Source organism: Antechinus flavipes, chromosome 2 (genome assembly GCF_016432865.1).
Source record: "Antechinus flavipes isolate AdamAnt ecotype Samford, QLD, Australia chromosome 2, AdamAnt_v2, whole genome shotgun sequence".
Classification (NCBI taxonomy): Eukaryota; Metazoa; Chordata; class Mammalia; order Dasyuromorphia; family Dasyuridae; genus Antechinus; species Antechinus flavipes.
In genome coordinates, this window is record NC_067399.1 from 272081877 (window position 1) to 272370234 (window position 288358).

Consider the following 288358-nt stretch of genomic DNA (forward strand, 5'->3'; position numbering starts at 1 on the left):
ATATGAATGGCTTTTCTTAGCAATAAGAATATAAAAAGACATTTGAGAGAGGCCACTTCATTTTTAAGTAGAGAGGGTTTAAGTTACAAAATTATTAATATACTTAAAGAAACACTTCTGCTCCAAAGATCCAAAATACATGCCTGGAATCCATTCACCATCTCTGTGACTTCTCAGATCATGGCTCCCTTTTTTTTCTAAATCTCTGTTCTCTATGCAGTCTTCTCCCATTAGAAAGTAATCCCCTAGAGGACAGGAACTGTCTTGCTTTCCTCAGTGTTTAGTATATGACAAGTGCTTAATAAATACTTTCATTTTAAATTAAATTTTATTTTTTTAAACAAAAACCTGCTTTTCTCTTTCCACTGATCTATCTCTCTCTCTCTCTCTCTCTCTCTCTCTCTCTCTCTCTCTCTCTCTCTCTGACCTCTCACCCCAGTGGGAAAGAAAAGAAAAACAAAATATCTGTTGCAAACATGTATATTCAAGCAAAACAAATTCTTGGTCATATTAAAAATAGACTTTTTTCCATCTACATTTTAAGTCCATGTCCTTTCCGTCAGGAGGTGGGTAGAAGAATGTCCATGAGTCCTCTGGAATCATGGAGTCATCATTGATCATTCATTATCAGCCCTGAGCCTGCCTTCTCTTGCTAGTTTAACATTTACAATGCTTTTCAGGTCAATGGTGACCTGAAGAGCAAGCCAGCTCAGGAGTGTTTGAAGAGGGGGAAGGAAATCAAAGAATTTATATTTAGATGTCTTCCACTCTTTTATGAGTCATTCTCTGGAAATCAATAGCAGCCATCCATAAACTCCACTAAGCCTGGCTCTTTCATCAGTCCCTAGTAAACACTGCTACACTTATCCTCCCAGTTACTTATTAAATTTCTTTTTGTTTGTTCACAGTGTGGAATTAGATTAATTTTGAGTCTTCAGGATATAAATAGTAGGAGAGGCTCACAATAAGATTAAATTAAAGCTAGCATTCTAGGTACTTTGTAGTGCCTCATTTAATTGACCAATCCCCAGAATATCAACAGGAAAGTAGTCTACAGAACCTGCAGTAAGCAGAGGAAGACCATTGACCCTGCTTTTTACAGCTATGCGGTGTGAAGTATAGAACACCGGATATAGAGTTCAACTTCAGATACTAGTTGTATGACCCTGGAAGTGTCACTTAATTATAGTCAGCCTCAGTTTCCTCCACTGCAAAATGGGAGTAATAATAGCCCTTCCTTCACAAATTTGTTGTGAGAATCAAATGAGCTAATATTTGTAAAGTACCTAATACATTTGTTGTTCTTTAGTTGATTAGTCGATTTTTTTGTGACTTGGGTGTTTTCTTGGAAGAGATACTTAAAAGTGATTTGCCATTTCCTTCTCCTGCTCACTTTATAGATGAGGAAACTGAGATAAACAGGATTAAATGACTCACCCAGGGTCACATAGCTAGTAAGTGTCTGAAGCATATTTGAATTCAGGTCTTCCTGACTCTAGGCCCAGCACTCTATCCACTGTGCCACCTAGCTGCAAAATAAGTACTTGGTAAATGCTTGTTTCCTTCGTTCTTTTCTTTCTTTCTGCCTTGAATCTTAATTCCAATTTTAGTCTCATATATTCTGATCAGCTGCCATTAGTGTATATGTATTCTGGCTATAGAATTCTACTGAGAACAGGGCAGATTAAGTGTTGCAAAAGATCAATCGAGTTTAATACACGTGAGGGATGAATCACCTTAGTAGAGAATCATTTACAATGCGGGTTAATGCTCTGGTGAAAAACAATGCAGGTTGATTCCTATTTTGTTTTTCTTTTCTTTCCTACTGGGGTGAGAGGTGAGAGAGAGAGAGAGAGAGAGAAAGAGAGAGAGAGAGAGAGAGAGAGAGAGAGAGAGAGAGAGAGAGAGAGAGAGAGAGAAATGGAAAGAGAAAAGGATGAAACTCAGAGAGGTCTTAGTTCTGATGCTGAGTGGTGTGAGTCACTTGCAGGGCACATTTACATAATCCAGATCAGTAAGGACTGAAAGCAGAGGACAAATATTGGCTCTCCTTGCCAATACCAGATTTTGTCACTTTAACACACACAATTAGCTTTTCCCAGGAATCTATTTTAAATCTTTATTTTTGAACTCAGAAATCGATGTATTCTAGTGAGCTGTATTTTGAAAAAGAGTCCATCTGTAAATTCCACTAGAATGAAAAAGAGGCCTATGGAAAAAAAAAGTTAAAAATCTTTAATAGAAAAGAAAATTGAAGCTCCCTCTCACCTCTGTCCTATTTTCCTTTCTTTTGCTCAGTGCTCTATCTAATAAAGTCAAATCTGGAATAATCCTTGCCCATATTTTACACTACTTATTAGAAAGATCTATAAGTATCTACTGCTGGATATTTATAATTCTCTACGTTAAGAAATATCACAGAAAAATTCAATTGTAATATTGCAAAAGTTATTTTTAAAAATTATAACTCCACAGTGACACCAGTCAATAAATGAGAAAAAAGAAAATAAAAGAAACCAATGCAACTCTTGAGTTTATAAATTGCTTTTTACATTTTTATTAAAATGTGTGTCTTTAAGTCATAGAAATACACTCTGCACTGATTTGTCAGAAGTCATCAATCTGCTTCAGACTTATCTAAGAAATATGCCCATCATAACCTGCCTCAGCAGAATTTGTAATATACCCATATTTTCTCAAAACAACACAGAAATGTCCACAGTTGGCAAATTTGTGTAAACTAAGCAAAACTTCCCATCTGATTTTTGTTTTAAATCAAAGTTGTAATGATTTTGCATGTTTTTGAAAACCACACTGCAAGGAACACATTAAATACACTAGCAAAAACTATAAATGTTGGGTCTGTCATGCACAGAGAGAATATAAGTACAAACCTTGAGAGTGTATATAACAGTCACTATTTGTGCTTTAGAGGTCAACCACATCAGGGGAAATACAACAAAGAGAGGTAACAAAGGGCTATTACTTGCAACTAAAATAAGGGTTTTAACTGCCCACAGTAAAGGATGGCAGTCTTACAAAATATTATGCCTTAAAACTCACACTCAAGATACATATGACAACATACTGAATGAAAGGAAAGATGGGAGGGAAGCCCTAAGGAGGGCCTGAGTCTTCTCATAAGGACAGACATTTCTCTGACTAGAAAAGGGAAGGGGTTTATTTGAGAAGGGCCACTTCCTTTACTCTCACCAGAGTCTAGTGGCCTTGGGTGGTAGGGGTTCAGTTACCTAAAATGTCTCTTTTTTTCATGTGGATTTGAACTTTTTATACATCCCTAGAAGAGGTGCTCTTCCTCTTCCAGGATGCATCTTGAGTCTCACACTAGAAATCCATCTGAGAGAAGCAAATCTTGGAAATAAATGTTTGTTGAATGTTTCAGCTTCTCATTCATTTTAGATTGATTTCCCAAAGAATTTAATTTATATAAAGGTGAGTAGAAATTGTCATATAATTTCAAAAGGGAATATGTTCTATACAAAAATAACTTTAAAGATAACCCATTTACATCTTTTCAATGTATTTTTACTTCAGCTGGTCTTCATTTGGCCCCTTTCTCTTAATGGAATAAGAAGAAAAATTACAGTGTGCAAGACACATCTCCTTTCTTCTCAGTCTCTCTTGGTCCTTATTCTGAGGATGTCCTTTTCATTTACTGACAGGGCAGTTAGGTGGCCTAGTGGATAGAATATCAAGTCTATAGTTAACAAGACCTGAGTTCAAATCTGGTCTTAGGCATTTGCTTGTTGTATGATCCTGCACAAGTCACTTAACCCTGTTTGCCTCAGTTTCCTTATCTGTAAAATGAGCTGGAGAAGGAAATGGCAAAGTACTTTATGCCAAGAAAACCCTACATGGGATCACAAAGTGTTGGACACAACTGAACAACAGATAGTTACTGATAAAGATTGGACCTGTTCTTAGTATAGGAGAAGGAATTCCCAGATGAAAAAACTCTCTCTACCAAAGCAGGTTGGCACCTTACAGTTTCAGTAAGTGGCCAAGAAAATAGAAAGATTAAGTAACTTGCCTGGAATTACTCAACCAGTGTGTGTCAATAGAAGGCCTTGAATTCAGGTCTTCCTAGTTCTGAGACCAGCTCTTTCTTCCCAGCTGCCTCTTTCAGTTACTGATGCTGTAACAAGCTATGGAAGAGGAAGAGGATATGAGGGTAATTTTCAGTACTTTGCAGCTACACATATTCTCGAATACTTACTGTAACTTAGAGAATAGGTCTATGAAGCTTACCTTCTAGGTGTTAAAAGTTTTTTACACTACTAGTGGTAGTTGGTATTTCATTTTCCATATATATAAGATAGAAAGGGGATTTATATCCCCTTCCTATGTGACAGTATAAATAACAAGAAATCATTGTGAGATGTCAATTAAAATGGTTTAACCTCCTAGGAAGTAAAAGACCTAGATAAACATTTTTTTTAAAGCCTTAATAATTTAAGTGATATTCAGAGACATGAGACATTTTATTTTGTCTTTATGATCTATTATTTGCAGTCATCTTGAGTTTCCTTCAGACAGCTGTCAGCTGAGTGATTTTCTTAGGTTCCTAACCTACCAGGTAAATATGGGAGCCTGGAGGAGAAGCCCTGGGGAAGTATATAAGGGTCAGAGGGAACCTCTGTAGTTTCCACAAAGTAGAATGTGAACTTTATCATTAACATCTGTGACATAAGAAACATATACAAAAAAATAATAATAATACTTGGATCTATGTTTCCCTTTCCCGTTTCTGTCTCTGGCACATACAAACACCAAAAGAGATTTCAATGCCGATCCATGGGATCGCACAATATGGTCAACCTCAAAAAGGCAGAGCACCAGGGCTCCAGCCCTTGCTAAGAATCCACTTTCGGAAAGATGCTGACTTTATTGTTTCTGCTGATCTTCCGCTCCACCTTTCCAGGCTTAGTCAACTTGGTCTGGATCAGTTCCTCTGGAGTGTTCCCCAAGGGAGGAAGCAACCGTTTCTTGCTGTTTCGGTTTTCTGAGAGCCACTGGGGAGGCAGCTCAAAGGGTCCAAAGCCAAACTGCAGAGAATATTTTTCAGGGGCCACCTCGACCTCTGCGGGCATTGCCAGCACCCCGTGACCCACAGAATCCACCGTGCCAGGTGGCGCTGGGGGACTAGCGAACTGGAGTTCTTGCTCTCCCTCCAGGCTATGAGCAGGGATTTCCTTTACCTGGTAGTCAGTGGAGCTGATGGATTTGATCTCGTTCTCTTCCTCATCCTCTGTGGATCGGAAGATCTGCTGCTGCCCAATGTGGAACATCTCCAGGAGCTGGCTTCCCGAACGCATGCTGGGCTCCAGGGCCCCATCAGGGACCCCGCTCCCTGAGCTGACCACATTGCGGCGGCTGTACCGGCGGTGAAGCTGAACCAAGGTTCCCAACAAGCATTTGCGGACGGACTTATTTACAGTCAGAAAGAGCACAGGATTGGCCAGGAGAGACACTTTGGGCAGCCAGATGGCAGTGAGCAGCAGGAAGACCGATGTATCGGAGACATTGAGCACGGCCCTGTAGACAACTAGCGTCGCGTAGGGGACGCTACAGAAGATGAATATGGTCACCATGGAGAGCAGCATGGCGTGCAACTCAGCCTCCCTCTGAGAGGCGTAAGGGATGGAGATGGTGTTCTGGGGGGTCCGCAGGGCTGCGATGATGACTTTCTTCTTCTGACTGGCACTCAAGGCTCGGCGAATGAGAATCATGAAGAGAAAGACCATGGCCACGGGTACGATGACGGTCGTGATGTTGTAGATCAGGACATACAACAGATGGCCCAGGTTATAGTTCCAGACATCTGTACAGGTGGACATGGCATAAATGTCAGCCACGTTGGTCACAGCAAAGACAGGAATGCTGGCGATCACCGCATGGGCCCAGATGTACATTACCAGCTCACGAGATTTGGCGTCTGAGATTTTTCTCTCTAATGGGTATAGGACCGAGTAGTATCTGCAAGATAGACAAGAAAAAAAAAGTCTCACAACAGAAAAACTATTTTAATTGGTTGATTTCTAAATTGATAAAAAAGTGGGGCAGAGCTAAAACAAGTAGTAAAAAATATATATATTGGATTATTTCCTTTCATTCCTGACAATTAAAAAAGGCAAAAGCATTATTTAAGGAAGGAAGGCCTTTGCTGCTCAATTCTAGAAGCCGAGTACTGAAGCCTAGATGAGTAAAGAGACAGAATTCTAGAATTCTAATGAGAGAATTTCAGAGATGGATACAGATGAGGAAAGTGAGGTTGAGTGATTTGCCTAAGGTCAATTCCACAGCCTGTTTTAATGACACTTTTATACTCTTCTTTGTGCTTTATTAGGATCAAAGAGAAGGCTGAAAGAATGATAAGTGTCTTCAAATCTATGAAGGGCTGTCCTGTGGAAGAGGTCCCAGAGGGAGGGAGCAGTAAATGGAAGGGACAAGAAGGAAAATGTATTAACACCAAAAAAATCTCTCTAATGATTAGAACAATCCCAAAGTGAAATGAGAGATGGTAGATCCTTCCCCAGCCCCAGCCCCAATGGAGGCTTTCAAGTAAAAACAAGATGATCAATCAGTGGTTACATTATGATGGAATTTCTTTTTCAGGCATGGAGTGGGGTGGGTGAACTACATGGCCATAGAGGGCCTTTTTAATTCTAAAATGCAATGATTTCTATGTAAGTAAATGATAGGAAAATAATTTCAATTTATTCAAAGTTATGTAAAGCTCCATCATCATAGGCAAGAACACTTATCCAAAGCATCCCTCTGGTGTAAGAAGAGGCCTTTTCCCTTGAAATTTTATTTATTTTTCAATTCAAGAATAAAAGATAATTTCCAGAATTGTATTTAGAGGTCTTGAATGTAAACTTATGAGATTGTCTATTCCTGCAGATGTCACACTCACTAAAATAAACATGTCTATGCTCAGATTCAATCTACGCCCTCACACAGATACTTCTGTACTATGATTAGCTTCAAAATTGATCTGGAATGGGGCCAGAATGAAGGATGGACTATGGTCAGGCACTTTCACAAAATCAATTTAGCAAGTTAAATCAAGGCCAATTCAATAGTCACTTTTATAATGTTGGTCAATCAATATCCATAACAGTAATTAAGTGATTTTGACCACCTATAAAATTAGATTTGGAAAAAAGTTGGGGTAGCTTATCACTTCAAAAGAGGAAAAAATACTAATAATAATTAAATACAGAAATCCAAAACTCCTTATACTCTTAAGGTGGCCATCTTTTGGAGTTTCATGCAAATGCTTCCGCAATTTTTTGGAATTCTTCAGTCAGATCACTGAAAAATTTCTGTTTAAAATCTGTAGTCCCAAATAATCAGAGATCACATAAAATAATTGATTTAAAGCTAGACAGGAATTCTAAGATTAACCCTACTCCTTAGTTTACAAGCTTTAAATCTGTAATCTTATCCTAATCTGTTTTATGGATTCAGAATGATATAATTGGTAAATCATTGGACTTGAAATCAGGAAAACTTGGGTTCAGATTTCACTTCAGACACTATATCTGAATTGTGTGATCCTGGACAAGTCACTTAATCTTAACTTCAGTTTGACCAACTGTAAAATAAGAATAAAAATAATAATACCTACTTCCGAGTTTGTTTTGAGGATCTATAAAGCACTTAGCACACTACCTGGCATATAGTAGATATTTATTAAATGGTTGTTTATTTCCTTTTTTCCATGTGAAATGATAACAATAATAACAAAATAAATTTTCTATTTTAAAAAGAGGATATATAGATATGCACTGTGTATATATACTATATATCTCTATATATAAATATAGATATGTGTGTTTGTATGTGTATATATGTGTGTATGTTTATAATTTAGATTCAAAGGAAAGTCCTGGACCCAATAAAAGTCATCTACTCCTGCTCTGTTTGAAATCATCCTTCAATATTTCAGTGGATCTGTGATTTCACTGATTTGGACGCCATCTCCAATGGAGGAATCCATTGGAGCAATCCATTCATGTCTTCTTATATTATGTAATTCCTGTTCATATCTTCCCATAAAATCCTTCTTAGAGTATTAACCCAAACATGCTAGGGAAACATCTTTTAGGTCTCTTGATAACATATGAATACTAAAACAGTAGGCTATCTATTATTCCTAGCTCTTACTTTATGACTGACCTTCTCATTCCAAACATATATTTCAAATTATGTATGTATGTATAGGAATATATATGCTTGATAACATCTTTCACATTATTTTCTGAATGAAATTCTTCTCTGACCATTTTGCTTCTTTGTGTCCACTATAAATCCCTTGCATTGCCTTTTATTTGATTCTTTAAATAACATGATATTCTAAGTTTCTTAGTCACATAGCATTATCAAAATAACACTGGTGTTAAACAGATAGGTTTTTAATTTCAAGAAGAAAGTTGAGGTCACTGAAAATACTGTATAATTTCTCAGATACAAGCCAACTTGTTTTCTTATTCCTTTCTTAATGCTATTCATTATCTGAAATATCTGCTCAATATGTATGTTCTGATGACTACTTTTATAGACTGTCCATCTAATTTCATATCATGGTAGATAGATAGAATAGGACTTGTCATCCACTTGATTTTTCCTATGTAAGTATTTAGGCTAAATTCTTTTAAGTTTGTATCATTAAAAGATGTCATCTCATTTAAGGGACTCAATGATGTTCCAGAGTTTGCTATACAATTCCATTCACATATAGCATTTGGAATACCCTGAAATATGTAGAGAATTAATCTTTCATTTAGATAACTCATCTATTCCATATGTTTTTCCTAACTTTTTTTTCTTCCCATTACCACTTCTAATTCTTCATGCTGCACTATTAGGAATATTATGTTAGAATTCAAACATGGCTAGGCATCTCAAGGTCAGTGATAAAGAAAATTGTTTTTAGAAATGACAGATCTTTTCTCATTTTCCTTCTGTTCCTTCATTTCCCAATATTGGCCTTAAATACTCTTAGGATGATATAACTTAGATCTCACGCTAAATTATTTATAAACTAATTTTCCCCTAACTCTCTATTTTCAGATCATAGAATTTATAATCTCTCTCTATCCTCTTCTGTAATAGTGTAAAAATTGGTTTCTATCCTAAACTTGTATTGCTTTACTGTCATATAATTCCTCTTGGAATTTATGATTGAATTGGCATCTAATTTTTTAGCCTTCTCCTTGCTATCAGTTAAATTTATGTAGTCTGTTCCTTTATCCAACTTCCATTGGGAAGGAGCATTAATACCTAGTTTAGATAGATCAGGTTGGAGCTATTTTAATTGCATATTATGTCATCTTTTTTTTTGTTTCAATTTTCTTTACTTTCTTAAAGTCCTTTATTAGTAGAAACTGTATTTCAGCAAATAATTTGAAAAGCCAATTACCTGAACCCAGTTTAGCTGTCACATGAGCTAGATTCTTCACACATTGCCATGATATTCATAAAAATGTCAACATCTAGAATCTTGAGTTTCCAACAATATGGGACAAGTCAGCCTATCTCTTCAGTAAAATGAACTCTGAGTGGGTCAGCACAGCTGTGGGTCGCTTCTGTGTGCTTTTGGTTAACATGAAGCCATACATATAATCTGGCTGAGATAGCCCTTATTTATGAGCCACCAAAGGCTTGTGAATCTTACATATTATTTCATTTGATTCCCACAACCTTATGAGATAGGTGCTATCATTATCTCTATTTTATACATAAGGAAATCATTAATAACATGTCTTACATTATTTTCTGAATGAAATTCTTCCCTGACCATTATGCCCACTCACAATCATACATACAACTTACAACTCAAAAAATTTCTATCAGATTTAAGCAAGTTAATTCCTGATTTAAAGCAAAAATATTTAAGAAACAGTGCTTAGCATAATACATGACTCATAGTGACATTTAAATTCTTGTTGAATGACTAAAAGTTTAGCAAGATAAATGAAAAAGAGAATTCTCCCAACTCCACAGGGGTATATTCTCCCACCTATATCTCTAGAAACATCACTTCCCAAAGATGCTTGTGAGTCTTAGAGATGGAACTTCAACCCATGACTCCTAATTCCCTCTCCAGTCCTTTTTCTCACTTTGAAGGAACAAAGAAAATGGGAGAAGGAACAATATCCACATTATATAACTGAAAAAAAATTAATTCAGAATCATTTAACCAGGCCTAACTAAATGTGGGGTCATTTCTTGACATCATGAGAAATGCTTTCATATCTTCAGTAAATCAACTCATTTGCACAGTTATAAAGTCAGATAAGCAACTAACCATATACAATAGTGCAAATATCATTGTTTCCTGCTAAGTTGCTATCCCAACATAGTATGCATTATTTCATGTTAATGATGTAATGCACCAAAGTCTCTTCTCTATGTGTATTTTTCTGTTGTTTAGCAGTAAAAAAAAAAAAAATGGATCATGCTGCAGCAACTGTTTCAGATGCTCAGTATTCCTGCCAGGTGGTAGAGTGAAATACTTTGGGGAACCCTGATAATCAGGACTGCTGATTTTTTTTTCCTCTTTAATAATTAAAAAAAAAATAAATGAGGGAAGGTCATGATCGTTATGATCTTACCTGTCCAAAGCAATGACAGGAAAGCTGAGGATCGTCACGGAACAGAACACTTTGTGCAAGAACTTCACTACCTTGCAGAAGAGCATGGTGTAACTCCACCAGCAGCAGTGGGTGCTGGCACTGAGGACAATGTCAAAAGGTACACACGCCAGGCTGGCACAGATCCCCGAGCAGGCCAGGTTTTTAATGAACCTGTTGGTGACAGATTTGAATACAGTTGTGCGGCAGGTCGACCACAACACCATGAAGTTTCCTGGCCAGATATCAAAAACATAAAATAATTAAGCAAAGAAAACATAGGTTAAAAAATCTCCAAAGACTCAAATTTGTATTTGTAATTTAAGAGATGATCTTAATTATTTATGCTAATTATATTTACAAGTGAATAGAGAATCAGCTCTGGAGTCAGGAGTTCCTGAGTTCAAATCTAGACTCAGACACCCACTAGTTATATGACCCTGGGCAAGTCACTTAACCCAGTTTGCCTCAGTTTCTCCATTTGTAAAATGAGCTGGAGAAGAAAATGGCAAACTGCTCCAGTATCTCTAAGAAAACCCCAAATGAGGTCACAAAGAGTCAGACACGACAGAACAATAACAATAATCTGACATATCCTGCTATAAATCAGATATTTCTAGGACTCTTAAGTAACTAAGATTATAAATTATGTTGTAGATGACAAGTTTCCCTGGCAATGGACTTTTTCATCTAGAAATACCCTACCATTGAAATCAGAGAGACAGTCCTATCTCCATATAGAACACTAAGGTTCTTTTACATGCAGCATCTGATTTAACCTTCATAGCAAATCTTGGATAATGATTCTTATTATATTAAATTTTCTATTGAGTTCAGGTTTTATTAAAAAAAAAATCCTGAAAATCTGCAAGGTCATCGAATGTCCTTTTTTTCCCCATTCAATAATATGGATAATTTTGCTCAATATGATATTTTTGGCCACAGACCTACTCTTTTGATTTTTGGTTTTCATGATTCAAGGACCTGCCACTTTGTATTGTGGCTGCTGATAAGTCCTGAACAATTCTAATTGTAGCTCCAGTATATTTTATTTTTTTTCCTTATTTCTTGTGACATTTTCTCTGATCTGGGGTTTTTGAAATTTGGTGATTTTCTTAGATTTCTTGCATTATTGTGTCAAGGTTCTTTTTTTTCTGTCACAGCTTTCAGGTAGTCCAATTAATCTTATATTTTCTCTTCTTGATTTGCTCTCCACATCTATTGTTTTTCTTATAAGATATTTCACATTCTGTTCTAATTTTTTTTAATTTTCTATAATCTGTTTTGTTATTTCTTTGTCTCTCATAGCTTCACAGACTTCCCCTTGACTAATTCTAATTTTCAAAGGATAGTTTTTGTCTTTAAGATTCTGTATCTCCTTTTCTAGTTGTTAACTTTTTTTCATAATCATCTTGTTTTTCTTAGATGGTTTTATTTTTAGTTTTTTAAAATTTTCCTCAATGTCTCTCATTTGATTTTTAAATATTTTTTCGAGTTCTTCTATAAATTCTTTCTGGGCAGGGAGCCATTTCACACTACTCTTTGCAATAGAGGAAGCTGTTTTTACTTCAGTGCCCTCCTCTGAAGATGAACCCTGGTCTTTCTTGTTCCCATAGTAAGTCTCTATGATTGGGATCTTCTTTGCCCATTTTTTAAAATAAAGATATTAATATAAACTTTTGTAATCCTAGGGGCATGAGCCTCTGTCTTCACTTCAGCTCTCTCCTTTGATAATGAAGCCCAAACCAAGAGCCCCACCCTCCAGCAAGTGCATGCAGCCAGCAGCATCCCTGCCCCCTGCCTCAGCACTCACTGGGTACTGGTTCCTTCTGGCCCAGGGCCAGTTTCAGCAGCACTGCTGGTGTTCCTGAACAGCTGAGGTTTACTCAGTCTTATCAGACTCAGGACTCTACAAACAGTCAGGGAGCTGAAATTTTCTGGGTTTCCTGCTGAGGCTCCAGACAAACCAGCTCACCCTAGAGGGCCCCCCTTCATGTTTCTACAGAGTTGGCCTAGAGATGTTTGTACTTCATATGGGTTAATCCCTAGCCTGGGACTTTCTTCAGATCTTCTTGGGTTGGAGGACCCCTGTTTTGCCCTAAGTCTTCTTGATTTCTCACCAGTCAATATTTGCCCTGAGAACAAATTTGTTCTATTTGGGGGGGAATCTGGAGAGCCTGAAATTTACCAATCTACTCTGCCATCTTCCCAAAATCTTGCCAAAGAGAGTAAGGATTAAGGGGAAGATTCAGACAATCCAAGTCTTGAAAGATATTGGACTTTTCCTTTCTCAGTTCATTTTATAAATTAGAAAACTGAGGAACACAGGGTCAAATGACGTCCAGGGACACACAGATTGTTTAAGTCTGGAGCAGGCTGGACCCTAAAAAAATCACTTAACCAACTGTTCTCTTTTATAGGGGAGAAAACTGAAGTGGTTCAGTGGATATAGAGCCAGCCTGAAGTCAGGAAGACTTGAGTTCAAATCCTGCCTCAGATGCTTACTAGCTATGTGACCCTGGGCAAGTCACTTAATCCTGTCTGCCTCGGTTTCCTCATCTGTAAAAAAAAAAAAAAAACTCACCAACCTGGAGAAGGAATTGGCAAACTATTCTAGTACCTTTGCCCCCCCCCAAAAAAAAAGTATAGGTTCACAAAGGCTCAGACATCACCGAAATGACAAAACAACAAAAACTGAAGTTCAGGGGGACTACTAGACTTGCTCAGGGACACACAGGATAAAAATTTGAACCCAAGTTTAATATGAATTTCAACCTAGGCTCTGACCTAAAAGCTGTATTCTCTATTGCCTGAACTAAGATGATAAGATCACAGATACAAAGCTGGAAGGGACCTCAGTTTTTTTTGGTCCAACCCCTCCATTTTACAAATAAGACCACTGATATCCAAATAACTGCAGTCACAGTTTTTTTTTTTAAGAGAGCATTTTAGCCCCAGGTAAGAAGAAAGGGCATCAGGTTGCAAGGTTTTGACATTTTATTACTCATGATGAAGTACCAAAATCAACAGACAGCTAAATTATCCCACTGTGACCCATTTTCTGCTACAAAGAATGAAACAGGCATCAACAAGCCTCTGCATATATAGGCCAGTCTCTTGAAGGAAATATATTTTTCTAACTGTGTAAGTTTGATGTGCTGACTCAGAGAGATCCACTCAGCAGTTTGCAAAGCAATTCAGTCTATGAATTGTTTGCATAGCTTTCCATTTTGGTCCTTCAGGCCTTTTGGAACATCCCTTCCTGGCAGGGGGTTTTAAGCTGGTCACTGATTCTATTTGGTTTTAAAAGAATAAAATGTTCTTCAAAATTCAGCTTATTCCCCAATAAAATGGAATATTAATATTTTCACAACTTACCTTCTGAAGTTATTGGTGCTACATATGTGTAAGAGCTAGTAATATTACTGAAACAGTAATATTAGTAGATACTAACTTTGCTTACTTTATTTGCAAATGACTCCTATTTTTTCAGTTTATTCAGGAACTTTAATTGTCTGAAATGCTACTGAAGTATCAATAATTCGCCAGGTTTTCCCCCCTCCTTTCTTCTGTTGAGACCTTTGACTAAATTCATGCATTTACATATGGTTCACATTAAAGGACATGACAGCTTTAAAAAGTCATCTAGTTGTGGGAATGATGCAGTGTAAAGAGTATTTGTAATTTGATATCCTAAATTATAAAAATTCAGAGAATCTCTAACTCATTGGATAATTTACCATATTCCCTTTTTGCTACCAAATAAGAAACTTAATACAATTTCTTTCTCCCTCTTATTTACTACCTTTGCTATCCTTTCTGGCTTTGGTGATCAGACACCTGATTAACCTCCTAGATAATTAAAAAATAGGAAGTGTCACTTGCAAATGGAGTAAATGAAGTTAATGTCAATTAATAATATTCTTTCAACTTTACTAGTTTTTATGTATATTTAGGGCCAACAACTCTAGAAGGTAAATAGTAAAAATATTAATACTATCATTTTACTGATAAATAAGCTGAAATTTGAAAGATATTTTATTAAAAAAAAAACAAATAATGACAAATTTCAGAGTATCTCTCAGATTCTACTCCATGTACTTCCTAAATTCATGAAAAGCATGACTAAATGAATAATACCTGCTATCAAAGTATATTATAATCATCTCTTTGGGGAGGTCAAAGCCTTTTGACTGTTGAGCAGCTTTTTAGAAATGCCACTTTACAAACTGATCCAACCAATGAATTCCCATTTTTCAATGGTATCTTAAGATAAATATAGGAAGAAATGCTACTGATAAATCTTGTGTGACATACTTTTAGTCTGATGGCTAGAACTTTCAAATCTGAGACACTTGAACTTGATCAGGCTATTCCAAACTGTCTTCTGTAAGTTCCTTTTATGCTAAGTCCCAGCTGGCTCCTTCTAAATCCTTTGCCCTTGTACTTTATTCTACACTGTACTATGCTTTCTACATAGGGATTAGTATAGCAACTGGACTTGTGATTTTATAAAACACTCCCAGGTGATAAAAGTCCCTTAACCAAAGCAAGTCAGCCTCTTCTCTGTAATGTACATTCATAGCATAGAGAGGTCAAGTGATTTGCCAAGAACTCCAGAGTCAGTATGTTGGAGGCCAGACTTAGACCTAAGGTTTCCTGGTTTTGAGACCAGCCTCTCCATTACTACACCACACTGCCTTGTGGTTGTGGTGGTTGCTGAGTATTTGTGACTCCATTTGGGGCTTTCTTGGCAAAGATATTGGACTTTTCCTTTCTCAGTTCATTTTATAAATGAGAAAACTGAGGAACACAGGGTCAAATGACGTCCAAGGACACATAGTATCTGAGGCTATATTTGAACTAAGGAAGATGAGTCCTCCTAACTCTGTCCACTGGACCACCTAGCTACTCTTGTATATAACCATATATTTTTTAATGCCCTGCAAGCCTATTTTCACTCTTGTCATTGTAAAACCTCACTTAATTCCACAATTTGCATTTATCAGAATCATAGTATTTATTTGAAATTTGGAAGGTAGTTCCAGAATCATTCAATTCCAATCATATCAAAAAAAAAAAAAAAAAAAAAAAAAGGAATCCTCGCTATAATGTATATACAAGGCCATACAACTTGTACTTGTAGACCTCCAAAAAAAAAAAGAACGCACAACCTTTGAGGCTGTCCTTTAATATACCATATTGTCATTTTAAAAATATATTTATTTATCTCATTTGAACCTAGGAAATTGATTTTTATCACTATGTCAGGGTGGTAGTATTGGGGCAGTAGTGTCCACTATCAAAGACTAAACACAAAATACCAAAGGACATTTATATTTACTACCCGTTGCAAAAAAGGCAAATGCAGGCCATTTAGTCTCCTTAGCATCTATTTCTACTAGGCAAAAACTATACTTAGTGTACTTCTTAGCTTCTATTATGAGGCTCATGACAAATATCCAACCAAACTGACCATGACAGCAACTTCAAGCTTGGTGTATTCTATTTAATTAACTACACTTAAATGACTTTAGAGACCACTTCTTACCTATCTCTTCCCACTAAAAACATTTAAGGTAAATGGATCAACCACACAAAACCTATGCTGTGACCTATTAATTCCTCAAAGTTACTTCCTTTTTACATGCTTTAGTGAGATGGATAGATGTTAAGGACATGTCAATTCTCTGAGAGCCTCCACAGCTGTGGATCATAGCATCTGAAGGAGTTGCAAGGCAGCCTTTGCTGACACAGGTGTTGCAGACTGGGAATCAGATAAATTGGAGGCAGAGGGAAGAGGAGAGAGGTCAGACAATGCAATGGCCGCTCAGTCAGAGAGCTCAGAGAACAGCTGCCTCTCAATCTCCTTGTATCATCCTCTCACACGAGGAGATCCATTCTGGATTGGATCTCCAGCAGCCACTGTTAGGTGGCTCCACATTACAATAGATAGGGAAAGAGAGACACAGAGCCCAAGACAGAAAGACAAACACAAAGAGAAACAGAAATAGAGATATGGAGAGAAAAGGATAGGGGAGAACTAAATGAGCTCAGTCCCAAATTGTCAAGATGCAATTGTATAGAAGAGTATAAACATATATTGTTATTGTTCTTCAGTAGCTTCTAGTCATGTCCTATTTTTCAGAAGTCCATTGGGGCTTTCTTGGCAAAGATATTTGAGTAGTTTACCATTTCTTTCTCCAGCACATTGTTACAGATGAGGAAACCAAGGCAAATAGAGTTAAATGACTTATCCAGTGTTACACAGCTAATTAATGTCTAAAGCCAGATTTAAACTCAGGAAGATGTCTTCCCAATTTCAGATCAGTAGTCTATTCACTGTATCACCTGCCTGCTCATATAAATGAAATATAAATAAATCTACTTGTCTTCTACAATTTCTGTGACTTTCCACCACTACTACCAAATCTGAACGTTAAAGAGCTCTCTTTATACATGATAGAAAGTGTTCTGATTTGGTGTAAGTAAGGTGACTTCTAGAATTACTGTAGCATAGCTTAATGATAGAGGAAAAGGAAGAGAGGGTTGTGACCGATATTTATTGAGCTTAATAAGCTCTCTAGAGTTTCAGCTAGAAGATGACCTTTTTTATGGGTTCTTGAAACCACTGATATTGATGAGCTTAGAGGACTAATAATTAAAATTAAATGTATATTGTAACAGAATGGTAAAAAAAATTGGGCTTACGAAAAACTCACTTCAAAAATTTAGACACATTCTACTTTGATAGAACTGGTACCATTCTAAAACTGTTAATACTTCTTTCATGAAAAAAAATCATCTCCCAATTTCTAAAATTTTAAGCTTGAAAACAAATTAATGCAAAGTGGAAGCAATGATAAATTACAAATCATGAGTATAAGAAAACAGCCTGTGTCCACAGAAATAAAAGTCAAAGTGAATTGTAGGCTAAAACGAAAAAGTTTACATTCATTATATAATATTAAAAATATCTTCAAGTTTGAATTTATTTATTTTTCAGCTAAAAGGATCATTAGAGTCATAGATTTGGAGTGTATGACATCTTAGAATTCATCTAGTCCAAAACAATTAATTTATAGATGAAGAACTCGAGGTCCAGCAAGTTTAGGTGACTTGTCAAAATCACATAGACAGTAATTAACTATAAACAAGAAACATAGAATTCTTGGAGTAGTTCAGACAACAAAGAAAAAATTAGTTGAGTGTGTAAGAAGCTTAGTATTTTGAGAAGGTCAATAAGGTATTAAGAATTATTTGTGAGGACTTGTCTCAACCAAATGAAAAAGTCATATGCCATATCTTTTTAAAATTAAGAAATCATTGGGTAGAAATTATAAATCTATTAATTTAAATCTCTGTGACTGGAAAGGCTCTAGAGCATTTTTTAAAAATCTTTTTATAAGCCCAAAGAGCATTTTCCAATGTCTTGAGTCCAGGACTTCTGATTATAATATATGTATTATGTCACATAATAAGAAAGAAGATAAAATGAATCAATAATTAAAGTACAACATTTGCCCTCCACTTCCATATTGCTTCTGAAAGAGAAGTTACAACCATCTGCCACTATACTGAATATTAAACTTCATGAATAACAATATATCATTTAATTATCCCCAACAATTTCCTATATGTATCAATCTAGGCAACCAAACTATAAGGTTCAGATCCTGTACCAACAGTGAGAAAACTGTTAATCTGTGCTTATCACAAATAAAACCAAGTATAGACAAGAAAGAAGAAAAAAGGTGAGAAAGTGAAAATGGAGAGGCATTTGTACTGAAGTGACTTTTAAAACAGCCTCCTAATTGGTCTCCTGCCACCCATAGAATATATACTTTTTGGGAACAAGAACTGTTTTTCTTCCTATCTCTACCACATAGCATAATGCTCAATCCACAGATGACATTTAGTAACTATTTGTTAAAATGAAATGCCACATAGCTGTGTTCTTGCGTCTATTCTAATTAACATTTTTATCAATAGCTTTAAGGAAGGCATAGATGGCAGGATCCAAAAAAATAGCTCCATGTGCTGGAACAATGGGACAGCACTAAACCAAAGACAATATTGCAAAACAACCTTACAAGTATAAGGAGAGACAAATGTGGCTAGAGCAGTTCATGTGTAACCAACCAGTAACATGAGATAACAGCCCTCAAAAGCTAGTGTAATTTTGGGCTACAGTAGCAAAACTATAGTATTCCAAATGACAGAAGTGATTGTCCTGAAGACAATTTTAAGTAAGAAAGGATGATAAGAGCACTTGCAAACAGACCTTGTGGATTATCTATTGAAGGTAATGGGGAGATATTTTACTTTAGATTAAAGGCACGGTTTCTATCTTTACATTTTGAAGCACTAGGATGTGAAAGAAGAAATAACAGAAATAAGCAGAACTAGGACCAAAAGATAGAAGGAATTGCAGGAAAATAGATTCCCTTTCAACAACAAAAAAAAAAATCCAATGATTAATCATTTAGAAGTGGAATTGAGCTACATTGGGAATGAATGATTTCAATTAATAACATGACTTTGAGATCTTATAGAAAGGACTCATACTAGGTATAGGTTGGACAAGACAACCTTGGAGATCCTCTCCAACTCTGGGATTCTATGAAACACAAAACAGAGAGAGAGACAGAGACAGAGAGACAGAGACAGATAGAGATGTGGAGAGAGAGAGAGAGAGAGAGAGAGAGAGAGAGAGAGAGAGAGAGAGAGACAGAGACAGAGACAGACAGAGAGACAGAGACAGACAAATGGAGAGACAGAGACAGAGAGAGAGACAGAGACAGAGAGAGACAGAGACAGAAATAGAGACAGAAAGACAGAGACAGAGAGGCAGAGATAGAGAGACAGAGAGACAGAGACAGAGAGAGAGAGAGAAGCAGAGAGACAGAGAGAGAGAGAGAGAGACAGAGACAGAGACAGAGAGACAGAGACAGAGAGACAGAAACAGAGAGGCAGAGAAAAAGACAGACAGAGAGACAGAAAGAGACAGAGACAGAAAGAATGTACAGGAAAGGAAAAACAAAATGAAATACACTTGATAGAGAATGGTAAAATTTCATTGATGAACAATTTTAGTGTCATTTATTAGTCTCCCACCACAGCTTGCCTACACCTGTTAGGCTGAGTACTCACAGAGTATCATGTTCAACACTTGCCATAAAACAGAGAAAGAATTTGTAAAACTAAAGGGAAGATAGCCCAGTAATTAACCAGAATAAATTGATAAGGAGTTCTTAATGATGGCCACTGTTGGAGGCAGAAGGAACATCAATCTGAGACTTGAGATTAGGGTATAGTCTGTTTGGTGCTTATTATGGCTAGAAATCAGTTCTCTGAGCTGGTTAGGCAATTTTATCAGTTTATCAGAGGGAAGGGGAGGGCTACCTATGTGAAATGTTGATTGTGCTATCAGACAAGGTCATTGATTTATTCATTTTACTTCACTGTTTCCCTTTGTTATGAGAAAGTACACACCAAGTAGGAGTTAATTGAAACTATAATGTAGAAACAAGATATGGGGCAACTAGATGACAGAATGAATAGAGTACCAGTCCTGGAGTCAAGAGGATCTGAGTTCAAATACAGCCTTAGATATTTATTAGCTGTGTGACTCTAGGCAAGTCACTTAACCCCAACTGCCTCTAAAAAAAAAAAAAAAACATACATCAAAAGGAAAACCTTAAAAAGAAACAAATAAAAAATGATAGGTTACTGGTTACCTTAATAAGCTCTATAAACACAGATAGTATTGTTCATTTACTGTTCAATTAGTCTAAGCTCATTCAGAGAAGGATTTCTGGTGGCTATGGCTTTGTCACTTATTTCTCATAAACGATTTAATGAACATATTCCATATCGGTGCCCTACATAACTGTGTCACCTAGCAGCTCTTTGCAACCCTTAAAGATAGCTATTGTTATTCTTAATAATACTTGACATTTTTCTATTGCTTCAAGGTTTGAAAAACATTTTACATATGTGATTTCATTTAGTTTTCACAACAAGGTAAGCGCCAATCAATCAAGCTAAGTATTTATCAATATTATCTCCATTTTATAGATGGAGAAACTGAGCCTGAGGGAGGTTAAGTGGCTTGCCTATGGTGATAGAGCTAATAAGTGTCTGGAGTGTCATTCAGACCCAGGTCTTTCTGATTCCAACTCCAGCACTCTATTAGATATACCAAGCTGTCTCTCAAACATAATAAAAACTTCCAGTCACTGAAGAATCGGAAATTCAATGACCCAAATGGCAGCAGAAAGTCATGGAGTAAGCATAAGTAGACTATAAAATGAACAATGAGAGGATAAACAAATAGAATCCAGAAATTGTATGCTCAGCAAGGGAGGTAAGTTGGTCATGAAGCAAGAACAAGGTTTAAAGATGGACAGAGAAGGGGACCAGCACTTCAGGTAGATCCTTGTTCACGGGTCAATGGGAGACCATGGACAGAGATTACAGAGAATAAGATGATATCAAAGGGACTTGGATGAAGTGCCTATATCACTCATACAACTGAAGTAATAACACATGGTGCTACACAAACACATATGGTATTAATCACTCTTTTTTATAAGGTTTGAAACCTTATAGCCATTAAGACTGTAAATTCAGAAAAATGGAAATCAGAGAGGTGACTGTCAGTCACCTCATAAAAAAATATATTGACACCTCTAACCAAATCCATTTGTCCAGTAGACGCTAAGTGGTGTCTATATTATGAGATACCCAACAACCAGCAAAGTCAGAGGTAAAATTTTTTTAAGTTACCATTCTTTTCTTTAAATATATATATATATATATGGGGGCACTTAGGTAATGCAGTGTATAGAGCACCATCCGTGAAGTCAGAAGGACCTGAATTCAAATCTGGTCTCAGACACTTAACATTTCCCAGTTGTGTGACCCTGGGCAAGTCACTTAAACCCCTATTGCCTCAGCAAAAAAAAAATTAGATCAAAGCATAAGCTAAATGGAATTGTTATTAATTCCCCCTTTTTCTATATATAAACATATATATTCTGTTTCTGAAAACATTATTTATCAGCAGATCCAATCAACTTTTAGTCATTCAAAATATCTTGCATCAAGTTTTCATCAGCTTATAGACATTATAGATTGTAATAAGGTGGCAGAGTAAATTAAAAACCACCAGGGGGAAAAAAATTGGAAAAAGTTCCTTTGTTAGTTTCATCAAAGAAAAAACAAGTATGCTCTAACATAATGATGATGACTACCCAACATTATTTAAATTCAATTAACCTAATAGGCTAACCTAACATTAGCAGATGACCTGCATGCTTCTGTTGAGAATTCATTGATTCCTACTTAAAATTCAGTACACTGGACTTTTAGTGAAACAAATAGCTAATTTAGTTGAATTTCCATTAAAAAAAAAACATTAAACAACATTACATGGCCAAAGATGCATTTATAATACTATAATCATAATTATAATTATAATTACATTTTATATAAACACTTAATCTCCAACATCTTCCCAAGTAGTGAACTAGTAATAAAGCATGCAAATTTAGGCTCATGGAATGAAATAAATTAAACAAATCTATGAGAAAGCAATGTTTAAGCTCACTCTCAGGGATATTAAAGCCAAAATCCAGTGCTCCCAGATCAAAAAGAAAACACTTCAAGCACACAGAAATAGAAATTCAAATACCAAGGAGCCACAGTCAGGACTACATAAGATTTAATGACTTCAAGGCACTAGGAATACAACCAAGAATAACCTATGAAGCAAGATTAAGTAAAATCCTTCAGGGGGAAAATGGATATTTAATGAAATAGAGAACTTTCAAGCATTCATGATGAAAAGATCAGAGCTGAAAAGTAAATATGACATTCAAACAGAAGACTGAAGAAAAGCATGAAAAAGTAAACATGAAAGAGAAATCATAAGAAACTCAATAAAGTTAAATTGTTTATATAACTATATGGAAAGGTAATACATGTAATTCCTAAGAATTTTCTCATTATTAGGGTAGTTAGAAGGCTTCTATCTAGACAGATGGCATAGGTATGAATTGTGCTGAGATGATTTCTTTTAAAAAAGGAAGAAAGAGGGGGAAGGGACAAATAGAATGGGGAAAACAATTTCACATAAAAGTCATTCAAGGAAATTTTTTTCTCTTTTATTTTATTAAAGCTTTTTATTTACAAAACATACGCATGGGTAATTTTTCAACATTGATCCTTGCAAAGCCTTCTGTTCCATATTTTCCCCTCCTTCCCTCTACCCCCTCCCCTAGATGTCAGGTAGTCCCATACATGGTAAATATGTTAAAAAATATGTTAAATCCAATATATGTATACATATTTATACAGTTATCTTGTTGCACAAGAAAAACCAGATCAAGAGGGAAAAAAACCGCAAAAGAAAACAAAATGCAAGCAAACATCAACAGAAAGTGAAAATGCTATGTTGTGGTCCACACTCAGATCCCACAGTTCTCTCTCTGGGTATATGGCTGTCTTCATCACTGAACAATTGGAACTGGTTTGAATCATTTCATTGTTGAAGAGAGTCATGTCCATCAGAATTAATCATCATATAATCTTGTTGTATAATGTGTATAATGATCTCCTAGTTCTGCCATTTCACTTAGCATCAGCTCATGTAAGTCTGTCCAGGCCTTTCTGAAATCCTCCTGCTGGTCATTTCTTATAGAACAATAATATTCCATAACATTCATATACCACAATTTATTCAGCCATTCTCCAATTGATGGGCATCCACTCAGTTTCCAGTTTCTGGCCAGTACAAAGAGGGCTGCCACAAACATTCTTGCACATACAGATCCCTTTCCCTTCTTTAAGATCTCTGGGATATAAGCCCAGTAATAACACTGCTGAGTCAAAGGGTATGCACAGTTTGAAAACTTTTTGAGCATAGTTCAAGGGCCAATTTTATAGTGAAGGGGAAATGAAAGGGGGCAGGCAATGCTTAAATCCCAGTCATAGGAACTGGTTCAAAGAAATATATAAAAAGATATATACATACTCTGTTAGGTTTAGAAATCTGTCTTACCCAATAGGGAAATAGGAGGGAAAGGGATAAGAGAAAGGTGGGTGAATGGTGGAGAATGATAAAAGGATAGGCAAATTAAGGGAGGCCACAGTCAGAAGGAAAACAGATTTTTGGGGAGAAAAAGAGGGGGGAGGTAGAGAAATAAAGGGAGGGAAAAAGAGAAAGAGGGAAAGGAAAAGGGAGAGAGAGAGGGAAAGGGAGAACGAGAGAAAGAGGGACAGGAGAGGAAAGGAGAGGAGAAAAGAGGAGAAATAAGAGAAAATAGAATGTAGGGAACTACACAATTATTAATCATAACTGTGAATGTGAATGGGATGAGTCCATCCATAGAACAAGGCAGATTTAGGAATTGATTAAAAACCAAAATTCAACAATATATTGATTATAAAAGATACACTTGAAATACAACGAAAAAAAGGCGTTAAAATAGAGAGAGGAACAGAATCCATTGTGCTTTAGCAGAAGTAAAAAAAGGTACAAATAGCAATCATGATATCAAAGCAAAAGCAAAAATAGGCCAAATTAAAAGAGATAATCAGGGAAACTACATTTTAACAGAATGTTCTATGGACATTGAAATAATATCAAAAAATTTACATCAAATTTCTCTGATAAAGGCATCTTTTCTCAAATATGTAGGTAAATGAGTCAAATTTATAAAAATAAGAGCCATTTCCCCAACTGACAGATTGTCAAGGGAAATAAACAGGAAGTTTTCAAAAGAAGACATTAAAATCATATTTTAAAATGCTCTAAATCACTATTGATGACAAAAATGTAAATTAAAACAACTCTGAGGTATCATTTTACACCTATCAGAAATGACAAGTGCTAGAAGGGATGAAGGAAAACAAGTATACTAATGAATTATTGGTGGAGTGGTGAACTGATTCAACCATTCTAGAGAACAATTTGGAAATGTAGCCTAAAAGGCTATAAAACTGTGTATACTCTTTAACTCAGAAATGCCACAACTACGAGGGCTCTACCCCAAAAAATATTTTTAAAAGGGAAGCACTTATATGCACAAAAATATTTATAACAATTCTTCTTTGTGGTGGCAAAGAATTGGAAATTGAAGGGATGTTCATAAATTAGGGAATGGCTCAGTGAATCTTGGTATAAGATGGAGTACTATTGTTATAAGAAATTGGAGATATTATAATAAATATATAAGAAATTGTAAGAAAAAGGAAGATAGTTTCATAAAAATATGAGACCTATATGAACTGATGCAAAGTGAAATGAGCAGAACCTGGGGATCATTGTAGATAATGATAGCAATATTGTAATAACAATCATCTGTAAAAGATTTAGCTACTCTGATCAATATAATAATCCAAGTCGAGAATCTCAAGGGAATTAATGAAAAAAAAATCAAATGAAGGTGGTCTAGCTGTACCTGATCTAAAATTATATTATAAAGCAGCAGTCACCAAAACCATCTGGTATTGGCTTAGAAATAGATTAGTTGATCAGTGGAAAAGGTTAGGTTCACAAGACAGAATAGTCAACTATAGCAATCTAGTGTTTGACAAACCCAAAGATTCTAAATTTTGGGATAAGATTTCATTATTTGATAAAAACTGCTGGGATAACTGGAAATTAGTATGGCAGAAATTAGGCAAGGACCCACACTTAACACCACATACCAAGATAAGATCAAAATGGGTCCATGACCTAGGCATAAAGAACGAGATTATAAATAAATTAGAAGAACATAGGATAGTTTATCTCTCAGACTTGTGGAGGAGAAAGAAATTTGTGACCAAAGATGAACTAGAGACCATTACCAATCACAAAATAGAAAATTTTGATTATATCAAATTAAAAAGCCTTTGTACAAACAGAACGAATGCAAACAAGATTAGTAGGGAAGTAACTAACTGGAAAACATCTTTACAATTAAAGGTTCTGATAAAGGCCTCATTTCCAAAATATATAGAGAACTGACTCAAATTTATAAAAAATCAAGCCATTCTCCAATTGATAAATGGTCAAAGGATATGAACAGACAATTTTCAGATGAAGAAATTGAAACTATTACCACTCACATGAAAGAGTGTTCCAAATCACTATTGATCAGAGAAATGCAAATTAAGACAACTCTGAGATATCACTACACTCCTGTCAGATTGGCTAAGATGACAGGAAAAAACAATGATGAATGTTGGAGGGGATGCGGGAAAACGGGGACATTGATGCATTGTTGGTGGAGTTGTGAACGAATCCAGCCATTCTGGAGAGCGATCTGGAATTATGCCCAAAAAGTTATCAAACTGTGCATACCCTTTGATCCAACAGTGTTTCTATTGGCTTATACCCCCAAGAGATACTAAAAAAGGGAAGGGGACCTGTATGTGCCAAAATGTTTGTAGCAGCCCTGTTTGTAGTGGCTAGAAACTGGAAAATGAATGGATGCCCATCAATTGGAGAATGGCTGGGTAAATTGTGGTATATGAACGTTATGGAATATTATTGCTCTGTAAGGAATGACCAGCAGGATGAATACAGAGAGGCTTGGAGAGACCTACATGGACTGATGCTAAGTGAGATGAGCAGAACCAGGAGATCATTATACACTTCGACAACGATATTGTATGAGGATGTATTCTGATGGAAGTGGATTTCTCTGACAAAGAGACTTAACTGAGTTTCATTGGAGAAATGATGGACAGAAACAGCTACACCCAAAGAAGGAATACTGGGAAATGAATGTGAACTATTTGCAATTTTGATTTTCTTCCCGAGTTATTTTTACCTTCTGAATCCAATTCTCCCTGTGCAACAAGAGAACTGTTTGGTTCTGCAAATATGTATTGTATCTAGGATATACTGCAACATGTTTAGCATATATAGGACTGCTTGCCATCCTGGGGGGGGGGGGGGGGGGGGAGGAGGGAGGGAGGGGAAAAAACGAAACATAAGTGATTGCAAGGGATAATGTCGTGTAGAAATTATCCTGGCATGGATTCTGTCAATGCGAAGTTATTATTAAATAAAATAAAATTTATTATTAAAAAAAAAAAAAAAAAATATAATAATCCAAGAAAATTCCAAAGACTCATGATGAAAACTGTTCTTCAAAGAAAGAAGTGAAGAACCCAGGGCAAATTAAAATATAATTTTCTCACTTTTCCCCTTGCTTTTTGGGGTATAATATGGCTAATATAGAAATGTATTTTCTATGATTTCTCATATATAACTGATATTGATAATTCTCAGTGGGTAGGAGAGGGGTAGAAGAGAGGGAAGGAGGGAATTTAGAGCTCAATTTTTAAAAAACAATTTAAAATAAATAATAAAATGTTTAAAAATAAATAAAAAAGAATGAAGACTCAGAAGATGCTATCAAATTCAACAATTAAGACCTCATTCTTGAACTTAAAAAGAACAATATCATTTAAATAATGAGATCTGGATCTGGATTAAAATGTTTCAAAAGTAAAAAGAAATGAAATTTAAGGAGTTTGTGAAAGGGCAGATATTTAGCATGATAGTTTGAAGTGATGGTATGTACCGTGTTTGGCACATAATAAGTAACTGATAAATGCTTGTTGACTGACTGATCTAAATATTAGTCACTCTACCCCTCAAGGAATGAGGGTGGAAGGACAAGAAGGGAAGAGGACAAGAACTTTCTAAGTACTTACTGTGTAATGTGCTAAGCATTTTACAAATATTCTTTATTTGGTATTTATAACAACCTTGGGGTGTTGGCATTATTCCCATTTTATAGTTGAGTAAACTGAGGCAAGCAGCAGTTAAGTGACTTGTTTAGGATCACAAAGTGTCAGAGGCTTCCAGATTATAGGCCCAGCATTTTCTTTACTATGCCCTCTAGCTGCCTCTAAATGTCTCCTATTATTATTAAAATATATTTCATATTAATGAATCTTAAATTCATCCTCATTGGTTTTATTCAATCGACTACCTATTTTTACAGGTGGATTTTTTTTTGATATCTCTAATCAAACTTCCTTCTTTTTTAAATGAGGAAACTGGGGCAAAATCATATCAAACCCTTTCTTTCCATCACAGTAGACCAAATGGAGAATCCTGATGGAAAGAAGGACGACTAGGAAACTGATTTTAAAAACATGTTTTCTTCTGTAGCCCTAAATCTATTTTTTATGTAGTAACTCTCAAAGGCTTGCCACTTCACAGGAAGAAGGAGAAGAAAAACATCTTGGGGGAGAAAGTACAAAAATGACTCGTAGAAGCTGCAAAAGGACAAAATTGATTTCACAGCAGCTCTACATGGGCACTTTCATTGAATAACTGCTTTAAGGTTCACATATCAAAAAAGAAAACATACCCAATGGATTTCTTTCTATTTCTAAAAGATTCTCAGTCTTATTCTACTTTTTTTAAATTTCCATGAACTCTTTGATTGTTTCTGCTGTGTTATCTAGCTACTTAGATGGTGGCAAGACAACTTCATAGTTGCATGATATCTGACCTCACTGGCATGGTATTGGGAGGTAGGAAAGAAGAGGGGGGAGAAAGAGTTTGGTAGTGGGAGGGTAGTAAATGAATGGAATTTTTCCATAGAATCCTTTTATTTTGTTTTAGTTTTCTCTAAGTCTAACAATATAGGGCCCCCTTTTTGAATTAATGAAATGACAATTTGCTGTGTTCAGTGACTGAATTATTTAACACTTGTCTAAATCAATCAAAACTGATCACCATTAGGCCTGAAAATTGTGGGGGTTTTGGCATTACTGATTTGAATCTCAGGATTTGATGAAATTAAACAAGTTTAAAATTAGGCAGAAACTGGATTAAGAGGAAGAAATTTTATATTTATTTCTTTAAATTTCCTGTGAATTTATGAATAATTATGAAAGAAGGAAAGCATCTTATGAAATCTATATCTCCATATCTGCCTTGCATATAGTATTTCGAGAATAATTATTCTCTTTCGAATATGAAAATTTAACAAGATACATGCCTGCAGGACACCATTACCAAAACAAAGAGAATTAACAGTTTAAGATCATCCCAGTGAGGCCCCATGAAGAGTTTTTAAGGAGATTGAATTGAGAAGCTCTACTAGAGGCAGTCATTCATGAAACATTTATTAAGTGCCATGTGCCAGTCACTGTGGTAGGTATTAGAGAAGTAAGTTTACAACTTTACTATATCTATCTCTGCTGATAAGGCCCAGGAAATAATCCAAACTTCAGATACAGGTTAATTTGGTTGACAGCTCTGAGAGAATTAAGTTTATGACCTCCAAAGGTACAGCAAACTAATTAATAAAACCAAAAATGAACCAAGCCTATTTCTTCCTCTGGTGGCTACAAAGAACCTAAAGTTAGGCCTGACCCACTAAATGCTAATGCACAAAAGGGAAATCTTAGAAATGGACTCAGGAGTAATAAATGCCATACTTTAAGAGAATCAGAAAACAGAATTTCTAGTTTCTCTTCTATTACTATGGATTAGGATTTTTTTAATAGTATTTTATTTTTCCAAATACATGCAAAGATAGTTTTAAGATGCACTTCTACAAAATCTTGTCTTCCAAATTTTTTCTCTCTCTTCTTCCTTTTCCTCCCTCACAGCAAGTAATCCAATAGAGGTTAAACATGTTCAATTCTTTTATAAGAATTTAATCCATTTTCTAATTGATAAATGGTCAGAAAGTTTTCAGACAAATTAAAACCATTTCTAGTCATATGAAAAAATTCTTTAAATCATTACTGAAATGCAAATAAAGACAACTCTGAGGTACCACTTTACATTTCTCAGATTGGCTAAGATGGCAGAAAATAATAAATATTGGAGGGGATGTGGGAAAACTAGTACACTAATGCATTGTTGGTGGAGTTGTGAACTAATCCAATCATTCTGGAAGCCAATTTGAAATTATGCCCAAAGGCCTATCAAACTGTGCATACTCTTTGATCCAATAGTGTCTCTACTAGGTATGTATCCCAAAGAGACCATAAAAATTGGAAAAGGACCCACATGTGCAAAAAATATTTTAGCAGCCCCTTTTGCAGTGACTGGAACTGGAAACTGAGAGGATGCCCAAAAGTTATTATCATGACTGAAAAAGCTATGATATATGAATGTAGTATGACTATTATTGTTTAATAAGAATTGATCAGAAGGTTGATTTCAGAAAGTCCTGAAGAGACTTACATGAATTGATACTTAGTGCAGTGTATAGAATCAAAAGAACATTGTATACAGCAACAAGATTTTGTGATAATTAACTGCGATAGACTTGGTTCTTTTCAACAATGAGATGATTCAGGCCAGTTACAATGGACTTGTGATGGAGAGAGCTATCTGCATCCAGAGAGAGGACCATGGGGACTGAATGTGGATCACGATGTAGTATTTTCACCTTTGTTGTTGTTTGCTTGCTTTTTTTTTGCTTTTTTTTTCCTTTTTGATCTAATTTTTCTTGTGCAGCATGATTAACGTAGAAACATGGTTAACTTATATTGGTATCTAAAGATCCTTGCTATCTAAAGGAGGGGGGAGATGGGAAGGAAGGGAGAAAAATTTGGAATACAATTTTTTTCAAGAGTGAATTTTGAAAACTATCTTTGCATGTATTTTGAAAAATAAAAGGATATTATTTTAAAAGTATGCAATTCTTCTAAACAAACTTCCATATTGTCATGCTTGTAAAAAAATATCAGATCAAAAGAAAAAAAAACACAAGAAAGGAAAAAAAAACAAGCAAACAAACAACAACAACAAAAAGGTGAAAGCATTATGCTTTAATCTACATTCAGTCTCCAAAGTTCTCTCTCGGATGCAGATGGTTCTTTCCATCCCAAGTCTAGCAGAATTGCCTTGAATCATCTACATTGATGAGAAGAACCAAGTCCATCCCAGTTGTAGATTAGGGTTCTTAACCTAGGATATATGAACTTACTTTTAAAATATTTTTATAACTATTTAAGTAGTTTCCTTTGTAATCCTATGTTTGTTTTCTTATTTTATGTATTTAAAAGCATTATTTTGAGAGGAAGTCTATAGGCTTCACCAAAGTGACAAAAGAATCCATGACACATAAACATTAAGAACCCATGTCTTAGGTTTGTTTTTCCTCTTAAAGATGAGAAAGCCTACTCAGAAGTCAAAGGATTCTCAAAAAGTAATCTATTCCATTATTCAAGCAATCAATCAATAAACATGTATTAAGCTTCCACTGTACCAAACACTGTGCTAAGGACTAAAGATACAAAGAGACAAAACACAGTCCCTGCTTTCAATTAGTTTTCAGCTTCATGGAGGAAGACAACATGCTAACTAAGCAAGCTATAAATTGGATAAATCAGAGATAATTAACAGAAGGAAGGCATGGGAATTAAGAGGAGTTAAGAAAGGTTTCTGTAGAAGATAGGATTTTAATTGGGGTTTAAAGCAAGCCAGGGAAATCAGTAGCCAGAGTGGAGAGAGCACAAATCAGGCATGGGGGACAGCCAAAAAAAAATGTTTAGAGTCAAGAAATGGGAGTGTCTTGTTTGAAACAACCTAGAGTTCAATGTACTAAATCAAAAAGCAGATGTTGGGGAATAAAGAAGACTAGAAAGCTAAGAGGGGGGCTAGTTATGAAGGGCTCTTCATGCCAAACAGAGCATTTTGCATTTGCTCCTGGAGACAATAGAAGTCACCGGAATTTGCTGTATAAGGAAGTGACATGATCAGACCTGCACTTTAGGAAGATAATTTTAGTGGCTGAATAGAGGATGCATTGAAGTGGAAAGAGACAGTGAGCAATCCAAGATGACTCCTAGATGGTGAGTCTGAGAGGCTGGGAGGATACCGTTGCCCTGCACAGTACTAGGAAAAGTAAAAAGTGGGAAGGGCTCAGAAGGAAAGATAATGAGATCTGTTTGGGACATGTTGAGTTTAAGATGTCAATTGGACATCCAGTTTGTTTGAAAGGTATTAGCAATTTGAGGATGGAGATCAGCAGAGTTTGTGGCAGGATAGGTAAATTTGAGAATCATCAACATAAAGATGTTAATTAAATCCATAGAAGTTGATGAGATCACCAAGTGAAGTTATCCCTTCCACATTTCAGGGATTAGGGCACAGCAACACTGCAATCTGGAAAAAGTGTATAAAATTTTTTGGCCCTCTCTTCATACCAGAGAAGAAGTCTGAATTTTTTTCTTTTTCTTTTATGGGATTAATATTATTCAATTATGTGTGTATGTGCATTTCTGAGTTTCTGAACTTTTTCCTGCCATTTGCACAAAATTCATTTAATTTCTTATGCTGACCTGTGATGTATTGAAACTGCAATGAGAAAAGTCACAATGTAGAAGAGATAAATGTAGTTTAAAGGGAAAAGAGAAGAGCACCACTACAAAAACTTGAAGAACATCTGCAGTGAGAGGGTGTAATTTGAAGGCTGAGAAGTAGTCAGATAGGTAGGAGGAGAATCAGGAGAGATTAGGGTCCCAAAAAGAAAAAGAAAGTGAGCAACAACTTCAGTCAAGGAGAAGAAGCATTAAGAAAAGGTCAACTAAGATTGCTAGTAACTCTGAAGAGAACAGTTTTAGTGGAATGATAAGATTAAAAATCAGTTTGTATAGGTTTAAAAACAAAGTGAGAAAAGGGGAAGTAAAGGCATCTATTTATAGACAACATTTTTGATGAGTTTAGCTACAAAGGGCAGAAAAGATATAGGAACTTGGTGGGGATGAAAGAATTAATTAAGGGTTTGAGTTTGTTGCGGAGGTGGGGTGGGGGGGTGGGGGGGTGGTTTGGAATGGGGCAGACATGGATATATCTATAAGCAGTTAAAAATGAACTGAAGTACCCAGGTGAGAGAAAAACAGGGCAGCCAAAATAAGGACGTTTTAAAAGTGTTTATTACTGGCCAGGACTGATCCCCCAACACCAAGACTGGAGGGGTCAGTAATGAGTGGCCTCAGGGCCATATATTTATAGAAAGAAGAGAGAGAGACATCAAAATGTTTCTTGATACATTGTTCATAATAAAGGAATTTCTATTCTAAACAGGAGGCAAAAAGTTATCACTCTATGGGGGTCATTCCCAGACAACAATAAGCAGTATTTCTTTAAGCTTACCAGGTTGTCAGGGTCTTAGGTTTTCCAGGACAGCACATCTGGGGTTGTTAAAAATACCATCTGCATTAGGGAGTGAAGAACTAGTAACAAACTTCTAACTACAAAGATTCAAGATTATGTTTCTCATGGTCCCATTTGGGGTGCTTCAGAACCAGTAGAGAGGGAGAGATTAAAAATAAGTGAAAGAGTGGGAATGACAGAGAGGGTAACCTGTGGGAGGAGCTGGTATGGGATAAGTTTGCTTGAACAAGTAGTGGGGTTAATTTTGGTAAGGAATAAGGCCAATGATAAACAGTTCAAATAAGACTGGGTGCTTCTCTTTAAACATCTCTCCTTACTGCACAAATTGTCAGAATAATCTGAGAGATGCTGTATTCAGCAATTGTACATTATGCTAACCTATCATTGTCTATTGAATTGGTCCACTATGTTCTAGTATTCTCATTATTCACCTATCATCCCTGAAAAAGAATATTAAGCTGAAAATATTTCTAAAGGCTCTTCTTCAAACAAGGGCAAGAAAAAAAGTTGAAAATGCTTAGCTCCATAGAACACCTATTAGCTCAAAAAAAAAAAAAAATAAGCTGATGAAGTTGGGAAACTGACATTTTATGATGATGATAATTTTAGTACAATTTACTATAAATTGTAAGATTCTCTGCTTGCTAATTTGGCTTATTCTGACTTAAGCAATTCACAAAAAGTCCAATTTCTTAGTCTTCATGCTTAAGGTTAAGCTGGAAAAGGATGACATTTGAAAGAACAGTCGATCAATTCTTTTAATTGAATTGGTTCTACTCCCCCCAGTCTGGTCAAATGCAAATCACTCCAGAATGTTCTATCCACATCCCGTCCTCTTCTTCTTCTCCTATTCTTCTTCTCCCAGTCAATGTGAGCAGTTGTGAATAATGGGGAAGAAACTAGAACCAGGAGATATGGGACCGCACTGCGAGTGCAAGATAGATGCGAAGACAATTGCTTAGTTAGTCTCCTGTCATGGTCAAAATGTATCTGGAATGTTGCCTCTGTTGCAGCACCATATTTAAGCAAGTATATGGACAAACTAGAGGGCAATTAAGATAGTAAGGGTTTTGAGATCATCTTGTAACCTACTTGAATGAACTAGGAATGTTTAGCTTGGAGAAAAGAAGTATTAAAGTAGACAGGACGGCTACCTGAAAGGATCTGAAAGGATATGTTCTGCTTACTCAGAAGATTAGAACCAGGAACAATGGAGGGAAATTGGCAAAAACAACAACAATAATGTTAGCAACAACAACAATAATTTAAGTGGCCAGGACTGTGTGATCCAGGCAAGCCACTTTTTTCTTATCTGCAGAATGGGAATGATAATAGCATCTGTGTCTTGGGGTTATGTGAGGATAAAATGGCATAATATTTGTAAAATGCTTTACAAATTATAAAGTGTTATATAATGCTGTTGATGGTAGTTGTGATTATCAGTAATTTCACTCCATTGTTACTAGGTTTCCCCTATGAACAAGCAGAATGAATCAGCAAAAAAACAAGAAGAGGTAGAGCAAATTCATCAGAAACTAGAACTAATGAGATGAAAATGATGAAGAAATAAACAAAGCAAAACATCCAGTTTTTACAAATAGAAACCAAGTGATACACTGCAACAAAAAGAGACAACCAAAAAAAGGCCAGTGGAACAAATACTAGAAATATGGAAACGCCTTAAAAATAACATTTTTCTTCAGACCTGGTGCTCTTCCATCAAGTTGTTGAAGCAAGAACTAAAGAGCAAGCTCAGGAGCTGCAGGTGGAGACAGATAATAGGAGTCACCCGATGAAGCGATGGATGTACAAGTCAGGAGAAAAACATGCTTCTGGCCAACAGACCCTAAATTTTTTTCTCTCACTTCCACTCCCCTACATGACAGCAATGGGGCATTAAGCATGACCTAGAAGGGTTGGTAGAACAATTCTAGTTCCTTTCCAGACAATCAAGAAGCATTTGTGTGCCATTATCAATGATAACGCCTAGGGATACTAATATTAGTAGTACTATTACTATTACTGTTTTTGCTGCTGCTATTGCTACTACCTCCTCCTCCTCCTCCTCCTCCTCACTATTACTACTAGTACTTACTATTACTGCAATTATTACTATAATAATAATGCCATTTATATAATATCTATGATGTGCCAGGAACTATGCTAAGCATTTTACAAATATTATCTCATTTGATCTTCACAACTCTAAGAAATACAAAACCAATTCTTATTCTCTAAAAGTTTACATTAGAATAGGGAACAAAGCACAGAAATATCTAGATACATACAAAAAGTAGGTAGTCTCTGAGAAGAAGGCACTAGCAGGTGGAATGAATGGGAAAGGCCTTTTGCAAAAGGTGGTATTTGCAAGGAAACCGAGGTAGAAGTAAGAAGGAAAAGCATTTGAGGCCAGTCAGTAAAAAAGAAATAATGAGAGTGGTTAAACCCTACCTTGAACCTGAATTCCCAGTGACTCTGTATTTGTAAAAGCAGGAAGTCCCATGACTACTTTGGCAATGCTGCTGTCAAGTACTGGACTCATGGCACTTTGCTTTAAGATCCTATGATGCATCATTAAAATCAGGATCATAGTGCTGATGAACAAAAAAATTGCCTTTACTCACCATTTCAGATGTTTCAGGATTTTTTTTCTGCTTCCAATGAGGAACTGTTCTAGCTATGTGAACTCTGGACAAGTCATTTCATTCTGCCTCAGTTTCCTTCTCTATAAAATGAGCTGGAGAAAAAATGGCAAACTATTCTAATACCTCTGCCAAGAAAACTTTAAATGTAGCCATAAAGAATCCAACATGATTGAAAAAAATTGACTAAAGCAAATTAAATTCAATTTTCCCTGTTAAAAATAAGTTGTCATGAAACATTCTTAGCCTATGAGAACAACAGGATCAATGAATGGAAATGACCTATTATTCCGGTGGTGTATACCAGAGGCAAGGGAATAATTTTCTATTCCATGAGATATTGATTTTTTACTTTGTAGGTTTGTAAATTACTGGGCTTCACTAATGCAATTGATTGTGCTGATTCTAATTGTGGGAGGTAAATTAGATTTTTTTAAAAATTTTTTTCAATTCTCACCATACCAGAGTTTCCATTAACCTCCACTTTTGTTTTTGGTTTTTTTTAAATTGTTAACAAAAGATAGTTTACTTGGTCACATCATAGAAAGTATACAGCACTTAACTGGGAAAATCTGGGCCAGATCTGAAGGGTTTGAACTCCGTGGGTGTGTGGGGAGGGGAGGGAAAGAAGGGAGAGAAGTTAAATCCTTGAATGACCAGGAAACCACATCAAAGGCAGCCTGAGGCCATTAGAAAGCTGCAGCAGGAGAGATTGAGCTGGAACCTAATTTTAGCCTCTTCTTTGACATTTAAAAACAGCCTAATGGACATTACCTAATCCTAGTTAAAACTCAGTGTTTTGAATCAAGTCATCACAAAGAACAATTCAATAATCAAAATACTTTAATTGGTAAACTCACAATTTATGCATTTTTCCCTACTTTTAAATTATTTGAAGAGAAGTTGGATTAATTATTTATAAAATCGAAAAGTAAAAAGAACTCAGAGTGGATATATAAATGACCTAAAAAGGTTACTGTGAATAAAGCAATTTGTAAATAATAAAGTGTGATTTTATTATTACCATCTTTAATTATTATTGACTTAACTCCCTCAGAACTTCTCAGCCACAGTTTCCTCATCTATAAAATGGGGGAAATAATAATATTAAGAAAATCAACCATGCATTTTGTACATGGTCTCCATTTTATCACATCACTTTCTAAACATGGGATACAGTTTCAGTTTTTGGTTCTCAGTGAATATGATCCAAGAAACGACACCTTATAGAAGGGTAGGGAACTTTTTCTGCCAGGGAACCACTAGTATGGTCTGCCAGTTGAAATTTCTTCAGTAAATTAAGGCAGTCAGAGTTTAAGTAATTTGCCCAGGGTCACACAAGTAAGGGGAATTTCTGCCTCCAGGTCCGGTACTCTATCCACTGAGCCATCAAGCAGCTTCAAAATCCTGTTTTAATCCTAGTCATTGCTCTCCCTACCCTCACCCCCACTTTCATGTTCTCTGTGATATAATGACCAACAAAAAATAAATAATAGCCCATAAAATTTTACTAGCTTGACTTCTTCCCTTGGTAAATAATAAATGACAAAAAAATTCATTACTCAATTGGCAAAATTAGTATTCATTCTAATTGATTTGATGTTTGTGAAAGAAATAAAAGCTAATATATCCATTTAGTCCAGGTTTATTTTTCTTCTTTATCTATTTACCTTGAAAAACTACAGTCTGAGTCTATTCCTAAGATTTGATTCATATATTTGGCGAGCTTCCACATGAGAGAAAGGTTAATAGGTCCAATTACAGCTTTTTAAAGTATTTTAAGATTTGTGAAGCACTTTACATAGACTAAATCACAGACTGACAGCCCTGTAAGATAGGTTCTATTATTTTTCCCCTTTGCAGAGTAGGAAACTGAGTCTGAGAGGCTGGCTTATTTAAGGACCATAGTATAATAGAGTGAGCTGGAAATAGCCTTAAAAATCATTATATCCAATTTCCTCATTTTACAGTTTACAGAATCTGAAGAAAAAAAAAGGCACAGAGAAAATGTGATTTGTCTAGGATCACACAACCAATAAGCATCTGAAGCAGGATTTGAACTCAGATGTTTCTCACATTAAGTCCAAGATTCTTTTAACCTAGCTGTCTCAAAGGAATCCCAAGCAATTAACAAGTCCTCTTTGTAAACTTAGTTTAGACTCTGCAAACCCCTTTAGAGAGCATCTTCAGGGGAAAAGGAAATAATAACTTATATTATAACTATATGAAAGTCTAGCCCTAATAGCCCACGGACCCCATAAATAATAACATTCCCTCAGCCCTCACATGACACTTTTTAATTGTCTAAAGCACTTACACTGAAATATTATGTAATAATGCTATCCCATTATTATCTTTCTAGATGGTTGTCTTATCTTTCTAGATTATTAATCTCAATGAGCTTTAGGTTTTTTTTTAATCTGCAAAAATAATGCAAGGTACTATAAATGCTGGTATACGTTTAACAACCAGCACTTGGGGGGGGGGGGGAAGCATGAGCACTTTTAAATTTAATCTGTTGACATTTTCTCCATGACTTTGTTAAGTCTAACCAAACTACAAAATAATAAATCAAAGCCCTGGTTTGTAATATGTGCCTATTTTCAAGAACCAAATGCTCATACTAAAAATGAATTTAACGAATGGCTCTCACCAGTTTATACAAGCTGATTACAGCACACCTCTGCTGTGGCACCTCCCTCACAGGGCTGTGGTATAGCTCAAATGAGATAATTTTAGAAATCACTTTACAAATCTTGTCTATAAAAGTCAGATATTATTGTTGCTAAGTTCCTCCAGGGCAGAGACCAGATCTTATATAAACTTTGCAATTCAAAGCACTGACACCAAACTACTGACTTATATTAAATTTGAAATCTAGTAAAAAATTTCAGGTTCTTTTGACACGAACTATCATTTAGCCACATCTTATTCATGTTGTACTCTAGAAGATGGATTTTTGAACCACGGTGCATCACAAGGCAAGGCTGCTAAGCCAGTGAGTAGCCTAGCCCTGAGTGGAGATAGAGTATAAGGGTACTCCTAGATAGGGTCTCTAGAGTTGGGAGTGAGGAGTTGGAAAAGACTTGGGGTCTGAACAGGGATGTTCTGGGTGTAAGTTCAATAATCAGTTCTTAAAAAAAAAAGCATACAGGACACATAAGTTTAACATGCATTATTAACATTTTTCCAAAACTTTCTTAAGTCTAGGCAATCAACAAAATCATAAATCAAGCCCCAGCATGTAGTATTTCCATATTTTCAAGGTATGAATGCTCATCCTGAAAATTTTAAATTAAATCAACTCCTTTTACAGTTAACTCCAGGTCACCCATATCTTAGAATTAAAAGAACAAAAATAAAAAGAAAGGCCAGTTTGAGCTGGTACCACTGTGTCTATGGAACATCAAAATTCTGGAGACTAGATCAAAAGCAGCAGTTGTGATATGTACAAAGTAGTTATAGTAGCAGATGTGAGAAGAGCAAAGTATAGATATAATGAAATATTACGCAATAAGAAATTATGAATAGGAGGAATTCAGATAAACTAAGGAACTGAGGATCTGTAGGAACTGTTGTATAAAATAAGAATCCTAAAACTTAACAGGCAAATAACTACAATAATGCAAGTGGAAGAACTCTAAAAATGAGCTAAACCCTAAGCAAAAATAATAACCAATCTTGCCCTAGATGATAGATATAGAGGTATACCTCCCTCATCTTGGGAGAGAGACAGAAAGCCTTGGAGTACGGAATATATTATATGCATTGTTAGATATTATCACTGAAGAAGGATTTTTGGGATATTGTTGTTAATGTAAGGTTTGAGGATTTTGGCTTTTTTCTAGCTTAATGGTTTTTCTTTGTTCCATTTCAAAGAGGATAAAGGAGAGATTATGTACATGAATAATTTAAATATAAAATCAAAAGGCATAAATAAAACATTTGTTTTCAAGGGGCTGAGATGGGTGAGCAAGTGGGAAGCACAGAACAAGCATTTATTAAGCATCTACTACATTCCATATCCTTGCCTGAGAATAACTATTCAATCTTATTGCTATTATTCAATATATTAGCGATCTTTTCTAACTTCTTATCATCTTTACATTTTTTAAGCATGTCATTGAGTCATCACCAAAGTCATTGAAAATGACTGTTCAGTAGAACAGAGCCAAGAATATATTCTGTGATGTTCTCTTCAGGTTGATCTTAATCAGTACTTCTCTGAGTGGAATGACTCAACCATTCAAACCCATCCACCTGTGCCATTATCCATATCAAATCTTTCCATCTTATAAACAAAAACTCTTTGAAAGACATCAAGAGACACAAGGACACAATCCCTATGTAGACCCTAGCTGGAGAACTCGATCACCAGTTTATCCCCAAAACATAAGTGATCACAAATATATATATATCAACTCTAAAGAAATAATAGCACGATATAGATAGATAATAATACCAAATAATATCATAATAATATCTACCTCATTAGGCTGACACATAGTAGGTGCTTTATAAATGTTTATTCCCTTTTCTTTCTCTTAATTATACTATTTTTTTTGCTCAGACAATTGGGGTTAAATGACTTGCCCAGGGTCACACAGCTAGGAAGTGTTAAGTGTCTGAGGCCAGAAACTCAAGTTCTCCTGACTTCAGGGCTGGAGCTCTGTCCACTACATCAGGTAGCTGCTCTGATACTAATATTTTAAAAAATTATTTATGGAGAATTCCCACAAGGCAAGTACTCACAAGGCAGTCAGAAAAGGTGATACAAGGACACTCTCAAGGTCTTTCTTAAGAACTTTAGAACTAATTGAATGACATAGGAGACACTGGCACAGGAATGCCCAGCATGGCATGCCCTTATCAGAGAAGGTGCTGTGCCCTATGACAAAGTGGAATTGAATTAGCTCAAAAGAAACACACAAGATGGGCAAAGTTAGAGAAATCACACTGAATGTTCATAGAGACTATTTGTGTCTGACCTGTGGCAGAGCATTCAGAGCTCGTATTGGTCTGATCAGCCACAGTCAGATACACTAACTTGACTTTAATATAGTAATGTCTTTTTGATCCTTTTCAAAAACAAGAACAAAAACCAACCAATAATATGTATGTGAATGGATTCAGCCTAAACCTCCTAACTATGGACTGAAGGCCAAGGATGGATATACTTTGTCATAGGTAAATCCTTTCCAAATTTACCCCAGAGGATAAAATATAGATTCTCCTAAGACTAAGGGGGGAATGAAATATGCTTTGGGTGTCCTTTTCACTCTTGTTTAAACTGTAGCCACCCATAATCTCGTATGTCACAAGACTTGTATTTCATAGACAGCCCACTCACCCCCAACTCAACTCGATATTCCATAGCTATTATACGTTCTTGCAACCAGCCATACCCATCTAACATTGTGTAATAAAAATTGATCACAGAGAGAGTTGAGGGAAATGGTTGTCTTGTGAACAAAAAAAGTAAAACTGTGAAGTAAAACCAGAAATGTCATTGGGTATTCTTAAGGCACAAGAATGCTAACAACACCTAAAGAATCATTAGACAACTGATGTGAAAAGAAAAGATTTTAGGAGAATCCATTCTAAGGGTATCAGGTTGTCACTTCTCAGATCTGACACTAGAGACTTCCATCTATAAGGAAACTGGCATGAGATGACCTCAAAGGTGGTGCTTGAGTTTCTAAAATCTAGGAGACTATAGAGGAAATGAGATGTTCCTTCAAGAGAAGAACTGAGTCTCAGGACATGATTATCCTTCTCTCTGACTCTACATGAAGGCAATTACTTTAAGGGGAGCTAGATGGTGCTGGGTATCGCAATGGATAGAATATTATTCCTGAGCTCAAATCCAGCCTCAGACATTTACCAGGTGTGCAAACTTGGGCAAGTGACTTAATCCTGTTTGCCTCTGTTCCTCATCTGTAAAATGAACAAAGAAAGTAAGTGGCCAACCACTCCAGTATCTTTGCCAAGAAAACCCCCAAATGCGGCCACTAAGAATTGTAAACAATTAAACAATGATATAGCAGTCACTCAGCTCTCTTTTCTCACCAAAGAATGAGAAGTTGCAGGGGGAAAAAAACGATTATTACAATCCTTGATTTAATCCCATGTTGACATTAAAAATTTAAGTAGAAGCAAGAAGGTCTTTGGACTGATAACTGGGGGTGTCTAAGGAAATCAAAGACTGGGGGCTTTAATCTACCATTTACTTGATGGGTGCCTTTAACAGCTGAATTCTCCAGCAGAATTGCCAATAACATTAATTTATAATATATAAAATGCTCCAAAAAGACAATTTAGTCTCCAGTTTTAGTTAATAGAATGGAAAAGAAGATTGAGGATCCACAAAATCAATTATGCTTACTCTTGGGCCTCATAGTTTTAGGTAAGGGGAGTCCTCCAACTTTTAACCCCTGTGAGTTCCACATGATTGACTTGGTTTTGGTTTTTGATTTTTAGAGGGGAATTACATTTTGGGAGGAGTGGATACTTGGAACTTTATATTATAAGCTATCTGTCACTCCAGAATTCCCACTTAAAGCAAAGCTTGTTTGCTAGAACATTTTAAATGTTGCTTAGAAAAACACAGTGAAAAATTTTATTTTTGCAAAAATGAATAGAGAGCCATCATCTTTGTATTCTTCTCCTTCCCTAGTGAGGTAAATTCAAGACCCTTGACCTTCAAGTTTCAAGAAGAGGTTCAATCAGGCTTTTGCCTGCATTGATGCATTTAATGAAACTCCTTCAGAAACAAATAGGCTTTGTTGATAGTTGGCAGTTCCTTTTAGGGACAGAAGTGACAATTATGGAAAGAGTTTTAATTTTATATGTCTTACTGAATTCCATACTTGTTTTCTCCCTCCTCCTCCTCCTTCTCTTCCCTTTCCCCTATCCTATTAACATTGAAGTCAGAATATTTCAGTTCATCTTTAGTTCCTTGATGAGAATTTGAGGGTCAGAAAAAAGACTCCTGATTTTGGTTCCTTTCCCTGCCTTAGACTTATCTTGTTAGCTTTCAAGGTGCATAGCTCTTGGCCAGGCCTTTCTTACATTGGCAGAGAGAGTTCAATTGAATCAGAGAAACAAAACACTCTTTAAGGTGTCAGCTCTGACTTAAACTGTGTACTTTATGAAACTGGCACCATCTTCTAAAAGAGTTTCTTAACTTTTTTAGTACCATGGACCCAATGGGCAGTCTGGTAAAACCTTCTCACAATAATGGTTTTATATGCATGAAATAAGAATACATAGGATTACAAAAGAAATTAACTATGTTGAAATACAGTTATCACAGACTTCAAGTTAAGAACCTCTCTTTTGAAAGACTAGGGTTTTTTTAAAGGAGGCTGTTACTTTAATGTCCATTAGTTTACCTTTCAAAAGTCTAGATAGAAAGGTTTTCAAACTAGATAAAATAAATCTCACATGTGATGTGATTGGAGAAGTGCTAGAAAGGCCCTCTTGCCCCAAAAGAGCTGCCCCTCTTACTGACCTGCCAGAATACCTGAAGTTGCATTCCCTAGACATGCATTCCTTTGGTATAAAGCTTTATATTTCCTCACTAAAATAAAGTGACACATTAAAATAAAAATACTCCCTAGAAGATGCAACACATGAAATAATTATCCATCTTTAACACCTTGGTCCCTTCCAACTTTGACACTATAAGTGCTAAGGACCCTCTCTCCCCTTCTGCCAATTGCTTTCTAATAGCTAGCTCAAAGACATTATCTTTAGGAAACACTGCTGAGTTTTTTTAATATATCCCTGAGGGTCAAAGACTTCTCCAGTTTATCTTAATGGCTTGATGATTTCATTCATGCTTTTTCCTTTTGTAATATTCTTGTCCATGTCTTTCTAATGTTCTGTAGACTATCTACTCCAAACATTACATATTTTCCTCAGCTTCTTTTAACATTTTGTATATACCAAGTCAGCACTGTCTCTCCATAAATAGCCTTTATCCTTTTCTGGTGACTCATGTCCTTCCTTATCTTTTACACCATCACTCTCTAGCTGTCCACTGTCAGTCATCAAGCATTTACCATGTGCGTCATATATGACACAGTTGCAATATATTACAACTCGCTTTGGTGTAGTGGGTAGAGAGCACTGAGCATGTAATCAGGAAGACCATGGTTCTGATTCTAGCCCCACCACTTTTTAGACTGCCTTTAATTCTCTTTCCTCATCTCTGCCTCCTGATTTTGATAGCTTCCCTGACTTCCTTCAAATCTCAGCTAAAATCCCATCCACTTTAAGAATCCTATCCACATATTATTGTTCTATAAGAAATGACCAGCAGATGATTCTTCAGAAAGGCCTGGAGAGACTTACATGAACTGATGCTGAGTGAAATGAGCAGGACCAGGAGATCATTATATACTTCAACAACAATATTATATGATGATCAATTCTGATGGACGTGGCTCTCTTCAACAATGAGATGAATCAAATTAATTCCAATAGAGCAGTAATGAATTGGACCAGCTACATCCAGCAAAAGAACTCTGAGAGATGACTATGAACCACTACACAGAATTCCCAATCCCTCTATTTTTGTCCGCCTGCATTTTTTATTTCCTTCACAGGCTAATTGTACACTATTTCAAAGTCTGATTTTTTTTATACAGCAAAATAACTGTTTGGACATGTTTACATATATTGTATTCAATTTATACCTTAACATATTTAACATGTATTAGTCAACCTGCCATCTGGAGGAAGGGGTGGGAGAAAGGAGGGGAAAAGTTAGAACAAAAAGTTTTGCAATTGTCAATATTGAAAAATTACCCATGCATATATCTTGTAAATAAAAAGATATAATAAAAAAAAAGAATCCTATCCACATTGCTTTTAATGCTAGTGCCTTCCTTCTCTTAAATATCTCCAATTTATCCTTCATATCTTCTGTTTATATAAAGTTGTTTGTATGTTATCTCTCCCATTAGACTGTCAGCTTCTGAAGAGCAAAGATTTTATTTTTCCTTCCTTTGAATCCTCAGCACTCAGCTTAGTACCTGGCACAGAGCAGGCACTTAATAAATGCTTATTGACTGATTGATGATGGCCAAGGTCTTTTACCTCTTTATACCTCGTTTTCCTCATCTATAAAACAAGAGAGTTAGACTTGATGGCCTCTAAGCTCCCTGCCAGCTCTAAATCTATAATCCCATAACCATGTATTTTTCCATTGCTCTTAGGCCTATCTGTAATTGTGGTTCTTGTGAGGTTGGCTTTAAAATGATTTGCAGCCACTTTGCCACGGCAGAAGATTGGTGTTTTTAAAAAAATGGGTTTTTGCAGAAAACAAGCAGCTTGGGATTATTAAAAGTACTGCACAATTCTCCAAAACACAGGTAATGTTTTGAAAGTTGGAAGAGTTGAAGACAACATTCTATTTAAAAGGGTCCTCCCCAAAAAGGGGTAGAATGGGGAGAGAAGCTATAGTAATAAATGCCAAAGAAAGAGGATCTGAGTGGGAGAACATGGTGAAGGGTGGGAGAGGAAGGGGGAGAGAGACACAAACTTTGGCTCTCTTGCAATATTGCTTTGGGCTGGCATTCCCAAAGGATGATGACAGCTCTTTCTGTGGGTCTGAACAAGCACTAGGGAGACCATCTGCCTTTCCTGGGAGAACAGCTGACAAAGATTATAAAGATTTCACAGATTTAGCTATTGCTGAAAGAGTAACAGCACCAGCAAGGATCACAGGTGCCAGACACTATTTCTTGCAATTAAGTCTGAGTGGGGAAATGAATTCAGAAATGTGGGATTTTTGAATTGCAGCAGGAGGAGGATACACTTGTCCTCATTACAGAGGTCTTGACATGTTAATAAAGAGCCTGAGGAAACCATTGCCATGCCCTGTAACACAGCACATAAGTTAAAAAATAATTGTGCGACACTCTGCTCTCCCCCATGTTGAGATCTTTTGGGTGACAGGTCTGTGTAAAAAGCCTCCCTCAACAACAGCTAAAACCACTGTGGATTAAGACTGATTCAGTTTGAATAGAGCATAAAAATCAGAAAATAGGTTTTAGAAAATAGGCTTTGGAAGTTGTGATGCTACTAGTCGGAAGAGACCATAGGGCACAAGTACAAAAGCTGATTGGAAGAATGGAGAACCCAAAACATGAAACAGAAAACCCCAAATATTAACACCGAGAGACATTGAGTTGTGAAGAAACTTGTACAAAACAGTGGATTCTAAGAGGAAAAAAATATATATACAGGATCTGGGACCTGGGGCTATAGGTTTAGGAAAGGATCTTTAATTCAGGAATTTCTATAAGCAGAATCGGGGAAATCTATTTATTTCAAGTTCTAGTGTTTATAAGGAAAATAAATTCAACCCAGAACTAATGGGCAGACCCAAAAGAATTGTATTTTTAGGGAACAAGGAGAGCCATGAAACAGAATGTTTTAGCAAGGAATTACCACAGAGTTCATTTATGGTCAGAGGCAGAATAGTACAGAGGGCTGGAAATCAAGTTATAGTTTTGCTATTTACTATTTGTATGACTTTAGGAAGGTCACAACTTTTCTTGTCTGTAAAATGAGGGAGTTGAACTAGATTAGGAATTCTTCATTTATAAACTTTTTTTTTAAAAAAATCTTTGTAATGATAATTAAATGTAGTTGGTTTCCTTTTTCATCCTATGCAGTTTATTTTATGTATTTAAAAACATTTTAAGAAAAGTTTCAATAGACTGACAAAGGTATTTGTTACATATATCAAAAAAAAGATTAAGAACTCCCATATCAGATAGTCTCTAAGGACCCCTTCAGGCTTCAGTCTCATGGTCCATGAACTCTCTCTAAGGCCAGAAAGATAAGGGGGTTTGACCAACATTATTATCTCTGGTAAGTGGTTGTTAAAATTAAAACCAATGCCTTCTGACTCTCAGTCCTGTAATCTTTCCAGTCAATTACAGTGCCTTAAATCAGAGAGAACTTCAGTTTGAATTGGAAAGTAGATTCAGAACTAACTGAAAGAGGCAAATTCTATGTAAGAACTTGTTTAAATCTAAATTGAGTAATATATAACCTCTGTAAAATAAGGACAACTTTTCTCTCCTATTGCAATTGGAGATTTCTGAATATATTTCCCCATTCAGATTGACTTACAAAAATTAATTGGAAAATAGAATGTGTCTAGCGCCTTGTGATTTGCCTAATTTGTATATATATAATATATATATTTATATTACACCCATATATATATATTACACCCATAGATTCCTGAATGCTATATTAAAATATACCCTTTAAATGTACCCTTTAAATGGTTAGCTGATCCTCTTGGACAGGAAAAGATGTAGAAAGATGAGGAGTATCTCAGATTTTGAAGCAAGTCAGGGTGGAAGGGAAGAAGACTAAGGGATCTGAATTTCAATCAGTAGAAGAGAGAAATCCCTAATGTCTTGAGTAGGGAACAGTGAAAACTATCCCCAAACCACTTGAAATGACCAGGGAGCCTATTCTTTCTCATGTAACAAAATGCGGCATCTAACTATCAAACAAGTATTTTCTGAGTGTCTGCTGTGTGTCCAGAAATGTGGAAGGCATTATATGAGACACACACATGCACACACATACACACACACACACACACAGGACAAAAGATTTAGGGCTGTAAGATAACTTAAAAGTTCCAAACCCTTCATGTAAATGGCTTTGGAGCAGGGGATAGCCTCAATTTTATGTTTGCCTGGTCAGCACTTAGCTCAGTTCTTAGATATATAGAAAACATTTGATGAGTGTTTTTCATTCATTCATTCATTTTACAAAGCAGCAGGCCCAGAAAAATTAAATGACTTGTTCACAGTCACCCAAGTAGTTAGTAGCAGAGCTGAGATTCCATGCTAAGACTGTCTTTCAAATCAGCATTTTCCCATTGTTTTATGCTGTCTTCTTTGAGCATGTGAACTTACAATATTAATAGCAAAAACAACAATGGATTATCTGCAGTTAGTCCCAAACAGATGGCATAATCATGGCCAGATTGTTGTAAGTCTAGCCAGAACAATTCACAGAAATCGAATTATCACAGGGGGCAAAATGGACAGCTAAATGAGGCTCTCTGCAGGTTTTTTATTATGTTTATTAGCCTATTTGTTAGATCTATAAAATAGTCCTGTGAGATAAAAACAGTCAGTAGACCAAGTACAAAATATAGCAAGAAAGAAAATGACTGCTTTATAGTAAATTCATAATCCAACAATTTTAAACAATTTTAAAACATATTTCTTGCATCTTGGTCTAAAGGTCAACAGTTGAGACTCTGCAGAAATCCACAAAGAACATGACAGCAGGGAGATTGTGGCAAAACTGCCAGAAGAAATTACTCCTACTGCTTAAATTCTCCAAAATAGGAGTTGGAAAAAAAAGACCATTTTCTATGGGTCTTGACTTGCCCTGAATGTCAAGGTCAATACAAGTAAACTTCACTAAATTATTCCATTTTCCATGCTATTAGGTGAGTTATGTAGAATTATGAAATAAAGCAGAACCAACCTTAAATGCATGAAACTGATTCAGCAAATCTAACCTTTTTCAATTTACAAAAATGGCTTTAGCTCCAGCATAAAGCAGGAATTGAAATCTATGATTAGGCATTCCTAAGGTGCCCATTATCATCCCTCTTGGGTACTGCTACATGACAGGAAACTGGCAATAGAGGAAATTCATGTTCTCCCTCTTTCCACTCCAGCTGAACCATAGGAGGTGAAGTTGAGGGGAAATGTCAGCATAGGACAGAGATTTCAGAGGAACAAGAATCTAGCAAGTCAAATATCTTTTATCTGTATGCTAAGGAAAATTTTTCTTCTGTTTCTGTGACTTAGTTATGAAACTGACTATTGGGCAACTACTATCTATCTCTCATGTTCAGCCTATAAATTCTGGCCTGCTTTGGCGAGAGAAAGATACTATCCTTTTTCCTGAGCACTCCAGTCTTTGAAGGATCTGTGGGGCCATGAAATTGGGAAGTTCTTTTGGTAACTAATTATTTGTACCTAAATATTGGAATAGAAGCTGGTCACAGAGACAGGAAGTAAGTCAGACTTCCAATCATGTTTCTTATACATACTGGCTATTTTGGCCCTAAACAAGTCACTTAACATATTGATGACTTTGGCAACTTTCAAAGAATTTAAGTTAAAGAGCAAGTACTAAACTGCATTGGTAATGAGATTCCTTAAATGGATACTCTTTATATTGATGAAATCACAATTTAAAACTAAAACACACACACACACACACACACACAAATTGTCTTGAGCAAATTTGTTTTGATTACTGTTTTCTAAAAAGATATAATTTCTGATATAAAAGAATCTATGACCTAATTTGGGAAGAGAAAACTTCTACACAAAGAATAGAACTATATATAGTTTATAATCAAATGGGTATCGATATGATGCACACACTTCTTCCACAACCAGAAAAATAAAGCAATCCCTAAATTGTCTTGGTCAGGAAAATTTGATCTTCTGCCAATTGGAAAGGCAGGCAGCCAAGAGCAACATCAGACTAATGTATAAACTCATCTGAAAACCATTCCAGAAGAAGATGGCAGAGCATTGTAAGCCATATTATTCTGCAAAATATCAGGTCACTAGAGAAGAAAATTAGCCTACTAAAAGCATGACATGAGACCCAACCAAACTAGGTCATCCCAAAACATTAATAAATGAGATTGGAAGGATAACAAATAGACACTAAATGGAACAGATATGTCAGGATTTCAAAAGTAACCTCTATTCTTATAATTGATGGTAGTAAACCCGTTATATTTGTACTCAACTATCTAAAGTGCTATATAAGAAAGTGAAAATGGCACTTATGAAGATTGATTTGAGAAGAACAGCTGGACCAAATCAAATATACCCAGAAGAAATCTCTTATGGAGGCAAAAACAATTTGAGATATTGTGAATAATATCAAAAAGCATGGAGAAAAAGGAAAAAAGCATTCAACACATTATTCTCAAAAAAAGGTTTCCCACGAAACAATCAGCAATTATATAACTCTCTTACTTTAATAAGTTAATAATTAATGATGGTATCCTTAACCAAAACATGAGAAGGGGGCAAGAAAACTTTGATAAGACTGTTTTCAACAACAGACTACATCTGAACAAATACATGTTTGAAAGATATAGAAAATAAATAATATGATGTCTCTGTGTTTGGTATTGATTTTTAAAATGCATTTGATTCAGTAGAACAAAATAAAGCTGTAAAAGCTATGATGGAAACCTTTTCTACTTTCTCAGTATTTGTAAGCTGACTCATCCCACAAACCAAGAGAAACCCAAGAGAAACAATATGGGTTTACACTAAAACACTAAACAATCCCAGAATGAATTCTTCTATGTGGTTTCAATTTTACAACTTTAAAGGGAAAACTTTAGGAATAAACAAGGACACAAGGCCATGCTTGGGTATTTTCTGAAGAAAATTTCTTCTTCATTTCTTCATTTACTGGAACATCTTTTCATCTTTTCCTACAAAAACTATGTCTTTCTCATTCCAAATCCAACAAATCCTAAAGTGCGCATTTTGCTGTTTGGGATGAGATTTCAATATTAAACAAGAATCCTAAGAGTATCAGAAACAGTGATTAAACAAGAATCCCAGATTTTCCCCTTGGAAACTAAGGGAAAAGTCTTTATTAGACATATTTTGACATATGCATCCACACTTTGTGCTCTGCAATTAACCTATTAAAACATTTTGATACATAAGCAGATACTCCAAACCTTCTGTTATTTGTTTTTTAAATTCTCGACTATCTTCTCTCTTTTTTTCTTATGAGGCAATCCCTTAGAAAAACCTCAGTTCGTTATTCTGATCTGCTATCAATTGACAGCTACTCCTTCAAACAATTGAAATAAACAGCCACATTCATTGCAATGTGATCCAAATGCATTAAGAACTTGACTGGCACCAGGAGGCACTAACAGTCTTGTTGACTGATTAGCCTACTATTTGCCAGACACTGTGCTAAGTACTGTATACAAATATAAATAATACAAATGAGAGACAACTGCCCTCAAGGTGATGCCATTTGAATAAGTTAAATCCGTGTACATATTATAATTATAAATTATAAAATTATTTTTATATATAATTATTAGATTATATATAGAATTATAAAAGAATTATATATTATTATAATTATAAATATTTATAGAATTATAAAACATCTGGATGCAGTGTTGCCTCTCATTCTCTCCCTGCTCCCTAGTCTTGGTGATGTTTGGGGGAAGAACATCTATCCCAAACAGGTCCCCTGTGAGTCCACAACTCTAAAATTATAGCTCAGAGGACCCCTTGAATAAATCTACTTTCAATAATCAGCCAGGTGACACAATTAGTTTGGGGCAAAAGCCTTTACTAAACTGGTATATTGTGATCAATAAAAAGGAAGCAGTCCTTCACAACCCTGGGGCAAGCTCTGCTACATGACTCAGTAACAAAAGGGGTATGAAGGAGGTGGAAGGACATGAAGTATATTTGTAAAAAGGCACACAAATATGGAACACGGGTAGCCAAACACAACAAAGAACACCAAAGGATGCTGATGCTTTCTTTTTCTTATGGTCTTGTTAGGAAGCTTCATCCTGGATGTAGTGGCCCTGTTGAGCAGGTTGCTTTGCTGGGCTCCCTGGCCCTACCCCACTGTCAGTTCAACGCTCTGGGCACACAGTGGGCAGGAAACAAAAGAGGCCGCGCGCGGAGCTAGCGCCCTCGGGCCCTCCCCGTCCCCCATCCCTTCACCCTCAACTCTCCTCCTCCCCTTAGGATGCCGCGACCCCAGGAGCCCCCGGTCCCTCTGCCCGCCATGGCCCACAAGAAGCAGCCTTTGACGATGTGTAGAAGAACGAGTGATCAATGAAGCGTATGAAATTTTGAGGAAAAAATACCCCCTTTCTCTATGATCTAAGGATGACCCCCGCCCTAGGGCGGCCCAGCCTGAGGCACAGTGGCTTCCGGCCCGGAAGGGAAGGATTTCGGCGTTCACCGACTCGTCCTGGGCACACACATCAGATGACAGAGCCATCTCGCGAGAGCCGGCGTGCAGCTTCCCAGGAGGATTCTCAGTTTGACGCCTCTCACGTGACGGCGAGAAAGGAGAAGTCGGAGCCTTTGGCTCAGTAAGTGGGAAACTGAAAGTGAAATCAAGCTCAACCGCGAAGGCGAGGGAATGGGGCTCGTTAGTGCCCGAGAATCCTTGCGTCAGTGCAACCAAGCCTCCATCCAGGGACGTCCTCGGGTTTGAGGGCACCGAGCATCCTTCAAACCGGACGCTCCTGGGGAAGAAACGGGCTGTCACGGAACCCGAATCTCAGGGGACACTTGCTTAGTGCATCAGATGGTCATACCATCTGCTTGTGGGACATCAGGGCAATTCCAAAGCAGTGGCTGCAAAGACCATAGTCACAGGACACAGCAGCAGTGGAAGGTGTTCCTTGGTACTTGTTCCATGAATCTCTCTATGGATCAGTTGCTGATAATCAGAAGCTTATGACCTGGGACACGCGCTCAAATAGTACTTCTAAACCGAGCCACTCAGTGGACGCCCACACTGCCGGAGCCAATTGTCTCTCTTTTAATGCTTACAGTGAATTCATTCTTGCCACAGAATCGGCTGATAAGACAGTTGCATTGTGGGACCTTAGAAATCTGAAACTGAAGTTGCATTCCTTTGAATCACCTAAGGATGAAAAGTTCCAGGTTCAGTGGTCTCCCCACAATGAAACTATCGTGGCTTCCAGGGGCACTGACCGCAGGCTAAACGTCTGGGATTTGAGTAAAATTGGAGAAGAGCGGTCCCCTGAAGATGCAAAAGATGGGCCACGAGAATTATTGTTTATTCATGGCGGTCACACTGCCAAGATAACTGATTTCTCCTGGAACCCAGTGAACCTTGAATTATTTGGTCTGTATCAGAAGACAACATCATGCAAGTCTGGCAGATGGCTGAGAACATATACAATGATGAAGACCCTGAAGGAAGTGTGGATCCAGTGGGACAGGGGTCCTAGACATGTCTGTACTGGTGCTGATTTTTAGACTCCCCTTTCTTCCCAACCTGAGGTTAATTTAACACTGGTTTTGAGACAAGACTTTTTTTTTATTTTGTCCAGACATTGTTCTATAGGAAGAGTGAATGATTTCTGACTCTTTACTGGGATGGGAGAGGGGCCTTGCCCAGCAGAGCCACAGACCTATATTTAATTTTTTCCAAGAACTTTTCATGAGCAAACCCAGCTGTAAAATCTGATTTAACCACAGAAAATGGACCATGAGTGTTTTATTTTTCTTCCTCTGCTATAATTGCCAGTTTTTCAGGCTAATATAAGTAAAATTAGAAGGGGGATATGTAATATTCTTCTCTAAAATGTAATATTCTCTTGTTGGGGTTTTCTTGGAGTCTCTGGAGGCAGCCTTCGTTTCAATTCAGTAATCACCCCAAATGCAGCCAGAAGTTAAAGTCCAGATCCTTTATTGTCTTCTTCAAAGTCTTGTCTCCTTCACTTGGGGCTGGTTTTCTTAAAGGCCTTCCAGAGTCTTGGTTTCAGTGGAGAAGCGAAGGAGGAGAGCCTGCCACCACTTCTCTGGTCTTCGCTTGTTCTCCTTCTGACTGAGTTTGTCCAAGCTTATATGGTCTCTTATCAAAGATGTGATAAACTAGAGTAAGTACTAAGTACATGTACTGAACTAGAGAGCTGTTAAGCACCATGCTAAATAACCATAGTCTCTATCAATTCCACTGCACCTTGTTTCAAGTTCTGGCCCATAACATCTCCTTGCAGGATTAAATCAATAACACTGAACCATGCTAAATTAGGTAACTATTGTCTCTATCAATTCCATTGACTTAATACCTTGTAAGAATCCTTTGTTTCAAATTCAGAGTTCTGACACATAACAAGGATAGGATTTATATCCAGATGAGGAGTCTGATCCACTGAAGTATCAGCATTGTAGGTTATCTAAACTGTTTGCCTCATTTATAGAGATTCAGAAACTAAAATTGGCATGGCTAACCTTCTAGGGTCCAGATAATCCCTATTGTAGACTGGCCTACCCTTGCAGGTTTCCTCTTTAACCAGTCAAAATTTCTTATTAAAATGTTTTGTTTTATTTAATTTTTTTCTTCCCTAGTGACTGTCAACTCTCTCCTCCTACTTCTCATCTGGTGAGGAGCAAATAGCCATGTGAAATGTAGCTATACCTACAAAAATATCTTTGTTCACTTCATATAGTTTTGCTCTCTAGTATAATTCTTGAGATATGTTTTCATATTTTTTCTTTCCTGTGAATTTTTTTTAACTTGGGACCACCAGATTATAAAGATTTATGTTTTTACCTGACAGATGTACTTACTGCTGGTAAACTGCCCACTAATCTGAAAACAGCAATTGGTAGCTGAAATATACTTTTTTTATTACAGTTTTTTGTTGACAGAACATATGCATGGGTAATTTTTTCAACTTTGTCCCTTGCACTCACTTCTGTTCCAACTTTTCCCTTCCCTCCCTCTACCCCCTCCCCTAGACAGCAAGCAGTCTTATACATGTTAAACATATTAAAGTATATCTTAGATATAATACTGTACAGTTCTCTTGTTGCACAGGGAGAATTGGATTCAGAAGGTAAAAATAACCTGGGAAGAAAAACAAAAATGCAAATAGTTTACATTCATTTCTCAGTGTTCTTTCTTTGGGTGTAGCTGCTTCTGTCTATCATTGATCAATTGAAACTGAGTTAGGTCTCTTTGTCAAAGAAATCTACTTCCATCAGAATACATCTTCATACAGTATCGTTGTTGAGGTATAATGATCTCCTGGTTCTGCTCATTTCACTTAGCATCAGTTCATGTAAGTCTCTCCAAGCCTCTCTGTATTCATCCTGCTGGTCATTTCTTACAAAATAATAATATTCCATAACATTCATATACCACAATTTACCCAACCATTCTCCAATTGATGGGCATCCATTCAATTTCCAGTTTCTAGCCACTACAAACAGGGCTGCCACAAACATTTTGGCACATACAGGTCCCTTTCCCTTCTTTAGTATTTCTTTGGGATATAAGCCCAGAAGTAACACTGCTGGATCAAAGGGTATGCACAGTTTGATAACTTTTTGGGCATAATTCCACATTGCTCTCCAGAATGGTTAGATTCGTTCACAACTTCACCAACAAAGCGTTAGGGTCCCAATTTTCCTGCATCCCTTCCAACATTCATCATTATTTTTTCCTGTCATTTCAGCCAATCTGACAGGTGTGTAGTGGTATCTCAGAGTTGTCTAAATTTGCATTTCTCTGATCAATAATGATTTTGAACACCCTTTCATATAAGTAGAAATCATTTCAATTTCTTCATCTGAAAATTGTCTGTTCATATCATTTGACCACTTATCACTTAGAGAATGGCTTGATATATGTCAATTCTCTATGTATTTTGGAGATGAGGCCTTTATCAGAACCTTTAGCTCTAAAAATGTTTTTCCAGTTTATTGCTTCCCTTCTACTCTTGTTTGCATTAGTTTTGTTTGTACAAAAGCTTTTTAATTTGATATAATCTAAATTTTCTATTTTGTGATTAGTAATGATCTCTAATTCTTCTTTGGCCATAAATTCCTTCCTCCTCCACAAGTCTGAGAGGTAAACTATCCTGTGTTCCTCTAATTTATTTATAATCTCATTCTTTATGCCTAGATCATGAACTGATTTTGATCTTATCTTGTTGTATGGTGTTAAGTGTTGGTCCATGCCTACTTTCTGCCATATTAATTTCCAGTTTTCCTAGCAGTTTTTGTCAAATAGTGAATTCTTATCCCCAGAGTTGGGGTCTTTGGGTTTGTTAAACACTAGATTGCTATAGTTCTTGATTATTTTATCCTGTGAACCTAACCTATTCCACTGATCAACGAGTCTATTTCTTAGCCAATACCAAATGGTTTTGGTGACTGTTGCTTTATAAAATAGTTTTAAATCTGGTACAACTAGGTCACCTTCATTTGATTTTTTAAATTAGTTCCCTTGAAATTCTTGTCCTTTTGTTCTTCCATAAGAATTCTGTTGTTATTTTTCTAGGTCATTACCATAGTTTCTTGAGAGTCTGATTGGTACAGCACTAAATAAATAGATTAGTTTAGGTAGTATTGTCATCTTTATTATATTCGCTCAGCCTATCCAAGAGAATTTAATATTTTTACAATTGTTTAAATCTGACTTTATTTGTGTGGAAAGTGTTTCGTAGTTTTGCTCATATAATTCCTGACTTTCCTTTGGCAGATAGATTCCCAAACATTTTATGCTATCAACAGTTATTTTGAATGGAATTTCTCTTTGTATCTCTTGCTGTTGGATTTTGTTGGTGATGTTGAAATATACTTTAAAATTAATTCTGCATGGCTTTTCTTCCTTTTTTCCTTTCTTTAAAACATTTTTCCCCAATATGCCCCACATAAACAGAATTAGTCCTTGACCACTCATTTTATACAATGTCCTTCAGGGTAACTTGTCCAACTAGCAATCTGTTACTGTCTATGACTAACTGTAAGTGCTTATGATAGAATGAATTATTTTTCTAAATAACAAAAAAAATCCCTTAACAATATCACTTTATGTAAATGTGTGTATAGTAATTTGAGAGAGTAGTAATAACTGGGGCACCAGGAGAGTCCTCATAAAGGAGTCAACAATTGAGTTGAGCCTTGAAGGAACCATAGATTTCAAAAGGCAAAAGTAAAAATAAAAAACATCCCAGACATGGGGACCCATTTGTGTAAAAGTATAAAATCAGAAGATGGAAAGTGTATAAAGTGAATAAGAAGTAAGCCAGTTTGTCTAGAAGGTAGAACATACAGGAGAGAGTAATGTGGAATTATTCTAGCAGAATGAATTGAAGCCAGGTTGTGAAGGACTTTAATTGAAGAGTGTACAAGTTACTAAGGAAATGTTTGATCCAAAAAGGTAGTTGTGTAAAAATAGTGAAAGCTAACATGGCCAATTCAGTCAATGAACCTGATTCCTAAGGAAAATCAGAAGACCTAGCTAAAGATGTCCACAGATTGCTGGATAATTCCTCTTTTAAGAGTTGATGGAAGGATGTAGATAAAAGTCATTTAAGAGAAGAGATGAATTAGCTGTTACACATCACTGAAGAGTGACAATATTGAGGAGACCATAGTTCTATCCAACTATGGCATTGTAGAATTAACAATGTAGAGTAACTGTAATAAAATTTCAGAAAAGGGAACAACTTCTAAAATAGGGAATTCAGGAAACTTCATGGAAATAAGACATTGGACTAGAAAATTATCTCTTACTATTATCTACAACAATCTTTGGCTAAAAATAATTCTGATGTCAAGGATTTCTTGTTAAGGGTGCCCTAAAAAGTATAGTATAACTGATTGAAGAGCAATGCCATCTATTTTTACCAGACAATCAAAATGAAAGTTCCTAGTTTGTGTACACTCTAAAAAGAGACAAATTCTGATTAAAAAGTAAAATATGCTCAAGGATTTTTCATAGAATTTATATGGCTAAGAAGATAAATCTCCTAAAAATCAAAGTCTGAAAGAAGAGTACACAGTTTCTATTCCGTCTTACTCTTACTACACAAACTAATCACAGCTCTATTTCAGTTACTCATAATACAAATTCCTATTTTTGAAAGAAAATTATTGGATATAATGATGTTACATTGTTAGAATTTGTTTTATAGTGATAAAATGAAAGATATTTTAGGTATTTAAGTGATACAGAGACAAGAAGACATAAGTTCAAAATCCTCCTCAGACATTATATCACCCTAAGCAAGAGACTTACTTGCTCCTAGTCTGAGTTTCCTCATCTATAAAATGAGGGTAATAATACCTACATCACAAGATTGGGATATCTTATAGATGGGATAACATATATAAATTTCTTTGCAAAACATAAAGCACTTTATAAAAGCTAGTTCTTATATTTAATAGTTAATTAAATTGATAGGTTCAGTAGCAATACTCTTATTAAACTTATTAAATCACAAAGTACATTCAATTTAACAGTCCTTTTAGCATACATATAAACTCTATTCACCTACAGAAGCACAATATTCTCCCTTGTCTCAATATTTCTTTCAACATCATTTGATCAGGCTTTTTCCATCCAGCAATACTGCTTAATTGTTTTTCCCTGAATGTTACTGAGTATATCCATAGAAACTGGAGCACCCTCACTGCAGAAAGCATCATTAACATGTTATAGTAGAAACATACTTGTCTTTATATCTGAAGATCACCTTTCATAGTTAAATCTTCTCTTCCATAAGGATATTTGGCTACTTAATATATACTTTAACACTATGAGTTTTCTTTCTGTCCCCAAACCCCAATTAACTCTGTCCATCCAGCTTGACATGTCCAATATGTTGTTTGCAAACATTTTGAGGGTGGGATAGCTAATTCTTCATCAGATTCTCTTACAAATGATCAAGGAACCAAGCAGATGACTTGAAAAGACAGGGAGATTATAGATTCTCTCTGAAGGTTCCCTTCCTGCCAACTGCAGTCAGTTGACTTGACTTCTCCTTTTGCCTTCCTAGAACAGTTCCATGTATATGAAAGTAGTCAGTAAATATTGGTGGGAAAAGGACTTGTCTATTATTTATCCATTCTGAATAGTCCATAATCCTTTATAAATATTTGATAAGTATTGATATTTGCATGATTAATAATGATAACAATAGCTTCTCTCAGTTCCCAAGAGATGAATTAATCATGTCCAGATGTCTATAAGTATTGCTGCGGTCAGAATTATCCATAGAAATCAAATTATCACAGGGGAGCAGTCAGGGATGGCTGACAGAGGCACTAGGTCTTTACTACTGACATTTATTAATTTATTTCTTAGATCTATAATGTAGCTATATGAGATAAAACAACCAATGTACCAAGTACTGAAAAAGTAGTGATTAATTCAATTACATACAGAAGAAGAAAAAGTATTCAAATATGGTTAATGAATTACATAATGATTTTTTAAAATATGCTTTGCATCTTGGTCTAAAGATTACCAGTTGAGGCTCTGCAGAAATCCACAAATGACATAATAGCATGAAAATTATGACAAAAATGACCAGAAGAAATCACTGATACAGGTTAAATTATCCAGTATAGGAGTGGGGAAAAAAATAACATTTTCTGGAGATCTTGACTTGCCCGAGATATAAAGGTCAATATGAGTAAACTTCACTAAATTATTCCACTTTTCATGCCATTATGTGAATTACCCAGAATTATGAACTAAATTACACAGAATCAGCTTTAAAATCTTGAAACTGATTTAACAAGTCTAACTTTTTTCAGTTTACAAAATGATTTGAGTCCCGCATAAAAGAGGAATTGAAAACTATCATTAGGCATTTCCTATTTTCATCACTTTTTGGTGCTGCCACATAACAGGAAAATGGAGTCAATAGAGGAATGAATGAATAGTCTCCCAGTTTCTGCACTAGCTGAAACATGAGAGGTAAAATTAAGGAAAACAACAGTATAAGGACAGATAGTTCTCTTGGCATATTGCTTAGCACACAGTAGGCACTTAAGAAATGTTTATTAATTGACTGATTGATTACAGGGGAAGGAGAATCTAGCAGGTAAAACATCTTTTATCTGGATGCTAAGAAAGACCATGGTATAGTTTGAAATTGACAAATCAGCAACTATTATTTCTTTACATTTAGCTTCTAAATTTTGGCTTCCTTTGTTAGCAGGAGAAAGCTCCTTTTTCCTGATCATTCAAATCTTAGAAGGATTTGTGGTGCCAAGAAACTGGGAAGTCCTTTGCAACTGATTAATTATACCCAAACATTATAATTCATGGATTGGTTACAATAAAAGTATTTCCCCTGGAGAGAGTCAGAGTTCAGAAAGAGCTGTAACAGAGACATACACCTGATCTCTCACATTCTGTTCCAGATTTCATGCACCAAGGGATTTGGACTCCATTGAAATTGTTCCTATCATCAGAGCAAGATTCTGTTTAAAGCTAAACCAGGCTGTAATTAAAGTGGATGAAGTGCTTTCTCTGAAGAATAATTTCCTCGCTCTATGTTTGTTCTTCACTCTCCCCAACTTCCCCCTTTCCATATGTCTTTCTCTCCTCTTCCCATCTTTTTATCCCATTTTATCTCTCATACTTTCTTTTCCTCCCCCTCCTCTTTCACTCATTCTCCTCTCTACTCCTGCTGTTCATTTAAACTAATTTCCCTCAGACCATCAGACTGTAAATTTAAATGTAAAAGTAATATGATGAGGCAGATAGATGAAATATTAACTAAAGTGCCAAATTTAGAGTCAGGAAATCCTGAGTTAAAATCTTTACAAGCTGGGGAATCACTTAAATTCTCAGACTCAATTTCTTCATTTATAAAATAAGAATAAGAATAAGAATAATAAATGAGAAAAATAAGAATAAAAAGAGAATAATAAGAAAAATAAAAATAATAATATCTTACAGGCTTATTGTAAGGATCATCCGAAATAATCTAAATAAAGCACTTCATTAACGTTAAAGTCTAAATATACGTTAGTTATTAGAAATTAATTATTTAAGGGGCAGCTAAATGGTGCAGTGTATAGAACACCAGCCCTCAAGTCAGGAGGATCTGAGTTCAAATCCAACCTCTAACACTGACTGCATGATTCTGGGCAAGTCACTTAACTCTAATTGTCACTTAACTCTCAAGGTGACCTGATCCTCTCTTTTGAAACTGAGAAACAGACGCCTGAAATACATACATAGGAAGTGACAGAAATGGAATTGTAAAATATAATCTGTTTTTTCCTTCCATTGTACAGCAATCTGTATATTTACTCGATTTTGAGTGAGCTTGAAATCCACTGAGAACAGAAATCACAATAGAAATCGCCTACAGACCCTGCCAGACTCCATTAAAGCCATTTGTCTTTACACTTCAGAAACTCCACTGTGAAGTATTTTTTGGTTTTTGGTTTTTCCTCTATTAGTTATTAGGTCAGGAGCAATTTTTTTTGAAAGGATTCAAATCTGATTCACTGGCCCAAAACTATAAATAATCAACTTGCCCTTGGTTCTATTGAGAGTTATAATAACACGAAAACTAATTGAAAGTTATAGCAACAGGAAAACCAACATTGTTCTCCATCTTCAGAGGACAGAATCAGAGGAAATGGGCTTAAGTTGTGCCAGGAGAGACATAAAAGAACTTCTTGCTCATAAGAGTAATTAAATAATGAAACAAGTTACCCAGGAAGGTTATAGGATTTCCAATCCCTGAAGATCCTTTTTAAAAATACCATCAATAATTATCTGTTTTACTTTACACATACATCTGTCGGGGGTACTTCTCTTAATAAGGACACCAAACGAGAGAGAAGCTTACACCTTGCACAAAGAATGTCTTAAACATGTCTTTACTAGCTGGAGATTGAACAAAATCTCAACTTAGCTGTGTAAGAGGATGCAACTACTTTATTTCATAATTCCACAGAAGCTAAACCTCCAGTGAATGTCATATAAACATACCAAAACAATAAAAAGCAAAACTAAAAATAATTATTGGTGCAACTTAATTTTCTACTACACTCTCCAAATGATGGTAACACTTCACTAGGTACTAACATGATTATCAGGAAGTCATGCAATTTCCCAAATGACTGAGTCTAATATTCCAACTAAGCCTCTTGAATTCAAATCAAGATCCCCCTAACTTGCAGCTCTTCCAAGAGAAATGCCTGCTCTCAACATCAATGATCCTGGGGAAGTCATAATAGCACGAAAAAATCCAAAGTCCTCAGGACTTCAGAAACCAATCAATCTTAGACTTTCTAAAAGGTCTGGATATGACAAATCTTTTTTAATTCAACCTGCTTTCAATCATTATTTAATAAATTTATTTTTACAAAAAGCACATTCTCAATTTTTGTTATAACTTTAAAATGTAGTTATATTTGGGGTGGAAAATATCATCAACATCCAGAAAAAGATCTATGGAGACTGAATAAGAATTGAAGTATACTATTTTTTTCCTTTTTGTTGTTATTTATTGTTTTTTCTTATAATTTTTCCATTTTGTTCTGATCTTTCTTTTACAACATAACTAATATGGAAATATGTTTAAAATGACTATACATATGTAACCTATATTGGATTGCTTGCTGTCTTGGCAGGGGTAAAGAAGGGAGAAAAAATTTGGAACTCAAAATCTTACAAAATGAATTTTGTAAGTATCTTTACATGTAATTGGAAAAAATAAAATACCATAAAGTGGAAAATATATATAAATAGTCATAATTCTGTAAAATATTGGTTCCCTTTCAGAAAATACATATGATATTTACTTAAAGCAGACTTATGTTTACATTTTTTCCACATAATCTTATAATTAAAAACAAATTTTGTATCAGAAACATCTTATCATTTATCAGAAAACCAAAGAAGTTGATTATTTTATTTATCAAATTTTTCCTACAAATTTACAAATTTAAAATAAAAAATTATTTTACAACTTTCTTTCTTTAATATTTAGAGTTTTAAAGTGTGCTAAAAATTTTGGGACATCTGTATTGTGAAGGTATTTGCATATGAACTACTTCTAATTAAATAGGCCAAATGTAAACATTTATGGGAATTTTATAATAACGTATATTAGACAAAACCCATCATCAAAAAATGCCAAATGTGAAAACAGATTTGATGAAACTAAAACAAATATCCTTGTTTTTTCTTCAACCATGAACATATGAAATTGTGGTATACCATATAGAGTTCTGGGCCTGGAGTTCAAATCCAGCCTCAGATATTTACTAGCTATGTGACCCTAGACCCCTTAACATTTGTATGTCTTATTTTCTTATTTAATTAAATGGAAATAATAATAGCACCTACCTTGAACAATAGTTGCAAGGAACAAATGACATAATAATTATGAAGCATTGAGCACAATGCCTGGCACATAGTAAATGTTATATAAATGTTAAGTTGTTGTTGTTGTTGTTATATCAAGTACCAAAATATTTTAAAATAGACAATTAGGAGACTTTCATCACATCAGCATATCAAGAAATACTATGTTCTACTTTCAGTTAGTCTTAACCATCCTTTTTCCTGTTTATTTATAAATTGGAGGGGAAAAAATTATATATTTTTTTACTTTTTAAAATTCCTAAAGGTATTGGCTAAGATGACAGAAAAAATAATAACGAATGTTGGAGAGGATGCGGGAAAACTGGGACACTGATGCATTGTTGGTGGAGTTGTGAACGAATCCAACCATTCTGGAGAGCAATCTGGAATTATGCCCAAAAAGTTATCAAATTGTGCATACCCTTTGATCCAGCAGTGCTATTACTGGTTTTATACCCCAAAGAGATACTAAAGAAGGGAAAGGGACCTATATGTACCAAAATGTTTGTGGCAGCTCTGTTTGTAGTGGCTAGAAACTGGAAAATGAATGGATGCCCATCAATTGGAGAATGGTTGGGTAAATTGTGGTATATGAATGTTATGAAATATTATTGTTCTGTAAGAAATGACCAGCAGGATGAATACAGAGAGGCTTGGAGAGACTTACATGAACTGATGCTAAGTGAAATGAGCAGAACCAGGAAATCATTATATACTTCAACAACGATACTGTATGAGGATGTATTCTGATGGAAGTGGATTTCTTTGATAAAGAGAAGATCTAACTCAGTTTCAATTGATCAACGATGGACAGAAGCAGCTATACCCAAAGAAAGAACACTGGGAAATGAATGTAAACTGTTTGTATTTTGCTTTTTCTTCCCAGGTTATTTTTACCTTCTGAATCCAATTCTTCCTGTGCAACAAGAGAACTGTTCGGTTCTGCAAACATATATTGTATCCAGGATATACTGCAACATATCTAACATATATAGGACTGCTTGCCATCTAGGGGAGGGGTGGTGAAGGGAGGGAGGTGAAAATTCGGAACAGAAGTGAGTGCAAGGGATAATGTTATAAAAAATTACCCAGGCATGGGCTCTGTCAATAAAAAGTTATAATTATTAAAAAAAAAATTCCTAAAGGTTTTTTTTGTTTTTAATGAATTAGTCCAAAATAAGAAAATCATCTTTCTTTAAATGCAGAAGCATTTTCTCCTATCAAAAAAATAGCTTATTATTTGAACAGCCTAAGGTAGATGCAGATATTTAGATCAATCAATCCATCAACCAATATTTATTAAATTCTACTTAATAAATAATACTACATGCTCTAGTTTAAAAAAAAAAGTTTACCAGGTTAGGCTTAGATACTGGAGGAAAAAACAACAACAATGAAACAGTCTCTGTTTTAAAGAGCTTACCTTATCAAGGTAAACAACTATACATATTTAAGTGTAGACTAGAAAGACAGAAAACAGACAAATGATTGGTAGATAATGTAGTGAGATGATATAGATAGATGATAGATAGTTGATAGATAAAAGATAGAAAAATAGATATATGTAGCAGAAAATATGTAGATAGATGATAGATAACAAATGATTGGTAATTTCCACTAATTACCTTTTGGACCAAGACTATCATCAAAAAAAAAAAAAAAAAAAAAAAAAAAAAGCTAAAGATACCATAGCACACTAAGTAGGTAAAGCCACAAAAAATGTCTTAAAAGGATAATGAATGATTATGCTTGTTTATTATAAAGGTTTTGCTTTTCTTTTTTTTTTCCTCCCTAGGGAGAGATTGAAGGAAGAAAAAAAAATAAATTCTTGACAAAAAAAAGTACATAAATATGTTATCTCATATATGAATCAGTAAATGAATGGATGAGGAATTTATTAAGTGCTTACTATGTTCAAAGTACTGTGATAAGAACTGAGGATACAAATAGCAAAGTCAGACAGTTCCAATTCTCAAGGACCTCACATTCTAATGGAGATTTCAATACTGAAGGTTTTAGCTACAAGTCTGATGGAAAGATCGTATGATCCTTAGGGCATAGCAGCAAAGCATTTGGTAATTCTTTTTTTTTAATGTCACTTACACTAATAAAATCATATCAGTTTCTGATACTGAACCATTTGATGGTTCCAAGGACTTTAGTGACAAGAGCTTTCTTTTATAGGTTTTCAGTAGATGTTGTTATAATACATACTGGGTTTTATCTTTCCAGGTGGTTGCCTCTAGACACTGTTCTGGAAATATTTCTCTTACAAAAATTCTGGGGTGCAAGGTCTTGAACTGTCTCCACCAGGTTTGTTTAAGGTAAGATGGTGGTAAAGGAAGTGGCGATGGTTTGCCTTGCCTGGCACATGCTGCGTCCTGTTTCTCCTTCAAGGTGCCTTAAGCTCCCTTCGCTAGGCTGTGAGGAGCAGTTAGTTGGTAGTTTGTGGGGCTCACTTTTCCACATATGCTGCCTCCCCACATGATGGCTGTGAGGCAAAGTAGGAGAGGAGGACCATAGTTTGGGAGTTGCTACTACTCCCAGGGCTCTTTCTGCCTCTTGGTGGCAGTTGGTCAGCAGTTGTTACTGGTAGTAATAAGAAAGTAATAACCCCATAAGAGTTTCTACCATTAAAGATGGCTATGAGCACTGGATTAAAAGCAAGTCTCAGTTACAGAAGGACTGCTATCCCAGGGCTCTTGAGAGGATCTTAGGCTACTTCTATCAGTCAGAGAGGAAATGGTGATCATAGTAGTAGGAGGAAGAGGAGTGATGGCAACCAATCTGCTCTTATTTTCTTGCAACTTGTTGTTTCCTATCGATAGGATGACCTACGCTAATTCATTTACCCTGAGAGTGGCAGTTAGTTGGCAAATTTATCTTTGTGTTTATATTTACAATCTTTATATATGCACATATAGGTATTATATACATATATATGTGTATGTATGTATATGTACATATATAATACATATCTATATACATAAATATATATAGCTATAAAGATATAAGTAAATGCTATGATCCCAAATATATGGTAATAACTTTAATATATCTTAAAAGTCTAGAAAAATTTCATTGAGTCAGTTTTACTAAAAGCATTTAACCAAAAATCAAATTTCTATTTTAAAATTGATTTTTATCTAGCCTAGATAAAATATGTAGGTTAGATAGTCACAGGGAATCAATTCAATTAAAAAAAAATACCAGCTTACTGACATCCCTATTTACTCAAGGTCCTTGGAACTTCATGGATAATATAGAGTCAGTCTGGACCATATGACGCCAGTGTCAATACCTTTCCATGTCCCCTACTAAATGGGGATCTTCCAGAGAACCCCAGATTACATCAGCTTCACTTATTTTGTGGATCCACTAGCTGCATTCAAGAGACAGTTTTTAAGAGTTGAGCTGCACCATAAATTATTCTAGATACCTAATAAAAACTAGTTGATTGATCATTAGCATATATTAATACAATGAAATACAAAGATCTTCCTGTAGCAAATATACCAAACTCTTCATATGTGTTTCAGAGCTCTATCTCTATTTTTAGAGTAGATATTAATTCAGAGATATTATATGTGTTAGTAATAGTCTGCTGGGGGAAAAAAACAAACTGAGGGAAATGAGGAGAAAGGTAGCAGCACAGGGGATAGTATTGTTCTCAGCAGAAAACTTGGAATTTTCAAAGAAGTTTTGGTCTCAGGGGAGCAATTGTTTTATTTCTTCCATGGTTTCATCTCCATTCCCCTTATTTAATTTCTCCTTCAGTCACTCAAGTGTTCTACTGGACTGAGAGCAATAGCTATTGAATTGTTTTTAAAATATGACTCTGTTATTTGTGTGGTGTATTGGAAAGAATTAGTCAATGCATTTATTAAGTGCATATTATATCCACATACTTTGCTCAATGCTGGGGATACATTGGCTTTGGGATCAGAAGATAAGTATCTAAATCACAGCTTTGCCACTTACTATATAGCCATAAACAAATTACTTAACCTATCTAAACCTCAATTTCCTCTTAAGCAAAATGAAGATAATGATTTGAGGGAGAATCAAATGAGAGAATGTGTGTGAAAGCTTTGTAAGCACAAAATGCTATATACTCTAATGAATGATATGGCTGTGCTATTTGTTTTTCTCCCCCTGGTAGAAAGGAGGATAAGCTGTGTGCTTACAGGGTTTCTACTTGTATTTTTATTTCCTTCTTTCACATCCACCCACATCTTATAGTTAATATGAATAATAATAAAATGCTGAAATGATTGAGATGCAAAGAATTTCATCTGATAGTCTTTCTGTCCAATTAATAAAATTATACCCTACAAAAAGTATCTTACCTAATACACTCAGGCGTTTCCTAAAAACAGCAATGTTGTTCCCTTGCCCAAACTCCATATTCTTTATTTCACAATAAAATTTCCCAATAAAACGTACATCCAATTCGTACTCTGAAGAAACATTTAGACACTCTAGAGCTATAACTAGGACATGATAACTGGGGCTTTGCCCCAGTGTGTTAGGAGTGGCATTTTCTTGGAGGAATTAAAGAAGATTAAGGAATCTTTCTTCAGTGGTACAAATACCGTTATTTGTCTCATTATCTCCTGGTGCAATCCCACTTCCCTCACCTGTAAGCCCTCAGCTTGGCAATTTATGCTTCCCAGATACTACCATAATTCTAGTCTTCAGTGCTCTGAAATGAAACCTGAAACCGGGAAACTGGTCAATCCACAGATTAACTCCTCTCCTCCCCCCACCCCACCCCGCCCCAGACGTATGACCTGAGTATGACAGACTCAGTAACAACAATAGATATGTCCTACTGAGGAGTAATAGTGCTAAATAAGCTCACTACTCTCTTATAGGACCCCATTTCTTGGACATGGTCATTCACTTGTTCAGAAGCAGCCAATTCCTAATAGAGTCAATCTTGCATCTCTGAAGTCTAACTCTGGAACTCTCTAATGTTAGTTTAAATATCAGGGTTTGCTTTTTCCTCCCCAGACTCCTATCTCCTGAAATTGAGGCAATAAACTTGCCTGAAGAATGAATTTTAAAAATCCTGGGCTTTCTTAACTTTAAGTAAAAGACTGAGAATTGTTTCTTTTTTTAAATAATAATAGCTTTAAATTTTTCCAAATACATACAAAAATAGTTTTCAATATTCAACCTTGCAAAACTTTGTGTTCCAAATTTTTCTCCTTCCCTTCCTACTTCCTCCCTCTCCTAGACAGCAAGTAATCCAATATAGGTTAAACATGTGCAATCCTTTTAAACATATTTCCACATTTAGCATGTTACACAAGAAAAATCAGATCAAAAGGGGGAAAAGCGAAAAAGATAAAAAATAAAACAAGCAAACAACAACAAAAAAGGTGAAAATACTAAGCTATGATCCACTTTCCGTCTCCATAGTCTTCTCTCTGGATGCAAATGGCTTTTTACCTCAGGTCCTTGAATCATCTCATTGTTGAAAAAAGCCAGGTCCATCACAGTTGAAGATCACATAATTTTGTTGTTACTGTGTACTGTAGAAGACTAGAAGGTAAGAATTCATTCCAGGTCTTGAATCTTACAATAACTTGGCTCACCAAAACTCCCTTATTGAAATAGCAGAGACTGCTTGCCAATATAATAAATTAATAATCTAGACTGAAGTAAAATGCAAACACTACTCTTTGTATTAAAGGCAAATCTTTGAATTTAGGACTGGAAAAAGAGCCCACGATAGAGACTAAAGGCATTTGAGAGAAAGATACTTGAGACAATGGTATGCTAAACTTTACCCTGATGTGTATCTCAACTATTTGCATCTTTTAATTAACCAAGATCCAGGGCTTAATCACTTATATCTCAGTAGTTAGAGAAAACTATAGGAACTTCAAAGAATGTATTTTGTATCAAGTCTATGAGCATTTGACATATATATATTTGTCTCTCTGATCAATAACCTTCGAAAAGTTTATAATCTAGACTTCTCCACATGGCCCTGTTATGTTTCCACACCCTTAATTCACTCCAGGAGCTGGATTCCAACAATGTACAATGTTCTCTTGGTTCTATTCACTTCACTTAGCATCAGTTCATGTCAGTCTCTCCAGGCTTTTCTGAAATCATCCTGCTGATTGTTTCTTATAGAACAATAATATTCCATAACATTCATACAACCATAATTTATTCAGCCATTCTCTAACTGATGGGCATCTACACAATTTCTATTTCCTTGCCACTACACAAAGGGATGCCACAAACATTTTTGCACATGTGGTACCTTTTCCCTCTTTATGATTTCTTTGGGATACAGTCCTAGTAGAAACACTGTTGGATCAAATTGCTTCCAGAATGGTTGGATCAGTTCATAACTTCACCAACAATGGATCAGTATCCCATTTTCCTACATCTCCTCTAAAGACCAAGAATTTTAATTGGCCAAACGAGCAGTGGTGATGAATGTTAATTCATTCTAGCCTTACAAATGAAAGGGCTGTCCATCAATCTAGACTACTTTGATATTTTAAAAATGATTGGTACAAAGTTCACTGACTAAAGCCCAGTACGCTTTAAATAACTAAACACTTAACGGCACAGCAAGGATAGAGGTCCTAGCCCCAATATTTAATTCAAAAAACTGTATGCCAAGCTGCTTTCACTCTGTATCTATAACCCCCCAAAAATGCTAGAGGTCAAATCAGCTAAACTGCTACTGTCTTTAAGGCAAGTGTTCTTAACCTGGGATCTGTGAGTATTTTTTCTTAATTATTTTGATAACTATTTCAAATCATCATTTTCCTTTGTAATCCTCCATATTTATTTCATTTTATGGTTTTAAAAACATTATTATGAGAAGTTGTTCTTAGGTTCCCCAAAATTACCAAAGGGGTCCCAGGACCCCCCAAATTAAGAACCCCTCATTTAAAGATTACTGTTTATTTCTTAATTTTATCAATGTAGCAAGTTCTAAGGTCTTCTGTCTTTCCCTCTCTCTAACATTTTGAGAGACTGTAGAAATTAATGGACTAGATAGATTACCCATACTAAAAAATCTGAGAACAGCAGAAAGTTGGAAGAGGAAAATGGAGAGATAAGATGTTTGACTTGTTAAAGATAATTGAAATGTCCAGAATTGGAAGGGAGGTGATGATAAGGTATTACCAGAGCTTGTTTCCTCAGCTAATAAGATGAGGGCTTGGCACTTAATTAAGGACCTCTTAGAAATGACACTCACTCTCCCTCCCTCTTCCTCTCTCTTTCTCCACTCTCTCTATCTCTTCTATTCTTCTCTCACTTCTCTCTCCTATTCTTTCTCCCTCTCCCTTTTTCTCTCTCTCTCAGATTCTCTCTCTTACCCCTTCTCTTCTTCCCTCCCTCTCTCTCTCTTTCACTCTCTTTTTTGATTCTCTCTCTGATTCTTTCTCTCACATAAATTTTCTCTCTCAGATCCTTACCCCCTCTCTCTTCTTTCTTCCCTTTCTCTTTTTCACTCTCTCTTTCTAATTCTCTTTCTTTTTCCCTCTCCCTTTCTCTCTCTAAGATTCGCTCTTACCCCCTTCTCTTTCTCTCCTTTTCATCTTCCCTTCCTATCTCTCTCTTTCTCTCTCTCTCACCCCTTCTCTTTTTCTCCCTCCCTTCTTTCCTCCTTCCCTCTCTCTCTTTCACTCAAACTCTCTCTCTCTCTGATTCTCTCTCTCATCCCCCCTCTCTTTGTGTCCCTGTCCTTCTCTGCGTGTCTCTCTGTGTTTCTCTGTTTCTGTCTCTCTCTTTCTCTCCCCACTTTCCCCCTCTGCGGCAACATTTGATGATTGTCGATTAATATCAACTCCTGTTTTTCTTAGGAAAACAGTCAGTAAACCTGCAGCCTTAGGTTACCATAGCAACAGCAATGTCATGTACTAAAATGTTTTTTCTCAGAGCACAGACTTGCTCTTTTTTTTCTGAATTTGTATTTCAGCACATGAAGAATCGGTCCCATTTGCAGCCATGTTTTTCATTTCCAAATGTGTTTTCTTTCTGAAATATCATGCTTCGTAAAGACAAGACAAAAAAGGAATTCCAACTTTGCTCCTTAATTAGTCATGATAGTAATTATTCCTCAAGCTGCCACTTGCACCCTGTGTCCCAAGGGAGGTCCTATGAATATGTAATCAGTTTTAGCCTATAGTATCCTGGTATATCCCATAGGAGGGGATCTTTAAATCCCTGAATGTCATGTGTCTCTGATTTCTTTCAATGCTCCTTGCTTACTGGATCAGAAATATATATTATGATACTGGTCAGTTGTAGACAATACAGCATGATCTAGTAAAAGATATCATGAAAGAACAAAATGCTAGTAATATCCTCCAATATAAGGCAAATTCCTTAAGAGTAGAGACTAATGTTCATTTTGTCTTATCCTCAGTACCTAGTACAATACCTTGCATAAAATAGGTGCTGCTTAATAATGTTGTGTTGGATTGGATTGGACAGAGACCTTTCCAAAGTCATCCTAGAGCTTTGGTCGGTACCTTGAAAATGCAGGATTAGCATTGTATATCTGTAAGAATGAACCATTTTAATTTATCCTTCAGTGTACTAAAGCCATATAGGATAAAAGAATTTACAAGCTTCATGATTAGGCCAATAGATTAGAGAGACATCAAGATGAGATGTGTTATGGTTCAGTCATGCCTGACTCTTCCCGACCCCATTTTCTTGGCAGAGACTGAAATGGTTTGTTACTTTCCCTTCCAGCTCATTGTACACATGAGGAAATGGAAAGAAACAGGATTAAGTGACTTGCTCAGGGTCACACAGCTGGTAAGACCAGATTTGAACTCAGGAAGATGAGTCTTCCTAATTTCAAGCATGGTACTCTATGCATTGAGCCACATATCAAGATATGATGCATCCTTAATTAAAAGGGATAGTCACAAATTATTCTTGAAGACCAATTTGTGATATTGCCTAGGCAAATTCCTCGCAAATAAACTGGTTCAGAGAAAGAACATGAATGGCCAATTAAAATAACTGGCTACAGAAACTGCAAACTGAGTAGATGCCCTTCAATTGGAGAATGGCTGAATAAATTGTGGTATATGAATGTTATGGAATATTATTGTTCTGTAAGAAATGACCAACAGCATGATTTCAGAAAGGCCTGGAGTGACTTACATAAACTGATGCTGAGTGAAACGAGCAGGACCAGGAGATCATTATATAACAATACTATATGATGATCAATTCTGATGGACATGGCCCTCTTCAACAATGAGATGAACCAAATCAATTCCAATGGAGCAGTAATGAACTGAACCAGCTACATCCAGTGAAATAACTCTGGGAGATGACTAAGAACCATTACATTGAATTCCCAATCCCTATATTTTTGCCTGCCTGCATTTTGGATTTCCTTCACAGGCTAATTGTACAATATTTCAGAGTCCAATTCTTTTAGTACAGCAAAATAATGCTTTGGACATGTATACTAATTTTGTATCTAATTTATACTTTAATATATTTACCATGTATTGGTCATCCTGCCATCTGGGGAGGGGGTGGGGGAAAGAAGGAGAAAAGTTGGAACAAAAGGTTTGGCAATTGTCAATGCTGTAAAATTACCCATGCATATAACTTGTACATAAAAAGCTATTAAAAAAAAAAAAAAATAACTGGCTAAATCATGGTGCTTAATGAATTCAGTCTCCAAGTAGCCCTGTTAGTTTTGGTCTGTTTCCCAGATCTAGCCAACCATGCTACCATAAACCTCCACTGATCACTAGAGACACTTAAAAGCAAGCTCTGGTCATAGACTGGATATCATTTGATTCTTCCAAGTTTCATTTCATATAGTAATCTGAGATCAGACTATCCACGAGCTATCCAACCATCTGTTGGACATCACAGATAATTATACAGATCCCTGGTTTTGGAATCAGAGAACTTCTGAACAATACTGCTCTTGTACTAGACAGTAGTACCTGATGCCAATTTGTACTGAATCAAACCCAGGGATTATCTTGCCTAAGTACCTGAGTCCCAACTGGTAATATTTACCTAAGAGCAAACTAGAACCCCTGGTGCATACAGGAAGCAGATTCATCCCTCCAGTATTGGGATCTTCCCAGGACTGAGGATCTTCCAAAGGTCACTACCCTGGGGACCCACAGATGCACAGAATATTAAAAGCTGGATGGCATCCTACAGGTCATAATGCACAAGCCCTGTACTTCACTAATGAGGACACTCGGATATATTCAGTACATTGCCCAAAGTCTCAGTTAGCTAGAACTAGAATCTGGTGCCCTGACTCCCAAATCAAGGAGCTTTCTCTTTCCATATAGAACATTGGGAAATGAGCTACAACTTCAGTAGAGATAGTCGATTAAAATTTATGAAATAATTTCTTGAAAATAAAGATAGTTCATCATTGATTAGAAAAATGCAAATTAAGACAATTTTATAGCACCACTTCACACCTCTTAGATTGATTAAGATGATAGGAAAAGATAATGATAAATTTTCAAGAGGATAAGGAAAAACTGGGACACTAATACATTATTAGAAGAATTGTGAAATGATCCAACCATTCTGGAGAGTAAAGAAATCATAAAAGAGAGGAAAGCATACACATGTGCAAAAATATTTGTAGCAGCCCTTTTTGTAGAGTCAGGGAATGCTGAATAAGTTATGGTATATGGATGTAATGGAGTATTATTGTCCAATAAGAAATGATGAGCAGGCTGATTTCAGAAAAGCCTGAAAAGACATACATGAACTGATACTAAGTGAAGTGAGCAGAACCCAGAGAACATTGTACACAGTAACGAAATTATATGATAATCAACTATGATGGAATTGTCTCTTTTCTTTTTTATTATTATTATAACTTTTTATTGACAGTACATATGAACGTGTAATTTTTAACAACATTATCCCTTGCACTCACTTCTGTTCTGATTTTTCCCTTTCCCTCCCTCCACCCCCTCCCCTAGATGGTAGGCAGTCTTATACATGTTAAATAGGTCACAGTATATCCTAGATACAATATATGTGTGCAGAACCGAACAGTTCTCTTGTTGCATAAGAAGAATTGGATTCAGAAGGTAAAAATAACATGGGAAGAAAAACAAAAAATGCAAGTCGTCCACATTCATTTCCCAGTGTTCTTTCTTTGGGTGTAGCTGCTTCTGTCCATCCTTGATCAATTGAAACTGAGTTAGATCTTTTTGTTGAAGAAATCCACTTCCATCAGAATACATCCTCATACAGTATCATTGTTGAGGTATATAATGATCTCCTGGTTCTGCTCATTTCACTCAGCATCAGTTCATGTAAGTCTCGCCAGTCCTCTCTGTATTCATCCTGCTGGTCATTCCTTACAGAAAAATAATATTCCATAACATTCATATACCACAATTTACCCAACCATTCTCCAATTGATGGGCATCGAATATTTTCCAGTTTCTAGCCATTACAAACAGGGCTGCCACAAACATTTTGGCACATACAGGTCCCTTTCCCTTCTTTAGTATCTCTTTGGGGTATAAGCCCAGTAGTAGCACTGCTGGATCAAAGGGTATGCACAGTTGGATAACTTTTGGGGCATAGTTCCAGATTGCTCTCCAGAATGGTTGGATTCGTTCACAACTCCACCAACAATGCATCAGTGTCCCAGTTTTCCCGCATCCCCTCCAACATTCATCATTATTTTTTCCTATCATCTTAGCCAATCTGACAGGTGTGTAGTGGTATCTCAGAGTTGTCTTAATTTGCATTTCTCTGATCAATAGTGATTTGGAACACCCTTTCATATGGGTAGAAATAGTTTCAATTTCATCATCTGAAAATTGTCTGTTTATATCCTTTGACCATTTATCAATTGGAGAATGGCTTGATTTCTGATAAATTAAAGTCAATTCTCTATATATTTTGGAAATGAGGCCTTTATCAGAACCTTTAACTGTGAAAATGTTTTTCCAGTTTGTTGCTTCCCTTCTAATCTTGTTTGCATTAGTTTTGTTTGTACAAAGGCTTTTTAATTTGATATAATCAAAATTTTCTATTTTGTGATCAATAATGATCTCTAGTTCTTCTTTGGTCACAAATTCCTTCTTCCTCCACAAGTCTGAGAGGTAAACTATTCTACGTTCCTCCAATTTATTTATAATCTCATTCTTTATGCCTAAATCATGGAGCCATTTTGATCTTATCTTGGTGTACGGTGTTAAGTGTGGGTCCAAATTGGCTCTTTTCAATAATGAGGTGATTCAAGGCAATTCCAATAGACTTAAGATGGAAAGTGCCATCTATGTCCAGAGAGAGAACTATGAAGACTAAACGTGGATCAAACCATGGTATTTTCATTTTTGTTGTTGTTTTGCTTTTTTTCTTTTTCATGGTTTTTTTTTTCTTTTCATTGATTTTTTTTTTTGCACAGCATGACAAATATGGAAATATATTTTTAAAAATTGCACATGTTTAACCTATAGCAGATTGCTTGCTGTCTTGGAGAGGGGAAGGGGAAAGAAAAGTTTGGAACACAAGGTTTTGCAAAGATGTATGTTGAGAACTATCTTAGCAAGTATTTGGAAAAATAAAATAATATTGTAAAAATAAAAGATTACTATATACTAGATTTAAAAAGAAATTTAAGGTTCTCTTTTTGTGGTAAAGATCTTAAAAAATAAAATATGTCTCCTTAACCAAAGGCAATCAAACAACATAGATATACATACATATGTATGTATATGGTATACACCTCTCTACATATTTATCATATATATGTATTTTTATATATACATACATATATATAAGTGTCTGTGCCTATTATGTGGCAGGTTCTGTGTTAGGAGTTGGAATTTTGGTTCTTGTTCAGCCATTTTGAGTCTTGTAAATTTTCATAACCTTATTTGGGGTTTTCTTGGCAAAGATACTGGAATGGTTTGCCATTTCTTTCTCTAACCCATTTTTACAGATGAGGAACTGAGGCAAAAAGTGATTGCCTCAGTGATTTTCTGAGGGCTGTACAGATTAATATATATTTGAGGCCAGATTCAAACTTATGAAGATGAGCCTTCCTGATTCTAAGTCCAGCGCTATCCACTGTGGCATCTAGTTGGCCATAGGAGCTGGAATACAAACACAAAAATGAAAATTCTTCATTAAAGAAGCTTAAATTCTTTTGGGGGATACAATATGCACTCATAGTAAACATTTAATAAATGCTTACTGGTTAACATATAATGATATGCAAAAATTATAAATACAAAGTGATGTCAAAGTACTCTGAGCATCCTTCTGTATTATTTCATTCAGTGATTCTAATAGATATAGATACACTCTCCCACTGGTAGCATATAAGTTAATTGAAAGCCAAGACTGCTTCCTTTTTTGTCTTCATATCTCCAGAAGCTAGTATAGGACCTGGCACATAATGGGTGCTTAATAAATGTATATTCATTCATTGCTATTGACCTCCCTTCACTAACACCAGCTTTATTACAGAGATGATTAAAACTGGTCACTTGCCCAGTTACATCACTTAGTTCTTAACGTTCAGGCCTACTTTAGGAGGAAGGCTACACAATAATTTATATGAACAAATCTAGCTCTTTACAGGTGAGGAAGAGTACAGAAGGAAGAAATTTAGCCAGATCAAATTTCAATAAACTTAGGTCACTGTGACCTGATAGAGCTTTAACTTCTGGCAACTGAAAAGCTTAAGCTGGCAAAGCAACAGGGTTTTCTTGCCAATGTAATAGTTGCTCCAACTGGTATCCTGTGGGCAAGCCAAGGTAGAAAAAACACTGTTATTTTCATCTTCCATCACAGCAATAACAACCTAGATTTCTATGGATCAAAGCACATCATATATTATTTCCTTCATTCTTTTTGATCCTTGCAAACCAAAAAGAATCAAGGATTAACAACTCAAGCCTATCCTGAGGGAAGTTAAATATTTGCTTCACACTCCAAGTTATGGAAGACTACATTATTTCTTCCACACTCAACTATTCCTTTATCAATATTTTTTAACCTCATTTGAAAAGAGAGAAGAAGTAAATAGTATCCTAGAAATCATAAAGAATATCAATGTTCCAATCCCTGCCCCTGTCACTTACCACCTGTGTCACCTTGAATCAATTACAAATCACCTCTCTGGGACTCAGTTTCTCTACCATAAAATGAGTTCACTGGATTGGATGATCTCTTCAATTCTCTTTAGATTCTAAAATCCTACCATGTGTTTCCTATAAAATTAAATCAAGTAACACTATTTACCCCAGTGGCATGACAACACAGATAACAATTATGATGATAATCCAATTTTAAAGTTTCCAAAGCACTTTTCTCACAAGAACCCAATAAATCCCATTTAACAGATGAGAATGCTGAGATTCAGAGATTCAGAACAACCAATTTGCTCAGAGTTACACATTGAGGTAAATGATAGAATCAGGATTTGAACTCCAAGTCTCTTCAGATTTGAAGTCCAGAGCTCTTTCTGCTATACCATAGGAATTAGAGCTTGAAGGGATATTAGAAATTATCTCATCAAACCCCCTGTTTTTAAACTGAAAAAAAAGCTCAGAGAGGTGAAGTGGTTTACCTGGGATCACACAGTTACACTAAGAGAAAGACACAGAGGTTCTCTGACTTCCATTCAGTGTCCTTTTCACTGGATGTCTCAGCAAAATAATCAATCCAGGGTTTTCTGAATGCCTTTGTGCACAGTAACTGGTGCCATCATGATAAGAAAAAATACAAAATGTAGTCCTTGCCATCAGAGAGCTTATATTTTATGGACAATGATTAAATAAGTGGAGAAAAAGGAATTGTTAAATCATGTGATAGTAATGACACAAATGCAAGAGAACTTTAGAAAAGGAAGATGGTAGGCTTGTTGATGTTGCAACAAACCCAGGGTAAGAGGGTAAAAGGCCCTGGGCCAAGGGAAGATGGGCAGCTGGTGGATAGAGCAGTGCCCCTAAAAGCAGAAGGACCTGAATTCAGCCTCAGATACTTAATAGATGTATGATACTGAACAAGTCACTTAACCCCAATTACCTCAAAAAAATTTTTTGAAAATGTTAATGGGAATTTAAGAGTTCAGAATCCACCAATGTGTTAGTTTTAACAACAGGCTCTCCAAGGGGGAAAAAAGTACACCAGACACACTTTTAAGTTTAATCTTTATTACTAATATGTCCTCTTTTACTTTCTTAAGTCTAGACAATCAACAAAACAATAAATCAAACTCAAATATGTAACACTTGCTGATTTTTGAGGTGCAATTGTTTACATTGGAAATTTAACTATAGATTCTCATTAGCCCATACAACAAGATGGCTCTAGCACATATTGCCAGACTCTAACCTTAAATTAAACTAAACTATCTGAAGCTCAGGGTGAGCTCCTCTATTTTTTTGGGGGGTGGGAGTAGGGAGAGATATCAAGAAGTTCCAGACCTGAGATTTCACCAGTATGGAGAGTTCCACAAAAGATCCCTTCGTTGTTATACCAAAATTAATTTTTGTTGATTATAAATGAAATATTTGATTTAATTGAACGATGCATTACCTTAAAATCTTCCCAAAATTCACCTCCCATACATATATGAAAATTATTCAAGATTCCTTAAAATATTTAATAACATAGATAATCTTATTTTATAACCTTCTGATCATTAAAATCAGATGATACAAAACAAGGAGATGGATTCTTATCAAAGATGTTCACCATTGTCATGGAGAAGATCCAGGACACTATGTAAAGTCATGGAAATGGGAAAGAAAAGGATGAAATTAAGGAATGTCAAATAATCCAGTTTGACTGAAATATATCCTGCCTGAGTATAAGGTAAGTGATGGTATGGGGAAAAGCTGGAAATTTAGTCTGCATAAAGTCAGCAAAAAAGTGAATCTAAGTGGGATAAAATGGGGTAAAGCTATATAAGGAGATATGGTATGTGTTCTACTCTACCAGTGTAGGTTTGGTGGACCCACATGGATCCACCTAGATATGGCTTGAAAGGGAGCAAAGAGAGTTATCTATAATCTCTTCCACTCACCTCTCTTCAAGAGAGACTTTGGTTTCTGACAAGAGAAGAGCCAAGAGATTAAGACCAGAGATTGGCCACTCTGCTCTCCTCAGAGAGAGGGGACAAACTATTTAGAACTGTATTTATCTGTCCACCTAAATATTATTAGCCTAGAAGTTATACATTTTAGATTTCAGTTGAACTCCTGGCTACTATCCTTCAATAGGGTTGAGTACTTCAAGCTAAGTTTCTAGGGCTTGACTCCCTTCCCATCAAAATGGCAGTTCCACAAAGAACATTTATAGTAAGTAAGCCCATTTATCCAAGATGATGCAAACAGAAATCAGAGAAAGTATCCAGAGGAAACTATATCAGTCAATACACAAAATGAATGAGTTTTCCCACTGAGAGCAGGATATCTCAGCTCAATTAAAAGAGAAAGTCCCACATCTCACTCAAGAGAAAATTCTCTGAACTGCCTAGTGTAATAAATTGGGGAATAGAGTTATTATAGAGATCTTTTCCCCAATGTTTTTCTCTCCCTTAAGAGATCTGAAGAGAATCTGGAACTGTGTCTTCTCTCTTAAAACTGAAAGCCAGAAGACCAGGATCTCTAACAATCTCTTGGAAACTCTCTCCTTCATACAGGCATGAAACTTTAAGTAATCAGTTTCCACAAGTGAGAAAAACCTTATTCAAATGAATTTCTTCTCATAGGTCATAGCTAGAAAAACAGTTTGGAGCCAAATTATGAAGGACCTTGAATACCAGGTTAGAAGGTTTATATTTTATTCAGTAAACAACTGGACATCATAGGCAGTTTTTTTTTTAAACATAAGAGTAATGACGGTCAAATCTGTGCATTACAAAGTGTGAAGCGTGAAGGAAGAATAAGAGGAGTGAAAAACTAGACACAGGGAAACTAATTAGGAAGGCATTGGAATAAAGAAATGTAGGAAATAGATTTGGGAGTCATATACATAGAAGTGATGATTAAAACCACAAGCATGTTTGAAGTTCAAATAAGGATGAGGGAAAAAATATAGATTTCAAGAAGAGAAAAACACTTAGTTTACAGCCACAGTTAATGCAGTAGAAGAGGAACAGGAGCCAGAGAAGTAGATGGAGGAAGAATCAGAAAAGAATCAAGGGGATACAATGTCAAAGAATCTAAAGGAGGAAAATGTATTTTAAAAAATGAGACAAGGTCAATAATGTTCAGTACCACAGAAAGCTCAGAGAATGAAGGCTGAAAAAGTTTCTTTGGCGTTGTGATAAGGAAATCAGTGCTTCCAAAAAGAAGGAAAAAAAGGTGACAATTCATAGATTAAAAACATACATTATCTCAATTGATCCTCATAATACTGGGAGATAATATTTAAAGTATAACTTGAAGGACATATTCTTTCATAATAATGGAGAAATCCATTCTTTCCTTGATGCAGATCACAAGTCATCTAATAACTTTGTACATAAATTCTAGGGGTTTCTTGAGGCAAAGAGAGATTAAGTGACTTACTCATGATCACACAAGTATTAGGTATCTGCTTGTTTTAGCTTTTTTTGGTGAGGTAATTTGGCTTAAGTGACTGGCCCAGGGCCACAGAAGTAGTATGTCTTAAATGTCTGGGGCTGGATTTGAACTCAGGTCCTCTTGACTCCAGAGACAGTGCTCTATCCATTGGGCAATCCAGCTGCCCTAACTGTCAAAGACAGAATTTGAACACAGACTGTTATGTGGCATGGTGGGTAGAGCATTGGGTCTGAAGTCAGAAAAATCTGAGTTCCAACATGACCTCAGATACTTTACTAGCTGTGTGACCAGCTATCTGCCTCAGTTTCTTCATCTACAAGATGGGGACAATAACAACACCAGGGTTATTGTGAGGATAATATGATATAATTGTAAAATGCTTTGCAAACCTTAAATATACATATATATGTGTGTATATATATATATGTATATGTTAGCTATTATTGTCAAATGAATAGCAGGTAGGAAAGAAGTGTGCAGGGAAAAATTTGAGCATGTTTGCATATCAAAGGTAAGAAGAGCTAATAAAGAAGGAGAAATTTTAAAATAAAAAGAAAGAGAGAATGAATGAAAGAAGATCCTGAAGGAGGGGAATGGAGTGAAGAACTGAATCAAGAACACTGGTAAGGGAATTAATCTTGACAAAACAGAGAAGCCAAGGTGGGGCAAAGATGGAGGTAATTAGGAAGAGAGTTCTAAAGCCAAAGACTAATAGATGACAACCAACTGCCCAAAATTCCAATACTGTATCTTTTTAGAAAACAATGGCCCTGTCTATGGACCTGTCTACAGAAGTAATAGTATTGTCCATAACTCAAGAATGTCTGTGATCTTAGAAGAAGTATGTTCTCACAGAAAGAACATAGGATCAAGAATCAAAAGAAATGAGTTCTAATCCCAGCTATGCCAGTGACTAATTATATAATCTCAGACAAGTCATTGCATATCTCTAAAGCTCAACTCCTTCTTTCATAAAATGAGGGATTAAACCAAATCATCTTGAAAGTCTTTATTGGCTTCAAAATTCCACTGGGCTAATAATGTATTGAAACTGTGGCTCTCAGGAGTGACCTCAGCTTCATTAGCAACATAATCTAAGTGAGTTAATAAGTAGTCACAGATTAATGGTCTGCTTAGTGTTTCAGTGAAGTATGAAATATCCAGCTGGCCTGTCATCCAACTGGAAGAAAAATCTACTACTAGCACTGAAATCCAATTTTATTATTCAAGAACAGATTATCCAAGACAATTATTTTCTTCTCTCTACCTTCTGCTGTTTTTTTTTTTAATTTTTTTATTTTGGAGGAGGGGAAATGGTGATAGTATAAAGAGAGAGCCATTTCAATAATTATCTATAATTCAAAACCAAGCAGAAAAAGACAAAAAGAGGAAGTGAAATCCTAACTTGGGAGAAAGTCGGGCTCTCTTTTGGTAGCTCAGATAAAAGGCTTGATGAAGTAGATCCTAAAATAAATTATTGGCTAAAATGATTTTAATTTTGTAGCTTTTGCTTGATTCCAATCAGTATGGATAATTTAGAGCTGGCTACTGTGTGCTTTGGTATCTGAACAAAAATAAACATTTCCTTTTTGCTTGTAGTCATGATTATCATAGCAAGAAACATTTCAGTTAATACCTTGGCTAACCAAAAAATGTTTCTAGAATTCCATTTTTCAAAAACTGTTAAAGGAGCCATATTTTGATTTTCTGAGATTTTTTCCAAAGAAACATTTGGTTTTACAGCCCCCATGCTAGAAGAAGAAATGTTTTGGAACACATTCATGAATTGGTATTTTGAAAGTAGAGAGAAACACACACATACATACACAAATGTGCAACATTCACATGTGCTAATAAGAGTACACACAGCACTGTGCAGTAAAGAGGCTGCTAAATGGCTCAGTGAATAGAGCACTGGGCATGGAGTCACAAAAATCTGAGTTCAAATCTAGGCTCAAATATTTATTAGTTGTGTGACCCTAGGCAAATCATTTAGCCCTGTTTACCTCAGTTTCTTCAACTATAAAATAAGATAATAATAATACCTACTCACAGGGTTGTTATGAGATCAAATGAGATAATACTTATAAAGCATTTTGGAACTACGACGCAGTAGGTGCTTAATAAAGGCTTCCCTCTTCCCCTTCAAAGAGCACTGAACTAAGAGTCAGAACATTTCTGACAAATAACTACTCTGAGTCTCCGTTTTCCTATCTATAAAATTAAAAGAATAACATGAACATTAGCAATCTCCCAAGGTGGTTGTGGGATCAAATGAGTTTGTCACTGTCAATTTTAAGCTGTTATTGTTATTATAGAAGGGCTGAATAAAATCATATAATGGCTGCTGACTGCTTGCCGCATGCCAGGTGACTGCCTGCTGCTGTGACTTCTCAGCCACGTGATGTTGTTGGAAGCTTTGCTTGAGAGGATCTTTGTAAACACACATAAAATGCATTCATTAACAACCATGGTATACAGAGCCATCTTTTGACATCTGAAAAAAAATCCTGCTTTGAGGGCTACAGGATTAAGACAAATGTTTGTATTTTTACAGTCCTATTTCATGGATCAGAACTTCATTTAAATGTGACATTAAGCTTTAAAAATAATTCATGAATACTCTATTCCTTCCCTAAGGAAGCTATAAGGAGCTTTTCTTCTCACTGTATCCAGCAGAATTAATTGCTAGTACTCAAAGGATGATAGATTTGGAGAAGAGAATTTAGAATTCAGGTCCATGTTATAGATGAAAAGGCTGATTTCCAAAAGTTAAGTAACTTATCCAGGATGATTCAGTCAGTCAATAAATCTACTCTATGTCATGTACTGTGCTAAGCACTGGGGAGACAAAGAAAGGCCAAAAAAAAGTCACTGCTTATGCTACAATGAGAGTTAGTAAGTATATAGAGTGGGGTTTAAAGTCGGGTCTTTCTGGTTCCAAATCTAGCACCCTGACCATTACACCTCTTTTACCCCTTGTTGCTTCTTTTACCCAGACACAGAGAGGGAATTCAAGCCTATCAGTCCTTACTTCACAGCATCTCCCTCAGGCTTCTTGGACCCTAGATCAGTGGCCAATGGTGGTCTTAAAGCAAGTGTTTCAGCATTGTCCTTGACGAGTGGTCATTCCAACAGTGGATCCTCACAACAACCCTGTGAGGTTGGTGCTATTGACAGCTACACAGAAACTACAAAGCAGAGAATAACTTGCCCAGAATTGCACAGCTATTCATTGTCAAAGTCAGGATGTATAAGCAGAGGAGTGGGTTCTGAATAAACAAGGTGGTCCATATCCTGGTGATCCAGAGGGTTTTATCTGAAGGAAGTGTTTTTCAAGACAGAGTTATTGCCCCAGCCCATAGATGGAGACTTTCTCGTCCTTTTACGGCCCACCAGCCAGATGCAGCAGCTGAGGACTTTTATTCCCCTCACCCAGGGCTATGAAGTTTCTTTATTTAAAGGCCCACAAAACAAAGTTTTTGTTTTTACTATAGTCTGGCCCTCCAACAGTCTGAGGGACAGTGAACTGGCCCCCTATTTAAAAAGTTTGAGGACCCCTGCTACTATCCTGTTCATTTTTTTTTCATTCCAAACAATTAAAAAACTTATGAGATAATCCTACTACCAAACCTACCAGCTCTGAGAACACCTAATAGAAATCCATCTTAGTCCTCGGTGCTATTTCCCTTCCCCTCTCTTTCAGTCTTTATTTTGTTATCTCATTAGGAATAGAAAGATATTTTTCATCCAAACCATTGTTGCCAGGAAACATAAAAACGAGTTGGAGAAAAAATGCCAGGAACAGATTAGATGTGTCTCCTCTGCTCTCCCACACCAAGACACTTTTCCAAATATGTGCCTCTCAGAACATGTAATGAGACGCTCAAGCACATACATACACATTCAGTCGTGCTCACACTAATACAAGGTATGATGTTCTCACACGTCCTTACACACATTCATCCTAATTCTTCGAATATCTACAGGGGCTCCATGTCTAGAGCCCAAGTCCTGTCCTTCCCTGTTCTAGGACTCTGACTATGGTAACTACTTGAATTTCTTGTGATCAGCAACTGATAACAAAACATCCCTTTTCTTCATGTAAAATGAGATAATCAAACCTTTCTTCTCTTGGAAGAGAAAGTACTTTTCAATTATAATTCCATAAGTTCTTTAGAGCTCTTTATGCTGTAACAATGCAGATAAATTCTCAAATCTATATATCAAGCCCTACTCTCTCCCTTCAACTCGACTTATGTATCACCAAAGGCCAGTTGCACAGCTCCATCTAGATATTTGATACCAGACCAAAATCAGTGTGATCTAAAATAGAACTTAATACATTCTCCCTGCCCTGGTATGCTTCTGATTCTCTGGACTTCACCACCATGAATTAGCTGCCCTCACCTCCCTCTGCTATGTTAGTTCCTTTTCTTATTGTTGAGTTTCTTCTAGAGCCTCCATTTTGGAGATGGGCCCAAGCCAGCTATGGTGCATCACTGTTAGTACTGGGCCAATATGGGTATCTTGTAGTTCCTCACTCCTATACTTTTCAGCTCCCTTTTGTGTATCATTCCCCCCTAATTTTGAAGTCAGGAACTGTCTTTTTGCATGTTTTTGTATCTCCTATGCTTAGCATAGGGCCTGACACTAGCAAGTGCTAAATAAATTCTTGTTGTCTCCTCTCTTGCCCTCTCCTCCAAATTTCCCTATTCCAATTGCTAGTAGTAGCACTTAACATTCTAGTTACACAGGTTCACAATTTTGGAATCACTCTTGATTCTTTCTTCTCCATTAATCACTGTATCTCTTCAGTTCCAAGATCTTGCACATCCTACCCACACAGTATCTCTCACACTTGTACCTTTCTCTCTAGTTATATAGTAATACCACTAGTAAGCAAATACTGTGTTGTTTTAATTTCCTGATAGTGAGTAATCATATTTCTATCTCCTTCTTCTAGTAATACTGTGAGGAATCAACAAAGTTCCAACCTCAGATCTATATCTAAGAATCCAAATAGATCTTAGAACCCAACTTAGAGACAGGAAGATTCGTTATCCTGAATTCAAATCTGGCTTCAAAATTACTAGCTGTTTGATCCTGCACAAGTCACTTAACCCTTTTTGACTCAGTTCCTCACCTATAAGATGAGTTGGAAAAGGAAATGGTCATTGCCAAGAAAACCTCAAGTAGGGTTACAATAGAGTCAAACAACTGAACAAAAATGCTTCTCATAGGATGAACCCTAGTATAATTCTTTAAGGTGACAGAAGATGGAGAATGTTCTTACATGGGAAAATATACTTAAGATGGGTAAATATTTCCTACAGGGATAGAGAATCTTCCATTATAAATAAGAAAAATGCTTAGTTAGGGTTCTGTTTACTACCTTTAATCCATTCATTTAATAAAAAGGCTTTTTTTTTTCATTGTTATATGCTTCCATCTATAAAGGAAGAAAAGTTTTTATTAAACTAGAAAAAACATTACTTTCTAATGTTTTCAGTTTTAAAAATAAGGATTTTTAAAAATGTTTCCATATAACAAATGCAAGGAATTGAGAAAAATATAAGAAGACAACTGTGAACTAATCTAGAAAAGTAAGCAGAACTGCTCCACAATAAACTCCAATAGCATAAAGAATAATAAGAATCAGAACTTCAGATAACTGTAACAAGACTAGTTTTAGTAGTGGAAAATGGATAATGAAACCTAGTTCCCCCCTCTCAGTAGAGTGGGGGTTCCAATAGAAACAGTGCTGTATACAGTATCAAAACCTGACACTATATTGATTTTTTTTTACTTAATGTTTTTTTTAGCTGTTTTTAATGTTTTTAAAGCTGAGACAGAAGTCAGATGGCTGAAGTAGGGGGAAACAGACTATTTCTTGAAATGATAATAATATAAAATATAAGGTATCAATAAAATTTAGGTTTAAAAAAATTGAACACTGGCACTCCTATATCAATTTTCTAGATGTTTAAACCAAGGCCTTTTTTAGCTGAATGATTTTTAAACTCTGAAGTCTATATATCCTAGCTAAAATTCTACTTCCTATAAAATGCTCCCTAGCCTCCTTAATTCCAGTGCCTTCCTTCTATTAATTTTTTCTTATTTGTCCTGTACATGGTTTGCCTTGTGTTTACATGTTGTATTGATATATTGTTTCCCTCAACAGACTGTAAGTTCACTGAGGGCAGCAACTTCCTTTTGCCGCTTTTTTTTTGATCCATAGTGTCTGTAATATTTATTAAACAATAAATCAATGTTTATTGATTGAGAAACCACAGCTTCTGGAACTTCAAAATAGCCTTAGGCTTTTGCTGTTTTTCTCCTTTACCTCAGATTTTACTCTAAATCTCTGATTCTCACTATTGATCAGAGAAATGCAAATTAAGATAACTCTGAGATACCACTACACACCTGTCAGATTGGCTAAGATGACAGGAAAAAATAATGATGAATGTTGGAGGGGATGTGGGAAAACTGGGACACTGATGCATTGTTGGTGGAGTTGTGAATGAATCCAACCATTCTGGAGGGCAATTTAGAACTATGCTCAAAAAGTTATCAAACTGTGCTCAAAAAGTTATCAAATTGTGCATACCCTTTGATCCAGCAGTGTTACTACTGGGCTTATATCCCAAAGAGATCTTAAAGAAGGAAAAGGGACCCACATGTGCAAAAATGTTTGTGGCAGCCCTTTTGGTGGTGGGTAGAAATGGGAAACTGAGTGGATGCCCATCAATTGGAGAACGGCTAAATAAATTGTGGTATATGCATGTTATGGAATGTTATTGTTCTGTAAGAAATGACCAGCAGGATGAATACGGAAAGGACTGGCGAGACTTACATGAACTGATGCTAAGTGAAATGAGCAGAACCAGGAGATCATTATATATCTGAACAACGATACTGTATGAGGATGTATTCTGATGGAAGTGGATTTCTTTGACAAAGAGAAGATCTAACTCAGTTTCAATTGATCAAGGATGGACAGAAGCAGCTATACCCAAAGAAAGAACACTGGGGAATGAGTGTGAACTGTTTGCATTTTTGTTTTTCTTCCCAGGTCATTTTTACCTTCTGAGTCCAATTCTTCCTGTGCAACAAGAGAACTGTTCGGTTCTGCACACATATATTGTATCTAGGATATACTATAACATACTTAACATATATAGGACTGTTTGCCATCTAGGGGAGGAGATAGAGGAAGGGAAGGGAAAAGTCAGAACAGAAGTGAGTGCAAGGGATCATGTTGTAAAAAATTACCCAGGCATATGTTCTATCAATAAAAAGTTATAATTATTTAAAATTTTAAAAAAATCCCTGATTCTTTGCCATTCAAATGGGCTCTCATGCCTCAGTTTATCCACCACCTCAACACCCAAAGGAATGAAGGGAAAGCAAGAAAGTAAGCATTTATATAGTACTAAATGCCAGATACTTTGTCAAATGCTTTATAAAAATGATCTCATTTGACCCTTAAACAACCCTAGGAGGTAGGGGTTCTTTTATCTCATGTTTATCTCATTTTAAAGTTGAGGACTTGACCAAGGTCACAAGTAAGTACCTGAGATCAAATTTAAACTCAGGTTTTACTGACTCCAGGTCCAATGCTCTCTGCACTGCATCGCCCAGCTGCCTCTAGCCACTGTGTAGATTAGAAAATGGAGCTTCTGAAAAGGAAAACTGAAGACGAGTCATCGGTTTATCTCTATCCTATAAATGGGTTCAAATTCTAGTGGGCTCTGCCTAACAGCCTATAATTCCTGCTGATACCAAGATCTGAATGTGTTTGATGCAGCGCTGTGACCACTGCTCCCACCACAAGCCTAGAGGATGACCTCTAAAACAAACCAGAAGAGGAGAGATGGGAGGAAAATGCAAACTAACATTCCCCCCTTGTTTTCTCAGACAGATGCTCCATTCAATAAACCAATAGGGTTCTAAAAGAAATTAACAGATGAGTCTTCTAGTTAATTAAGTGTAGCACAATCATCACAGGACTTTATCATTTTAACACACTTGCCCTCAGATGCTCTCAGGAGCAATCCACTATGGTTACTTCAGTAATGTGCTCTTCCCCCGAGAGGTTAACGTATTATTAATGCAGAAAATAGGCATAGGGATGATATAATAAGCTGAATCTTGTTCTGAACATTATTGGAACCCAGCTTCCATGATTCTACAAGGGAATAGTGGATCACAGGTATTTTCAGAGTAAGGGTATGTTGGTTGTCATCAGCTATCTCTCATAAAAACAATTAATTAGCTAGTGAATCTTACAGGTTTCCATTGAACAATGGCCCCTGAAAAGCTCCCCTGGAATTAGCCAAGAAAAGCCCTAGAGAGGGCTTAGGCTTCCTTTATGAATCTGTCATTCATCATCCTGTCTTAAACTTTGCAAAAAGACACAAGAGGAGAAAAACATGGTATAAAATGTTTGTTTTTCAGCTGACACTGAATATAAAATTTTTGGCCACCTCACAATGAATGCAATAGTGATAACCAGGTCAAAAATAACCAACCCACTATTCATCAGGATAGAGCTGCTCAAGGCATGATACAGCCATTGGTGAATATGAGACAAAACACATTTATATCAAAATGCCTGAACTCCAGGCAAGGAAATTAGCAAGCCTCTGGATTCTTCACTATAAATTGTTGACTTTCCCTGGGATTGTTAGCACAATAGGATTGTTTGTTGCATAGCCAAAGTGCCTCCAAATATGTCTCTCCAAGTGGAAGCCGCTAGTGAGCTATTTCCTACACAATTGTAATGGTGTATAAAGGAGGTGGTAAGAATAGACAGATTGTAAATAGTGTACAGATATTCTGCACCTGTTTCTGGCTGGTTAACTGCATCTTGAAGAGGAGGGTAGGTGATTGCTTATGGAGGCCTTCAGAAAGTTCTGTCAGGTTCTGGACCCAATTTCTTGCCTTTGGTACACATTGACATTGGATGAGGGGGATATGACCTTTTAATCTGAAAAGCCAAAAAACTCTTTTTGGCATCCGGTCATTCCAGAATTCAGGTTTGCAGGCAACACTATCAACACTCTAAAGACCAAGGGAAAACTAGTAATTGAAAGTCAGGTTTATCTGGCAATCATACTATATCTAGACATGGACTTCAAGGGAATTTTGGAACTTGGAAAGAATTGAGTTAAGTTTTGAGCTTAACACTCATTGTCCCTCATAATCTGAGATAGCATAGGGTATTTTATACCTGTCAATGCAAAGAGAAGGGCATGTTAGAAAATGTTTGCATGTTTGTTTTTGCTATATTTGTGATGTAAATCTTCCTTTGAAAAGCTATACAGTGTTAAGTGAGGAAATGGAATTTTGGAGTTAATTTCATTATAACAGGAAATCTTAACCTTTTTTCACGGAGGCCTTTGGAGGTGATGGATAAAGCTTAGGAAGCCCTTCTGAGAATAAGATTTGAAAATGCACAAAATAAAATACATAAGATTATAAGGTAAACAATGATACTGAAAAAGTCATCTAATTCCAAAGGATTCATGATGAAAAATACTATCCACCTCCAGAAAGAGTTAATGAACTTTAACTGCTGACTGAAGCATATTGTTTTTCACTTTTTTTGCTTTTTTGCAGCATATCTGATATGGAAAATTGTTTAGCTTGACTTCATATGTATAATAAGTATCATATGGCTTGCCTTCCCAGTGGGCAAAAGAGGAGCTGGAAAGAGGGATAAAAAACTCAAAAATTTTAAAAGAATGCTAACATTAAATAGATAAAATTTTAAAAGAAAAGAAAAACACTTATCAAAGTATTTTAAAACAAATTCATGAACCCCTATACTATAATTTCTATAAGTGGATTAGAACAGTTCTGAATCTCCTATATCATTTTAGTTCAATTAGTGCTATTTGAGGTAGAGAAAAGGGAGGGAGAGGAGAAATCCAGAAATAGTAATTCACTATTTATATAGGTATAGGCAAGCTTACCAAAGCTTCTCTTCTAAGCATGAAGAGAAGAGATTTAAGAGATGATCTCTTCTGGACAATAACAAACTCCAGAGAAGATAAAAGACTCTATAACCCCAAGAAAATATTCCACTGTTTCTGTAGTTCCTATGTCTTTACTCTTGTAGGATGAGTGTAAGAGTACATAATACCTGAACATTCACCAGGTTTGCTATTGTTACCTATGGGAATTAGAATGCTTAGAAGAGAAGCTTTGGTAAGCTTGCCTATACCTATATAAATAGTGAATTACTATTTCTGGATGTCTCCTCTCTCTCCCTTTTCTCTACCTCAAATAGCACTAATTGAACTAAAATGATATAGGAGATTCAGAACTGTTCTAATCCACTTTCATTTCTTGATAATTTAATAATGTCAACTCTTGGTTGGCTATTATAAATACTGATGGCATGGAAATTTGAGTTAAATTGGACTGAATATGAAAATATTAGCTTAAATGCCTAATAGTTTAAAATAAATCAACAGGTATATACCATATGCCTAGAATTAATCTTCATTCTAGGGATTCAAGAACAGACTGTAACTCACAAATTACTATGGCTAGTCTACATTTCCATAAGATACTCTTCATAGCAAAAGTTAACTCAGGGTCCATGAACTTTTAAAAACAATCTATTTTGATAACTATGCTTCAATATTACTTGTTTCCTTTGTGAAAACCATGATTCTGAGAAGAGGTTAAGGGGTCCATGACACACCAAAAGATGAGAATGCTGGCTCTATGGGCAAAGATACAGAGATATTTCAACTCTCTAGCCTTATCAGAGAATTATATACTATTGTTCTTCTATGAGAAAAATTAGTTGTTTTCTGTTTTTCTCCTAGGAAGATGATTTAGATTTAAAGTTTTGGTTCAGTTCAAGTAAAAATACCACATCAAACTAATATTCTAGCACAGGTTTATCTAAAACCACTGCTGGACAGCACTGCACTTAGGGGAGAGAAAGGTAATAGAACATTCCTCTATGAAATAACAATATTATTTTCAATGAGTTGATGAGAATAACAAAAGAAGACAAACTCTAACAACTGGGGGGTGATAATTAAGATTTTTCTGGTGTATTTAATTTGAGAATCCATCTCAAAGGTAATTTGGTTGCTAAGGGATTTAGATGATTGAGATCATTGGCCTGTGTGGAGTTGAAGGAAAAAAAAAAACAAAAAACAGTGGCAGCAACAACTATCAGCTCAACAGATCTAAGTAGACTTATATTATAAAGCAAGCAATTAAGTTAGAGGACCAAATTTCATCTAAGAATCCTGGTGCTCTCATTCACGAACTATTCAAGCAAAATTATGGCCCAAATGGGGATTTGAGCAAGGCAGTGAAGTGTCTAAAAGAAGCAAGAAATGTAGAGGGTAGATCTAGAGAATAGATGAAGCAACTGGGGAATTTGGGGGAACTAATAAACCTCATTATTAGCATAGGTTTCAAAATAGAGTTCAGAACACAAATCATTCATTTCATCAATCTAAGAAGAATCATCAATCTACACAAAAAATACAACTCTTTGGCTAAGGCATCTCCCCAAATAAAGGAAAAACAAATCTCTTTCAGTCCCTTCAGTATTAACAAGTAATGTGAGAGAACATAGGGTACAGTAGAAGAAGCAATTCTCTGGAGTCAGAGGATCTAGGTTCAAACAATGCCTTTGATACTTATCACTTGTCTGACCTTGAGCAAGATCAGGAGGCCTCAGGATACTCATCTTTAAAATAAGTTAATTGAATTAGATGATCTCTAAGTTCCCTTCTAACTCTGTGATGCTATGAACTTTATAACCCAAATAAAAGCATTGAAAAACATATTCAAGAATGAGATATGAAAGAGGGCAAATGCTGCACATTACTTAGAAACCTCACTACTGTATGCTGATGACAATTTTCACAGAATCCCAGAGTTTGAAAACTAAAAAGGACCTCAGTAGCCACATATAGCGTTGGTTGGCACTTATTCAAGAAAAACTGTACTAAATCATACCTTGATTTTAATTCTCTTTTTAAAAAATCTAAATAGTTGAGTGTTCTCTAAAGCTGGTTGTCTCTTAAGATAGTTATGGTCTTTTTACTAATAGGAAGCCTGGTTAGCCTTGAGCCTGATCTCATTTCCCATTAGCCTTGCAGGTCAGAGATGAGCAAAAAAAAAAAAAAAAAAAAAAATGCTTGGGATCCTAAAGATTCAATCACTTTAGCCATTTCATGTCTATATCCACCGAACTTCATGGTGAGAAGCATGATATTTTTGCTTTTGGTTTTCTTCTGTCCGTATAAATAAGATACTGAAATAGCCTCTTAATGTCCTTTTCAGTTAGAAGATTCTATGATGATAATGATTAATCAAATTACTATTGATTTTTTCCATGTGTCATATTATATGGTTAATGGAGAAATAAATTGTGTCTACAGTTTTAGACATTTTGCAATATATTTGCGATGTATAACAGCTTAAAAATCATTGTGCTATTATTATTCACTTACAAATCAGTCAGTCCTTAAGTATTTACTAGATGCCATCGACTGTGATGGGAACATTTACCTGTGTTCTTCTAAAGCTGCAGGTTAGAGAAGCAAACTGAAACTAAAGCACAACTCTGAAACTTTACCATAAAAAGAGGTAAAATTTAATGTTTGCCCTAAGGATTTTAACACTGTATAAACAGTAGTTTATGTAGACCAGTCTGCTGACTCCTCAAAGCACCTTACTTACACAAGTAGATGCTTGTCACAGAAATTGACAAGGCATATGTAAACCATGAAAGGCAGAAATGTTTCTAATTCCCAGGACATAATATTTCTGCCTTTTTTATAATCAATAAAATAATCAAATAATAAGTCTTTGTCCCCAAACTCTACTGGATACTGTGGGAACAGCAACCTCATTCAAGTATTTAAAATGATGTTATGTGTAAAAGGAATTAGATTTGTTCTGCTTAGAGCCAAAAGGAAAAATAAGGAACAGGAGACAGATTTATGTAAGGAAAAATATCCCAACATTGTATCCTTCAAAAAGTAGAATATGTTATTCCCAAAGGTAGATTATTCTCCCTCACTGGAAGGCATCCAAGGAGAGAACAGATGGTCACTTGATGAGAATTCTATGAGAGATTATTGGTCAGGTGTGAACAGAACAAGATGGTCTCCAAGGTTCCTCCTAAATTCCTAGATTCTATAGAATAGAACAGGAACATAAGATGTGTTCTCTGCCTTCAAAAAGCTTACAATGCAGCTAAGGAAAAAGGACACAAGAAACTATTATAAAATAAAATAGAACATAATCAGATGTTAAGGAATGGGGTGCAGATTATACAATACCTGCCAAGAGAAGGGAAAAATTGGAGAGGTCAGAAAATATGAGGAGGGTTCCAAGAAGAAGGGAATGAGGGTTAGACTGAACTTGAAAGAATAGGGAGGACATAAAGAGGTGAAGTTGAGAGGGCAAGGGACTTAAAGTAGGAGGAAACTATTCAGAGAGACAGAAGCACAAGGGTTATATGATTTAAAATGTATCTACTAGTGTCTCTATGCCTTTATTTGTGGTGGTCTGTGTTTATTGTAATAAAGCTTGGAAGTCATGTTGGAAGAGAAAGGTTGTATTCTCAGGCTAGTAACACATTTATGGGTAGTTAAGTGGTACAGTATAGAGTACTGGGCCTGCTCTGTGTGATACTGAGTCACTTAATCATTATCTACCTCAATGTCCTTAAATGGGGGTAATAACAGCACCTATTTCCCAGAGTTTTAGTGAGGATTAAATGAGATAATATTTGTAAAGTGCCTGCACTTAGTAGGTACTGGATAAATTCTTGTTCTCTTGTTCCTTTCCCTGCACCTCTGACCAATAAGTGACCAGTAAATTCCTAGACCTGTTTTGTATACATTTGGTCAGATATAATTACTCTTCTCAACTTCATCTCTTCAAATAATATCTCTCTTTCTTCATATAGCACATTAGACATTGAAGCTTTAGATTTCAATTTTGGCACTTGCATTTTCCTCAATAATCAGAATTTACTGCTATAGAAATGCTGTGTGAGAGCTGTTCCAATACATAGCTATCCATTGTCCTCTTACTGGCCTCATCTATAAATGGCTTAGGATGATTAGACTTAATTAGATCTCTGGCCAAGCTATCTATTGGATCATTTTTGCCTCTGCTGCTTTCCTTCATTTTTTAAGGCAACATTTCCTAAAATTTTTCATTCTCTCCTCTATCATGTTTTCCAAATGGGACTGCATTCTAAATCAGTACTCTCCAATCAACAGCAATATTAAATATAGTTTCTAGTTTCTTTTGGCCTCTTTATTGCAGCAGTTGTTTTGTGTTATTTAAATTTCTCCAAGAAATGGGTAAAATCAAAATCAATACAAGAGGCAACTTTTGTATTTCTCAGAAACATCAGTTTATTTAAGTAAGTGTTGAGTTGAGGCTATTATAATTGCACATAGAATCTTTATCTCATTATCTATTTCCCTAATGTGGCACTGATTTTTACTTTTGTGCTAATTAGTTATTTGCACCTATTATACAAAGATAATTGATTCAGAAATATCCCCTTTTCATAATTAGTCATTTTCTCACTATTAACCATGTAAGTGCCTGAGATGGAGTGAGGCTATAGATCATGGAAGCTGAGGAGGTTTATAACCTGGGAAACCAGGGTATTAGAAGATATATATCAACATGTTATTAAACTTCTAATATATGAGGACAGCGATTAGATTGGAAAGGAAGATTTTGAAATCCTTTCTTAAGAGAGGGAAATTGATAGATTACTGTAATAAGATTCTAGAAAGGGTAAATAGATGGTACAGTGAACTCAAAGGAGAAGTTAGATGGTGGCAATGATATCTGACTCTTAGTACATTCTATCCAATTCTATGCTACTTTATCACTATTGCTATGGAAGCAGAAAAGAGGCACACAGGATTAAAGGCCATTTTCTATTTGCATCTTTTTTTTGACTTTGATAAAGTCAAAGATTCATTACATAAGAGCCAATCTGCTTATGACAAACTTTTAGACTGGTACCAGATATAGATTGTCACTGGTATGATAATAGAAACCTTTTTTCAATCTGGTAAAATCTGATAGAGTTTGAGCTTGCTTATATAGCCTTTGAAAATACAAGGTCATCTCCAAAACAAGATGAAGCATGGGAATAGGAATTTTATGGAGGATATTAAGCTTTTCAGACATAATATTAATCTATACTAATCATGCCATTTGTGACAAAGACTTCTCTATATTCCTTCCTATCCATCCCAATATGTATGTAATTAAACTATGCAGTCATGGAGGAAAAGTTTTATTTGTTTTTTAAAACAATGTCAAGTCTAATTTATCTTGGAATTTAGCCTGCCAATCAAAGGCATAATCTTTCTCCTTGTTTCTTTCTCCAGTTGTAGCTAACTTTTTCAGGATGCTAAATCCCTTTTAGGGTTAACTCATCAGTCAATGGCATTATCCCCCTTACCCCACTAACTCCTTTTTAGGGTTAGCCTAAATATCTTTCCCTTGCTAAAAATCCATATGGATTTAGCCTGCTGTTAGTAGCATAAGAAAACTTACCTCTTGGAAAAAAACTATATCAGGACCATCAAAGATACATCGGGCCAGTTAAGCAAGCTTTTAGTAGGTTGAAGTAAATACTTGAAAATCATTGCCTAATAGGGGAAAAAATTGAATTAAAGTGTTCTTATCTGGCTAAAAATCAAATGACCATATTTTTCACTTTCTGACAATTTCCACCTCATTGAAAACTAGCACTAGCTAGTTCCACTCTAGCTCCCTTTTACAGGTGATTTTCTTCCCTTCTCCCCCTCCTCCCCGCTTTTATCTACCAAGGAAGTAGCCCACCCCACCTCTTCTTGCATTTCTTTACCATGTTCCCATCCAGGTAACCTATCTTCCCTCCCATCCTAATTTCCAAATACATCTTTTTATATTGTCTCATCCCTTTATCCACTCCTTAGAATAGTTCTTTGAAGACAAAAACAGTGTTACTTTGTATTTCTGTCTCCAGTTTTTAGCCCATTGCCTGTCATATATAATAAATGCTTAATAAATGTTTCTTTCATTTATCTACCTATGTTTCATATCCCTTTATTCTAATGTCATTTTACTAAAATAGGCATCTCCCACCAAATATTACTTTCTCAAAAGGTTTTTGGGTTGTTTTGTAGTAGAGATTTTAAATAGCTTATGGTATAATATGAACCACAAAGATACATTGAAGCGAAACTTAAAAATTATGGAGTGACATAGTAGCCAACATGGAAGAATAAATAATGTTATAATAAATATGCATTGATCCAAACACTTAAGAAGTACCTACTATGGGCCAAGAACATAGGTATCAGGCATGAAACTAAGAGCAAAACCTTGAATTTTACTGATAATAAAGAACTGGCTAATGAGGAAACTTCCCTCTACTAATGGAGGTTGGCACCTTCCCTGCAATATATATTCTTGCCGAAGTGGAAACTGAGTGGATGTCCATCAGTTGGAGAATGGCTGGATAACTTGTGGTATATGAAAGCTATGGAATATTATTATTCTATAAGAAACCATCAGCAGGATGATTTCAGAACGGCCTGGAGAGACTTACATGAACTGATGCTAAGTGAAGTGAGTAGAACTAAGAAAACATTGCACACAGAAACAATGAGATTATACGATATTCAATTCTGATGGACATGGCTCTTTTCCACAGGGAGGTTGAATTACAATGGTTTTGTGATGGAAAAAGCTATCTGCACCCAGGGGGTATTAAGTGTGTATCACAACATAGTATTTTCATTTTTTTGTTGCTGTTTTTTGGTTGCATTTTGTTTTCTTTCTTATTTTTTTCTTTTTTGAGCTGATTTTTCTTGTGCAGCATGATAATTGTGGAAATAGGTTTAGAAGAATTGCACATGTTTAACATATATTGGATTACTTGCCATCTTGGGGAGGGATAAAAAAAGGGAGGGAGAAATAAATTTGGAACACAAGGTTTTGCAAGGGTGAATGTTGAAAACTATGCATATGTTTTGAAAATAAACAATCAAGCCATTCTCAAACTGATAAATGGTCAAAGGATATGAACAATTTTCAGACGATGAAATTAAAACTATTTCTACTCATATGAAAAGGTGCTCCAAATCATTATTGATAAGAGAAATGCAAATTAAGACAGACCTCCAGAAGTAATGTGTTATCTCCATCAGGAAGGCAAATTGATAGAGATACGGTAGCGATTGCCAACAATCCTCATATGGGTAGCAATCTATCTCCCCATCTTAAGCTACCAAATCCCATTTGAAGAGGGCAGAAGTAAACTAGGCTTTCAAGTTAATCTTTCTAAACCAAAGTCTTCTAAACTAGTGTGTGTATTATATAACTGATTGTATTATAAAGAAAAAGACCCAGGTAAGATTTGCATACAAAACAGGAGTTCTGAGTTTTGGGGACTGTATTTTGGGCATTTCACATGGTGAAGTTGAAGACAAGGTGTAGATACCACTACACACCTGTCAGATTGTCTAAGATGACAGGAAAAGATAATGATGAATGTTGGAGGGGATATGGGAAAACTGGGACACTGATAAATTGTTGGTGGAATTGTGAATGGATCCAACCATTCATGAGAGCAATTTGGAACTATACTCAAAAAGTTATCAAACTGTGCATACCTTTTGATCCTTTTGATGGCTTATATACCAAAGAAATATTAAGGAAGGAAAAGGGACCTCTATGTGCAAGAATGTTTGTGGCAGCCCTTTTCGTAGTGGTTAGAAACTGGAAATTGAATGGATGTCCATCTATTGGAGAATGGCTAAGTAAATTATAGTATATGGATGTTATGGAATATAATTGTTCTATAAGAAATGACCAGCAGGATGAATATAAAGAAGCTTGGAGAGACTTACATGAACTGATGCTAAGTGAAATGAGAAGAACCAGGAAATCATTATACACTTCAACAACAATACTATATGAATTGGACACGGCTAGCATATTTGGAACCTCTGCAAAGAGGGGGTCCCAGCGTGTCCCTTTTATAATGGGAGATTTAGCTTGAAGGGCTTTTGGGTGTAGCCCCAAAGTTGGCTCAGATCTGGATGGGGGCTGGGATAGGTCCGGATCTTCTATTGGAATACAAAGGGACCTGGATTTGTGAGTCATAGGGTAATTACATTAACTAGGAGGGGGTGGGAATCTTAAAGAAAGGAATCTTTCCCACATCATTATGTTGACTATTGAGAAAAATAATCCCTCCTTTCAAGAAGCTTACATTCTACTGGGAGATAGAACATGTAAACAGATAAGTTAGTATAATATAATTTGAGGAAACAGAAAAATACCAAAAACTAGAAGGAAAAGAAAAGATATCCTATAAGCTGTGGCATTTATGCTGAACCTCGAAAAGATATATACAAATGGAATCAGTGAAAAGCCAATAGGTGTGCCTCTGACTGACCAACTAGGAAATAAAGTATCAACACTTTTTCCTTCAAAAAAGAAGAGAAATGAAATCAATACATGCAATGTGTCTGGTGAAAATATTGTTTTTTAATGTCTCTGTATGCTCTCAACAATCTAGGATACAGTGTGACCCAGCAAGCACAAAAACAGACCTCCAGAAGTAATGTGTTATCTCCATCAGGAAGGCAAATTGATAGAGATACGGTAGCGATTGCCAACAATCCTCATATGGGTAGCAATCTATCTCCCCATCTTAAGCTACCAAATCCCATTTGAAGAGGGCAGAAGTAAACTAGGCTTTCAAGTTAATCTTTCTAAACCAAAGTCTTCTAAACTAGTGTGTGTATTATATAACTGATTGTATTATAAAGAAAAAGACCCAGGTAAGATTTGCATACAAAACAGGAGTTCTGAGTTTTGGGGACTGTATTTTGGGCATTTCACATGCATTCACCAAATATTTACTGAGTACCCATTATGTACAAAGTATTGGCATTTACTCCTTAAAAAGAAAAAAACAAAGAAAGCATTGTATGATGAAAACAGCACTTAAGAAAATATCTAGAGGCCTGAATTTTAAACTAATTCATTTGATAATAAGCCTGGCAATTCGAAGTGATTCACTTATTTGTCTACATCTCATTTACTGTATTTATAAATATAAGAATGTTGCATTAGACAACTTTTAAGGTACCTTCTAGAATTCTATGACAGTATAACATATATTAAGAATATTTTGTAACTAGATTAAGAAGAAATTGATCAACACAATCAGTCTATAAAACTTTACAAACTCATGCCTTGACTTTTCTTCGGAGCTTAGGACCCATATCTGCAAATGCCTCCAACAATTGGGTATAGATGTCATTTCCCACTTTAGGATGTAAGCTTCTTTGAAAACAGAGATTATTTTATTTTTGCCTCTCTTCTCAGATTCCAACACCGTGCCTAAAATATAGTCAGTGCTTAAGAAATGTTTGTTAATTTTTTAATAGAGCTTCTATACCCACTGCCAGAATTTCATGTCATATCTTCAGTGATTCCCTATTGCCTTCTAAATAGAGTGGAAACTCCTTTGACTTTCAAAGTGATATGGTGCCAACCTTCTTTTCCATGTATAGTATCAGCACTCCAGCTAAATTAACTAATTATCTGGTCCCTAGATAGGCTGCATTCTCCTAAATCCCCAATGGTCTTTTTTCAGATTATTCTCCAAGCCTGGAATGTTCTCCCTTCTCATGAGATGTAAACTTCTAAATGTGAGATTTTGTGATTCTGGGGCTTTTAAAAAATAACTTGCTAATATACTTGTCATATAATTGTATCATATTATGCATTATGGTTATATTTCATTCTACAAGACTTTAAGCTACATGAGAACAGGGATTTATCACAGCATTCTTGTTGGTTAGTGTTTTTGTTGCTGGAGAAAGTGTTTAAGTACATGCTGAATTGCCTTTAGTAAGGAATATTAAAGAAGAGATTCTTGGATTGGATTTCTCAATTCTTTTCCAACTCAGATTCTGGTATTTATTTTTTCATCTTAATAGTATTTTTTTCAATTACATGTAAAGATAATTTTCAACATTCATTTCTGTAAGTTCCAAAAAGTCCTTAAAGTTCAAAAAGTTCTATTTTTAGTTCCAAATTTTTTCTTCTTCTTTCCTTTCTCTCTCCTCCCCCCATTCCCCAGAGAATAAGAAAGCTGATAAAGGTTATAATATTCATTTTTAACATATTTCCATATCAATCATGTCGGGGGGAAAAATCAGAACAAAAGGGAAAAATCATGAGAAAGAAAAAAAAAAACAAAGAAAAAACAATAAAGATAAAAATAGGATACTTTAATTCACATTCAGTCTCCATAGTTCTTTCTATAGATGTAGATAGCATTTTCCATCCCAAGTCTAATGGAATTATCTTAGATCATGGTATGGTTGAGAAGAACTAAATCTAACATAGTTGATCATCATGATGAGAGAGAGGGAGGTGAAACTGTGTCCCCTTTAATCTGTAAAATAATCACTTTGCCTCTTGATTCCTGGCCTCCCAGACTCCAGAGTCTATGAGAAGACATTGTTCCCAGACTGGGCTTTTCTAAGGCAAATCACCCCCTCTCTATTGATCTTTTGGATAGCCAGATCCCCATTCAGGAAACCTTCAAAGTGATTTTCATTCAATTGGGAGATCCGAGTCTGATGTTAAGTGGCTTGAAACTCCAAGTATCTAGACGTGAGGTCATTGGCTTTCTTTTCAACTGCAAGTTTTAGCCTCAGACTTCTATAAAGGATATTTCTAAACTCCAGATCCAGAGTAGAGCTTAGCTGCCTACCAGGACTCTTGCCCGCTGTGAAGACATTCTCTTCTCAGTGTCAATAAACTTCCTTTTTTGCCACTAATATTTCAGGTTTGTGAATCCTCTCACGTTGAATCTGCATCTACCAGAAGAGAATTCCCACCACTCTCTGCACTGTCATTAAAACCGCATCATTTTGGTTCCCTGACCAGGAAATCCCCAAAAATCTGGATGAGGTAAAAGCTTTTCTTGTTGTTTTACTCTATAGCTGGACACCCCAAAATTTTCTGGAAAGGTTTGGGTCATTGGCGCCCCAGGCTTGAGTAAAATTCTTTCAGGGATGCCTGGATTAGAATACCTACATTCTCTGACAAAAAGGCCCTCTTACTCAGGGAGCATTTTGTTACTTCTCCATCTCTAGAGACATTTAGAGTCTGATGAGATGCTATAAAATCAGGGAAACTAAAGCTTTTTTTTTGGCAAAATGGGGCAAAACAACTCTGTTTCTAAAAATCCTCCTAAAGCAGAGGAAATGCAGCCTGAAAGATCTCAAAACTGGAAAGCTTAAATTAAAACAGCATTATAGTATGCTGTTTAAATTTGTTGGAAGGAAATCAAACTCCTTCCTTCCAACCCCTCTAGGGACAGGGGAGCCTCCCACAACATCTCTATGCACTCCATATCAGAAGACTTCTAAATCCCTTTCAGAACAGGACCGTATGTCTGACAATATCTCTTTAACTCTCTCTCATCTGAACTAGATTCTGAGACTTCCCAGCCCCCACTCCTCAACACATGGAGTAGGACCCTTTTTTCCCCCCTCAGGATATTGATTTTAACCTCTGTCCCCTTGATAGAAGCAGCAAATTCTCCAGGAGAGGCACTCAAAGCAGAGGTCAATGTCAAATCTCTCCCAGACTGAGGAAAAATCTGGTCATTGCTCTGGGGACCCCACCCAGATTTTTAAGGGGCCAAGAACAACACCCTTTTTGATCTGTCCTGGGGAGATATTAATATTAAATGATCTGCCCCAGATAAATGGAGGAAGCTTCAGAAGCCAATTTTGAGCCCTTGAGTTTCTGCCATTTCACTGTTACACAGCTGTCAGAGTTTTTAATGATAGGAATTAGGCATTAGCAGAGGAGAGAGGCCATGGAATTAAATCGAGATTTGGAGAAAAGTCCCTCTTGGCTGCTATTTCCGGGAACCATGAGGTCTGTACTTTAAACTCCCCAGTCCTTGTCCTGAGTGTGAGCAGGAGGAGCACTGAAGGAGGGATTGCCCACAGGGACTGAGCTGCTTCGCCACTGCCCTGCCCCTCACAGGAGTTTGGGGCTTGGTTAAGCTCCCCCTCACAGCAGCGGAACCCTCTTTATCCCAGATGTGGCCGATAAGATCATTGAATTTCTTTCTCCATTACTCTGGCTCTGGCACCCCTCCCCCCATACAATGTGCTATCTCGAGACCTCTCCTCTGACTGGCCAGCTTGGTAACCTGTCATTTAAATGCTCATTTCCTGTTGCTTTATTGGGGCACAATTTAATGGTGAGATTGGGGACCCAATTTTCTCTTCTCAGACCTCCAGAGAAACTTTTTAGGCAGGAACTTTTAATTAGAAAGTTAGGAAATTGTGAGAAGCTTACCAGCAGTCTTATGGTGGCAGGGCTATGCCCATACCAGACCAGTTGTCTATCTCTTAGGGGAAATGGAGCTGCTCGGAAACATGCTTGTCCCCTGTATTTTAAAACTGGACCCGGTTTCCCTAGAATGGCCATTCTGCCTTAGAGCAGTGACTGCCAGGGCCCTTTTAATTGAAGAAGCCTCAAAACTAACTTTGGGAAAGCCATTAGAGGTTTTAACCCCCGGGGTTCAGAGCATTTTAAAAGCCAAAGGACATCAGTGGCTTGCTGGTAGGAGACCTAATAGATATCAGGGTCTCCTACCTGATTCTTTGGTGCGTCACACTCTTGAGCCTGCCACCCTGCTCCCTGACATCATCCAGTGAGAAACATTCATAGCTTTCTTGAAAATGGGGAAAGAAAGGCAGTTTATTCTGTGGTGACTCTTACTGGTACTCTAGAAGCTAAGCTACTGCCTCCTGGGACTTCTGCACAGAAGGCTGAACTCATTGCCCTAACCAGAGTTTTAGAACTGGGGAAGGGAATGAGAATGCACATCTATACTGACCCCAAATATGCTTTTCATATTTGGCATGCTCATGGGCTATATGGAAAGAAAGGGGTCTGTTGACATCCCATAAAACACACAGGAGAAATCCTGCAGCTGTTGCAAGCTGTCCACGAACCCAGGGAGATTTCAATCATATTTTGTAAAGGACATCAGAAGGGAGATTTGCTTCAGACCAAGGGAAACAAGCTTGCAGATTCAACTGCTAGAACTACTGCTCGTTTATCCCTAAGAAAGGGAGTAGGTCCTTTCTCCCTCTGTTTGGGGTTCAAATGCCCTCAGACTAAGCACTATCGGTCTTGCACTTTAGGCTATGTAACTGCTCCTTTGACTGTATAGAATATCAGCACCTCAAACACAGTCCTCATCCCTTCAAGGAGACAAAAGCAGAGATTTGGGGGAAATGTTCTTTGGTTCTTAAAGGCACAGCAATGCTAGCCCCCTGGGTGGGATACTTAGAACATTTTTTTCCAACCAGCTGGCCAATGAAACTGCCAGTCTATTTTATTAACACTTTTACTAAAGATGAGAAGTTTTTTGCTTCTAGCATTTTCTCTCCTATTTTTCTTGATTAGCATTCTATGCCTCTGCCAGAAATTAACTCCTTAGCACAATTAATTCCTTAACTACTTTCAACTAGGGAGCTCTAAGGACAGTGGGGGTTGCTCCACATTGTTGGGTGGACTATCATCATCCTTAAGGCAGCCCACAAATGGGATCTGATGCATTTTTTGCAAAAGGCTCCATTCCCAAACATCACCCAAACTCAACCCTGGGTGACCCCATTTAGATTCTGCTCCTGAAATCTATTTCCTCTAGGCTTCAAGCTACGAATTTTCAAATGCTCCTCCAGCCTGGAGATCATGGAACACTGATTGGGACACAGAATTAGATGCTACTGTTGCTATCTTCAGATCTTATACCTCCTCTCCTGGCTTGAATGCGCCCTCTCCCCTTCCCCTCCCCCCCCCCCCCCCCAGTATTTCTATGACCCTGTCATCTCGAAGCAGTTACAGAAAAATGAGACCTTCGCCCCTTTACCCCAAATGAATTTGGGTGGTGTTTGCTTGAGGTGGGGATGATGGAGTGAAACTGTGTCCCCTTTAATCTGTAAAATAATCATTCTGCCTTTTGATTCCTGGCCTCTCAGATTCCAGAGAGTTTATGAGAAGATATTGTTCCCAGACTGGGCTTTTCTAAGGCAAATCACCCCCTCTTTATTGATCTTTTGGATAGCCAGATCCCCATTTAGGAAACCTTCAAAGTGATTTTCATTCAATTGGGAGATCCGAGTCTGATATTAAGTGGCTTGAAACTCCAAGTATCTAGACTTGAGGGCATTGGCTTTCTTTTCAACTGCAAGTTTTCGCCTCAGACTTCTATAAAGGATATTTCTAAACTCCAGATCCTCACAGAAGTCCGAAGTGGGGCTTAGCTGCCTACCAGGACTCCTGCCCTCTGTGAAGACATTCCCTTCTCAGTGCCAATGAACTTCCTTTTTTGTCACTACTATTTCAGGTTCATAAATTCTTTTATGTTGAACTTACACCCACCAGAAGGGGATTTCCACCACTCTCTGCACTGCTACTAGAACGTCATCAATCATAGAATCTTGCTGTTTTTTGCGTGCAGTGTTCTCCTGGTTCTGCTCACTTCACTCAGCATCAATTCATACGAGTCTTTCCAGTCTTTTCTGAAATCAACCTGTTCATCATTTCTTATCAAACAATAGTATTTCATTCCATTACATTCATATGCATTCACATAACTTATTCAGCCATTCCCTTATTAAGGGGCATCTATCCAATTTCCAATTCCTTGTCACCACAAAGAGAGCTGCTACAAACACTTTTGAACATGTGGCTCCTTTTCCCTCTTTTATGATTTCTTTGGGATAAAAACCCAATAGTGGCACTGTTGGATCAAAGGGTATGCACATTTTTATAGCCCTTTGGGCACAGTCTCAAATTTCTTTCCAGAATGTTTGGATCAGTTCACAACTTCATCAACAATGCATTGCTGTCCCAATTTTCCCACATCCTCTGCAACATTTATCATCATATTTTCCTGCCATCTTTAACCTGAGAGGTGTGAAATGGTACCTCAGAATTGTTTTTATTTGCTTTTCTCTAATCAATAATGCTTTATAATATGTTTTTTTCTTATATAGATGACTTTGATTTCTTCATAACCTTTGACCATTCATCAATTGGGGAAAAACTTGCATAATAAAGTTGACTCAGTTCTCTCTGTATTTTAGAAATAAAGTTTTTATCAGAAATGCTGGCTGTAAAAATTGTTTCCAGTTTTCTGCTTCCCTTCTAATCTTGGCTGCTTTGGTTTTGTTTTTGCAAAAACTTTTTTTGTTAATATAGTCAAAATTATCCATTTTGCATTTCATAATGTTCTCTATTTCTTGTTTGCCATAATTTCCTCCTTTCTCCAAAGATCAGACAGGTAAACTATCCCTTATTCTTCTAATTTGCTTATAGATATATATCTAAACCATGAACCCATTTCAAACTTATCTTGGTATGCATATGAGATATTGATTTGTTCCTAGTCTCTGACATACTATTTTTTAGTTTCCCATATAGTTTTTAGTTTCAGCAATTTTTGTCACATAATGAGTACTTATCCCAGACAGATTCTGGTATATTTTATATTTCCTTTACTTTTAAAAGTCACTATGCTGTCAATAAAAAGTTATAATTATTAATAAATAAATAAAAGTCACTATGAAATTCTGAGTAAACATCACACATTCCTTTGTCTCAGTTTCACCATGTGCAAAATGAGAATTTAAAAAAGCTAATATGATTAATGTTGGGGAGAGGGTGGGAGGGAAAGAGGAGGAGCGGGAAGGGAAGGGAAAGGAAGAGAGGAGAAGGGGAAGGGGAAGGGAGCCTAGTCTTTATTCTACTTTATCTATAATCCTATAAATATGTATGCATGTATATTTTGGATAAAGTACACAGAACAGTATGAATAACACTGCCTAACAAATCTCAGGAAAATAGAGAACCAGGACATATCCCAAGGAGGTCAAAACCAGAGAGAAAAGTTCCATATTGAACAACATATTAATAGCAATACCTTTTGTGGTAGCAAAGAATTGAATACAAGATGGGGAACCTATGACAGTAATGAATGTTTGTCTTAACTCCCAACGGTTCTCTTCTGCAAAACAAATTTCTTCTCTGCTGAGAGATGTTGTCAGATTGTCTAATAGCCTACATATGTGGTAGGGAAAGAAAACTATGGGGGGGAAAGATCTATAAGTGCTTAATAAATGTTTGTTGAATTGAACTGAACTGACTTGAATCTTAAGCTTATCAAATGGTATTAACTACTTCAAAAGAAAGATTCATAAAAACAAAGTCTGTTTTGTTAATATGCTAAGAGGTTTGATCAAGAATATAACTATCCTTGTCCTTTTAGTACTATCAGTTTCACCACTGCTCAAGCAAAGACATTTTCATTATAAATAAATAAACTACCCATCATAAAATAATATCTATTCCCCTCTTTAGGACTTGAACCTATATTCTCTATCAGAATTTGTCTTTTAGTCCAGGAACTCAACCATCCTTGACTACTTCCCCAAGAGAAACCATCTTCTCTTATTTTAGAACAACTAGGATTTCCTCATCTCTCCCATAAACAGTCCTATAATGACTAGACCTTCCTGGGGCAACTAACTATACCACATTCAGTCTCCCCAACAATTTCCAAGGATCTCTGTATCAAGTTTGAGAAGTGAAAAACCTGTCAAAGAAAATGTAATAAATACATGAGTGTGAACATGTTGCCTTACTATTCATGTCCTATATGAATGTGAAATTGAATGTGTCATTTTAAATTCCAGATTAAGTATGAATATGTATGTAAGTAAAAGGATAGAAAAGTACAAAAAGGGCTAGCCTTGGAATCAGGAAGACCTGGAATCAAGCTCTGTTTCCAATACCTATTATTATATGACCATGGACAAGTCAAAACCTCTCAGTGCCAAGAGCAACTCTCTTAGATTATGAATTATAAAGTACTTTTAAAGTACTTTTCAATCTGCCATGGTAGAGATCCTCAATGAAAGTATAAGTGTTATTATAACTAGATAGATAGAAAGAGAGAAAGAATGAAGGAGAAAAAACCCACCATAATTTTAATCTATAATCATAATTATATGATCTAATATATTATATATAGTAGCAGAGTATAGAGTGCATATATTTATGTATATATAATGACATAAATGTATATATGTATATGCATGTATATGTATATATGTATATGCATGTATATGTATATAATACACATGTATGCATATGTATAAAATATGGGAGAGAGAACTATGACTTCAGTAGGGTTCTTTATCTCTATGGATTATATCATGTTTATAATGTTCTATAGAGGTACAAATTTTACATATATATTTATAAATATATAGAAAAGTAATATTGTTATAGAAAATATCTATATGAACATATATATGTACATCTGGGTAAATGTGTATATATACATATTTATATGCATGTTTGTATATGTTTGAATGTGAGGTTACAGCATGAGACTTATTTCATGTAAGATTATGAAAATAACCAATAGATTTGGGATGAAAAATGTTAATCACAGAGAGAGAACTATGGAGACTGATTGTGGACTGAAACATAATATTTTCATCTTTTGGGGTTTTTTCTTTCTTTCTCATGGTTTTTTCCTCCTCTTGACCTGGTTTTTCTTGCACAACAGGATAAATATGGAAATATGTTTAAAAGGATTACACATATTTGACCTATAGCAGTTTGCTGTCTTGAGGAGGGAGAAAATAAAAAAGGGAAGGAGAAAAATTTAGAACACAAAGTATTACAAAAACGAATATTGAAAAATAATCTTTACATGTAGTTGGAAAACAAAATACTATTTAAATTTTAATTTAAAAAGATTATGAGAATAAGAGATGTATGACTGAAATATTTGAACAAAGACAATACAAGAGAGGAAGTAAATACCTCAGACAATAATGTATGGATGGATGGAAATATTTTTAAAAGTAAGAGAAGAAAAGAAAACAATAAAAGAGAATAGATAATTTTATGAGAAAAGGGAGAAAAAATAAATCACCATTATAGACACAGAAATATAGTAACTCTTTTTGACGAAGCTATAGACTCTATAATACAAAGAATGAAATTCTAAAGGGAATTAGAACCTGGGGTTTAGTTTACAACTTTCCTATTTTAAAAGAAAATGATAGGCCTCATATTCCTTAAAGAGGTAAAGATAATAAAAGACAAAAACATCCAACGAGGAGCTATAAAAAGATAAGAACAATTATACATGGTTGTTTGAATTTCTAAATGGTCCAGCCATTCTAGAAAACAGGCTGGAACTACATGAGGAAAAAGTCACTCAACTGTTCATAGCCTTCACTTAATGATACTAATCCTGGAGGTCAGGATATCTAGGAGGTAGGAGGAAAAAGTTTCATATATTCCGAAATATTCATAGCAGAACTTTTCTTGGTAAAAACAAACAAACATACAAAGAATTGGAAACAAAATGAGTGGTCAAGAGAGCCAAAATGACATCACTTTGTTGGGGTCAAAATATAGTGTCTGACTGTGGCTGATCAAACCACTGTGAGCCCAGGTCTATCACAGGTCAGGCACAAAATAGCCTATATGAATGTTTGGAGTGGAAATCAATGTTGGTGATGAGAAGTCTTTAATAGAAAGTGACCACAGCTGTTGCTGTTCCTGACGGCATTTCTCTCAAGGATTCCCTGCCACATCTAAAAGTCCATGTCTGCCCTGGTATTAAATTCACCCAGAATTAGAAGCTTGTTTTCTTTTGGCACATTGATGATGAAGATATCCAAGTCTTCATAATATTTTTCTTTTACCTCTTCGGGGATTTTCATGGTGGGACCATAAGCATTGATGATGATGACATAGAACTTTCCTACAGGTGGCAACCACATTATCATGAGCCTGTCATTTATTCCTTTTGAATTGTATACAAATTTGTTAACTCAATTAATTTTGATTGCAAATCCTGTGCCAGCTAACCACACTCATCACTTTAGTCACTCAGAAAAACACGTAGCTGACTTGGCTAAGCTGGTCTTCATTTGCCTTGTTCATTGAGGGCTGCTCTTTAGGGGAGACACCTGCCGAGTTCTCTTCTAACAAAAACCATTCACTATTCAGTTTTACTCAATTTCTTGTTATCCATAAGCAATCATACAGTCTTCCCATTCCCTAATTCTCTGATATAGGTTATCTTCAACTTGGTTTTGCCTGTACCAAAACAGTTCACTGAATCATTGATGGCCCTGTGCATGCTACAGTTTCTTGGAGCCACAGTTGAGACTTGGATGGCAGGTGGACATTAAAGTTGGGAAGCAGCCTGATGAGGGCTCAGCAGCTCACACCAGAAGTACTAGTCTTCCCTGACACTCATACAAAATGGATTTGTTGTCTGTTCTCGAAAATGCCCGTGACATCGGGGAGGGGATACTATGACATACAAATAAACTAGGTTTGAGTCTGGCCTCTGGACCCAAATGGTTCCAGAGGAGAAAGTGAGACAGAGGACTTTGTATATCACAGCATCATCTCCCTGGTGTCATGGTCATCAAACAACAACAGCAACAAAATGAGCAGGCATTAGTTGGAGGATGGATGAACAAACTCTGGGATGTGTATGTAACAGAACATTACTGTGTTGCATGAAACAAAGATGAGTATAGCAAAGTTAAATTGACCTAGGGGGCCACTCCATAGTACATACTCAGAGTTGCTCTTTATTCTTGATTTCATTGAACTAAATGAGAATTCTGAGACCTACTTTGGCTCATATGGCAACTCAGACTGAAAGAACTTGGTATGACATAACAAACTTTGGTGTTCCCTTGGTCTTCTACCCCATTTCAGTGGCAAAAAAAAAAATAAGTTGCTACATTTATTAAAGAGACAGATTCCAGCTCAGCCTCTCCTCCTTTCAACTCTTCAGTTGAACTCAAACCTTCCAGTAAACTGGGGAAAAGTTGATCTCCCTGCCCCCCAATCCTTGTCCCATCATCTCTCTCTCCACTTCCAAGACTGTATTCACTTAATGTTCATTTGTTTTGGTTATCAGACAGGGATGATGGGAAGAAGGAAGACAATATCCAGACTGGAGCATAAAAACAGAAGTCATCAATGCAATTATAAGATAAATAAAGGAGATGATAAGTATAGACCTGTTGTAGCATAAAGTAGGAGGAATAACTGCTCCAGTGGAAAGAAATTGGACTAGAAGAATACCAAGCATCTAGTCCTAACATTATCACTAATTAGCTATGTGGCTTTGGGCAAGACATTTCTTCTCTCGGGGCCTCAGTTTCTTCATCTGTAAGATGAGAGGGTTGGAATGAATGACCTTGAACATCCCTCCTAGCTCTAAAACTCCATCACTAAAAACAGCAGAAGGGTGCTGTGAATCAACCAAGATTATGGAAAAGGGAAAAGTACTTGTCTTTTCCTTATATAAATTGAAATACTTACAAAATTAATGCTAAGGTTCAAATCACATTTTTCTTTTTTGCATCTCCCTAAAAGCTCCATTAATAAGAAGGGAAAAGTTATGGTGATACTCCTTTAAAAAGTATTTCTAGCTATGACTATCTTTGGTTTTCAAATGGACATTATTTTTTCTTTCATTGACATCATTTCTACCTCATTAATTACTTCTCAAAGTTGATGTGAGGATGGGTGCATGATTTTCATTGATAATCAATCAATCAAGCAGCATTTATTAAGCACTGCTGAGTGCTGGAAAAATAGCTGGTGAGTAGTGAGCCTTTGGGCCAGGAAAACCTGGATTCAAGTGCTATCTGTGACACAAACTAGTTACAGGAGTTTGGACAAATCATTTATCCTCTTAATGTCCGCAACTTTCCAAACCCTGATTGCAAAGGTGGTAGTGAGAGGGAGAGATTAGGAAAAAGTTCATTCAAAAGGTGATAAGCTAAATATTAAATAAAACTAGGGATGCTAAGAGGCAAATTGAGGAGAGGGTGCTCATATTACACTGAAAAATATGCTAAGCCTTTTTAGTTTTTTTTTTTCTCTTTCACATCTAAAAGTAGGACTTTAGCAAAACAAAGTGATGTGTCTATCTATAATCAAGGCATACAGCCAGGTTAGAACACCTCAACCTTAATTCTCCAGTCTGACTTTGCCAGCAAAACTTCATTGATTCACTACTAACAAGCATAATGATTTCAATCTCTCCACAGAAAAGTGTCACCTAACCTGAGTTATAATAATGATAACATATTACAGAGAAAAAAACATAGTTAAAGCTTTTTTCTTTAACACTGTCTTTTATGTGGCAAAAAAAAAAAAATGGATCTTCATTTTAGAGTTTCCTATAGATTCAGAGAAGCCTTGGAGAGCAGAACACAAAATCAAATATAAAAAAGACGACTTTTGACATGAATCAATGAAGCGATCTGGAAAGTGAAATTTAATTATTTTCTCTCTGTTTGAGTCTTGCTTGCACTCTGAGTTCCTGGAAATGAAATTCACACTTACAGTGACTTCTATCAGCTTGAGAAATTGTGCTTTGCCCTAAGAAACTGAAAGGAGGGATTAGATACAGAAGGGCTATAATGGAAAGATGTAAATGAGCACCCAGATAGATATACAGAGCTCCTAAAATCTGAGAGTGATTAAATAATTTCCCTTAGTTTATGACAAAAGTAGATAGAATCCCAAAGATGGAAGAAATCTAAGAGTCCCTTTCCAAACAGATGATGCTTTTCCTTTATTCTCCTACTGTCTTAGGTTTTCCTCAGCTGAATCACTACCTCCAAGACAGCCTTTTTCTCAAAAATTGTACGAAGAGAGGACCTTTTTATCACTTTAGTTCCCTTTTCCCTTTCTTCATTCTTTCAGGGAATTAAGAAATTATCACTCTATCTACCTGACTTCAAAATCACAGAATATTACATCTATAAGGATCCTTTAAGCCAATGCCTTTATTTAACAGATATCATCATCATCATCATGAAACTAGATTGTGCAATGAACAGAATGTCTGATCTGGAATCAGGAAGACTTATCTTCCTGAACTCAAATCTGGCCTCAGATATTGACAAGCTGAATGACCCTGGACAAGTCACTTTGTCTTGTTTGGCTCAGTTTTCTCATCTATAAAATGAGCTGAGGATGGAAATGACAAATCACTCCAGTATCTTTGCCAGGAAAATCCCAAATCAAGTCATAAAGATACAGCTGAAACAAATGAGCAGCAACAAAATAATAATTACCATGACATTAATATATCACTTTAATATTTCCAAAGCACATTATTTCTTTTGAGACCCACACAACACTTTGAGGTAGTTACAACAAATATATGTGTGTGTGTGTGTGTGTGTGTGTGTGTGTGATTTTTTACTTTACTGTAAAGATACTGAGACTCGGAGATAATAGGTGATTTTTCCCAAGATTGTTCAAATATATGTATCCTTATGTATCCTTAAAGCAGTACAGTGGCACAATAGACAAAGGAATAGGTCCAAAGTCAGAAAACTGAATTCAATTCTACCCTCAGAAAGTTACTTCATGACCCTAAGTTATTTAACTTCTATCTGCTTCGAAACTAGGCATTGACCCACACTTAACACCGTACACCAAGATAAGGTCAAAATGGGTTCATGATCTAGGCATAAAGAATGAGATTATAAATAAATTGGAAGCGCATAGGATAGTTTACCTCTCAGACCTGTGGAAGAGGGAGGAATTTATGACCAAAGAAGAACTAGAGATCACTATTGACCACAAAATAGAAAATTTTGATCATATCAAATTGAAAAGTTTTTGTACAAATGAAACAAATGCAGACAAGATTAGAAGGGAAACAATAAACTGGGAAAACATTTTTACAATCAAAAGTTCTGATAAAGGCCTCACTTCCAAAATATATAGAGAATTGACTCTAATTTATAAGAAATCAAACCATTCTCCAAATGATAAATGGTCAAAGGATATGAACAGACAATTCTCAGACGAAGAAATTGAAACTATTTATAGACATATGAAAATATGCTCCAAATCATTATTAATCAGAGAAATGCAAATTAAGACAACTCTGAGATACCACTACACACCTGTCAGATTGGCTAGAGTGACAGGGAAAGATAATGTGGAATATTGGAGGGGATGTGGGAAAACTGGGACACTAATACATTGTTGGTGGAATTGTGAACACATCCAGCCATTCTGGAGAGCAATTTGGAACTATGCTCAAAGTTATCAAACTGTGCATACCCTTTGATCCAGCAGTATTTCTACTGGGCTTATACCCCAAAGAGATCTTAAAGGAGGAAAAGGGACCTGTATGTGCAAAAATGTTTGTGGCAGCCCTGTTTGTAGTGGCTAGAAGCTGGAAAATAAATGGATGCCCATCAATTGGAGAATGGTTGAGTAAATTGTGGTATATGAACGTTATGGAATATTATTGTTCTGTAAGGAATGACCAGCAGGATGAATACAGAGAGGACTGGTGAGACTTACATGAACTGATGCTGAGTGAAATGAGCAGAACCAGGAGATCATTATATACCTCAACAACAATACTGTTTGAGGATGTATTCTGATGGAAGTGGATCTCTTCGATAAAGAGAGCTAATTCAGTTTCAATTGATCAAAGATGGGCAGAAGCAGCTACACCCAAAGAAAGAACACTGGGAGATAAATATAAACTGCTTGCATTTTTGTTTTTCTTCCCGGGTTATTTATACCTTCTGAATTCAATTCTCCCTGTGCAACAAGAAAACTGTTCGGTTCTGCACACATACATTGTATCCAGGATATACTGTAACCTATTCAACATGTAAAGGACTGCTTGCCATCTGGGGGAGGGGGTGGAGGAAGGGAGGGAGAAAATCGGAACAGAAGTGAATGCAAGGGATAATGTAAAAAATTACCCTGGCATGAGTTCTATCAATAAAAAGTTATTTTAAAAAAATAACTTCTATCTGCCTCAAAGCAGTTTCCTCAACTGTTAAATTGGGTAGATAGCTTTTTCATCAGGAAAGTAGCACAGCAGCAGCACCAGTCACAGGCCTTAAAGATGGCTATGACAGGGGAAAGAATCAGCAGCAGTTTCAGGAACTCAACCTAAAGAACCTCCTTTAAGGAGGTCAGACAAATGATCAGAAAGAGATTACAGAGGATCCTTTGCTGGCATTGAGTGCTAATAGGTATTTCTATTACCTATAAATAGTTCTGGGTCATAGTTCCAGGGTGGTTGGTCAAAAGGGAACAGGGGCCTTGGTTACAATTCCAAAGTAGGTAGAAGTACTAGTGCTTGAAGCTAAAGGAGAACACTGGGCCTAGTCACAGTTCCAGGGCTAAAAGGAGTGCTAGGAATTACAGCCATAGAGCAGCATAAGCCCTTCCTGAGTAAAGGCCAGAGTACAGACCAGGAAATTAGTAATTACTAATCACACCTCTCTAAAGATCACACTATCTAAGAAGCACCAAAAATTTGCAGACCCTCAGAACTAACTCAGAAAATAGCAACACAAAAAAGCCTAAAGCTTGGCATACCACCTCCCTACTCATAGGTGAGCAGAGCTCACTCAACTTTAGCATAAAGTTCTAAGTCAAGAAATAGGCTGGAAAAGGAGCAAACAACAAAGATTTTAACCATATAAAGCTACTACAGTAGCAGTCAAGACCAATGCATAAACTCAGAAGAAGGCAACAATGTGAAAAACCCCTATAGCCAAAGCCTCAAAGAAAATGTTAATTGGACCAAACACAAGAAGAATTCTTAAAAGAGTTTAAAAAAAGAAATGAAAGGTAGTGGGGGAAATTGGGAAAAGAGATGAGAGTGCTGTAAGAAGGGAAACAAAAAAATAATACTGAAAAAACAACACCCTAAAAAATAGAATTGGCCCACTGGAAAAAGAAACACAAAAATTCACTGAAGAAAGGAATGCCTTAACAGGTAAAATTGACCAAATGGAAATGATACAAATGCTTACGGAAGAAAATAATTCCTTAAAAATTAGAATTGGGTAAGTAGAGGCTAATGACTCCACAAAATATCAAGAAACAATAAAACAAAGTCAAAAAAATGACAAAATGGAAGAAACTTGGAAATATTGCATTGAAAAAATAATTGACCTGGAAAACAAATTGAGACAAGATAATTTAAGAATTTTAGACTAAGTGAAAGTCATGATCAAAAAAGAGCCAAAACATAATTGTTCAAAAAATTCCAAAGGAAATCCATTCTAAGATCTAAGATATCCAGAGGGGTAAAATAGACATCAAAAGAATCTACTGATCACCTCCTAAAAGATACTTAAAAATGAAAACTTCCAGGAATATTAAAGTCAAATTCCACAACAAATATTACTAATACCACAACTACCACAACTACCACAACATAAATTCAACAAAAAACCACAACTACAACAAAGATAAAATGCTTCAAGCAGTCAAAAAAAAATTTTTTTTAACATTGTGGAACTCCCCAATCAGGATCACACAAAATTTAGCAGCTTCCACATTAAAAGAGTAGAGGACTTAGAATATGCTCTGGAAGACAAGGGAGCTAAGAATAACCAAAAATAATCCACCCAGCAAAACTGAGGATGATAATGGATATTTAGTGAAACAGGGATCTTTCAAGCATTCCTAATTAAAAAAAAAAAAAAAAAGACAACAGCTGAATAGAAAATTTGACCAGAGATGAACAGAAGACTTAAGAGAAACATAAAAATGTAAATATAAAAGAGTGAACATAAATAACTTAATAAAGTTTAACTGTTTGCATTCCTATATGAGAAGATGATTTACGTAACTCTGTAACTCCTAAGAACTTTATTGTTAGTAGGGAATTAGGAAGAACTTATATAGACAGAGGATACAAGTATGAATCAATTATCCTTGAGTGATCTATAAAAAACAAAAATGAAAAAAAAAAGGGTATGAAAGGGAGAAGGAGGAAGAAGTGAAATGTGAGAAACTATCTCACATAGAAGAATGAAAGAACTTTTGTAGTGAAAGGGAAATGGGGAAAGGAAGGAGTGACAGGAAATGCTAAAATCTCACTTTCATTAGAAATATTTCAAATAGGAAGAATTAATATACACACTCAGCTAAGTATAAAAATCTATCTTACCCAATAAGGAAATAGGAGGGGAAGAGAATAAGAGATATGGGAAAGGGAATGAGAAAAAGGAGGGGAGATTAAGGAAAGCAGTGATCAGAAGCAAAACAAATTTAGGGGAGGAAGATAAAAAGAGAAAGAGAAGGATAAACAGAATAGGACAGAAGATAATAATCATAACTGCAAATGTGAAGCTCACCCATAAAACAGAAATAGATAACAGAATGGATTAGAAACCAGAAGCCAACAATATGCTATTTACATAATATACACTTGAGATATAAAGACACACAGAGTATTGAAATAAATAGCTGAAGCAGAATTTATTATGCTTCAGAAAAATTTTTTAAAAGCAGGGGTAGTAATCTTAATTTCAAACAAAGCAGAAGTAAAAGTAGATCTAATTAAAAGAGATAGGAAAACTACATTTTGCTAAAAGGTACCATAAACAATGAAATAATATCAAAAAAATTTTAAGTGCAAATTTTCTCAAATACATAGAAAATTGAATGAAACTTTTAAAGATAAAAGCCATTCCACAATTGATAAATGGTCAAAGGATAGGGACAGTCAGTTTTCAAAAGAAGAAATCAAAACTATCCATGGTAATATGAAAAAAAATGCTCTAAGCCACTATTAGAGAAATGCAAATTAAAATAACTCCAAAGCACCACCTCATACCTATCAGAAATGACAAATGCTGGAGGGGATCAGGAAAAATAATACTAATAAACTGTTGTGAACTGATCTAATTATTCTTTTTTTTTTTTTTTTTTTTTTTTTTTTTGCTGTGGCAATTGCACTGTACCACCTAGCTGTCTCTGATTTGATTATTTAAAAAAAAAAAACAATCTGGAACTATGCCAAAGAGCTATAAAACTTTCTATCCTTTTATCCATCAATATCACTATTAGGTTGGTACACCAAAAAGAACGGAAAAGGAAAAAGACCTATATGTACAAAAATGTGTATAATCATTCTTTTTGTATTGGCAAAGAATTGGAAATTGAGAGGATGTTCATCAGTAGGATAAACAAATTGTGACATATGTTTGTGATGGAGTGTGCTATAAAAAATGACGAGGGTTTTGTTCCAGAAAACAACATCATGATGCCCATCAATTGGAGAATGGCTGGATAAATTGTGGTATATGAATGTTATGGAATATTATTGCTCTGTAAGTAATGACCAGCAGGATGAATACAGAGAGGCTTGGAGAGACCTACATAGACTGATGCTAAGTGAGATGAGCAGAACCAGGAGATCATTATACACTTCAACAACGATATTGTATGAGGATGTATTCTGATGGAAGTGGATTTCTATGACAAAGAGACCTAACTGAGTTTCAATGGATAAATGATGGACAGAAACAGCTACACCCAAAGAAGGAATACTGGGAAACGAATGTGAACTATTTGCATATTTGATTTTCTTCCCGAGTTATTTTGACCTTCTGAATCCAATTCTCCCTGTGCAACAGGAGAACTGTTCGGTTCTGCAAATATGTATTGTATCTAGGATATACTGCAACATATTTAACATATATAGGACTGCTTGCCATTTTGGGGGGAGGGGGGTGGAGGGAGGAAGGGGAAAAAACAAAATATAAGCAAGTGCAAGGGATAATGTTGTAAAAAATTACCCTGGCATGGATTCTGTCAATACAAAGTTATTATTAAATAAAATAAAATTTAAATTTAAGAAAAAAAAAGAAAGAAAACAACATCATAAGACCTATATGAACTGATGCAAAGTAAAGTGAAAAGAATTAAGAAATCCTTGTGCACAGTAACAGCATATAATGATGATCAACTGTGAAAGATTTGGCTATTCTGATCAATATAATGATCTAAGCCAGTTCCAAAGAAATCGTGATAAAAAAAAAAAGTAATCCACCTCCAGAGAGAGAACTGATGAACCTGATGCAAATTAGAATAGATTTTTCTTGCTTTTTGTAATATGGATAACATGAATAATGTTTTGCATGATTTCATATGTATAATTGATGTCACATTGCTTGCCTTCTCAATGGGTATGAAGGGAATGGAAGGGGGAGAATTTGGGACAAATTTTAAAATAAAAAAATGTAAAAAATAGATAATCTTGTTTAAGAAAGACATCTAATTAGATATGAGATATGGCTCTGGGTTGGAAAAGAAGGAAGAGGCAAGGATGACTCCTATGTTCTTAGGATAGAGATGCTCTCAACTCTCAATAAATGTAAAGAAGATAAGAGGAAATGTGGGCTTAGAGAAAAGACAAGCTAATTTTTCAATATATTAAGCCTGATATGCCTATGGGATCTATCTAAGAGTTAGTTGGTGATACAACACTAAAACTCAAGAAATAGATGAAAGCTCAGTATTTATGGAGATTCAGGAGTCATATGTATAGATGTTACAAATGAACTCCTGATAGTGGATGAGGTTACCAAGAGGGAGGAAAGAGAGAAAATCAGAAGACTCTGGAGAGTCTGGAATTCAGTGTGCTCTCTGCAGAGAGGGTGAGTCATGGTAGATGATCCAGCCAAAGAGCCTGGGAACAGATAGACAGATGAACTAGTCATTGAAGTTGATGTCATGAAAACTCAAGGAGACAGCATCCAGGAAGATGAATAACAGTACTGACCTCTTCAGAGATCAAGGAAATTGAAGATTGAGAAAAAGCCATTTGGTATAGAAATTAAGAAATCATAGAATACCTTCAAGAAAACAGTTTCAATCAAATAATGGAGTCAAAAGCTGGGCTGAAAGAGATTGAAAAATGATTGGGAGGTGAGAAAGTAGAAGTAGGGAGCAGAGAAAACTTCTCCTAGGTATCTGGCTCTGATCTACAGGATGGCAGCATCTTATAGTATAGCTTCAAGGTCAGTCAAAATACTATTTCAAGTTTCATTTCTGACACATACTGAATATTTATTACATCTCTATAACATACATAGCAATTGTCTGTAGATAAATCTATATTAATCTAAGTGTTAATCCAAATCATTTGGAAGTGAACTCATCCTGTTTATCCCATGACTCCCAACCTGTCTCAATTTTCTTCTCTGTAAAATGAGGATAATGATAAAACCTACTTTCTAGAATTGTTGTATAAAAAAAAAAAGTGCAAAGCACTTCAAAAAAAGCCTTAAAGATAAATGCTAACTACTATTAAAGTAAGTAACCTTAGGAAGGAACAAACTGATCATGAAAGTATAGCTATGAAGACAAATGTTGTACACACCCATGCACAATTATTCTGGTATTCAAATAACCTCAGACTTTTAAAAAATATATTTTAAAGCCTCACTAATTCTAACACACTCCATTTTTTTTTATTGTCTTAACTAGGAGTTACGTATTTTGAAAGCCCACAAGACTTCATGCTCCTAAACAAACCCCAAACCAGATGGCACGTACTACTGACTGTCTAAAAAGTAATTTGACTTAGAGCTTCATCAGTTAAGAAAAGGTCACCTACATGTAGCAAAATGAATATTCAAAACATAGGAGGCTACAGAAGAAAAATGCAAATACTAGTAACTACTGCCTCACTATGTTATTACAATTCTCTCTAATTATTTACAATGACCTTGAATGAGCTTGTTTTTGCTTTCAGTGATCTAATATTTGGTTTAATGTCAATATTTGATCTAAAAGAATAATCAGAAAATAATGTAAAAGCAATGTTTGTTCTTCTGATCATATTTTTCTGACTGAAGATTATCAAAAATGGAGGACACAAAAAGAAATACATGTTTTAATTCTAACAATAAAACTTTTATTCCCCAGAATCTTTCAAATAAACTCAGTTAAAGGAAAAAAAAACTTAAGCTGCCACATAGCCTTCTCCGGTTGACCTAGCAATCCTATCTCTCCCCAAATGATTTGCTCTAATGATATTTCAGTTTTTAAAGTATATTTCACATCTGTCAAATGAGGTTTGGGTTTGATGATTTTTGATTTAGCTCTAAAATTCCAGAATTTTGTTTATTGTGTCCACCATTTATGTGCTCAGCCAGTTTGTAGCTGAATATATACTAATCTAAGTGGTAATCTAAATCATTTAGAAGTGAATTACTACTATTCACCCTGTCATTCCCAGACAGTCTAAATCAAAATCAAATCAATAGAGCTGTTCCCAGAGAGTTGGAAGTGTCCAGCATAGAAGTCAATTTCAAGCCTTCAAAAGAGTGAACCAAAACTATTTGAAATGGCCCAAAGTACAACTGCACAAATAGCTTCTGTGTTCAAAAGAGGCATGTCTTATGGTTCTGCCATCCAACTGTGCAACTATAGCTGCAAAGACTGATATAAGACTAGTTCTTTTTAGAGCATCTCTTGTATCCATTGAGAGTTTACAACCGGGTCTGCTATTTGTGGTACTCCTCTTTTTTATCCTCTTTTGCTGGGGAGAGGATTTCAGGGGGAAAAAAGACAAATATTCCTTGGCTGTCAAAAATTCAGTCAAAATGTCCTGGTGACTGTTATTCAATTCCCTTAATTCAGACATTCAGATGGTTTTCTGTGAAGCTAGAGAAAGCACATAACAAAGCAATTAGAATCATAAAATCCACCATCATCTAGAAACTTGAGGATTCTCTACATTCACACAGATCTCCCAGTGCTCCATTAATAGTGGCATTGTCTCTTAAATCTCCTCTCATCCCAGTAATCATGATTATGATAAATGTTTCCACAAGTGTATATATAATACATTCCTCTTTGAAGAAGAATGCATATATAGTGTCACATACCATAGATTGATGAATTATTTGACCTAAAATATCTCATTCTGTTTCATAAGCTAATCTGTACAAAAACCAAATGGTTGAGATGGGAGTAAAAACCAAACTGTATAGTTGGCTAAATGTGTGAAAACATACATTCAGGAATTTCAAATTTAGATTCAAAATAACCTTAATGCCTTGCCTCAAAAAAAGAGCCAGTCTTCTCACAATATACCAGAATGGGTTCACTATCTTTCCTTTGTTTTTGTTTTATAAACAACATATAATCACATTAAATCATTCAGATTGAAGTTATAGGAAAGATATGAAGCACATTAATTTTTTCAGATGTAAAAGAGATGTTTCATGGTTTGAAACATTTTTAAAAACATGCTTTGAATCTTCCAAATAGTTCCAATTCAAATGATCCTCCTTTAATCATTCTTTTGGGGATTTTTCCCCCAGTAGTATTTCACCAAGAAAATTTAATTCACTTTATAATATCAGTCATTCAGGAAAATACAGCTTCATTTATAATAAAACCTAAAATTTGAGATTGGTATATATTCAACAATATATGAGATGACAAACCTGGTTTTCAGCCAACAAAAAAAACTACCTTTTTACCAGGCAACAAATTGGAAGATCTACCCAATAAACCTGAGGGATTTTTTTAAAAAAATAGACTAGTTCTAAAAGAAATCGGGCTATCAGTAACTATCATATTAATAATAACTAAGATTTGTACAGAATTTAAAGATTTACAAATAACCTTCATAGCCCTGTGAAGAAGGTTCTTAATAAATATTCTTTGGAACCAATTGGATGAGATAGGTTTGAAAGTAAAGTAGTACAAAGATTATAATTCTTTGGGATTAAAAAAATTGGGGTTCAGATACTCATGTGACTTTCTCACTTTACACATAGCAAATTATCTGCTGTAATTGCATCTATCAAAGAGTTTGTTTCCTCACTTATAAAATGGGAAAAATTATAGCAACAGTGCTGTTGTGAGAATCAAATCAAATAAAATATGTAGGTACATTAGTGAAATGATCCATCGATTCTACAAAGCAAGCTAGAATTATTTTCAGAAAGCTATTGGAAAGCAATACTCTTTAACCCCAAAATATTACTACTAAATCTACACCCCAAGGAAATAAAAGAATGAAAAGGGAGTCTATATATACAAAATTATTTATAGTTTTTTCATGCTTGCAAAGAACTGGACACTAAAGGGTGCCCATCATTGGAAAATGGCTGAACAATTAATGATCTATTCAGTACTATAATAAATGATAAAGAGGATGGTTTCAAAAAAACTAGGGAAGGCTTCCATGAACTGATCCAGAATGAAGAGAACAGAACCAAGAAAATAATTTATATAATAACAATATTGTGGGAAAAAAAAACAACTTTGAAAGATTTAAAAACTTTATCTATACAATGACCAATCACAATTCCTGAGGACTCATGATGAAATATGTAATGCACCTTCATAAATTAATCAATTTCTAATTAGTTTTTACATGGTAAGGTACTGATAATCCTGCCCCTTGAAAATGAGAAAAAGGTGGTTCATTTAAGCCTCCATTTCATTCTACCCTTTGGATATATAAATGACAACGATCTAGGCTCATAATTGAAAGAGAATAAGCTAAATTGCATTGAGAAAATTGCATAGCATTTTTAATTATCCCAATCTGATAGCTGATACAAAAGCCCAATCTTTTAAATATATATTTTCCCAACAGTATTATATCACTAAAAGTCATAGAACACTACAATCTATGAAAAATGAAAACTGTGTGTGACCCAAAGGGTGGTAGGGACTTAGGCCCTACTATAATTTTCATGCAGTGGTAATATTAACATAATATTTTAAGATTCACCAAGTGTTTTACCTACATGTATTATCTCATTTTATCCTCACAACAATCCTGGGATTTAGGTACTTTTATTATACCCATTTTAAGATGGGGAAACCAAACCAGACAGAGGTTAAGTGACTTGACCAGGATCACACAGCTAGTTAGCACCTGAAGCCAGATTTTAACTGAGATTTTTCTGAATCCAGGTCCAGTACTCTAGTTACTACACTAGCTTGCTAGTAAGATATTTTTAAAATGTCACAAGAAATGTATAGCTATAGGCTGATCATGTGAAAATAATGAAGGATAACAGATGGGCAATCTATGTGTTGAACTGGCACCTGAAGGATGGAAGCAGGAGGAGAAGGATCTCCAGATTGTTGACTAGATCCTCTATAGAGGATTTTGGGGAACATATAAACAAGAATCACACAGGAAGAGAAAGGGTGTCTAGGTTAAAATCTGTATCATTTAAGTATACAACAGATCCCAATATATCATTCAGCTCCTTGTCAATAACAACCAGAAGCAACTAGGGCAGAATAATTGGGGCTTTGTTCCAGGGTAATTTAAAGAGTGCTGAAAGCACTTTTCTTGGAGATCTGGCTTCTCAGGCTGCTGTTCTCTTCCCTTAGTGCCATTACTTCTCTAGCCAGCTCTGCCTCAGCATCAAGCTTCCTCCTTTAGTAACCATACTTTCAGCAGTGTAGAAACCTAGTTCCTTTTTTTCTAGGTCTAAATGTGTGGACTTTTGAGGGCATATGAAGCTCAAATTATTTTCATAATATTGGTACTAATACAGTATTTGCCTACGAAAATGTCTCTTTTACAACTACATATCTGTAAAGCTGATTTTCTTCATATACTTCAACAACATATCTCAACAGAATTCTTTTAACCAAAACATTAATTAAAAAGATTTACAATAACATATAAAATAATGCTACTTTTCTTGGATTGTTTTTTTTTTTTTTTTGGAAAAATATAGGGTTTTTTAAATAAAAACATGTTGTACTATTATTTTTATTATTTGTAGTTTTATTATTATTATTTTAGGTGAGTTAACAAACAACTTTTTAATTATCAGTTTTAATTTCTAATATAGTGCATACTAACACATTGGCATCAACTCCCTGATGTCATGGTAGTCCCTGAGAATGAAGGATTATAATGCCGGAGAAACTTGAGGCGAGATAGAGGTTAGAGTTATAATTGTTTAATTTTTTGGAGAGTAAGTCAACTGACAGGATCAGACTATCATCTCCAAGTATCCAGTATCGAATATGGGGTACAGAGATTCTTTATAGGGAGTCAGAAACAGTAACATAATGGGGAGCAGATGGGGTGACATGATAGGGAAGCACTGGAGATGGGAAGATATTCTGATGGGGAAGGTTATCTGATATTCTAATAGATTGGGAGAAGCAGCATCTGATATTATAAAATATAAGATCTTTTATCCTTATCAATTATTCTGATGATCAAGAGGGTAGGTTGGTATGATAGCCTTGAGGTTTGGGGCAGAATGACTGAGGTAAGACGCTTCAAGGAGACTGTGGCATTACTATGGCATTACCAGAGAAATAAAAGTAAATACTGATAGATACTCAGAGGAAAAAAGCTCTTTGCAGTACTCAATAACTGGTAAGGTTTTTAAAATTTTTTTATTCATTTTGAACTTAAATACAAAAAGACAAAAAAAAAAAGAGAGAGAACATTTCCATGTATAAAACACAACAAAAACAAAATTCAATATAAAACCATTCATTTCTATTTCTATTACTTTAAAAAAACAAGAAATAAATACTAACATTTTCAAAAGCTATCCTGCTTTTTTGTGCTTGCTTCTAAATTTTGTTTTGTTTTCTGCTGTGTACTTTTTCATTTTTTTTCTCCCTCCCTCCCTATTCTGCCCTAGAGAGCTACCATTAAACACAAACACACAAACACACACATGTATATGTTTTTGTATATGTGTGTATAAAATCATATGATACATACTTCTATTTACCAGTTCTATATAGGCTTTGATTTTGAAGATGATTTGAGTATTTACATACGTGAAATAAAAATTTTTATTGTCAAATGGTCCTGAGACTAAAATATTTAAGAACTCCCTCCATACCCTCAAGTAGACAGGGTCTCCCTTCATTTCTCCCACTTTTTTTTTTTTCAAAGTGGAAATAAATATGCTAATCTCTCTGCACTTCATTTTATTCTGGATCTTTTCTGGCTACTGGAGCATTATCTCTAATTCCCTTCTTTTCTTAAAGAGACATTTTAAGGATAAATGGGATAGTATTTACAAAATGCTGGTAATTCTTTGTCAGAGAACAACACAGGAAGCAAACATCTCAGGAAAACAAACAAATACTTTATGATAGCAAATTAGCACAGGCTTACTCTATAGCTTTATCTCTCGGCCTCTCCGTGGTATTTGACATTGCTAACCAATCTCTTCATGGAGACTATCTCTGCTCTAGCTTCTTGTGATATTTCTTTGCTGTTATTTCATATCTTAACTGTCTGACCATTCCTTCTCAGTTTCCTTTTGCAGTTTCACCATTCATACCACATCCCCCAACTTCTTTGACTCCCTTGGGTTTAATTGTCATCTCTCTGCAAATGACTTCTAAATCCACATAGTCAATTCTAGCATCTTTCTTAGTTTAGTCCTTATGACCAATTGTATATGTACATCACAAACCTCCCTATAATACCAACAAGTCCAAAATTCTCTCTCCCCCCCAACCCATCTCCCTTCCAAGCTTACCTAATTTTGTCAAGAGTATCACCAACTCTCTATCCACCCAAGTTTATAATCTCCATATTTTTCATGACTCACTCTCCCTCACCCTACATATCTAATTATTAAATCTTGTTTCTCCTTCCATATCTTTTGCAGCTATCCTTTTCTCTCAACTTATTTGACCCAGGCACTACCCAAGTTTAAGCCCTCATCACTTCACTTGCCCTATTAGAATAACCTCCTAGCTTCTGTTAATTCATTTTCTGTCTTCTACAGGTTTTTTCCAGTCCCTGCCAACTTCTTTTTATTCGTCCTTCCTTCTCAAAGAGGATCATGACTTCAGGGAGGTGATGCAATGACATGTAAGTGAACTGAATTTAAGTTTTGGGAGGACAGGGCAAGGTTTCCTCCCTGACTTTCTCCTCAAGAGCCATCAGGGTCCAAATACAAGATATAGATCAAGATGACTGGAGATGACTGGATGAAATGGGAGACCGTGGCCTTTTTAAACTAAGATCTTCAATAGGTCTTAGTTGGACTAAGACTGTATTCATTCAGTGATTAAGGGGAGGTGACAATTGAGGCAAAGATTCTCCTCTTTCCCCTAGTCCACACACACACACACACACACACACACACACACACGTATATTTGCTTATTTCTGTATATACTTTTCCCCAATGTACTATAAACTTCTTCAGATTGAGATATCTATTTATATCTCTAGCCCCTGGAGCAGTACCTGGTGCATTATAAGCTCTTAATAAAAGCTGGTTGGTGAGCTGATTAAGAATTGGACTAAATTTACAATCAAAACCAAAGAAAAATCAGGCCATGAAACATGTAAGAATTTTAATCAATAAATTACAACATTTTCTATTTAAAATTCATTTTTAATTGACCTTACATGAACTAGGTCTGTGACAGTCATAAATTTGGAAAAAGCAAGGGGTATTTTTACAGACTGGTAAATATTTCTGTACTTCATAGATTTGAAACTCATTGTGAGGCTAAGACAATTATTTGTTTTGGTTTATGCAATTCTTAGGAATAATTTTGAACTAGTGGATTCATAACAAACCTATACCACATAATTAGCATGTCCAGTAGTTATAATTCAATGAGCCATTACCAGGTCACAGCACAGCCTTATGAAAAAGTCATGGTTGCCTGCCAAAGGATTAAATGTCTAAGATCCTCAGATGAAGCATTTCTGACACTGAGTTTTTGTTGTCCCAACATAAGTTCTTTTCCTCTTTGTCTGTCTTTCCTTCTAGAAAACATTTCTGGATTTTTAAATTTAAATTTACTTCAAATTGAAGCCTTTAAAAATCTCATAATCATGGTTTAAATATTTTATGTGTCCCATTGAACCTTCCTTCATAACAAAAGAGCTATTCATGATCAGTAACAAAAGTCCAACAACATGTGCTTAATTGCAAGTCTGTAGTCTGTATGTATTACATCCTTTGACCTCTAAAATAAAGATTGTACATTGCAAATAACCTTTGACTATTTTTAAAATATTGTTTTAATTTACATTATAATGGTCATTGTGTATACTGCTGGTCTATCTTTCAGTTGTAATTTTTTAAAATTCTTAAACAACTCTTTTCAGGATTCTCTAAATTCCTCATATTCATTGTTTCTTACAGTGTCATCACATCCAATTACATTTATGTTCCCCAATTTGTTTAGTTATCCTCAAATCGATATTGTTTCCAGTTTATTTTGCTACCATAAAGAGTATTGCTATGGATATTTTAGAATATATAGGATTTTTTTTCTTCTATTACCGACCTCCCTAGAGTATATGCCCAGTAGTGTAATCAATTACTAGGTTAAAGGCCTTCTAGCCTTTCTTCTAGCACACTTCCATATGTTTTCCAGAATGGTGGATCCAATTTGTAATTCCTCCAACTGCAAATTAATGTGACTGTCTCCATAGCTCCTCTAACAGAGCTTATATTTCCATCTTTAATCAACTTTGCCAATTTGTTTGTATTACCTTTTTATTTTTTAATGTTCTAATTACATGTAAAAACAATTTTTAATATTTTTTAAAATTTTGAGTTCCAAGTTCTCTCCTTCCCTTCTTCCATTCCTAGACAGCAATTTTATACAGATTACATGTGTGCAGCCATGCAAAACATATATCCATATTAATCATGTTATAGAAATAAAAAAAATTAAAAGACCCTCCCCCCCAAAAAAAAAAATCACAGAAAATAAAGTAAAAAACAGTGTGCTTCAATCTGTATTAACTCCATCAGTTTTTTCTCTGAATGTGGATGGCATTTTTCATCACAAGTTCTTTGGAATTCTCCTGGATCTTTATATTGCTGAGAATAACTAATTCATTCACAGTTGATCATCATACAATTACTCAATATTGTTACTATGTACAATGTTTTCCTAATTCGCACTTCACTTTGCATCAATTCATGTCTTTCCAGGTTTTTCTGAAAGCATCTTACACATCATTTCTTATAGGTCCCTAGTATTCTATCATAGTCATATACCACAACTTGTTCAGCATTGCCCAAATAATGGATATCTCCTTAATTTACAAATCTTTGCTGCCATAAAAAAATACTTTTGTACATATAGATGCTTTTTTAAAATCTCTTTGGGATACAGTATTTTATACTGTTTGGTCAAAGAGTATGCACAGTTTTACAACTCTTTGGGCATAGTTTGGATTACACTTTTAAAGCACATTTGAAATTGAAAGAATACTAGAAAAATATGTTATCATATTATTCCTTGTAGAGTCTTTTTTTTTTGAAGAATTTGTATTTGTATTTGAAAGAAAATTAATTCATCTTTGAGGGACCAACATCAAAAATGTCATATAAGAAGTTGATTTCCCAGGAAGTATTAGAGAGAGAAAGGATTTAAGAAAGCTTGAAGAATTTGAATAAGAAAGGAAGAACTGTTCAAAGTAGAGTGCTAATAATAATAATAATATTTATATGGTGCCTATTCTGTAGCAGGCAGTGTGCTAAACATTTTTTATTTGATTCTCACAACAACGTTGGGAAACAGGTGCTATTATTATCCTGATTTTATAATTGAGAAAACTGAAGTAAACACAGATTAAGTGTTTTGCTCAAGAGGTGTCACACAAATACTAAGTGAATAAGTCTAAATTTGAACTCAGGTCTTCCTCATTGCAGATACCTTGCTCTATCCACTGTGCTACTTAGTTGGTAGTTTTACATCCTTTATGGAGATTGATATTTTTGTGTGTAATAAATAATTTAGTCACATAATAATTTAGTTTCAAAACCATTACAAAATCAACTTGAATAATTTCTTAGAAGTTCAGCTATCCAGGTTAATGCCTGCTGATTAGAGGCACTTAAGAAGTGCAATGGACAGAGCATAGGGCCTGGAGTCAAACACTTACTCTCATCAAATCACTTAACCTCAGTTTCCTCAACTGTATAATAATAATAATATGTAAATATGTAAAATTATAATAATAACAAGTACCTCCCAGGGTTGTTGTGAAGATCAAGTGAGATAATAACTCTAAAGCATGTAACACATAGTATGCACTATAACAAATCTTAGCCAATATTATTATTATCATCCTACAGCATAACATAGTTATCAAGAAGAAAAGTGGAAATTACTTTTTAAAATTTTATTTTATTTTATTTTAAAACATTTAGTTACTTAAAATAAATACAAAATAAGAAAACAAAATAGAAGAAGATAGAAAGGAAAATAAATAAATGAATGGTCATGTGCCCAGCAGGACATCAGGAAGGATTCAAAATATGTAAGAATAAATTTCCATTTCAAGAAATATATAATAATAGAAGAGATTATATTGTTAGAAATTATTTTTGAGATGATCTAATCCAGCATCCTCATTTTACAGACTGGTAAACTAATTTAACAGAAATGGCTTCAACTCATGACCCTTTTAACTTATGTATTCACAGATACTGCTGTCATACTTGAAAACTGAAGCATGATCATTAATTTTGCATTTATAATTGTTATCTTGTATGATTATTAAGTTCTAAACATTGTATGGTAAGATTATTCATTAATATTTGTCAGAGCTCAAAGCATTTTCTAGATGTACAGTCATAGATTTAGATGCATGGAAGAGACAAGACCTAGAGAGCTTAACTAACTTGTCCAAGATAATAAGATAACAAAGTCAGAATATGAATCCATTCTTATTTCTTCATATTTCACCATACTAACACACTTTGGCATCATCCAATTCATTTCCATAATAACTTCTTGACTTATGTAGATCTCAGGTATTACTAGGCATTTGGCATTTTGCAAAACAGGCATGCCTATTATATTTGAATAAGCTTTATATCTGTCTTTCACAGAAGTATGTAGTAGTATCATGGGAAGGATTGTTTTTCTGTGACAGACACAAAGAGAATGATATAAACTAGCAAAAAGAGGTTTTTTTGCATGACATTAGGTTGAACAACATTGTTGATCTGTGAGTAGCCTTTCTCTTCCTTACCTTCTTCATCTTTCAAATAAGCAAGTCAGATACATAAAGTCAATCAATTAAATTTCAAACCTCCTCACAACTAAGTGAAATTTACAATTTACAATAATAATTTTCAAGGCAAGATTTCAAAAGAGAAAAAATGGGGAAGAAAGAGTTTAAAAATAAGGAATGACATGAATCAATTACTTTCTAAATTAGTTTTCTACAATGTAGCACATAGTCAAATTTATTGCCTTAGAAAATAAAGAAAAGGAGGTTCATGTCAGGCACCCAATTCACTTTACTCCCAATAAAGTATTGGAAGTCAAAGGAATATTTATGTTAGTTGAACAGGAACAGAATTTCCAGGTCACAGTGGCAACTGAGAACACAGACCCTCAAAGCCCCAACTTGCTATTCCACAAATCCATTTCCAAAATACAAAGAAAAGAAAAAAGAAAAATAAATTTTAAATAATAAGTTTAAGATAACCATGATAGTTTGATTTTTTCAAAATAAATATGGTATATACCATAGATTTATTTTTAATTAAAGTTAACTTAGTTACATTTTAACTTTGCACTTCTGAAACACATGTAGAATATTCAGATATTCCAAAAATGTCACAAAGTTAAAGTTAAGAATCTGGACAGGCTAAAAAAAAAAAGCATAATTTGAGTAATATAAGGAAGATATTGTTCATTTTCAACTATTATGTTCTCCCTGCTTAGAAAGTGACAATAATTCTGCATCTATTAGGCATCTCAGTAGTTGTCAATAACTATAGCAAAAGACTATGATAATAAGAAATAATATTTTCCCTTATTCACCTTAAGAGACAATTGGACAAACTCTTATTTGACGTAGGCAAGAGGCAAAGTTGGTCTCATTAAAAGGAAAAAATGAAAAGAAGAAAAAAAACTATTCATTGAAATATTCTTGAGAGAGAAGCACATAAATGTTTTTGTATCATTCGTGTTATATCAGATTTTAATTCCACCAAAAATTGTTCTTCTGAAAGCAAAAGTTAGCTAAACATTTTCTAGTTATGGTTAAATGGAATTACCTCCCTTCTAATACAAATTTTTGAATATCTTGTTTGTGGACTGTATCCCTTAACTAATGTACCCCGAACTAAAGGAGGCAAAACAGGAGTTTCCAGACCTACATAGTCCTCTACAGTCTTGCTAGGTAGACTTATTTATATAGATTTTTTAGAGATTATTTATAGAGATTAAAAATATCATTGTAACAAAAAGAAATTTTTTCATTCTGGATTAAAGAGCAGATTGAATTTAGAAGTGACAGATGAGAAAGAAGAAAAGCAGTTTCAAGGACAGACTTAATGACAAAGACCTGTTATATAGTTATGTCATTAAGTAGATGTTAATTATATAGATGTGAATAAAAAGTGGTGATATAATCTGAGATAGGTTAAGGGTGGATTATGGATTATTGACCTAGAGACCTTTCCTATCGGAGAGGGTTAGGGAGGTAGCAAACTATATAGAAGTTGTAAATAAGTGGACAACCAGCAGATGTCAGCAGATGAGACCCAGCAGAAGGTACAATAGTAAAAAGGGAAAACTATCGCAGAAAACAGGCTCCTCAAACCTCCAACAGTGGGGGAGGGAGGAATCCAGCTTGCAGCTTGATAACATCACAGGACAAGCAAATGACATCAGCATCAGTTCTTCAGGGGGGAAAAGCAGCAATAGTGGAAACAAAGAAAGGTCCCAAAGCCTTAGAGGAATGAGTTGCCCTGACAATTCATTTTCTCTGTCTACATGTTCCCAACGCATCATTTCTCTCACACAGGACATGCTAGTCATACATGGTCTTTGTATATTCCCTCTCTAATAGTGTTCCTTAACTATGCATGTTTCCCTATGTGTACTCATTCCCTCTCTCCCCAGTGGTATAATAATCTTGTCATTTATTTTAGCTTATACTTTCAATCAATATATCCTCTGAATAGTGAAGTAAAAGAAACATGGGTAGGAGTTTGTGATCAGGGGATTTAAATAAATCTGATACCCTAGAAAACTTGGTCAGCTTTTGCAAGTGAGAAAAGCCTGGGCAATAGTAAAACAGAGGCTGAAAGTCAAGCTTCCAGGAACATTCCCAAATATGTGAATAACATCACAGGGCACTTATAACTTTAATTCTTCATTTCCAAGTGGTAATATCAAATATCCATGATCAATATAAAGATGGATTCCTTTCTGTTAAATTCATGCAGTTATTTATCAGAAATACTCCAAAACTCAAAAGAACTATGCTATAACCCTAAACATTCACCATACATAGTGTTGTTTAACAGATTTACAACAAACCATTCTTCATCTTCTATCCCCATACCCACATGTCTAGAAGCTTGTGTGAAATTAGGCCATGAATTTTTTAAAAATTAGCAAGTTAAAGTTAACATCTCCTTTCAGTAGCTGCAGACAGTAGACAGCGGCTTACATGAAGAAAAATGAAAGCAATGGGTCTAACCAGAGAAAGATATGGCATGAATAAATACAGGTAGAATGAATGTCATTTTTTATAATCTCATAATATCAAAAGGGAATTTGACTAGTCTGAAAGATTAACTTAATCATTTATCAAATCTATTTTTAAAAATCTTGGGCAAGTCAAGAACTTCAACTTTGATCTTTACTGTCATGAAAAAAACATTTTATTATTATACAAATGACTGCAGTTGTCTCTTGTCTCTACAATTTCTCCAAAATCTGTCTTCAATTCCTTGTACTTTGTTTTAAGAGTTTTTATTTTCTGTTTTCATAGCAAGTTTATGGGAAATTGTGCCACTGACAGTTCTAAGAGTGGTGCAAGAAATATTTAGGATATAAAAATTTTGAGTTTACTTTAACAGCTACAAATAAACAGTACTGATTACAGCATACTACATTGTCATCGATCCTTGATTGAAAATACATACAGAAAAATACAACTTTATTTTATTATGTGAATTATTTTGTCAACTCAGTTTATTAATATGTTATAATAATAGTGTTTTGCAGAAAAAGGAAATGGAATACCTTATTGGAGAAACTTAAGATATTAAGCATGGATACATACTCCTGTTCTCTAGGACCCAAACTGCACACTAACTGCACTTTTTGAAAATAAATACATTTATCTAAGAATTGCTTTGATTTAAGCCTCTACACAATAACCTAAAACATACTATGTTCATATACCTTACACAAATATGAAAACATTTCCTGCATTTTTGCTTCTTTTAAATTTAACATTCTATTTTATAACAACAAAGTAGAAACAGAAAAAGATGCCTATAATCAGAACTTTTTTGTTCTGAAACTGAGACATTAAGAGAATAGAAGAGGAATATGTCAAATGGCTAAAATTTGGAGGGAATTTCAAACATTCCTAACATTTGAGGCATAATCCTTTTGAATTCATTATTATTTATTAATTATTAGTTATTAATCCTAATAACATTGAACTGCAGGTTTATTAAGTATCTACATGCCAGCAATAAATTTACTACTTTAAAACTTGAGGCTCTATGTGCTCTCTCTGCTTCCTTATGTCCTTATAAATATTAGATTGCAGTATCTACATTTAAAAGGACAACCATCTATTTTTCCAGGATGAAGTACATTTCAAACAAATCTCAAAAAATGAATACGTTAAATGGTAACGTTTTCAGATAGTTACCAGGGTTCTTTGTAAATCATATTAGTCAAGTAACTAACTTTTATTAGCAGCTTATTAGAAGGATCAAAGTAAATTAATTTATCTTTGTTTTCTGGCACCATACAGATTAATGCGGGAGGAGGAAAAATAATATGCTTTTCTTTATTCTACATTTCAGGCGATTAAAAAAATAGGGAAACTAATTCATAAGTGGCTTGATTATCTATTTGCTTTTGTATCGTTTTTTAAATGATATAAAACTAAGGTGACATCTGAATCTAATTTCACAGGGTTATTTTTCAGCAGACAGGGTTAAAAACAATATTAAGGAAACACGCACAAAATATGACTTTTTTAGTAGAATTTGACATACACTTAAGAGATGTGTGGCAAATGTGCAAGCACACGTTCAAACAGTGGTAACTTTCAATCTAGATAACATGAATAAAATCATAGCATTGTGTTTAGATATTTGTAAACCACAACACACGCAAGTTAACTCAATATTCCTTTTTAATAATATATGTATAACACTAAGAAAATGTATCATAAATTATCCCTGAACACTGTAGCAATGTCAGTCTTGAGAAATACTTGTAATATTGAATTATCGTAGGATGTCTTTAGGAGAGGAGCTCAGATTTCCACCGCTTTGGGGTAGGAGGGCAGAACCTATCGTCTGCAACTTAACTACAGTTAACGGTCCAGTGATTCATTAAATATCATCTTCCTTCCAACTAGTTTCACTTTGTCAGACATCGGAAAACCCCGCGTGGAAAACAGAACCAATTGCCCCAATCATAGAAGACAGTTCTTGCCTAACAGGTCAGCGCCCTTAGGGAAACCCACATTAGAAGAGAGCCTACAGACCTAACTGTGCGCACTTACCTAATAAAGAGCCAATGAAGATGACAATTTGCACGGTTGTGGTGAAATGCCGATAGGTCTGAGCTTCCCTCTCGCTTTCCAAGGTGCTGACCCCAAGGGAACTTCGATTGGTCCAGACGGCCTCAGCGCTGGATCCGTTATATGGCCCTAAAGCTCGGGGGAAGCCTCGGTCGCTGGCGTCTCGGGGGATCCAGCTTTCATTGTGCCCCATGGTGACACTGTCTTTGCTCTTTCCTCTTTCTTCCTCCCCGACCCCCACGCCCCAATCTTCCAACTCTAAGCCTCTGCTTCACACACAGCTAAAGATAGTCTGGGTGCCTGGAGCCTGGGCTTAGAAGAACTAATGAATGAGTGAATGAATGAATGAACGAATGACAACTTGTGCCTGACGGGGAGGGCCTTGGCGGCGGAATCACCGTGCCCTGTAGAGGTCACTGAGCCCCTCACGTCTGCATATTGCTCAGGAGGGGAGAAGGAGGTTACTACTCCCCATCTCGGGTCCCTCTTGGGTCTCACACACATGACAATGGGGACACAGTCAGAAGCTGTTCTCGACGCACGTCTCTCCCTCCCTCTTCCCCAGTGGTCACCACAGCCACGGCCACCACTTATATTTGTGGATCGAAACAGGGCTCGACAACTTGAGAAGACAGCATTTTGCATTCAAGGAGGGTATTCTACGCCCCCGTCCTCTGTTCCTTCCGTCCCTCCCAAAACAGAGGTATCCCACTGAGAGGAGGAGGTCTCGCCAGTTGAATGGCTGGGCTCTCCACTCTTTCCTTGAGTAAAGAGAAAACGTTTGGTTGTTGTTTTTCAACCCCGCGGACTCAGAAACAGAGAGCGAAACCCCCTGAAATCTCACTGGGTGCTAAGCATCCAGAGTCTGGGAGGGGCTACTGGGACCCCAACTCTGTCCATGGTATTGCCTAGCTCGAACTTCCCCCGCCAACGACCCTTCCTCTCCTCATTACCTCCCTCCCAAAAAGCCGTCATCACGGGAGCACCCTCCCCCCCAGCTCCGCCTCTTCTGGGGACTTCAACACGCCACCTCGGTGCCCGCCCAAGCCGAAGGTTTCTAACCCTGCTCTGCGCCTTTACTCCAACCCCAGTTATGGGGCGAAAGAGCCCCCAGGCTTGGAGGACACTAGAGGAAAGACGTTCCCACTCCTAGCCAGACCTCCCGCCACCATTCGCAGCAGCCGCGGGTCTCCGGCTGCCGCTCGAGCAGCAGAGCTCCCGGGGATCCCGGGGTGGAGCTAGAGAGAGGAGTTGGGTCACGTGAAGATGCGCGGTCCCTCCCTTCTCTCTCTCCCTCCCCCTTTCTCTCCTTTCCTTTTTCTGCCTCGGTTTCACTGAAGGCGGCCATCTTAGTCAAGCAGACAACGGTCACTTTCAGTAACCCCAGAGCTGTGGGCTGGGGTCTCCCTCGGGCCTCCGCCTCTTCGTAGGCGTTCTTCTTAGAATGGTCTCTACAGGTCGGGTCATGGCTCCTCCTCTTGCCCGCGTGGCTGGCAAGCGGAGGAATACAGGTCTCGTCTTCCCCTAGTCCCTCCCTTTGGGCGTCAAAGGCCCGCCTTTAGGGCACTTTAGGGGGGCGAGGGAATGTTTCTATGGCTCTGGCCCTGGACACTGTTTCCACCCTTTTCTGGGACGAGTGTCACGACTGATCACGACCTGGGATTTCCTTAGGGAAGGAGGGAGGAAAAGAGAAAAGGAAGATGGGGACGCTTTCGTGCCTTTAGATAGGGTAGAAAGGGCGGTGTGTGGCTACGTGCCTGCCTGGGAAGATAAAAAAAAGGGATGGCTAAGGAAATGGCATGAAGGAAAGAAGCATGGGATAGAGGAGAGAAGGAGAAAAGCAAGGAAGAGCGTGGTGTCGGGGAAGCCTTTATGTCTTGGCTCTTGCCTAAAATCACCCGTCATCCAGCTTCTCTGATCCTTAAATACCTGGAAATAGAAGTTCAGAGGTCATCTCGTCAACTAGTCCCTCCTTTAAACTGAGGGTCGGAAAGGTTAAATGTCCCTCCTTTAAATTGAGGATCGGAGAGGTTAAATGACCAAGGATTCACAAGTAATAAGATTCACTGAGGTTGTTATTTCAACCTAAGTATTCGGAGTTCAAATTCAGTGTTCTCTGCATCATGCCATGCAAACTGAGGGAACTGGACCTCACCAGGGTTCCTTTCAAGTTGATCCCACTCATAATATTAATACCCCTTCCTACTATACTAACACCTAGAACTATCTTTAATACCCCTTCCTACTATACTAACACCTAGGAACTATCTTGCAATGTTTGTGTAAAAAAGCTTAGCTCCCTTGTTAAATATTTAATTCCTTCACTGAAAGAGACTATCATTTTCACAGAACCTAAATTTGTTCCTTAAACATAGTAAGTACACAAGTAAATATTTGCTGAGTGAATGAACCCAAGAATGCTGTTAATAATTATTCTAAGCCCCTAAGCAAAATTTTCAAAGAAATCCCTTAACCCTTTATGAACTGTGAAATCAAATACTGGCATTTATATTTATTCTGAAGGTAATTGTAAATCATTAGGCTTTTTGGGGAAATGGCTTGGTCAGAACTATGATTTAAAAATATCAATTTGGCAATTGTGGTTAATGAAGGGAGAAAATGAAGTCAGACCATCTCTGTACCATATGAGCTAGGACCCTCTCTTCCACAGTCAAACTCCTAAAAAAAAAAAAAAAAAGCATTGATTCCTCCTTCTCCACTTAATTTTGCAAAGTGATCTCTCAGTTGCTAAATCCTGTTCTCACTTCTCAGTCCTTATCCTTCTTTACCACTCTGCAGTATTTTACCTTGTTGACCACACCTTTTTCTTCCCTGAATATTTACAGGCCTGCTCTCTCCTGATTCTTCCCCGACTAGTTTAACCATCTCTTCTTAGACTCTTCAGATGTTCATCCATGTCCTGTTCCCAATGGAGTAAATATATCCTGAGGTCTCTTGTCTTGGGCCCTTTCTCTCTACATTTTGTCTCTTAGTGGTCTCATCAGTTCCCGTGAGTTTAATTATGGTATCTAAGCAGATGCCTCATATACATACATGCATATATATAGACATAAATGTATATATGTACATATTTACATATACACACACACACATATATATATTTCTAGCTCTTATCTCCCAAGCTCCAGTCCTATATCAACAACTGCCTATAGAACACTTCCAATGAGATGTTCCATATGAATCTGAAACTCAGGATATCCAAAACAAAAATTTTTTAACCTTTTATTCTAAACTTACTCTTCTTTTAAACTTTTCTCAATTGAGGGCACCATCATCTTTCCAATCATCCAGATTCACAAACTTTGAGTGATTCTTTGCTTTCTCTCCCACATTCATTTAGTTTCCAAATTTTTCCAGGTCTATCATCATAATATTTCTCATATTCATTCTCTTCTCTCCATTCATCATAGCTATCCTAATAGTTCAAACTTCATCACCTCTTCAATAGAATATTGTTCCATCCTTCTACTTCATGTGGGAAATGGCAGTATTTCTAATCTTCCCGGGGGAAATTTTGAAGAATAACACTCGTTCAGGTATATAGGTTTTTGGATGTGGGCTTTTTAAAAAAAATGTTCATTTGTGAGATAAAACTTTGAAGTCACATTTATGTACACATACACACCTACAGAAATACAACTATCATATACATTTAATACAGACACAAGATAATCCAAAAGTCTCTATACAGTGTAAAATAGTAATTTAGTTACTTGATTCTATTAAAAAAATTTTATTTTGTTACAATTTTCCCTATACCAATTGTATACCTGTAGAGTGACTTTTTTCTTTATATGTAGGCAAAACTATAGTAACATACATATCAGCTATCTTCTTTTTACTATGATTGCCATCATTTTCAAGCTCCACTTTTCAGTTCATAAGTAATAAAAGGGAATGAAGAAATTAAAATTCATCGTAACAAATATAGCAGGAAAAATTCCCTCATTGCCCAGGTTCAAAAAAATTTGTCCCATTCTAGACCTCCAATCCATCGTTCTCAAGAGATGAATAGCATGTTTCATCATTAATTCTCTGGAAGCATAGATGATCATTTCCTTGATCATTGTTCTTATAGATTTTAAATTTGTCTTTATAGTGTTATTATTATATCATTTTTTTCTCCTGACTCTGGTAATTTCATTCTTAATCAGTTCACAGAGATCTTCAAAAATGTTTTCATAATACTGATATTATAGTATAAGTTGTTCTTCTGGTTCTACTCATTTTAGTCTGCATCAGTCCCTATCTCTTTGAAATTATCTATTTTCTTATTCAAGTACAATAATATTCCATCCCATTCATATATCACAGTTTGTTCAAACATTCTCCAATTGATGAGTATCCCATTTATTTCCAGGTTTTTGACACCAGTAAGTGCAATTACAGATATTTTTGTAGAAGTTCTTTTTAACTTTATCTCTTTTGGGTATAGGTCTAGAATTGACACAATAGGGTCAAAGTTTATGCACCATTTAGTAGCTTTCTGTGTTTTAATTCCAAACTGCTTTGCTGGACAGTTATACTTACTCTCAAATCTACCAACAATAGATTAATGTGCCTATTGTTCCACATCCCCTCCATTTGTCATATTTCCCTCTTTATCATAATTGCTAATCTGATATACATGAAGTAGAATTGCTTAGAATCACTTTAATTTGCACTTCTCTATTTGTTAGTGTTTTGGAGAATTTTTTTTATGATTATATGTACTTTAGTTTCTTCTCTTGACAATTTCCTACTCATATTTTTAGACCATTTGTCAATTAGGAAATGATTCTGATTCTTAGGAATTTTAATCATTTATTTATATATACTGTAAATACAACCTACCTAAATGAAAATGGTCAGAACTTCTAGCAATGCTTCAGTTATTAAATATTTTCCTAAATTGCATATACATTAAAACCTTTAATTATAAATTAATGTGCAAATGCTATTAAAAATTGTTTATATTTGTGTGCACAAATAAATTGTGTGTCAGTAATACTTAGTAGGTACTCTTTTGTAGTCCAGATCATTGCACTCCAGAAATTTAAATACAAAAAAAAGTAAAATGAGGAACCAGGCCAGCAATTTTGTATCAAATGCGTTGTACCTTGTCTTATTTAGTTATACCACAATCTTGTGCCTCCCTTTGTTTTTAAAGAAAGGATTTAAAAAGTAGGTGTAAAACAAAAGAAAAAAGTCAATCTTAAATTTTGAAGAAATTAAATTGATTCTTTTGTTGTTTGGTGTTTCAATCATGTCCTACTACTCATAAGGTTTTTTTATTTTGAGGTTTGCTTGGCAAAGACAAAGGAGTGATTTGCTTTCTCCAGCTCATTTTACAAATGAGGGACTGAAGCAAATAGGGTTAAGTGAATTATCTAGGATCACATGGCTAGTAAGTATCTGAGGTCAGATTTGAGCTCAGGAAGATGAATTTTTCTGTTTTCAAGCCCAGTGCTGTATTCACTAGACTGATTCTGTACCATTTTATAAGTGGTTCTACTCTGTAATTGATCCTATTCAATATTACTGCCCTATTTTATATGATTACTCAATCACATACTGCCTGTGAGCTAAGTTTAAAGTTCAGTTCTTCTGCTAATTACTCTTCTATTCTTCCCTCAAAGAAATCTGTTATCCTTGAGAGATACAGGTGGGCATTAGGGAGTCAATTTAATATCATTGTACCACCAAGCTATATGGCCCACTCTCTCTAACCTTGTGTGTAGACTTAAACAATGAATGAACTTTTCTTAAAAAGTAAAGTCAGTAAAATAGAAAAGGCAGAGGTTGTTGCTAGCCCCTCATTCCCAACATCCAACCAGTTATGTGTCTTCACCTTCATGATACTGCCAGCCCCATAACCAACTGCATTTTTTCCTTGGCTACCCAGATCTGTTCTTTGTTCTGTTAACCAGACTAGAACTGGCCTCCCACCTATGAGTGACCAAAGCCAAGCAAACAGATCAGGCAAGAGACAGGAAAGTCAGGATACAAAGAATATTAATTAATTTCAGAATGAGAAAAATGGCATATACGAATGAAAGTCCTTCCTAAGAAGGAAGCCTTAACGCAATTGATGCTGGAGCCACTTTTTTATATACATGAAAAGAGTTGGCCCACAATATAATCATTCTTAGATCTTGAGATAGTTCTCATGGTTAGCATTTCTTAAGAGGAGCAAGTCAGGTGTTCTTGGGTCCCATAAGAACAGTCATTGTCTCAAATATTAGGGGTGGTGATCACCCTGTGGGGCACAGAACTAAAGTTCTGTGAAATGAACAGGAATGCAGTGTCTTTCAATGACAAAGAATAGGGGTTGTGAACACTTGATGGGCAGCACAATTGCTTAATGACCCTTTGCCAGAGAGTGAGATCATTACAGGGTGCAAAGGATTATTGTTATGCCAGACTCAGGGCTCATATTTCAGTAGCTTAAAAAATGTGTCATTAACAATGATTTAATGGGTAGATGAAAATAAAAAGGAATATAAGAACCCTGAAGGTAAATAAAAGATATTGTTTGAAGGTATAATGATTGACTTGGATCTATAAACCTAATCAGAAAACAAGTAATTACTGACTCACCCCAACATTTCAGATACATATATCTTTGCTCTCTTTGCTTACAGTTTCAATCTTTACTAGTTTTTTTGAGGCAGATTGATATAGCTAAGGCATTTCACTTAAGTCCATTTGTGTATTGTAATTGGGCAGTATGCTGAAAGTGAGCAAATATTTAATAAAATCTGCATGTTCCATATGATCTATGCGATCATAATGAAAACTCCTGCCTTATTCATATTTAATTCATATATAAGAAAATGCTAACTGAAATAAATTTTTGTATTATTGAATTCTAAGTTTGATCAAATCCATATCTATTCTTTAGTTCAGACTATTTAAAATTTTAATTCTTAGGGGAAAAAACTAGGATCTTTGAAGATAATGTGTTAACATCTTCCATTCATTAGCACAAACTGGGTACTTGATTAATTATTCATCTATTATAATTATTATCATCATAATGGATTGTAGAAGTGGACTTGGAGTGTAATGCCAGAGACACTGAGGCAAAATAGAGATTAGAGAGTTTTTAATATTTTATTTGAATTTCCAAGAGGGAGGGATTGTCTGCGGGCAGATCAGAATCCATTTTTCCCTCAGGGCTGAATTGGACTTTCCTCTCAAAAAATTCAGCATCACATGTGAGATTTCAAGGATTTTTATAGGGCACAAAGGAAGAAGGGAGGGGGGTAGAGTGAGCACTGGCAAGTGGGAATTTCCAGGAATGGACCATAAATCCAGTTCTGACAGGTTGGGGAGTGAGGTCCATAAATTCTTAAGAATTTAGAGAGACTTAGGAGCCAGGATGTCTGAAATAGAATATTTCCCCTTTATCTGAGATTAAACATTTACAGTTTATGACTCTGGAGTAGCTATCTCTAAGTTATATCAGTCCTAATATTCAGGAAGGGAGGATTGCAACCAGGGGTATTGAGGCAGAACAAGGAACTGAGGCAGAACAATTTAGGGAAACTGAGGCAGAACACTAAAAGAAAACTGTGGCATAACAGTAGAACCTCAGAGGCCATTTAATTCATTTTGTCATCACTTTCCTGGCCTTAATTTTTTTACATTGATTTGATCTAAGTTATAACATTCAGCCACTGAGTCTGCTTTCTCCAAGTAGATGAAAGAGTATGAAGAAATAGGGCCAGCTAGGTGGTGCAGTGTATAGAGCACCAGCCCTGAAGTCAGGAGGACCTGAGTTCTCAAATCTGGCCTTGAACACTTACCATTTCTTAGCTGTGTGATCCTGGGCAAGTCACTTAACCCTGATTGCCTCAGCAAATTAAAAAAAAAAAAAAAGAGTGTGAAGAAATAAGAAAAAAGTTTTAAATACCTACAGATTAGTTAAAAAAGAAACTGATTTTCATTAAGGAAGAAGCTATAATTCAAGTCATGAGTTCTTTTATATACTAAAAAAATCAGAAAATGTATTAAATCACGAAGTGTATAAAAAGCACTAATGAAATGATACTTTCTTCACTTATAAGGTTATTTTGTCAGGGATCTATCCATTTTGTCTTAAAAATATGGAAACTGTTTCTAGTGTTGATTTACTACTGCTTCAGTTAAAATTGAAGTAGAAGAAGGTACAAAGTTCCAAGCACAATCAATTCATTAGGAAGCATGAATTTACCAATACATAGGATCCCAGCTTCCCAGGAAAGCTAACACCCCAAATACAAAGAAAAGATCTCTTTTATAGTTGGGGGAGTACAGAAAATAGGAAGGTTGATACCCTGCATAAAAGAAAATAAGATTGGATGGAAATTGAAAATGAGGGCTAGCAATAACTCCTTACTTCCCTCCTGTGATCAAGAAATGTTCATTGTTCAAGTATGGCTGCAACTGCAAGGACAAAGATAGCAAACCAGACTTCTTTGGATAACAAATTAAACACCCTCAAAGGACAGATTGGTGATATAAAGATACTAGACCAAACTCCCTAGTGTCCATTTGCATCTTTTAAGGATAATAAGTTTCCTTGACACAAGAATAGAACAATGAATTAACAATAGAACTGGATTTCTAAACTTATTTCAGGCTAGCTAAATTTCTGAATTTGGTTCAGAGATGAAAATCATGACTAGGACACTTACAGGACAAAATCAATTAATTGAAAAAAGGATCAATTAAAGAAAAAAAAAGACAAAAAATCAATATGATTATTTTGGCACCCAATACATTTTTCTGTTTTTCTTGCATTCTACAATAGTTTTCTGTTTTTATATAATACATTTTTCATGATACATTGTACTTTTAAGTCTTTCACAAGTTAGCCAAATTAAACTCTTTTAGATCATTTTCATATTCAGAACTTAACTACTTAGTTTTATTTGCCTAATAAATAGGATTTGTTTTTATGTTACCCTTGCCAGAGAACTATTTTTTATTACAAAGAATTTTCAAAATAAAGAAAAAGGGAAGAAAAAATTCATTAAAATTGATCAATATATTGAAAATACTGATATAATAGACAATGTTCAGCACTCCTTAATCTCCCATCATCTTATCTCTTGCAGAGAATCAGAATGAGATATTTTTGAATATCACATTTGAGGCCAACTGTGTTATTTATATTTTTGCAAGATTCTTTTCCAACATATTTTGTGATGTTTTTCTCTCCATTGATATTATTATAATTATTCTATGTATTATTTTCCTAATTCTACTTGCTTTATTTTGAATCAGTTCAGGTAAGTTTGTCCATGATTCTCTGTATTGATCACATTTGTTTTTCTTGCAAAATAGTAATATTCCATACTAGAATGCTAGGGAACAGAATAACAAGAGTGTGCATTAATCTTGCGACCCTTCAGCATGTACCTTGCACACAATGCCCCATTTGTGTAAGCAACCAGTCTGTGCAAAGACAAGTCTTGTACAAACCTGACCCTTGTGGTCTGTGGCTGGTTGGATCTCAGACAGCACACTCTTGGGAATGGATGTTGAGGCCTTGGGTGTATGTTCTGCCTTACTGGCTAAAGGTCCGGGGTACAAACCCTGTAGACATGCCAGGACAGGCATCAAGCATGCACCAAATTGAAATGGCCCCCACTGTCTCAGGAGTTGGGCTCCTGGATACACAAGCTTATACACATACTTGATGCTGGGGCACATTGGCAAGGGCAGATGAGAAGGGTATAAGTACAGGACAGCAGTGGGAGAGAGAGGAAGAAGGGACAAGATGATGTAACCAAGCAATAAAGCTTCTCTAATTGCATTAGTGGTGTCTGACTACCCAAGAGCATAAAATCTGTGTCTTCTAAGACACCAGGAGTTGTGTCCTCATAAGAAGTCATTTGGTACCTTATAGTGTCAATTTTATCAGGGTCAAGTCCCATGTATTCCAACCATAGGGACACTAGCAGAAGGGTTTTACAAACGTTCTGCATTATTTAAGATGTACCGTGATGTGTTTCTATTTAGCCAATTTATATACCTGTTTATTGTACACATCAACAATCGAGGGTGTCACTAAAGGGAAACTGAATTCAGATCCCATCCCGGAAGGCTTATAGCACTTCCCTGGTCTTAACTGCCTCACTTAGCTTAGGCTAAGCCACTACTCTCTGTCTCTGGGTGCTCAAAACCTTGATTCCCCTAACTTCTGTTGGTCCCTGTTCGGGAGCCAGTTGTTGGGGTCCTCAGCTAGTGCAGACCTGCTGACACCGGCTGGAGTCTGAGCACTTACCCACAATTATTGTCGCCTCTATGACCTTCAGACGTCTCCAGATACGACAGAGTAGTCCTAGGTGCTGTCCCCTCACACTGAGTATACAGTGCCAGACGGGAGGATTCCTGTATGGGGAAGAAGCAGCAACAGAGTCAGAGTTAGAAACCTTGCCTCCGCCTTCACTTTTTCCTTCCCCACAAGCACAATTGTATCCATTGTTGCCAAGGTATGAGTATCCCACTCCCAGCACTCCAAAGATTTCTACAGAAACTAGAGAGCCCAAATATAAAGGAGCAGAAGGATCAGATCGAATAGACAGGCTTGAAAATCTTGTTGCAGCCTTTTTACAGCAAGCATCTGTTAAAACTCCCCCCATGGGTTGTACAGTTTCAATGAGGATGATAATTCATCCTGTCAGTCTCCAGGGCATGCAAAACAGTCCAATCTTGTGTCAATGATATGTTAACAGAGTAGTACAACTGGTTAGACAGGAATTTCCCAAGCCTTTGATTGTCCACTATATGGATGATCTGCTGCTGGCATTTAGTGATGAAACTCAGTTACAACATATACATCAAGCAATCCTTACTGCACTGCACCTTAATGGCTTATACCCTGCATCTGATAAACTCAAACTCAACCTCCTTTTTCTTACTTGGGTTATGTGGTGGACAGCGTGTATGTTTCTCTACATTCTCCCTAATTGGATATGACCAAAGTGAAGACTCTGAATGATTTTCAAAAGGTAACCGGGCTGATACAATGGATGAAGTCAGTAGTTCCTATTCTACCTTCACTAATGAAGCCCTTATATGATATTTTATCCGGTAATTCTTCACTATTGTCCCCCATCAGTGGACTCCAGCAGCCAGAGACAGTCTTCACTTCATTCAACAATTATGGTCTAAACGGTTCACACATATAGATGCCGCCCTTCCAATTGAGTTAACTATACAAAAAGATGCCCCTATGTATGCCATGCTCCATCAAGGAGAGGACCCTATCGAGTGGTTGTACCCTCGAAGAGCCACAAAGGTCACAGTATCTTGGACAGACTTGCTGATTGAATTTCTTTGGTCCTGCATACAAAGGACACTATGGCTTAATGGGACCTACCCAATTGTGCATTCTCCCATACCAGAACAACACATTTTTGATATTGCTCAGGACAATTTGTTGTGGGCCTCCATTGTGTTCATTGTAAGCTTTAAACCTACCTATGATAGTCTGTATCAGATGACCAGTCCCCTATGGGTCCCTCCTAAGATAATATCTATAGAACCAGTCATGGGCCCAACAGTGTTCACTGACACCACCAAATCAGGGGAAGCTATGATAGTATGCCCTAATACCAATCAACAATGGGTTCTCCACATCCCCTATGAGTCTACTCAACAGAATGAACTATTTGCTATAATTAAAGCCTTAGAATTCTTCCCTCAGGCATGTAACATTGTTTCAGATAGTGCCTATGCTGTAAAGGCTCTTCTTCGTTTGCCTTCTGCCTTTATTGAAGATAGAAAAACTAATATATCTTTCTTGCTTCAAACAGCTCAATCAGCATTCCTTACCCGAACCTCTCCTGTGTTTATCATGCATGTTTGATTTCATACTGATGGTCTTGGTCCTGTTTTTTCAGGCAATCAAGCAGCGGACGCTCTGCTATATTCTTCATCAGTAGAAAAAACCTTTCCTTCTTCAGCTCGAGCTGCTCATGAGAAATATCATTTATCTGCTAGATCACTGCAAATACTGTATGGTCTTAGCCGAGAGGAAGTGGTCACATTAATTTGCCAGTGTGTTATATGTGCTCCCTTCTGCCCCCCTCCTTCGGTTCCCTCTCCACAGAATCCCCATGGTGACCGTCCTAATGCCTTCTGGCAAATGGACATTACTCATTGGGGCAAGCAGCTTATTCACGTTACAATGGATACCTTTTCTAGGTTCCTGTGGGCAACTATTCAACCAGGCGAGGCGACCAGGCATGCCCTCTCACATTGGTCATCAACACACTCCTTGTGACTCTTTGGACCTCAAGAATAAGAAGAAAAAGCAAAAGGAGGCAGAGAAGAAGGATTAGGACATGCCAGTCAACAGAAAAGAGAGAGCGGAAGAGAAGATTGAAATGTCTGTGTCATGGACTTGCTCTAATCAAATCCAAGAATTAGCAAAGCTTGTTGCTAACATTAATGTATTAGCAAAAAATTTTAACTTCCCTAACAACGCTTCTCATGACCTTATTGATTGGATATACCAACATACAATGCCAATACCCTCATGGTTGTCTCATATTTTTCTGTTAATTGCCTTTTTTTATTGTATTGCTGTTGCTTTTACCTTGTATTTTCCTATGCTTTCTCTCTCTCTTAAGACAGTCCCTTGCAGGCCTAGAAGCCAAGTGGCACCCTCTTCATAGAAAACAAAAAGGGAGAGATGCTAGGGAACTTAGCAACAAGAATGTTGAACAGAATAACAAGAGTCTGCATTAATCTTGCAATCCTTCAGCATGTACCTTGCACACAATGCCCCATTTGCATAAGCAACCAATCTGTGCAAAGACAAGTCTTGTGCAAACCTGACCCTTGTGGTCTGTGGCTGGTTGGATCTCAGACAGCACACTCTTAGGAATGGATGTTGAGGCCTCAGGTGTACTGTCTAACTGACTACAGGTCTAGGATACATACCCTGTAGACACGTCAGGACAGGCATCAAGCATGCACCAAATCGAGATAGCCTTCACCATCTCAGGAGTTGGGCTCCTGGATACACAAGCTATACACATACTTGTTGCTGTGGCACATTGGCAAGGGCAAATAAGAAGGGTATAAGTACAGGGAGAGAGAGGAAGAAGGGACAAGATGATGTAACCAAGTAATAAAGCTTGTCTAACTGCATTAGTGATGTCTGACTATTCTGTCATATCTGGAGATGGCCAAAGGTCATAGAGTGATGATAATTGTGGGTAAGTGCTCAGACTCCAGCTGGTGTCAGCATGTCTGCACTAGCTGAGGACCCCAACAATGTACCACAAATTCTGTAGCATCAATGAACATTTACTTTGCTTTCAGTTGTACCAACAAAAAAAAGTGCTACTATAAGCATTTTGGTGCATATAGAACTTTCCTTTTTGTCAATGATCTTCTTGAGGCATATGGTGAACTTTATTTTTTTTTTAAGTGATCATATCTGCTTATAATTATGTAGCACTTGCATAGATAGAAAAAACTAAATTATGATGAGGTGACTTAAAAAAAATGTATTGAACTAAATACAAAATAAGAAAAAAAGATAGAAAAGGGAAATAACAAAACAAACATCTTCATATACCCAGCAGAACATCAGGGAGAATTCAAAATATATAACAATATCTATTTAAAGTAAGCATATATAATAATAGAAGAAATTATATTAATGAATGTTCTTTGCTTCCTTATAGGCTATTCTTTCATTCTCTGCTGCATACTTTTTTACTTTGTTCTTTTTTTTTTCCTCTTGGAACTATATTTTCAATATTTTTTTTCTTATTTGGCTAACTAAATTTTCTCTGCACTTCATTACCATCCATCACTGTAAACTTAAGTGTTCACTTTATTTTTCTGAGGTAAACTAATAGGATTTCTGCTTTACAGTAATCAGAACTGATTTTCTAAATATTAGACTTACTCAATAAATGCATCTCCATCTTTTTTTTATATATAGTCACATACTATAGTTTATTTAGCCATTACACAATCATTGAACACTTATTACCTGTTCACTGCTACTCTATTTTTTCCTCTTTTTTAATTAAAGCTTTTTATTTACAAAACATATGTATGGGTAATTTTTCAACATTGACTCTTGAAAAATTTTGTGTTCCAAATTTCCCCCTCCTTCCCCCCCACCCCCCTCTTAGATGGCAAGTAATCCAATACATGTTAAATATATTAAAATATATGTTAAACCCAATATATGTATACATTTTTATACAGTTATCCTTCTGCACAAGAAAAATAAAGAAGGAAAAAATGAGAATGAAAACAAAATGCAAGCAACAACAGAAAGAGTGAAAATGCTATGCTGTGGTCCACACTCAGTTCCCATAGTTCTCTCTCTGAGTGTAGTTAGCTCTTTTTATCATGAGATTATTGGAACTGATCTGAACCATCTCATTGTTGGAAAGAGTCATGTCCATCAGAATTAATCATCATATAATCTTGTTATTGCCATGTTGATTTTCTGGTTCTGCTTATTTTATTTAGCATCAGTTCAATAAATTTCCCTGGGCCTCTCTAAAATCATCCTGCTAATCGTTTCTTATAGAACAGTAACATTTCATAAAAATGTATCCCTAACTAAATCCAAACTATGCTGGGCTAGTTTTGGGTTCACTAAAAATTGCTATGTAATTTTGCCTGGGCTCATACAGCTACTGAGCAACCCTCTGACTCATCTCATCAATTTTCTATGAATTCCCAATACCAGGTATCCCAAAACTGTTCCATTCTCCTCAAGACCTTACTCTAGCCCCAAATTCTAACAGATAACTTATTTCCTACTTTACTAAGAAAAAGATTATTCGATGTGCATTCCCTCATTCTTCATATCTCAGAATCTATCTTCACTCATCTTCCCATTTATCTTTTTCTGTCTTTTATTCTCTCCACTTAAAAGGGAGAGGTGAGCCTTCTAGCTAAACAAATACACCTGTGTCCTTGATCCCTTCCATCCTTATTTCAAGACCTCATTATTTCATTAATCATCTATTTTATTTTTCTGTATCTTTACTGTCTCAGTCGTTATTATTTTTCATCCTCCTATTTTATCCTATAAGTATGATTTGGTTTTCCTATCCTTAAAATACCTATTCCAATTATGCTATATCCTTTAACCATTGTTCTCTCTCCCTTGTATTTTATTCTGAAACTTCCCAGTTTTATTTTCCAATTCTTTGAAATATGGTTTATGTTTTCATCACTTTATGAAATTGCTTCTTAAAGGTCATCAATAATCATTGCCCAGTTCTCACATCCCTCTTGAGTTCTGTAATTTCTGAAAGTGTCAATCATTTCATCCTTGATACTCAGTTTCTTTTTCTTTTAAGAACTCTTTTGGCTGTCCCTATCACCTCCAGGTTCAAATATAAAATCCTCTATTTGGCATTCAAAATCTTTATAATCTAATCCCTACATATATTTCTAATATTCTTATATTATATCTCTCCTCACATATTGTTTGATTCATTAACACTGGCCTCTTTTGTTATTTTCACCAAAGATACTCTATCTCCTAGCGCCACAAATTTTCACTGACTATCCCCCATGCACTCCTTTCTCATCTCTACTTTGAGGCTTCCCTCACTTCCCACCTCAATTCATATTTAATTCAGGAAATCTTTTCCAAACTGTCCTGAATCTGTAGTTTTTCCTCTGTTATTATTTCTTAATCAACATCCCTTATGTAGTTGTTTTCACGTTGTATTCTCCCTTTTAGATTGTGAGCTCCACAGGGGCAGGAATTGACTTTGATCTTTCTTACATCCCCAATATTTAGAAGAGTATCTAGCATTTAGTAGGCACTTCATAATTATTTATTGATTGGTTATCTTCTACCACAACTTTATTGTGAGGATTTCCTTGCTCCAAACTCCTAAATGTAGATGTTTTCTTGATACTTTTTTCTCAATTCTCTTTGTTCATACTTTCTCTCTTGGCAATTTCATCCACTATAACAGAATTTTAGAATTGGAATAAATCTCAGAAGCAGTTATTCCAATTTATGAAAACAATGTCTCTATAATACATTGGGATTGCAGGTTTGATTGGTAAGAATTACCAAGAAGCCAGACTCATTTCTCAAAGGAAGAAGTTTTATTATTATAAAAGCAGACAGCATCAGGGAACAGTTTGGTCAAAGGAGATAGCTCCTGATGGGTATTTATTAAATAAGGCAATGGTTATCTCTTGCTAGCATTCTTCTCTTGCTACTCTTCAATCATTGATTAGGAATTATTGGAAGTTACATTTGAAACTAACAAGACTGTTGGGCACCACATTTTGAAACATTTAGTATAATCCAAGCTTTCTACACTTGACTGAGTGGGCACCTGCATCCTGCTCATCACATCCCAAGCTCCCTACACCTGAATGGTTGGGCAACCATATATTGTTTTTCTGTTCCCTGTTGTTAATTTCCCATGCAGGAACTAGTAAAAACCCTGCTGGTGTCTGTTGCATATAATATCCCTGAAAAGAAATCATAAAATGTCCTCTTGAAGACCTCCAGTAAGAAGTGATCACTACCTCTCAAAGCACACCACTATACTTTTAAAGAGTTTTAATTGGTTAAAAAAAAATTTTCTTATGTGGAATCTTTACATACTACTTTTTAAATTTCTTCTCATTCTGCTCTCTGGGGCCCAAAACAAATCTAATACCTCTTCCATATAACAAGTCTCCAAATATTTGAAAACCCTTTTCACATACTCCTTAAATTTTCTCTTCTCTACCTAATCATCTCCACTTCCTTCAACTGATCTTCTTATGGCATGGTTTCTAGTTCCCGCAATATCCTGGTTGTCTTCTTCTCAAGAGATCCAATGTTCTAGTTTATTAATCCTTCCTAAAATGGAGTGTAGAGTACACAACATTCCATATTTGATTTAACCAAGACAAAATACAAAGAGTCTTCATTTTAGACTCAATATCGCTCAATAATTTAGTTTCTCATTAGCCTTTTTTTTTTTTAACCACAATCCAAATCCCTTTTCTAAAAAATGAGACCAATATTTTTCCTTTTCTAGTCTAACATTTTTTAATTCTCCATGTGAGAATGCTGAAAAGTTGGGTTTCTACAGTTGTTGGCTTTGAGCTAGTGTGGGATAGTGGGTATCACTGACCAAGAGTTTTTCAGAATGTGAGAGGTTAAGGAAGGTTAAAATTCACAGAACAATTATGTGATCAATAGAAGCCTTGAACAAAGAAGGAATTGTTGGAGCTAGGAAGACATAGGTGGATTCAGGCAATCAGAAAGAGTCTTGTAGTTTTGAGAAAACCACAAACTTAAGATAATAGCCCATCCAGCCCAAATTAGTTGGGGTTAATGACAGGACTTGACCAAATCACTACTGCATCTGCTTAATAGGCTAATTGAAATCAAACAACACACCCCAGAGGATGAGTTTTCTACCATTTTTGAATATGGGATGTATGATGAGGAAGGGAACATGTTTTATACATATTAAGGGGAAACATGTAGTGGGTGTATCAGAAAGACTGTAACCTGTATGAAATGGACCAATCCGTTCTCTGAAGGGAGGAGCAAGTATAAAGTTTTCCCCATTTCTCTACCCAGTGCTCCCTCTTCCCAAAGAAGAGTGGGGCCTGCTTTTGGCGAGAAACATTATGATGATTCCTTAAGATTCTTTTTTAATAAATTTTCCTTGATCTAACATGTATTTCAACATATTTAACATATATTGGACTACCTGCCAGATGGGAGAGGGGGTGGGGGAAAAGGGAAAATTTGCAACAAAAAGTTATGCAAGGGTCAATGTTGGAAAAATTACCCATTTATATGTTTTGTAAATAAAAAGCTTTAATATAAATAAATTAAAAATAAATTTTCCTTGATATCTTATTTTCAGTGTCAAGAGTATTATTTCTAATATTCATGATCCTTCAAAAATCAGTGATAGTGGCTCAACAATGACATTTGTCAATTCTCCTAGTACTTTAAGATTTAGTTCATCTGTGCTTGGTGATTTGAATTACTGAGGTAAACTAGATGTCTTCTTACCATCTTATTTACCTTTGGTTTCAACTCCCTGTTAACCATTTTTGTCCATCCTTCCTAGTCCATTAAAATCATTCTTTTGGACAACTGGAAATAAGCCTAGTATGGTCTTACATATATGCAAATGAATCTATATGTATATGTGTATATATAAGTGACTTGCCCAGGGTCATACAGCTAGGAAGCGCATATATATATATATATAGGATTTTATAATTATCTTATGGCTTCAAATATCACTTTTATAAAACAAAATTATAAATCTATTATCTCTGCATTCCCACTTCACATTCACATTACAAACTCAGATTTCCATCAGTGCACTTAAAATCTCCCACAATATGGGGCAGCTAGGTGGTGCAGTGATTAGAGCACTAGACCTGAATTCAGATTTAACCTCAGCTACTTAATGCTTCCTAGCTGTATAACCCTGGGCAAGTCACTTAACCTCAATTGCCTCAGCAAAAAAACAAAAAAACAACGATCCCCCCAAATATCTCGTGGATTCTTCAAATTAAACATGTTCAAAACTGAATTTATTCCCCTGTTGTTCCACTCCAAACCTATTTCTCTTTCCATCTTTCTATTTTCAATAATGCTACCAGGGAGGCTTAGAATTCTCAGGGTCATTTTTTACACTATGTTTTTCCCTGATTCCCACTAAGTTGCCAAATCCTATCAATTGATATCTCTGAAGTAATTTTTGAATTGATCTTCCTTTTAGTTCAGGCTCTATGCATCTGAACTATTGTTTGTCTCCTAATTAGTCTAATCCCTTTCCTTTAATCTCACTTCCTCTATTCTATTTTATAAACTTGATAGTGGATAAATTTTATCTTAATATTCAGCTCCAATCACTTGTGACCCAGCTCAAAAACCTTCAGTTATTATCTGTGCCTCATCAAATAAATACCAAATCCCTTCCACAACTTGTCTCTAAGCCATGTTGTCAGTCTTTCTATCATTATGTTCTTTTTAAGCACTCTATTCCTCTTCCCCTCCCTCTTCTCCCCCCTCCCCGCACCTGGAAAACCTTCCACTTAACTTATCTAGCCTTCAATATCCAGTTCAGTGCTATATTATTCTGTGAATTCTTCCCTAATATTCCACCTAGAAGTTACCTCTGCCTTCAGTTTTATTTGTACCTCTTAAATAGGCTTGACTGCATTCTACTTTATTGATTCCATTTTGTATTATAGTTATTTGTTCATACTTCTTCCTCCACTAAAGTGCTATTCTGTTACCTTATCATAGTGTTCAGGTAACAATAGTTTTCAAAAGCTAGATCAGCAGAGTATGTGCTCTAGTAGTTACTACCAAGCTGTAAGGAATTTGAGTACAAAACCAATAATAAAAGCCCACCCTCATTAAGTTTGTAAAAGATCATCACCAAAGGTTAGCCATAAGGTAATAAATTTTTTTCAACCATAAGAATTCATGAAGATTATCTACTACAGTTCAAAGAGCTGTAATCTATATTAGTAGAGTGAGTATCCATTCTATTGAAATCATGAATCCTTGAAGCACGGAAGTAAATCTTATATTTCCTACTAGATCAAGAGGAAATATCTTCTTACCTTTATATGAGAGACAGCATGAAGCAATGGATAGCACACAGGTTGAAGTCAGAAAGAGTTTTAATCTTACTTCAAAAACTAGCTTTGTGGCCTTGGGCAAATCATTTAACTTTCTATGCCTCAGTTACCTCATCTGTCAAATGAAAGGGTTGGGCTTGATTACCTTTAAGACGTTGTTCCAACTCTAAATCTATGATCCTTTGATCTCCTTCCTTACTTAGTCCACTATCATGCAACATAGTAGGCCTCAAAGAATGTCAAATGAATAAATGATTGAATGAACAAATGGATATTAGGCCAGAGTATAGATAAATGACAGTAAAAGTTGCAGCCGGTTTATCTCTGCAGCAGGTGTTAATTATTCTTGTTTCTAACCTGTTTGTCTTTCCTTTTTTTTTTTTTTTTTTCCAGATACACTGGTTGTTAGCACATAGACATTACTTGAAATGATAATAGCAGAATTTTCATCTACATTAAATAAAAGGCTTCTCCTGTGCTGAAGCTATTTTTAAAAGTTGAGCTCTTCGAAAAGCAAAGAAGACTAATATTATAGAATAATTTGGACACTTTTCTGTATTTACATGTCATTCCTATAATATTTACTGATTTTAGTATACTAATCAGCCTTTTAACATGATCACTTTAAACAAGAAATTAAATTCTTAGTTAATAAGTTAATCAATGAAAATATTTAAATGATTGGAAATTCTTCTTAAAAATATACATAGATGTATTGTTTTAGTACAAAAATAATTAATTATTCAGCACAATGTATTCATTCAACAACAAAATAAAAAGGATATTAAATGGAGACTCAAAAAGCTGCAATATTGAACTAAAACTAACATAATGAAATTTAATGTGATAAATAAACTTGGGTTAAAAAAAATCTATTGTACAAATACTGAATGACTGTGATGAGACTAGGAAGCAGTTCATGAGAAAGGAAAAAACCCTAGGAATCTGGATGAATTATAAAATCAATGAGTCAGCATATTGAGTTAATATGACCTGAGGCTACACTGATAGAAACAAAGTATTAGATAAAAAGAGAAACTCATACAACAGATCTATCTAATCAGAACACATCTGGAAGATTGTATTCAATTTGTGTAGTCACATTTTAGAAGGAACACTGAAAACTGTATATATCCAGGAAGACATTAGAAAAAAATAAGAATTTGATTGATGAAACTGTTGAGGGGTGAGCGATCCATAGGCCTGTGTGGCAGGTTTTTTGGGAAAGAATTCACAATTCCGAACTGCAGGAAAAAAAAAGGGAGGGGGGTTTATTACACTGAAAAAATTTCCCAGAGGGCAAAAAAATTCATCACCTTATGGCTAACACATCATCATTCCAAAGGAATTTAGCAAAGATAGATTTTGATAAAGATGGGTTTACTTTGAGAAACAACTTCCCAGTGGGCCAAATCCTGATAGGATTTTTAGCAAAGATTTGGGGTTCAGAGTCTTTTATTAGCCTTCTATAGTTTGGGGTGAGGAGCAATTAAAGGCTAATTTTCAATTCAATAAAAGGTGTTGATTATTTCCCAGACCAAAGCAATTATCAGGTCAATTGGGAGTGGGAGATTCTGATGGGAACCAGATAGCTTTCCCAAGGGAGATTCAGGTGGATGGGGATCATTTTTAGGAATTTCCCCAGGCCAGGTGGCCTACCCTCCACAAATTATCAGGTCAATTGGGAGTGGGAGATTCTGATGGGAACCAGATAGCTTTCCCAAGGGAGATTCAGGTGGATGGGGATCATTTTTAGGAATTTCCCCAGGCCAGGTGGCCTACCCTCCACAAAGATCAAGGAGATACAAAGTCCTTATTACATCAAAGCCAAAGATAGATTGGAAATGAAAAGACTTTTTCCATCTATTGATTTTACCTGGGGCCAAGCAGAAGTCTAATTCACATTCCCTCAAGTGGCTTGTTTGTTTGCTTGCTTCCTTCTCTCCTTCTTTCTTTCTTTTCTTCTTTCCTTTCTTCCTTCCTTCATGGGGAAGAGAGATTCAAATTGCTCCATTTGCCTCAACAAGACAGAAATAGGATCAATGGTTAAAAGTTATAAGATAGTAAATTTTAGTTCAACAAAAAGAAAAAAAATTCCCAACATTTAGAGCACTATATAAAAATTTATATAAAAATATAAAAAAGAATGGAACATTCTGCCTGGAGTGGGGTAGGGAAGAAGGATGGGAAGAAAGGTAAGGTAGAAAATGAATTCCTTGAAGGTATGCAAGTACAAACTTGTGTGGGATAGTATCTACCACAAAAACAGAGACTCAGAGTAAGAAAAAGAAAAGGGAGTTTATTACAATATAGTGAGAAAGGGAATCTCCCATCTGACAAGGTGTTCATGAGTAAAAGGAATGTGCAAAGTAAAAACTTCAAAACATAAGATTAAATAGCCTGAATGCAGAAGCCCTCAAAGCCCCCACCCTACCCTAACCCTGGCCTTTTCTCCCATTGTTTGAAGAAGTTCAGGCTTACATTCTAATCATGGAAATCTAATCCAGAAATAAAAGAATTTTTTAAAAAAGAGGTACTTAAATGCTAATTGATAAGTAATGGGAAAACAGAGGGGGCAGACAACTGCAACTTTTTTTAGCTATATCTCTATTTGTTATTGAAAGTCTCAAGTCACAATCAAGATATAGTTTAAGGCTATATTCCATTAGAGTGTCTTCACTCATTTAATTCCATAGAAGTTGAAGGATTACTTGTGGGGAATTTTGTAGATGTAATGGGGGAATCCTGAAACTGTCATTGACTTTTGGGGTAAGCCCTGAAACTTTTCTGACAGGGACCCACCCTTGATGCAGTTGTAATGCCGGTAAAACTGAGCAAGACAGAGATTAGAGACCAATTTAATAGTTTATTAAATGTAGAGATATACTGGGACCAAATGGATCTTGGTCCCAGGGCTTGATGAGACTATCATCTCAAAGAATCCAGCCTTTGAGCATTAGACAGCAAGACTCTTTTATAAGATAACAAGAACAATGACATAATAAGGGAGGTACCTGGATGAGGATAATTTAATGGGAGGAGGAACTAGGATGACACAATGGAGGGAGGTACTGGAGAGGTTACTGATATTCTAATGACATCTGAAATGGATAAACCTTTATCCTGTCAAACATTAAGAAGGAATGATTATAACTTAAAGATATAAAACCTTCATCTCATCAACCATTTAAGAGGGAATGATTATAGCCTGGGGTTTGGGGGCAGAGCAAATGAGATAGATCTTTATCTCATCAAACATTAAGAGGGAAAGATTATAACCTGAGGCAGAGTCACTAAAAAGGACAATTAGGGAAACTAGGTCAGGACATCAAAAGGGCACTGTGCACAAAACAGTTAAGTGGTTTCATTATGATTAGCCCAGGACTAGTCTTATTTAGCTCAAACTTAAGTGGTCTTATTCAATTGGAAATCTAGGCCTGGAGGCAGTGACAGCATTGAAGGAATTTCATTCAATTGAAACTTGTCTCTGATTTCCTATTAAAGGGCAATTTGGGCTCATTTCTTTGTAGAAGCCTAAAAGCAGATATCATGCCATGACAAGGGATCTCTTTTTGGCACAGTTGTTTGCCAAGACCCCTGCCCGCTGTGAAGACATTCTCTTCTCAGGATTAACCCCTTTTTATTTCTCTGCCAGGATTTCTCTACTAGGACCTTTTTCTCTCCGCCAGAACTTTGTCACTCAGAAGTCAGTCTCCTAGCAAAAGCTGACTTCTCAGCGCCAATAAACTCCCCTTTGCCAGTCTAATATTTCAGGTTCATGAATTCTTTCACAATTGGACCTGTGCCAACCAAAGAGGGGTTCTCACAACTCTCTGCACTGCCACTAATTTCATCATTTGGTGCCCTGATCAGGAATGACCTCATCAGATGGATTGTAGATTGTAGATGATTCAGGTAAGGATTATGTTGAGAAAGACACCCCAGTGAGATTAGGGTCATGGTTTGGCTAAAGAATCTGCACACTTAGTCTTCAAGTTAAGAAGCAAGGATTTATTCTAATTGTTAATACCAATTTAAGCCGAGCCAAAGTTCCAGGGGGAATCTAGCAAAGAGCTGAAAGATATTACACTGTTTGACAGTGGACTAATTCCAAAGAAGTTTAGCAAAGAGGCAGAAGCAAGAAGAAATTACACTAGGCTAAAATTCCAAAGGAGTTTAGCAGAGTCAGAACCAAGGAGATAATTTTGTAGGAAAGAGAAACAAAAATTATTATGGTTTAGATGCACAATTGCAAGTAGTAAGTATGGGGTAGCACCTATCATTGAGTTCTACAGTCTACTGATCAACAGAATCAGTATTAAATTATTGCTTTTGGCCAGCATTGTTTGTGGTATTCCCAAGATCAGGTAGCCTTAGGCTTTCTCATCTCTCTTCAGTTGGACTAACTTGAGGTCTCCTCTAAAGTTCTTAATCTAAGAAGTACTTGTTAAAATTTTCTTTATTTGATCAAATATTTTATTTTTTCATCTTTTTCTGTGCTTCACACTCTCTAAACTTGCTTTTTGTCCTCACTTTAACATATTTCCCCATCTTTTAGTATTATCCCAGACCATAAGCTCTATAGTGAGTATACTCTTTTCTTTCCAATCTTAGACCTTTGTTGAACCAATTCAACTTTATGCTGGTTACTTCTTTTAAATACTCTGCTTCTTTTTCCTGTCACTGATCACACATTGCCAAACCTCATCCCTGAATTATCATTTGCCTCCTTCTCTCCCACTCACATGTTGCTGAAAGAAACTGGAGAAAATTACAAAACCTGAAACATTTCTGACTAGGTATTAGTCAGATTTATGCTAGCTACTCCCAATTAGGATCTTAGTTATCTCAGATAAGCCTAAAAAGGCCAAGGTGTCTCATTGCTTCTGGGGTCAGTCATCTCTAGTCATCCTGACCTATATCTTGCCACTGAATTCAGATGACCCTGGAGAAAACAGTAAGGCTTATGATTTTGCACAGCCTCAATTCACTTAAATCCAATTCATTTGCAAATCAAAATATCATCATCCAGATGTCTTTGGTCCTCTTCAAAAAATAAGGACAAACAACAATCTGTTAGTATCAGTAGCTGTCCCACTGAAGACCCAATTGGCCAGTTTCAATTGGGCAATGCTCCTTTCTTTGGGGAATATTTTTTTTTCCTCTTCCCTACTTAGTTTTTCTATCATTAAAAAAAAAAAAACTGGGACATTTAACTCTTTTATCCCATGTTATTTCATTTAGGATTCCTAGAAATAGAGCTCTGGAAAAACCAGGCTTTAATCAAGGGTATTGGTGTTTAAATAGAGATACTTAACCAAGTGGTAAACCCCAATCACTCTGGCTCTCATTGATTGACAAATTAACAGGGTTTTGATAACTCAGACTGAGTATAAATAACAATTGTTTCCCTTCTGACCAAAAACCCTAAGGGTTTTCCTCCTCCTAGTTTGATTTTTTTTTTTTTAAGTAAGCAAACTAGGCCAATCTTTTGCCTCATTTCTTACCTAACTTTAAATCACTGAACAGGTGTTTCCTCAAACTAAATGAGACCTGGGAAAGACCTTAGCTTAAAATTGTTGGAATCCTTACAAACTGCTAACTAATTAGAGTTGATCTAATCTTACAAGAAGATGTTTTGGGCAGAACCTGAAACAAGGTACTAAGTAGAACTAATTAATACAAGGCTTGTGTTCACACCTTTACTCATTGGAGTTCACAAGTATGGGAGTTTCACAAAGTAAACTTTATAACTTTATGAGTTCACACCTCCCTTGAAGCTCTTTGGGCCAGAAAGCACTATGGGAGAAAACCCACAATCCCTCTCTTGAAGGAGCATAAATAGAGCTTCAATGGGCCAGTCAAGGAAGTTCTTCAGAGTGAATAAGCTACAAGTCGAGATTTCAGCGGAATTACGCCAGAAGCCCTCTCTCCGAGGCAAGAGAGAATATATTCCACTTGGCTGGTTGGTCGCAGAAGAGAGTTCAGCTGGATTGGAGAGGAGCAGACACAGAGCACTTTGAGAGATTTCACCAGAATGACATGAAGAGTGGAGCTGGCTGGAGGCTGAAGAAAGCAGAGGCAGAGGCTGAAGGACAAAACCTTTGGATTTGGAGACATTCGGAGGGAGCTCTTGGAACCAAGCAGAGAGATAGGCCTCTAAGCTAACCGGGCTATATTGGAGATAATAAAAGATCTGAACTTTTATCACCTGGCGGTATTTTGAGAAGAAAAAGCTCACCACATTTTGGCGCCCGAACAGGGACTGATCCAGATCCATCTGAACTAGATCACAACATAAAATGGCCAGGATCTTTTTACTGTATCTGAGGTCATCTTCAGTTGTCCTGATCTATGTCTTGCCACTGGACTCAAAAGACCCTGTAAGAGATAATGAGGCTACTGACTGCACAACTTACCCTCACTCAAATTCAATCTATTTGCAAGTCAAAACATCACCCTCCTGATGTTACTGGATCTCTTCAAGAACAAAGAACAAATCTAAAGACCCTCAGCATGGCAAAGTGAAAGATATAGTTATATTAATCATAGGCTACATTAAGTGCTTTTGCTGTAAGAACTGCATTGTCAATTCTTGTTTTCCTTTTGTTTTATATATAATTCATTGTTATTAAACATTTTCATACGACCTGATATCTTAGGTCTTGTTGTGGGAGCAAGCCATTCTGTAGGAGCAAATCATAATTCTTAACCAAACACAAAACAATCCTACTCCTCCTTATGAACTGACTCCTTATCCACTCACCCCAGTATAGTTATACTCAATTTTTTTTCTCTCCTTAAGCATTTTATAACATTTGTTCCCCCACCCTCTATCTCTGCTGAACACTTTGCCTCATGCTTCACAGGAAAAAGGATATAATTTGACAAGAAAGTCATCTTCTATCCTCTTTCTCATTATACAACTATCTTAAGTTGTAAATCTTTCACTCCACTCTCGAAAAAGTGCCCTTTCTGCTTGTCAAAGTGGTTAGAACCACCAAAGAGTGGTTAACTCTACATGTACCCTTTATTCTCTCTGTAATATTCTCTCTGTAAAAGAAATTCTCTCTGTAATATTTAATTTCTCCCTATCTAATAGTTTCTTCTCTGCTGCCTACAAGCATGTGTCCCACTGATGTGACTGAAGTAGTAAATGATATGGCACCAGGTGATATGCTTTAGGATAAATATCAAATGTTGGGGTTCGTTCACTTGAAGAACTCACAACTTTTTGGCAAAAGGCAGGTTTATTTAGAAGAGATTACAGACAAAATGAAGAGATGAAATTGACACCAGGAATGGTAAATATGAAATAGAGTAGGAGAGCACATAGTAAGGAAAGAGATTTTAACAATTAATGATGAAAAAAGCCAAGTTCCTTAGTGGAACCTGCAATTAGCCAAGAGAAATGAAATACTCTATGAGGTTGGAGTGTGCCTTTAGCTGGGAGGCTAAATCCTAAAAGGGATTTAGTATGATAAAAGGGTTAGTTAGCCAGTTAGCTATAGGGAGGAAAATTGGAGTCTGAAAGGAGATATCATAAGTAATAATGGGGTTAGAAGAGATACCACATGGCATGGAGAGGGCTAAGGAGAAAGACACCATAAGATAGTGTCATAGGAGACTAACTCAAAAGAGAGCAGCAGAGATGACATAAGCTATAAGCAGTTTTATAGGGCAAATTTAACCTCACAGACATAACTGGGATTTCTGATAGGACATAGATGGGCTGTCCATGGAACCTCCACAGAGGTTGGGCTTCAGGGGCTTGACATAACTTGAATTTCTGACTGAATGACCTCCACAGAGCATGGTATCACAGAGGTAAACTGATCTCCATTAGAACCTTTTCTCTGCTTGCCCCAAGGAACTATTTCATCAATGCTCCAGTTTCTTTCTGCCAATCACACTTAACTATTCAAGACCTCATTACCATCTGTCAAGAAATTCATACTAGATCATGTCATGCCTGCCCACTATTGTTATTTCTCCTGCCATTCTCAACGAATCCCCCAGAGCCATCCATATTCATCTATTATACTTTCTTTTCTCTGGCTTTTAAATGTTCTGCAATCTGACTTTGGGCCTCCTCATTCATTTGAAACTACTTTCTCTAAAGTTACCAATGATGAGTTGCAATTGGAAACTCTAATAGCCTCTTCTCACTCCTCACCTTTCTTGATCTCTCTGCAGTATTTTACATCGTTGATCACTTTTTCCTTCTGTATACTCTCTCCTCTCTAGGTTTTTTTGTTTTTTGTTTTTCTTTTATTAAAGCTTTTTATTTACAAAGCGTATACATGGATGATTTTTCCAACATTGACCCTTGTATAATCTTTTGTTGCCAATTTTCCCCTTCTTCCCTCCACCCCCTCCCCTATCTGGCAGGTACATGTTAAATATGTTGAAATAGATGTTAGATCCAATATGTGTATACATATTTATACAATTATCTTCTTGTGCAAGAAAAATCAGATCAAGAAGGAAGAAAAAGAAAAACTGAGAAAAAAATGCAAGCAAATAACAACAGAGAGAGTGAGAATGCTATGTTGTATTGTTCCACACTTAATTCCCACAGTTCTCTCTCTGGGTGTAGATGGCTCTCTTTATTACTGAATAGTTGGAACTGGTTTGAATCATCTCAATGCTGAAGAAAGCCACGTCCATCAGAACTGATCATCGTATAGTCTTCTTGTTGCTGTGTATAATCATCTCCTGGTTCTGCTCATTTCACTTTGCATCAGTTCATGTAGGTCTTTCCCAGCCTCTCTGAAATCATTCTGTTGATTGTTTCTTACAGAATAATAGTATTCCATAGAATTCATATATCATAATTTATTCAGCCATTCTCCAATTGATGGGTATATACTCAGTTTCCAGTTTCTTGCCACTACAAAGAGGGCTGCCACAAACATTTTTGCACATGTGGGTCCTTTTCCCTCCTTTAAGATCTCTTTGGGATATAATCCCAGTAGTAATTGGGTATGCACAGTTTGATAACTTTTTGAGCATAATTCCAAACTGCTCTCCAGAATGGTTGGATCCGTTCACAACTCCACCAACAATGCATCAGTGTCCCTGTTTTCCCACATCCCCTCCAACATTCGTCATTATCTTTTCCTGTCACCTTAGCCAATCTGACAGGTGTGTAGTGGTATCTCAGAGTTGTCTTAATTTGCATTTTTCTGATCAATAGTGATTTGGAGCACCTTTTCATGTGACTATAAATAGTTTCAATTTCTTCATCTGAAAATTGTTCATATCCTTTGACCATTTATCAATTGGAGAATGGCTTGAATTATTATAAATTTGAGTCAATTCTCTATATATTTTAGAAATGAGACCATCCAAAGGAAGTAAAAATGTTTTCTTATCTCTAGGTTTTTATGATATTGCTTTCACTTGGTTTTCTAATAACTTGTTCCTCATGTCTTTTTCTGGATCATCATTTATGTAATATCAGTAACTGAGAGCTAAGCTCTGTCTTGAGACTTCTTCTTGTAATACTCTATACTCTTTCATCTGCCAATTTCATTGGCTATTCTAGGTTCAATTATCATCTCTACGTAGATGAATCTAAGATATATATGTGTATATATATCCAGAGCTCATCTTTCTTCTGAGCTATAGTCACACAACACACCTTTCAGGTGGATATTTCCAACTAGATATCCCAAAGACATCTCAAACTAAATATTTAAAATAGAACTTCTCCCTCTTCTGAACTTACCTATTGATATTGAAGGCATTATCATCATTCCAATCATGCAAGCTCATAATCTTGGCATCATGCTCAATTTCATTCTCTTGCTCACCTCACATATACAGTTGGTTGCCAAATCTTATAATTATTTTCTATATATCTAGTGCATAGGTCCCCTTTATATTCACACAACCACCACCCCAATTTAGGTCATTACCATTATCTTTCCTGGATAATTATGAGAGCTTTTTTTTTTTTTTTTTTTTTTTTTTTTTTTGCATTTTCTATCCACAGTTTGCTGGAATTGCCTTGGAGCTCTGAATTGCTGAGAACCAAGTCTATCATAGTTGATCATTATACAATCTTGTTGTTGCTAGATACAATATTTTCCTGGCTTTGCTTACTTCACTCAGTATCAGTTCATATAAATCTTTCCAGACTTTTCTAAAATCAGCCTGTTCATCATTTTTATAGAACAAAATATTCCATTATTTTCATATATCATTCTATAATTGATAAACATCTGCTCATTTTCCAAATCTTTGCCACCAAAAAAAGAGCTGCTACAAACATTTTAATGCATATGAGTCCTTTTCCCTCTTTTATGATATCTTTGTGTGACCTAGTAGTGACACTGCTGGATCAAAAAGTATGTGCAGTTTTATAGCCTTTGGATGTAGTTCCAAATTGCCTCCAAAATAATTCAGTTCAAATCAGTTCATAGCTCCACCAACAATGAACTAGAGTCCCAGTTTTCTCACATCCCCTCCAACATTTAGTTATCTTTTACTGCTGTCTTTGTGAATCTGAGAGGTGTGAGGTGGTACTCCAGAGTTATCTTAATTTGTATTTCACCAATTAATAGTGATTTAGAGCATTTTTTCATATGACTATAAATGGCTTTAATTTCTTCATCTGAAATTATCTGTTCATATCTTTTGACCATTTATCAGTGGGAGAATGGCTTGTGTTCTTATAAATTTGACTCAGTTCTCTATATATTTCAAAAATGAGACCTTTATCAAAAACATTGAGTATAAAAATTGTTTCCCAGATTTCTGTTGCCTTTCTAATCTTGACTGCACTGATTTTCTTCATGCAAAACCTTTTTAATTTAATATAATCAAAATGATCCGTTTTGTATTTCATAATGTTCTCTAATTCTTCTTTGGCCACAAATCCCTCTCTTTTCCAAAGATATTATAGGTAAACTATTCCTTGCTCTCCTAATTTGCTTGTAATATTACCCTTTACTAGAGAACAGTATGAAATACAACTCCAACTAATGGGGATCCTCTCAGTTTCCATTTCCTTGCCACTACAAAAAGGGATGACACAAATATTTTTGCACATGTGGGTCCCTTTTTCTCCTTTATGATCTTTCTAGACTACAAGCCCAGTAGAAACATAGCTAGATCAAAGGGTATGCAGAGTTTGCCAGGAGGCAAGAATTGTAATGTCGGAGAAACTGAGCAATACAGAGATTAGAGACCAATTTAATAGTTTATTAAATGGAGAGATATACTGGGACCAAATGGACCTTGGTCCCAGGGCTGGACCAGACTATCATCTCAAAGAATCCAGCCCTAAGTATCAGACATAACAATGACATAATGAAGGAGATACCTGGATGGGGATAACCTAATGGGGGGAGGCACCTAGGATGACATAATGGGAGGTACTGGAGAGGCTCCTGATATTCTAATGATGTCTAAATCCTATTAAACATTTAGGAGGAATAAGCCTAAAGCCTAAGATATAAGACCTTTATCCTATCAAACAGTAAGAGGGAATGGTTATAACTTGAGGTAGATAGGACAATGGGGAAACTAGTCAAGACATCAAAAGGGAACTGTGGAACAACAGAATCCATTCCAGGTCTTGAATCTTAAAGTAACTTAGCTCACCAAAACTCCCTTTTCTAATTGATATAGCAGAGACATATTTGTTAATATGTGATTAGAAATCTAGTGACTAAAGCAAAGTGAAAATTCTACTATTCAATGGATCAAAGGCTTACTTTTGATTTTAGGACAGGAAAAATAGCCCACAACAGAGACTAATGGTCTCTGGGAGAATGGTACTTGAGTATATTGATATGCTAAATTTACTTTGATGTGTATCTCCACGATTTACATCTCTGTGTAAGTAACCAAGATTAAGCCTTAATCATTTACATCTCAGTAGATTGTGCTTCTTAGAAAAGGTATTGGGACATCAAAGAGCATATTTTGTATTAAGCCTATAAGTATTGGAAGTATATATATATTTGTCTCTCTGTTCATTAAAATTTGAAGAGTTCTTATTGAATTCTCTCCTCTGTTTGGCTTCTGCCTCTCATGCCCTTAATTTGCCACTGGAGCTGGATTCCAACAGATAACCCTTTGGATATGGTTCCATATTGCTCTACAGAATGGTTAAATCAGTTCACAACTCCACCAACAATATATTAGTATCCCAGTTTTCCTACATCCTCTCCAACATTTGTCATTGTCTTTTCCAGTCATTTTAGCCAATCTGAAAGATGTGTATGATTTATAAGAATTCAGTAAGTATACTACTGTAATCATCTTCAAAGAGTGATAATTTTGTTTCCTCATTACTTACTCTAATTCCTTCAATTTCTTTTTCTTTTCTTACTGCTAAAGCCAACATTTATAGTACAATAGTGAATAATAGTCATGGTAATGGGCATTCTTGTACATAGTAACAAGATTATGTGTTTATCTGTGATGGACTTGACTCTTTTCAACAATGAGGTTATTCAAGGCAACTCCAATAGACTTGTGATGGAAAGTACCATCCACATCCATGGATAGAAAGGTAGTATTTTCACTTTTTTGTTGTTGTTGTCTGCTTGGTTTTTTCCTTTCTCATGTTTTTTCCCTTTTGATCTGATTTTTTTTGCAAAGCATGATGAATTTGGAAATATATTTAAAAGAATTGCACATGTTTAATCTATATTGGATTACTTATCTTGGGCAAAGAAAATAGAGGGAGAAAAAATTGGGAATACAATGTTTTGCAAGGGCAAATGTTGAAAATGATCTTTACATGTATTTGGAAAAATAAAATACTATTTAAAAGGTTTATTTTTTTTTAAAGGGAAAGAGAATATAGTTCTGGAGTTTTGCAACAATGTTTCTTAAAGTTTTTTCTTATGGTGATGGATAGATTCTTTCAGTGACTATTAGTTCTAGTATATAAGGACAGTTTTCCTTGATAATCTCTTGAAGAATGCTGTGCAGGGTCTTTTTTAGTCATGAACTTAAGGAAGTCCAACGATTTTTAAATTGTCTTTTTTGGATCTGTTTTCTAAGTCAGCTGTTTTTTCAAAGAGATATTTTACATTTTCTTCCATTTTTTTATTCTTTTTAGTTTGATTTGTGATGTCCCATAGAGTCATTAGTTTCTTTTTGCCTGGTTCTAGTTTTTAATGTATGATTTTCTTCATTTTCATTTTCTCTTTTGATTTCCTTTTCCTATTTGATTAATCCTAATTTTAAAGATGTTTTCTTCAGTAGATTTATTTTATTTATTTATTTATTTAGCATTTGATCAATTGTATCCTTAAGAAAATTGATTTTTTTGGTGGGATTTTTTTTTTTTTTTTTTTTTTTTTTTTTTTTTTGCAATTGACCAACTGTATTTTTTAAGGAATTGTTTTACTAGAGACCTAACTGAGTTTCAATTGAAAAATGACGGACAGAAGCAGCTACACCCAAAGAAAGAACACTGGGAAACGAATGTGAACTATCTGCATTTTTGTTTTTCTTCCCGGGTTATTTTTATCTTCTGAATCCAATTCTCCCTGTGCAACAAGAGAACTGTTCGGTTCTGCAAACATATATTGTATCTAGGATATACTGCAACATATCTAACATATATAAAACTGCTTGCCATCTAGGGGAGGGGGTGGAGGGAGGGAGGGGAAAAATCGGAACAGAAACGAGTGCAAGGGATAATGTAAAAAAATTACCCTGGCAATTAAAAAAAAAAAAAAGGAATTGTTTTCCTGGGAAGATTCTAGGAATATAGTGGAGTAGGTCGGTAAATTTCAAGCTCCCCAGATTTCCCCAACAAATTGAAGACATTTTCACCTCAGCTGGTGAAAAATCAAGAAGACTGGACCAGAATATGAGTCTTCTGGATACAACTCAAGAAGATCTGAAGATAGACACCAGCTTGGGGATTAATCTTTCTAAATTGAAAACACCTCCAAGCTAGCTCTACAGAACCATCAAATGGGAAGTCCTGGGGCTAGCTAGCTGTGTCTGGAGCCTCAGTAGGAACTACAGAGACTTTCACCTCCCAGAATGTTTTCCAGTCTGGATTTGAGTTTGGGAGTGGGAAGGAACCTCGATTGACTGGAGACACCAGGCTAGCTATGCTGCTGAGACAGGGCCCTGGACCAGAAGGAACCAGTACCTTGTGAGTGCAGAAACAGCCGGGCAGGAACTCTGCTGGCTGTGGGCACTTGCAGGAGGGTAGGGCTCTTGGTTTGGGGTTCCTGGCCAGAATGGAGAGCTGAAAGGAAGCTTAAGGTCTCATCCTCCCATCCCAGGATTAGAAGTGCTTTCACTAATACTGCTTATTAAAAAAAAAAAAAAAAAAAAAAAAAGGACAAGCAAAGAAGAAAGAACCCCACCATTGAAACATATTATGGGAATAGGGAAGCACACTTTAGTAAAAAAAAAAAAAAGCTTCTACCCCCAAAGAGTAACATGAAATGGCTCCCTGCTCAGAGAGAATTTATAGAACTCAAAAAGAATTTAAAAATCAAATGAGAGACTTTGAGTAAAAACTAAAACTAAAACTAAAAATCATCCAAGAAAGATAAGATTATGAAAAAAGATTAACCAACTAGAAAAGAAGGCACAGCATCTCAAAGATGAAAATAATTCTTTGAAAATTAGAAATGGGCAAGGAGAAGCCAGTGAAGCTATGAGAGACCAAGAAATAACAAAATAGATTATAAAAAATGAGAAAATAGAACAGAATGTGAAACATCTTGTAAGAAAAACAACAGACCTGTAGAAAAGATGAAGAAGAAAAAATATAAGAATAATTATACTGCCAGAAAGTTGTGACCAAAAAGAGAATCTTAACACAATAATGCAGGAAATAATCCAAAAAAAATTGTCCCAGAGTGATAGAATATGAAGGGAAAGTAGAAATAGAAAAAATCCATTGATCACCACTTTAAAGAAATCCTTTGTGGAAAACACACAGGAATATCATTGCCAAATTTCAAAACTCCCAAATTAAAAAGAAAATTTTGCAAGAAACAAGAAAAAAACAATTTAAATAAGCTGGAGCCACAATTCAAATGGAACAAATTTATTAGCAGCTACAATAAAAGACCACAGATCCTAGAATCAAAAAGAACTAGGCCTGCAACCAAAAATATCATATACAGAAAAAAAGTATCTCTAATTTTGAATAAGAAAAAATGGACCTTTAACAAACTTCTAGATTTTCAGAACTTTCTATCAATCAAACTCAAGCTTCAAAGAAAATTTAACATATAAAAACCAATATCAAAGATCAATTTTAAGGAATTCAACATGGACAAACTGTTTAAATATGGACAAATTGTTTATTTTTTTAATATGGGAAATGTATACTATATGTTTAAGATTCATATTAACAACAGGGAAGCTCAAAAGAAAGATTGGCAGAGTAAAGGTAATCATGTTATACAAATGAGGTGCAGAGGAAGAATAGATACAGAGGTATTAAAGGAGGGATGAGGGCTCATAATTCTGAAAACCTACTCACATCTGGAATGGATTCAATAGGTAATACTACATATAAACTATGAAGGGTATAGCATCCTCCAAAATCTATAAAGAAATAAGGGAAGAGAGATGGGTGAATGGGGAAGCAAAGGGTGGTGGAAGAAAACAAGAGAAGGATCCTTGAGTGAGGGAAGGCAAGTTATGGAGCAGAATTTAACTAAAGAGTCAGTAGGGATAGGAAAGATTTGTGTATATGTTGGGGGCGGGGGAGGAATGAGAGAGTATGTGTCTCTGTATATGTGTATATGAATATATCTGTTCTTAACTGTAGCTTACTTGGGATTAGTGGGAAGGGATGAAAGGCAGAAAAAAGAATAAAATAAATAAGGTACATAGTAGAGAACCAAAGAACAACTTACAAAGAAGTAAAGAAAAATGGACACTCATAAATATAATTTCTTCTAATATATACTTTCTTGATCTGGTAATTTGTTATTATATATTTTGAATCCTCCCTGATGTTCTGTGGGGCACATGACAATGTTCTATCTTTTTTTTTTTTTCTGCTTTATTTTGTCTGGTATTCCTTTTCTGTTTTTCATTTTTCTTACAATTTTTTCAGATAAAATAAAATTTAAAAAATAAAAAACAAAATAAGATAACTGTAGACAATATTTTTAAAAAGGAATTGTTTTCCTTTTCCCTAGCTGTTGACTCTCTCTTGCATACCTCTTGTTCTTTTCAATATTTCTTCTACTTCTCTTATTTGATTTTTAAAATCCTTTATGAGCTTTCCAGGAAGAGTCTTTGGGCTTGAGGCCAATTCATATCCCCCTTGAAATTTTGCAAATGGGAATTTTGTCCTCTTCTGACTTGGTGTTTTTGCCTTTCCTGTCACCATAGTGGCTTTTAATGGTTAAAGATTCTTTTCTGTTTCTTACTCATTTTCTTTTTCTCTTTTTCTTATTTCATGAGTTTTAAACTCAAGCTCTGCTTCTAGAGTACAGGGGGAGCTGTCTCAAGCTTCGTATGCAGCTCTGAGACTTGACTTTGAGCACCAGGATGCCTTGTGTTGAGTGTCTTGCTTACAGTGCAGGAGATAGCCCAACCTACCACCTGTAGTATAGTTTCCTAGACTGGCAATTTGTCTTCTGTGCTAGGACTAGAAGCTTCCCTACTGTTACTGCTGAGTCAGGATAATGAATCTCTGTTGCTGATCCATAGTGATTAATACTCTCTCAATGACTATCCTGGACACTGTCTTGAGTTTGATTATGATCCTTTTCACCTTAGTGAGACTAATGTTTCTGGAAGTCCTCCCAAACTATTTTGAGCTGTAAAATTATTTCATTCTGTCTCTTTGTAGGCTCTGTCATTCTAGACTCTGTTCAGAAGCTTAATTTTATGTAGTTTTTGAGGAAACTGGGAAAACTCAAGGAGCATAGGTCTGACCATATCATATCTCTATTCACTAAACTCTATTAAACCCCTATTATGTCTAAGATCAAATATAATATACATTTTTGGGGCATTAAAGCTCTTTACAACCTGACAATCTGGTACTTCCTACCTTTCCAGTCTTCTAACTTGCTGTTACTCACACACACCACTGTACATTTTTTGGTTAGTTTTTACACCGACTACTTTAAGATTCTGTTAACATGCTAACTTCTCCAGAAGACCTTTTCTGAATCTTACCCTCTCAATTGCATATTTTATTTCTCTAAGATTACTTGTCATCTACTCTGAATTATCTTTTATGTTCTGATGATTTCATCAGTTCCTATGGTTTCGGTGATCATATCTATGCTGTTCAATCTTAGACCTACTTATCCAATTAGCATCTCTCCTAATTTCCAGACTCACATTTCCAACTGTCTACTGGCATCTCAAACTGGATGTCCTACAGATATCTTAAACTCTATATGTCCAAAATTGAATTCAGTACTTTCTCCTGAGCCAAACATGAAATCCCATGTTTCACGTTTACAGTTGTTTATAACTTGGACCAGTTTTACTTTTTCAGTCCCCCTCCCTTTGCCCCTACAACCTCATTGCTATTTCTGATACTCCATTTCTAAACTCTTAAGCATTTTCACTTGCTATCATCTGTTCCTGGAATGTTTTTCCTCATTTCCACTTCCTGGCTACACATGCTTCTTTTAAGTCTCAGCTAAAATCCTATTTTCTGCAAGAAGCCTTTCCCAGTCTTCCTTAATACTTGTGCTTTCTATTATCTCCAATTTATGCTGTATATGTCTTATTTGTACATTGTTGTTCACATGTCATTTCTCCTCATTAAACTGTGAGCTTCTTGAAAGTCAGGGCTATATTTTGCCTTTCTTTGCATCTCCAATTCCTGACATATAGTAGGTGTTTAATGGATGCTTTTTGACTTATTGGTTAAAAACCTGCTTTGGTCCTTACGACAATTAAGACAATTCCAGTCCTGAAATTGCTTTTAATCTAGTTGAATTGTTGAGACATTAGAATGTAAATTAATAGGGATAATACAAATGTTTGTGAGATTTCTTGAGGATAAGATTGCTTCCTGCCAAAGCACCAAAGAAAGCTTAGTCTTTAAAGTTTATGCCAGTTGTCAACAAGCAAAAATGAGGTAAGAGGGTATTTTGGGCCAGGCCTAATTGGTGATTGTGGTTCAGGTGGTTCAGGTTTGGGATTAGAACAACATGAAAAATACATAGCCAGTTGAACATTTTTGTTTTATTTTACATTTTATAATTTTTTATACATTCTTTGCTTTTTAAATACTAAATTCCAAATTTTCTTCCTTCCTCCCACCTTCTTCCATACCCACTGATAAAGTAGTATAATATTAGTTATACATATGAAATCATCCAAAACATTTCCATATTAGCTATTTTTTTAAAAGCAAGAAAAATAAGTGAAAAAATTCTTCTTCAGATTACACTTAGTTTATCAGTTCTTTTTCTGGAGATGGATAGCATTTTTTTCCTTCATGAGTCCTTTGGAATTATCTTGGATCATTGCAAATTTATCACAGTTGGTCATTATTACAACATTGATATTATTGTGTACAATTATCTCCCAGTTCTTCTCACTTCACTTTGCATCAGTTCCTATAGTTCTTTTCATGTTTTCCTGAAACCATTTCCATTTGTTATAACACAACAGGACTCCATTACAATCACATGCCACAACTTGTTCAATCATTTCCTAATTGATAAGAACCCCCCATTTCCAATTCTTTGACACTACAAAAAGAGCTAATATAAATAGTTTTGTGCATATAGGTTATGGGCCAAAACTCTGAACTTGATTTAAAAAAATTTATTTTATTTTATTTTATTTTTTTATTATTATTTTTTAATAACTTTTTATGGACAGAACCCATGCCAGGGTAATTTTTTTTACAACATTATCCCTTGCACTCACTTCTGTTCCGATTTTTCCCCTCCCTCCCTCCACCCCCTCCCCGAGATGGCAAGCAGTCCTTTACATGTTAAATAGGTTACAATATATCCTAGATACAATATATGTGTGCAGAACTGAACAGTTTTCTTGTTGCACAGGAAGAACTGGATTCAGAAGATATAAATAACCCAGGAAGAAAAACAAAAATGCAAGCAGTTTATATTCATTTCCCAATGTTCTTTCTTTGGGTGTAGATGCTTCTTGATCAATTGATCCTTGATCAATTGAAACTGAATTAGCTCTCTTTATCGAAGAGAACCACTTCCATCAGAATACATCCTCAAACAGTATCGTTGTTGAGGTATATACAGAACTCTTGAACTTGAAACAAGCATTCTTACAAGGTACTAAGTCAGTGGAATTGATAAAGACAATGGTTATCTAGTTTAGCATAGTGATCCATAGTTCTCTAAGTTCAGTATGATTGATTTAATCTTACAACAAATAATGGTTTTATATATGTATGTATGTATAATGATTGGTTTATACTCAATGTAGAGCATAAGCTGGGACTCAGACTCAGAGCCAGATTCATTCAGAGCCAGAGAGGACAAGCAGACTGGAGGTGGGAGCTAAAAGTCTCAGAGCCATGGAGAGAAATTCATTCCATCTTAAGTCAGGCTCCTGGTGGCTCTCCTGGGGGACTGAACGACAGATTTATTCACTCCATCTCACACTACCATGGTGGCAGGCTCTCCTCCTTCACTTCTCCACTGAAACCAAGACTCCTAAAAGGCTCTAAGAAAGCTAGCTGGGCCTCAAGCAAGGAAATTAGATTGTGAAGGAAATAATAAAGGATTTGGACTTTAACATCTGGCTATTCTTATGGTGATTAATCTGCTGAAAAGAAGGCTGCCCCAGAGACCTCCAGAAAACCAATAACAACATTACAAGGTCCCTTTTCTTCCTTCCTTCCTTCCTTCCTTCCTTCCTTCCTTTCTTTCTTTCTTTCTTTTTTTCTTTCTTTCTTCCTTCCTTCCTTCCTTCCTTCCTTCCTTCCTTCCTTCCTTCCTTCCTTCTTCTTCCTTCCTTCCTTCTTCCTTCCTTCCTTCCTTCCTTCCTCCTTCCTTCCTTCCTTCCTTCCTTCCTTCCTTCCTTCCTTCCTTCCTTCCTTCCTTCCTTCCTTCCTTCCTATCTTCCTTCCTTCCTTCCTTCCTTTCTTTCTTCCTTCCTTCTTTCTTTTTTTGAATGTAGGAAAGATTTATTTTGTTTTCTTACAAGAAGGGGTGCTGAAGTGAATAGACACACTTTTGAAACTCCTAAGGCAGCATTTTATTTCCTATACTGAAGCACAAGTCCCTCCCCTGATTCCCTATTAATTGGAGGGTACAGAAGTTACACAACATGAATCTCCATACCTCATTACACTGCCTGTCCTTGCTTACATTCTAGAAGGGGGAAGATAACAGTGGAGGGTAAAGAACAAAAGATTTTTTCAAATCTCAGGGCACCATTCCAAATTACGAAAGTCTGTGCCTCACTGATACATTATTGGTGGAATTGTGAATACATCTAGCCATTCTGGAGAACAATTTGGAACTATGCTCAAAAAGTTATCAAACTGTGCATACCATTTGATCCAGCAGTGTTACTACTGGGTTTATATCCCAAAGGGATTTTAAAGAATGAAAAGGGACCTGTATGTGCAAGAATGTTTGTGGTAGCTCTTTTTGTAATGGCCAGAAACTGGAAACTGAATGGATGTCCATCAATTGGAGAATAGCTGAATAAACTGTAGTATATTAATACTATGGAATATTATTGTTCTGTAAGAAATGACCAGCAGGATGATTTCAGAAAGGCCTGGAGGGACTTAACATGAACTGATGCTGAGTGAAATGAGCAGGACCAGGAAATCATTATATACTTCAACAACAATACTATATGATGATCAATTCTGATGAACGTGGGTCTCTTCAACAATGAGATGAACCAAATCAGTTCCAATAAAGTAATAATGAATTGAACCAGCTACACCCAGCGAAAGAACTCTGGGAGATGACTATGAACCCCTACATAGAATTCCCAATCCCTCTACTTTTGTCCGCCTGCATTTTTTATTTCTTTCACAGGCTAACTGTACACTATTTCAAAGTCCAATTCTTTTTGTACAGCAAAATAACTATGGACATATATACATATATTGTATTTAACTTATATTTTAACATATTTAACATGTATTGGTCAACCTGCCATTTGAGGGAGGGGATGGGGAGGAAAGAGGGGAAAAGTTGGAACAAAAGGTTTTGCAACTGTCAATGCTGAAAAATTACCCATGCATATATTTTGTAAACAAAAAGCTATTAAAAAAAAGTCAGTCCCTGCCCCCAAGGAGCTTACATTCTTTTGGGGGAAGATAACCTTTACCCTTAATTATTCCTTGATGTCCTTGAGGGTTTCAGTTTTCTAATTTCAGTTTCATTTCTCCAATTTGATTTTAAACCAAAGTACCTGTTAATTTGTCACAATTTCCCCCTTTTTTCTTTTTAATAATTTGGTTTCTACAATCTTTTCAAACCCCTTAAATATGGCTAATTTTTACATCCCACCTCATAAAAGCTTATTAACCTCTTCACAGATCTCCTTACACAACATGGATAATTAATTCTTGAATTCTCTGTTAATTCTAATAGGGCAATGCTAGAAGTGAAACTACTTGCAGTTGTAACACATGTTCCTCTTTTTCTTACCAATAACCTTTCTAGCACCATTTTATTTTCCTATGCCATTCTGATAGTGGCATCTAATAAGTCTGTTATTCCCTTCACTGCCTCTCTGGTATGATTTATCCAAAAATATTTACTCACCAGAGTAGGAATGTAGGTCCTTGTTTTCTAAACCTCTTTTTTTTTTTTTTTTTTTTTGACCTAGTAGCGGTACTGCAGGATCAAAGAGTATGTATAATTTTATAACACTTTGAACCTAGTCCAAGTCATTCTCCAGAATAATTGGACCAGTTCACAAGTTTACTAAGTGTGCCTATTTTCTCTCATCCCCTCAAGCATTTGGCATTTCTGATAGGTATGAGGTTGTACCTCAGAGTTGATTTAATTTGCACTTCTCTTATCAATCTAGTGATTTAGAGTATATCACTTTGACTTCTGAAAACATCTATATATTCTTTGACCATTTATCAATTGGGGAATACATTTGTATCAATTTGACTCAGTTCTAGACTCAGTATATATTTGAGAAATGAGATCTTTATAAGAGAAACTTGCTATAAAATTATATGATATTATTTAATTGTCTATGGTACTATGTAGGATAGGTGCTAGACTCCCTTTCCCAAATTAACTAATCAGAGATATCTTCTGGTACAAAAAGAAACCATTTATTTAATCCCTGCAGGGAGAAAGCCAGACAGACTTGGGAGCCATCCCAAACTCCCACCCTGCAATAGGAAAGGTCTTCATCCTAAAAGAGTTTCTGATTTGCAAACCATTTTCCCCTTCCAAAAGTGATAAATTAAGCTGCTACTTGATCTAGACCTGCTTTATGCTATTCTAGCTATTTACAATTTAGAGACTGATACAGTAAAATTGTTAATACCTAATATGAAAAATGCTGAAAAGTTGGGTTTCCAGTGTTGCAAGCTTTGAGGTTGTGTGGGATTGGGATAGCAGTACCAATGACCAAGAGATTTTCAGAATGTGAGAGATTAAGGAAGATTAGAATCCACAGAATAATTAAGTGATCACTAGAAGCCTTGAGCAAACAAGAAATTGGGGGGTGGGGCGAGAAAGGTACAGGTGGATTCAACCAATCAGAATCTTGTGGTTTTGAGAAAGCCACATACTTAATAGCTCATCCAGTCCAAACTAGTTGGGGTCAATGACCTGATTTGACCACTCCTGCCTGTGCTTAATAGGCTAATTGAATATTAAACAACATAGCTCAAAGCAGGAGTTTTCTGCTATTTTTGAACATGGGATATATGATGGGTGGGAAGGATGTTTTATACATATTAAGGGGAAACTTGTAATGGAGGTATTAGAAAGACTGTAACTTGGATAAAACAGAACCAATCCCTGGGTCACAAGAGCAAATATAAAGGTGCCTCCATTTCTGTACTCAATGTTCCCTCTTCCTGAAGAGGAATGGGGCCTGCTTCTGGCTAGATATGTTAAGACAATTCCTTAAGATTCTATTTTAATAAATTTTCCTTGATATCTGATTTTCAGTGTCAAGAGTATTATTTCTAACATCTAATTCTTTCTTTTAATTAGATCTATTTTTACTTTTTCTTTGAGGTCATGATTACTCCTCCAGCTGAATATGCTGAAGCATATTAGAATCTGCCCTAACCCTTTATTTTAATTCTGTGTGTGTCTCCCTGTTTCAAATGTTTTTCTTGTAAACAACATATTGTTGGATTTTGATTTCTAAGCTATTTTGTTATTGTTTCCATTTTATAGGTAAACTCATCCCATTAACATTCACATTTCTCAATGATTGGAATCTTGGTGCCCTCAAATAAGCCCAAGAAAAGCCTCCAGGGTCCTTGGTGTTTCTGATTTTAAGTGCCTTTCACTTTCATGCAATATTAGAAGCCCAAACCTAATTTGTACACTCTTTATATTACCACTCATCACCCTTTTCTAGCTTTTCTATTTTCTTCTCCCATCTTTGATCTTCATTAGCTACTATCCCCTGACATCCTTTCAAGTCTCTTACATTCTCCTAAATCAACAGAAGGGATCTCAGAGACTAATCTAGTCCTCTCGTTTTATAGATAAGAGGAGACTTGGATAAGTAATGTTCCCAAGTCATATAGGTTGTAAATGGAAGAACCAGGACTTCAAGATAGTAACATAATGATAAAGGTCAAAGTGGGCCATGAGGAAGGGAAGTTCTTGACTGGAGCAGGTTTACTGAAGCTGAGATCTACTGGGCCAGATTTGCCGGGGGTGGGTGAAAAGTGCATAACGAGGCAATAATTCTATAGTCGAGGGAACTGAAGTAATGGTAGCAAATATGATGGATAAAAGAAGTGTCAAGGACTTACACAGACTAAAACATAACAGAATTATTCCAAACAGAAATAACACGTACATGATACTGACGTGTGGCTGGCAAGCTGATATGCGGGGGGAAACTGAATAAAAAACATAATTCCTTTTATGAGTCAAGAGATATTGTTATGCCACAGTTTTCTTTAACTGCCCTGACTCAGTTTCCTTGTACAAGTTTCCCTTGTCTCAGTCTCCCTAATTACTCCCCTAAGCTGTAAATCTCCCTCTGGTCCATGAAGGCTGAGGACCAATTAGTCTAAGGATATAAATTGTTAGCCCAAGTAAGATAAACAAGAGAGTAGACTTCCTGATTATCTTCTGTCCTTGAGAAATTTACAACATCCCTTAAAGTATTCCAAGATATTTCACTGACATCTTTATCATAGCCTTTTCCAGCTGGGCTTTTCCCGCTCTTTTTCCCTCTTCTTTGTCTCTAAAAGGTATATAAAGGTTAGAGATTCCTCCATTCATTGCTGGAGAATGGCGGCTGGCTGTGGATGCTGGACGCTGGATTCTTTGAGATGATAGTCTTCTCCAGACCTGGGACCAACATGAATTCCTTGGTCCCAGTATATCTTTATCTCTGTCTGACTGGATAATTTGAGACGAGAGTCCTGTCCAGTCAATCTTACTCTCCCATTAATAAAATATTAAAAACTCTCTAATCTCTCTCCTGCCTCAGTTTCTCTGGCATTACATTTTGGAGGTTCCCCGAGATAATAGAAACTGAGAACTGGATTAGAGATTAGAGACCTCTCCGTCTCCACCTAGGCCTGGGCTCAAGACCTGGGTCTGTTCCTCAGGAAAGATCAGCACTCTGGATAGAAAAGGAAGCAGTTCTTCAGTCTCAGTCCGGCCTACAGTGGACAACGGAATCGATTCGGCATTTGGGAGAGTAAGTCTGTCTGGGTACCTTTTGGGGTACCATCTGGTTCTGGTTCTGGTTCTGGTCTGGTCTGTTGCTAGCAACCTGTAGTCTCAGAATAAATACTGACGGGTTTAAAAATTCTGAGACGGGTATTTTCTGGGACGCTGGGAAATATCCTCTGGGTATATGTTATGTGTTATATGTTTGTTTAATGTTGTAACTGTGTAGTCTGTGTGATGTGTGTTCTATGTTCTGTGTGATTTGTCTGTTTTATTGGTTGGAAAAATTTTTAAGAACAACGTTGCAACTGTGCTTAATAAAATGGAGCTCCATGTTTGTCTGTGTGTGTCTGTGTTAAAAGGTAGCAAGCTTGTAAGAGATAAGGTTTCAGCCTCTGTGTTGCAGGTTTAGAGAATATCAAGAAGTTTGAAAAATCTTTCTCTCTCTCTCTCTCTCTCTCTGTCTCTGGCTGACTGCAGCAGCCTGTGAGACAGGGGGAAAAAGGGGAGAGAAAGGAAGAAAGAAAAAAAAAAAAGGAAATGAAAAAAATAGATTGAAAGGGATTTGGAATTTCGGAAAGTTAAAATACAGCCCCCAGTCTGTTTTTGCTGATTTAAAAAGCTTTGTCAAGTTTAAGAACAATGATTAACAAATTTGGGAATTGGTTGTTTGAAAATTTGCTTGTGATTTTAAAACTTTTAACCTGTTGTATTAATTTGTAAGTAAGGAAAAGCCTACTAGAGTAAAGAGCAATAAAATTCAAGCTTAGCCTGGCCTGGGCAATAAAAAGCTCTGGAGATAAGATGCTAATAGCTGTTAGAAGAAAGGTGGTAGAAGAAAAAACTTTTAAAAACAGCTGTATTAGTTTGATTCAGTTTGTTACCTTCTGAAATATATTGAGTTATTTGTTAACATAAGTTATACTTTAAAACCAGCTCTGCTGGACATGTGTGGGTTTTTGGAGGTTTGGACTATTCACTATAGTATGAATCTTACAGGTTTTTGAAGGGAAAAGGAAAGAGGAATGCAGGTGATTTAGGAAAGACTGATTAGTAGGGGCAATTAGAGGTTTGCATGATTTAAGGAAGGTGAAAGACTTGGGAGTAGGTAAAGAGGTGGGGGAGGGAGCCATCCACCTCTACTGTCTTATGCTACTTTACAGTAGCATCAGGAGCATCTGATAAGAAAGTTCTTTAAGGAGATTGTTTAAGTATGTAGCCAGGGAGAAAGAGAAGGTTGGAAATGGGTGAATTTGGGAAGAAAGCTGATATTGGGAAACTGATGGGTTAAATCTTGAAAAGGATCCCCATTAGGAAATTTGAATGGGGAACCTGAGGGAAGTTTTTTTCTAGGGGGCAGGAGTGGGGGAAGGGTGGCCATGTGGAATCCTCTCCTCCCCTCACCCCTCTTAAGTATGTTCCTGCCGCTTTTTTTCTTATCTGATTACGGCCAGTTCAGCAAACTGATTTTTAAGGACATACTTTTAGGTTAAATTGATTGAATATTTGTTTTTTTGATACATAAATGTTTTTTGGATTAAAAGAGATATGGTCATAAATGTGATCCATACGTTGGTACGAATATTTCTAAAAGTTTAATTGCTATGTTAAAAAAACCTTCTTGAATTCTTTTATGTGGAATTGGGTCTTTTGTATAAGTTTAAATTGATTGTATTTGGTCATCCTGAGGTTATTTAAAGGGCCTCTGAACATAATAGTTTTTTCTTTGTCCTTTTGAAAATGTTTCTGTTATGGACAATATGCAGTTTGGGATATTTTTCTATGTATTAGGTGTTTTAAAAGCAAAATGATTTGTATGTATAATGTTCACTCATGTAACATCTACCCAGATATGATCATTGTTCTAAGTTGTGAACTTATTGAGACGAAATTACTTTCTGTTATTACTATAAGGTTAGGGTAAATGTTTGTTTAGGAGTTATCAGAAATTTGATTAATGGAATTTGTTATTGGGGGTAAAATTTTTTGGGCTTAGAGTTAATTAGTTAATGCTATTTGGGAGTTCTAAAGCTCCACCCTCTGACAGTTACTGGGACAATTGATTGATAAGCTGTTAAAACTCAACTGCTTATGTTATGTTATAGTTATGTTCTTGCATTTTTTCCTTTTGTAACTGATCTCTCTGATCAGAGCAATGGTCAATAGAAACTGTTAATGCAATTCAGTTATGTTATGCCTTGCTATTTTCAGTCTGGTCATATGTAGTCATTGTATCCTAAATGCTTGGGCAACTGAGTATTTCGCCTGGTCATCTGTCTGTTACTGGATATTTGTGTTTTGTTTCTTTAAGGTTTCTACATAATAAGAGGACAATTAACAGGGGTCTGTGAGACCTCACTGATGTTACAACTTGGGACTGCACCCGTTTGCGTGGCCTGTAAAGCAAACTCATCTCTTCACATAGGAAACTGCTGGCCAATTTATTTTGGCCTCCTCATATTTTGCAGCAGTCTGGTGAACCGAGTCTTTCTGTCTGAGACTGATCTAATCTTTCTTTGTTAGATCTGTGTTTTTGTTCTAGATTTTGGTCAAATTACAGATATTGGCTTGCTTCTGGAGCCTGGATCAGCTTTGATCAGCTTTGATTGTCAGCATGAAGCACCCATTCTGCAAGGAATAAGCCTCCTATCACTTCACAGCCTGAAACAGCAGTTTTTTTTTGGATGAGAACCATGGACTGGACCCTGCATCTACTGTAATTTGGACTAATATAAGGGACTTTGGAAATGGTTGATGACTGACTGTTAAACCTTGCCTGGATCATCTATTACTGTGTGCTTAAGATTTGGGATGGGATTTGTTAACACTGTGTAACTGTTGCTGTTATGTTTGAGGGCTTTTTAGGAAATGCTACTGTACTAGTCTGTTATGTACAGGGATTTTGATTCACTCTTGGGATTTATAAGGGGAATGATCATTTGATAATTCCTTTCCGAAAAAAAAAAGGGGGGGGGGGAGGAAGAGATAGAACATTGGGGAAACTGGTATATTTTTTTCAATACCAAAAAGAATGGGAACCCCTAGCTCTTATTTTGTCTTAGGCATTTCTGCCCCACCCCCTATCTCACTAGTTCAGATTGAATTTGGATGCTTTAGTTTTAGAATCCCTTATTTTGTTAAAAGTGCCCTGGCAGACTCAGTTTTGGGGATTATTTTTTTTAGAAAAGTTTTAGAAATCAGACACCTGTCCTGGGACTGGCAATCTCTCTGATCTATTTTTCCATTCCTGTAACCCCAGTTCATTAAGTATTTCAGCATTTCAAAGGACCTTGAAGTTTGGCATGAGGCACCTAAAAAGTTTGGAGTTTGCCTGCCTTGATGGTCTAACTGTGCATAATCTGCTCAGAAATCTATATTCTAATAGCAGCCCTGCCTGTTTCTCTGGGTGGGTACGGGTGGAGCTACTACAGCCTTACCCTTCTCCCCTGGAGAGATCTGCTCCTCTGAATGGGCTTGAGCCCTTGGTCCTGCTGCTCTGTAAGCAGACTGAGTTAAGTGCACAAATGACCACAGATCTAACTGTCCATCTCAAACTGGATTCTCTGGCTGAGGTGGTGCTCCAGAACTGGAGAGGGCCTGACATGCTTGCAACAAGGGAGCCTTTGTACAGCTGTTAACTCTGGGGTTATCAGGGAGAGACTAGCTCTTGCCATATGAGTCCTTACATTTTTCTAGTTTTATTTTTGGCTCATTTGCTTTATATAAGGTGGGTCAAAGACATCCTGGGTATCTAGAGGAAGATGCTAAGATTCAAAGGTTTGAATATTTAGGAAAGAGAGTGTGGAATGTTATGCCACAGTTTTCTTTAACTGTCCTGACTCAGTTTCCTTGTACAAGTTTCCCTTGTCTCAGTCTCCCTAATTACTCCCCTAAGCTGTAAATCTCCCTCTGGTCCATGAAGGCTGAGGACCAATTAGTCTAAGGATATAAATTGTTAGCCCAAGCAAGATAAACAAGAGAGTAGACTTCCTGATTATCTTCTGTCCTTGAGAAATTTACAACATCCCTTAAAGTATTCCAAGATATTTCACTGACATCTTTATCATAGCCTTTTCCAGCTGGGCTTTTCCCACTCTTTTTCCCTCTTCTTTGTCTCTAAAAGGTATATAAAGGTTAGAGATTCCTCCATTCATTGCTGGAGAATGGCGGCTGGCTGTGGATGCTGGACGCTGGATTCTGTGAGATGATAGTCTCCTCCAGACCTGGGACCAACATGAATTCCTTGGTCCCAGTATATATTTATCTCTGTCTGGCTGGACAATTTGAGACGAGAGTCCTGTCCAGTCAATCTTACTCTCCCATTAATAAAATATTAAAAACTCTCTAATCTCTCTCCTGCCTCAGTTTCTCTGGCATTACAATATGAGTGTAACATTGACCGGCCCTGCACCCCTCCGTCCGAGGCACTGCGCTTGCTGGAGCCGCTCTGTTCCAGGGCTTCCCGGGATGGCTAAGCAGGCCCGGCCTCACAGATCACAGCCGACTCCAACAGGTGAAAGGGTCTTCATTAAGAAGCCTAGGGCTTGGCGTCCGGCCCCAGCCCAGTCATTTATTCCCGGCCACTTGCCGCAATCTTTCCTGTGGCTCGGTTTCTACCGACATAAAACGAGGATGCGCTGCTAGAGAGCTGAGTCGTAATGGGCCCTCAGGGAGAGAAAGGTCTTGCACCTGGGCAGAAGCAACGTCTGGAGCCAGGTTTCCCCAGGGCCCAGCAGCATTACGCTGGGAGTTGAGCAACGGCCCTCTCCGGCCACCAGAGGGCAGCGCAGCGTCCCAGAGGGACCGGCCCTGCCCTTCCCCCATCCGTCTCTCCCTTCCTCCACGTCTTAGTCCTCGTCCACCTCCGGGTGGCCCGGATCGGCCTTCCCGCCAGCCACGCCGCCGCCTCCGCGCTCCCGGTGCGGCCGTGGCCATGGCGGGGGGCGCCTGCGCCCGGAAGCCCCGGGATCCCGGCGAGCAGGCTCGGCGCGGGGCAGGCGATGGCGCCGCAGAACAATCTGAGAGCTACCCGCAGCGCCAGGACCACGAGCTGCAGGCGCTGGAGGCCATCTACGGCTGCGACTTCCAGGACCTGCGGCGGCAGCGGCCCGGACAGGTAGGAAGGAGCCCCTCGTCCCGCCCGGCCCCGCCTCGCCTCTGCTCCGCTTGCCGCGGGGCCTGGCCCGCACCCCCCTCGGCCACCCCGTTACCTCCTCCGATGCCCCAGCTGCTCCATCCGCGGTGCGCCCCTGCCCCGCCCCTGCTGCTTTCTCTGCCTTCCCCCCAAATTCCTGCCTTGCCTCTCGTGAGCCCCTCCTCGCTCCAGCTGTCCCGGCCCCATTCTAACTTTATTCGCTATCCTTATCTAAATCTAAGGGAAAGGTTCTTAATCCGGGGTCCGTGAATTTGGCATTTTATTTAAAAAAAAAAAAATCTTTTTTGACAAGTGCATTTCAGTATAACTGGTGCCATTCGAAATTCTAGGTATTTTATGCATTTACAAGTATTATTCTGAGAAGGGATACGTAGTTTCACCAAACTGCCCAAGGAGTCCGTGACACCAAAATGTGAAGAACTCTTGGTTTTTGCTCTTTATGTGCATCTTCACCGTTCCCTTGGCTTTTTAGTGATATCCCTTAATTTTGCTGCCACCCTCATCCTTTATTTTTCCCTCCCCATTACGCACACCCAGCCCGAGGTGCGCATAAGTATTTCTCCTTTTCCTTGCCATTCTCTGAAGCTTTGGGTAGGCCTAGCAGCACATTCATAACGTACCTCCTCTAACTTTTTCTTTTCTGATCACTTTTTTTTGACACATGTCCAACTCTTAGTCCTCTTCAACAAACATTTATTGGCTGCCTAAGCACGGCAGGAATACTAAAATGATTACAAACATTTGGGGAGGGGAGAGAGAAAGAAAATAACAAAGTTCATTAACATGAAGCAGAAGTTGATAGTGCACAAGAAAGTTATAAAGTGCTTTTGGAAGTTCAAAGCAGGGAGAGATCACTTCACAGAGAAGGGTACAGTGGAGGAGATGGCATCTGGATTGGTTTTAAAGGATAATAGGTTTTCAACTGGTAGAAAAGTAGGGGAAAAGAATTCCAGAAATGAAAACCTGCCTGATGCATTAGCAATGAGACAGAGGCATTTTTGCCTGGACCACACTAGTGTCGTTGGAGGATATAGTCTGTTAAGTGAGATAAGGCTGGATAAGTGGGGCAGGCCTAGTTAGTAGAGGACCTTGATGGCAAGCTACAGAGCTATCACATGGTAAGAGGGATCAGTAGAATGTGTTTGGGCTGAGGAGTTATATGATCATACTAGACATGAAGATAAATCTGGCATTGAAGTATAACATAGATTGGGGGGATGGGGAAATCATTTCCATTATTAATGGTAATCTAGGAAAGAGGGAATTAGATCAGAATTAGGGGCCATGACCGTGAGAATGGGGAGATGGTTGTTAGCAAAAGTTTGGAGATAGAATTGAACTCTTGGTGATTGAATCAATTGGCGTTAAGTAGTCAAAAATAATTGAACCATTTCCAGAATTGGTGATTGACAGAATAGTTATACCCTTAACTCATAGAGAATAAAAAGAAGAGGCCAGTCTTTGAGGAAAAATGATGAATTTGGTTTGGAACATGTTGAATTGTAAGTTCCTGTAAGCTAACAAGAAGCTGATAATGTGGGACTGAAACTGAAGGGAGAAACTGGAGTTGTAGATTTGTAATCAAATAGAATTGATGCTTAAGGCCTTAAGTTTGGACAAGATTGCATTTGGAGATATTGTGGAGAACAAATAAAACAAAGCTAAAGATGGAAGCTTTCCTTCCTTCCAATGCAACAGAGTTCTAAATATAAATTTCTTAAAGCAGAATTAAATTTGGGCACAGGAAAAAGAGATATTTGCCCAAAAAGCAAGTAGCAACACCCTCAAACATCCTATCTTTATGCACAACTTACTGTTTCATTTCTTATTATATTGTAACTAATTCTGCAAATTATATATCTCAGATTCTTTCATTTCACCAATGCTCATTGATTTTCCCTATTTAGAAATCCCTCACCCCTTCCTTCTCCCAATATCTGTAGTATCCTTTCCTTTTAAATGTCTCACATATTGTATGCAATATCTGAAATGGACTCTGCCCTTCCCCTACTCTATTTTCCAGCTGTTATAGGCTCTTCCTTTCTTTTAGGGCCCAATTTAAGTATTTAATAAATGTTTGTTGATTGTATTGTTGAACTGAAAGCTTCATGTGGGGCTGAGTTTTGAAAACTTAGTTTTTCCTTTTCAGGCAGCTAGGTGGCACTTATTGTGTCACTTGGAATCAGAAAAACTCATCTTCCTGATTTCAAATCAGACCTCAGATACTAACTGTGTGACTTACTCACTTAGTCCTGTTTGCCTCAGTTTCCTCATCTGTAGAATAAGCTGGAAGAAAGTGGCCAACCACTCTAGTATCCAGAAAACCCCAAACAGGGTCATGAAAAGTCAGAATGAAAATACTCAATAACAACCTTCTTTCTGCCTGTAATAGTTGTCTCATATATTTTATATCCATCTAATTTCTACACTATACCAATGTGCTATCTTGTTCCCCCTAGGCTGTCTCTGCTACTTAATTTCTTTTTATTATATATTTCAAGGGTTTTTGAGTTCATCTGTGTGAGTATTTTCTTTACAAAAGGAAATTACAAGGTCTCTATGCCTTAGTTCTTTATGAGTCATAGTGGCTGACAAAAAAAATCATCATCTTATATCCAACTTTCTTATGCTATGCCTCTGATACATGTGTACACACATTCAACACACATGTATTCTATCTCTGAGAAAATCTCGAAGATTTTCCACCATGGCAGAATCTGCTGATACAGTTAATTCAACCACGCAGAGACTATCATACATCACTGTTGGAATCTTTATAAACTGCTAACTCATTAGAGTTGATAGATTATTGATCTGATCTTACAAGAAGATGTTTTGGGCCAGAACCTGAAACAAGGTATTAAGTAGAACTAATTGATACAATGCTTGTGTTCACACCTTTACTCATTGGAATTCACAAGTATGGGAGATTCACAAAGTAAACTTTGTAACTTTGTGAATTCACACCTTCCTTGAGGCTCTTAGAGCCAGAGAGCACTATGGGAGAACCCCATAATCCCTCTCTCTTGCATCCCACAATTCCTCTCTCTCGATAAATAGAGCTTCAAAGGGGCCAGTCAGGAGAGTTTTCAGAGGAAGAAGCTACTAGTCGAGAGTTGAGCTGCAGATTGAGAAGGCTCTCTCAGAGGCACAACCAGATACATCTCACACCACTGTGGTGGCTGGGCTCCTGCACTTCCCCCACTGAGATCAAGCTGGTTTGAAAGACTCGCCAAAGCTAGCCGAGCCCCAAGTGAAGGAGACGAGATTCATTCCATCTTTGTGCTGGCTGGAGGCTGAAGAAAGCAGAGGCAGAGGCTGAAGGACAAAACCTTTGGATTTAGAGACATTTGGAGGGAACTCTTGGAACCAAGCAGAGAGATAGGCCTCTAAGCTAACCGGGCTATATTAGAGACAATAAAAGATCTGAACTTTTATCACCTGGCTGCATTTTGGGGTAATTATTGATTTGAACTGATACTAAGGCTGCCTCCAAAAAACCTCCCCCAAGAAACCTGCTCTTCTCCTAGAGAGAACCATCTATATATTATATTATTTTAAAGAAGAAAAAGAACACCACACGTCACCTTAAGACTTTAGTGGAAGTTATTCATAATTAGTTGCTCATAATGGAGACCTATCTCTGTTCTCTGTTCTAGAGAACATTTCTTTTTTGGAATTTATTTTAGATAATGTCTTCCTTTTCCTTTACAAATATGCAGACATGTTGAAGTTCTCTCTTACTGCCAAGTTTCTTACCTCCTAAAAATGTTAACACTGATGTACTATTGTGCAAATAAATATAAAATAATTGGTGCTTCCTCTTTTCTATGATTTATATCAATCAGCCTCATCCAACATATCTATTCAACAAGCTTTTAATGAAGTAATAACTTTTTTGAACTATCTATAAAAGTAATACATTCTACTTCACTCCACCTCCATCTGTTCTTTCATATTGAAATACCGAAAATGGACATGCTTACTCTTTAAAATCACAATACAATAACATTTCAACTATCTGGAACTCAACTATTCGACAACCTCAGTTATATAAAATTTAGCTCAGTATCAAGAAATAAGCATAAAGATCTCAAAACAACAAAATTAATTTCACTCAGTTCACCCAGTCAAATTCATGCATTTTGCTTATAGGAAAAATACTTTAAGATCTAACTTTAGAATGTAATTGCTCTGTTTTTTCCATAGTTCTAGCAAACTTGTTTATCAGGTTTTCATGCGCATAGCAGATAAAGAGCAGAAAATTAGAAGATCGGAGAGAGAGAGAGAAAGAGATAACTAAAGACAGGAACATGCATAAAAATCAACAAGCCCTTCTTTCAAAAAAGATGAGAAGAAGAGTGCTTAATGAAAGCAAAAAAAAAAAAAAAAATCCAAAAGTTTGATAGCAATTATGAGGAAAAGAAAGGATTACTTAAAATCCAGACCAAAAAAAAATAGTGTTTGGGTATTATTTTGCATAGGATCAAACCTCATAGGCTTGTTATTGAAATATAGTACATAATATAATAATACAGTAATATACATACAGTAATACAGTAGCATTTATGATTATCCCTCTGAATCATTAGAGAAGATATAAGCATGTTCATGATCCCTTTAAGAAGAGAGGGAAGTTAATAATACATTTCCATACTTTAGCTTTAAAAAAAAAATCTCATGAACAGACTGCAACATATTACTAATGAAGAATTGCACTAGAAATTAAAGATATCATAATTATATAACATTCCAATTTATGGTAGAAAGAACTAACTTTCAGGAAAGACATGAAGGAAAATACAAGTGCCATAAATCATTTAATGTAACTTTTGTCATGTGGAACTTTCTGCAATCTCATCTGCAGAATTTTTTTTTTTCCTGAAGATAATCAGATGAAAAGGAAAGAACCTATACTAAAATGTTTATAACCGTTCTCTTTGTGTTGGGAAAGAACTAGCAATTGCAGGGATACCCATCAATTGGGGAATGGCTGGACAAGATGTGGTATGTGATTGTGATGCAATACTGGAATATTGTGATGAAAATGATGGGCTCAATGATTTTAGAAAAATGTGGGAAAATTAACAGGAAATAATGAAAATTGAAATGAGCAGAACCAAGACAACATTGTATAGAGTAACAGCAATTTTGTTTTAAGAACAACTTTGAACATATAAGTTACTTTGTCTATCATAAATTCTTGACAGCTATAAGAGACATGAAAGATGGTATCCAGGTATCTGCATCTGATAAACAGAAGTATCTAGAAAATAATAGCCCTCTCTAGGGTAAGGATAGGAAGGGGAAAAAATTACATGATAATTTTGTGGTATATTTGAAAGAAATAGCAAGTTGTGCATAGATGATTTGTAGTTTCATGTGCAATCATCTTTGTTATTGTACTACATTACAGAAATATTGGTTTTGTTAAATAAATTAAAAATAAATTTAAAGGAAAGAAATACATACTTTAGGAATCTATTCTCTCACTCATATAGGTATTCCTTGCACTAAAATAAGTATCAACCATTCCTTGCTTTCATAGAAGATCTTCATGATTTGGTGTGGCCAAATAATGAATTGGTGCCTAAACCTTCTGGTGAATCAGGTTGGTCCTTAACCAACAAATGTACTATCAGTTGATTGTTTGTGTTTGAAGCTTTTCCAGCCTTGTAATATCTGCCAGAGAGTTTATTCTCCACTTTGAGAATCCTTGGTCACCACTGTGCTGTTATGAGGCATCCAAGGAGTACTCTAGGGGAGAATTTAATTTAATAGTTTATGAAAGTAACATGTTTGTAATGTTGTATTTTTTTTCCACCTTCAGGGTAATATATAGTATAGTAATGGTTTTATATTCCAGAAGTTGATCTCATCATTTTGCTTTTTGGAGTTTGGGAATAAAGTCATAGAAACATTTTAGCAGTCAGCTGGGAAAAAAATGCTAAATTATTGCATGCACAATAACAAATTTGGTAAAGGTATACCTTTGGAGTTGAGTGTAAACAACTTTCCAGCCATGTAGATCTTTCTTCATGACTAAGATTGAATAGATGATTTTAGCATAAAACATTGAATTTAATTGATTTATTTGATTTTCAATGTTATTAAAATGATAATGTACATAGAATATAGTTTAATATTACAGATACAAATAAATTAAAATTTTTTAACTTCCAAAGAAAGTTTACTTTCAGTCACTTTCTGCGTCTTAAGATTTCAGGATCACAGAGAAACTTTCCAACTTCTTTCCAATTCTCAGACTTAAGATTTGCTATTACCTTAAGTTCAGAGTAAGTGTGCATGTTTGTGTACAGTCACAATAATTAATAAATTCCTTGTTTATAATCTCAATAGGAATAAATACTGTTGCCACTGAACATTCTATTTCTAAGCCTTTAAGGTGTAACCAACTTGAGCTTCAAATCATTATGTTGATAGATAAGACTCAAGAGACCAAAATAAATAAATTCTAGGTTAAGTTTGGATTATCACAGTATTATCATTGAAGAACAAAAAAGAGAGTTAACTAGGGGATGGGCAGTTACTTCAAATGATAACAGAATTTTAAATTTTTAAGTTTTACATATTTTACCATGTCTTTAAAGTGGAATGGTACATTTTTATACAATGGTATATTTAACATACATGACTTTTGAATTTTCTTTTGTAGATGCATTAGACAAAAATGTATAGAACATGCATCTAAAATGCAATTACATATATAGTATGAAATACAATTGGTAGAATTATTAGATTTGGACTAAGATGATTAATGTCACAATTTCTTTTGCTCTTTCTTGTAATTTGTCATTTGCATCTGTCTGGCATCTACACTTAATAAATGCTTGTTACTAGTTTTTGCTATTTAAAAAATCCCTATAACTTTTTTAAAATTTTAGATAAATGATCCCCTGGAAATCAATTTAGTTCTACGCCCCCAGGGTTTGACTGGTGATGAAGAAGTCTATGTCAAAGTGGATTTGAAAGTCAAATGCCCACCAACCTATCCAGATGTGTGAGTACATTTGTGGATTGTTTTGATGTAGTTTCAGTTTGTCTTTTTATCACCACAAACATTAGCTGAAATTTATTAATGAAAACCTTCCTTTTATTCTTTTTTAAATGTTTCTTTTATTGATTCCTCATTTTCTTTCAGATCCCCTAATGAGGAAATTTTCAAAAGTATCTTAGGTCTTTTTCCCTCTTCTCTCCATACTCTCCTTTGGCAAGTTCATTTACTCCCATGACTTTGACCAATCCTACTTCAAAAACTATCTAAATTTACATCTGTCATGAAGTTTTTTCTGTGCCTAAGACTTGTGTTGCCAATTGCCTAAAAGATATTGCCACCTGATTATTTCATTGGCACCTCAAACCAAGCTTATCTTTCCCTCTAATCCTCTCCATTCTGACCTCAGTGTTTCTGTCTGTGGTGCCTTCATTCATTTACCTAATCTCCCATGTTTAAAACCTTGATGTTGTCTTTGACTCTCTTCTATACTTTTCATGTTTGGCTACTACCAGATCCCATCAATTTTATGTCTACAAGGTCTCTTGTATCATAGAATTATAGCACCATAGATCTAGATCTGGAGGGGCATTCCAGAAGCCTAATATCTTCTTCTTTCAAGGGAGGAAACTAAGGGTCAGGAGTTTAAGTGACTCATCTAAGATCAAATGTCAGCGGCAGTATCAGAACCCAGATATTCAGAAACAAGCCTGTGCTTTCCCCTATGCCACACCACTTCCCTTATACCACTCATTCTTCATTCTCAATTCTCATTCCCCTACCCTTAGTTTAGATCTTCAGTACTCTCAATCTGAATTTTTGCCACTTATTCTTCCATTAGGGTTTTTATGCCTCCGCTTTTTCCTACTCTCCAATCTGTTCTTCATAACATTACCAGATAATTTTCCTTACTCTGGTCCTATCATTCCCTTGCTCAAAATTCTAGCTCCCTTATTGCTAACTGGATCAAGGTTATATTTTTCCCCCTGCAATTCAAAGCTTTTCAATCTGGCTATACCAGCCTTATTTCATATTGTTTCTTTCCCTGAATTCTAAACTCTAAGCAGACTTAGTTATCCTGGTCTGCCACTGTGCCTCTGTTCTAGTTAGTCCCCATACTTGAAATGTTCTTCATTCACTTCACCTCCTGAATTCCTTCCCATCTTAAAAACCCAAACTCAGAAGCCAGCAGTCTTCCCTGATCCTTCCATCAGTAATAAATCTTTCCTCACAAGTCTCATATAGGATTTCTGTTTTGGAATTCTCCAACTTGGACTTCTTAAAATTGATTGTGATAGTTATCTCTGTTTGTGTTTTAGTACTCCTGTTAGATTCTAAGTTCCATAAGGGCAGAGACTTTGTGTTATCTAAACTTTTATATCCTTTAGTACTTATATCTATTTAGCATTTACATTTATTTGTTTGTTTGTTTGTGGAATGAATGAACACAGAAGCAAGTTACCCGGGCTTGCTGAAGCACAATAGAAACAGAGTAGGACCCTTTCCCCTTAAACTTGCTACTTGTGACTTGCAGATCCCTTGCAAAGGAATAGAGTAATCACTTCAATGCCTGATAGCACCTGATGTTTTCTTTTCCTGCAGATGACCCTGACTTACATCATATATATTCAGCCCACTTTCCTGTAAAATTCTGATAATATAATATTGGTTATTATGTAAACTGGAATTGTCTTTCGAGAAAAATCTTCTTTTTTTTAATCATTATTAACTGTATTACTAGAGATTGCTGAGATTTTTGTGATAATACTCAGAGGGCATTTTGTAAGCTTGTATTGAACTGTTAAAGTTAGTGATATTGATACAACACATACCAAAATTCTGAAATAAACCTTTTTATTTTCCAGTGTCCCTGAAATAGAGCTAAAGAATGCAAAAGGTTTGTCAAATGAAAGTGTTAATTTGCTAAAGGCCAACCTGGAAAAATTAGCTAAAGAACATTGTGGAGAGGTAAGATTTAAATATATATATTTATATATAAATATATACACACACACACACACACACACACACACACACATATATAACTGTTATAATCAATGCCATCAAAAAATTAAAACAGATGTTTCATCTAGCCTTTTTTAAAATTTTTAAATGTTATTTTAATGGTATATTATTTTTCCAATTTTATATACAATAGTTTTCAATTTTCATTTTTGTAAGATTTTGAATTCTAATTTTTTTCCTCCCTCTTTCTCTTCCCTTTTCTCTCCTCATGCTAGCAAGCAGTTTTATATAGGTTATAAATGTGTATTCATTCCTTTTAAACCATATTTCCAGATAAGTCATGTTGGGGAAAAATCAGAATAAAAGAGAAAAACCACAAAAAAGAAAAAAAAAGGTGAAAATAGTATGCTTTAATCCACATTTCTCTGGAAGGTCAAAAATCTGAAGATTTTAACAGCTTGCAAGTTCAGTAGGAATCAACAGTGTAATATGATAGCCAGGAAAATGAATGCAATGATAGGTTGCTTTAAGAATAGTACAGGGTTCAAGATTAGAGTACTGTTCCCTTTCCCCAGCAGATCCCTCTGAAATATACTGTTCTTAGTACCACATTTTAGGAATAAAAAGAGATAAATGGAGACTTTTTAGAATATATCAGCAAGAATGGTGAAGAAATTTAAGTTCAGGCCATAAGAGTATAATTCAAAGGAACTGAAGATGTTTAGTTTAAAGAAGTTGCTGAGAAAACCCCAAATGAGATTATAGACAGTTGGACATGACTGAAAAATGATTGAACAGCAATAAGCTTAAAGAAAAGAAGATTTTATGGGGGATACAAAAGCTGTTTTCATATGGAAGAGAATTTTTCCTGGTTCTGCTTTAGGCATTGTGGAAAGAAGAGCTCTTACTCTTGAGTCAGAGTATCTGCATTCAAATTTGCTACAGGTGGTCTTTACCTACATGGCACTGGACAAGTAAATGTCTGTGCCTTTCTATTCTCATGTATAAAATAAAGAGGTAAGGTTCTAAATCTATGATCTTGTGTTTGGCCACCAAAAGGGAAACTTAGGGATATTGATTGTCAGCATTATCAAGTGGAAATTTTAGAGAGATATATTAGGCTTAATATACAGAGAAACTTGGTAATGATTAGAACTAATCAAAAGCAAAATGGCTTACCTTAAAATGGTCCTCATACTAATGGTCTTCATTTTGGATGACCACTTGTCAACTATGTACTTATTCAAGTATAGGCTGGGCTAAATGGCCTCCAAAGTCTCTTCCAATAATGAGATTCTGTGTGTGTTTACCAAGAAAAATCCAATAATGACTTCCTTAGCAACTCCCTGTCCATAAGAGTCCACATATTTAGTATTCTGAAAATGTGTCTTAATCATAGTACTGTGAAGGATAGTGAAGGAAGTGAAGGATAAATTTAGGTGGTTTTTGGATGTATGGTAAACAAGAATTATAGGAATTTCTTTTCTTTACTCCTTTCTAGTGATAGTGCACCTTCTTTTCCTTTTAAATTTTTACTCTGGAGGATCTTATTATACCCTTCATTTTAAAAAGGGAAAGGACTAAAAGCTAATAAGGAAGTACTAAATTGGAAAAACTTTGGGCCTCAAAGTATCACTTATTAAAGGCAGTTTTATTATTTAAGTCAAGTAAAGAATAAATAAAATAACACAAAAATTTTAACTTAGAGGTTATAATATAGTTAATCAGAAGTTGATCTCTAAAATCCATTCTCCCTTTAAAATTCTGTGACTTTAAGTTGTATTTGAATGTTGCAGGGACAGATCAGGACATTTCTGATGAAAAGTGGGATTTAAGTAATTTCATTAGCCTTTTCTAGTTTCTCAGGATTTTTGTCAGAAATTAGAAATTTCAAGTGTAGAAATGCCTTTAGATGCTGGGGATTCATGTGCATATTTCAGATATTAGCTATATACCCTATTGTCTTACTGATTTTCCCTTGAGACTGTTAACACTTTCATGAGGCCCCTAACTTGAAATTATTTTCTTTTTGTAAGGATAGAAAAGATTAACATGTATTTAAAATATATTAGCATTTTATTATATTTTTTACATATATAATCAGAAGAAATGAAAAAAATATTGAAAAAGGAACAAATTTGAAGAGTAAATGATAAGTAGTCAAAAGCGTTCTAAATCAGGTAAGAATATTCAAGGATATATTTATTCAAGAAGAGCTCTTGAATGCATTGCTCTGTAGATGAGGACATAAATATTTTCCCTATCTAGTGCAACAAGAAGATAAATCAGCTTGCCTAGGCAGAAAAGAACAGCTATGTAGTTATGGCCCCTTTTATTAAATGTATATTTTGTTACTGTATATCATGGCGTTTCTCTGTCACCAGTTCTGTTGGTCTCATTTTTGTTAGTCTGAATTTTTTTTTTCGGGTAAATCTGAGATAGTAGTATTTCGTTTAAAAAAAAAAAAAAGAAACACAAAATATTAGAGCTAGGAATACCTTAAATGCTACTGAGTTCAATTCCTGCTTTACAGATGGTGAAATTAAGGTACCGAGGTAAGATGACTTTCCCAATGCTTTGCAACTACTTGCTGACAAATCTAGAACTAGAGCCCAGCTTTCCTGAGTCCTAATGTTCTTTCACCCTTTATATAGTAAGTATAATTGGTTTATACCCTTATAGAGGTTCTCAGGGAAACTATTTTAATGTTTAGATAGAAGTTGTTTATAACACGCTTACCAATTATTTGTATGTAAAATTTAAAAACTGTTGCAAATACTTAATTTATTTGAAGTCTTACTTTTTATTTAGCAACCCTCTCTTTATAAAAATAACACCATTGTCTTGTTTTTTTCTCAGCCCCTGAAGTTTGAATGAGTAAAGTTTTATGATATTTTAAATAAGATTTAATCATGAGTAAATTATAGTGGTACAATGTTTCTCACTATGTGTGTGTGTGTGTGTGTGTGTGTGTGTGTGTGTATGTGTCTTATATACCATTCTGAGTTTAAGGTGCATATGTTGAAAAGTAGCTAGAAATGACTGTTCCAAAAAGAATTAACTCAAAGGAAACTAGTATAAGAGAAGCAGATTATCTATTATATCAGAACTCTTAGTTCTTTACAGCGGGAAACATCTTTCACAATTGAAAGATGATGCCTACCTCTAATTCCAAGTAATTCTATATATGGTAAATAAAAAGTTTAATGTGGTGAGTTTTAGCATTTGCATATCTTGATCAAGTTTGATTTGAATCTGAAATTTGATGTGAAATTTACATTCAATGAGAAGTAAATTTCCATTAAGAATTTTTCAATGTTAGCTGATTTGAAAATTAGAAGCCCACAGGCTATAAATAAACATCTGAAAGTAATTCAATATAATTTAAAATGTTTCTTAAGTACTTCCTAGATGCAGAATACTGTGATAGGCACTAGGGAATACAGAAATATGACCCAGTTTCAAGGACCACATAATATCACAGGGAGATTTCATATACATATGTAATCATTGTAAAATAAAGTGTGTTAAGTCCAGAGAATTGCTCTGAGAAATCAGAAGTGGAAGAGATCACTTACAGCTAGTGGAAGAAGTCAAGGGAGACTTTGTAGACCAGTGGCAGCCCTGAGTTGGATTTTGAAAGAGGAAAGGAACTTTAATAGACAAATGTGAAGGAAGAATGTGTATACATACTCATATACATGTAGCCACAGTACAGGATGAGAATTGGTTGGAAAACAACCAAATTTATCTAGAACACAAAGTATATATAGAGAAGAAGTATGAGATAAGTTTTGATGGGTGAGTTACTTTCAGATATTAGAAGATTTTGAATGTCATAATCAGGAGTTCATACTTTATTTGGTACAAAATTGGGAGTCCCTACAGAATTTTGATTTGAGGAATGACATAATCTATTATGTAAGCAATAATACAAATGATGGTTTGGTAGGAGTTAGACTGTAATCAAGAAGGCCGGTTAGGAGGCAAAAAGTAATGAAAGCCTGAACTAGGGGGTCACAATAAGTAAAAAGGAGAGAAGAGATGAAAGATTCTGTGTTAGGACTTGCATGTTCAAGATCACAGCAGGTAGTAAATATCATTGGTAAGACGTGAACTCAGATTCTCTGATTCTAGCTTTGTCTAGTGTACCACATTGCCTCTCTGATATTCCAATAAGCATAATGGCATTGATTTTTTGTGAAGAAAAATATCACTGAGTTTTAAAAAAAAAAGCAGAACAAAAAACTTTAGGATAAATAAATATTTCATACCAGCTTGGCAGTTCTAATAACCTTTCACATAACCAATGTCACTGATTATTAGGAACATAATTCAACATCCTTAGATGACTCTTTTTTAGTTGTAATAGTGGTCTTGGTACAATAGAGGGCTTGTTTTTTCAACATGTTGACTGAAAAGGCATTTGTTTTGGATAAATAATTAATGTCCAAGAAAAGAATCTGACTTCCAATTTTCTGTTATCTTGGAGGATTATTTGCCATTGTGTCTTTGATTTTATACAGAATGTTCAGGGGAAATTATTTTTAAAATGAATTATTCAAACTAACTTTATATTTATGTGTTAATGATAATTTTCTTAGTACTAAACCTGATACCTTCATTTAAAACCAGTAAAAATAAAGGTATTGAAGACAAAAGATTGTAATTGAAACAGTTTGCTATAAAAGTGTTACATGACCTGATTTTTAAAAATAAATTTGAATGAATGAAATAGAAATCTTTTGAATAGTGGAGAAAACCTCTGCTATTATAACCTATTTATTAAGAAACAAATGCATTGGGTTACGGTGTACATTTTTATCAATACAGCTTGAATTTTTTTCTGTTACAACACCCTATATTAGATAGAAATCTGTTTCTTGCAGTATGATGCACTTTTGTAAATTAGATGAAGAACTGAATTGAAAAAGGAAGCAGAAGAAAAGGTTTGCTTCATAGAAGCATAAATTTTTCTAGAACTAATGGTCTCAGAGGACCAAGAAACTCCCATTATCAATTGGTTTTGTCAATTTGGCTTAGTTTGTGTATGCATTATGCTTTTTGATGATGGAAAAAGAAAATTTAGAGACCAGGTAGAAGGGACTTTAGAAACCATATAGTCCAGTCACTCGTTTTATAGGTAAGGAACCTGGGACCCAGAGAAGTTAAATAACTTGTCCAGCATCACACAGATAATAATAATGGCAGGGTTGAGATTCTGTCTCCAAAATCATTTGTATCACAATAATTCCAAGACACCATAGAAGAAGTTTGTTGAAGTACATTTATAAATTGTACCATGATGTCACAATGCCTTCTGATTTCAGAAGAAAATCCTTGAAAGTAGTGTATCTGGAACAAATCAATACTTGTTATTTTTTCTTCTCTTTGTGCACCTTCTATCCTCTCATCCCTAATAATGAGGTGTGTGTGTGTGTTTGGGTTCGGAAGTAGAGTTTGGGAAGGTTAAGCCAATTATTTTATTGGAACGTTTACTTTCCATTAAAATGAGAGAGTTAGTAACTTGCCCATAGTTAACACATTAATAAATAAGTCCTAGAGGCAGGAATTTATGCCAGGTCTCATGCCACTCTCTTCTTTGAGGACTAGAATAAATCTAGATGACTAACCTTCTAGGCTGTACTGAAACTAGCTGAGTAGTGTTACAAAGCTAATCATTTTCACAATGGTTGAATCATCATTTCTGTTGCAATATATTTACACTGCTCCCAGGTGGAGTAGGGGTAACATTTCATGGTCCTATATTTCTAAAAAGACAATAGCCAAGAGTCAGATTCAGTCACTAAATTGCAGCCTCTTAAACAGTAGTGACAATAAAATCTCTTTAATTAAATAATGAAAGATTATATAATTAATATGTAAATGCCAAAATATTGGATATGAATATTCTTGCCAAGTCTGACACAATTGAAACCATCTCTTTATCCCTCATAAAACCTCTTTAAATTGTATTTAAATAGTCTCTTAACTCTCATGTTGATTTCACAGCCCTCAACTGATTATTGTTCACTATTATATATTATGCTTTTTGGGTCATTGCTTTAAATTCTATGCCAGTTGAGTTTCATTTTGCTTCAAATTTGTAGGTGATGATATTTGAACTGGCAGATCATGTACAGTCATTCCTCAGTGAACATAACAAGCCACCCTCCAAGTCTTTTCATGAAGAAATGCTAAAAAATCATCAAAAGCTACAGGAAAGACAAGCCCAAGAGGAACAGCAGCGGTTATTAGAAGCAAAGCAAAAAGAGGAGCAAGTGGTGAGACAAGTTCTGTTTCATATGTTGTCTGGGAATATGGAATATGGTGGGTTATTTAGGTCTTTTAAGGTTATGTGTTCTTATAGATTTTATCATTCTGCTTATAACCAGCTTTCGCAGGGTCAGGGCCAGACATGACATGATTGGATTCCCTGACATCAACTGAAAAAATGTACTTAGCAAGTTTTTTTTTTTTTCTCAGTATTGAGTAACCATCCTCCTCCTGCCCTACCTAGTACCTGCTAGGTCAGCCACAGCAAGTACTATTTGCTATAGTTTTTCTGATTATCATTGATTTCATAGCAATCTACTGGTGACAATCATCATACCTGTTAAAGAAAAATTTCATTTTCACATTGGCACAGAATTTTCTACAGAAAAGGGCCCATAGTAGTAACTGCTTATTTGGTGAATGACCTAGTCCCTCGTTTCTCTAAAATAACCAGTAGATAGAACAAATGTATGAATTACTCATTTCTCTCCTTCTTCTTTCCCAATCCCTAAAAAATCTTAATTTATTAACTCATTTTAAAACATCAACAAATATACAAGTTGGTATATTAACGACACCGTTCTGAAAGTCAAGTTTTGTTTCTAAAAGCATGCTAATCCTTTTTGACATAAGTGTTTCATTTGCCTCTGAGATGATTACTTAAGGATTTTGAGCTTTTCTCAAGGATATAGAGAAGAGTTCTGGAGCTTGTATAGTAAGTCAACACAGTATCTTCTGAAACAGAAGGATCTTGTTGTCTGAATAGGGAATCCTTATTCCATTTAACTTAGTGGAGCTCATTCTTCATGACAGGAGCAAATATTTTTGGCAACGATACATTTCCTTATTTTATTCTTCACTTGATATTGATAGGAAATCTCTAAGCAAAATTATTTCTCTGACTATATGCCCTTAACATATGCCTGAATGAGAACCTGCTTGAGGAGAACCTGTAAAGCTACAATTTGCCCTACCAAATCAAATGCTTAAAGTAAAAATAAACTGTGGAATTTTTAAAAATTTTCTATACTTTTCAGTTAGTAGACTACAAAAATAGTTTGCTATATAGAATAATTTGTCACAGGATACCAATTTTTTCTTTTACTTGTCATGATGTTTTTATAAAATCATTCTCATGAAGATTTTGTAGAAATGAGAAAATAGGTATAATGAATTAGTTAATTAGGGATATCATCTTGAATGCTTTTTTTGGGTAATAATATACTGCAAGAGTTTTCCCTACCATTTTTCTGTCTTCCTACTTTTAAGTACATTGAAAATTGATCCCTTGATGCCTTCAAAATTGTATTGCCTCCAGTACAACTATCTTGGTCTAGCCCAGCTGATTTTTAGAATCGTTCTCTTAAGTCTCCTTTCTGCTTCCTCATAAATCATATCATGAAGTGAGGTGAGAAGCCAAATGTATGTGATTGTCCTTAGACTGTCATAAATGATGAAAATAAGTTGTCATAAATGATGAAAATAAATCTTCATAAATATATTAGCAGATTTGTTTTATTTTCACTTATTTATTATTGTTTTGTTTTAGTTTTAGTTTTGCTTGTACTTAGACTATCCTTGCCTAATTGGGTCTCAGGTCAAATTTTCTGCATTTTTCTTTCTATTGTTCTTTATTATTTTATAATCGAAAAGTACCCCTAATCTACTATCATCCTCTTTAATTTTTCATAAATAATTTTTATTGTAAACTGGTATTGCCATTGCTATTATTATTGTTTTCTGTCAGTTAAACCTCTGAGGAATGTGGTACTAATCAGCAATATCTTTACATTTATTTTTTACATCATTTTTTCACACCATTCATTATTTTTTACACTAACTCAAGTCTTAGTTGACTTGATCAGAAGAAAACAGTTGTAATTATCTACATTGTCTTTCTCTTTCCCCTATTTTAGTGTTGATTTTGATGTTTGCTCCAAATAGTTATTATCTAACTACACAAAGATGGCTGATTTCAGAAATTACTTCCATATTTGTAATAGGTTATTCTCTGTCTTTTAAGGCTTCACCTAATGTTTTATTGAGAAAATAGAGACCATTCACTGAGAACTCCTTCTCCCCTAATCTACATCCCAAAGCACATTGGCTTCATTCCCCATTCTCTTTCTTTATTCCAGTTTGGAATGAAGACATGACTCTTCTTGCCCAGACCAACCCCCATATGTATCCATGTTGCCCTCTCTTCCCTTCTTCTCTAACATATTGTTCCTATAATTTCTTCTGTCTTTCTAATCTTTATACTTTCTCTTTTGACCTTCTCTTTGCTACCTAAAAACAATTCTAGGTTTCACTTGATCCTTAAGCTATCTATCATTTATCTTTTATAGTTAAAACTCTGAGAAAAAGTTACCTGCATTCATTTTCTCCATTTCTTCTCCTCTCACTTATCAACCCCATTAATTTTGGTTTCTGGCTTCAACACTCATTGACACTGTTCTCTTCTATGCTAACCAGTATCTCTTATTACCAAATCTGTTGACCTTTTATTTGCTTTTGTTTTCTTGAGTTCTCTATAGCATGGCATTCTTGACCTGTCTTTCCTCAATATTCTTTCCCTTCTGGGTTTTCATGACACTGCTCTCTACCAATTCTTCTATCTGACTAAATCTTTTCAATCTCCTTTGCTGACCATCAGCTAGATTCTGCCCCCTATTCCATGAGATATTGTTATTTGTTGCCTATGAATGACTCAAATAAAGAACCACTCAAATAAGTTTAGCTTAGCAACCCAAAGAGATAAAAGCAAATGGAGAAAGAAATTCCTTTTCCCCAGACTGTGATATTTAGCTAGATGAGTAGTCATTTGAGTACCATCAGTTCATCTGCCTTGACATACATTGTGATAAAAGATGCACCAGGGAATTGAATATGTTGAAGATAACTGGTTGGATTGCTTTTGAGAACTTGTGCTTGGTTTATATGCTCTTACACTGTTCTCTGACATAAAAACCCATCTTTTAAACACCATTATTACTTTGTTTTGCTCTACCACTGCAAGTAGTAGAACATTACAATTTTCAAAGATTTAAAAACACAGGTGACCTAAAAAGCAATAGAAGAGATGCGTGATAGATATAAGTAGGCCACAGTTTTTATAAATGATGACTTTGTTTTTTAAAAAATGGCATAAAAATAATCCTCCCGGAAATGACTCATTAGAAAAGGATATAGCTTAAAATAGTTAATACTCAGAATAATGAATGACATTAACTATTATTTTAAAAAACTTATTTTTTCTCATTGTGTTTTCTATTTTTAACTTATATTTTAAACTTATTGAAATGTTTTTCATAAGTTTTTGAATCAAGTTTTTTACATTTTATCTTATATAGCTTTTAACAATATCTGTTTGTTAAGTCTCATTCAGTACATAGTCATTGCCTTTCATCTACTTTGTTGTGAATGCTATCCCCCATTTGGAAGGGGTTCTGTTCCTTAATTTTTAAGGTAACTATACATTTGTTAAAATTCACATCAAGTGATCAATGCTGACTAATAGAATCTTGTGGTGAATTGATCTGCTGCAGCATCTCTTAAATTTTTGAGCAATTTATTGAAGGTAGTTTTGTTTATGATTTGCTTGCCATGTGATAAATGTAGTAGCTCCACATAAGCGGGGATACAAAATCCAAGAAAATAGATCTACATGCATTGAATACTAACAACATTTCAGATTTGGGTCTTCTAAGAAATGACATGAATTATTGAACTTAAAAATTTTTTAAATTTTTCTTAAATTCTATTTATCCTGCTTAGATTTCTGAGACTTGATAGTATTATGATTTATTTCAGCAACTTGAAATCCTTCATGAGATTCAGAGAAGGAAAGAAGAAAAAAGAGAAGAGAAAAAAAGGAAAGAAATGGCAAAGCAGGTACTAAAAATTACCATTCTATTAATAATTATTGAGGCAGATGATTTAGTAGTTTTAAATTAAGATTTGCCATTAATGAGGAATTTCCCTTTTATTTTTGATTATCATAGATGATATCACGATGATGGTATATGTAACTTTTAAAAGAAAATCGAATATGCTCCCTTCTAGTTTTAAATCTCTGATCCTAGATCAGATCAATGTCAGAATTGGAAGGGACCTCAGAGGCTCCCTACCTTATCTTATCGAGAATCATAAGTTGAAGATCTCTTACAAATAGTCATCTAGCTTTTGTTGAAAGACTTTTATTGAAAGATCCCACTACTTCTTTCTAGATAGCGCATACTACTTTTGATTAGTTCAAACTGGTAAGAAATTTTTCTTTATACTCAAATGCAAATCTGCATCTCTGTAATTCCCTTCTACCTCTTCATAATTCATAGTCCTGTTCTTTGGAATGAAGTAGAACCATGTCTCTAATTTCTTTTTCTCATAATAGTCCTTCAGATACTTACAAACATCTATCATGTTCCTTATAAATATATTCTTTTCCAGGCTAAACATTCCTAGTGCCTTTGATTGATCCAAATATAATCTGGTCTACTAAAAAAAAACATATTTTTGGTTCTCTAAAGATATTCTGAGAAGATATTCTGAAAAAAAGGACATTAATAGTGAAGGCCATTAGGAAAAGTTGCATGAAGAAGATGGCACTTTAGCTGCATCTTAAAAGTAGAGAGAGATTCTACAGAAGAAGGAAGGAAGGAAGAGAATTCCTTACTTTTGGGACAGGCATTGCAAATGTACAGAAAAAAGAGATGGAATGTCATTTATAACAGAAGCTTAGCTTAGCTAGATCAGAGTTAGGAAGAGGAGTGGAAGTATTCTCTTATCTGAAAAATTGCACTCATTTCCCAGGTTTTAAGGATAAAAATGAGATTAAAAAGCACTTTATAAGTGTTTATATTAATGATAATTGTCATTATTATTATTATCATTATTGTTCAAAGATATGTTAGGGCCAGGTTGTACAAGGTGTTTAAAATTAGAGGGGAGTTTATATTTGATTATAGAGGCAATAAGAAGTCATCAGAATGGATTGAGTAGAGGAGTCATGATCAGATCTGTATTTAAGGAAAATTACTTTGGCAGGGTATGGAGGATGAATTATAGGGTAGTGAGAGATTGGAGTAAGACTGACTCAAAGGCCATTTCAATAATCTTATACATGATAGGAATAACAATGACCTTAACAAGGTAGTGGCTATGTGAGTGGAAGAACAAGTCAGAAACTAGAGATGTTGTTCAGATAACAGCAAGATTTGGAAACTGATTGAATATATTGAGGGGAGGAGAATTTGGTATCTCAGATAATATCAAAGTTATGAGCCTAGGCAACTGGAAGCATGGTGGTACCTTTAACAGAAATAGGGACATTTGGAAGATGGAAGAGTTTGGGGAAAGGGAAGAAGATAGTTTTTGACATGTTGAGTTTGATCAGAAAGGTGAATCAGAAGAGAAAATAATGCCATGAAAACCCTGAGACGAGAGGATACACAGGAGAAGAGGTTGCATGGGTCATGCAGCATATCAGTGGAAAAGAATGAAAATTATGAAAAGACCAGTGGATTGGGCAATTAAGAGGTCTTTGGTACTTTCAAAGAATAGTTTTAGTTGACTGAGAATGAGATTGTTGCTAAACTTGTAACTTAAGTTTGAGTGTCCTAAATTGGAGAATTGACTGAAAAGGGAACTAATGTAATGTAATCTTGTATTCTTAAAAAACAAAAGTTTATTTCTAAATTTGTTTTGATAACCATCTCTAGATTTCTAAATCCAGGGCTTTGTTATTGCCCATCCTGGGACTAAAGATTTAATATTTTTCTATAATTTCTATCAAAAACTGATTTAATATTTCTTTTCTAGGAACGCTTGGAAATTGCCAATTTAGCAAACCAAGATCATAATTCCAGAAAAGACCTAACTGGATGCAAACCATCTGTCAGTATAAATGGAGGTGCCTTAGACCATGTAGGCCATGTTAAATATCGTGCAAACTCTACAGGGAGATCAAAGTATGTACCTAGTATTTTTGGTGTGGGAGGATATATATTGATTTATAGTGAGCTTTTTTGAAAAATATTCACGGGCTGACAAGTAGGTTATATAATTTATCATTTGGAGGGACTCCTTATAATTTGTTATCCACTCTATTTAGTGACAATGTAAAAGTTAATTAACTATGTCATCAGTTTTTAAGATCCAAATGTAACATATAATACAGTATTTTAATTAGGGAAAATTCTACTTTCTAAATAACATTTTTTTTAAACTTACACTGACTCATTCCTAATAGAAAACTTCATTAAAAAGCCACACTTTGAAGTGTCCCAATTATGTTTCTAATTCTAGTTTAGGCTGCTTTTTAACTACTCAAATACTATGGAAAAGGTTTTTTTAGTTCTTAGTCTGAATGATCAATATGAATTTCATAATATATAATTTTTTTTCTTTCTGATTTCTTGAACAATTAACATAAATTAAGAACTACTTGCACTTATCCTGTAAAATCCTAAGAATTTTACAGGATAATTGCAAGTTACTCTTAATTTACAGAGCCCCTTACTTATGAATAACTGTCCCAGAAAAAGATTGACCTTCTTAAGGCCATCAGAACTCTTCTCCATATTTTCTTTCTGGATGCTTCTATAATCTGGTATACAGAAAGGGAACAAGAAAGTCTATGTTTTTACCATCTGTGGCTGCATTTAGTTGAGAATAGTTTTTGACCTGCTGATTGGGAACATAGAAAGAGTTTTACTATAGAAATGGAATTGTAAAATATGAAGTACGGTTTCAAAGCTAGTAATTGAATTACATGCTAATAAGGAAAGAATAATTCTTCCACAGAAATAGAATATGGGAGAGAAATGTGTGTTCTTCTTGGCCATCAAACTAACTAATCAAGAGATGAACATAGGCCTATAAATGGGAGCCACAGAATCCGAAAATGGTACTGATCCTCCAAATCCTCTGTCCTGAACCCTTCATTAATCTCATCCCTACCCTGCATTGTTGTACCTTATGTCCTCCAGCTGCTCTACATTCCTTTAGCATTTACTACGGATTGGAGGTTTTATTACTTTGCACTTATTAAACAAGTAGAAATACCTAGTGTTACTTCAATTGGATTTCAATTCGGTTTTCATTTCTCCAATGTGAATGGTATATGGTATGCAAAGTTTTTCCTTTTGTAGATGGTAATACATAAAACATTAATAGAATTATAGAATTGTTAAGTGAATGGCCTAATGGATAAAAAAAGCTGGCCTTCAAGTCTAAGTCCCCTCTCGCACATATTGCTTGTGTGACCGTGGGCCAGAGGCTTAGCTTCTCATGCTCTAGGTAACTCTCTAAGACTGTAAAAGTCCCTCTCCACATTGGTACATGGGACAGAGGATTCAGGTAGACCTGAGAATTCCCTTATGCTAGGGTTATTTAACTAGGGGTCCATGCTACCTACAAATTGTAATTGGGAAATAAACCAAGCATAGATAGATAATGTTAATTAGTGGTTTTTAAAGTCAGTATGTTTCTAGTTCTAGTTGTTCTATCTTTATCAGTAGACTTGTCAAAACTGGAAAACCGTTAAAGAGATTTAAGTCCTTAGTTGGGGAAACTGAAGCCCATGAGATTAAATGACTTTCCCAAGATCCCATGACCAGTCTACCAGTCGGATACGTTTAGAACCTTCAGGACTCTTAGTCTGTTGCTTATTCTACTACATCACATTACACTTAATGAATGATCCCTGCCTGACTAATGACCTTTACAGGCAGCTTCAGTAATGCTAAAGTGCAGTTTCCTTTGGAAGGGAGTATTGAACCTATCAGAGAATACTACAGAATGGCTTATCAGAAGAACTATGCCATCTAGAGCCTACAAAAGAATGATTATGACAGTGTGCTGCCTATTTGGTGTTTTGTCTCACCCTATTTTCTTTGTGTATTTCTAGTCTTCTCAACTACATTGCAATATACTTTTTACCACCTTGGTTTTCATCAAAGTATTTATCACAATGTCTTACATATAGTGAATATTCAGTATTTGTTGAATAGAAATGGAAAAAAAAGGGAGGGGAAATTTTCTCTCCTTCTCACTGAAGACATGTATTTAAAATTTGTTTTTATTCTCTTAATCAACTAGGAGTAATACCAGGAAATGCATTATATGACTAGTTATTTTCTTGCTTCACTCTTTATATTTTTCCTTGTCTTCATAGATTTCTCTGGTTTGCACAAGTTAAGGGAAATAAACCTTTTATTTCCCATTTTTAAAACCAAACAAGATATGAGATCATTGTTTTTATGAGCTAATTGTATCTGATCTTATTGTAAGAGAAGTCATTGTTGGGTAGGATTGGGGAAGAAACCTGTAGTCTTTTTGGCTTTTTGCATATTCATCTAAATAAATAACAAATTATAAAGAAGATTTAAGTTCTTTAAAAATAGGAATTATTTTATTATTTTTATTTTTACCTTTGGTACCTAGTACACTGTTTGGCATATAATATATACTTAGGAAATACTGATTCCTTTAAAAAAATAACCAGTTTAATTTTTTAAAATCACTCAACAAGTATTTATTAAGCACAAATAGTGTGGCAGGCATAGTAGCAGTCTCTGGCATTATAAATACAGAGAATTAGCAAAACAAAACATTAAATTAGTTGAATAAACAGTTTAGTTTTTTCTAGGATTTTATGTAATAATTTTTTTTCTTAAATAGAAGAGCCATGATTGTAATATAGTTGTATAAAGTGGTTCCATGTTTAAAGTATATCTTGTGCGACCTTGGACTTGGTATTTCCTTTAAAAAAAAAAAAGCAGCTTGAACTATTAAAGAAGATATCTATTGATGTTTCTTACAAACTATGATTTATTTCCTTAGATTTTTACTTTGTAATTCATTATATAACAGTATGCAAGGGTCCACTTCAAAAAATAATAATAACAAACAGGGTTTAAACAAAGGCAAACACAAGGCAGAAATAGACCTTGGATTGTTAAGGATAAGACAGAGAAAAGAGGTACATTTCTTTTTGTATTTTGTTAAGAAATGCAATACTTTTTTTGTATTGTTTGTATGACTACCGATATCCACTATTATCTGTGACATGATAGGGACTTTTTTACAGGAAACTGTGGCTTCTAATGAAAATGATTCCTCAACTCAGATATGATGACAAGAGCTAAGGGCTAGACAAATTTTGGTACTGACACTAGTCATTGCACTAGTCCCTGGCATTTACCTCTGGCATTAATTTCTATGTGCTACAAGTAATATAAAATTCAGGAAAGCTCCATCCTGATCATTCTGCCTTCTTTGTAAAACTGATGACCTACAAATGTGATTTGAAGCACTTTGAAGTCCTTAGAAGCAAAAAAAGTTCTACAAACATGGTTCCTGTTATTGACTTGAATCAAACATTGTATTTACAGTTCCCTTGAAAGAGGGTTTGAAGGCTCAATAGGACCAGATTATATGCTGAATTACATGATTGGTTGATAATGGAACATCTCCCTGCTTCAGTTTGTTCATCTTTAAATTGGGGGTGATGATAATTATTTATATAAGATTTTTAGACTTTAGAAACTTGAATCTCTGTAACTGCAAAACTTTTTGTACTTTTGTGCATATTGAAAGAGGTTCATCTATTTAGAGGACAGTAGTACATTCAATAAACAATGAGTTACTTTTAACAAATATTTCCTTCTGAACTGGATTAGTTTCACTTATCCTTACTGAATCAGTATAAGTAATGTAGTCATGATAAACTCTTACATATCTTGGCAAGAACCCCTTTACTCATCTGACCTTCACTTTGGAAGAATTACTCAATACTCTCAGATTTGGTTTAGCTCCAAAAATTAAATAAGATTCTTGGGTGAGATCTGTCCCTTAAGAATTATATAGATGACAATCATTAAATTCCACTGGTGCTAATGAGACCATGAAATATTTTCCAAGTGAAGTGCTATGCCAGGAATGCTAGAGGATAGCCTTATTATCAAAAGAGCAAATTTAATTTAATTTTGTAACTTTATCAATCTTTGGGGGATTAAATATAGAAATTATCCTTCTCTTCATTCTAGTTTTAAATTTGTTGGAAGAGAAATGATTTAGGATAAAGTGGTAGAGACCTTTTTCCAGCTTTAGAGCTCTGATCCTGGAATAACAATAGAGGATCTTAGAATTTCATAATTATACATCTGAGCAAACACCAGACTCCTTCAAGGGATCAGAGTGATAAAATAGAATTTCTTCATGATAGTGATTATAGCAAAAATGTTAGCTAAAACTACTTTACATAGCACCTGGTGTTTTTCACAGTTCACTGCAAAATATCTTTTTGAAATAGGCCATTCAGTAAGCAAGAAAAGATCAAGCATCTACTATGTGCTAATCTCTGTGCTGGATGATTCAAGAGACTCCTGTGTCATGGGACATCTCCACTACCTTCTTTAGGGTTTAGAGCTTAGTATGAGACAAGGCAAACACAATTATGTAATAAGTGCATCACAGAAGTGCAAAGCAAAAGTGTTGCTAAATCTGCTGGAGGTGGTGCAAGGAATCAGGGAAGACTGATTGAAAGGTCTGTCATGTGGCTATTATAGCATCAGACAGGTAGTAAGGAAAACCTGTATAATGGAAGTGGCAGGAGGAATAAAGTGAAAGAAATGGATATTAGGGAGGTGTTATATAAGGGTCACGAAAATTGTAATATACACATATAAGAAGAGTAAAGTGCAGAGGAAAGATAATAGCTTGGATATGGACATATTAAGTTGGAGGTGGCAGTAGGATATACATGTGTGCTATTCAGAAAAAAGTGAGACCATAGCTTTAGATTTAGAAGTCACTTACATAAGGTAGTAATTAAAATTGTGGTGATATTTACTAAAGAGGGTGGCTTGGTGGCACAGTGCATGGAATGCTGTGTGTGGAGTCAGGAAAACCTGAGTACAGATGCAACCTCAGACATCTTTTAAGTTGTGGACAACTTAACCTGGACAAGTCACAGCAATCCTGTTTGCTTCAGTTTTCTCATCTGTAAAATGAAGAGAAAGAAATGGCAAATCACTTCAGTATCTTTGCCAAGAAAACCCCAAATGAGTCATGCAGAATCAGACATGAATGAAATTATTGAATAACAAGTTTGCTAAAGAGAAGAGCTTGTAGGGGAAAAAAAAAAGAGGGTCAAGGAAAGTTTCTTGGGCAACAGCCACGTTAAAGGAATAAGAAGAGGATTAGGAACCAGTGAAGGAGACATAGTGATTCTAAAAGAAGGAGAACCTAAAGTGTTAATTATCTGAAGTTAGAGGAGAGAAAAAATGTCCAATAGAAGCATAGTCAACAGTGGTATAACTTAAAGAGAGGTCAAAAAACTTGAGCTGGGGTGGGGTGGGGAGAAGGAAGTAATTGGATTTGGCAGTTAGGAGGTCACTAGTGACTTTTGAAAATAGTTTTTTTGCCAAATTGCAATGGCAAAAATCCAACTGCAAAAAGTTTAGAAGAGAATAGATGATGAAAAAGTAGAGTCAATAGATGTAGAGAATTTTTTTCCAGAATTTTAAGGAGAAAACTCAGAGAATGAGCTAAATGGGAAAAAAGTGATTTGGAAATGTCTTTTTAGAATCGAGGGGATGTAGATATGTTTATACACAAGAAGGGAAAAGGAGCTACAAAACATATCTTCACTTCCTCAAGCCAGAGGAGATCCAAGTTTATCTTCCAAAGTGATTTCCTTGAAGAGAAACTTTTATCAGGAAATATATGTTCTGGCATGTTGGGAGTCTTGTTACTTATTTCATGCTGTGTATTTCTTGCACTATTTTAGAAAATGTGAAGAAATTAAATCCTTTATCCAAAATAAAATATTCGAGAATAGGCACATAGATGCTGATACATAAAATGTCATCCTTCATATTTTAAAATGACTTTCACAATGAAGCCAATTGCAGTTTGACAGATATAAAAAGATGTATGTGATTGTTATTTTTTCCACAACACTATGAATGTAACTTGTCAACTTTTTGCTTAGTAACATTGGTTTCTGTTCATGTATGGCTGTACCTCTTTCTCTAGGACAACTCAAATCAGCCACATTTATACAATTTATAAATCATCTTAATTCCTTGTTGTACTACTTACATGGGGACAGGTAGAAAAACAGATTCCAAATAAATGGGTTTTCCATGTTTAATGCTTACTTGAAGGAAAAATCATTGTTCAAATTTATTTTTAAGGCGAGAACGTCAGTATTCTATATGTAGTAGTGAAGATTCGCCTGGCTCTTGTGAAATCCTGTATTTCAATATTGGTAATCCTTATCAGCTCACGGTGCACAAAGGGAAATGTATTGGTGAGTAAACTAGCTACATCCATTTATTTTAAGGACCAAAAATGAGCATTAAAAAGAGTGGAGGATGATGATGACTATTGACACAGATAGATAACCTTTAAATTTTGCACAGTGCTTTCCATTCTTTATCTCATTTGACTTCACAACACGAGGGAGGTATTGCTAGCATTATCCTTCTAACATTTCCTACATTTTAAGAGGCACTGTGAAAGAACTCTGGACTGATGAGAAAAGTCCTGAATTCTATTCTTGCCTTGGTTCAGTATAATTTATTATTTCTTGAAATAAAGCTCCATAATTGGGATTCAAATGGAGCTACTTGACTGTATCTTAAAGCCCAATCACTCTGGATTCACTGATTTGGCCAATAATAAGTCCCAGTCAAACCTTATTTGTTCATTGTTTGAGTTTTGATGCCTCAAACTGAGTACAAACAGTAAATGTTTCTATTCTGGTCAAAAACCCTGAATGTCTTCCCCTCTAATTTGTAGTAGGCAAACTAGGCCATCTTTTGCCTCATTTCTTATCTAAACTTAAATCATTGATTGGCTATTGCTTCAGAAAGATGTGAGAAAGATCTTAAGTTTAAAAAGGTCTAAGTCTCCCACTGCATCTGGGGCCATGTCTAGTTGTCCTGACCTATATCTTGCTACTAGGCTCAGATGACTCTGGAAGAGAGAATGAGGCTGATGACTTTGCACGGCCCATCTTCACTTAAATCCAGGCCATTTGCAAATTGACATTACCTTCCTGCTGTCTTTGATCTGGATAAACAACAATATTTTAGTGTAATTCCAGGCAAATCACTTTGACGGTCTTTGGGGCTCATTTTCTCCACCTCTAAAAAAGATAGTAATTATCTTCTTAGGAATCTTATTAGGACAAATTAGATAATATCTTTTAAATTATCTGAGTTTTTTGAAAGGAGAGTATACATTGATACTTAATAATGTATTAGCCACACATAATATCTGATATTAGAATTATCAGATATCTACTGCTAAAAAAAAAAAAAGAAATTGTAATTTTTGTAATTAACATGGGTTTTTAAGTGTCCTGTTAGTCCTTTAATAACATGAAGTATCTTTTTCAGAAATTGGTGATCACAACTTGTTTGCCTTTTTCTTCTGGTGTATTTGATAACTGATGAGGAGGTCCCAGTTTTGATTGTTTTATTCATCAATTTCTAACAAGATTATCCTTTGGAATTTTACTTTTTGAGTAAAGTAGAATTTAAAATAGTCTTTCAGGATCCAGTGTCTTTGCCCTAAATATATACCTACCTTTTATCTTAGAGATACAGTCATCTCTATACCTTATATTCTGGGAGCAGGAAGAGTCTGGATGATACAAAATTGCAAAAATGAATTTAAGTAGCTTCAAATTTTTATTCCATCAAATTTTACCTTCTTTCTTTTTCACTTCCCATCCTTCTTAAAGAGTTAAATTGAACAGCAGAATAATAATATTTTTTTAAAAAGCAGGCAGTAGAAAGAAGATACAAAGGAAGTAGATAAACTTGACAATCCTGGTTAATTGAAAGTTTTATTACATAGCACCTAGTATAATATTCTGTACAAAGTGACCATTCCATATAAACTGGTGACCAATCAATTATATGGGAAACTTGAGATCTTTGATAAAAATGATTGGCATTGGAATACTTGTCTGAGAGACATTTGAAATTCATGGCACAAAGCCCATTGTTCATAGAGGGACTTCAGGGAGGTAAATTAATCCTAATCTACTGCTCATTACCATGTATTTGTCTCAGAGTCTCAATAATATTCATTAAACATAATACCCTTATTTAATACCTTAATTAGAAAGTAACCTTGTATTTTGAAGGATCTTCATAAACTACATCATTTATTTTCCACAGCAGGAATAGACTTTTAAATGTACTTTGATTTCCCGTAAAGTTGTTTTTTGTTTGGGGTTTTTTTTTAGATTGATTTATTGGCCATTATTTTCCATTGAAAGGTTTTAAAATTTCAAAGAAGAAAATGCATGTTTTGGAAGTAAAATGACTAGTTATAAATTGTTATTCTTAGTATACTCTGGTTCATGGCAAAGTTTTATTGTTAACTGTTTTTCTTTCTTCTTTTTGTAGTATGTTCTTTGGTCCTATTACTTTTCTCCTTTTTTATTGCTATTATTAGCCTGAAATTTTTATGTAACACTGAAAAATCACATTGAATGCTTTACATACTACGTTTATAATACCTTTTATTTAAGTAACAGCATACCTTATTCTGTGAACATTTAAAAAACTGTACCTCTGATTGATTAGATGCTGTATTTCATTCGTTTCTTTAGGTTGTCAGTGCTAAAGAAAATTGAAAGTTTTTTCCCTTGGCAAAAAATTTTAGATGTCATTTGTGATACACTAGACAACTGTAATCAAAAAGTTATAAAAATGTTTATTTTAATAACGAATATGTAAAATAAAAATACTTAATGAGTAGAAGCTGCTTCTGCTGTCTGATTGTCTGTTGGTTCAGTACAATCATTCTTTATTTAAGTGTTTAAAAAGTGTGCTATCATTTTTACTTTTTCCAAGTGAAATAAATCATAATTAAAGAATAAGATAGCAACTTTTAAGACTATTCTTTTGTTTTCCAAGGGTTTAGTTCACAAAATACAAATGAGAACATATGCCTTTGACTAAATAGGCATCTTCCCTTCTCTTATATTTTACCCAAAGTAGCCATATTCAGTCATCTTTTCTGGGCCTTTGATATCAATTCCTGATATAAATAGGCACTTGTATTTACTGAGCATACATTGTTTTTTTGTTTGTTTCACTGAGGCAATTGGGGTTAAGGGACTTAACAGGGTCACACAGCCAGGAAGTGTTAAGTGTCTGAGGATAGATTTGAACTCAGGCGCTCCTGACTTCAGGGCTGGTGCTTTATCCACTGCGCCATCTAGCTGCTCGTATGTGTTGTTTTTAAGAAGGCAGCCAGTTCAGGAAACTATCAGATTTATTACTTGGATTTTAAAATGCTCTTAATGAATGGTCCTTTTCCTGAAATTGAGATAATGTCCCAGATTTTTTCTTTCTGCACACATTGATCAGGATAAACTTTATGGAATTTCACTATGTTCAGTTTCTCTATTTTTTTGTTTTTTGTTTTGGCATTTTGAAAGCATTTGTGCCCATGTAATTTTGTGGAACCTGAGTAGGAGATTGTAAATGAATTTGATTTTGATGTAATTAATAGAAGATGCTGGACTTAATATTTGAAGATTCCTTATCAGATATTTTTTTCTGTCCTTCTCTTAGCTCTTTGTAAGTATTTGTCTATCAAAGCAAAGAAAAATATAACAGTAAAATTTAACTTCATTTCTCTTTTTGTTGTTTTATATACAGACAATGATGTACAGCTTGGAAAACTAACCTATAATGCCTTGGAAACAGCCACTGGCAACTTTGTCCTTATATATGAGTGGATACTTCAGTGGCAGGAAAAACTGGGCCAGTTTCTTACCAGTCAAGAAAGAGAGAAGATTGATAAATGCAAAAAACAGGTTGGGGATACTTTTTTTTTGGAGACTAGTGGAACATTTTAATATGTTTCTATGTTGACCAAATAAAAGATGACCTACCAGAAATGCTTTCTATAGTAATAAGACCAGAAAGAAGAAATTTAAGGAATTAGAATAGGCAATGAGAAAAAATTAATGTACTGTAGATAATCTGATGCTATACGTAGAATCCTAGAGAGCCATCTAACAAGCTATTGAAAGTTAGCATTTTAGCAAAGTTATAGGATATAAAATAACCCCATATAAATAATCAGCATTTCTGTATATTACCAACAAAGTTCAGCAAACAAAGATAGAGAAATTCCATTTAAAATAACGGAAGATAATTTAAAATACTTGGGAGTTTACATGCCAAGGCAAACTTAGAACCTATATGAACATAATTACAAAATACTTTTCACACAAATAAAAACAGATTTTAGACAATTAGAGAATTATTAATTGCTCATGGATGGGCTGAGCCAATATAATAAAAATGACACTTCTATCTAAATTTACTTATTCAGTGCCATATCAGTGTCAAACTGCTAAAAAAATTTTTTAGAATTAGAAAAAATAATTGCATTAATCTGGAAGAACAAAAGATCTAGAATATCAGAGGAATCAATTTAAAAAAAAAAGCTGTGAAGGAAGGCAGTACAGTAGAACCAAATTTGAAAGTGTATTACAAAGTGATATTCATGAAAACAATCTAGTACTGGCTAAGAAAAATAGGTACACAATAATAATAGTAAATAATCATAGCAATATATTATTTGATAAATGCAGATATTTAAGCTTTTGGAACAAGAGCTCACTATTTGAAAAAATTGTTGGGAAAACCAGAATGCAGTTTCACAGAATTTTGGTATAGACTAACATCTTATACCATATATTAAGATAAAAATCAAAATGAGTAATAATTTAGATATAAAAGATGATACCATAAGCAAATAAGGGGAGTATGGAAAATTTTACTTATCAATTCTATCGATAAGAAAGGAATTTACAACTAGAGATAGAGAGGATCATGAGAAATAAAATGAATAATTTTGGTTACATTAATTTAAAAAGTTTATACACAAATAAAATCAATGCGGCCAAAGAAAATTGGTTGGGACCAGGAGGAGAATTTATAGCAAATTTCTCTGATAAAGGGCTCATTTCTCAAGTATTTAGAGAATTGAATAAAATTTATAAAAATAAGAGCTTTTTCCAAATTGGCAAATAGTCAAAGTGTATTAATAGACAATTTTGAAAAAAATCAAAACTATATATAGTCATAGGAAAAAATTAAATCACCATTGATTAGAAAAATGCAAATTAAACAATTCTGAGGTACCACCTCACATCTATCAGATTGGCTAACATGACAAAAAAGAAAAATGATAAATATTGGAAAGAATGTGGAAAAACTGCAACACTGACACTTTGCTGGTTGAATTGTGAACTGATCTAAATGTTCTAGAGAACAATATGTAACTATAGCCGAAAGACTATAAAACTGTGCATACCCTTTGCAATATCATTAATATATCTATATCTCAAAGAAATAAAAAACAAAACAAAAAGGACTGATATGTACAAAAATATTTATCGTAGCTCTTTTTTGTGGTAGCAAAAATTAAAAATTAAAAAAATAAGTATCCACTTATTGGAGAGATTGATTAAACAAGCTATAGTATATGATTATGAAGGAATACTGTTGTATTATAAGAAATGACAAATAAGCTAGTTTCAGCAGAATCTGAGAATACATATATAAAGTGATGCAAAGTGGAGTGAGTAGAACCAGAAGAGCATTATACACAGTAATAGCCACATTGTACCCAACTGTATAAACTGTGAATGACTTGGCTATTCTAGTCAATTCAGTGATCCAAGAAAATTCTGAAGGATTATGATGAAAAAATGCTATCTACTTTCCAAGTAGAGAACTGAGGGAATCTGAGGCATAATTTTTTTCACTTTTCTTAGTTTTCTTCTTCTTCTTTTTTTTTTTTTTTTTTTTTTTGCAACATGGCTAATATGGAAATGTTTTTCTTTTTTTTCCCCTATTTTTTAAAATAATAGTTTTTTATTTTCAAAATACATGCAAAAATGATTTTCAGCATTCACACTTGCAAAACCTTATGTTTCAAAATTTTCTCCCTCTCTTTCCCATACCCCCTTCCCTAGATGGCAAGTAATCCAATATATGTTAGACATGTGTAATTCTTCTATACATATTTTCACATTTATCATGCTGCACAAGAAAAATCAGATCAAATAGAGAAATGAGAAAGAAAAAAAGTAAGTAAATAACAACAACAACAAAAGTGAAAATACTATGTTGTAATTCACATTCATTTCTTATAGTCCTCTTTCTGGATGCAGCTGGCTCTCTTCATCATAAATCTGTTGGAATTGCCTGAATCACCTCATTATTGAAAAGAGCCACATCCATCACAGTTGATCATCAAATAATCTTCTTGTTACTATGTACTATGTTTTCTTTGTTTTACTCACTTCACTTAGCATCAGTTCATGTAAATCTCTCCAGGCCATTCTGAAATCATCCTGGTGATTGTTTCTTATAGAACAGTGAATGTTTTTCATGATTTCATATGTATAATTGATATTAGATTTCTTGCCTTCCATAAAGGAACTCTTGCTCCTTTGTCTGAGAAATATTTTTAAAAGAAATATTTTTTGGGGTTTTTCCCCAAATACTCATATGAAAGTAGTCAGTTTTCTTAATATAAATTAGTATTTTGTGTTCCTGGGGAAGAAGCAGCCACTTTTTCTATCAACTTTTCCAAAAGATTACTGAACTGAGCAGAACAGAAGCCTGTTAGTTTCCACCTTCTTTCTCCCTGTACCCCAGATATTCTAATGGTACTCAAAAGTATCCCTACTTTCCCTCATTTTGTCGGTATGATAATTCTTCTTATCTCAGATCATTTAGCATTTAAGGAACACAGCTTAACTAGAATATAAACTTAGCTTTGACCCATTTTAAGCTTTTATAGTCTGATTTTTAGATGTCCAAGAAGATATCTGCTATTTTTAACATTGTTTCTAGTGAACTGACAACCTGTCTGCAATATTATTTTACTTAAAGTCATGTTTTCAGAAAACTGAGATTGTTAGATGGAGTTTGCCTACCCTTTTCATGAAATTTTTGTCAAAATTGGTTTTTAAGACAAAGAAGAATTGGCAAGAATTTTTAGTACTGAAAATAAGAAATAGCATTTTCTTCTTTTTCCTGACTGCTAATATTACATCATTAGACTAAACTTGACCCAAACTGCCTATTTATAATTGCATCTAAAATGGCTTGAAAATAAACTTAAAAATTTACTCATGAAATGTGAAAGAATTAATAATTAAGTTTAAAAAATTACTAAACAGTCAATGTAATACTGTTTTGGTTTAGGTTTTAATTGACAAAGCAATTAAGGCAGTTAAGTTGATGAAAATGATTTAGTATCAAATTTTAATTCCTAAACCAAAATTTTATAAAAGAGAAAGGACCTTGACCTTTTTTGGTATCATTCAAATTCAAAATAAATATATCATGTTATAATTTTTACCTTTATTGACAGAGTAGGATATGGACTGAATTACTAATTTCATACTCAAACAATGAGTTAAGCTTTTCCAGCTTTATCAGTCTTATATCAATTTAGGGCTTCCTTCTGGTTCTCTCTTGAAAATTCATTTTCTAAACATTTTCCATTATGAAACAAAATGGCAGTTAATTCTAACTAATGCATGGTAAACTTTGTGTCTTTTTCTCATCAGATTCAAGGGGCAGAAGCAGAATTCAACTCACTGGTGAAATTGAGCCATCCAAATATAGTACACTATCAAGCAATGAACCTCAGAGAAAAGGGCAATTCTCTTGTTGTGGACATTTTAGTGGAACACATCAGTGGTCTTTCTCTCTCTACATATCTGAGCAAAGCAGTCCCTCTTCCTGTTGATCAGCTGCGAGGTTATGCATCCCAGCTTCTGTCAGGCCTTGATTATTTGCATAGCAATTCAGTGGTACATAAAGTCCTGAGTGCTTCAAATGTCCTGGTGGATACTGAAGGCACCATCAAGATTACAGACTACAGTATTTCCAAACGCTTGGCAGATATCTGCAAGGAGGATGTTTTTGAGCAAACACGAGTTCGTTTTAGTGATGATGCTCTGCCTAACAAAACTGGGAAGAAAGGAGATGTGTGGAGCCTGGGCCTCCTGCTGCTTTCCCTCAGCCAGGGTCAAGAAAGTAAAAAGTGCCCTGTCACTGTCCCCAGTGACCTCCCTGCCGACTTTCAAGACTTTCTAAAGAAGTAAGTGTCCTTGGCATTCTTGTTTATTTTCATCTCCAACTATATCAATAGAACACTGGCAGCACAGAGTGTGTGTGGTTTTTTATTTTTATTTTTATTTTTTTTTGCTGAGCCATTTGGGGCTAAGTGACTTGGCCAGGGTCACACAGCTAGGAAGTGTTAAGTGTCTGAGGCCAGATTTGAACTTAGGTCCTCCTGACTTCAAAGATCTATCCACTGCACTACCTAGCTGCCCCTTGAGTGTCTGATTTTTGAAGACAAGGAAGCTGAAATGCTGCCTTAGAATCAGTTCTTTGTACCCCCCTTTCTCTCCTCATTTGACATATTTTCTGTCTACTCCTGGATTACCTGTATTTCACATAAGCTTACCTCTTATATCTTCCAATTCCATCCAGATTTACTTTTTCATAGCTTTCAAACTTTTGCATGATATCATAGATGTATTCAGGATTTATTGTGGCCAAATATTCAAGGCTCCCCAAACAAAGAATTCCTTAGGATTGCCATTTAGTCTTGTCTAATGCTTCCACTCAAGGGACTAAAAGTCAAGAAGCATTTTTTAAAACATTTATTCTGCTAAGCACTGGGGATAAAAAGAAGAATGGAGACCTTCAAAGAGCTCCCATCCTAATGGGAAAGACCACATAGATTGACAGATAGGTATACATAAATGATATATAGAGCATACTAAGAAGGTAACCTCAGAAGGGAATTGCTAGTAGTGGACAGACCTAGGAACGTTCCCCTCAGAAGGAGGGAACTGAGCAACATTCCCCTCAGAAGGAGAGAGTTGAGCTAAGTCTTAAAGGAATCTGAGGAAGTGAAAAGGCAGAGGTGAAGAGAACACCCAGCACAAAAGTGTAGAGGTAAGAGATGGACTGTTTTGTACAAGGAATAGATTATAAAGTTCATGAAGGGGAGTAAAAGTGCAAAGACTAGAAACGTAGAAAAGAATCTTGTTGTAAAGAACTTTAAATGCCAAACTGGCTTTTATATTTGATTCTGGAGGTTATAGAGAGTAGAGTTAATTGAAAAGAACTGTGTGAATTGAAACCTTGAACTGTGGTTTGTGACCCTATATGAAGTCTCATAATGACTGTGGGGGTCATATAATCTTGATTTATTATGAGTAAATGTTTTATTCACATTTCTATTTTATATACTTATTTATAAAGGTATATGTGCCTACATTACATAAAAATTTCTCGAGTGGAAAAAGTTTAAGAAGTCCTGGGAATAGAAGACTAACATGCTCAGGCTTGCAGTTTAGGAAAATCATCTTGGCAGCTTAGTGAAATAAAGAAAGATTTGTGTCAGAGAGATTAACAAGAAGGCCATTGGAATAGTCTGAATGAGAGGTAGTAAAAACCTGTGCAAGAATAGTGATTGTATGAGTGGAAAGAAGGGAAAATTTGTAAAAGATGTTGTAAAAATATAAACAATATTTGATATTTATTGTGAGTGTGAGAGAGGCATTGAGGATGATATCAAGATTATGAGTCTAGATGACTAGGAGGATAGTGGTGTCCTAAATGGTTGTAGGAAAGCTGCAAAAGTGAGAAATTGGGGAATAAAGATAATGAATGAGCCCACTATTTTAGATATATTTTACTTGAAATTTCTATAGAATATACAACATTGAAAATATAACAAGAAAGACTAAGAAAGGGTAGTACGATAGAAAGAAAAATAGGAGAGAACAGTGCCTGATTACACTGTTCTAATAATAGCTTTTTATTTTCAAAATTCAACATTCACCTTTGCAAAACCTGTGTTCCAAAATTTCTTTCTCCCTCCTTTACCCCATTTCCTCCCTAGACAACAAGTAATTCAGTATATGTTAAACATATGATTACACTCTTTAAAAAAAATTTGTTGATATAATTTGTTGTTACATTGTTTAATTTCTTTTAGTACCCCTTAAAGAGAACAATGTAATAAAAACTTAGAAAGGAGAAAATATCCAGTAGAAAATGGAGATCAGCAGCATTAAAGGCTAAAGAGAGATAAAGAAGAATGAGAACTGAGAAAATACCATTTAAATTGATTTAAAGAATCATTAGTAATTTTGAAAAGAGCAATTTCAGTTGAGTGATGTCAGATGCCAGATCGTTTAAGATTTAGGAGGAAGGAAAGTAGGAGCATTTTGTGTAGATGATTTTCTCAGTGAGTTTAACCAAGAAAGAGAAGAGATATAGCAGACAATGGTTAAAAGTATAATAAGATCAAATGGGTTTTGTTTTTTTTTAAAGATTGGGAAACATGGTTATGTTTGTAGTCTACAGAAAAGGAGCCAATTGATAAGGAGAGATTAAAAGATTAGAGACAGTGGAGATGATAGTAGAATCAGTCTGCTAATGAATGAATCAAGGGTGTATCTGCTTATCTTATACTGATCTTATGAAAAAGATGGGAGAGTACCTTCCATCCTTTGCCAGAGAGATAAAAGATTAAAAGTTCAAAATTAAATATGAATTTTGGATGTAGTCAGTGTGTTAATTTGTTTTGTTTGACTTTATGTTGAAATTCTTACAAAGTGCTAATTTAGCATGGTACTTAGCAAATCTTCTAGCTCACTAATTTACTTAAGTACTCATTGGAGTTCACAAGTTTGGGAGATTTCAGGGTTTAATATGAGAGATCCGAATTCACACCTCCCTTAATCCCTGCCGCCAGAAGGAGGAGTCAACCTTTGGGAGATCATATATAAAGAGGCTCTTGGCTTTGGGTTAGAGAGTTATTTCGGAACATTGCCAGGGGTCGGACTCTGGGAGGAAGCCCACAAGCCCTCTCTCAGAGGCAAGACAGATTCATTTCAACTTTTACCTTGGTGTTGGCTGGAGGCTGAAGAAAGCAGAGGCAGAAGCGAAGGACAAAGCTGTAAGAGCTCTTAGAACCAAGGGGAGAGAGAGAGGCCTCTAAGAAAGCTAATCGGGCTATATTGAAGGACACAATAAAAGATTTGAACTTTTAGCACCTGGGTGATTATTACTTTTAACTGAAAGTAAGGCTGCCTCCAGAAAACCTCCCCGAGAAACCTGCTCCCAGAGAGAACCATTATATTTTAAAGAAAAAGAACACCACAACTTTACATATTTATTACAAATGAAGTTAGTAATACATATGGAAAAAATTAGAAATTGTTTTCATTGTAATTAACTATAAATGATTACCAACAAGATTTGTGTTAATGTTCAATAATGTTTTGAGTACTGAACACTCCATTTTAGGAACTACAATGATAAATAAAAACTTGTACAGAAGATAGAAATCTGGAGTCCATACTATAATGAAAAGATTGTGGGAGAAACTCAGTTTTTTTAATGTGGCTAACGAGATCTCATGTCCAAGAGAAAGCCTACTTGTTCTGCTTGGCCCCAGAGGGCAGAACTAGGAAGAGTGGGTGCAGAGAGGCAGATTTAAACTTAGTGTAAAGAAAACTTGCTAATTATTTGTTCAGTCATTTTTCAAATAAGTGCTCTTGACCCCATTTGAAATTTTCTTGGCAAAAATATGAGAATGGTTTTCATTCCCTTTTCTAGTTCCTTTTACAGATGAGAAAATTGAAGCAAACAGGAGTAAGTGTCTGATCCAGATTTGAACTGAGAAAGATATCTTTCTGACTTTAGGCCTGACACTCCATCCACTACACCATCTAGCTGCCCTTTGCTAACAATTAGAGTACAGATGTAAAATGGAGTGGACTTCCTTTGGAAGTAGTAAATTCTCCCATCACTGGAGGTCTTCAAGCAAAAGTTAGTCTGGGGCCATCTAGTGGTGTAATTAGGCCAATGTATACATGGACATCAAACAGGATGACTGGATCCTGGGGCAGAAGTTTCAAAGGTGAATGGATTAACTTTCACACGCACTGGAGGTATAGATTCTAAAGGTCTGTGGTTTAGAGGATCTTGGTCCCAAATAGACTTAAGTAAATAACGGTATCAGATAGGATAATAAATAATAAATAAATAGAAGGATGAGATAGGAAGGTCAGGCATGTAAAATATGAAAAGCATGAGAAAACTTATGTCAGATAATACAGAATGAAATAACCAATTAGCAAACATTTAAAAGTATTTTACTCCTGCCAAATAATGTAAGCAAAATTAGAAAAACCATAAATATAATGTTTCCAGAAAAACAGAATATACAATCAACAATATAGTTGGGAAGAAAAAAAACTAAAACTTAATGCTGTGTGACCCTACTGATCAAGCTTGACCCCCAAAAGAGTAAGAAAACATATTTTCTTTCCTTCATTATAGGGATGAGAGATTATGGGTATAGAATATTGCATATATTTTTAGATTTGTTAGATATTTTGGCTAGTTTTGCTTTTCATCCCTCTTTTCTAATCTCTGTTAGAAAAGATGGATCACTGAATAGAGAAGGAGAACAGATATGTATAGTGTCCTAAAGGCTACTGAAGTACAAAACTGCATTAAAACTTGGGACACTATGTATTTAAAAATGAATGTGATACGTTGAATTTAATATATATTTTAAGATGTATAACATATATTGGATTACTTGCTCATCTAGGGGAGAGGTGGGAGGAAAGAAGGGAAAATTTGGAACACAAGGCTATGCAAGGAACTATCTGTGTATATATTTTGAAAATAAAAAGTTTTAATTAAAAAAAGAAAGAAAATGAATGTGATTTTTAAAAATCTATGAAATATGACAAAATTTTAAAAAATAAAATTTTATATTTGTTGTTACTGAATTCCATTATTTATTTTTGGATTTCTTTTTATCTCCAAAGAATGACAATTTTGTTTTGTTGTTGCCTTTTGTTTTTATCTTGCAATTGTTCTCCTCATTTTTCCATATTTTTTTCTTCCTCCCCATTCCTATAAGGCTAATATTGTGACAAAAAAAAAGTAAGATCAAACAAGATGTCATCCATATTTAACAGTATATGCAGAACCCTCACGTGTTAGCACCCCACCTCTCCAGCAAAGTATCAGATGCTTTTCCGTGGCTGTTCTCCAGGCTAAGATTAATCATTGTTATTTGAAGCCTTTCTAACCTTCATTGTTTTTCTCTTGCATATACAACTGGAGTCATTGTGTTTATAATTTTCCTTGTTCTGCTTACATCACTATATGTAAGAAATGTCATGTTATAAAGATTTTATTTTCAAAACTTAATTATCTAAAGTTCTATGTATATTCAGAGAGAATATCTCTCCTTAATCATTGGTAAAGATTTTATAGTTCCTTATCTATAATTGATATCCATTCTGGTTTGATGCAGACAATAACATTATGTAATAACTTGCTTCTTAAGGGTTACACTGATTGCATGCCTTTAGCAGGTCTTATCTGTTTGGAAAGGCTTTGAGTACAGAATCAGTAATGGATTCTGTGCTTGTAGTCCAAGAACCAGCTAATTAATAGGTCCGAGATGCACATCTGAGATGTGGCCACTGAGTAAGGAATAATTTTTTAGCCATAACTCATAAAGACCACGATACTCAGGGGCTCCAATCAGTATTGGTGAAGGAAGTACCCACATCAAAAAAGTCACGGATCTTCAATATCAAAGTAACTCGATTGAGAAAGAACTTCATGGGATCCTAAGCCTTAATAGACAACCAGCTTATTTTAAGATTTCTAAATGTTTTAGACTTTCAGATCAAGGCTAGCCATAGCTAAGCAAGGTTTACTTTACTAATTTCAGCTATAGTTTGCCATATCTGTTACTGAATTGTGGGGTACATTATGAATTCATACAATGTTTTGATTGGCAACATCATCTATGAAAAGTTTGTCTTTTCCAAAGATTACAAGCCCCTTGATGATAGGGACTATGTTGTTCTCTCTTCTGGCTTCCTACCACACTCAGCACAGTATTAGGGATATAGTAGGTCCTGAGTAAATACACATTTAACTCCTTTGTTAAATGGAAAGTCCTTGAGGCAAAGATTGTTTTTTGGATTGCCTTTGTATCTCCAGAGCTTAACATATTATTTTATACATAATAATTGCATTTAAGATGTTGGTTGAATTGCATATTAAACTTGATTCATCAGTGATATGAAACTTTTTAATGCACGGTTCCTTCTCCTTTGCCTTAGGTAGTTATAAATGTCTTGGCTAACTAATTATTTCTTTCTTTTTGGTATTTAAATATTCTTTATTACCTTGTTCCCTAAGGTGTGTATGCTTAGATGACAAGGAAAGATGGAGTCCTCAGCAGTTATTGAAACACGAATTCATAAATCCTCCTCAGCTCAAAGTGCCTTTGATAGAAGAGAGTCCTGAGGGTAAGCTTTTTCCTTTTTATGCTTCATTTTAGCAGTCAAATATTTGAAGATCAAAATCCTCCAACTTGAAGAACGTTTTTTCCAGATCTCTCCTTTCAGCATGTTGTCACATTTATCAGGTACTTAATATGTGGAAGATGCTATGCTAATATACTGAGGCTACAAAGAAAAACAGACTGCTTTCAAGGAGTTGACATTGTTCTTGAAGTAAATAATATTTGTACAGATAAATTAATCAAATTGAGGAGGAATGGAATACTGACAACTAGGAACTGGGCAAGGACATCAGAAAAGGCTTTGCTTAGGGGGGGTGACCCTAGAACTGAGCCTGGAAGGACTAACAGAGCTTCTAAGAGGCAAAAATGATGGAGAACAATATGCCAGACAAGGGGATGAATTCCCATTCATTTGTCAGAACAGCTATTTGGCCAGTTTGACTGAAATGCTAATTCCATTAAGGAGAACTAATATGGAATAAGTCCTAAAAAGTTGGTAGAAGACAAATTGTAGAGGGTTTCAAATGCCAGACTTAAAAGTTGTATTTCATACTCAAGACTTTACGTGAGCCACTGAAGAATTTTGAGCATTGAGGGGTACCCATGGTCAAACTTGTGTAGACAGTTTTTTTTAAAGGAATAGTTTGACAAAAAGTTCTTTAAGATCTCTACCAACTCTGAAATTCTATAAGTTTGTGAAAGATTTCTGTTGGTGGATATTCTTCAGTTTCAATATCTATCCACATTACTTCATACAATTTAGAATAGTTTCACCTTGTCCTGTCTTCTATGGAATTAGAAGAGACCTGATTCCAGTCCTTCATGCTAATTAGATATAAATACTAGTGGAACTGAAAGGCATATTGCACCTCAAACCCATTAATTGATTCTGTAAAAATATAACTTTGGGTCAAACTTTATTAGAACTATTGTATAAATGTGAAAGCTCCCTGAGCACTCCAAATTCAGACAATAAGTTTCAATAAGTCTTTACAAAGAGAATTAACATGCAGAGTAAGGAGAAGTAAAGCAGGAACCTAGTGTATTTGCCTTGAGTGGGCCAGATGGCCTGGAGCAAGGCTTGTGGTGGTAGCTGCCTGCTTCCACCACTAGCTAAGGGGCCACAAAAGCAATGGTAGACTTAAGTAGCTTTTCAGCCTCACTACCATTGGGAGCATTTGTGTATAAAGCATGTAATGATATATAAAATGTTTAAGATTTTGCATAAATGTGTTCAAATCTAGAGGAGATATGCAGCAGCAGTAAGAATGATATCGTTAATGTAATTGATTATAATAAGCAAATTTGTTTCTCTATGACAAGGATGCCTATTCTTTTTTTTTTTTTTTAAATAACTAACTACCTAAAATCTCAATGTTACCTTAACATTTGTAGAGTACAATATTATTAGTGAAGACTCTAAGCAGGGAAGGGATGGTCAGAGCCTAGTAACAATAATCATTTCAGAAGAACAAATGGAACTATGGGAAGGTTTATTATATGAAGTGATAAAGAATAAGGAGCACACAAAAATATATACATTGACCATGACTGAATAAGGAATATATTGATAAAGCCATTATCAGACCTTGTCCTTCCCTTAATAATATGGTTTGGGCTAATATTTCTCTGAACATGAGACAAAGCTTGCCCTGAGCTGCAACTCATTAGATGCTGCTTCCTGGAAACCTCTGCCTGAATTTATGTTATTTCTTGGTTATCTGAGGAAAACCAACTCTCATGAAATCAGTTTCCTTTAAATTTGGTGGATTTCCCAAATCTGCAAATTGGCCTACCCTTCCCTGCCAAATAACTATGTTTTTATGAGGAGACTAGGGAGACCATTTCTCAGCTAAGTGCTGGAAAATATTCTTGTTGAATATCCTTTTTATGCCATGTCTAAGTAAACCAATTTTGTTAACTGTTAAAAAAAACAAACAAACAGTAAATCACTTAAAACAGGAAAGGGAGAATCCAATAAACCACAGAGGAGAAATGAGGACTATTGAGGAGAGGAAGTTGCTAGCAGCAATAAGCTTGGAAATCTCTAGGTAAGACTTAAAAATCTAATGATATATCCTAATCTGCTGACTAGGAATGCTTACTTTAGTGTTTATGTCATTTGCTGTACTTCAAATGTTTTTCTTAAATCTTTTTGTTTTATCTCAGATTCTGGAGGGCTAGATTATGCTGAAACTGTTATTCCCAGCAACCAGCTACCCAGTGCATCATTTTTCACTGAAACACAAAGACAATTTTCCCGATATTTCAATGAATTTGAAGAATTACATTTACTTGGTAAAGGAGCTTTTGGAGCTGTCATCAAGGTATGGTTTACAATTTTTTTCATTCACATTTCTGATTCCCTCTTTGAAACACTTTCTCATTATTTTATTTTTTTTTATTTAAATTTTATTTTATTTAATAATAACTTTGTATCGACAGAATCCATGCCAGGGTAATTTTTTACAACATTATCCCTTGCACTAGCTTATGTTTCGATTTTTTTTCCCCTCCCTCCCTCCACCCCCCCCCCCCAAGATGGCAAACAGTCCTATAAATGTTAAATATGTTGCAGTATATCCTAGATACAATACATATTTGCAGAACCGAACAGTTCTCCTGTTGCACAGGGAGAATTGGATTCAGAAGTAAAAATAACTCGGGAAGAAAATCAAAAATGCAAATAGTTCACATTCGTTTCCCAGTGTTCCTTCTTTGGGTGTAGCTGTTTCTGTCCATCATTTATCCATTGAAACTCAGTTAGGTCTCTTTGTCATAGAAATCAACTTCCATCAGAATACATCCTCATACAGTATCGTTTTTTTTTTTTTTTTATTAAATTTTTTTATTTAATAATTACATTATATTGACACTCGTTTCTGTTCCGATTTTTTCCCCCTCCCTCCCTCCACCCCCTCCCCTAGATGGCAAGCAGTCCTTTATATGTTGGATATGTTGCAGTATATCCTAGATACAATATATGTTTGCAGAACCGAACAGTTCTCTTGTTGCGTAGGGAGAATTGGATTCAGAAGGTATAAATAATCCGGGAAGAAAAACAAAAATGCAGATAGTTTACATTCGTTTCCCAGTGTTCTTTCTTTGGGTGTAGCTGCTTTTGTCCGTCATTTATCAATTGAAACTCAGGTCTCTTTGTCAAAGAAATCCACTTCCATCAAAATATGTCCTCATACAATATCGTTGTCGAAGTGTATAATGATCTCCTGGTTCTGCTCATTTCACTTAGCATCAGTCCATGTAGGTCTCTCCAAGCCTCTCTGTATTCATCCTGCTGGTCATTCCTTACAGAACAATAATATTCCATAACATTCATATACCACAATTTACCCAGCCATTCTCCAATTGATGGGCATCCATTCAATTTCCAGTTTCTAGCCACTACAAACAGGGCTGCTGCAAACATTTTGGCACATACAGGTCCCTTTCCCTTCTTTAGTATTTCTTTGGGATATAAGCCCAGAAGTAACACTGCTGGATCAAAGGTTATGCACATTTTGATAACTTTTTGGGCATAATTCCAGATTGCTCTCCAGAATGGTTGGATTCGTTCACAACTCCACCAACAATGCATCAGTGTCCCCGTTTTCCCGCATCCCCTCCAACATTCATCATTATTTTTTCCTGTCATCTTAGCCAATCTGACAGGTGTGTAGTGATATCTCAGAGTTGTCTTAATTTGCATCTCTCTGATTAATAGTGATTTGGAACACTCTTTCATGTGAGTGGTAATAGTTTAAATTTCATCATCTGAAAATTGTCTGTTCATATCCTTTGACCATTTATCAATTGGAGAATGGCTTGATTTCTTATAAATTTGAGTCAGTTCTCTATATATTTTGGAAATGAGGCCTTTATCAGAACCTTTAACTAAAGATGTTTTCCCAGTTTGTTGCTTCCCTACTAATCTTATTTGCATTCGTTCTGTTTGTACAAAGGCTTTTTAATTTGATATAATCAAAATTTTCTATTTTGTGATCAGTAATGGTCTCTAGTTCATCTTTGGTCACAAATTTCTTCCTCCTCCACAAGTCTGAGAGATAAACTATCCCATGTTCCTCTAATTTATCTATAATCTCGTTCTTTATGCCTAGGTCATGGACCCACTTTGATCTTATCTTGGTATATGGTGTTAAGTGTGGGTCCTTGCCTAATTTCTGCCATACTAATTTCCAGTTATCCCAGCAGTTTTTATCAAATAATGAATTCTTATCCCAAAAGTTAGAATCTTTGGGTTTGTCAAACATTAGATTGCTATAGTTGACTATTCTGTCTTGTGAACCTAACCTTTTCCACTGATCAACTAATCTATTTCTTAGCCAATACCAAATGGTATTGGCTGCTTTATAATATAATTTTAGATCAGGTACAGCTAGACCACCTTCATTTGATTTTTTTTTTTCATTAATTCCCTTGAGATTCTCGACTTTTTATTTTTCCATATGAATTTTGTTATTATTTTTTCTAGATCATTAAAATATTTTCTTGGAAGTCTGATTGGTATAGCACTAAATAAATAGATTAGTTTAGGGAGTATTGTCATCTTTATTATATTCGCTCGGCCTATCCAAGAGCACTTAATATTTTTCCAATTATTTAAGTCTGACTTTATTTGTGTGGAAACTTTTTTGTAATTTTGCTCAAATAATTCCTGACTTTCCTTTGGTGGGTAGATTCCCAAATATTTTATGCTATCAACAGTTATTTTGAATGGAATTTCTCTTTGTATCTCTTGCTCTTGGATTTTGTTGGTGGTGTATAAAAATGCTGAGGATTTATGGGGATTTATTTTGTATCCTGCTACTTTGCTAAAATTATGAATTATTTCTAATAGCTTTTTAGTAGAATCTCTGGGGTTCTCTAGGTATACCATCATATCATCTGCAAAGAGTGATAGTTTGGTATCCTACTCTAATTCCTTTCATCTCTTTCTCGACTCTTATTGCAGAGGCTAGTGTTGAAACACTTTCTCATTATTTTAATAGTAGTGCTTATTCTCCTTCTAAAAACTTCTTATCAGATTTTTAGAAAATTGTTACTCTTTGAAGTAGTGATCATTTGCACCTTCCCGGCATTAAGGACTTTTGCTTGAAAAGACAATATATACATTAGAAGAATTTCACTCCTATACTTGACTTTAATGTATTAACATTAACATGAAACACATTATTTTAACTGCCCATCAAGTGGAAGCAAGACTGCTAAGCAGAGGGCATTTACTTTTATTCAGAAAGAAAACATTGTTTTTCTTTTAATATGATTTACTGTTAGATTTGTTATAATTAAAAGGATACCCAGATTAGAACAAAGATGGAACCCAACTGTGAAATGATGAGATGATTTTCGTGGAAATAAGTGATATAATATTAAGATGCGTTTGTTCTTGGGTCTTCCCTTTTGTTCTTCATTTCCATCTATTTGAATGACTTCCTTTGTTATTTTTTAGAATATACCAACTTTAGAAAATCATCTAAACTGTTTTTATGTAATTAAAAATTAATTTGATTGAACTTTGGAAGTGAAAATATTTATTCTAGAAATAAATTTGATATATATGTATGTGTGTACATACATATACATTTGTGTGTGTGTGTGTGTGTGTGTGTGTGTGTGTGTGTGTGTGTTTTCTTTATTTAAGAAGATGGTATCAGTAAATGGTCCACCACAGGCATAATTGGGGTGGTAAGGATACTATAATGGAAGGCCCTTGGGATTTTACCATGAACTGAAGTTAACTTATTTTTCCATTGAAACTGCCAAATACATGCATGGACTCTTGCTGTATAGAATATAGAAACCTATCTCTGTGATTCTTTTAGGTGCATGTGCTATCTTTGAGCTCTCAGTTATGACACTTTACTATCCATAAATCTGCAATCTAACAACTAGAAGAAACAAGAGCAGGAACATTGTATTTTGAAAGAAGCCTCATAAAATAACAAATTTTGAAAGAAGTCTCACAAAATATCAAGTTAGGTTTAACTTTAGACTTTAGCTAAGTATAATAATCCCAAAGAGAAAAATAAAATCGGTCCTCCCAAACTTCACACTAATGAAAAGTAAAAAACTTTAGAAGTGCAAGGAAATGAAATTTATTTCAGAAATGGTTTCTTTACAAAATTAGGAAGCATGGTTGGCAATGAAAAGAGACAATTGGAAAGCATTTGTTAAAATGTCAATCTTGAGTTTCTTCTGGTTGATTGTCTTAGCTAAAACAATGTATCTGTCTTCAGTCAGGAATTAAGGGGGAAAACATCACAAGCTTTTCAGAAATGATAAACAAATGATTTAAGAATTAACTCTTATATAATATAATCTGTGTACTCCAAATAAAGAATTTATTGCCCTTGTTGTTTTTTATTTATATCATTTTTATGCTTATAATGTCTTCATACTTTCTCACCTTTTGAATTCACACTCATCCTTTAAATCCCAAGTCAAATGCTACCCCATCCATGAAGCCTTTCTCAAAGAGAAAGGAAGCATGGTAGAGGAGAGAGAGTGCTAGATTTGTAGCAGAAAACCTGAGTTCCAATCCTGTATGTCTTTGAGCAAGCTATAGCCTCCCTGAATCAGTTTTCTCATTTATAAAAAGAGGGGATTGGACTAGGGGAATCTTCTGGTTCAAAATCAGTGATCAGATAGTTAATTGTCCCATCAGTCATGTTTCTCCTTGACCATCAGATAGCACTGTTCTACTCTAATGTAGTTGTCATGTGATATAACAGTCTATGGTTATGCCTTTTTTCCTTATTAGTAAGATCCATGAGGTCAAGGACCATTTAAGTGTAACTTAAATATTTTACTTTCATCTGAAAATTTTACGGATGCAATCTTTAAACATAGATTTGGTTTCTAGTTGGAATTATAATATAGGATTGTGGGTCCACTCAATCAGTACTGTATTAAAGTAACCATATGATGTGGCAAATATGATATTCAAAATGGATAGCTAACTTGTGGTACTTTTAATCTAACAGGTGCAGAATAAGCTTGATGGCTGTTGCTATGCTGTGAAGCGGATCTCTATAAATCCCGCTAGCAAACAATTTAGACGAATTAAAGGGGAAGTCACCTTGCTTTCTCGGCTGAACCATGAGAATATTGTGAGGTATTACAATGCCTGGATAGAAAAACATGAGATGCCTTCTCCTAGCTGCCCATCGACAGATACAAGTGAAGAGAGTCCAGCCCCCAAAAGGGGGCAACAGAATGGAAAAGATGCATTTGAGTTGACAGATGATGTGGAAACCAATGCTGCTCCTCCAATCCTGACCAGTTCAGTAGAGTGGAGCACGTCCTCCAGTGCCAAGTTCACTGGAGCCAATCAAGAGTCAAGTGATGATGATGAAGATGATGATGATGATCGGGATGGAGTGTTCTCCCAATCATTCTTGTAAGCTGATTTAATAAATGTTACTTAGTTTGGGAAACCAAATAATCTTTGAAAAGAAATTCCTTAGCGAAGTCTGTTTATAATATTTTAAAGAGATTTGGCACATGCAGTAATATGTTTTATAAATTCTTGTTTGCAAGGCTATAGAAGATATAATTTGGTTTTTATTTGGAATATACATAAAACTTGTCAAAAAGATCATCAATTTTGAACCACATGCAGTCAAAACTTTTAAGATTTTTCATGTGTTCTTGAAGGTTCTCCACACTTGAAGTTATGATAGATTGTATGTAAAAGTTGGATGTGGTGATGCACACCTGTGATCCTTGTTTCTAGTGGAGGCTGAGGCTGATGAATCATCACCACTTGGTCAGACCTCATGAGGGATTTCCAGCTTTGGCAAGATAGAGAAAACTAGTCTCAAAAAAAAAAAAAAAGTAAAAAATAAGAAAAAGGGAACAAATTCCAGGATTTAAAAGCTTCCCATCTAATTTCATTGGCCAGATTATTCTGTCAGGCATTCATACTTGTTCATTATATAATATATACTTTATACATTTTCTAATATACTATTTAATAGCAGAGTCTATATAATTTGTAGTTCTGAGTAAGATCTATTGAAGATTCCAAAATTAGCAAACTAATGAATGTACTTATAAAACCTATAGATCGGAAAGTACAATTATTTGACAATTTAACAAGCTTAATCTGCTTTTAATTCTTTTATCTTAATTAAGTTTTTTTGTAGCCCTTACTAAGCCCTTACCTATGAAAAATAAATAATTTCTGATTGAGCTTACTTCACAAGAGACTTAAAGAGTTAGTTTAATGTGCTACCTAGGTAAATTTATATATTTCTGGAGCTATTTATTGATAAGTTTCACTGCATACCAAACACCTTTCTTTTTTGAGAATTGTCCTGATTTGTTGTTTTTGGGAATTAAGAGATATTGAATTTTCCTTTCTTTTCATTTTTTTTAAAGACCAGCCACAGATTCTGAAAGTGATATTATTTTTGACAATGAAGATGAAAGCAGTAAGAGGCTTAATCAGGTAAATAAATACTTAATTGCATAACTTGATCGACTAGCTAGAATATAATAAGAGAGAATTTAAAAGCATACAATTTAATTCCAGTTATTAACATTTAATTCTACCATCAGTTCCATATATCTTACTCTTAAAAGCAGAACGAATCTCAGAAATGTTTCTCCACAGTAACACCTTTGATTTATAAACAATTTTGATGCAGCTGGAGAGAGCTAAGTGAATTGACTAAAGGACATCCTTGTGAGATGAGAAATCTTTCTCAGCACAACTCTTCTTGATAACCCATGGGATTAATACTAAATACTTAAGGTTATTAATAGAGTAATAGATTGGAAAGAACCCAGGACATGGGGACAAATGGAAACTGGGCTCAAATCCGCTCCCTGATACTGTAACCCTAGCCAAGTCACTTAACCTTCCTAAGCTGCTATTTCCTTTTTTATAGAATAGAGATAGTGATATCTGTTGGGGCTAATTAGCAATGCTGCTCTAAGGCTTAAATGAGACTGTGGGTGGAGGTAATATTTGCAAAGCATAGAGTCCTTTATAAATGTCACTTATTATTTTTGTAAGTCTGGATTTATCCACATAATAAATTTATTTTTTTCAGGGTAGAGAAACTGATTAGGGTGTTGCATGGTCTTTAAATGATTTGTTGATCAAAATAAAAATAATTACTCTATATTGGGAGTGAGAAAAGGATGTAAGCTGTGGAGCTAGAATGAGAAAAGCCACAGTTTACCTGAGCAATGTCTATCCCTGCCTAACCCAATCCTGATTCATTTTCATAGACCATCTCTGAAACCTCTAACTTCAATGATTTCCTATCTGATCCTGATAAATGGATATCAGTTTATTTAGGCTGTCAGAATGGTGTTAACCTCCTCCCTATTGTATTCTGGAGATTGACCATTGTTTAAAGAACAAGACAGTATTAGATGTGATGACTTCTTTACTAAGAGTGGAAAAAAAATAATATAGATAACAAATCTTTCTATGTAGATTCTATTAAGTAGTTTGAATTTATTTGCAAGAAATATAAAAGTACATGTTAGTTTTAGTATTTCCCCCATCTTGTAAAACCAAACCAAATCTGTCATATTTAGAACTTGACTATCTGTGCTTAATCGGGATAGAATGCAGAAATTATCTACATTTTATTTTAGAATGCTGTCAATTCTGGTGTGGCCCCTGTGGCTAGAGAGATAGCCTCAAGCTTATAAACACGTGCTGGCTCTGCGATCCTGAGCAAATTCCTGAACAAATTCCTGAACTTCTCAGTATTCTTAGCAGCCTTCTAAGACTACCAGTTACAGAGGAGAATGTTACTTACATTAGTAAAAGAAGTGTATTCATCTTAGATTCCTTATACCTGTGAAATCCCAGGTCCAGTCTACATCCTCATCCTTAAAAAGGTGGTGCGGCCCTTTTTTGTTACAGGTTTCAAAGGAAGATTGAATAATAACTATTTTTCAAACAAATTGTAAAGCGAGTGATTTTCAGAGGCACATTAGCTTAGATGGCTTTTGAGGGCCCTTTAATCTCTCAAATTCTCTTGCTCTGTGAAATAATGGTTTAGACCAGAACTATCAGATTTAAAACTTCTGAGTACCCCTCACTCAGGTAAAATTGTAATTCAGAATTATATAACAAAATAAATAAAAATATAATACAACATAGTTAATGTTAATTTGTGGTTTTCTAAGTCAATATGTAACCTCCAGGAATATGTTAATGTTTGAATTTGACACCAGTGCTTTAGATAACACATTTATATTCTGCTTTGCTCAAATCATGTTAAAATTTTTTGCACCTGAATATCTGCAGATGATAGCTAGGAGAGTCACCTCAAAATTATATCATGTAGGGGCAGCTAGGTGGTGCAGTGGATGGAGCACCAGCCCTGAAGTCAGGAGGACCTGAGTTCAAATGTGGCCTCAGACACCTAACACTTCCTAGCTATGTGATCCTGGGCAAGTCACTTAACCCCAATTGCCTCAGGGGAAAAAAATAAAAACAAATAAACAAACAACAATAACAACAACAACAACAAAAAAAAAAAAAAACAACAAACATGCCATGTGGCAGAGAGAAGCTCCTATGGGAAGAAATTTTTTTTAAAATTATACTTTTAAGATATTTATGAAAACTTTAATGGTGATAAAAGGAACATATCTAATTTGCTTTTTAGGTTAAACTAAATTAAATGAAAAAAGCAGTATTTTAATATTATGTAGCATAATCATTAATGTTAGTTAAACACTCAGGCAATAGTGCAGGTTATACCAACTGATAAAAAAGCTATTTATATTCTTATTGTATTATATCTAGAGAGATATAGACATATTTTATTCTAAAGTTAATGTTCTGGTACTTCATAAACCATTTTTTTTACTGAAACATTAAAATTTTATTCTGTATCAAGTCTTTGATTGTGAAAAGATATTTTGTTGTCTTAGTGCCTCTCATTATCTCTAGGATTAAATATATAAATAACTTCCTCTATTTGATATTTAAAACCTTTGAAACCTGACCGCAACCTACCTTTCTTTTACCATTTGCTATCCTGTACACTTAATAGTCCAATCAAACTAACCTTGTTATTCTTCTTCCATATATATGACACTCCATCTCTTATTCCCATACTTGGGATATGTTACAAATTATCTTATATTTATTTTGTTTGTATTTCATAGTTTCCTTTTTGTGTATACATTGTCTTCCCTCATCTTCCTTCTCTCTCTCACCTACCAACAAAATGTAAGTTTTTTGAGAACAAGACTATTTTACTTCTATGTTTGAATGCCAGGCACTTAGCATTGTGCTTTGTATATAGAGATCTGATAGGGAGACTTCATAAATACCTGTCTGTGATATTCTGGTTAATATCAATTAATTTATTGTGTTTGGTTTTTTTCTCATGAAGCAGGATGAAGAATACAATGAAAAGAGTGATCACCAGGAAAATAAACAATCCGTAATGACCCAGGCAGTCCATTACCTTTACATCCAGGTGATTATCCAGGATACTTTTGGATAGTACAGAGCGTCCATTAGTAGATTAGGTGTTTCTTTTGAAAGGATTAGAAAAAGAGAATGTAAGAATGAGACATAATGGCATATGTCCAAAGCTTTGACAAAATATTTCTATGAAATATCTTACACAATCTCATTATTTTGAACGTACTCTCCTCTAGTGCAGATTTTGAAAAAAACAGCTCAGTCACCACAAATAGGTTGCATGTATTATTGTTTTGTAAGGAAGAGGTAAATTCTTGCTAAATTACAGTTCTCTAATTTTAGCTGATTGCAACCCCTTTTGCCTTCTCATGCTGTGCAGTTCTTCTCTGTGTCTTTCCTATAAATTCCCATGACTAACATCCTGTAGACTTTCCTTAGTTTCTTTTAATATTTCAAAGTCATTATAGCATCCTGGTCATCAATCTTGATTAAGTAATAAGACACTATCACCAGCTAAGTAAATGGAACATACTTTGCCAGCACTGACATGATCTTTTTATACTATACTCATGGCCTGGTCATATACAACCATCATGAAACAGATTGAAGTCACTTACTTTCAAGAATCTGGAGAGACAGGAGAGCAGAAGATATGATAAAGCAGAATTTTGAACTGTGTAACTTTACTGAGAAATCGTAACTATGGACAGATCAATCTGGTGTGAAAATATAAAGAATGAGCCTAGGTTTCAGACTGGCCACAAAGAGAAGTCTTGTCTGTTCCAAATGATTGTGCACTTGTCAAACAGTGGCAAGAGCCAATCACAAGTGTAAGAAAAAACTGTACGTATTCTTCACAGTATAGAAGGGAATCTTGGTTAGCATGAAATTTTTTTTAGTAGAAGATATGTGGGATAGTAATAATGAGATTATTAAAAAGACCAACTTAGTCAACATAATTGGTTGCATGCATTATTGGTTTTGTAAGAAAGAGATGAATGCTCATTTTAGCTTAGGAGGGAATAACTTTTGTGATGGTAAAAAGAAATAAAGAATTACTTGATTACCTGAATCATACCTTGAAGGCCTTAAAGCATCTCCTAATTTCTTCTCTTTATTCAGTGTGAGAAACTCTTATTTGTAGAATTTAGCCAATTGCACAATCTCTGTACCATACCAACTATAAAATTCAGTGCTATTATTCTCTCTTTTACTACTTTAATATAATTATGGTATCAGCTAAAAGACCAGTAAATATGATTCTGAGCAAAGTAAGGTCTATTAATGTTTTTAAATTTTAGAATTCAAGGACACCTAGGTGGCATAGTAGATAGAACACCAGCCCTGAAGTCAGAAGCATCTGAGTTCAAATCTGGTCTCAGACACTTAACACTTCCTAGCTGTGTGACCCTGGGCAGTCACTTAATCCCAATTGCCTCAAAAAAAAAATAGAATTTGGTCTAGATAATCATTCTTGATTCATTTAATGCAAAACTTATGAAAAATGCGATAGTTCTAAAATTTAGTTGAAAATGATTTTCAAAACAACTATATAAAACTTAGCAACTCCTAGTTAATGCCATTTTCAGTTATGTTAAGGACCTTTATAAAGGAAGGATTGTAGTAGTAATATATGCCATAAATAGTATTGGGTTTATCTTATATAATAGCTGCCTCAAATCAATGATAAATATGTAAGATTAGAGCACAATATTAAGTGGCATTTTAAGTTAACAGGTGAATGTTGAAATTCTTACTGATTTATCCTTATCCAAAGATGGAATACTGTGAAAAGAGTACTTTAAGGGACACCATTGACCAGGGATTATACCAAGACTCTGTCAGACTGTGGAGACTCTTCAGAGAAATTCTGGATGGATTAGCATATATACATGAAAAGGTTAGTAAGCTATAAAAAGCTTTATACTGCTTTATCTCATTTCATGTCTCAAAATTAAAGTTAAATGTTCATGTGATTGTATAATTGTATATGACATATATAAAAATATGTGATTTAATAAAATACATCAATTATGAGAAGAAAAAGTATGTGTAAGAGGAAAATACAAGGAAGTATTGCAATGGCAGATATTATTAATGGCAGAATGGGGTACAAAGGTTGATAAGAAGTACCAAAGGAATTTTGAAGATTAGAGTGTATCTTGGGATATATGTGGCATAAAAAGGTGTTTCAGGGAAGGATTTATTTAAAAAGGGAATAAAAAATTGAGAGAGGTGAAAATGAGTTATTTCCTTCCAATTATGATATTCTCATTGAATTAGTTAGTGATGGTCTTCCCGAGAAATACTTTTAAGAACTAATTATATCATCTTTTAGTAGACAAAAGGATAAAAATGAGAACAGTCTATTTTCAACTCTTATTTCTCATTGAACATTTGTCATTTTAAAAGCCAGAAATTTTGAGTTCACTGTAATGATAAAACATGAACATAGATTCAGAATGCCCTGCCTACATTAAAAAACCCATCTGTTTAGGACAAATAAAGTCCTTGTACATAGTTGTTTCCCAACATTGAAATCATCCTTCTTGCCATATCATTTTGCTGGGCTAGCAAAGGGAAAATAGCTTGACCATTGTTTAAAGAACAATTGAGACAACTTCACAATGGAGGCAGGGAAAAGATACAGACATAGCAGGCTTTTTCTTTGGCTTAATTTCTCATTGTTCTTAAAATGTTTTATTTTGCCATGTTTAAATTCAATATTATTAGACTACATTTCATAAAGTATTTCATAAAAACAGGATCTTTAGGGTTTGGATTTTTTTTTTAATTTAAATTTTATTTTATTTAATAATAACTTTGTATTGACAGAATCCATGCCAGGGTAATTTTTTACAACATTATCCCTTGCACTCGCTTATGTTTCATTTTTTCCCCTCCCTCTACCCCCCCCCCCCAAGATGGCAAGCAGTCCTATATATGTTAAGTATGTTGCAGTATATCCTAGATATAATACATATTTGCAGAACCGAACAGTTCTCCTGTTGCACAGGGAGAATTGGATTCAGAAGGTCAAAATAACTCGGGAAGAAAATCAAAAATGCAAATAGTTCACATTCGTTTCCCAGTGTTCCTTCTTTGGGTGTAGCTGTTTCTGTCCATCATTTATCCATTGAAACTCAGTTAGGTCTCTTTGTCATAGAAATCCACTTCCATCAGAATACATCCTCATACAATATCGTTGTCGAAGTGTATAATGATCTCCTGGTTCTGCTCATCTCACTTAGCATCAGTCCATGTAGGTCTCTCCAAGCCTCTCTGTATTCATCCTGCTGGTCATTCCTTACAGAGCAATAATATTCCATAACATTCATATACCACAATTTACCCAGGGATTTGGATTTTTTTAAGGCATTTCCACTAAATATCCTAAATCTATCACTATAAAATAATGAATAGTGATCTTAGAATCATGCTCCTGTACAATTTCTCCCTTTAAATTCAGTTAAACAAATATTACTGAGTTTTTTACTATATATCTACTAAGCCTGGCATTATGGGGAGAGAAAATAAAGAATAGTATTACAAGATCCTTGCTTTCAGGGATCTTAGTCTTTTAGGTGAAAGACAGGAAAGAAAGACTTTTGTACATTAAACATTTCTTATGACAACACTAAGTATACCATGAAGAAAAGCGGTAAGTATCAGTTGGGAGTTATTTGGGAATATTCTCTAGGGCCAGGGAAAACTTGAGGTAGACTTTGAAAAATTAGAAGGATTTGGAAATGTAAAGAAAAGAAAGGAAGTACCCTTTGCATTAGGGAAGAACAGCATGAAGTTCAGAGATAAGAATGCACAGTATACAAAAGGGACATTGAAGAAACCTTCCTAGGACAGAATGTGTTATTTGAGGTTTGAAAAGATGGTGCTTGGAATGGTGGGCCTCATGCCAAGATGAGGAATTTGGACTTAAAGCAATAGTTAAAAGGAAACTGTTTCAGGAAGAGTAATCTGATAGCTCTTTGAGGTAAATGAGAGTAGAGGGAGTGCAGTTAAGGGAAATCAAGCCCAAAATGAAGTAGTGCCATGTATCAATGCTATGTGTTTGTTGTCTCCTCCTCCCAAGTGATGAGTTCTCTGAGGACAGAGGTCTTGACTTGCTTAAATTTTGTATTCTTCCTAGGCAATCCTCCCTACCCAGTTCTTACACAATAGATACAGTAAACCCTTATTCTATGAATGAGGGAATAAATGAACAGCAACTCCTGGTTCTTTTCCTAAAATTAAATTAGCTCTTCTTGTGATATTTCTTTATAAGTCAGGGTATTATTCTTATCTTTTAACAGGGAATGATTCACAGAGATTTGAAGCCTGTCAACATATTTTTGGATTCTGATGATCATGTAAAAATTGGTGATTTTGGCTTGGCCACAGACCATCCAGGTTTTGCTGTGAGTATTTTAATTAAGTGAAAGATCGTAATTTAAAAGAGACCAAATCTCATTCCTGAAGCTTTAGGATTTAATCACAATAAAAGATGCTTTTAAAACAAAGTTATGTTAATGTGATTCTCCTGGCTCAGCATTGGAATCTTCAGTTTACATTTGTTTTCTGCATTCTAATCATCAGCTAGTAATTATTTAGATATGTTGGTAAATGCATTTTGGTTTAAAAATAAATAGTCCTTTTGTACCTATTTCAGTCATAAGTACAAAGTATTTTAATTTCCCTTAATTTAATATTTTTGTTTGAAGTTTTCATTTAGTGAGAAAAAACTTCAAGACAGCTAGAATTGCGCCTCAAACCAGAGACACTTGAGCAAAGATCTAATCATTTTGTTTTTTTTAATCTTCAGGACATGGGACTGGTCTAAAGTAAGGCTTCTTAAACTTTTTCCACTCACTACTTCTTTTTGTCTCAGAGATTTTTATATTACCTGAATATGTAGATATATGAAGTAGATATGCAAATCAAACATTTCCTAATAATAAATCATAATTGTGTGACCCCTACATTCAGTTAGACAACCCCATATAGTATTGCAACACACAATTTAAGACACTTTTGTCTAGAGCTGGAGCACAGGCTAGATGGCCAATGCTCAGAGCAGTGGACTCCACCACCAAGACTGGAATGGTACAGTAAGTTATATCTTCTTTAACATATATTTCTGGCTCCCTCAGAAATTTTAGTTCTAGATCTTCCAGCTGCCATCATGTACATTAGTAATGTACATAAGCAGTGAGCAATAAAGAGCATAAAGTTTTAATATATAATGTTACTTTAGCTCATGAATTTATATAAATGAACTCTATTTTAGACAAACTAGATACATCAATGGCCACATTTACAAAACAGTTCAGTAATAGGAATTGGAGGTTGTTAAAATTGACAGGATCAAGAATATCTAGTCTAGGGGTTCCCAGCAATTCTGTCCTCTTTTAGCATTAAAAAAAAATTGGTAGACACTCTTGTATACATGTGTGATAAATTAGCTATTAGTATCTGATTAAGAATATACATGACAAAAATGTATATGAGTTCATTAATGCTTTTAAAGGAAATTATATTTTACTCATCACAGTTGAATTTATATAAAGTTGAGAAATTATAATATATACGTATAAGGCATTACTTATACCATCAACACAAGATGGGTTTTATTTTTTTATTTTTATGCTGAATCATGTTTCATGTTTTGTTCCAGTCAATTAAAGATAAAATGACAATATATGAATAGATTTGTGAATCTCTTGCAGTCATTCTGTATTATTTTCTTTTTCTTCCTACTCCTTTAGACTTCTATGGCTCACAGGTAGGATGTGACTAATCCAGTCTAATCCATTTCCCTTTCCCAGTTCTCTCCAGGTTGAAGTAGGGAGGAAGTGGAGGCTTAGTGAATAAGGGAGGTCAACTTTTATGTGAAGGCAAGAAAAAGGGCAACAGAAGAGGAGGAAATGAAGAAGATAGAGTATTTAAGGAAAAGGGTTAGTCATTTGCTATTAGGATGTTTTGTTTTGCTTTTAAAATGAATATCATTCATTTTACACAGTGTTGTTTTGAGGACACATCAGTGTAGACTGGAAAAAGACACTGAAATTAAAAAGACAAAACCAGTGACAACCCATGGTCACAGTGACCTTTCCAGGATTCCTGTAAGCAGAGGGTAGTCATCTGTGACACATGCTGTGACATCCTAACTCTTGGGTTTCTTATATTTTAGGCTGATACTAAACAAGAAGATCGGGGAGCTGATCACCTAGTTAAATCTTACCCTTCAGGTAAACAAGAAAAGCTACATATTTTTGCACTGTTTTTATCACCGATTTTTTTTATTCCAAATGCCATTTTTTCTGCCTGTTAATTTTCCCTCAATACTACATTAGAAAAAGGAGCTTAATGTGGTTGAATGTCTCCCAGTCAAAGGATGGTGGTTAAAGTATTGGCCAGCCTTCAAAAGAGCTAGGTTCAAACCTATCTGTGACAAACACTGACTGTAGTATCCTAGTAAGTCATCGTATTTGTCAGTGCCCCAGCCAGTTTGCTTCAGCTATCAGTTGCACAATGCCTACAGATCAACATTGATAGTTTCTGTACCTATGCTCTGTACATCAATGAAGAGACCATTTTGGCCAGTCTAAAGGGTTTTCTCCTAAAAATTATTCATTTGATAGAAAACCTTAGGCTATCTGGATCTGCCTCTCCCTTGCCTAACTAAAAAGGTATCCTTGAATAGAAGATATATGGATGGTCTTTTTTAATCATGCATAAGAAATCCATCAGTATTGATTATCAATAATTATTCTCAGTTCATCACTATCAATTAATCCTCTTGTTGTAGGTTCTTCCTTTTCCATAGAACTCCTATCATATAAAGGTTTTTGTTTTTTTTTCTGTCTGCAACCATACAGATAATTTAACTGGAATGGTCGGCACAGCATTGTATGTAAGCCCAGAAGTCCAAGGAAGCACTAAATCTTCATATAATCAGGTAATATGAAAGGAAGCATTTTATTTTTATTGAAAAGGAAAGAGGATTTCAAGAGTGAGATAATATTAGGAGCTTAAGAGATAACATCACTTTGGAGCTTAAACAAAACAGGACAGTTACTGTTTGCTTTTTTATTGTTAAGATGCTGTAATGTGATTCTACATATACTATCTATATGCAAGGCTTTGTGAAGACAAAAACCTTGTTTTGATATGCTGTCTAATTAACTTGTACATCCATGTTAAATTGAGATGCTTTTGGATGTCTCTGTGATATTTTGTAAATCTGATATCAAAAATCTCAAGTTTTCTGGAAACTCTTCAACTTGAGCATATATTCTTGCACAATGTACTTCACACTACTAGCTAACCCATTTTAGATGAAGGGCCTAAATAAAGATTCATTTTCTCAGCTTCATAATACTTTAAGACAATCTAGGTTTCACTTATGATAGGAGATAGAAACACACACCCACACACACACCCCCCACCCCCACCCCCCCCCCCCCCACACACACACAGATTATGATTTGGAAAAGGCCTCAGAGGTCATCTAAGCCAGTGTAAGAAGAACTTGGAATTAGACTTATCTTAATAACTTTCTGTAAAAGCAGGATTTGTGCTTTGTTGCTATCCTGTTGAAAAATAGTATTTAAAATTTTCAACAACTTTAAGATACAGAGTTAGCTTACATTATCATTCCTATATCCTTTAGTAAGATTGCTTTCTGAATTTCATCCTGTAAGCCTCAGTGTTCTTTTTTATTCTTTTCTACCAAATGTTTGCTATTTTTTCTAATTGAATTTTTAATTATTTTCTTTGAGCTAATAATAAGGCCTTTCCTGAGCCACTGTATTATTTTAAAGTTATTATTATTACATTAATCTGTCAACTGACAAACATTATCAACTGCCTGCTAGGCATTAGAGATTAAATTACTAAAAGGCAGTATCAGTCAAGATACTAGTACATTCTAGTACCAATTCTGTTGCTTATTCTACAATTTCTTAAGAAAATGTACTTTGAACAGAAAGTTTTGCAAGAGTCAGTGTTGAAAAATTATCCATACATATGTTTTGTAAATAAAAAGCTATTAATAATTTAAAAAAGAAAATGTACTTTGATCACCAGTTAAAACTGAATGGAATTAAGTTATTTATAATTCTGTTTTTCTCTAATAGAAAGTAGATCTTTTATAATTCTGTTTTTCTCTAATAGAAAGTAGATCTTTTCAGCCTGGGTATCATCTTCTTTGAAATGTCCTATCATCCCATGGTTACCGCATCAGAAAGGATCTTTATTCTCAGTCAACTCAGAGAAGTATGTATCAATGATTTCATCCCTTTAATGAACCCCACTAACCTGGAAAATCATAAAATCAAACAAAAGAAAAAGCAAATGAAAATGTAGTTGGACAAAATGCAAAGTGTGGATTCTTTTCACTCCCTCTCTCACTATTGTCTCTGCATTATCCCAACCTTTTAAAAAAAATTATGTTTATACATAATAGGCTTGCACTTATATATTTTTAAGATTCCCAAAGTGTTATTCTCACAATAATTACCTTGAAGATCTAGTAACAATTATGTATTCATTTCACAAAGAAGAAGCTAAGATTCAAACAGTTTAAGCACTTTCCCCAAGTAAGAGTCAGGGCTTATGATCTTTAAAACTACATTTTCATTAGCTTTCTTTTGTCCAATTTTATGATTTTCACCTTGGTCTTTATACTTGCCGGGATTCTCTTAAGAGCTGCCACCAATTAGTGCCCCAGCTATACAGGAGAAAATAGTATGAGAATTTAACAAAAGATGGGTGTTGCCTGGGTTGACTTGTATCCAGAAATGCAGTATTGAGCAAGGGAAATTAAAATGTAAAGTAGTTACTTTGTGACATATAGAGCTAGATTAAACTATTCATCTTTATTTCTATGAACAATAAAGCAGCATAATGAAATGCTTTACATTAAATAGTATCTTATGAGTGAAAAATTATATTTTACTTAGAATCATCTTCCTGCCTTTTCATCTAAGAGATAACTGTTTGCAAAACCTGAGCTACTTTGCTACACTTTTTAAAACTCTGGCTACACCTTCCTGGAATAAATGAAGTTGTCATGTCGTTCCTGCTTTAACTAAAGATCTTTGTCCAATGATTAGGATATATGGCTTTCCTCTTGCTTAAGCAGCAAATTGTTCCTTCATGTTGGGTGTCTGCATTTTTACTTTAATGATATTAATGTAGTATTAGTATTAGTAGCCAGAAAATATTGAGTGTCTTATTTCACTATGAATGATTACTTCTTAACTGAATCTTATTCTGATTTTAAAAAATAAAAATAAAGCCTACTTCAGTTACATTGTGCCCCTCTGGTAGTGGAGACAGTGCAAACCTTTCTGCTGTGAGATCTTAAATGATTTTGAGGTTCTGAGATATTCAATGATCTACATTTTTAATAACATTCCTTAATAAACAGACTTATTACTAAGTAATTTTTATGTGGATAAGAAATTCAAAAATGTAAAGACAGAGTGTTCATCAGATTTCAAGGTGGTTTTCAACTTATCTTTTTTTTTCCTAGCTTGTCATTTCTGTGCTAGCGTTATTTCTTTTTTCCATTTATAGTGAACAAATGTTTTAATTATGGTAGTTTGCCAAGTGTTTGCTTTATTTATTTGCTAATTTGAATATAATTATCCTTTTAGCCTACTTCTCCTAAGTTTCCAGAAGATTTTGATGATGCAGAACATACAAAGCAGGTAATTTTCAGATGCTTTAATTATAATGTCTTCTGTCTTGAGTTTTAATTGTTATTTTTCTTCTTCAATTAGTAATTTCTGCCAGTCATTCTCTTGTGCTCCTGGAACAAAGTAAAAAAGAAATATTAAAAGATAAAGCATTTAAAACATTATTGAAATTCAAATACATGATAAAAAAAATCAAGTGTTGGCATAGTGAATTAACAAGCTCCTAGATTCTTTTGTGTAATTCTTTGTGCCCAAGAAGTACTGTTTGGACCCCAGATTTAACTACTGCAATGAAGAAAGAGCTTTTACAGCTCTTTGTTTCAGATAAAACCTGGGCCATTATAGGAAAGAAAAACATCATTTAAAATTTTAATTATGTTGAATTTTAGATTAGTGAGAAAAAAAACAGCATTCTAGCTTTTGACAAGCTCATATTAAAGCATTTTAAAATATAATTTTGTTCATACATGACACAGTGTATGATCTGAAAATTCATGTATAGTATATCAGTTCATCTTTTTCTTGCAAAGGCTAATTGTGGATATAAGTAACATTTTCTGCAGTAATTCTTCCTCTTGTTACAAAGGGATGCTTCCTTTTTTCTTTTCTTTCTTTCTTTTTTTTTTCTTTTTTGCTAAGATTTGATCCACATTTTGGGCAGGAGGAGAGAGGGAGGCAGTAGAGGTGCTTTGAAAGCAGCAACTAAAATAGGTCAACAGCGTTCAGCTTGCTAGCCCTCCTTTACTTCTGATGTACTATCCTGTCTTTTTTTTTTTTTTGGTAATACTTATGTATTATGGTTGAGGATTATACCAGTAAAGAACTATTAGAAAAATCATTTAAAAATCACATTTATACCTTTATTACCTGGGATCATATACTTGTACTAATATTCACTAGTATATTTGAATTCATAAGTATTTATGAATTTCATATCACTTATATTTCCTACAGAAAAAAACAGGCTCATTCTGTTATTTTTAAAGATGTTATTAAGACATAAGAGGCACTGTGGTGAAATAAAGAGCTAGCCTCAGAGACCTGAGTTCAATTCCTATTTCTAATATCTACTAACTATATGACCCTGAACAAGACACTTAATCTTTCAGTTCCAATATCAGAAGTCACCAGAACTCATCCACATTGATGGAGAAAGTGCCTCACTTCTAGTTCCCTACACTGTTGAAAGAGAGAGAGAGAGTGTGTGTGTGTGTGTGTGTGTGTGTGTGTGTGTGTAATAGCATAGCATTCTACTCAAGTTAACAGGCTAGACTCCCTAATAGAATTAGAAGTACAGCAATAATTAATCACTGTGCCAACTATTCTTCCTAGTAGATACTGTGAGAGATGTTGGGAAACATTTCCAACAATTGACTATTTCATAAGGATGATTATAGAACTACAGTTAGAAAGATAATTAGTTGCATGACTTTGGACACTTGAATTTGGACAAGTCTTTTCATTTTTATATACTTTACTTTCCTTATCTATAAGACAAGAGTTTTGAACTAGTCAACTAATAAGATTCTTTCCAGGCCTGAGCCTTTATTTCTAATATTTAAGTATATGATCCCAAAGGTAATCTAGTATGAACTGGGTTTTTTTTTTTTTTTTTTTTTTTGCTAAAGTGTGCTGAATTGACTTAGCATTGTGTAAAATTAAAATTTTTGGTAAATTTTGGAAAATTTTTGAGAAAAGATCTGACCCATCATGATCTAGTAATTTCCTCTTAAAGCTTTAACATTGGAAACAACATGAAATATGCAATTGGTAAGATAGGATATGTATATACAGTAAAAAAAATTTTTTTTGCATACATAAAAAATTAGGCAAAGCACTGTCTGTTTTGTTGGAAAAGCTAGTTTGTTATTTCTACCACTTTCACACTGTGTTAAATCTCAGAAAATCTCACTAAGTCAATTCAGCATATTTTAATATAAAACTGCTATCTAAGATTACAGATGACTTACTGCAGTCATTCAGTCTCATTTCAGAACAAGTAAATCTCAGAGGGAATGAAGAGTTATTTACTTAGGTACACTATGAACTTTAAAACACTTTGTGAATCTCTTCTGAGCATTAACTAATGCTGATTATTCTCCAAAAGTGACTATCTCCCCATAAACAAAAGGAAAGTGTCCTGCAAAAAGGTTTGTATCAACACTGGCTAGCTCTCTGAGCTCCCCTTTACTGCAGAACACCACTTAAAATACTATAGAGGTTGGAAAATGGATGGTAACATCACCAAGAGAAACATAGCCCTGAAATTTCCAGTATAGACAGAAAGTTTAATTCTCCTAAGAAACCTAAATATAAGATTACGGGTTAAGCTTAAACTTTTAAAGTTTAACGTTTTTCATATGCCTAGAAGAGTACTAACAAAACTGAAACATATTGCCACAGGTTGCTTTACATACATTAGTATATCATACAATGGTAAGAATACATGTTATTTTATGAAATTTATACTTCCTTTGTTATATTGATAGCATATAGATTGTCTTTAAATGTTTTGGTCTTCTGTATTTGTTTTTATTGTCAAAAGTTTCTGACATCTAATAAATTACTATTTACAGAATTTATATGCTACATTTAATAATGAGGTATATGATAAATATTTACTTATATATCATATTATTATAATATTATATAATTATATAATATAATGAATGTTATATGTTATATAATAATAATGTAATAGTATCTCAAAGGTTGCAAAAACCCCAATTAAAATTCTACTAAATTCAATAAAGATCTCTTTTGGTATATGGCTTAGGTGAAAAAAAAATTAAGACACTATACTAGATATTTGTTCTTCACTAATTTATAGTAACTATATCCATGGGCTTTGGTTGTAGAAATCAGTTATTTCCTGGCTATTGAACCATGATCCGGCAAAGCGACCTACTGCCACTGAACTGTTGAAAAGTGAGTTGCTTCCCCCACCCCAACTAGAGGAATCTGAACTACATGAGGTCCTGCACCATACCCTGGCCAATGTTGATGGCAAAGCCTACCGGACCATGATGGGTCAGATCTTCTCCCAGCGCATCTCTCCTGCCATCGACTACACCTATGATAGTGACATACTAAAGGTGAGTTTATAGTTTTCATTGTACATATTTAACCAAACAGACTGGATTTGAAAAATGCTAAGTAATTTTAATTAGTACTAAATTTGATGGCAATTGCTGAAAAAGTCCTTTAATGCAGCTATAGTGATAAGCATTAAACAAAATGCCCAGAGCTAAAACATCTGGGCAGTTCTAATTCAAACTAAATAGTGGACCTAAAATAAATTCATATTTAAGATTTTAGCATCAATATTCATTAGGGAGATTGGTCTATAATTTTTTTTCTCTGTTTTCAACCTACCTGGTTTAGGTATCAGTACCATGTCTGTGTCATAAAAGGAGTTTGGTAGGACTCCTTCATTCCCTATTTTTTTCAAATAGTTTATAAAGCATTGGGGCTAATTGTTCTTTGAATGTTTGATAGAATTCACATGTAAATCCATCTGGTCCCGGGGATTTTTTTTTAGGGAGTTGATTAATAACTTGTTCTATTTCTTTTTCTGAAATGGGACTATTTAAGCAATTTACTTCCTCCTCTGATAATCTGGGAAGCCTATATTTTTGGAGGTAGTCATCCATTTCACTTAGGTTATCAAATTTATTGGCATAAAGTTGGGCAAAGTAACCCCTTATTATTTCTTTAATTTCCTCTTCATCAGTGGCAAGTTCTCCTTTTTCATTTTTAAGACTGCCAATTTGATTTCCCTCTCTCCTTTTTCTAATCAGATTTACCAAAGGTTTATCAATTTTATTGGTTTTTTAATAAAACCAACCTAAAATAAATTCAATGTACTATATAATTTTTTTATTCCCTTCACTTTTGGTTTAGTTTTCATGGAATCTGTTTTGGCACTGAGTTTATTTCCTATGTGCTGATATTTGGAATAATAAAAAGAGGTAGACTTGGTTTGGGAAAAATAAATTAGTAAGTATGAAATCAATGCAGATTTTAGAAGCCACACTTTTTTTTCTTTTGCCTGTTAATTTTTAGAAAGCTATTTATAAGAATTTTAATATCAGATGTATGTTTAAACAGATTTGTGCACCTGAATATGCAGAAAAATTGCTCTGATGCTTTATTGGATATATATCATATCACATAGGGATTCACAATTGCTTGTACTTGTTAAGATCACAGAGTCACAAAGGACCTTAGAGGTCACAGTACAATGCATTCAAATGATATTTTATTTTCTTCTCTTTATGTTAAAGGATCAGAAAGACCACTCAATTTTCTGACTCTTCAAAACCTATTCAGAAAAGTTCACTGAGCACCAGCTTCCCCTCACATTTTTATCAGGTTGCATATATTCTTGAGTTTCTACTTTGGTTTTATAGGACATTATTAGACTTACTTTTTCCCCATATTACTTCAATTGATATACCTTATGTAAATGGTCCTCAAGAAAGTCTTACAGCTTAAAGTTTGAAGTGTTTTTTATAATAAGTGTTGAAGTGACTTAACATTGTATAGAATCAGAAGACCTATCCAGTGAACCTGCATTTTCTATGTTGTTTCCATTCCATACCCTATCCTTGGGGGGTGGGGGTGAGGAGTTGTACATCAGATAGAACATCAGGGTATTTTCCAGTTATTGTTAGCATCTATTTAGGAACTAGGGGATCTGAGATCACTCAAACATAGAAGCTTTTTCTATAGCTATTGCCAGTCACCTACCACAGTAGCAAAACAGATAAAGAGGAAATCATATTACCCTCTCTCCTGAACTATTGCAGTAGTATGCTGATGGATTTCCCTGCTTCAAGTTTCTCCCTACTCAACTTCAGGTTCCACTTAGCTGTCAAAATGATTTTGCCCTATTCGGTAAACCCCAAAAGTTCTCTATTACCTCTAGGATCAAATATAAAACCTATTTGGTGTTCAAAATCCTTTATACTTCTCTCCTTTCTCCCTCCTGAACCTTTTCAGTCTTCTTACATCTGCCCTCATATTCTGTGATTCAGTGACAGCATCCTTGTTATTTCTAGAACAAGATGCTACATACATCTCCTGACTCTGGGAATGTCCACTGACTGTCTGCACATCTGGAGTGCTTTCCTTCCTCATCTCTAATTCTTGGTTTTCTTTTGCTTTCTTTCAAGACCCAGCTAAAATCTCTTCTACCTTCTTTCTTTTCTAATAAGAGAAGACTTTCCTAATCTACTTTAATTCTAGGTCTTCCTGTTGATTTTTCCAGTTTTTCCTACAAATGACTTGATTGTACATAGTTGTTTGCATATCGTCTCCCCCAATAAATTGGGAAGCCCTTTGAGATTAGGGGCTGTTTTTTGCCTTTCTTTATATCTCATTGCTTAGCAAAGTATTGGGCATATATTAGACCTTTAATAAATGTTTTGTATTTCTATTGTATTTGTATTCTTGAAAGGTTCCTTTCTGCTACCATTTCCATAAGATTTTCTTTCAAAAATTTCCCCTACAGAACCCAAACTCCTAGGAAAATACCTAAGAGGCTGAGAAAAAGCAATTTATCATCATAGGAATGGCCTCTGTTATTCATAATACCTATGAGAACTACAATAGCAAAATAATACACTTACATATTTTTGGTAGCTTGCATCCAAATTTTCCTGGGCATTGGCTTCTGGCAATGACTTGATATAATCAAACTGTGTGTTTCTATGTAAGATTTGTCCTACATTATGTAACATATATGTTAACTTCTGAGTAGAAAAGATTCATTGTGAACTTTTATTTGTATTTTATTTATTTATTTTGCTGAGGCAGTTGGGGTAAAATGACTTGCCCAGGGTCACATAGCTAGTAAGTGTTAAGTGTCTGAGATCAGATTTGAACTTGGGTCCTTCTGATTTCAGGGATGGTGCTCTATCTACTGAGCCACCGAGCTGCCCCAAACTTTTGTTTTTATTTAAATTGTGACTTACTATGATCTCTCTTTAAAGATCGTTGTGAAACAAGATAAAAAATGTAAAGAACCCCTTTCCCTAAAGATGTTTGGAAATACAATGACTGTGAAACCTTATTCTTTGACTCTGCAAATCTACCACATAATTGTACCAATCAACACATTACTCTTTTAAAGAGAGAAATTGTTTTCCCTCTTAGAGTAGTATTTTAACTATCTTGATTATATTTTAGGGTAACTTCTCAGTCCGTACAACCAAGATACAGCAGTATGTATGTGAGACCATTATCCGCATCTTTAAGAGACATGGTAAGTCTTTTTTAAAATCTCATTTTATTACCCATTTTGCTTTTGTATTGGTAGAAAGTAGTAGCAGTGGATCTCAATGAAACCTAAATAAACTTTTGCTTTTAAATCTAATTATAGGTAATTGGTATAGCATGTGAAATTTAAGCCCATTTTTATATTTTAGCTTCTTGAAGAGAATTTGATTTAGGAGAATAGCAGCTTTGCTTTTAAAATAAAGTTGGATAATCACTGTTATAATTATGAGAGAACTACTGTGTCTCGTTGTACATGAGTTCATTCTATGTAGAATATACAGAATAAAATAGAAATTAATAATGACTTAGGAATGGTTCATGGGGATTACTCTAACTTTTTTAATGGTCCCCAATGACATATTCTTAATTGTCAGGTTAATGTTTCACTTTAAGTTGGTTCCTAGGGAATATGAGAACTCAGTGGTTAATTATGGTTTGCCAATTTGGTGTAGGAGCTGTCGAGTTGTATACCCCACTGCTACTTCCCCGAAACAAGCAAATGTATGAGCACAATGAAGCAGCCTTATTCATGGACCACAGTGGAATGCTGGTGATGCTTCCCTATGATCTTCGGGTGAGTTCAGGAATGATTTGTTTTTTAGGCTGGATTTTTAGAACTTACAGATTTGTTACTGAATCTGATTATAATTGAGGGTTGTTAGTTTGGTGGATTTTGGTTTTTGGGTTTTTTTTTGTTTTTTGTTTTTTTTTTTAGCACTTACCTTTTTTATACTGGAACTTTTATTCGATGTAGGTTTATGTACTTTCATTTTTTTAAAACTCTTAAGAGAGAATAGGTCAGAGTGAAGTGTGCTCTAGAAGTACAGAAGGTGATTGTGCTTCAAGTCTTTGCCTCCTTGCCAGCAGCCCAGAAGTTGGTTGTGGTAATGTGGATTCTTGTGCCCACAGATTCTAGAGCAGAGAACCCTTTCCTAGAGTCTGGTCATCAAAACCTCAACACAAAACACTGACCAGGACACCAATCATCTTCATAGTAGTAATAGCATACATGGCTGCCTCAGATGGGGGATTATATATTATATTTCTCAGCAAATTCCTCCATCATCTGACCTGACAATATTTTATCCCAATTAAGCCAGTGCAATGTCAGGGACTATCCCAGTTGGGCAGCAGTTTGTTTTTCCTAAGTCTGGCCCTCGAATTATCTTTTTGGACTCCTTTTTGCTATATAGGATTATGATTCGTAATTATTTAACTGATTCCCAAAATGCCATAACTGACCAACAGTCTTTAACATGCTGTATGTCTGAGCCTAGGGGTGATGGGGGGCATGCAGAATTCATTTTACAAAAAAACTGAGTTCTGGTGCCTAGTGCCTCGGTTTACCCAGTTCTACATATGGAAGAGCTGAATTATTCAATTGTTGTTAATTCTGTTCCTAACTTTTCAACATCTATGTATTGAGTACCCTCTTTGTAAAAGGCACTCCAGTGCCAGATTTTTGGAGGAGTAAATGATATGCCCTACTGCTAAATGTCAACTTCTTTAAAGCTGGACTTTGTCGCATCTGTCTTTGTACCACATGACTTACTTAGATAAGTCCTAGGTAAATATTTATTGAATTGAATTGTATGGACTCCCACAATGAAGGAATGACAAAGCTGAGGTTAGAACCCATAACCAAACTGGAATAAACATGTCCTGCCTAGCCTAACTCACTGAGACTCATTGCACTGTTAATCATCTTGCAGTGTAGTATATATTGTGTCCCAAAAGTCTGAGTGCAGTTTTAAGCACTAATACCTTAAATCCTGAGTACTAGGTGGCCCCAGGGAGAAAACAAGCCCTGGAATCAGGAAGAATCTCAACTTTCTGAGTTCAAATCTGGCCTCAGACATTTACTAACTGTGTGACCCTGGGCAAGTCGCTTAATCCTGTTTGCCTCAGTTTCTTCATCATTCTTCTCTCTGTAAAGAAAACCCCAAATAGGGTCACAAAGAATCAGACACAAGTAAAAAATGACTCAGCAGCAAAAAGCTTAAAACGACATCAACTGACCTTGTGAAATGTCTACTGTATAGCTGTTAGGTTTAGAATTTATTTGTTAATTGCATATTTTTTACTCCTGCAAGTACAGGGCTCCAATTTAAGTTTTTTTCTATGCCATATTTTCTATAGTCAGTTTTGACATTTTCCTATGATTCTGTTGAACTCTGAAATTTTCCCTTTACTTTCTAAATGCCACTTCACATGAAGCTCAATTTAAAAGAACCTATCTCTGTATTTGAGTTGTATCTATTCTTTCTGTACTGCTTCCCATTACCAGTTTCTTTTTACTTAAATGTGCTTTTGTCAAAAGAGATGCCATAAGTGATGGTTCTCTTGAGGAGAATGTAGTAGAGATTGGGAAGTAATAAAGGCATCAGTAAAATAAACAAAAGAAATCAGTAAAACAATAGACAAGTAATCAGAGAGGTAAATAAATAAATTGACTTATCTTTAGCATAGCATTATCCAAAACTGTGTAAAGCACTGATTTTTAATTGCCAGTTCTTTTGCCAATTTTTCATGTTATTTCTTTTTTCTCTTCCTATGAATGTAAATATAAGGAGTGTTATTGTTGTTTTAAGGCTAATATTGAGCCAAGTAGTCTTGTAAAGTAAAGACACTTAGGGTATGACAAAGAAAGACATAAAAGAAAATAAATGGTATGATTTTTGTTCAGTTGTATTTAAAACTGGCTTTTCATTTTCTAAATATTGGCAGGAAAAGTTCAAAATTGTAAGCAGTACTTGCTTTCTATGAACTATTCAAATATGAGAGGAAAATGCATTCTTGCCCATGCAGATTGTGACCCATGTTATACTAATGCTACTCCTGGAATAATGAATTTCTGGCAGGTAATCTGAAAATTAGATACTTTATCCCAGAATGTGTTAATGGGTTGGTTACATATTTGTGGTTAAGTGATTATAGTGAAGAATTTTTCTTTTTTTTTTTTTTAATAATAACTTTTGATTGACAGAACCCATGCCAGGGTAATTTTTTATAATATTATCCCTTGCACTCAATTCTGTTCCAATTTTTCCCCTCTCTCCCTCCACCCCCTCCCCTAGATGGCAAGCAGTCCTATATACGTTAAATATGTTGCAGTATATCCTAGATACAATACATGTATGCAGAACCGAACAGATCTCTTGTTGCACAGGGAAAGTTGGATTCAGAAGGTAGAAATAACCCAGGAAGAAAAACAAAAATGCAAACAGTTTGCATTCATTTTCCAGTGTTCTTTCTTTGGGTGTATCTGCTTCTGTCCATCATTGATCAATTGAAATTGAGTTAGGTCTCTGTCAAAGAAATCCACTTCCATCAGAATACATCTTCATATAGTATCGTTGTTGAACTATATAATGATCTCCTGTTCTGCTCATTTCACTTAGCATTAGTTCATGTAAGTCTCCCCAGTCCTCTCTGTATTCATCCTGCTGGTCATTTCTTACAGAACAATAATATTCCATAACATTCATATACCACAATTTACCCAACCATTCTCCAATTGATGGGCATCCATTCATTTTCCAGTGTGAAGAATTTTTCTAGAGGGTTTTAATTTTTTAAAGATACCTCTTGGAGATATTTTGGAAAATCTTATAAGGTAACTAGATGCCTATCATGGTTTAGTTACAGCGAATACCCTCACAGATTATCTATAAAGAATAATCTCATAGATGTCAGAATAATCATGCCACTGATTTTTAGTATATGTTTTCATTTGATACAATCAAAATGTAGTTTGTTTCAGAACATAAATATATATGTGATAAAATATATGATATAATAACTGATGAGAATTTATATCTCTCTTTTACTAATGTTGGTGCCAAAAGATAGTTTATGAAGAGCATGGCCTCTAAGACATTAATCTGAAAACTTTTTTTTGTTATATTTTCAGATTCCTTTTGCAAGATATGTGGCTAGAAATAATATCTCAAATTTGAAACGGTAAGGAACTGGTGGAGAGATTATTGTCTTTTCTGATCTAGATATAATAAAGAACTTGGCACTCAATTGTAAGGTTTGGAATACTCTTTAAAAAGCAGAGATATCAGTTCTTAAAAGATTGACAGGATGGCCTTTCTCATAAGAAACAATGTGATAATTGAGTTAACTTGAATTAACCACAATCCTTTGTATGCCTTCTAAATATCTCTGAACTTTATCACTAATTATTTTAACATATTTTGACAAATACATTTGTATTTGGTCATTAATGGTCACAGATGCTTATATAAATTAATTTGAAGGATGGATGCTACTATCATGCTAAAACTTCCTTTACAGGTAACTTTAGACAGAGAAACACTTAAGGAAGCCTAATAAAAATCTGCATGAAATTTGGATACTAGAGATCTATATTGATAAAGTACATTTAAGTAGCAGAAGACCCAAACATAATATCTCCTCATAAGACCCAATGGTATTGTTGATAAATTGGCATTTTGATTTATAAGCACCATTCTTCACATGAAATCAATGTATTTTAATGCAATTTTTTTATTCATTATTTTTTTCATTGTTCCTATATTCTTGATATTGTTGGCTACAAGTGAATGATAAGTGAGAATGCCATTTATTATATCTCTATGTGGGACATTAATACTAAGAGACAGGTATTTTGCCATGATAATATTTTCACAATAAAGGAGCCAAGGTATACAAAGCTTATCAGTGGCCAAAAAAAAAAAAAAAAATGGACCATAGATCAATTTCAGTTCTGTATACAATGAAGTTTACACTTGCTCTAAACTTTAATTTAGCTATACATGTTAGACAAACAAAGCAGAAGCGGGAAAGAGAGAAGCATCTATTTAAATAGTGTAGATAATACGCATTTCAGTGAGTTTACTTAGTTCAAAATGACCATAGAATAGGAGAGATCTCTCTACTTTTTCTTAAGTTGGTTGTGGTTCTTCCTGCCTCTCCTAATTTGAACATCTCTCTTCAGTGACAAGAAATATGATCCTAGAATCTCCTCTTCAGGTCATTCCCATGAGACAGTCTAATTAATCGGCTTTTGTTGATAAAGCATTTGAGAAAAATAGCCATTTTGGACATCCTAGCATTCCTAGTCAGCCAAAAGAAACCTGTTACATTTCCTTTGATATTCTTATATATCCTTTGTTTCCTCACAGTAAAACAGAAAATCCTTAACAGTTATCTCTGTTTGATTCCTTTCTAACTTAACCACTTAAGTTTAAAGCCCTTTGAAAGAATATTTTTACCTTATCATCAGTTTTCCTATCAGCTAAATCTTTACCTGTTTTTGTATTCTTCTATTTGCATGAAAGTCCTGTCTGTCTCATGATAACAGTTTAGTTGAATGTACTAAAAAATAAATTTAGTTGTTTCCAGATTTATCTGCTCTCCAAAACAAACTGGTTTTTCTTAAAGAAACTCAAACCACTCCTAAGTTGAAATTGTTTAAGGTAGCCCCATATTTTATGGGAAATTCAAAGGATTTTTCAAGGATAATTTTTGATTGCACAATATTTTCATCTTTTAAGTATCACAGCTCACTTTTTGACTGTAGAATTTCAGAACTTCATTAAGATGTGACTCCACTGTACTGGTCATAGGGCCACACAAGCCTAGCTAGTACTCTATTAGTTGAATTTGCTTACTCATTTCCTATGAATTTCTACACTATTTTCATAAGCATTAGAGTATAATAAATAATCTTAAACTCTGGGTTTCTTTCTCTAGATACTGTATAGAACGTGTGTTCAGACCACGCAAGTTAGATCGATGTCATCCCAAAGAACTTCTGGAATGTGCTTTTGATATTGTCACTTCTACTAGCAACAGCTTTCTGCCTATCGCTGAAATAATCTACACCATATATGAGATCATCCAAGAGTTTCCAGTGCTTCAGGTTCTTTTCCACATTTTAAAATGCACTGATCTCCCATCCTACAGATTTTTTTTTCCTGTAAATGTGTTATCATTGAATCAAATATATAGTTCCTTAAGTTTATAGTAAATGCTCATTATTTTGGTAAACAATATTCCACTAAAGTGGTTTGATGATTTTTTTTTATTTTAACTTGAAACTCTTTCAACCTTGGCCAAAAATATTATTGGGGGGAAGAGAGAGGATGGAGATAAAGCAGAAGGATTCCTAACCTGTAGTTTTTCTAAAGAGCAAAATATAGACTCACAGATCTATGCCTTGTACATATATAATCTATAATCCATTTCCTTAAGGCACTTGACTCTAATAGAAAGTTGATGGAGTATTACAGTGAAAACTTTGTTACAAGGCATAATTTGATGAATATAAGAGAACTGCAGAGTATTAAAAGATCAGGTAAAGGAACAATTAAATGCTAAATTAATTGTCAAATAGGGAGTCTTCACAAAGGAATGTGGAAGTAATGTGATGTAGTAAAAAGAGCACTGAGCTTCACAGCAGAAAGACATATTTGCATTTCTCATCTTCAGCAATTCCTAGCTCTGTGATCCAGAACAAGTTAAAACCTGTCTGAGCCTTAATTTCCTCATCTGTAAAATGGTGATGGCAATACCAGTGATAACTATATTACATGGTTGTTGTAAGGATGTATTGCAAAACCTTACAGTAGAGAGACAGTCTTAGTATAGTACTGTGGTATCAAACTCAAACCCAGTGGGCAGCATATTAACTTAGACAATGGATGAGAAAAAGTTGTAAAGGTGGATCCAGATTGTAGAGGGCCTTGCATGCCATAGTTATGTTATTTATTAACCAGTGGGAAGCTATGGAGGGTTGAAAATAAAAGTGACATGATAGAGTAAGAACAGTATATTATGAAGTTCATTTGGGAAACCATGTGAAAGATAGATTAGAAAAGAAAGAGATCAATTATGAAACTATTACTCCAATTCAGATTGAAGGTGATAAGGGATAGATGCAAGGGCCATTTTGTATGTAGGATCAATAGGACATGAACTGAAGGTAAAGGAGATGGAAGAGTCTAAGATCTTGGGAGAATCATGATGCCACATAACAAAAATAGATAAACTGGAGATTTAGTGCAAGATTGTGGGAAGAAAATGATGATTTTGGATGTGTTGAATTTAAAGAGGAATCACTTTGGAAAGACATCAGAAAAGGGAGGATTAGAGATCTTTAAAGAGATTGGAAGATAAAGGTCTAAATTATCTGCACAGAAGTGATAAAGCCATGGGAGGACAGAGGCTGAGAAGCAAAGAGGGCCAGAGCCAAGTGTAGAGTCTTACAAAGATGGCCATGGTTAAGGTGCAAGAAAAGGAGAAAAGTGAAGGAGCCATCAGAGGAAAGAAAGGAGTGTGAGGATGTTCAGTGTTATGGGAGATAAGGAAGGAGACGGTCGACATTGTCAGATACTTTAGAGGTCAAGGAATGATGAATACTGAGGGAAAAGTTTTGGATTGGGCCATCAGGAGATCCTTAGTTACTTTTGAGAAAGCAGTTTAGGTGGGGAGAGATTGTAGTGGATGATAGAATTGAATGTATATAGAAGTGGAAGCAATTTACTTTTTTAGAAATTTATAGAATTGAATGGATTCTTTTACATATGACACTTTTTATTGTGTTGCTGTTCAAAAACTTTTCATGGTTCCTCACTTTCTACTGTATGAAATCTAAACTCCTCATCCTGACTTCCCAAGCTTTTTCTAGCATGGCATCATTCTTCTGGTCTGGGGTTATTTCCCTATACTCTCTAATTTTTGTCCTCCATTCTAGTTACATCAATGTCCTAGTGGCATTCAGATATACAACCTCCATTATCATTCACTCATTTTGTTGTTCTTAAAATACCCTCCACTTCTCTCCTTTCTGTATCAAACCTGTCTTTCAAATCTAATTGTTTTATAGCTGTTTGAAGCCTGTTATTCCAAACTTCATTGAGATCTCCTCCCTCTGAATTCCTCTTCTTATAGCTTATACTTTATATTTAAACATTTAATGCAAGAAAGCTAATATATAATGCCCATGTTTATTGTCACTTCATTATTAATTTTTTTTCCAATTAGATTGTATGCTCCTTAAAGGTAGGGACCATGTCTTCTATTTTTTTCTTTACTTCCTACAACACCTAATATAATGCTGAGTATATAGAGATTTAACTTCCTGATTGTTATTAGGTTGTGCACATAGTCTTGACATATTTAAAGAATAATTTTGACAGAACTAAGTTGCATGAAGTCTTACAGCTAGATATAATTTAGCATTCTAGTGACCTTTATGAAAAGCTCTATTTTTCCATCCTTTAAAAATCATTTACATTCATGTCTTTGAAACTGAGGCAAAAGTAGGATAAATATGAATATAGCCAATAATTTCCAGTTTTTACCCCCATGATATTCCAATGAACTAAAATAACACTTTAAAACATAAGAGGCTTATCATATGTAAAATGCCCTGTTGACACTGGAAACAATCTAGCCTAAAATCCTCCAATGGACAGACCAACTAGAAATTGTTAAGAGTTTAGATGACAACCTTTTTCCCCTTTTCTGCCCTCTAGTTTCTAAGTAATTTGGTTCTGAACCAAATTAGAATCCTAACCTTTTATAGATTTGAAGCCTTCAGCAAATTTAAGTATTCCTACTAAAAAAGCTAAGTGACCAAAGGAGATCACAAAAAATGTCAGTTTTGAAAATAGAGTGAAGCATCTTTTTTTCTATACCTAAATGCAAATATTTTTTCCCTTCATATTAGGAAAGAAATTACAACATTTATTTGAACCACACTGCCATACTAAAAGCAATACTCTTATATTGTGGGATTCCCGAAGATAAACTCAATCAAGTTTATATAATTCTTTATGATGCTGTGGTAAGTGAACAGTGATTTTCCATTTATATATAAGTATTTCTTGCCAGTGTTCATGAAGAAAAATAATGTGACTTTTTTTATTGGTACCAATTTAAAACTATTATATTCAGCTGTAGTATTTGAAGTGATAAGGAAAATCCTTCCCCTAGATTATCCCCAAATACAGATAATTAATAGAATCTAAGATTATATATTAGTCCATTGCCATTGTAGATATTTACACATCTGTTAATCAACTTAAGTGGTTATAGTAGCAGAAAAAATACTGTAGTCACTGTAGTATTCTCACCTAGATTGTTATCAGATTGGTAAGTAAAACTGGTCCACATATTGCTTTGAATGGTCGGTAAACATCATATTGGCTCAAGGAATTAATGTGGTCAATGGAACATTCAGAATAAAAACATGAAATTCATTATCTGAATTATAGAAATAGCCCAGAAATGCCGTGTATTAAATCAGGACAAATATGAGATCTGGAATTAAATCTCTCTTGAAGAGTCTGCTTATGTCATATTTATTGAGTACCTCTCCCCATGGTTCTCAGATGGCACTGAGCATTTTAGCAGAAATGCTACTAAATGCTACTAAACTACTAAAAGAAAGTAGTTGGTCACAAGATTTACAGGGAAAATTTTATTAATTTGAAAATGGTGAGGTAAAGAAGTCTTTAAATGTAAAAAACTGGAATAACGTTATTTAAACATCAGCAGACAATTTTACCATCTTGTTTCTGCGAGCAAAGAACCTATAAATGATTTGATTTCTTGTTAGCACAAAGAGAGAGAGGTGGGGAAAGAAATAAAAATAATACAAGCTATTTCTGATTATTTTTCTCTCTCCTATCAATGATAATAAAAGTCATTTTTGGATTTGTGACACTTACTTTGACCTAACTGCCTGTCTTTCTGTTGGGCTTGTTTCCTGTTGGACCTTTTTGAAATTAATTATGTCAAATTAGAAAGTCTTTACTGTGATTTCTGCTACTCTGTGTTAACCTTCTTTGGTCTTTAGAAATGCAAGAGCACTGAAAACAGTCTGTGAGCTGACCTAGCTCCTCACTTCCCCACAGAGGAAATGCTGCTGCACAGGCATGAAGGGATCAGCTCTATGGAAATAGGCAAAGCTCACAGGAAATAGGCAAAGATGACTTTGGTGACTTGTGAGTAGGGACAGCCAGCCACAGCTGAAGCTGCCAGAATAAATGATCAAGTGCAGTCAGTACTGGCTAAGGGGCCCCATGTTGCTCTTATGTCCTTTCCTCCCATTGCTGCTATTATATCCATTGCCCAAATCCATTGCCATGGTGTTCTTGGCTTCATCCTCTTAGACAATTCACCTAGACTGTCTGAACCTTAGCTTCCTCGTTCTTAAATTGAGGCTAATAACATGCACAGTAGCTACCCTATAGGGCTGTTGATGATCAGATGAGATCATATATAAAACACTTTATGAAAGTCAGCTTTTGTAATCATTGTATAATTATAATGTACATCATTCAGCACCTCTTAGTCCTCCATTTTTATTATAAATGAAAGTAAACCTCATTTAACAATTACATGCTTCCTTTGTAATATGTCCATCCTTTTTTGGAGATCTTAATCAGTAGTCTAATTTGAACAGCTATTTTTTTAATAAGTATATTAATCTATTTTAATTTGTGTGCCTCAGGGTTTTCAGATTTTAAATAACTTTAGCAAACATTGTATATAAAATTATGTACTTAGATTAATATTTTTACGCATGGAATCAGCCCATTTCTTTCAGGATTAGCAACAATTTTGCGGCCATAAAAAAAGGAAAGATTAACTTGGAAATTATTTTATTGAGAGGAAACTGAAATGTGTTCATCCTAATATTATTTTCTTTTGCATAGACTGAAAAACTGACTAGGAGAGAAGTAGAAGCTAAATTTTGCAATCTTTCTTTGTCTTCTAACAGCGTAAGTACCTTCTAACAGTATATAGCACATTATTAAAGCTTACTCTATAATCTATCATGCCATAAAATGTCACTATATTCTTTTTCTAGCAAGGTAAGAGCACTTTATACTACCTTTCAAACACAGATTTTTTTTCCCCATGAGTGTTAATGGGTACCATGGCAACTCACTGTATTAAGGGAGGGGGTGGAACTAACACTGTGATCCAAAGAATGTCTCTCCATGGTTCTTTTTAATGTACTGTAATCACCATGTTCTTTCCTGGTCACTAGTCACTTTCTTTTACAGCTCCTTTTTGTTAGAAAATGCTTTGGTACAGCCCCCCTGGCTATGTCAAGATAGAGCACTAGTCATAGTCTCCTGAAATAAACTATATGGTACTAGAATAATGGGCAGAACTAAGAAAATTCACTTGAATTTTCCTAAGTTCTTTTCGATTCCTTTTCAGAAGTAAACAAGAGCTCTTGCTTTTCTAGCACATTGTTTCTCCAAAATCTTAATTTTGACTATCTTTGACTTAAATTTGACAAGATAGGGAATAATTCTTGAACTAAAACAGGGCATTGTCTATAATTGTCTCACCATTTCAATAAATTGAACTGTGATATAATGATGCATCCTCCTATAGTTCACTGAACAGCAGAGGACAAAGCGAAGAGTCCTGTTGTTATTCTGACTTCAGAAAAATGACTCTTTCTGAGGCTTAGCACCCTCCCAATCCTTGTTCTCACAGGTATGAGAATTGGATGATTGTGTGGTGAATATCTAAGTACAAGATGCTTCAAAACCCTATTGGATACAACCCAAGACAAAAATTCAGTATAAGTATCATCACATTCAACTTCTCAATTCCTGTTGACATTTCATCACATTCAATTTCTCAATTCCTGTTGACATTCAGTTAAGCTGTTTGGCTAATCTTTTCAAAAGTTTTGGAAAATACATATAGCCCTCTATTCCATAACTTCCACATGCTATATATTCTATGGCTTTATTCCATAAAACAAAATTTTAAACAGTATATTTAAGCACAAAAATTAGAGCTTAAAAGAAATTCTCCTGGACAATTGCAAAGACAGATTAGCAGTAGGAATTCAGCACAAAAACTATTCCAGTTCTGAATGTGCACATTCATCTATGGGCAGAAACCAGTCCATTTACAAATAAGTAGAAAGCCTGTTCAAATGCAAGGTTAAAATATAGTGTCAGAAACTCTATAATTCTCTTAGAGCTGGATGAGATCTTAGAAATGGCTTATTTAGCTCTTCATTTTACTCAGATCATTTGGTAAAGGTTACCCAGCTAAACAGTTTTAGGATTAAAAATAGGGTTTCTGAATCCTAGGCCAGTGTTGTATTTAAGATAGTGAATAAAGTTGTGAGATTTTTTTAATGTGTTGAATTAAAAATGTTTAAATCAGTAAAAGATTTTTCTTATTAATTTTATTTTCAGTACAAATACCTGAATAAATCTTGAACTGGATTTGGACTTCTAAAAACCTTTTTTTTACACAATAAAAGTATTAGCATTATATAATAAGGATTACTTTTTTAAAGTCTCAAATCAGGCTTTATTCTCTGTTCTAACAAATGGCATTTTCCAGTTTAAATATAAGTCAGTTTTTTATTAAAATGTCAGAATGATTACACAGATAATTTGTGCAGAATATTGAACTAAACCAATTATAATTCCATTTTCTTATCATGATCTTTTGATCAGTTATTCAGATAAGAAGAAATCAATAATCTTTATGTGAAGGTGAAATATTTTGTATTGTCTTTTTTGCTTCGTCAGTTCCTCCTTCTTTCTTGCCAAAGGGATCAGTTCTGAAACAGGAAAATCAGTGTCTGGGAATGATTAAACATTTGCAGTCCATATATGAAGCTTTTAACACAGAGGATCAGTCTTACAGTTACTCAGAATTTTTCAACTTTCTTAGTCATTGGCCTAAAGCAGTTGAGTTTGAAGAACAGAATGGAGGGAAGTTGGGAAAGGGGTTAGGAAAAGACATTTCCATTATGGAAAAGTTTTAATGCTCTTTTGTTGGTTTGAATTAACTTATATAGACCAGATGAGAAAGGCATCTGTGATTTGATACTCTCTTTAGTTCTTTGTAACTCTCAATAGAGGAACATCCTGAATAGATACTATGTCTAAGAGTGTGTCTGTAACTTTTCACAAAGTTCCGTCCCACCTAAGGTGTAAAAATAGAGCCTAAATGTCTCAATTATGCATACAAGATTCTGTGTTTAATGGCTTTTCCAATACAGTTGATTGAAAGCTCAGTTGAAGTTATTTGCTTTTCAGCTCTGTCGACTCTACAAATTTATTGAGCAGAAGGGAGATTTACAAGACTTAACTACAACAATAAATTCAATTATAAAACAAAAAACAGGTGTTGCCCAGCTGGTGAAACATGGCATGAAAGATCTGGAGGAGGTTGTTGGACTTCTGAAGAAGCTTGGCATAAAGGTTTGGAGACTGACCCGTCTGATTTATAATAGTAATAGCCCCAAAATATTTGCTTTGTTTGATTTACTTCTGGCAAGTCATTGCTTTCCCTAGACTTCTTCTAACCATATTTTTGTTTTCTGATCTTCAGCATTACCTTTGGTTTAAAGTAAGATGTTATATAAGGGAGCTGGGGGGCATTAAAGATGAAGCATTGGAGAAATAAAAATTCAGAATCTGGGTTCAAATTTTTCCTTAGACAGTTAGCTAGCCCCCCTTGAGCTAGCCACTTAATTTCTCTAATTAAAATAGTTGTCTCCTAAAGTTGTTGTGAGACTCCAATAGGATGATGTATATAAAAGTGCTTTGCAAACTTTAAAGTACTACATCACGGTCAATTATTAATTCCAACACTGAATGAGGCCAGTCGGGAGACTTCAGCATTATTGTTCTGACTTAGTTTTTATGGTGATTTAGCATAATTGGGCCAAACAGGCATAAAGCCAAAAGCTGCTGCCTGTCACAGGTACCTAACATTGAGCATGGGACTCTACATTCTGGGGCCTTCTGCCTGATATATTTGTGATTTATTGCTTTGCAGGTCTCAGTCAATTTGGGCCTTGTTTATAAAGTTCAGCAACATAATGGGGTAATCTTCCAGTTTGTAGCATTCATCAAACGAAGGCAAAAAATAGTGCCTGAAATCCTTGCAGCTGGTGGCAGATATGACCATTTGGTAAGTTTTTATCCTTTAAACATTACTTTTTCTCAGATTTCTGATGTTCTGTGTGTGGTACGTTACAAGGAGTAGATACTCAGTTCAGTATCTGTTAAATAGTCGATTGTATCTCATCAATAGGTGTACTGTTTTCCTAGATACCTCAGTTTAGAGGACCTCAAGCCCTGGGACCAGTTCCTTCAGCTATTGGAGTCAGCATAGCTATAGATAAAATATCTGCAGCTGTTATCAACATGGAAGAACCAGTAAGTTTGGGCTTTTGCCTTTACCTTCTTAAAGGGTTGGCTTCATTTCAAAAAGCAAAATTTTCCTGTTTTGCAGAAATTCAGGAGCCATAAATAAAGCAATAATAGCCTATAGACTTAGGTTATGACTTTAATACCTGACCTCACAATAGCTATCGTTGACATTCTCATAGCATATCCTCTTCTAATTTAGTAGCACTGGTGCACAAATGCAAATGTGAACTACAAAGCTTTAAATTTTCTTTTGCTTGAATCACAAGAAAATAGACTTCCCAAAGGGAAAGAATACCCCTTTGACATTAGAGTAGCATTCACTTTCCAACCAACTCAAACAGATTAAAATTTGAGTGTGTCATTGTGAAAGAATTCTGCAAATTGTCTTGCATTTGTTTGTGTGGTTTCAAATGTGATCACAAGTTAAGGAATTAACATTCAATCAATGTGACCTACTGCCCTATAGTTTAGCTCCCATATATACAGCCTAGGAGCCCAAATTCCTCCCAGCTTAAAAACCTATTTCTTCTAATCTAGGTTACAATAAGCTCATGTGATTTACTGGTTGTAAGTGTTGGTCAGATGTCCATGTCACGGGCCATCAATATCATCCAGAAACTCTGGACAGCAGGAATTGCAGCAGAAATCATGTACGATTGGTCCCAGGTAAATTGGAAAGGACATTTCATATTGAAGGTTCAGAAAAATAATTTCTTTAATGATAAATCTTATTGTTCCCTTATGGAGCTGTCAGATGGTGTTTCTCTTTAATTATGTCTATTTCCTAAAAAATTTATCTTTAAAAAACTTGAGGCTTTTGACCTTTGGTTTCTTATTTTATATAAATATTGACAACTCTACTTTTACCTTCTAAAAGGGAGACCAGATAATTGATTAGCCCTCTTCAGTACTACTTACGGATTGCCAAAGTGGCTGCTAATCCCAGTTTATTTTTGTTTTTATGGATACCTTTTGTTTCTACATCACATTCATTTCTGAACATTCTTCTATCCTTCCCTCCCACTCAACATGCCTTTTTATAACAAAGATTTAAAAATAAAAAGTTCAGCAACACCAGTCAATACATTAACTGTGTATAATACCATATGCCATATTTAATACCCTTTTTGCCCAGTCTCTTCAAAAAAAAAAAAAAAAGAGAAAAATAAAAATTTTCTAATTAGTCTCTAGAGTCTACATTGTCATAATTTGTTGTTTGGTCATTTTTAAAATTCATGTCTGATTCTTTGTGACATCATTTGGGGTTTTTTTTTGGAAAAGAATGGGAGTGGTTTGCCATTCCTTTTATACCTCATTTTTAGAAGAGGAAACTGAGGCAAGCAGAGTTAATGACATGCTCAGGATCACACAGCTAATGAGTATCTGAAGCTATATTTAAACTCAGAAAGATGAGTCTTCCTGTCTCCAATCTTCCACTCTTTTGTGTCATGGTGCTATTGAGCTGCCCCATCATAATTCCATAGCATTTAGTTTCATTTTATTGTTTTTGCATTTACATTGTTATAATCCTTATATAGTTTTTTTTGTTGTTGTTCTTGTTTCTTTGAATATACTACATTTACTTTTTTTTTTCTTTTTCTATAACAAAAAGTGCTATGGATATTTTGGCATATATAAGACCTTTCTCTCTTTGAGATACATGACTAACAGTGTATCTTTGAATTCAGGCTATGGAAAATTTAGCTTCTTTTTTGAGTACACTTTCAAATTACTCTCCAGAAAAATTGGACCATTTCACAGTTCCATTACCATTGCATTGGTGTTTCTTACAGCCACTCCAATTTCATCTTTGTTCATCTTTGTCGGCTTCCTAGGGGTGAAGTAAAAATTTGAAGTTATTTTGATTTGCATTTCTTTTATTAGTGAATTGGAACAATATTTCTAACATAATTGTTAATAGTTGGAAGTTCTTTTAAGAAGTATTCATATTCTTTGACCACTTATCTGTTGAGGAATGGTTTTTGTTCTTTTATATTTATGTTTATATATTAGATATCAAATTGCTGTCAAACATATGATGCAGAGGTTTGTTTTTCCTCAGTCAGATTTTTCATGCTTTTCAGTTCCATTGAAATTATTTCTTCTAGTCCCATTCAGTTAAAAATTCTTTCTATAACCATAATTGTGAGTGATAACTTGTACTGTGTATATGGCTTAAGATGCTAGTTTAAACCTATTTTGAGGAGGCAGGAGGAAGGCACAAAATGTTTTTAGTTTTTTTTACAAATTCTTCTTTAGCTTCTGATACTGTTTTGTTTTATTGTCCTCTTTTGTCTTTACTTTTCTCAAGTGCTTTTTTACTGCATGTGGAAAAAATGTAATTTGAGTAATTTCTATTAATATTGAGAGATTTTAGAAACCTCACCATTAATCTCTTGATATTTCCTATTTATATTCACTTAAAGCATAAGTAAAATTAAAGGCTAAAAACAGTGTCTAAAAACAGAGATACTCTTAGACTCAGCAATACTACTACTTGGTACACATTCCCAAGAGGTTAAAGACAGGGAAAAATATCCTTATGTACAAAAATGTTTGTAGCTCTACCTTTTATTAAGAAACCTAGAAACAATGTGATTGCCTATCAATTGGAGAATAAATCTACAAATTATTATATGAACATAATAGAATGAAAGGGATGGATTCAGAGAAACTGTAGCCAGTGCAAAGTAAAGCTGGAAAACTGTTTTTATAAAATGACTGTAGTAACATAAAGGAAATCAGCTTTCAAGTTCTTAAGAACTGACCCGTGTTATATCTGGTCCCAATTTCAGAAGACTAATATAAAAGCATTTTTCCCACTTCTTGGCTGAAAGGTGGATACCATACCACCATACATACATCAGGTATATATTTTCAAAAATGACTCATATATGAATTTGTTTTGCCTGCCTATACTTATTTGTTACCAGGCAGGGCTTTTATTTTGGGAAGGGAAGAGATGATGGAAAATTGGAGATAAAAATTCAGGGAAAAAAAAGGAAAAAAGGGTCAATGAAACATTTTAAATATGAGTAAAGTAGTTCAAAGGGCTCCCAGACAAGTAGGTCAGTGTTAATACTAACTTTAAATTTAATATAACTTTAAAAAAGAAGTTATTAGTAATATTTACAAAGTTGTAATTTGAAAGTAAAGAAGGCAAAAGAGTTATCTTCCTGATCCATTGAATCTCTCCTTGAATAGTTTATATTTTAAGAAGCAATTCATTTCAGAATAAAAAAAATGAGCATATCTGATAATTCCTGCCTAATTGGTTAAAGACTTAAGGTGTTTTATACTCCCTTTTACTGTCTGTTTCAGTCTCAAGAAGAACTGCAAGAGTATTGCAGACATCATGAAATCACTTACGTGGCTCTTGTCTCTGACAAGGAAGGAAACCATGTAAAGGTAAAGATTCTACGGAATTATGTGGAGTTATGATGAGGTTTTTTTTTTTTTTTTTAAGCTTTTTATTTACAAAACATATGCAAGGGTAATTTTTCAACAATGACCCTTGCAAAACCTTGTGTTCCAAACCTTTCCCTCCTTCCCCCAACCTCCTCCCCTACATGGCAGGTAATCCAATACATGTTAAATATGTTAAAATATATGTTAAATCCTATATATCTATACATATTTATACATATATTTCTTGCTGCATAAGAAAAATCATGATCAGATTTCTTAACCTATATATGTTCTGACAGGACAGATATTTTACTTGATATAGTTTAGGATCCATTGCTTTACCTGTTTCTTTGAAAGAGAAAATTCATCAAAAAAGTATTGATCTAGCTCTGAATTCTTAGATACCTTTACTTGAATGATCACTTTTTTGGCCATTCCTTTTATCATTCTTTTCCAAAAAAAATCCAGTAAGTTCTACTGACCTAGTTGGCTACACTAACATTTTTGATGGCTATTTATGAAAAATTGGATTTACTTAAAAATGCCTGAACATCTGTTGTGCTTCATGGCCTATTACTTTATTTCTGACTTTTTAAAACCTACGAAAATAAACTAATTCAAAATCAGATTTGGATCTAGTATAAAAAGTCTATGGAATATAAAACATGACATTGCTTTTGTTCAATTAATAACCAGTAAGGATCTACTATATGCTAGGCATTCTAGGCATTGGGGAGCTAAAGACAAAAATTAAAACAATTCTTGCCCTCAAAGAGCTTAAATTCTCTCAGGGAGCTACATATGTAAATAGGTATATACAGAGCAAATTAGTGGGAATTCAGAAGTAATTTGTATCTGGCAGAGATCAGGAAAAGCTTCATGTACAAAATGGTACCTGAATAGTATTTTGAAAGAAAATAAGAGATTTTAAGAGGCAGAGTTAAAGAGAAAACAGTTCAGGTAAGGGAGATAGCCAATGCAAAGACTAACCCACATGACTTCCCCTGCTTTCTCTGGTTTGAGTCTTCTGGAAACTCTGACGAGCTTTTAAAGCAAATCCTGGAACTGTATTTGGATCATTGGGATACTGTGGGTCATTTCCTTTTATCACAGAAACTTAACACTAGACTGTCAAGATTCAGATTTCAGATGCTTCACTCTGCCTACATAGAATCACAGTGTAGATACATTTAAATTTCATATAGACTTAATATTTCTTGAAAATTTGCTTTTTCAGTAGGGAATTACATTGCGAAATCATCTGATTCACCCTTATCTTACATCACATCTAAACCATTTGTTATACTTTGATGGAACAATAACATCTTTGTATTTAAAAGAAGCCATATTGTTTATCAATATTAATCTTTTCTACTTTTATGATATATAGGACAAAATACAAAATTCTGTTAAGTTTCTTCAGTGACAGAACTGCTTAGTGGAACATGAAAGGGAAGAAAGGAAAAGAATAAGCATTTATTAAGCACCTCTTTCATACTAGAACTATGCTAAGTGCTTTAAAGATATTCCTAGTTATAGAGTAAAGCATATCATTTTATTGTCTGTAAGACAAAATCGTTATGGTGTTGGCTGTTAATATTTCTACAACTCATTGATTCTACTTTTTGACTTCAGAAATCTGCAATTTATCTAGTTGTTGCATTTCTTCTTATAAGGTCAAATCCTTTGAGAAGGAAAGGCAGACAGAGAAACGAGTGCTGGAATCTGACCTCGTGGATCACATGGCCCAGAAACTGAGGACCAAAGTCTGTGATGAAAAGAATATCAGGTAATATAACAAAAAGAAGCCAATAAATGCAAATGCAAATATATAACATTCAAGATACCAGTGGTGTGCATTTTTTTTGAAGTAGTGCTTAATCAAAATAGCTTTTAATAGATGTATTCTTTTCCCTTTGGAAGGTTCTAAAAGTAATTTGATGACAGTTTCCATTATTTTGGGACATTACTTCCTCTTGATCTTTAGTCATATATATCAACACCCCAAAGTCTACTTTGTCATTCTTAAGGTATCCTTAAGACTAAGAGCCTATCAATATTTTTCTGCAATCTGATATGTTTGTGAACTATTTTATTAAATCCAAATGGGAAGACCTCTGAAATTTTAATATACATGGGACTTTAATAAATTTTTTTCACCCCATTCTGCCTATTTCTACCATAGTATCTTCTCCTATTTATTCCTTCCTTTTTTTAATCTGGTTTTTTCCTTAAGTTTCTGCCTTATATTGAGTACTAAATTTTTATTTTATGTATTTATGTGTAATGTTACCAAAGTAACTTTATAACAGACAAAAGCCAAGGATGCCAAGTAAGGCTTTTCAAATCCAGTTAAACAAGTTGATGTGACATCCTGTGTCATTTTTTTATTCACTCTTGAGCAAAAATTGATGCAATTTTTATACCTTAATGATCAAGGGGAAGCATTTCAGTAGAACAATTGACTGTAACTTACATTGATATAGATTGCTTTTGCCTTCTTGCCTACTTTTCTAATTATTGTTGTTTGCTTTTTAGAGAAGCTTCTGATAATCTTGCAGGGCAAAATCTGAAGGGGTCGTTTTCTAATGCTTCAGGTATAACTACTAATTACAAACTGAACAAAATAATTGTAATGTCTGACTTGATACTGTATTTTTGCTTTGCAGTACTTATACTATGATTTTGGCTAACTCCCTAGTAATACAAAATAAAAATTATAATAGTATTAACTTCTCCCAAAGATTGTTTTGTACAATGGAGTTTACTTGTCTAGTTTTACTCTCCTTTGAAACATTTAGCTTAGAAAGAGTAATCATGCCATATACTGTGTGCTAATCCTAACTGCTCTGCCAACGTCCTTACTTTAGGCAGAGTTTTAAATTATGCCTCAATTTAACCCACAAAGAGCACATGGAGACAGTTCTCTGATGATCCTCCCCACCTCCTTGATAAATAAAAATGTATAATTTCTTGAAGGTAGTATATTCAAAAGAGAATATTTGGAATAAATACCATTAGTTTTCCCCTTTTGGGTCAAAAGAAAGTTATTTGGGTTTCTAGGCTTTTCTACAGAAATATATACCAATTAGATTAAATTTTTTTCAGCCAGATTCTGTGCCAGAATCAGTAAAAATAATCTGCCTAGCTGAAAGCTGAGAGATTATCAGGTTTTAGAAGTTTAGAATGTCAATATTGCCATGTAAGTTTGTAACTATAAACAAATATGGTCTTTGCTCAACATTGTATTTATTTGTACTTAACCTTCTTGCTTTTATTATGGTGCATTTTGTGAAAGTGAATGAAGCTGTTTTGAAATTCTCTTTTTTTAGGTTTATTTGAAATACATGGAGCAACAGTTGTTCCTAATGTGAGTGTTATAGCCCCAGAGAAGCTATCAGCCAGTACCAGGCGGCGGTATGAAACTCAGGTATGCACTGAGGCTTTTATAGCTTTTTAGTTTTTAATCTTTGGGAAAATGTAAGTAATAAAAGAAAATAAATGTAGAAACGTTGTTAAAAGCATAATACTTTTTCTTCCTACCTCCAAAACTTAGGATATTTCTGAAATTTACCAAACTAAGAAAAACTTAACCTGGGTAATCAAAGGTAAATCACATAATCTCTCTGTTCTTCAGCATCCTCATCTGTAAATGGGAATAATATTTGTAATACTTACAAGAAAGGATTATAGAGAAAGAAGTTTATGAATTTTTAAAACACTATGTTAGTGACCCATCCACAGTGAATAAACAAGAAGAGAGAGCATTCTTGGCTTCTGTTTAAAAAATCTAAACACATTTTAGCCTGGCTCAATGAAAAGTGGACTTTAAAATGGATCTTGGAAGATCTGAATAGGTGGAGAGAACATTTCAGATCATCAAAGACATGCCAGAAGCAGAAATAAGCATGGACATAAGCAATGGTTTTCCACTATTGTATTCTGTCTCTAATGTGAACTGAAAAGATTTCAGATATGGCAATTTCTGTAAGCATTTCTAATTGTAGACTTAAGAGTTTTAAGTACCAAACAGTTTATTAAGTGTTTTTTGCTACATTCATCTCTAATACTCCCTTGCTGACTGCTGTTGCTTTCTTCCTATTATTACATTATTAGCTGAGTTACTAATATCATTTGAAAGCACTATCTTATTGGAACTCAGGATTCATGTTCTATCTTCTCAGTTGTTCTCTGATCCAGGTGGCATGAGCTGCCATCACCATTGTTTCTGGTTGGATTTAAGAACTAAGTCGCAAGAAGAGGTGGTTGCTAATAAGTGACCAAGAGGCTTTGTGGTCTTGATCAATTCTAAGACAGAGGAGAATATTAGGAATTGTGGCTGCAGGAGAATGGGGGATCCGATCACGATCCCACGGCCAAGAGGTATGCTAGCACAGTTAGCTGTAGGGGAATAACATCCTTTCCTAGGTAGAGACCACAAGTGAAGAGGTAGTGACCACACCTCTCCTGAGATCAAACCACCTTGGAAGCACCAAAAATCTACAAACTATACGACTGAAACTACAAAATGGCTCTGAAACAGCAAGAAAGGCCTGAAGCTTGGGACACTGCCCCCTCCACCCTGAGAGGAGAGCACAACTTTAACATAAAGTTATAAATCAAAAAATAGACTGAAAAAATGAGCAAACAAAAAAAGAGCCTATCCATAACATTACTGTAGTGATAAGGAAAATCAGGACACAAACCCAGAAAACAGTCATGTCAAAGCAGCTAAAGCAAAGCCTCAAAAAAAAATGCATTGATCACTAGATCAAAAAAAAAAAAAAATTTCTGGAAGTGACCAAAAAGAATTTAAAAAATCAAATAAGAAAAATTATGAAAAAATGAGAGTGATGAAAGAAATTTTTGAAAAGAGAGTCAACAGCTTAAAATAGGCACAGAAAAATATTAAATAAAATAACACTTTAAAAAACAAAATTGGCCAAATGAAAAAAAGAAGTACAAAAGCTCGTTGAAGAAAGTAATTTCTTAAAAATTAGAATTGAGTGATGGAGAGAGCCATCTGTATCCAGAGAAAAGACTTTGGGGAATGTGGAGTAAACATAGTATTTTCACCTTTTTTTGTTATTCTTGTTTGCTTGTTTTTTTTCCTGTTTTTTTTTTTTCCATTTTGGTCTGATTTTTCAAGTGCACCATGATAAATATGGAAATATGTTTGGATAAATATGGAAATATGCACATGTTTAATTTATATTACAGGTTAATAGACTAATTAAAGGAGAGAAAAATTTAGAACACAAGGTTTTGCAAGGATGAATGTTGAAAACTATCTTTGCAAGCATTTTGAAAAATAAAAAGTATTTTAACAAAATAAAATCAGAATCTCAAAAAAATTAGAATTTAAAAAGAAATTGGAGTAGGCAGTGAAGAAAAAAACTATCATTCTTTGCAGATGATATGAAATGCATACTTAAGAGAATCAACTAAAAAACTACTCAAATCAATTAAGAACTTTAGCAAAGTTGCAGGATTTAAATAAATTTATATTAAATCAAATCAAAGACATTTCTATATATTATCAATAAAACCCAGCAGCAAGAGATAGAAAGAGAAATTGCATTTAAAATAGCTATAGATGATATAAGCAGTTTGATATAGATTTTCCCATAGTAGTCATGTAAAACATTTTTATATTATCTACATTGCAGAAGAAAATTTAGATCAAAACCTCCACCAGAATAAAAGTTTTTTAAAATATGCATTTAGACGGCATCAGTTCTTTCTCTGGAGATGGCTAATGGTTACCATAAATCCCTTGAAATTGTTTTGTATTGCTGAGGATAATTCATTTACAGTTGGGCATATAATTGGACAAAATGGGAGTCTACCTGCAAAGACAAACCCAGAAACTATATGAATACAATTACAAAACATTTCATAGAAATAAAGTCAGCTCTAAACAATTGGAAAAATCTCAATTGCTCATGGATAGACCAGACTAATATAAGACAAATGACAATTCTATATAAATTAATCTACTTATTCAATGCCATGTCAATCAAACTGTTAAAAAAAAACTATTTCATAGAGCTAGAAAAAAATAAGAAGAAAATTATCTGGAAGAACAAAAGATTAAAAATATCAAGGGGATGGAAAAAAAATGCTAACAACAGTGGCCTAGCCATACTAGACCTAAAATTACATCATAAAGTAGCAGGCATCAAAACCATTTGGTATTAACGAAAAAGTAAGAGTAGCGGATTCATGAAATAGGTTAGGGATAAGTAGTAACTATACTTATATAAATTTAAATAAATTGAAAGTGAAAGTGACTATAGTAATTACTGTTTGATAAATCCAAAGACTCCAGTTTCTGGGATAAGAACTCACTATTTGACAAAAAATTGCAGGAAAATTGCAGGAAAAACTGGAAAATAGTATGGCACAAACTAGACGTAGATCATTCACACCCTATATCAAGATAAAGTTAAAATGGGTTCATAATATAGACATAAAGAGTGATGCTGCAAGCAGATTAGGAAAGCAAAGGATAGTTTATCCGTCAGGTCTTTGGAGAAGGTATGAATTTGTGACCAAAAAAGAAATAGAGAATGCAAATTGGATAAATTTGAATGCATTAAGTTAAAAAAGGTTTGCATAAACAAAACTAATGCAACCAAGATTAGAAGGGAAGCAAAAAGCTCAAAAATAATTTTTTAGCCAGTATTTCTAATAAAAACCTCATTTCTAAAATATATAGTGTCAAATTAAAAGAATACAAATCATTCCCCAATTGATAAATGATCAAAGGATATAAATAGACAATTTCAGATGAAGAAATTAAAGTCATGTATAGTCATGAAAAAAAAATGCTCTAAAGCACTACATGCTAAGTAAAGGGAGCAGAACCAGGAGAATATTGTACACAATAACAATAAGTGAAAAATCATATGTTTCAATTTACATTCACACTCCATTAATTCTTTTTCTGAATATGGATAGCATTTTTCATCATGAGTCCTTTGAAACTGTTTTGTATTATTGTATTGCTAAGAATAGTTAAGTCCTTCACAGTTGATCATCATATGATAATGATATCACTGGGTACAGTGTTCTGACTTCACTCTCCATCATATTCAGGAGACATCATATTTCAGGAAATAAGAAAACTGCCATGGTATCTTAGAATCAGAGGGTAAAATAGAAATTGAAAAACAATCTACTGATTACCTCTTAAAAGAGATTCCAAAATGAAAACTCCCAGAACATTACAGCCATAATCCAAAGCTTCTAGGTCAAAGAGAAAGTATTGCAAGCAGCCAGAAACAAACAATTCAAATATCATGAAGCTACCATCAGGATCACAAAAGATTTAGCAGTTTCTCCATTATAGATCAGAGGGTTTTAAATAATTATATTCCAGAAGGCAAAGAAGGTAGGAATACAACCAGGAATAACCTGTCCAGCAAACTGAGTATACTTCATAATTGGAAATTAACTAAAAAAAACTAGAAAAAGAACAGATTAAAAAATCCCCAATTAAGCACCAAATTAGAAATTCTGAAAATGAAGAGTTCACAAGTTGAAAGACAAAAACCAATGAATTAATAAAACTAAGAGATGATTTTAAGAAAAAATCAAGAAAACACTGAATTGACTAAAAAAAAAAATTACCAGCATTAATATCAAAAGAATGAATTCACCTTCAATGAAGATGAAATTAAAACAAATATTAGGAGCCATTTTGTCCAATTATATGCCCAACTGTAAATGAATTATCCTCAACAATACAAAACAATTTCAAGGGATTTATGGTAACCATTAGCCATCTCCAGAGAAAGAACTGATGCCGTCTAAATGCATATTTTAAAAAACTTTTATTCTGGTGGAGGTTTTGATCTAAATTTTCTTTTGCAATGTAGATAATATAAAAATGTTTTACATGACTACTATGGGAAAATCTATATCAAATTGCTTGCCTTCCTCAGGCAGGGAGAAAGAGAATCAATCTAGAACTAATTTTTTTTAAACCTCATGTTAAAATTTGTTTACATGTAATTGAGAGAAAAAGTGAAAAATAAATATTAAAAAAAAAAAGTACATAGACCTCACATTAAGAACCCCTACCCTAATGTTTGGTTTGCGGACAAACTGGAAGATAGATGTCTTGCATCACATATTCTGAATTCAGTATTTTCTTCTTGTAGGTGCAAACAAGACTCCAGACTGCCCTTGCCAACCTCCACCACAAGAGCAGTGAAATTGAAATTTTAGCTGTAAGTCTTTTCCTTTGATATTGATGTTAGGAGCAAAATTGTCAGAACTTAGCTTTCAGTTCAATATAAATATTTTGTATTCCTATGTGATTTTCACTAAGAGCAACCTTATACAAAATTAAGAGTATGAAACTACAGAGAAAATGTGAAGACATGGGGGGGAAAATAAAAGAAAAAGAGTTTTTTCCTCTCCCTTCCCCAACCCAACCCCAAAGATGGAAAAAAATTTTGACATCCTCAGAAAATCTCCCATTTTGTTTCTGAAATTTTCAGAATTTCAGAACTTCATAAAAAAGCCCAGGTGGGCTTTTAAATTTTAAATCTACACATCTACATGTATTAGAATCAGTCCTTTTGTGGGTGGGATGGTGAATTATGACATATTACTTTGGGGTCCCAGAGGTGAAGTCTCATCCTCATACAGTTGATATTTACTTCATTTTCAAACAGACTTCAACAGTGATTTTCAAATTCAGTCTTTGGTGACAGTGTATAATACAAATAAGCAGAGTTAAGTTGACTTAAAATTTTGCCATCAAATCCCCTTATGCTAATTTGCATTGTCCGTATCCCTTCTCACAGGTAGATCTGCCAAAAGAAACTATTTTGCAGTTTTTAGCACTGGAGGTAAGCAAGGTAGATTCTGCCATACCTAAGTATTGGCCTAGAGTCAAACTTTAAATTCCAGAAGTTTGAGTAATTTTTGCCATTAAGGAACCAAAGTTTTCCTTAGTGATATTTTCTGAACTTGAGAATTTGTAAAGATTACTGATATAACTTCCTTTTATATAAAAAATTTGTTCCTAATTATCAATGGAATCATTTCAGACATTTATCTTCTCCTTATAGGAAGGAAAAGAGAGCTAACAGCCACTACCAATTGAAGAGTAATAAGAATGTCAATTGTTTTAGAACATCCACAAAGATAATATGGGATTTCTGGGAACAGTGGGCCTTGGCATCCTTCCCAGCAGTGGCCTTGAGGAATGGATGAATAAGTTGTGGTATCTCTCTACCCCCTTCACCCACCCAATCGCATTTCCTCCAGGTGTTTCAGTTATGATCAATCAGATGTATCTTCCCCATTTTAATTTTGGAATCTTACACATATATTTTTTCTTTTAAAAATATACCTGAATAGTCAATAGAGCCCCTTAATAACATACAGCCCATAAGCTATAGCTAATGTATTAATAAAAAGATGACAACTTTATGACTTTTTACCTGCCCAAAAATATTTGATACCAGAAATATTAATTTGTGTTTAACCTGGAAATGGATTCATGTGCTTGCTTCTAATGCCATATTATTAATTCTATTTTGCTAACTAGATCATTCATTTGTCACAAATTTATTATGAAAGTGGCATCTGTCACATAGGCAAAGACGAGCAGAAATAATTTGCCCAAGATCATCAGGGTAGTACAGTGATAGGTGGTATACATTGCCAAACTAGGAATGAACTAGATGGCATCAAAAGGTCTGTAATAAAGTGGTATGTAACATTTTAATTCTAAAAGTAATCATCTAATAGGAGGTAGAGCAACTCTCTTATCGAATTTAATACCTTCCTCTATGTGGTTTTTCTGTAGGTACTTTAAGTCCTTGGAAGAGTACTAGTCAATCTCATGTTTATCTACCCTGCTCACCTCCCCCCCCAAAAAAGAAAAATCTTAAGTGTAATCTGCTGTTTAAAAAGTCTTATCTTTGTTTTCCCCTAGTGGGATGGTGATGAACAGGCCTTTAATACAACTGTGAAGCAGCTACTATCACGCCTGCCAAAGCAGAGATACCTCAAATTAGTCTGTGATGAAATTTACAACATCAAAATTGAAAAAAAGTAAGTTATCTGGTTAGCAACATGTTTCACACATGTCAGAATTCAAGAAGGTAAGCTATTAAAACCCTCCCATGATAGTTTTATCTTCCCTGAAGCTTCAGATCCTTTGATGGCTGCACCTCTTTCTCCTGTCAGGATGCTAGGGAATAAAGTCTACTAATGAGTTCGGCAGCTGGCAGCCAGTGAAGCCTGCCTAGGGTCTCATCTTCAGCTGCGACTTTATTAATGAGAAAACATAAAGCAGCAGATCAACTGTCCACACAATAAATTTATTCTCCCAGATGACTCATATATAGAATTCTAATGTTTAAATTAAGAGGAAATAGCTATGAGCTCTGCTGCTTCATTTTTAGAAAATTGAGACTAATTGACCCTTTGCTTTAAAATCCCAATAGAGAAATATTAACTTCTTACCCCACCACTTTTAGGGCAGGAATGAAAAATGTTAAAACAAATGGTGACATTTTACTTGCCAAGAAAATGTAGCTAATTCTAGATACCTTTACATATTTTTTGGTTGGAACAGGACACTTACAGATAAATTTTATTTTCCCAATTAGAATCTATTTCATTTCTTCAATCATTGTTTTTCTCTGTGACTGCTTCTAATTAAAGACTTTTTCTTCTGCAGAGTGTCGATGCTATTCCTATATAGTTACAGAGATGACTACTACAGAATCTTGTTTTAAATATGAAGAATTCACTGCAAGGACATGCGAATTGTACATAGTAATGTTTAAACTACTCAGAAGCTTATGTTGTAATATAGAATGTTGTACAGTCACTGTAATTTTGGATAAATCTTAAACTGAGTATTTTATAGTGTATATATTAAAGGCTGCCAAACTTTTTGGATTTAATAAATGTTTTTCATAAATCTGCTTGCTATACTTACAATGGGAATGGTAAAGGAGATCTAAATGCAAAATCAAAGCATATTAGCTCTTCCTATATCCCCAAGATTGGATGTGAAATAATCTAAGTATACTACAGTATCTAATCAATTAACTTATTCAGACTGAATACAACCATATGAAAGAGGTACTATCTTTCTTTATAGATGAAGAAATTGTATGTTGGCAGTTAACTGAATTGTTAAGAATCCAAGAGTGTTAAGTACAATATTCTACTCTATACTTTGTTGAGTTTGCCTTATTCAGTTGTTTCACTCTTGCCCAACTCTTCATGACCTCATTTGGAGTTTTATTGGCAAAGCTCCTTCTCAAGCTCACTGTACAAGGCAAGCAAGATGAAGTGACCAGATTTGTAAACAGGAAGATGAGTCTTCCTGACTCAAGGCCCAGAACTCTATCCACTGGGCCACTTAGCTAATTTTGGATTTGGGAGATAGTTTTTATACTTTACTAAAGAATGAAATATCCAAAGATGTGAGTAACTGAAAACTTTGTCCAATTTCCTCTAACTAGCTTAGTTTATTGTTATTCTAAGCTTGCTCTCTGGGGACTTGAATGAAGGTTTAGGTCTGGATCTCAAGGATTCTCCTATCGAACTGGATATATTCACTGGAAAACAAAAAACGCCAATATCAAGGAAAATTTTTAAATTGAAAATGAATACAATATAATAACTTTCCCAGTGAGTTCTGTTAAATTTAAATGGTTCATTAACAAGACTTAAAAACTTCATCAACACCTCACGGGTATTTAGAAAGCAACCCTATGACTACACATGCTTCTCAAAGAACTGTCAGCTTCTATCACCAAAAGCCCTGAGGACATGCTAAGTTTTCTCATTCCTCACAGATTTGGGTTAATAATGCAAAACCAAAGGTGATGAAAGAACAGACATATAAAGGGAATCAAAAAAGGTATATGGATAAATTTAATAATATATTGCTCTTTTGATACAGATTGCTAAAGTGACTTCAACAAACCATAGGTCAGATATACTACAAAGTGTAGAGGGAATGAGGATGTTTGGATGCCACATATAATACATATATATACACACATAACTTGGACAGGCCTTTTTTTTCTTTTTTAATCACAGGAATTCCTGTAAACATTAAACTGGCAATTAACCAAAACAGGATTGATAAACTGCTACTAAATAACACCCCCTCCCCACCACATGAAGCCATTCAGCCCTAAGAGAAGGCTGTGCCATTAGCCAAGTATCTTCAAAGTTCTGTTTAACTAGTGAAATAAAACCGGAATCTAAGTGCCCCTCACTGTGTGGCTTTGCTTTTCTTGTTTTTGCTCTTCTTGTCTCTCTTCTTTAGCCCATCCATATTGGCTCTGAGCAAGTTAGAATAGGCCTGTAAAACAAAAGGCACAGCCTTCAGTGAAAAAGAGAGCACTCTGATTGGCCCACCATTCTTTTGTATTCAAAGAAGAAGGCCTATAGTAGAGGAAATAAGAGTGTTTAGGAGAGAAAGAATGTGTAACATGCCAGAACATACCTTCCCTCTAGTTCTGGGAAGGACAGACCATGTGTGTTAGCAATTTTTCATCCCTTACTTACTCTAGGCAAGGCAATTACTGACCTTATTTTGTTATTATTGATATGATTTCTATAACAAAACCAGGAAATACTACTTGTTAACATTTACAATAGTGCTTTCCAAAGGTCTGCAAAGCACTTTGTGTATATTTCATAGTTTACAAAACTGTATTAGGGTGATAGAACAAACCTAAGTTGACTCTGACAGGAAAAAAAAGCAAGATATAAAAATTATGTTGCATCATTCATATTAGGCAGCTTCATTTGTAAAATGGAAAATTAAAATTGCCCCTCCTAAGACAGCTTATTATTTTAGTTCAGTTAGATGCCTAGACTGAACCCTGAATTCTACTTACTAACAACCTGGGGAGACCCAATGAATATCAGAAACTTACCATCTGGAATTTATTCACTTCTTTAGAGCTCACCTAGAAAACATAAATAAATCAATTACCTTCCCTCTCCATGCAAGAACTACTGAAGTCCTCATGGGGGCAGCACACCTCATACTTAAATAGCTGTCCCCAACTTCACAGAGCTGTGCTTTAATAGTGTTACTACTAGCTAAAGTCAAGGAAGCAAAATGACAAAAGAGAAGGCTTTCCTCACCTGTCATATTCGAAAACCAAAGCTTTGCACCCTTCAGTTCTGCTTAGGGGTGGGTTCCAAATGTTTTATTAAGACCTTTTCTGAATCTTTCATTAAAAAATGAGGGGAAAAAGGTCTTAGTGAAGCCCAAGTCTTGTACGATAGATAGCTTTATTGTACAATATGAAACAGTATCTTAGTCAATAAATGTATGGATGTACTACGCAAAAGAAATAAACTCCTTTCTCCATGCAACCTCCCAGCAGAGGTCCCTTCAGTTTCTTCTTTAAAAGGAAAATACTGTGATAAAAGTGCAATGCAGTTTGGTTTGTTTGTTTTTTTAACCTCAGAGTAAAGTACATTGGAATAAGGAAATATAAAAGAATTCTAACAGACTAACTTTACCACACTAACCAACTGGTAAGGCCAGCTTCCTAGGCATCTGGTATTCTTTTTCAATTGAATTTTGGAAAATTTTCAAAAGATCCAATTAAAAAGACAAGATTTTATACTGGCTAATGAGAAATTAAATTAACCTAAGTCTTCCATGTGGCAGTGCTGGTGGCAGGAGAGAGAGAAAAGTAATAAAAGGTTTAATATAGTATATTAACTAAGTGAATCAAAGATTCTGATACAGCAAATAACACTTCTGCACTCACTGACTGCTATAATGCCTTAATCTCTACTCTTATTAGGAAAATCAAAGCCCAACAAACCATTAAGAATAATTCTGTATTTTATCATCTGCAATATACAAGGGCATAGGCCATAGGCAATTGAAACATCAAACAGGCAAGGAGAAGCTGCTGCTGATAAATTATAGTAATGGCATAAAGAGTATTTTTGTGCTATCTATTAACTGCTTCTAAGGGCAATTAAAATTACAGATAACCTAATTCCTCGCAAAACTTGGAAAAGCAAAGGAGAATTTCATTTGACCTTCCTTTCTACTAACTTTTCTAGTAACTCTAGGCAGTATAAGGTGGCATAGAAACAAGCCAAATTGCACTTTATGTCATACCCAAATGACTTCCGAATAACTGAACATTGAACAATTCTTGAAGATTATGGTAGGTATAAAATATGGATCAGAGAGTTCCCATTTTCAAAATCCTGAAAATTTCCAATTTAAAGACAAACATGCTACCCTTGTGCGTAGCTCCCCAGAGTCCCTGCTCACCACAGTGCTGATTTTCTTTTTCCCATCAGTAGCTCTTAGCAAACACTTATTGTCTGAAGGCTCAAAGCCTTCCACAGAGCCTTTCCTTGGAATGGGTTTAGTCCGACCATCATCTGCATTAAAGAAAAAAAAAAGTTCCTGTCAAAAAATAACATTTATACCATTCCAATTCAGGAATGTACCTATGCTCTACCAGAAGTGCTAATTCTTTATTCAACATCGAAAAAGTGGAGATAGTAACAAGAAATTCAATTTGTATGGCAGAATCAAATAAAGGCCACAAAAATTTCTCCACTTTGTGAATGGAAATAAAAAAAGGAAAAGGTAGAAAAAGGTAAGAGCCCTGAAAGAACAGGCTAAGAAACCAAGGGTGCTGAAAAACGAGGCACGCCCCGCCACAGCTAACCCACCCTGGTCTAAACAGAAACGCTTACTGAGGAGGGTCGGCCTGGAGCCACTGCTAGGGAGGGGTGTGGGCAGGGGGCCCTTCCGTGCTGCCAATGCCCAGCACTCCCTTTAGGACTGTGAAGACCCGCCCTTTCCCTTCTTCCCAGGATTCGGGGAGACCCTGGAGCTGCACAAGTGGTCAGGGATGCCTGCATCAAGGCCCGTGGGTACATTTCAGGAGGGCACTGGGCTCTTTTTAGTCTATTTTGTTACTTAAACATAACCAGATGTCTTCATCATCCCATAAATTTTGACAGAACCTCGGGCTTATGAGGCCCGGGGAGGTGAAATTATTCCAAGGAAGCAAAGCCAGGCCTCTGACGGTGTCAGTGCCTCAGTTTCCCGCCTGCGCAGTCCCTCGCTCCCCTCCCCCTTCCCTGCGGGGCAGGGGTGTTCCTTACACTTCTTCAGGGTGATGAACACGCTCCCCGACGACCGGCACTTCTGGAAGAGCCTGGTCAGCTCCGTCAGGAACTGGAAAACAACCCGTCCCCCCGGGCTCCCGTTAGGCGGCCCCACGACGCCAACGTCGAGTGGCCAACGGATTCGGGCCCGTTTCTGGTCCGGCCAGACCGAGACCTGGGCGAGGCTCTCCTCTTCCACCCATCTCCCGCTGCTCCCCCGCCTCCGCCCGGCTCCCGGCCTCCGGCCACAGTCCCGGTCCCCACCTGCTCGCTCTCCAGCAGCACCATAGCCGCTCCTCCGCCCCCCGGCTGCGCTCGCTCAGTCACCACTAGCCAGGGAGCCGGAGCCGGAGCCGGATGTGTGACTCTAGAGAGGCGGGACTTCCGCTTTCTCGGACGATTCCCCTGCCTCCGCCCATTGTTCTAGTCCTTCCTTTCCTCATTACCCCGGTCAACCACACCCCCTTAGTGCGTGGCTACGAGGTCCCCATCCCCTCCCCCCGGGGGAGAGGAGGGAGCGGAAGTAGAAGAGAGAGGTCTCGAAATGGAGATGGCAGAAAAGGAAAATGAAGAGAGGAGAGAGGGGAAGATGAAGGCTGAGAGAAGCGGGAGGAAAGGAAGCGTGGAAGGGAGAAAGAGAAAAGAAGGGGAAGAAAAGGGAAGACCGAGTCAAGAAGGCAGGAAAAAGAGAGGGAAGAAGGACGGAGGAGGGGGGATAGAGAGGAAAGGAGCTGAGAAAGGAGGGGAAGGATGGAGGAAGAGAAGGGAAAGAAGGTGGGGGAGGAGAGGACTAGGAAAGAGTGAAGGGAATGAAGGAAGAGGGAGACAGAGCCAAAAAGGAAGGAAAGGGGACGGGAATGGAAGAAGAGAAGTGAGGGTGTTCGGGATGAGAGGACTGAAGGAGGAAGAAGAGCGGGAAAGGAAAAGGAAGATGAAGAAGGAGGGAGGAAGTTAGGAAGAAAATGGAGAAAGGATGGAGAAGCAAGTAAGGGAAGGAGAAAGGAGAAAAAGGTGTTTGGAAGGAGAGGAGAAGAGAAGAAAAAAGGGAAAGAGGAAGAGAGGGAAGGAAGAAGGAAAGAGAAGAAAAAAGGGACAATGGAGAGAGAGGGGCAAGGAGAAAGGAATGAAGCTGGGAAAGAGGGAGGAAGGGGAAGAAGGGAAGAAAGAGGAAGAAAGGAATGGAAAAGAGAAGGAGCCTGTTGGAAAGAAAAAGGGAGGGAAAGGACAGGGAGAGGAAATTGAAAAAAGAAGGAAAAAGAGGAGTGAGCTGGGGGGAAAAGGTAGGAATGGCAGGATGGGAAGAAGAGAGACAAGGAAAAGTTGCCCAAAGGATCACTTCTTTTTCCAGGCCCCAAATACATGCCATCTTCTTTCAAGGACCTTCCTCTCCCAAGGATCTTTATGGAAATTTTGTGCCACAGTAAGAGAAAAAAGAGATGAAGGAAGGAGAAAGAGAGGGAAAGAGGAGGGAGGAGGAGGCGGTGGGTTTGTGGCTGGGTTCTAGTCATGCTTTTTTGGCTAGTGATGCTAGCAGGGATAACTAAACAGGTCAATTCAAGAAACACTTAGGAAATAATTTCCATGTGCAAAACACCATGCTAAGTACCGGAGATAAAATAACAGCCCTTAACCTTCAAAGAATTTACAATATGTTCATCTTTGCCCTTTGCTTCATCAATTTCCATCTCTCCTATATCATTGACTTCTCAGTTTCTAGTAGTCCCTTGCCTTCTGCATATATACTATCTATCTATATCTATATGTATATATATATATATATATATTCCCAATCATAAAATTCCATTAAAAACAAAAACAAAAAAAAAGGTGTGGTAGGAAGAGCACTACATTTGGAATCAATAGAATTACACTTGAATCCTCATTCCACTGCTTATTGCTTGTATGACCTTGGTTGGACAAGACCTTTAGCTCCTGGGCCTCTGTATCTTTTTCTGGAAAATGAGAGGTTATGCCCAGGGTCCATCATTTAGGTGTTGAAATGGATAGAGTGTTACATTTAGAGTTAGGAAGACCTGAGTTCAAATCCAAATCCAAATTCAAATTCAAATCCAACTATGAGACTCTAAGCAAGTAACTTAACCTGCTTCAGTTTTCTTATCTACAAATAGGAATCATAATAGCATCTCTTGCTCAGCATTGTTGTGAGCATAAAATGATATTTGTTTTGAAAATGTTTTGTATATTTAACCTACATTGGAAATTATTAATCCACTTGCTGGGAGGGAGGGAGGGAGAAAATTTGGAACGCAAGATATAGCAAGGGTGAATACTAAAAACTATCTTTGCATGTATTTTGAAAAATAAAAAGCTATGAATTTTGTTTTCTTTCTCATTTTTTTCTTTTTGAATTGATTT

General features: G+C 35.3%; 3 protein-coding genes and 2 long non-coding RNA genes across 8 annotated transcripts; 1 reads left to right on the forward strand and 4 right to left on the reverse strand.

The window, feature by feature from the left end:
* Positions 1–2528: 2528 nt before the first annotated feature.
* On the reverse strand, positions 2529–135813 carry GPR176 (G protein-coupled receptor 176). The gene is made up of 3 exons (XM_051977064.1): positions 134531–135813; positions 10644–10896; positions 2529–5997 (listed from the first exon to the last, which is right to left on the reverse strand). Exons 1-3 carry the CDS (start codon positions 134739–134741, stop codon positions 4875–4877), a joined length of 1587 nt encoding a protein of 528 aa, XP_051833024.1. The 5' UTR covers positions 134742–135813; the 3' UTR covers positions 2529–4874.
* Positions 135814–178396: 42583 nt separating this feature from the next.
* LOC127549218 (uncharacterized) lies at positions 178397–183756 on the reverse strand. The gene is made up of 2 exons (XR_007950537.1): positions 183183–183756; positions 178397–178632 (listed from the first exon to the last, which is right to left on the reverse strand). It is a non-coding gene; the product is annotated as an uncharacterized LOC127549218 (long non-coding RNA).
* An 82-nt stretch (positions 183757–183838) lies between these two features.
* On the forward strand, positions 183839–281777 carry EIF2AK4 (eukaryotic translation initiation factor 2 alpha kinase 4). 4 transcript variants are annotated; one of them, XM_051977055.1, is made up of 39 exons: positions 183839–184075; positions 191020–191135; positions 192995–193097; positions 199205–199378; positions 203184–203264; positions 205191–205339; positions 211574–211689; positions 215066–215223; positions 219007–219542; positions 225707–225816; positions 227982–228139; positions 232814–233229; positions 234213–234282; positions 237206–237292; positions 239018–239140; positions 241551–241655; positions 243428–243485; positions 244116–244195; positions 245413–245514; positions 246900–246953; positions 249800–250036; positions 253134–253209; positions 253676–253797; positions 257137–257186; positions 258948–259116; positions 261928–262044; positions 263921–263986; positions 266294–266458; positions 267039–267173; positions 267314–267421; positions 267953–268081; positions 270737–270823; positions 272500–272612; positions 273362–273420; positions 274156–274253; positions 278992–279060; positions 279643–279687; positions 280782–280900; positions 281532–281777. In XM_051977055.1, exons 1-39 carry the CDS (start codon positions 183893–183895, stop codon positions 281587–281589), a joined length of 5001 nt encoding a protein of 1666 aa, XP_051833015.1. In that variant the 5' UTR covers positions 183839–183892; the 3' UTR covers positions 281590–281777. The 4 variants fall into 4 exon arrangements, with proteins under 4 accessions (XP_051833015.1, XP_051833016.1, XP_051833017.1 ...); XM_051977056.1 differs by having other exon boundaries at positions 237209–237292; XM_051977057.1 differs by lacking the exons at positions 183839–184075; positions 191020–191135; positions 192995–193097 and adding an exon at positions 195649–195747.
* Positions 265410–270730, reverse strand: LOC127549219 (uncharacterized). The gene is made up of 2 exons (XR_007950538.1): positions 269186–270730; positions 265410–265812 (listed from the first exon to the last, which is right to left on the reverse strand). It is a non-coding gene; the product is annotated as an uncharacterized LOC127549219 (long non-coding RNA).
* A 947-nt stretch (positions 281778–282724) lies between the features above and the next one.
* Positions 282725–286362, reverse strand: SRP14 (signal recognition particle 14). The gene is made up of 5 exons (XM_051977065.1): positions 286247–286362; positions 285980–286052; positions 285132–285244; positions 283759–283791; positions 282725–283178 (listed from the first exon to the last, which is right to left on the reverse strand). The coding sequence occupies exons 1-5, from the start codon at positions 286268–286270 to the stop codon at positions 283089–283091; spliced, it is 333 nt and encodes a 110-aa protein (XP_051833025.1). The 5' UTR covers positions 286271–286362; the 3' UTR covers positions 282725–283088.
* Between the last annotated feature and the right edge of the window lie 1996 nt (positions 286363–288358).

What these genes read in the sequence shown, in the direction of transcription:
- SRP14 (XM_051977065.1), bottom strand. Translation starts at nt 286,270, where the DNA reads ATGGTGCTGCTGGAGAGCGAGCAG. An exon ending in AAAAGAAAATCAGCACTGTG is followed by an intron (nt 283,792 to 285,131) that starts GTGAGCAGGGAC and finishes TATGTTTTCTAG; the next exon opens with GTGAGCTCTAAAGAAGTGAA. An exon ending in AAGTGAATAAATTCCAGATG is followed by an intron (nt 283,179 to 283,758) that starts GTAAGTTTCTGA and finishes TTTGTTTTACAG; the next exon opens with GCCTATTCTAACTTGCTCAG.
- GPR176 (XM_051977064.1), bottom strand. Translation starts at nt 134,741, where the DNA reads ATGGGGCACAATGAAAGCTGGATCCCCCGAGACGCCAGCGACCGAGGC. An exon ending in CTTCATTGGCTCTTTATTAG is followed by an intron (nt 10,897 to 134,530) that starts GTAAGTGCGCAC and finishes ATATCTGGCCAG; the next exon opens with GAAACTTCATGGTGTTGTGG. An exon ending in CCTGTCATTGCTTTGGACAG is followed by an intron (nt 5,998 to 10,643) that starts GTAAGATCATAA and finishes TCTATCTTGCAG; the next exon opens with ATACTACTCGGTCCTATACC.
- EIF2AK4 (XM_051977055.1), top strand. Translation starts at nt 183,893, where the DNA reads ATGGCGGGGGGCGCCTGCGCCCGGAAGCCCCGGGATCCCGGCGAGCAG. An exon ending in TTGATAAATGCAAAAAACAG is followed by an intron (nt 215,224 to 219,006) that starts GTTGGGGATACT and finishes TTTTCTCATCAG; the next exon opens with ATTCAAGGGGCAGAAGCAGA. An exon ending in CTTTTGGAGCTGTCATCAAG is followed by an intron (nt 228,140 to 232,813) that starts GTATGGTTTACA and finishes TTAATCTAACAG; the next exon opens with GTGCAGAATAAGCTTGATGG.